Raw genomic sequence first — 288,358 nt, forward strand, 5'->3', positions numbered from 1 at the left:
GTCAAACTCTTGTAAGTGTAGGTATGGACTTTCAAATTCCAGTCTAAGGAACTTTAGAAGGAGTTGGTCACTCCAGGCTTGATATCCATGTTTCCTGTGTTTTGTGGAAAAACCATATAAGAAGGGGTGGTCACCCCTGCCAGTTGTAAGCAATCTCATAAAGTACGAGGTGGGGGTGCATGGTACACCTCATTCTCATCCTGGACTTCTGTAACCCGTGGTTGCAGCTGATTCACCGGTTGATTTACAGGTTAATTTGCAGCCATAACCTCAATTAACTCTGTTGATCTCGAGTGGTGTCTAATCATGTGATGGATAGATAACCCCTTAACCAATCCTCATTCACTCAAGAGACATCGTGTTGTCACAGACCCACTTGGGCATTAAACACTCTCTGCGCTCAATTTTAGAATCTAACCTAAACCTATAAAGAAAAAAGGGAAACAGAAATCTAGAAATAGAAAGAGAGAGAGAGAAAGAGAGAGAGAGAGAGAGAGAGAGAGAATTAGAAAGAAGTTACCAAATTAGAAGTTTCTATATTAGGATCTTGCAAAAGAAAAAAGGAAAACAATTAGTTTCTAAAAAGGAAATAAGGAAAGCAACCTAGTTTCTAAAAACATTGGAAAAGGAAAGTTTCTAAAAACAAAAAATAGAAAGTTTCTATAAAAAAATTAGTTTCTAAAAACAAATTAGGAAAGTTTCTATCCTGGAATTAGAAAGTAGTTTCTAAAAATAGAAAAGGAAAGTTTTTAAACCTAGAATTAAAAAGCAAAGTTAATTTCTAAAATAACTCAGAAAAAATCCTAACCTAAAAATAGAAAGTAGAAAAATCCTAATCTTAACCTAATTCCAAAACTATTTAATCTTAGAAAAATGCAAGAGTTAATCCCCGACAACGGCGCTAAAAACTTGTTCACAACCCCAAGTGTAGGGTCGCGATGCAGTAATAATCTCAGTGAGACCGAGGTCAAATCCACAGGGACTGACTTGTACGTATCTTCTAAATTTAACTTGAACTAGAACTAGATGAAGAACTAAAACTAAATCTGAATAATTGAAGAGAGTAGTTGTGATTTAACTAATTAAAACTTGTAAACTTAAAGGTGGGAACTAGGGTGTCAAGGATCCACTTGTAGTAATTGAGATGCTACCTTGCTTAATTCAAGAAATCCAACTAGAATCAGAGTCATATCCTATAAGACTCCGTCCATTCCATACCATTTTCTATGCCTATGTGCATGATGATCGACGCCCTTGGCGAGACCTGAATTAGCCATGTAGAGTGCACACACAACCTACTGGAACCCCAAGGCCTCGAAACCTATTTCATATCGACCGCCCCATCGCTACAATCGCGGAGGTACCACCCATGCATTTATACGACGCTCCATTGGCGAGATACGCCATGAAGAATTGTTAGTGCATCATGTACGCATGACACCATATATTCCAATCTACACATGTGCACAACACATGCCATGCACACATACACCATGCCACACACGGGTGAGAGAATCTCTACCCATGTGTTTGATGTCACACACCCATACCCCCCCTCTCTCATGTGTGTCCAAAGTCAGCTCTTCTCTATACCATATCCTATGCATGACCTCATCACACCATAACACCCCATGTCCCTTTAATACACCATTAAGTCCTAATCATGCATAAATTTCCATAATCCTAGCCTAAGCTTACCATAATCACATTAACCTAACCTAACCACATTTTTATCCATTTCTCTACAAATACTCCTCCATCCCTTAACATTTTCACCATTTTTCCTATAATGAGAAAGAGAGAGAGAGAGAGAGAGAGAGGAGTGATCTTGGTGGGCCATCAATCTCATCCCTTCCATCCATCTCAACCATTCATCTAGTCCATCAAGGTGAGTACACTCGCCTCAACTTTTATAGTTTGTTTTCTTTCTTGATTATTTGGATGATTAATTGTGGTGATGATGTAATGATAATGATAATGATGATGGAATAGGGAATCATTAACCATGGCCCTACCGTGGGCCCATTATAATGTTTGTATGTCATCCAACCGTCCAAATATGGCCCATTGGTGTCACACCCTGAACTAAAAAACCGGGCTCACAAAATTCCTGATCGCCGAATCCAATGCCCACAGCCTCCACAGTACCCCATTCTCGGCTCCCTGCGTCCATATGTCAGATTTCGATCCTGGGATCCTACAAGGGAGATTTTCCAATGTACTTTTATCTCGTAAGAAGCATAACCATAAGTGTACCCAAATCACAAAGACAACATCATCATCACATATCCACTAATATAAACATTTGAATACAATGCTGAAAGGGAAATACATATATATCGAAATCAAAGCCCCAGAAGACCATTACACGTCCCAAGCTCAACGCTGTTGCAACCTAACATCACCTGCACATATCTATCAGGCATAAGCTTATAGAGAGCTTAGAGGGTGGTTTAAGTTTGTGGACAAGGTAAGTGCCAAGTACACAATACAATCCATAATCATACAATATCGAAAATACCGGTAAGGTCATGAATCATATGATATCAGAGTAAGCGGAAATACTAACAAGTCCATGAGTCATACAACATCAGAGTACGTAATGCAAATCATATTGAACCAAATATCATATACTAAGGAAGCAATGTAGACATCTATGCAATGCGGATCGTCTATGCAAATGTGATGCGAATGAAATGCCCAAGCTGGAGTATGAAGTCGGGATGATAGTACGTAATATCGCAGGCTATGGAGTCCACCACAAGGGACTTCTATCCAAACTAGTCCCTTACGTAAATTTGGATAGTCAGACTCAATGTGGTAAACTCCTGATCTCAGGTTAGTCGCGTGCCCCAACCAAAATCCTAGCCATTGCGAAGGTACACGTAACAAATAATTGCGCACCACCAGCCCGAGTGGATAGTGAATGAATGAATGAATGAGTATGCAACTCCTGCTCCACAAATCAATACTGTACATCTCTCAGATCATCACCGGGGTCTAGTACACTCTACGCCACCTGCGGCCCCATCAAGTGCACAACTGGGTAAGTGGAAAAGACCACACTATCCGCCTGCCAATATTGGGCCTGGCTCGTCGATAGCGAACCCATTCCTCAAACTGGTCAGACTTAGCCTAGCATTGCCTACTCCCTCAGGTGGGTAAGGCCACACCCCCTCCCAACCGACCACAACATAGTGGGAGACGCGGCCTACTGGTATACGGCCCTCATGCACTCAAATACATCCACTCGGTCTAGACGTTGGGGCGTCCTCTAGTATTAAGAGGGTTTAGGAATTTTCACCCAGGGCCATCTATGGCGGCCCGATACTAAAATAGATTTCTGGTGTCCCATCTGGCCATACACGATATGCCTGCGGAGGCTACGGCCCTGATCTTGCTAGGGCATACAGTAATCACAACACACAATGAAAGATGCATGAGTCATACAATCCAGTCATGCATCAAACAAGCGCGTACCACGTGCTCATGTGGACAACTCCTCCTATCAGGGAGCCCCGTAATAATCTGCCCAATGGCATGTGCTATGATCAATTATTCCTCATATCAGGCATACATATGATGCGCATGGGCATGAGTCATAAAGCTATACTAAGCAAGTTATATGATGATGGTGTACTTTCCTCATATCAAGGATGGGCCTAGACAGCCTACTTATAACAAGAATGGGCTCCCAATGGACCCAAGGGAAGGTCACAATGTGGACATCTAACCATCATTGCCCATCAATGTAGACATTTAACCAACATCGCTCTCAAGCAGTGGCCCACATAGAGCCAGACATAAAGTGGGCCTATGGCCTCACACAAAGGCATAATATACATCGCAATAGGCCTCATACAAGGGCTGTATACACATCACTATGGGCCGCATCACAAGGACCTCGAATACATCACAATGGGCCTCACTCGTGGGCCTTATATACACAACACGTGGGCCCTGCACATGGGCCTCAGATACATCACATGAGCCACAACCCATGGGCCTAATACACATCATAATAGGCCTCATTAAATGGGCTATAAAAACATCATAATGGCCACGCCATATGGGCCGAAAATACATCTCAATGGGCTACGGCCCATGGGCCCCAATACATCATAATGGGCAGCAACCCATGGGCCTCAAATACAACAAGTGGGCCGCATCAATGGGCCGCACCAATGGGCCTCATATAAATCAAGTGGACCGCATTAATGGGCCTCATATACACTACAGGTTGGCCCTACACATGGGCCTCAAATACATCACACGTGGGCCCTACACATGGGTCTCATATGCATCAAATGGGCCCTGCACATGGGCCTCAAATACATCACACATGGGCCCTACACATGGGTCTTATATGCATCAAATGGGCCACATATCTGGGCCTCGAATACATCAAATGGGCCACACATCATGGGCCTAATACATATCACAATGGGCCTTGCCCATAGGCCACGAATACATCACAATGGGCCTTACCCATGGGCCTCAGATTCAAGTAGGTGGGCCCCATCATATGGGCCCTAAATACAAGGCAAGTGGGCCCCATCATATGGGCCTTAAATACAAGGTAGGTGGGCCCCATCATATGGGCCTCAAATATACATCATGGTGGGCCTCACCAATGGGCCTCAAGTGGGCTTGGACCACACCAAAAATCATTTCAATAGTTATAGGTGTAACATGTCTATCACTATACACTGTCATTTCATGGGGCATATGGCCCACTAATGATGATCAGCACCGTCCAGCACGATCTAGACGGTGTGAATGAAAGGCCAGACAGCAGCAACAGCAGTTGGTATAAGGTAATCTAGGTGGGTCCCACGTGGGGCCCACCAGCATATATTTTATATTATAATATTATAATATTATTTTTTATTATTATTATTATTATATATTTTTCTTTTTCTCTAAACATACAGCGACATCAATACAGCAGCCAAGCTACTCATAGATGTAGAGATGGACGGTCAAGATGTTGCTGGCCCCACGTGTGGGCACCACACACACACCAGTGGGCCCCACCTGCAAAACAGATGAACAGTGTGGTGTGCAACACATGCATCACGGTGACTTGGCACCATCCAGCTAATCCAGCACCGTCCAGAGGTCTGGACAGTGTGGATGAAACAAATACATCATGGTGGGTCCCACCCACACATGCGGGGGTGGACCACTTCCTCCAGATGGATGGATGATTTGGATAAAATAATGCATCATGGTGGTGTCCACCGTCCTGGCCAATGGACGGCTGGATGAAACCATACATCATGGTGACCTACGGAGCTACGTGCGATGCTCCAGCCAATCCACTTCCATTTAAAAAAAGGGGCCCACGTGTGGGATGAATCCCCACCATCCCAGCTGGTCCAGAAGATTAGACGGTTGGATGCACACATAAATCAGGTGAGCTCCACTGTCATCACAAAGAGAGAGAGAGAGAGAGATCGGGGTAGTGGAGGGACCCCGCCACTACGGGTCCCTCTTTGATGCAAATCGTACATTAAGATGGGTCTCACCATATGCGGGACCTCAAATCATCAAGCCACACAAATCAATACTAGATAACACCCACCGATCATCTTCATGGACTTCTTCTCCCACCGATGTGTCCTGAGCTCCATGGAATGCATTTCAACGGTTAAGATGAAGCTTGGATGGTGGAGATGGGAGGTAGGAAGGTGGGTCACACCAAGCTCTCTCATGGAGGTTGGGACGTGGGTTACTTAGAGAATGAGAGAGAGAGATAAGAGAGAGAGGTTGTAAGAGAGAGAGGGATGGGGTGTGATGGGTGAGTGAGTGTGGGTGTACTTTATTGTAAGAGAAAGTTGACTTTAGGGAGGGTGGTTGTACTTGGGGATGGGTATGAGTAATGGGAGTGATGTGTACTTGATTGATGTGATGGATGGGATTAATGTGATGTTTCTCTAAGATTTTACAAAGCGCGATGTTTTCCTCGAACTGAACGCAGCTCACATCTCCTGGCCCGGATATCACCTCGATACGCGAGACATAGCATCAGAACCGCGGCGACGGCGCAGTCGCACTGATACAAGACTCAAGTTGAGCCAACTCTAATATACAGGACACGACTTAGGATTGCGAGCAAATGCCGATAACAGATCGCGGATCACAAGAATTCGACTAGGAGGACCGTGGAAGCCTATGGAACAGTACAAGCTAGGATACGGATCTCACAACTCTCCTCTCCTAATAAAATTTCATCCTCAAAATTTACTATCACGCAGGACAAAGCGAGGGAAGAGGAAGCATTGACATAAACATATACAAGGCATAATCAAACTATAAACAAATGGAGATAGAGTTCTCTAATCTTAGCTTGCGCTCCCAAGATGCCTCGTTAACAGAATGGTGAACCATACTAATCATTGGATCTCAGGTTAGAAACGATCGAAACGGGAATACTATGCAGCCTTATACTCTCAGCAGTAGGGAGCTATGTCAGAAAATCTCTAAGTTATTTAAACTCGGGGATCTAACCATTATAAGTTCTCAACAATCATAGAGTGTCAAGTAGCTATCAGCAGATATGTGATGTTATCTTTAGGTATTCCTAAGTTATGCTTTCATATCATCTTCTGTCATGCCCCAAACTCGGAAACTGGGTTCACAAAATTTTCGATCGCCGAATTCGGTGCTAACAGCCTCCGTAGTACCCCATTCTCGCTCCCTACGTCCATACGCTAGATTCCGATCCTGGGATCATACAAGGAGGATTTTTCAATGTACTTTTATCTCGTAAGAAGCATAACCATAAGTGTACCCAAATCACAAAGACAACATCATCATCACATATCCACTAATATAAACATTTGAATACAATGCTAAAAGGAAAATACATATATATCGAAATCAAAGCTCCAAAAGACTGCTGCACGTCCTAAGATCAACGCTGTCGCAACCTAACATCACCTGCACGCATCTATCGTGCGTAAGCTTATAGAAAGCTTAGAGGCTGGTGTAAGTGCGTGCACAAGGTAAGTGCCAAGTATACAATATAATGCCATAATCATACAATATCGGAAATACTGGCAAGATCATGAATCATATGATATCAGAGTAAGCGGAAATACTGGCAAGTCCATGAGTCATACAACATCAGAGTACGTAATACAGATCACAATGAGCTAAATATCATATACTAAGGAAGCAATGTAGATCAATTATGCAAAGTGGATCGTCTATACAAATGCGATGCGAATGAAATGCCCAAGTTGGAGTGTGAAGCCGGGATGATAGTACGTAGTATCACAGGCTATGAGGTCCACCACAAGGGACTTCTATCCAAACCAGTCCCATACTTAAATTTGGATAGTCAGACTCAATGTGGTAAACTCCTAATCTTAGGTTAGACGCGCGCCCCAACCAAAATCCTGACAATTGAGAAGGTACATGTAACAAATAGTTGCACACCACCAGCCCGAGTGGATAGTGAATGAATGAATGAATGAGTATGCAACTCCTGCTCCACAAATCAGTACTGTACATCTTTCGAATTATCACCGAGGTCTAGTACACTCTACACCACCTGCGGCCCCATCAAGCGCACAACCAGGTAAGTGGAAGAGACCTCACTATCCACCTGCCAATATCAGGCCCAGCTCGTCGATAGTGGACCCATTCCTCAAGCTGGTCAGACTCAACCTAGCATTGCCTACTCCCTCAGGCGGGTAAGGCCACACCCCCTCCCAACCGACCATGACACAGTGAGAGATGCAGCCTATTGGTATACGACCATCATGTGCTTAAATACATCCACTCGGTCTAGACATTGGGACGTCTCTGGTACCAAGCGGGTTTTCACCCAGGGCCATCTATGGTGGCCCAATGCTAAAATAGATTTTTGGTGCCCCATTTGGCCATCTACGATATGCTTGTGGATGATACGGCCTAGGGCGTCCAGTAATCACAACACACAATACAAGATGCATGAGTCATACAACCCAGTCATGCATTAAACCTGCGTTACCACGCTCTCATGTGGACAATTCCTCCTATCAGGGAGCCCCGTAATAATCTGCCCAATGGCATGTGCTATGATCAATCATTCCTCATATTAGGCATACATATGATGTGCATGGGCATGATTCGTGAAGCTATACTAAGCAAGTTATATGATAATGGTGTACTTTCCTCATATCAAGGATGGGCCTAGACAGCCTACTCATAACAAGAATTAGCCTCACAATGGGCCCAAGGGAAGGTCACAATGTAGACATCTAACCAACATTGCCCATCAATGTGGACATTTAACCAACATCACTCCCAAGCAGTGGCCCACATTTAGAGCCAGACAAAAAGTGGGCCTATGGCCTCACACAAAGGCCTAATATACATCGCAATGGGCCTCATACAAGGGCTATATACACATCACTATGGGCCGCATTACATGAACCTCGAATATGTCACAATGGGTCTCACTCGTGGGCCTTATATCACAACAGGTGGGCCCTGCACATGGACCTCAGATACATCGCACGAGCCATATCCCATGGGCCTAATGCACATCATAATAGGCCTCATTAAATGGACTACAAAAACATCATAATGCCCACGCCATATGGGCCGGAAATACATCTCAATGGCCTACAACCCATGGGCCTCAAATACAATGAGTGGGCCGCATCAATGGACCCCACCAATGGGCCTCATATACATCAAATGGACTACATTAGTGGGCCTCATATACACGATAGGTGAGCCCTACACGTGGGCCTCAAATACACAGCATGTGGGCCCTACACATGGGTCTCATATACATCAAATGGGCCCTGCACATGGGCCTCAAATACATCACACGTGAGCCCTACACATGTGTCTCATATGCATCAAATGGGCCCAGCACGTGGACCTCAAATACACCACACGTGGACCCTACACATGGGTCTCATATGCATCAAATGGGCCACGTATCTGGGCCTCAAATACATCAAATGGGCCACACATCATGGGCCTAATATATATCACAATGGGCCTTGCCCATAGGCCACGAATACATCACAATGGGCCTTGCCCATGGGCCTCAGATTCAAGTAGGTGGGCCCCATTATATGGGCCTTAAATACAAGGCAGGTGGGCCCCATCATGATGTGCCTCATGGATGGGTCGCACCAATGGGCCTCAAGTGGGCTTGAACCACACCAAAAATCATTTTAATAGTTGTAGGTGTAGCATGTGTATCACTGTACACTGTTATTCCATGGGGCAAATGGCCCACTAATGATGATCAGCACCGTCCAAACACTTCCCATGTAAATCAACACCATCAAAACACTTCCCATGTAAATCAGCACCATCCAAACATTGTATATGTAAATCTGTACCATCTAAACATGTCCAGCACCATCCAGCACGATCTGGACGGTGTGGATGAAAGGCCAGACAGCAGCAACAACTGCTGGTATGAGGTAATCCAGCCAATCCGCTTCCAATCTAGGTGTGTCCCACATGGGGCCCACCAGCATATATTGTATATTATAATATTATAATATTATTTTTTATTATTATTATTATATTTTTTTCTTTTTATCTAAACACGCAGCGGCATCAATACAGCAGCCAAGCTGCTCGTCGATGCAGAGATGGACGGTCAGGATGTTGCTGGCCCCACGTGTGGTCACCACACACACACCAGCGGGCCCCACCAGCAAAATAGATGAACACCTTGGTGTGCAAACACATGCATCGCGGTGACCTGGCACCGTCCAGCTAGTCCAGCACCGTCCAGAGGTCTGGATGGTGTGGATGAAACAAATACATCATGGTGGATCCCACCCGCACGTGCAGGGGTGGGCCATGTCCTCCAGATGGATGGACGGTTTGGATAAAATAATGCATCATGGTGGAGTCCACCGTCCTAGCCAATAAACGGCTGGATGAAACCATACATCATGGTGGCCTACGGAGCTGCGTGCGGTGCTCCAGCCAATCCACTTCCATTTTTTTTAAAAAAAAGGGGCCCATGTGTGGGACGAATCCCCACTGTCCCAGCTGGTCCAGCAAATGGACGGTTGGATGCACACATAAATCATGTGGGCTCCATTGTCATCACAAAGAGAGAGAGAGAGATATAAAGAAAGAAAGATCGAGGTAACGGAGGGACCTCGCCACTATGGGTCCCTCTTTGATACAAATCGTACATCAAGATGGGTCCCACCATATGTGGGTCCTCAAATCATTAAGCCACACAAATCAACACTAGAAAACACCCACCGATCATCTTCCTGGACTTCTTTTTCCACCGATGCGTCCTAGAGCTCCATGGAATGCATTTCAATGGTCGAGATGAAGCTTGGATGGTGGAGATGGGAGGTAGGAAAGTGGGTCACACCAAGCTCTCTCATGGAGGTTGGGACGTGGGTTGCTTGGAGAATGAGAGAGAGAGATGAGAGAGAGAGGTTGTAAGAAAGAGAGGGATGGAGTGTGATGGGTGAGTGAGTGATGGGTGTACTTTGTTGTAAGAGAAAGTTGACTTTGGGAAGGGTGGTTGTACTTGGGGATGGGTGTGAGTGATGGGAGTGATGTGTACTTGATTGATGTGATGTTTCTCTTGAGTTTTGCAAAGCGCGACGTTTTCCTCGAACTGAACGCGGGCCCACATCTCCTTGCCCGGGTATCGCCTCGGTGCACAAGATGTGGCATCGGAACCGTGGCGACGGCGCGGTCGCACTGGTACAAGTCTCGAGTTGAGCCGACTTTGATATACAGGATACGACTCAGGATTGTGCATAAATATTGACAACAGATCACGGGTTGCCGAAATTTGACCGGGAGGACCATAGAAGCCTACGGAATAATATGATTAGGATATGGGTCTCACAATTAAGTAGGCCAAACTCACACACACATCCATGCACACACGTGTACACAATCAGACAAAAAAAAGAGAGGTGGACGATGTTACTGTTAGCATCCAGAGGATGCTGCAACAAGCAGCGTCCCAGCTGCTTATAAGGCAGGGGCTTTGGGACCACAACACCCCCCCCCCCCCCCCCAAAAGATGTATGTATCTGATCCACACCGTCTAACCAATTTCCCAAATAATTTTAGGCCTTGACCCAAAAAATGAATCCAATCTGAATCTCTGACAAGCCACATTATAGAAAACAGTGGTAGCAAATGTTATTTGCTACTAAAAAATGTTAGGGCCCGCTGTGATTTTTCTGTACACCTAAACATACTGAATATTGGGCTCATTGGACCTATCACGAGCTAGAGAACCCGACAAATGGAGTGGATCATCTTGATGTGGGCCCCCTATGAAAAACCATAGAAAATAAAAAAAATACACACAAAGGGCTAAATGCCACTTGCTGTCAGCGTCCAAAGGATGCTGCAGCAAGCAGCGTCCTGCTGCTTGGAAAATAGGCAAGGATGGTGGGCCCTGCCATAGGCGCCACCATGATGTTTGTTGAGCGTCAGCACCGTGCATTTGATGGCTCCCCTTTAAAAATGGGATGTCCCCAAAAATCAACCATGCACGGAACTCAGGTGGCCCACACCATCTAAAATCATATGAAGACTAGAAGTTCTATGGGTCTGATCATGAGGTATGCCTTATATCTAAACCGTCCATCCATTTGGCGAGCTTGTCTTAAGGCTTGAGAAGAAAAATAAGACAGATCTAACTATCAGGTGGTCCACACTACAAAGAGCAGTTCTTCGACTGGTCGAAGGCCCTTCTCGACTAGTTGAAGGCCCTGCTCGACTGGTCAAGCATGGGCTTCGATTGGTCGAGGGTGCTAAAAATAGTTGTTGGACTTCAATTTGAGCAACCCTTGACTGGTCGAAGGTCCCTCTTCGACTAGTCAAGCAATCTGCACGACTGGTCGAGGAAGCAACGGAAAAGTCTGCTTTTTACATTTTGAACATAGACTAGTCGAAAATTTCTTAAACTGGTCAAGCCACAGCTTAGACTAGTCGACCATAAGCCTAGACTAGTCAAAGTTAAGCCTATATAAAGTATAAAAACCCATATATGATTATGTTTTGAAAGGACCTAAGCCTAAGGTCTTTATAATGTCTATTATACCTGAAAAGACTGAACATTGAAGTATCTTGAACTTCTCATAACTCGTTCTTGAATCTTTAATAGAGCTTGAAGTAGGAGTTTGAACTTCTACTAGTCTTTAGTAGAACTTGAACTTTCTTCACCCATCTTGATTCTCTTGAAGGTAAACTTTCCATCTTCTTGATTCTCTTAAGGGTAAACTTTCCATCTTTAATCTCTTGAAGGTGAACTTTTCATCTTGATTCACATTGTGTGAACCATATCATAAGTTATTTTGTCTCATTGAAATTTCACAAACAAGAGTGTGTTTTATACATTATAGCACTTACAATCTCCCCCTTTGTCAAATTCATGACAAAACACATAGCATAACAACATCCATACTGTCAACTTGATTTCCATGTTTATAGAAGATGCAGCTCTATTGAATCAGCAAAATTTACTCCCCCTCAATGTGAGATTATCCTGTGTTATGACAAATAATACATTTTGAATACAAAACTGCTAACAACCATCCATATATCAATATATCAACATTCAATGTAATGCATAACTCATTGAATTTACTTATCAAATTAGAAATCTCTCCCCCTTTTTGTCATAAAATGATAAAGGGAAGAATACTCATGTGATTAAAATCAATAAATCACAATAGAAATAGTAGACCAATAAGAGGAGAATGCATAAAGAATAGTAATTAAGAGTTAATATAAAGTCATCAACAAGGATATAAGATAGGAGTTGGAGAGAGTTATCATCCAACACACATAGTATAAAGTTATACAACCCAAGAATAAAATAAAATGATATCAACCTAATCAGATCCAGAGGAGGATAGAGGAGGTATAGATGGGTTAATCTGGTGAAGTCCTCTAGTAATGCGATGAAAGTATTTAGGCATATATTTCGTGGAAGATTTATGACTTTCTACCAAACTGTCCTGTGATACCTTCAACTAAACAGCCTTTTCTTCTAAAGACTTAATCCGATCATCAACTTGAGATAGTTGATACTCAGGATCAGCTTCATCATCTGATTCCAGTTCTACAAAAATATCATTCATAGATGTGTCCACAGGTAATGGTGCTTCTGCCTCTTCTTCTTCTTCCTCATCTCTCTGGCCAGGAAGGTATGCTAGGTTCATCTTGTGAATATTCATATTATCAAAAAATAGGATTGCCTTAGGTGCCTCAGTCGATGGAATGACAACATTGTAATGGATAGCAAGAGTTGTCATGAGATATGCAAATGGTATGGAACCATGACCCGAATGAATACGAAATTGGATAATCAAGTAGCAAATCAATGAGGGAAGACAAATAGGTATGCCAGAAGCAACAGCGTGAAGGACATGAGTCATAAAGGGAGTATGTTTAGACTTATTCCCAAAATGAGGATACACATTCAATGTAAAAATATAATGAAGGACCCTGAATCTTAGAATCATCTGGGTGGCACGGAGAGCATTACCAAAACTCCATTCGATATTAAACTGACATAGTTTACAAGTAATATCCCGATGCTCAAATTCATACATTCTATCAGCAAGTGGGGCAATGGGTATGCCTTCATCATTTATATTCACATCAAGCAATCCTGAGATTAGGTGTCTATCAACAGGAACTGTCCCTTCTCTAAAATTAATAGAGAATATAAGGTTTTCAAGAAACAACTCTCCTATTAATACATACATCCCTTGAGCTATGGAGCGGTATGTCATTCCGCCCCAACCTAGAATATTTTTCCAACCGATGGCAGACAGAATAGGCATGAGTTTAAATGGAGCAATGTGATCAATATTCATAGTTCTTTCTATAATAATATCTCTAGTACGGAGATCCCTTACATGCTCTGAATCTTCTTCGAAAGCTCTCAGGGTTCTCACCCTAACTGGAATCGTCCATTAAGAGGAGCCGCTAGGGCCCTTACGTGTAGCCTTCCTCTTAGACCGATGCTCCATGTAGAGTTTGCAAAAGAAAATATTAAAGATGGGTTTGGCTCAAATCAGATTTTTGCCCAAAAACCCTCTATAGAAAGGATGTAAATATCAAATCAATCACAAAATAAAGAATAACTAGCAACAAGGAACCCAAATCTAGAAAGAAATAGAATATAAACCACTTACAAAGACTCTGTATAGATGGCTTCGACGAGTCGAGAAAAGGCTAGTTGAGGAAGAATGGTGAAAAGGGGTTTTTCCTTCTTTTAAGAGGCCCACCCACGCACTTCGACCGGTCGAATATGGTCCTCGACCCGTCGAAGCTCGACTGGTCAAGGACGTGCTCGACTAGTCGTGCAGCAAGAAAATTTCATATATATATATATATATATATATATATATATATATATATATATATATATATATATATATATATATATATATATATATATATATAATTTTGAAATTTATATGTTATGCATTTTTTAAAAAAATGAATTATAAAATATACAAATAATAAAAATGCATAAATAGCATGATTTAATTAAAAGTGCACAGACCAATATCATGTTTTAATTTAGAAAATCTATTCCTGTCAAGCGGTTTAGTCATAATGTCTGCAAGCTGCTTTTCCGTCTGAATGTATTCTAATGAAATGCTCTTGTCCTCAAATAATTCTCGAATGTAATGATATCGAATGTCGATATGTTACGTACGAGAATGTTGAATGGAATTTTTTGAAATATTAATAGCACAATATAGTATCATTATATCTTATGCAACCCCATAATCAGCTAACATCCTTTTCATCCAAATCAACTAGGTGTTAGCATTGCCAGCTGCAATAGATTCAGCTTCAGTAGTTGAGAGGGATACAGAATTTTATTTCTTGCTGAGCTAGGAAACTAGATAATTCTTTACGTACAAACATCCACCAATGGTAGATTTTCTATCGTCGATGTTTCCTGTCCAGTCAGCATCGATATATCCAGCAAGTTGTACATTTGTATCATGTAGATACTATAGACTAAAATTAGTTGTACTTATGACATATCGAATTATCCATTTAATAGTAATTAGATGAGATTCCTTAGGATCAGACTAAAATCTAGCACATATTCCAACACTAAAAGTAATATCAGGTCTACTAGCAGTTAAGTATAGAAGACTACCAATCATGCTTCAATATAAAAGAGAATCTATACTTTTACCTGTTTCATCCTTAGAAAGTTTGAGACTTATACTCATAGGAGTATCAAACTTTTTTCCATTCTCAAACCTAAATTTCTTTACTAAAACTCAAAGCATATTTAGTTTGAGAGATGAATATTCCATCTTCCTATTGTTTTACTAGTAATCCAAGAAAGTAATTTAATTCTCCAACCATACTCATTTCAAACTTGGATTTCATTAGTCTGCAAACTCAACAGACAAGTTAGATCATGTAGATCCGTAAATTATATCATGAACATAAATCTGTACAATCAATATATGTTCATTATATCTTTTGATAAATAAAGTTTTATCAACGCTTCCCATGATAAATTGTGACTTAGCAAAAAAATTGTCAACTTTTTGTACCATGCCCTAAGAACTTGTTTTAATCCATAAGGTGCCTTTTTTAAGACGATATACATGATCTGAGAATTTAAGGTCCCCAAAACCCTTAGGTTGTTCAACATATACATCTTCATGTAAATCACTGTTTAAAAACACACTTTTAACATCCATTTGGTATATTTTAAATTTTGTAATAGCAAACAATTGAAATAAATAATCTAATGGATTCAAGGCGTGCAACTGATGCAAAGGTTTCATCGTAGTCAATTCTTTCTATCTGAGTGTAGCCTTGTACAACTAGTCGAGCCTTATTTCTAATGATATTTCTCATTTCATCAAATTTGTTCTTAAAAATCCATTTCGTTCCTATTATATGATTATCAGAAGGTTTGGGAATCAAATACCAAACATTATTTCTAACGAATTGATTTAACTCTTCTTGCATAGTCAAAATCCAACTTTTATCTACAAGTGCTTCATTTACATTTGCCGGTTCAATTTGGGAAGTGAAGTAGACATAATTACAAATATTTTTTAATTATTTTTGTCTGAACACCACTACGAGAGTTACCTAATATCTGATCAGTCGGATGGTCTTTGACTGATCTTAATTCAGAATTATCTGATTTAGATGAAGAGTCAAGGTTGTTGATAATATTGACTTCATCATCATCTTGACTTGGTGTGAGTATGATCAGGTGATCATCAATTACAACGTTAATAGATTCTTGAATCACTCCTGTTCTTTTATTAAAAACACGATATGCTCAATTATTCAGAGCATAACCTAAGAATATTCCTTCATCACTCTTTGCTTTGAACTTTTTCAAAAAATTTCGGTCACATAAAATGTAACTTTTACTTCCAAAAGTTCAAAAGTATTTAACAGTTGGCTTCTTATTAAACTATAGCTTATAACTTGTTTTATCTTTTATTTTTCTAACTATACACGATTTATAATGTGGTAAGCAGTATTAACAACTTCAACCCATAAGTTTTCTAATAAATTCATGCTATTTAGCATTACATTGGCCATTTCCTATAACACTCTGTTCTTTCTTTCAACAACCTCATTCTGTTGAGGTGTTTTAGGAGCTGAGAACACATGTGATATACCATGGTCTGTACAATACTTCTCAAAACTGCTATTTTCAAACTCAATACCATGATCACTTCTGATCTTGATCACATGTACTTCTTTTTCAGTCTGAATTCATTTTAGAATTCTTTTAACTTCATCAAGAGTTTTAGATTTTTCTCCCAAGAAGGCTAGCCAAGTATATCTGGTAAAATCATATACAATAACTAGAAAATACTTCTTTCCACCTCTAATCTCCATTCTCATTGGTCCTACCAAATCCATATGGAGTAGTTCAAGAGGTTTGGATGTGGCTAAGGAGTTCAATTTCTTGTGACTACTCCTGGTTTTGTTTCCCATTCTGACATGTGCCACAAATCTTTTCTACCTTTTTAATTTGGGTAAGCCACAAATATGACTCTCTTGCTCAAACTATAAAGATCTCTAAAGTTGACATGTTCAAGACGTTTGTGTCATAGTTCTATTTCGTCTGTTTGGACCATGTAACATGAAAAATTAGAAGAGCATGAGTCATTAATAATATAACAATTCTCAGAAGTCCTACGACCATTTAATATCACACTTCCCTTCTCATTTGATATCTCACATCCGTGATTTGTAAATTTCACGCTATGTTTGTTATCACAGATTTGAGATATACTTAGGAGGTTATGTTTTAGACCTTCAACATACAGTATATTCTCAAAGGGAGGGAGATTAGATAGTTGAACAGTACCTTGGCCTATAATTCTGTAATTGCTTCCATCACTGAAAGTAACTAAGCCATCGTTTACTTCTCTAAAGTTGGAGAATATTTCTTTGTCACCTATCATATGTCTTGAACATCCACTGTCTAGGTACCATTTTGAATTGCTAGTGGCTTTGAAGGCTGTGTGGGTAACAAGACATGTAACCTTTGGAACCTATTTCAAAATGATTCTAGGTTTAGGAATTTCATTAGATTTTCACCATTTTTGGGAGTTGGAATTACTCCATGTCTATTAACTCCGATTCCATTTGAGTTAGATTTAAGAAGCTCTTAGAGTAAGTCCACTATTTTTTCAGTTAAAGGAGGTTTATTAAATCTTTAATTTCTATAGATAATAGTATTAGAATTAATCTTAGAAACTTGAAAAGATTTTGGATTTTTAAAATCATTTCAACCAAAATTTCTCAAGTTCTTACCTTTAGAGTTTGAGGATTTTCGTTTTACAAATATAAGAGAAAAATTCTTCTTTTTTTGAGACTTATCCTTGATATAACCCAGACCTAATTTATCACCATATTTTCTAGATGATAATAATAATTTTTTCAGTTTTAAATCTTCGTTGGTATATATCCAGGTATCCTTAGAACTCAAAATGGAAGAAACTTCAAGTTTTAGATTCTCATTTTCAGTTCCGAGTTTTTCTAACTCTGAGGTTTTTAAATTTAAGTCAAGTTTTGTTTTTTCAAAACAATCTAAAAGATGAGATTTTTCTAAAATATTATTTTCAAGTTCTTCTTTTAACTTAAGATATTTTTCTCTTTGAATTTTTAGTTTGACAGCAATTTTACAACTTTCCCTGTATAAGGCATTGTAAGCGTCTTGAAGATCATCGTCATTCTCATTTTAGGGTCACTCCTGAGATTATCATAATTAGATAAGTTACAGCTATCTGAGGAGATGACTCTGGCTATAGTCATTAAGGCTTTCACTTCATTTGAATTTTCTTGTTCTGATTCATCTGACTCAGAAGAACTTTCAGAGCCGAATGATTCGTCTCAAGTAGCTATCATGCCCTTTCTTTTTTACTTATCCCTTTTAGGACATTTATTTACCAAATGCCCGTATTTATAGCAATTAAAACATTGACCGTCTTTTTTAGATTTTCAGAACTTAAATTTTCCTTTTCTTTTGTCAGATGGTTTTTGAAAATTAGATCTTTTCTTGTTTTTGAAAATTTTGTAAAATTTCTTAGCAAGTAAAGCCATATCATCTTCTGTATCTTCAACATCAGAATTAACACAGTTATCTTTTGAAATAGATGTAAATGATTTAATAACAATGGACATACATTTAGGAGCTTTAAAATTTAACTCATACGTTTGGAGAGAACCAACTAACTCCTCAACTTTTATTTGATCAGTATCACTTAATTCCTGAATAATAATTAATTTGGAATTGAATCTCTTAGGAAGAGATTGCAGTATTTTAACACGGACCTTGCTTTTTAGGATTCCATCTCCTATACCCCACATGGAATTTACTATATCATTTAGTTTCGTATAGAAGTCCATGAAAGTTTCATTTTCTTTCATATGTATTTCCTCAAATCTTGTAGTGAGGATTTAAACTTTAGATTTCTTGACTATAGAAGTTCCTTCATGTGTCATCTCAAGAATATCCTAGGCTTGTTTAGTTGTATCATATGAAATAATTCTCTTGAATTCATCAGGTGATAGAGCACAAGTAATGGTATTTAAGGCCTTAGTATTTGCACTGCTTTCACTTTTCTAAGGTGTAATCCATAAATAGAACGCAGTTTCTTTCATAGATTTAGTTCCATCACTGCCTGGAACTTCAGATATAGGAAGTTTCCATTTGGTTACAGTGGCTTGTCACACGCTTTCATCTATGGATTTTAGAAAAATTCTCATTTTGGCTTTCCAGTATGCATAGTTGGAGCCATCAAAAGGTGGTGGCCTGGTAATAGATAAGCTATTGAAATTTAACATAATGAAAGCTCTAGATCTTTAAACTCAAGGAACTTAATCTAAAAATATGAGCAACTTGTCTCTGATATCACTTGAAAAGGGCAAGCTTAATAGTCGAGGGTGAATAGGACTACGCCAAATAAAAACTTAAAGTAATGAAATAATAAATAAATCAAAATAAAATAAAAATTTCAATAGCATTAGTATTGAAAAATTAATTCAAACTTAGTTCGTAGGACAACATTACACCAAAAATAAAGTTTTATGTAGGACAACCTGATTTCATGAACGTTTGTAAGGATCAAGACTTCAAACAAAGCAAGAGAAAATAAAGTTATCTATTACAAACATTCACCACTAGTGCAAAAATAAAGTTATAATAATTCACCACAGATACAAAAATTAAACATACACCACAACATCAAGAGTTATAGTAGTTCAATGTGTACACCAACTATTCTCAAACAGCCACACCTACTTCACTCCCACTAATCACAACCCACATGATATTGGCATTCACTATAAATAAGGTATTCACAGGTTCACCTTAAAACCTTACATAGTTGTGATTTTAAAGGGCTTATCACAAATAAAAAACCCCACACTGAGATTTTCTGACTATCTCAGTCAAAACTAATACATGAGATTTTCTAGCTATCTCAAATAAACCAAAATACAAATAATAGAAATGTACTTATCTTCTCATTGAAGACGTTCTTGATGTAGCCTGTAAAACTGCTTTGCTTGAAGTAGAATGTTCAATGTCCAGTAACACAAACAAAGGTTCTAAGTTCTAGATTGATTTTAAATTAATTCAAACCAAAGACTACTTGTTTGAATTCCTCAATATCTCAAAGAAGAACAATTACTCTCTTTAAAAAATAAGATTCATGAAAAGAGATCAAGGAATTAAAACAAAAGACTATTTAAACAAAATATTAAAATATCATCCAATAGCTTAAAGATAGTGGGGACTTCTTTATCTTTTGGTGAAGGCTTTTCCTAGCTTGAATGAATAATTTTGGAATGAGAAAATGCCTCTATTTATAGTTGGAAATATTGTTACTTCGACTCGTCTAAGAACTAACAAAATTTTAAATTTTGGGTACGGTCGGATAAAACTGTTCTTTGACTAGTCGAAGGCCCTGCTCGACTGATCGAGGGTGCCAAAATATATTTACTGGACTTCGAGTCGAGTAACCCTCGATTGGTTAAGAAGTCCGCTCGACTGGTCGAGGAAGTAACAAAAAAGAAAATCCAGTTTTTTGCATTTTGACCTTAGACTAGTCGAAAATTTCTTAGACTAGTCGAGCCATAGCTTAGACTAGTCAAACCTAAGCCTAGACGAGTCGAAGTTAAGCCTATATAAAGTATAAAAACCCATATATGATATTTTGGGCTATCTTTTACATAGCAACTTTACTCCTCTTCTAGTTTTATTTATCATGTTTCTCTTGATCTCCTAAGGCTAAGGGATAATTAATTACGCATTTCTATTAGGTCAAGATCATCTAAAGGTATATGGGTTATTTTGGGTCAAGGGTTATGGTCACCAAGATACCTCATTTACCTATTCTTGCTTCCTTGATGTTTCAGCTTCTCTTGTGTCTTCGGTCTTCACTTTCTAAAGGCTCAATCAACTACATGACAACGACTCACATGATTGACAAACTAGGTGCAAAAATCAATACACTAACATACCACCCATCGCATGTATGATAAAGTGAGTGGAAAAGACCTCACTATCTGCCTCATTAGTGGTATGTCAATGCCCACCAGGCTCATTAATGGTGGACTCATTTCATGAGCTGGTCAAACTCAACCTAGCTTACAACTCCCTACACTCGGACAGATAAGGACACATCTCTGTCCAACCGACCTCAACATTGTGGGAGACACAACCTACTAGTATTTGGCACTTGGGCACTCATATTATTCACTTGGTCTCGATGTTAAAGCATTCTACTGGTACCACAGGGTTTAGAGACTTTCTGTCTCGCCCCGAACACGGAAACCGAGCTCACAAAATTTCTGATCGTGGAATCTGGAGCCGACAGCCTCCGTAGAACCCCATTCTCGGCTCCCGGTACCCATTTACCAGGTTCCGATCCTGGGATACTATAAGGAGAAATTATAATCATCAATCTGATTCATAATGAGCATAACCAAAAGCATAAACCACGAACAATAACCACAAGAACACCATCACAAAATCCACTATGATAAAAAAAAATTTAATATAATGCATATGAAAGGGAAATACAATATAGCGAAAGTAACAAAACTCTAGAAGCTCGTCTGCACGCTCCTGCTGCTACTATGCTACGACTGCGTCCTGGCGTTACCTACACGCATCAATCGTGCATAAGCTTATAGAAAGCTTAGAGGTTGGTGCAAGTGTATGCGCAATATAAGCGTGCTCAGAATGCAAGGTCAGAGTAATGCAGAATCATGGTGATGAGTACATGAATGCAATCAGCCATACCAAGGCTATGCGGTGCAAGATATGAATGCTATCGGCCATAACATGGCCATGCGATGCGAGATGCAACTCAAGCATGCCAATCCTCATCATATATCAGTACAGTTCTCATTCTAAATAATCACCAGAGTTTAGTACACTCCAAGAGGCACTACCGCTCTCCAAGCCGCACAGTCCAAGTGAGTGTAAGAAACCTCACTGTCCGCCTGGCCAATAGTCTGTCAATACCTACCCGGAACATCGATAGCAAACTCATTCGTGAGCTGGTCAAACTCAGCCTAGTATTGCCCCCTACCCTCGGGCGAGTAAGGCCACACCCCTTTCCAACCGACCACGACACAGTGGGAGACGCGGCCTCCTGGTATTCGGCGCTCGTGCGCTCATATATCCACTCGGTCTCGACGTTGGAGTCATCCTCTGGTACCATCGGGTTTAGAGATTTTCACCCAGGGACATCTATGGCGCCCCGATGCTTAGTAACAATATTTTCGGTATCCAATCCAGCCACCCACGATGTGTCTGTGGAGGCTATGGCCCTGATGTCGCTAAGGCATACAATAATCACAATCACACAAATGCAAGTGCATGAATCATACTATCAGACATGCAACAATCCTGCGCGTACCGAGCGCTCATGTGGGGCGACTCCGCCTATCAGGGAGCCCATAAACGATCTGCCCGAAGGCATATGCTATGATCAGTCACTTCTCATATCAGGCATACATATGATGCGTATGATCATGAATCATGGATCTGTGCTATACATGTTATGTGGTGATGGGCCCTGTTCAAAACGAAGATGGGCCTAGACGGCCTACACGCCGTAAGTATGGGCCTATCAATGGGCCTCAGGGAGAGAGTGATAATGCGGACATTTAACCAACATCATCCTTATAATGTGGACATCAAACCATCATTGCTCCCAAGGTGTAGCCCGCTATAAAATCAACACATATACCATGGTGGAATCATACTACAATGGGCCTTATGTACGTCCTATAAGGCCTTGACCCATGGGCCTCCAGTACATCAAATGGGCCTCATACATGGGTCTCGTATATACATATTAAGGTGGGCCTCAATGACGGGCCACAAATGCATCAAGATGGGCCTAGTCACATGGGCCTTGCATACATTACAATGGGCCTCACAATATGGGCCTTATACAATTTAAGGTGGGCCTCAACAAGAACTACTAATACATCAAAATGGGCTTCAACAATGGGCCTTAAATTATCTCCAAAATAGTTGGACGGTTTAGATGAAACACAAGCATCATGATGGAGCCCACACTAATGGAGAATGTGGATTACAATACATACATAAGTGGATCCCATGTGGGGCCTACCATAATGTTTATTTTCCATCCAACCCATTGACAAGGTCACTCAGACCGAGGGCCCACAGTAATGTTTATTTGCCACATAACCTAGGCCCACTTTAATATTTATTTTTCACCCAACCCTTTGATAAGGTCACACGTGACCTGGACCCACAGTAATGTTTATTTGCCACACAACCTGTTCAAAGGGTCACGTGGACCAGGGTAGGGCGCACTGTAATATTTATTTGCCATTCAACCTGTTTATAAGATCACGTGGACCTGGGGTAGGGCCCACTGGATCGGGGCCCACTGGAATGTTTATTTTCCACCCAAACTGTTTATAAGGTCACACGGTCAGGGGAAGAGCCCACCGTAATATTTATATATATATATATATATATATATATATATATATATATATATATATATATATATATATATATATATATATTTATCAGGTGGACAGGGAGCCCACCGTGAGGTGGTTCACAAATCCAGCCCACTCACATGTGTGTCCCACTTGGCTAAAGGTACAGACCAAGTTTCAGTCACATCCAAATTTCAGGTAGGCCCCACTAAGTGTTTTTATATGTTTAGGCATGTCTTCACATGATTTTAGATGGTGGCCCATCTAAGTTCCGTATAAGGCTGATTTTTGGGGTGGACACCTAGTCTGTGGGGACCCATAAAATTCATGGTGTGGATGTTCGAAACGCATCACAGTGGGGCCCACAACTGGGGCCGTGAGGGCCTGCGTCTGTAGCAGCAGCAGCGTCAGCGCTACCTGCTTCCTTTTTTTTTTTTTTTAAATCTCTGTTTTTCTAAGGAATTTCCTAGGTATGGCCCTCATCAGGAAAATCCACTTTGGCCATTTCATCCCATGGCTCAATATTGACCAAACAAGCCCAATATTGGGTATGTTTCAACGTGTAGAATCATCGAGTGGGTTTTCAATGGTAAAAATTACTATTTCCTATGGTATAGCCCGCTTGATTATCAGATTGGTCCCAAATTTTGGCTCAACGGCTAAAATGATCTGGGCAACGAGATAGACGACTTGGATTATATGCATATATCAAGGTGGGGCCTGCATGAGTGGCCCACCACTTCTTTCTCTTTTGGCTAGCTCGTTAGTACACTCCCATGTCAGTTTACACTTCACTGTTCGCCAACAGCACGTCCAGCGTCCAGGGATGCTGGACGGCATAGGAAAGCACATCATTGTGGTGGGTCTCACGTGGATGTGGCCCACCATCACCTATATACATATAATATATATATATATATATATATATATAATATTATATTATATATCATATATATATTATATAAAATATAACATATAATAAGAAGGGCATTGGGTCCATTTTAACAGTGGATGGTGTGGATCTTCACCTACAATAGGGTGGGCCACACCGTCTGATGTTGATGAACAGAGTAGATATCACGCATTTTGGTGGGATCCACACCATCACAATGGAAGAGAGAGAGAGAGAGAGAGAGAGAGAGAGAGAGAGAGACAAGAGAGACGGTGATGGAGAGGAGGGACCCCGCCACTATGGGCCCTCCATTGATACAACAAGAACATCAAGTGGGTCTCACAACAAGTGGACCCTAAAATTTGAAATTAACGGTGGATCACCCACCTCTAGGCCTCCTCCTTGCTCCCTTAGCCTTCTATGCTCCTTGCCTTGCCTTTTGATGGTGGTTGATGAAAGATGAATGGTTGAGATGGGAGATGAGAGGGTGGGCCACACTTGGAGTTGAGAGAGAGTGTTTGGACGTTGGAATTTTGGGTTGCTTGAGAGATTTGAGAAATGAGAGAGAGGGAGTGAGGTGATGGGAATAATATGGATGGGGTGATGTAAGGAAGGGTATGGGTTGGGTTGAAATTTTGTAAAAGGGGGTATGGTTGTAGTTGAAATTGTGTAAAGGGGAATGGTGAGGTGGAGAGAGAGTGGACTTTTGAAAAAAGTATGGATGGGTTGTTGTACTTGACTTGTACTTGAGGTATGGAGTGTACTTGATTGATTGATTGGTTGATTGATGGGACATATCGTAGAGATTCTCTCGATACTCGCAACGCGCGGCGTTTCTTCGGAATAAACGCAGGCCCACATCTCCTGGCCAGGGCATCGGTTCGGTGCACGAGTCGCGGCGTTGGAACTGCGGCGACGACGCGGTCGCTAAGATATAAGTTTCAGTTCAAACCGTTTTAGGTATGCGAGACCCAGATTAGGATCGCGCTCAAACGTCTGATACGGTGCGAAGGTTGCCGGAATTCGACCGAAAGGACTACGGAAGCTAATGGAATGGTACAAACTAGGACACGGGTCTTACACTTTCACTCAAAGACATCCAAAACGCCCAAGTGCTAGAACATATATTTCCAGTATTTAATCCAATCATCCACGATATGCCTATGGAGGCCACGACCCCGATGTCAATAGGGTGTAAAGTGATCATGATATATAGGATGCGAAATGTATGAGTCATACTATCCAAGTCATTCACCAAACATGCGCATATTGTGCGTTCATGTGGGGCGACCTTATCTCATATAGAGTCCCCTAAGGGAACTGGCCCACTAATAATGCCCACTAATAATATCTCAAAAAAAAAAAAAAAAAAATCAGATCATCAATGGCACCACTATAATTACTTTTATAGGATGATCTACACCGTTTGAACATTGCCGGCATAATTTGTCGGTTTGGTTAGTCACTAGGAGGTGATCATGTGCTTATGGCCTATCTGAGTCTTAGGATTTCATCATTTTAGATAAAGTATATGCTGGAACGGATTTAATACAACCTTAGTGTCAACATTACATACGTACACTAATTAGAGATATTAAAATTGAATTAATGCTTAATTTCAAATCCCTACAAATATATTACGCATATTACCTTAGGATTATAAGGATTTTGAATCGAGGGTGCCAAACATAACAAGGGGATTCCAGAAACCTTGGGATCCCAAGTCCAAGGCAGCTCCAAATCTAAGTGATCCAAGTCCAAGGGATTTCCAAAACCCCTGTAGTTCCTATGTTGTGGATCACCTTAGATCTAGATCGAACTGAAATTTGGGGCCATGGCCTAACATGATATGTAAAAGGAGATGGACTGCTTGGATGGAACACATCCATCAAGGTGGATCCCACGAGTGGGCCCCAGTCCTGGAAAGGGGGCAGCCCCCTGCCCATGATTCCCTCGGTGTGTTCCACCTGAATTTCGTATCAGTCTGAGTTTTGGACCCTCGGCCTAAAATGATTTGGCAAAACCAATGAACGGCACAGATGAAACAAAAACATCATGGAGGGTCCCGCAAGTGGGGCCCCACTCCACGCCCTGCTGGGCGTTCGCCCGCCTGGACGCTGGCAGCATCGCCAGTGCATGTTGCTTGCGTGTTTGTTTTTTTTTTTTTTGGTTATATTTTATTTTCTGTGTCGCCATCAAGGTGGGCCCCATTTGGATGATCCGACCCATCCACCGGATTGGCCAGCTCGAGCGGGGTCAGATGGGCCCTGAATTGGGCTGGTTTGGATGATCAGCGACCCCACAGTGCGCTTTGGAAGATTTCAGCAGACCTTGAATTGAGCTGGTTTGGATGATCAGGGACCCACGGTACCCCTTGGAAGCTTTCAACAGCAGGAATTTAATTCCCTCAGTGCAGCCCCCTCAAATTTCGGACTTGCCTCATTTTTCAGCCCATGGCCTAAAATGATTTCAAGAAACAAGTGGACGGCGTGGATCCACAAAATGCATCAAGTTGGGCCCACGACTGGGACACCCTCCCATTCCGCATGTGCTGACGTGAGGGGTGTTCCCCAACCCCACCGTTCCCTGTGGTGTGGTCCACCTGAGGTTTAGATCAACTTCTTTTTTGGTCTAAATAGTTAGAATGAGCTGGGAAAACAGATGGATGATGTGGATTTAAGAAGTACATCAAGGTGGGTCCCATGAGTGGGAACCCACTTCCCAGCTGCCTGCATGCACTGACGTTGGGGCTTTCCAACCACTTGCAGCTTATGGTGTGGCCCAACTGAAATATGGATCGTCTTCATTTTTGGGTTCAATGGCCAAAATGATCTCGGGGTCTGATCGATGGCGTGGATGAAACATATGCATCATGGTGGGACAATGATCTCGGGGTCTGATCGATGGCGTGGATGAAACATATGCACCATGGTGGGACCCACGAGTGGGCCCAGACAGTGGCACTCGGAAGGTGAAGCAGCCACGCGGCTGGGCAGCAGTGTCTCTGGTTTAAGTGGTGGTGGGGCCCACCCAGAGGAATACACTCCGTGCATTAGATTGGCAAGTTCATGGTGGGCGGAAGAGCTTTGGATCAATCTGGTGTTTTTTTTTTTTTGGTGTTTTTCCTTCATGCAGATCCATGTGATCTAAATAATAGATTAGATAGAAAATAAACATTATGATAGACCACACAAGGTCGTCCACGCTGTGATAGCATGCGGGGCACGCTCCCCAATAGTATGGCCCACTTGTGGGCCCCACAACACTATCAAAAGAAGAAGAAAGGGAAATGAAAGGAAAAGGAAAGCAAGGAAAGATCCGGCCATCGGGGTGGCCTGCCGCCACTATGGGGTCCACCATACATTCCATACATGATCAAGGTGGGTCCCACCCTGTGGCCCACCAAAATGGGATAACACAAAGAAAATGGATGATTTTTATCCTCCCATGCACTCACAACGACGGATGAATGCTCGTATTGGTGCGGATCGGTGATCGGATGGCCCACCAAGATTCTCTCCACTCCTAATCTCCTCTAATCTCTCTTTTCCCTTCTCTCTTCCTCTTAACCTCTAGATATCTCCCTAATTTCTCTCAAGCTCTCTCTTTCTCAAACCATTTCTTTAATTTTCTCTCTAATCTTTCTTTCTTTTCTCTCTCTCTTGATGTCTCCCTAATCACTTTAATCTCTTTCTTTCTCTTAATCTCTCTCTCCCTACTCTCTTGCTAGTAAACGTGGTAGAAATGAGAGAGGGTATGAATTTTTGGTAGAATTTTTAAGTTAGAGTGGGAATTACCAATAGATGGAGGGGTATAATGGGGAGAGGGAGAAGGAAAGATGAATGACTTAGCATGGGCAAGGGCATGGGTTGCATTGGCAAGATATGGGCTTCTTTGACTAATGGGGAGAGAGAGATGATGAGTTGATTGATGGATTGATTAATCGAATGATGGATGGATTAATTGGACAACCTTGGGACTTATGCAAGTGGGGCCCACACGCATTGCACGATCTACCTTGGATTGTGCTAAAACTACAACTTCTAATCTAGGGGTCCCAATGGGGCATGCCGCGTGGCGTTGGAATCGTCGATCTGGTCCACCAAGAACATGTCAGTGCCAAAGTTGAAGCATACGGAACGTCTCACGAGGTTACGGGTCTTACAGACACTATACACATTAATGACAAATTGAGGCACTAAACATCATAGTTTCCTCGTTATCAACGGGAAGCACTTGATCTCCATGTATAAAAGACTAAAAGCTCCAACAATATGCTACCAATTCTTCCTCTACTCATCTCATTACAAATTGAAGATCTAGGAGTTTGTTACTTCTAGTTGATGTTCGATGGAAATCCCATTCAAACTTGGCCCTATTGTCATGACTTTTTCTCTAGCTATGCATTTTAATGCTTATTTTTGCCAATGCAATTAAGACAACAATTCTCGAGATGAAGTCATTTAAAACTTAAAATCTAGTCATACTGATCTCACTAGGACAATCAAAAGAGCAATAGACTAACTAGTCTTCTCATTATGGATATCATCTCCTCTAGATAAATTGTCTCAATTTCGATAATCTTTGAATAAAAGAATAGTTTTATACATTATTTGAACCAAAAATTGTCTCATCGAAAGGCTTCAATTAATTTTAGGTTGTGACATACCATGCCCTTAATTAAATTACCAAGGAAAAAGCATTGATTAAAAGGTAAAAATGAAGAAACCTAGCATATACATGATGTAGAATAATATGCAAATGATTCATAGAATCTTAAGCTAATTTCCTTCTTCTTAGTGGCTTGAGTCTTTGGGATCTTCCTTGAAAACCTAACCTACTGGGTATTAGGATACCAGTGTCAAATGCATGCCTTGAATCTATAGAGTCATAGGCTTCGAATAGTCATGTAACCTTGTGTTTGAGTTGGTGCCATAGAAAACCATCCATGCCTTTATCCACAAGCCATATGGATATGATTGGGCAGATATCAATCATTGATCATGGTGGCTATGGGCTCTAGATTGGACAAATGATATACCTTAGACAAATTTAGTATTGCTTTCATCTTATATTCATTCGGTTTATTGAGTAATCTCTCTGGCAGTCCTTGGGAACTTGAGATTAGACATAAAGATCATTGACCTAGGAGACAGTCACAGGTCCACAGGACACACCTGTGGACATCAGTTCATGAGATGTACGATTATCTTGTGAGGGAATTGACTTAAGTTGGATGGACAATCTTTACTATCGGGAGTCGACTTGCTATTGATTTATACCTTGCCCCTACCCTACATAAGTGTGTGAGTGTGTCATGTACAAATGATACAGGTTTGGACCTTTGGTCACTTACATTGGTGGATCGAGATCAAGTCAATAGTTTGGGTGCCCATTAGCTTAGATTGTGATCCTTAAACCTGAGAACATGTAAGGTTCATGCTATTAACTGGTCAGCTTTGGCTCTTCTTCCTATGAGGTCCATAGAGTAGCTAATAAAGTGGATGTAATTGAGTACTTCCATCAAGAGCCGTTAATTTTTGTATAGGCCAATAAAGGATCCACTGGTTTGACTAGGAACATATTTATGTCTTTAATATAGATAGATTATGGACTCATCAAGTGATTTTTCCGTTAGGCCCAACACTCTTAATCATGAGTATATGCATAGATGAGGCAGATTGACAGGCTTCCTTCATAATAAGTTACATTGAAGTTTATAGGGTGGTAAAGCATTACACTGGATGGACCCCTAAAATTCTAACTCATCTTTATTTATATGACCCTATCCCAGAGAAGAGACTGAGAGCTATCCCTGGACGTCCCTATCCCATGAGACTTGTGTGAGAGGAAAAAAGAAGTTTGTAAGAGAGCGGAGATCGACACCATCCTCTTCTACTGTCCCCACGTGTGGTACACTTACGTGGATGGTATATGCCTTCCTCGACACCTATCAAAGTATTAAACATTGATCTATCTCGATTCTACGGCATTGAGATAGATCAGGGAGAGACTTCTTAGTTTAGGAGATCATCCTCAACAGATTGACATCACAGACATTTATTTTGTGCACATTGCGTGCAAGTATGATCTCCACTATATATATATATATATATATATATATATATATATATATATATATATATATATATATATATATATATATATATATATATATATATATATGGAAAAGGTACTATGCGCTCGACCTCACGATAAGCTCCCGTGAGGTCGAGCTGTGTGGGCCTCACTGTGATGTGTGTCGACCATCAACACCGTGCATTTGATGGGTCCCCTCTAAATTATGGGATATCTCAAAAATCAGCCGTATACGGAACTCAGGTGGGCCATACCATCTAAAATCATGTGAAGACACCGTTAAAACATAGAAAAGCACTTGGTGGGGCCCACCTGAGTTTTGAATGCTGCTAAAACTTGGTCTGAACCCTCATCCAAGTGGGACACACATAATGGATGGGCTGGATTGGAAAACCACATCTTGGTGGGCCCAAAAAATGATTATGAATGTTTTAATGGTGCACAGCCCCTCCCCACTTCTGTATGTGGTGTGGCCCACACAAGTCACGGATTGACTTGATTTTTGAGACCTAGGCCCACAATGGAATGGTGCATTTGACTGATGGGATAGATTTTCGAAACGCATCACAGTGGGGCCCACATAGCTCGACCTCATGGGACGGTCTTGTCAGCTCAAGCGCATAGTACCTTTTCCCATATATATATATATATATATATATATATATATATATATATATATATATATATATATATATATATATATATATATTATTGAAATTTAATACATTTGTAAACATGAGTTCTTGGGATGAGTCTCGTGATCAAATTGTATTATAGTGTATTTAGCTACGTTTGTACGCTATGAACCTGACAACACGCGAGTGCAAAGGTCATGTTTGGTAAAAGGATGACTACCTTATTAGCAGTTTCTTACAACGTTATTGCAGTTGCAATATCTGGGTTCCATCATGAGTTCAGTATGCCAGATATGATAAATATGGCAAACTGTGTCGTTGAACGAGGCTAGCGCCAGTCATTAGGTGATATGAGCCTTGGCGCCTAGGGGTATGCCGGACTCAGGCTATGGTAAGGGGTTGAGACCCTATGGCGTTGAGTTTCTAACGCTGAACTAGAGTCACGACTCTTGGAAGTTGCATAATGTCTTTGCGCATGTGGATATGGGAGGATTGAAATGAGAATCAGTACTTTAGGGAGCAATCACTGTGGTTTTTATGCCAGGCGTAGATACTGGTGAAGGGGCATACGCCTTGCCTAAGAGGTCTACAGCATGAGTACAGAGCCTTTCATTGTTGGAAATGAGAGAGCGTTCAGATTAGTGAGATCACCTTAGCTTAGTAGAAGAAGAGTGTGTAAATAGTCAAAAGCGCCAAAGTCATTGCAAAATGAGGCTTTTATGGTTATCTTATAGCCTTTGAGAATTTGTAATCCCACCAAAAAGTTTGTTAGATGATCATGCCCAGGTGTCCCTCTCTAACTGGATGAGGAAAAACTTCACTGTCAAATCTTGAAAATTAAGCACGGTGATACGGAGGCTTAACAGTGCCTATATCTGGAAGACTGGTGTAAAGGCTTGAAAGTAAATTATTCTGATATGAACATAAATTTTCTGGCTTCATCTCAGGTGCATGCAGACTATCCAAGAGATGCACCTTGGCTTTTATTTTGCTAAAGCTCAAAAAAGAAAAAAAGAAAGTTATCAACAGTTCTCCCACTGATGCATTTAGCAGTTGTCTATCATGAGACGTCCCCAAAAGGCTTACGGTTTCATGAGGAAAACACTCAAAGGGCCATCCATGACATCACTATAACTGTACAGTTTATGAGAAAAAGGTTCCCCTACCCACCAATCATCAAAGCATAGTAAATTAGACGACAATGTCCAACCAACGGTAGCAAATCAATATTTCAAAAAAAATAAAAATGGCATCATTCATGGAGAGAATCCACACCATCAATCATGATGAATTATGAAATGCACAAGTATTAATTAAATATTATCAAGTTACTTGTGTACCAAAAGCACACTATAAATCAAACAGTTAAAACGATAACTAGATCATTTTTATTTTTTTTACCACGTAACTCTCGTGATGAAAACAGAAGACTTAGGTCTGTTCATCCATACAACGAAGCTAGCATCCTTAGCTACTGAATCAGCCTTGCCATCTCCATCTAGGGCTGAAAGTTGGGTGGGTTCAACCTGACCGACCCATGACCAACCCGACATTGGGTTGGGCTCGGACATGATATATTGGGTCAGATCTCAAGCTTGGGCTATACAAACACCAACCCAATAAAACTTGGGTTGGGCTCGGGTTAAGGTCTCGGATTGCCCGACCTGACGAACCCGATCAATATATAAGTTACTTGTAAATTATAATTGAGCATGAATCGTTTGTGTCAAAGGCACACTAGTGATGTTGGGTCTCATTTGTCCAAGTCATTTCCAAGGACTCGAGCTAACAAAATATGCTAGATTTCTCTCCCAAATAGATTGCATGCTATGCTACATGACTTTTAAAGGAGTAGTTGTCCTATATTTTTGCTTGTTTTTTTAAAGAAAAAAATAAAGTTCTTTATGATGTATAATCACATATACAATCAATAAAATCATAGGTACAAAAAATAAGTCATATATTGAAAGATAATAAACTAATGTAATAATGAAAATATTAGCACGTATACACCCGACCAACCCGACGGAGCCTGCTTGGGTTGAGAATTTCCAACCCGAGATTGGGTTGGCTTGGGTTAGGGTTGAGGCATAGGACCCTTGGGTTGGGTTAGGGTTGAGCACCAACCTGACCCAACCTGCCTGACTTTCAGCCCTATCTCCATCCCTGGGCTTCAATCTCAGCTCGGAGGATTTCTAGCTCATAGATATAGGACATCACGGTGAAGCATATGATCCTTCACAAAAGTTCATTCCACCATCTTTTCTTGGTGTTGTAGAACAAGGGTCAGAATGAAATATCTTTTTTAACTCCTAGACTGCTCTCTGTACATATCCATTATGTTCAGCACCATGTCTGCTACATGTGCCGTATTCTTATGGTGATGCTACAAGACATAAGACATACATCTTAGCCAATTTTCATAGGCATGTTATTCTAGCGTGACATTTTCACTTTGCATAGGCTGTCTACAGTTGGTGCAATACCACTTCAAAGTGGGCTGGAGTCCATAAGTCGCCTTGCGGAAGCAACTTCTGGTTCGACAAAAATTACAAACAGCGTACAATAAGCTTGTGATACGTATTTATAACTGTCTACGAACTGTTCCACTTTGACGGGAGCACTTATTCCCAGAGGCTATAAATACCCCCTTGGGTCCTTAGTTGAAGCTCTCCACTGTTTCAGATCTCAAGTTCCAGAATGTTCCTGCCTCCCTTCTCATTGCCTTAGGGGAGAGGGTTGAGACAAGGTGAGAATGGAGGATAATTCCAAGGACTAATTTTCTTAATATTATTTAGTAGAAGCCCACCCTCTCAAGAGAGGGTAGCGCGAGATGGTTAATCCCGAGTGACCAGAGTTTGGGGTTTCCCTCATGCCGGAGTGGTTCCTGTTGAAGCAGGGAGACCTAAAGGAGTGACGAAAATTACTCTTGCTTGGATATCTGACGTGGTGGAGTCGAGAAAACAGCTGTAACATTATTTTTATAATCAAATGATCCGAGAAAAGCATCAAGAGATGGAATGCAAAATGAGAAATCCAAAGCAAAAACCATCATCAGAAAAAGCAAGCATATGAACAGTAGAACATCCATCAATCTGCTGACATCATTGTAAGACAAACAGAGGCCTTCATATAGCCTGACAAGAGGATTGCTTTGCTTCAACAACATATCATTATAATTCCCCAACTATGATACTACCAAGAGAGGAAAAAGAAAAGGAGAGGGAAAAAGCCCAACACATGCAGGTTACAGTCTACAGCACCATGGGTGCCCTCCTAATCAAGGAATGTTGAGGTGCAAACACTTTGCATGCCGCTTTGCCCTCGATTGATAAAATTTACCATAATAGAGAAGATGGTACATTGACCTCTTGCGGCCCCATTTCCACCATATCGGGATGAATGCACGCTTTCCTTTCTTGGCCCGTCTCTCTGGAAGCATCAAATTATTAGTTAGGGAAAAAAAATATTTCAAACTGGAAAGATATTTTGATTTGTTTTAAAGATTGTTGAATGGTAAGATTATTCCACTATCGTGAATCAAAGCATGCAGCGTGCATTTCACATCCATTGGAAAGGGTTACACAGCACAAGCAGGCTGGAGATGGATTTTCACTACTGACTGATTTCCTGTTATACAATGCCTTGGGCACATGAACACCAGTCCAATACCAAGTTCAGACAAAATGAATGCATGAACATTTTAAGCATAAGGAGCCCTTGCTTTACAGACACAGTTCTCCAATATCAAAAAAACAAAACGGGGGGGTGGGGGAGTGATATCAGATGTGCAGGATACATCTCCTAAGTTCAATGGGAGTGAGTACATTGTTAGCATATATGCTATGATGACAGGTATTCTTTATGAGGCAAAATTTGAACCTTGTTAGCACCAGGGTTGTCAAAATCATACAATCCATGCTTTGTATCATCACATGATTCCAATCTAATCATACTAAAAAATATTCAAACCACCTAAAAATAGCTCTCCATGTGAATATAATATCCAAGCTAACATTGCCTTTAACTGCTCTCAGCTTGAGGGGGAGTCATGGGTGGCTCTCTCGATTGGTTACTCTTTGGTTGGGCAGCACATTCTTGCTGCATGTGCTTGGATGGAGATATGTTTCATGTGTAGGATCCCCAAGTGCACAAATCAATCGAAAGTTGGATTCTATCTTTTTGAATGAAATCCACATTGTTCAAAAATAATTATTTTTACTTTTAAAAAAATGCTTATGGGTCAAATTGGATCATATGATCAAAACAAATTGCATATGGGGTCAAATTGGATCATATTACAATCAATTTGGATCTTACAACACACAATTTCAATTTTCTAGCATTAACGGATTTTTTTTTCTTTTCTTTTCTTTTTTCATCTTTTTAACCTTTTTCAATTTTCATGAAGCAAAGAAAAGAAAACCTCCAACATGTGTGCATAACTGCATATCCCCTCCCAAATAAAAGCATTCTTAAGCTTTTTAAACTCATAAAACAAGTGCTATTTAAGATTTGGTAAAAGAAAGCCCTAAATTATGGTTTTTCTACAAAGGAACCCTCTCATCAAATAGCTGCTAAACATTGCATATCCCATCCTTTTGTTATGGGGTTTTTGTTTGTATGGTTTATTGCTTCTGATATTTGTTATTGATTTTATGAAAAAATGTTTTGTTGTCATGTGATAGTATGTGGTTATTTTGTTGATAAATAGGCAGTCGTGGTGCATGGGATGGGTTACGCGGTGGGTGGGTTTATATACTGAGATGAGGTTGTTGAGATGCATGAGTCCCAAGACAAGGATGGGTAGAAGCATAAGAAAGCCTTAACCTAGAAGAACAATTAACCACTTGCTCTAACAGTTCGCGCTCGAACTGTTAGAGCATGGCGAATTAATCCCTTTATCTCATACCCAGGCCCCACATCTCATGGGCTAGGACCTCGGCCGAACCCTCCTTGTGGGCCCCAAATCACATGGGTACCACCTCACACGGGCCGCCCACCCCGAGTGTGTCCCCGCATCTCACATGCTACCCCATTCGAGCCCGGTGTAAAATGCACATTAATCACCCCTGGTGAGGAGTCTCGAACACAAGACCTCCCCCGTGGGCCCCGCCCACCCCGAGTGTGCCCCTGCATCCGATAGGCGATCCCACTCGAGCCCGGTGTGAATATGCTCTTGCATTAATCACCCCCGGAAGGAGTCTTGAACACAAGACCTCCCGCTATGATACCAATTTGATGCAGGACAATTAACCACTTGCTCTAAAAGCTCGAACTGTTAGAGCATGAAGAATTAATCCCTTTATCTCATAGCCCAGGCCCCACATCTCATGGGTTAGGATCTCGGCCGAACCCCCCTCGTGGGGCCCCAAATCACATGGGGGTACCGCCTCACACAGGCCACCCACCCCGAGTGCGTCCCCACATCCCACACGCTACCCTACTCGAGCCTGGTGTGAAATGCGCATTAATCACCCCCGGTGAGGAGTCTCGAACACAAGATCTCCCCCGTGGGCTTCGCCCACCCCAAGTGTGCCCTTGCATCCCACAGGCGACCCCACTCGAGCCCGGTGTGAAAAATGCTCCTACATCATGTATGGTCCATAATAGTGTAATGATGGAACAAGATTCATGCAACTTATTCCAATTAAGTAGGATAAGGCTTAGATGATGATTATGATGATAAAATAGGCAATTTGACAGTCCCCTTATTCCGTAAAAGAGTGTTAATACATCTAATATCTGTTATGAACAACTTGAGACTAATCAAGAATTTAAAGAAGGGAGATGATGAGCGGACTACTGAAAATGAGGATCCGACTCCAACTGAACAATCTTGATTAACAGCTAGAGATAACATGCTTGAAGATGTAGAAGAGTGGCAACAAATGTCTACCAAATGACTGAAGAAATAAACAAGTGTCTACATTTTAAACAGTTCGCGTACGTGCGTGCATTATATATATATATATATATATATATATAGAGAGAGAGAGAGAGAGAGAGAGAGAGAGAGAGAGACTCACCTACGCACTAGTTCTCACGAGAACTTGAAAACTTATCTCCCATGATATGAGCCCAAAATCTGAACCGTCCAAGTGATGTAGCACCACATGAAACCCCTAGGGCCCAATTTTACCCTGATTCAAAACTTTGGTGGGCCATAGCAAAAGAGAGGCAAATCAAGGAAGGAAACTGTTTTGTTTTTCCATGGCCCACCAAAGTTTGGGATCAAGGTAAAAGTGGGACGTGGGGGTTTCATGGGGTGCTGCATCACATGGAAGGTTCAGATTTTTCACTCATATCACGGGAGATGAGTTCTCAAAAAGTTCTCATGAGAACTATTGTGCAGGTGATCATTCCTCTCTCTCTCTCTCTCTCTCTCTCTCTCTCTCTATATATATATATATATATATATATATATATATATGGGAAAAGGTTCTATGTGGTCGAGCTCATGGGAACTTCCCATGAGGTTGACCTGTGTGGGCCCCACCGTGATGTGTATCGACCATTGACACCATGCATTTGATGGGTCCCCTTTAAATTATGGGATATCCCAAAAATCAGCCGTATATGGAACTCATGTGGGTCATACCATCTAAAATCATGTGAAGACATGCCTAAAACATATAAAAGCACTTGGTGGGGCCCACCTGAAATTTGAATGCATCCGAAACTTGGTCTGACCCCTCATCCAAGTGAGACACACAAAATGGATGGGCTAGATCTGTGAACCACATCTCGGTGGGACCAACAAATGATTATGAATGTTTTAATGGAGGGTAACCCCTCTCAACTTTTGTGTGGTGTGGCCCACACAAGTCACGAATTGACTTGATTTTTAAGCCTCAGGCCCACCATGGAATGGTGCATCTGACTGATGGGGTAGATTTTCGACACGCATCATGGTGGGGCCCACACAGCTTGACCTCATGGGAAGTTCTCATGAGCTCGACCGCATAGAACCTTTTCCTATATATATATATATATATATATATATATAGAGAGAGAGAGAGAGAGAGAGAGAGAGAGAGAGAGAGAGAATATATATATATATATATATAGAGAGAGAGAGAGAGAGAGAGAGAGAGAGAGATCTCAAGGCAAAAGCTTCCCACATGGAGAAGAGCAAGGAGTCTATAAAAGAAGAGTGTATTGAACTAGAAGATGCAGAAAATATTGAAGAAGAAGATGATGATATTAATTTCATCAAATACTCCTAAATACTTCAAAATTAGTCTCAATTGACAACTGGTTGAAGGAAAATTTTGTAAAAAATATGGAGAACATGAAGAAGCAATGGATATCGAAATCAAAGCTCCAACTCCATGATTTTTAATGCAAAACATGAAGAACCAATGGATTTGTAACCATTAAACATTGATTTAACAAAATTTTCAACAAAAAAGGGATAGAAAATTAAAACTGCTAACCGGATCAAACATGTGAGATATATCGACACTACTTGTGCGTTTCGTATTGCACAGGTGGGATACAAGATATATCATGGGATATATCTGCCAATATCGTCGAACATTTAAAACATTGGTACTACCTACTGCTAAAACAGAAATACTAAATCCCAAAAGATAATAAAAAAATAAAAATAAAAGCGCACACAACTTGATAATATCCAATGTTCGAAGTATTGGTATCACTACAAGTTTCACTAGCTGGGGATGCGGAAAACAAATATCGATATCACTGACAATATTGTCGATAACCGGAAATGTGGGGAAACAATGGGAAAACATTGGAAAATGGTGGGATTTTTCAATGAAATTTCGGGAAATGCTAAAATACATACATGTACATATTAAGGAATAAAAAATTGCAAAAAGAATATAAACATAATAAGTTTCTATTTAATGGGGGCCTAAAAGTATGTTTTTCGTAAGAAATTAGTCCCACCATCCCATCCATCCATCCAACCATCTAATCTTCCATCCAAACATACATTGATATTTCAAAATGTTGACAACACTATTTTGTCGAGAAATAGTCAAGAACTGTAAGTGAAATGAAAGATTGTGGTCCTGATATTCCGCATGTTACAATAACGATAATATCGCGATATGAACAATATTATCGTCAACAAATTGAACATTACATACAACTATGCTCCCATAAAAAAAAGTTTAAAATGATTTTTTTTAATGAACAAATTTTTGGCAATATCGATACATTGGTGGTATTATCAAAATATCACCGATACAGTGGAGATACAAGCAAGGTGTCCTGTATCCGTGATGATACGGCTGTAAAAGCCGTTACGTACAGGTACCGATTGTGACCCTTACGCGATAAGAGGGTGAAATGGGGCAGTTAATTTTTTTGGATTGTATCGACCATTACAGGAGTCGTAATTTCCGTTACTCCTGTAACTGGAAAAAAAAAAAAAAAAAGGCCACTTCTTTTTCTATTAAATCCATTTTTTCTCATTTTCCCACTTTTCTCATTCTAAAAACTTTCCTACATCATTCTACAACAGATTTCGACCACTTGTATTATAGTTTTTAGCATTAAAATAGTACATTAAAGTGATTTGAGTGAATAGAAGCTTCGAGGGAAATTTTTTTTAAAAAAAATAAATAAATAATAAAAATAAAAATAAAAAACTAAACTAAACTAAAAAAAGGGGTAAATATAAGAGACGCATAACCATGTTCATAAATTTATTAGACAACCCAATACAACACTCACCAAAGAGAGAACTGTTACGCTATCATAAACATGTTCAAAACAAAAAATGAATACAAAATTTGGAATATTTACATTATTTTAGATTTTCTAGAAATTTTCGAGCACTTGTTTTTGAACCATTACAAGGGTTGTTACGGTTGTTACACCGCAATATTGGCCGTTATGATCGATACCCATATCGGTAGCAGTGGTGACCGTTATGGCCACCGTTACCGATACAAATACCCTAGATACAAGCGCAATTGGAATTTACACAGTCGAAAGGATTGGCGATACATTGGCGATATTAATACATTGGCAATACAAGTAACACCTAAAATTTATACAATCGAAAATATTGGCGGTACATTGACAATATTGATAAAATGGCGATACTTAACGTTGCATCGGTGATGCCTGAACTTTCTGATATTACCGGTGTTATTGGTATTTGCTACTAGTGTCACTAGTATCATCGAGCTGGAGATACAGATAATATTGGAGATATTTCGAACCATGATAGTATCAGAAATGGATCCTTTTAGCTATTTCGTAACTTCAAAAATCTGATAGCAAAATTGTTTTTCTTCTCTTTTTATGAATAATAGAAAAGCATTAATAAGAAGAAAAATAACGATCAAAATAGTGCTCATGTGAAACAAGATGCCCGTAATTGGTAGGAATGGTTGTAACCATTTCAAATGTGGGAAAATGACTCATTTTTGGCAGGAACAACTCTTCGAAGCCTACAAATACAGGGCATTTGCAAGTGAAAAACATCAGAAATTGGAGGGAAATTGGAAAAAGCATTAAAGATCCAGAAAATCAACAAAAGAACCAAACCCCAATCAAAACAAAGATTGGATTAATGCATTGGCAACAACTCTCAGCAAACTGGGCCAGGAAACGGGCAGACAAGTATGACCCCTATATGAACATCAAAACATAGGAAACTATGAGAAAATCAAACTCTACCACCTGATAGTGCCCAAGAAACCATTTTACTAGTTGCCTTGTTGGGAGATAAAAAGCAAGTTTGATAAAAGAAAGTACAAAATTGGGCGCGAGCCGTTGGCATAGCCATTTTAATGGCCCTGAGGATGTTGAAGTTGATAGGTCGGCGCACGTGAACCCCTGATGACAGTTGGAACGACTGCACCGACCCTATTGTTAATCCACTCCTCTTGGAAGATTGTTCGGGTCAATTTGCTATTAGTGCGACCGTGCAAACCTTAGTTGATGTGGTGCCAGTCACAAATGTAACCTTTTAGGAGGGCACCATAGGCCGCACCCTAATGATAAGCATTACACAGTGGTCTGAGGGGGCCCACGCTCACTCCAAATCATTCACGAGAATGGCTTGTTTTTCGTACAATAGATGAGAATGCCAGATAACACGCAACTCGGATAGTCTGATGAGAAGCCAGCTGACTGTGCCACCTGATGAAGGGTCAACTAAATGATGGCGATGGTGACAATGCCTGGTCAAACCATGATGAGAGTGTGGATCAAGAGCATTGATGGATGCCAACATAATTGACAACACTGGAGTGTAGGGCCCACATGATAATCAGCACTGATAAAGGCCCACATGTCGGCCAACTATTGATCGTGTGCAAATGTTGCTGATCATGAGGGGTGCAAATGCAGCTGATAATATGGACCATAAGGAAGACGCTGGGGTGTGAAGCCCACCATGATTAAGGCGCCGCGTGTGAGGCCATCATGAAAGGGTTGGGCCAACGCTAACTATAAAATATAATGGATGGTCCCGACATGTAATTCAATAGAGATGGTGCCAATCATGAGACATTCTTGGCCAACTTTGCATGTGATGAACACATGCTGCATGAAGATAAACAGTTGGGGGTCTCAGATAGTTGCTGTATGTGGATAAGCAGCAACTGAATGGTTAGGGCAACTGTTGCATGCAAATGGACAGCCGTTGGATGAATGGATGTTTGATCTTGATGTGATGAATGGCCATGAATACAGAGCTGAATATGGCCCATCTGATCAATGGTTCTGACCTGCCACGTCATATTACTCAACAGTCAAGATGAAGGCGATGTTGCTTGGTGAAGGGAATGAAGACCCATCAAGTAGACAGCGTTTGTCTCAAACGTATGAACAGCACTGGACGTCTCAAATGTCGAACCGCAGTAGACCTGGATGGACAGTTGTCATGTACTTTGGCAACATTTGAGAATGTTTACAAATGCCTATGAGAATTTCAATAAAATCAATACTAATTGCAAATACAAGTAAACACTAGTTCAAGCCTGAATGAAAAAAATTAAAAAAATAAAAAATAAAAAATAATTTTTTTTTTTATATATATAAAACAAAAACAAAGAAAGAAAGAAAGAAAGAATCAAGCAGACTGTCAATCATAATGCAAATATTAACTCTATGATTACTTCCACCCACCAACTATCCTCTAATGTAATGAATGACATAGTGGCCCAAGTGAGCAAGTGAAAACTATTCACTCTGTGCTCGTTATAAGAAGCAGGCAGTCCAACCCTGTATAAAATATACATTTTATCACCAGCAAGTCACACAATTCAAGCATATATCATAAACATACAATTGAATTTAACCAAAGGATTTACCTTTACTATTAGCCTGCACAATATAATACGACTAAACTAAAATACCCACATGAACATTTCATATAATTTACTCCATGATCCATAAAACCAAAGTGGCACAAACAAGGAAAGATGGCTACTCACTTCTCATCTCTAAAGAAACTGATTTCCACTGTGATAGCAATTGAATATAGTTCGACTCAAGGATAGGCCAGAATTTAAGTTGAACTTGCAAGACTTCCAAAACAGTTTGTAGTCCAGCATTAGAAGGGACAGCACTATCCATATCAAATGAATAATGTTCACCAAGTAGTACCTTGAGGGGAAAAAGAAAATAGAAAACAAAATCAAAAATTGCACCAAAGAGTTCAGAAATCAAAGCATGTTAAAAATGTAACATTGGGCAGGAGCGTTCCATTATAAAACAGTCGACAATGTTGGAAATTTCCATGAACCAGCTTTAGTTTGGATTTGGCTCGTATGCCCATAAATCCAAAAGCACATGGTAGCTAATGCATCTAGGACACACATCACATATACATACACACAATGTTTTAAATATCGACGATATTGGCCGATATCTCCCACTATATCTCGTATCCCACCTATGCGATATGACGCTCGCATGTAGTGCGATATATCTCACATGTTCGATCCAGTGAGCATTTCAATTTTCGATCCTTTTTTTTTTTAAATGTAAATCATGTTAAATTAGTGTCAAATTGTTACAAATCCATGGTTTTTCATGAAAAAACATGGATTTGGAGTTTCAATTTTGAGATTTGGAGGAGAAGAGCCGAGTTGCAGAAAATTTAAAAAAAAAAAAAAAAAAAAAAAAAATCAAAATCAAAATCAAAATTTCCCACTTTCTAGCAAATTGGTTGCAATCCTTGTGTCCAAACATAAAATCAAACATGTATGTAACCTAATCTAGTGATTCTTCTTTTGCCTTTGAATGTATTGCTTGTGTCTTCTTACATTTATAAATTATATTAATAGACTTTGAATATACTTGCATTAATTCAATTAGACAACACATAGATTAGGACCCCATACAAAGAAAACCTATTATATGCACTTATTTTTTGTAACGTTTTGATTTATAAGTGTGTATTGATGTCTTTTTTAACAATCACTGAAGTTTCATTGAAAAAATTGACCAATTTCCCCATGTTTCCAACAACAGCGATACATTACGCGATACAACTGATATATCCCATGCGATAACCATTATGTATCTGTATCCCAAAGGTGTGATATGTAACGCGATACCGATATTTTGAACACTGCATACACATAGGGCAAGGGATGGGCACCACCTACAGACTGATCTCATAATTAATATGTTGGGTCCACAAAACCAATTAGATGCCCAGATTAGTGTGTCGATTGGTCTGTGGGGCTGCCAACCAGTTGACTTCTAGGCCCACATGAGCAACCAGCTAGTTAGTTAGTCCAAGTATAGTTTATATGAAGCGTGGATCGAAGTGGCAATAGATTCGGATGTTGAGGTAGCAAAGCATCTGTTTCAAAATGTTAGCAAGTATAAATAGCTAGGAAGTGGAACTAGGAGCATGAATCCCGAAGAATGATGAGAAGCGGGAGCGGCACCTAATTAGAAGGATCGTGCAACTAAGAGTCCAACCATGTGGCCCACCTAGCTCCAAGATCAAATGATTAAGCACCAAGTCCTTTTCTGAAGAAGTTTCCTTTAACAAAAGGAAGAAGAAGAAGAAGAAGAAGCAAGAAATGACTATGTCATGGTTAAAGCGGGAAAGATTGGCCTACATATATAAGGCCAAATCTAGGGAATAGAAATGTAATTTTAAATAGGATTTAATTTTTCGCTCCTAGTGATTGGAATATGTGAGAAGTAACTCTTTTGATTTTGATTTTTTTTATTTTTCATAGTAGTGTATTGCCCCAGAATGTTGAAAGTCTTTTATAAATCCATTTATCTATTTGAATATTTTAACATAATATGTAGAGTTATTAGAGGAATTTTACATCTAAAAACTCAGTATGTGTCATCTTTGCTTGTTTTCTTTGAATATCAGGTCCTAGTTTGGCATTGCACCATGTCAATTTTGGCACAAGACAAGGATTGTTCATTGGTTAATTGTTTGAGAATTGACCAGGCACTAATTTTCTTTAAAATCTGCTTGCACCAAAATGTAAGTTGCGCAAACTTTCCACCAATCTGCCAGCCCCACTTTGAATCATGACATTTTGAAACAAATAATTCCTGCTCCTGCACCCAAATCTGCCAACGGTTCACACTCTATGCAACTATAACCCAAAACCTGATAACCTGTTTGGGTGCCACTTAAAATGAGTTCAACTCATTTTAATCAATTGTAATTTTTTATTAGCTCTCTATAACCAACAATTTATAAAACTTCTTATTAACGGTATAATGCGGCGACATTTTCACACCGGGCTCAAGTAGGGTCGCCTGTGGGATGTAGGGGCACACTCGGGGTGAGCGGGGCCCACGGAGGAGGTCTCATGTTCGAGACTCCTCATCGGGTGTGATTAATGCGCATTTCACACCAATCTCGAGCAGAGTAGCCTGTGGGATGCGGGGACACACTCGGGGTGGGCGGCCAGTATGAGGCGGTACTCATGTGATTTGGAGCCCACGAGGGGGGTTCGGCTGAGGTCCTAACCCATGAGATGTGGGGCCTGGGCTATGAGATAAATGGATTAATTCACCATACTCTAACAGTTCGAGCTTATAAAGCAAGTGGTTAATTGTCCTACATCAAATTGGTATCAGAGCAGGAGGTCTCGTGTTCGAGACTCCTCACTAGGGGTGATTAATGCAAGGGTATTTTCACACTGGGCTTGAGTGGGGTCGCCTGTGGGATACATGGGCACACTCAGGGTGGGCGGGGTTCACGGGGGAGGTCTCATGTTCGAGACTCCTCACCAGGGTGATTAATGCGCATTTCACACCGGGCTCGAGTGGGGTAGCCTGTAGGATGCGGGGACACACTCGGGGTGGGCGACACGTGTGAGGCGGTACCCATGTGATTTGGGGCCCACGAGGGGGGTTCGGCCGAGGTCTTAACCCATAAGATGTGGGGCCTAGGCTATGAGATAAAGGGATTAATTCGCCATGCTCTAACAGTTCGAGCTTTTAGAGCAAGTGGTTAATTGTCTCGCATCACGGTAACTGGAGATTTTATTATAAAAGGTGGATTAAAAAAAAGGATGACGAGAAATCATCAGGCTAATACAAAAAGAAAAATAACAAACCTATTTTGACAAGTTTCCATCAGGCTCCCAACGAAACCAATATCAACCCTAGCCCATTCCATATACAACCATCTAAATTTGTAAAACAGTTGAGTTGGGCTTAAGGATTTTCATTGAAGGTTCTGCTAATGCGCTTCAATTAAATCAATCGATGGGCAAGAGAACCAAACATCAAATCTTCCTTCCTTCCTTTCTAGCCAAGTGTTGCAAAGCCTATTGATGAGGATATCTGACCATTTAGAGTATACCAAAGGAGGATGAGAAAAGCCCAACCTTCACTTTGGCTCGATGACTTTTACATGGGCCCGGGTGGGCCGCACTAACTTGAAGACCCCACATGCATGACCGCGTGTCTTACATTAGGAAAATGCATGTGGGCTGCTTCTTTAAGGAGTTTGATTGTTGGATCGTGAGGACACAAGACCATTAGATCGTGTGGATCATTCGATTGGGTGGTTGGATCATTGTAATCCTCGCACTTTGGTCATTAGTATTAGGATTAGCTAATTTTATGTTTTTTTTTTTTTTTTAAATGAATATTTATAGTTTAGGATGAATTATTTCCAGTTTATAGCATCATGGGACATGTGAGGTATGTTTTTTTTAAGTGATGGGTATTTTTGTCAAAACCTGTGTTGAGACTATAAAGGGGGGGAATGTCCAGCCTTTAGCACATAATGATGGAATGAAAAACACTCTTTTGCTTGAAAAAAGCACTTTCTCGCATGTGATTTGAGATTCTCTTGTGAAAAGAGACTACTTAGTGTGAATCCAAAGGTGAGAAACCTAGTTATCCTTATCATCTCTATCCTATTCTCTTCTAAAATGTAGTTTTTTTTTTTTTTTTTTTTCTCTCATCGCTTCTCAAATCCATCTTCCCTACCACCTTTCTTCTTTAAAACCTAAATTCCCTTACCCTTTCCTTCTAAACCTAAACCCATTATCTAAATCCATCTTTTTCTAGACATCACTCCACCAAACCCAACCCATCACCACCAGCCCTACACGTACGGATAGGGCTGTATGATCAGCCCCTTCCCTCAATTTTCTTCCGTTTCTTCAATCTATCTTCCTATCCTATAAACCCTAGCATAAAACCCTAATCCCCAATTACATATGAAACCCTAATTCCTCAATTCCCCACAAAATCCTATATCCTAAATATCCCATTTTCCCACAAATTCCCAAAACCCCATGAAACCCTAATCCTAGAATTGCACAAATCTGCCCATTGAATTAGAACCAAACCTATGCTAACGTGAGAGTTCCAATCTCTCATTGGGCCCTAGATTTTCATGCTTATGTGGTTTATGCTTGTGTGGGATTGTGATTTAACGTAAATCTGAATTTTGTTATCTATTTTGTATTCTTTTAATCATGGTAGAATAGCATGTTATTATATTTGACTTTGATTGATCCGTTAATAATGTCCTGCTCCCAAATGGTTAAGATCACATGTCCTGCATCGAATTTTGGCATCAAAGCAAGGATTTTAACATAGGTATACATAGGGTCAGCAAATTCATCACATCTAGAGTCTTATTAGCGCATTCATTGCATATAGAGTTTAGGTTTACATTTTACAGCATCTAGGTTATCCACTTTTCCTTGGTCATAACATAGTACTTAGAGTCTTAAGTCTTAGGCTCTTTAGTTTGTCCCTTGTTTATGCAAACGCGTGCTAGGCGAGGTTTTGGTCTTCACCCTACCACCAGGAGCCAAGATCAGATTCTAGAAACTCTTAATGCCATAACTAGACGAGTGGAGGATCGTGAGGCTCAAAGTAGAACCACCAATAACTAACTGACAACGACTAACAATTGTATAGCTCAGTTGGAGACTTCCCTTCATGCAAACCCTGACAATGGGGAAGTTGGCCAAGGTGTTAGCCATAATGGGGTGCCTACCCAGCTGCCCCTTGGCGAGTATCACGATCGTTACAATCCAGATAAGCGCATTTTGAAAAGTGTCAAGATCAAAGAACCTAGCTTTGATGGTCGTCCAGACCTAAAGGCTTTCCTCAACTAGCTTGCGAACATGGACCATTACTTTGAGTGGTACGAAATGTCTAATTGCTGTCTTGTGAGGTTCACCAAGATAAAGTTGGTGAGCCAGGCTAAATTGCTTTGGACCAATCTTGAGTGCAAGTTAGAAAGGTCTGGACAAGACTTGATAGTAAATTGGGTCTGGATGAAGTAAACGTTGAAGGAAAAATATCTTCCTCTCATATAACGAGAAATTATTGGATCAATGGCAATCCCTTCGCCAGGGAACAATGCCCGTGATGGATTACATCACCAAAATTGAATAATACATTATGCAACGTGTAAGTGCTTTTATGTTTAGTTGGCACACATGGATTGTCAAATTTTATGTTTAGTTGGCACACATGGATTGTCAAATTTTATGTTTAGTTGGCACACATGGATTGTCAAATTTCGTAAGAAGACAAAAGTGCTTCAAGTCAGATCGCAAGTTTGGAATCACAACTACTCCACATGCCTGAAGATCAGCTTAAGATAGGCTTATGATCGGCTCAAGATCGGCATATCGTCTCAAGTAGTCGTCGCCCGATTTCAAGACAACATCAAGCTAAAGTTCAAGAACAAGTTGTCCCATTTATTTGCTAAAACACAGGTGGTATAACCCTAGAAAGACCCTAGGTTAGGATCTTTAAAGAAAATCATTAACTTGGGTTTTAATAGTGCTTTTGCTATGGAATTCAACCAACCTAACTTCTGGTTCGGCCAGCCTAACTTCCTTTGCTAACCTAACTTTAGGTTCGAGCAAAATAACAAATTCTGTTGAAAATTCGGCTAGCCTAAGTTTTGGTTCGGCTAGCCTAAGTTTTGGTTCGGCTAGCCTAAACTTGAAATTCGGCTAGCCTGAGTGAGTTCAGGTCAAATTCCAGCAATGTGAATTTTTGGGTTTTTGCGGGAATTCGGCTAGCTGAATTTTGGATAAATCTTATCCGCGTAATCCGATAGTCGTTGGAATGAATCCGGCCAGCCGAAGCTGGTCTTAAGCTAGCCAAATTTCCAATATCTTTAGTTATAAATAGAGGCTCTCTCATTCTAAATTACAATGAAAAATCACTCTAAACCTTCTGCAAGAGAGTGAGAGAGAGAGAGAGAGAGGCTAAGTCCTCGGCAAGCTAATAGTGTGGTATTTATAATTCATTTTTAGCTAATTCAATTCGCTTTTCTCAAGATCATTTTAATCTTATTCTAAAGAGTATTCTATACTCCTTTTAAGATCCAAAGAGAATTGAATCAAGTAACATTTGGATTTTTTTATTTCTAAAATCTATAGAACCCTATACTCTTTCTTCAGAGCGAATACTGCCTCCTCTACATTTAAGAAAGTTCTTCTGCTACAAGCTTCTACTACGTTTTCAAATCTACATTTGAAGATAAGTATTTTACTGCTTTATTTCATTTAGGTTTTTTTTTGAGATAGCCCGTGAAAATCTCAGTGGGTTGATTTGTGATAACCCGTCAAAATCACAAAGGGGTTTTTTTATTTGTGATAGCCCGTCAAAATCACAAAAGGGGTTTTTATTGTGATAGCCCATGAAATCACAAAGAACTGTATTTGGTTGTTAAGGTGAACCGTGAAAACCTTGTTATATTGAAAGCCAAAATTACAAGGGTTGTAATTTTGGGAGTGGAGTAGGTGTGGTTCTTTTAAGCATCGAACCATTATAACTCCTTGCGCATCTGTGGTGAATGTTTATATCCTTTTTGGTGATGGATATTATTTAATTCTTGTGGTGAATGGTGTACTTATTTTATCTTATCTGGCTAGTTTGAAAGACCGATTTTAAAGACATTTATGAAATAAGGTTCTCCTGCATAATATTTTAGGTGAAGGTTGTCCTACGTATCATCTAGAATCAAGGTTTCAATACTCAGGTGATTGAGATTTTGTATTCTTTATATATTCCGATTTTATTTCGATTATTTGGCATTGTCCTATTCACCCCCCTTTAGGACATTGTTATCTCTCCTTTTCACGATGTAACATCAAGGTGGACCTACTAGTGACTCTTTCTCATTTCACGGTATAACATCACCCAAGAGTTTACATGGGAGACTAAGGAGGATTCGATGATGTATGCCCTCGTGGCTAGAGAGGCTATACTTGAGGTTAGTGTAGAGTTGTCACCCGAGGTGAGTCCGGTATTGGAGGAGTTTAGTGATGTTTTTTTCTAAGGATTTACCGGATGAGCTTCCACCCATGAGGGACATTCAGCATGCCATTGTTATTGTCCCTTGGCCAAATAAACCATGCGGAGCATGCGAAGTTGAAGAAGTAGGTAAATGAACTCCTTATAAAGGGTTTCATTCAGAAGTTAAAGTCTGTGTGTCGTGCCAGCGCTTCTCACGCCTAAGAAAGATGACACTTGGCGCATGTGCGTGGACAGTCAGGTTATCAACAAAATCGCGGTCAAGTATCGGTTTTCCATACTGTGACTTGATGATATGTTAGACATGATGGGCACGATATTACAATTTTCATCGGCATACTATCCTTAGACTGACGGTCAGACAGAAGCAGTTAATAGGAAATTAGGGAACCTGTTACGGTGTCTTGTGGGTGACCATACCAGGACTAGGGACAGTCTTACCTATAGCCAAGTTTGCACATAACAGTTCAGTCAATAGGTCAATAGGCATGAATCCCTTTGAAATTGTGTTTGGTTATAAGCCTAGAAAACCTATAGAACTTATTCCCATGTCGGTCTCCCATAGGCCCTCAGAGTCTACAGATGCATTTACATGCCACATTCAGGACTTGGATATGGAGATTAGAAAATGAATTAACACAAGAAATGAAAAATATAAGAAATTTGTTGACTCTCACTGTAGGTTCAAAGAATACCAGATAGGCAATAAAGTGATGATAAGGATAAGGCATGAACAACATTTAAGGGATATTTTACAAGCCCGTGGTGCTGGACCATATGAGATTTTGAAACGATTAGGTCCCAATGCGTACTTTGTAGATCTTCCACCTAGTATGGGTATTAGTGCTACATTTAATGTGGAAGATCGTGTGCCTTTCTAGAACCCCTGTCCTAACCTAGATGATGACGCACTCGCCTTATCCTATTGCCCATGGACCTTGCCTTCTTAGGAGGTATGACCCAATTAACTTCTAACAACTCAAAAAACTTGCCCCACACTTTCCTAGAAAATGTATAAGGCAAGAACAGATGGTTGCCATTATCCTCATCTTCCAAGCTTAAAATGCATCCATTGGGTAAACATCACTTGTCTTTACCTCGAGTTATCTAGACTTAAGATCATATTTTTGCCGGAGAGCCAACCCAAAGCCACCACCCAACGTGGAACTAGATACTTTGAAATCTATCAAATCTGATGCGTGTATATTACAAATGGATATTTTTGAAGCACTGAACAGAAGATCTCACTATATAAACTCCATTTACAATATTTCTAAACTCATTGAAACTCTATTTACTGTATTTCCCAACACATGGCCCTCTTTAGTGAAAGATTCCCATGGTCATGGAGCATTTCAATCTTTCTTACATATATATCTCCTCATCAAGGAGATCCCTTCCTAATGAAAAACTCCACACCATTTGCACCCCCACCCTCAAGGTGCACTGAGCTACGAAAGCACCTCTCCCTCACCACGGGGTACAAATGTGGAGAAGCAAGACCAGAAGGGCTCCCCACTACACCAACTGTCCTCACAAAACTTGAAGTAAGACCCCTTGCCTTGGGCAAAGGAAAACTCCTCAATGTAGTTTGTCACTTCAAAAAGTCTTTCGAGTTCCTGAAGCTCTATTTTGCTGAGGATGAAGCTATGAACCACCTCCTGTTGTCCTCCCCATGCTTATTAGCGAGCACCTTATTATACAAAATTGTCTCTCTTCCCAAAAGCTGAGACATCACCTATGCACTTGGAACTAGGAATCACATTCGTTTTTTTTTTTTTTGTTTTTTTTTTTGGTGGTGGATGTTTTGTGCAGAGACCGAACACTTCAAGAGCTATTCCCTAGAGTGCCTAGTCTTGCTCCGAATCATTTCATTTCCGTGAACAGTTGTTACTCTATCTGCAGTAGGTTTGGTCTCCCCTGTGCCATAGGAATCCTGGGATGAGGAAATTGTGGCATTGGGTAGCTTATTAGACTATCCAAAGAACGTGGATCCCACGTCTCATGAAGAAGATTAGATGCACCTGTGGTAAATGTTGCTATGTGTGGTGTTTTTTTTTTTTTTCTGTTCTATAGTAGAGTAGCGGAGTTTGCTCATGCACAGTGCTCTCTCTGCCCAATCGTCATCTTACTTTTCTTGCTGGCACTTCATCTCTCCAAACTTTGTCCTAAATTAGCTAGGTATCTCTGCTTTTACTAATCTAGTATACATTGGTCTTACTAGTTCATGGCAAATGGATTTCGGAGTATCTGATCATACAATGGGTTATAGTTGCACAAGGTATGAAGCAAAGTAGCAATAGATCCAGATGTAAGAACGGGGAAGTCCTATCTCGAAATGTCAGCAAGTATCAATGGCCAAGACGCAAGAGTGGCACTCAATAGAAGGATCATGCAACTGAGTGACGGGTAAGCAATCTCATTTTTCATCATATTCATTTTTTCTAACTCCATTCATGTAAAATTTGTTGATGGGTCACGTACGCATGTTGTGGGAACAAGTACCATCAATTTCTCTCGTTTTCAATCTCGCCCATCATATTCTGAAATTGACTACTAATCTATCCCCAAACCGCCTCGTACCAATCTTCCTTCCAAATCGCATGGAAATATCTTCAAATCGCATGATGATGAGAGAAGAGAGCAAGAGCTGTCTTCTTTTTTTTCTTTTTTTTTTTTTAATTTTTTAATCATGAAATTCAATGAGGGAGAGGTCACATGCCCTCCACTTTTTATAGATCCAAGAAGTTTCAAAAATTACAAAAATCTCCATCTTGTGAACTTTAACGAAAATAGCCCTAGTCTAAATAAAATCAACTAAAACACTCATAATGTGTCAAAATATAAAATAATAAAAAACTAAATCCTAAAATATGATAAAGTCTAAAACTGATGTGGATGATCAACGATCAATGGCCCGATCATGTGATCCATGCGATGCAATGGCCTGATCGTCGTGTCCCTCCGATCCAACGGTATGAATCACTCCATAAAGCAACCCATTTGCATCTTCCCAGTGTGGGGTCTTCCAGATGCTCGCACATGCACATGAGGTCTTCAACACGATCACGGGCACTCGCCTAGCTACAGGGAAATCGGTGTAGCCTGCTTTCTCCTCTGATACGTACGTAAGGGTGTACATGGCGTGATGTCCTCATAAACTCTCCTCGGTTGAGAAGAGTTCACCTTTGGTGGACTAAAACTCCTGTAGTGCTCCAAAATGCCTGGATCTAAATGTTGTAGCTCATCCTCTATAATCCACAAACCGTCGGAAATCGGCCTGTGCTTCCACTTGACAAGGAATTTCTGAAATCCTCCATGTCGAGTGGAAACTGCTTGTGTATCCAGTATATCATCTATCTGTTCGCTTCGAGCAGGCAAGGAAGGTAAAGGTGGTAGTGGCTAGAATGATTGGTCAAGGGTCATGGATTTGGGACTAGGTCATGGTCTGTGGGAGGGTTTGTGGATGGATCAAAAGGTGAAGTAATAGGACCCTTGTATTGTACTAGATCTTCCACATTAAAAGTAGAACTAATTCCCATGGTAGTTGGAAGGCCCTTTACATACGCATTAGGACCTAGTTTCCGTATTATTTTGTACAGTCCTACGCTATGCGCTTGTAACTTTTTAATGACCCCATGTGGGAACTATTCAGGCCTCATGCGAACGATGACATAATCTCTTACTTGGAATTCATGAAACCTACGATGAAATCAGCAAAAGTTTTGTATTTTTCATTACTTACATTAATTTGCTTCCTGACCTCACTATGCAACTCATATATGTGACGTGCAAAATCATGTGCGGACTTAGATGGCCTATGGGACATAGACATAGTTATGAGATCTACAGGTTTCCTAGGTTTGTAGCACAACCTCAAATGGACTCATGCCTATGGACCTATTGATGGAACTATTGCATGCTAACTCGGTTATAGGCAAAATGGTATCCCAAGTTCGGACGTGATCACCCACAAGACATCTAAGCAGATTTTCAAGACTCCTATTGACAACTTCAGTTTGACCGTCTGTTTGAGGGTGATAGGAAGATGAAAATTGAAGCCTTGTCCTCATCATGTGTCATAGTGTCTTCCAAAAATAGCTCAAAGCGTACAACCCAATTAGACACTATAGTCTTAGGTAGACCATGTAAACGCACTACCTCCCCAAAGAAAAGCTTAGCCACATTGGAGGCATCTGACGTTTTCGAGCACAGAATGAAATGGGCCATTTTGGAAAAACGGTTCACAACCATGAATACGGAATCATGTTTCTTGATAGTTTTCGGTAAGCCCAACACGAAATCCATACTAATATCCTGCCACGAAGCATGGGGTACTGGCAAAGGCATATACAATCCTGTATTTTGCTTCCTCTGCTTTGCCAGTTGACAAGTCTTGCACTACTCGACAATCTTAGCTACATCTCGCTTGAGACATGGCCAATAAAATCTATCCTCCACAAGGGCAATGATCTTGTCCCTCCCCAAATGACCAGCAACCCTTCCTGCATGAAGTTCCCAAACTAGGAAATCACAGAGGTACGAGGAATGCAGAGTCCGTCACCTTTAAATAGGAACTCATCGATGATGACAAACGCGCGACTACCGGTCGACTGACCGTTTCATAGTGATGCATACAACTCACCAAAGTTTGGCCATGTAGGATACTCTTCTCTCAGCCGATCAAACCCGGTCACTTCCACTCTCATACTTTGGAGTAGCGCCACAGGACGACTAAGGGCATCAACAGGTTTGTTCTCTACCCCAACCTTATGTTTAAGAATGAAAGAGTATTCCTAAAGAAATTGGACCCATTTAGCATGCATAGGGTTTAGTTTCTTCTAGGAACTGAGGTAACGTAAGGCCTCGTGGTCAAAGAACAAGACAAATTCATGCGGTAATAAATAATGCCGCTAATAGCGCAAGGATTGGACGACCGCATAGAACTCTTTTCATAGGTGGAATATCGTTGCTTTGCCTCATTCAACTTCTCACTAAAGTAAGCAACGGGGTGCCTTTCCTGACTGAACACGCCACCTATAACTTCCCCAGATGCATCACATGCGACCTCAAAGACTTTAGAAAAGTCTGGAAGGCGCATAATAGGGGCTTCACTCATCTTGCCTTTAATTTCCTTAAAAGCTTTAAAGGCAGCTTTAGTCCATACAAACTCTCAATTCTTAATGCAATCCGTGATGGGAGCTATAATGAAGGTAAATCATCTAATGAACTGCTTATAAAAAGTTGTCAAGCCATGAAAGTTTCGCACCTCATGAATATTGTGCGGTTCAAGCCATTTAACTATGGCACGAACTTTCTCGGGGTCCGCTCTCATGCCCTCGGATGATACGATGAACCCTAAGAAGATAACGCTCTTTGACATAAATGTACACTTCTTAAGGTTAGCATATAGCTTTTCAGTTTTGAGGACCCCGCAAACTTGCCTCAGATGGTGGAGGTGTTGTTCCTTTGATGTGTTATAGATAAGAATGTCATCAAAATACACCACAAGGAACTTACCCATAAAGGGTCTCAACACCTGGGTCATCACTCTCATAAATGTGCTCGAGGCGTTAGTCAAGTCAAAGGGCATGACTAGCCACTCATATAGCCCATCCTTCGTCTTGAAGGCTGTCTTCCACTCATCTCCTGGGCATATACGTATTTGGTGATACCCGCTCTTGAGGTCAATCTTTGAAAAGATCATGGCACCTGCCATCATGTTTAACATATCATCAAGATGCAGTATGAGAAACCGGTACTTGACCGCGATTTTATTGATGGCTCGACTGTCCACACACATGCGCCACGTGCCATCTTTCTTGGCATGAGAAATGCTGGCACGGCACACAGACTTATGCTCTCTTGAATGAAACACTTTCTGAGGAGCTCATCTACTTGCCTCTTCAACTTTGCATGCTCCATAAGATTCATTCGATAATGAGGAAGGTTTGGTAGAGTTGACCCAGGGACAAGATCAATGGCATGTTGGATGTCCCTCATAGGTAAAAGCTCATCTAGTAAGTCCTCTAGAAATACATCGTGAAACTCATCCATAATTGGCTTCACCTCAAGGGGTCCCTCTACACTAACCTCGAGTGTAATTTCTCTCGCCACTAAGGCGTACACCATCGAAGCCACCGTAGTCTCTCTCTCAAATTCATTGGCATTGATTACATGGAGAGACTTAGGTTGGGATTTCCTCATATCCCTAGGGTTACCCAACTTCCCCTTAGTTTTCTTCTCCGCATTACTTTTTGGTGGGAGAGGAACTAGAGATAATTTTTTTCCTTGATGCATGAATGAACATACATTTGAGCAGCTGTATATCGTCACATCGTGGTCGAATAGCCAAGGCCGTCCCAAAATGATGTGTCCAAAGTCCATAGGTAAGACGTCGCACCACAGCAAATCTAAATAGGATCCAAAATTAACGGGCACGAGACATCGCTGGGTAATAGGTATGGAAGATTCATCTACCCATGACACTCGATAGGGCTGAGGATGCGATTCAGGTTTCAACCCAAACGGGACAAAGTGCTAGTGGAGACCACATTGGTACAACCACCACTATCGACAATCACCTTGCAATTCTTCTCTTCACATTTTGCATAGGCGTAAAATATCATAGTCCGACACCAATCATCATTTTCCTTAGCATTGGTCAAGGCGCACCTGACTATTGCAAGTGGTGTGGTCTCTTCTCCTTCTACTTCTTCATCACTAGCACCATTGATGTTGGGCTGATAAAATTCTTCTTCAAAATCGCCCTGTTTATCACCTTCTTCCTCACCATTGTCAATTACCAAGGTTTTTGTTCCTCTCTTTCGATGGACATTGATGCGCAAAGTGACCAATCCCATGGCAATTGAAGCATTATGTTTGCAAACTTCCCCTAGAGCTAGCACTCGCTATCCCCTGTGGTATCTCTAGGGTTGGGTTGGGACCTAATTTGGGACTGACTCCCCACGTTAGGCTTAACCCCTTGAGAGTAAGTCTTGACACTTGGATCCTGAGAGTCATAACGCTTACCAACTAGTGCCTTGAGGTAGTGTTCAATGTCTTACACCACCAACATCATGAGAATAAAGTTCTCGTTGGATCTCAAATCGGAGGCCCATCCTGAATCTAGACAATGTAACCATCGGGTCCTCAATGTCACATCGCATCATATACTCCTCAAACTTAGCGATGTAATCTGGAACGATCATGTATCCTTGGCGCAAAGCCTGCCACTGGTTTAAGAGCCTTTGACGATAAGAAAAAGGGAGATACTTTTCTTTAAGGACCTCTTACATCTCGGCCCAATGCACAACTGTGGGCTCTCCTTTCAATTTTATGCTCCATGTTGTTCCAAAAAAGTTTGGCCTGGCCCACCAACTTCATCTTGGCAAATCTCACTCGACGGGCATCAGACATATCATACCACTCAAAATAGTGGTCCATGTCTGCCAACCAATCAAGGAATGCTTTGGGGTCCAAGTGACCATCAAAACTGGGGGTGTCAACTTTCACACCTTTCAACAACTCGACACCGTCGATTTTTGGAATGAGAGCTATCAAGGTCGCACCGAGACCCTGAGATAAGATGCTTCTAGAAAAAAATTCTGACATAAATCCAAAACATTCGTCCTAATCAGCTCCCAAAACTTTTGGAAGAAAATGATAGGAAAACCATCGGGCCCAGGAGCTTTCTCTCCACAAGAGTCGAGAGTCGATTTTATCTCTTCTTTTGAAATGGGAGATTCAAGGAAATCAACATCTTCTACCGAGATGCCAGGGAAAGACAGGTTATCTATCCTCGATCTTCAGGAGTTGTCGTAAGACAGGAGAGACTCGTATAAATGGGTGATGGAATTACAAAGTTCGCCTTTATCCGTTGTTCTCGTGCCATTGAGAACTAGAGAGGAGACTATGTTCACCCAAGCCCTTGCACTTTCCATGGAATGAAAAAAAAATAAAAAATCATCCCCCTCTTTCAGCCACAAGGTTCTCGATCTTTGCCGTCATTTAATTCCTCCCTCCTCCATGAAAGAAGCATACTTCGCCTTCAGAACCGATCTGTCCCCTTCTGAGAGAGTACTTGCTTCTTCTTTGGAATCAAAATCTTAAATGTTGAGCAATATCGAATTAAATTTAGCAACTTGAGCTTTTTGCTTATTCTGAAGCTTACAAATCCAACAACTTGGAAAAAGGACCACCAATCCGTGACTAGGTGATTAAAACCTTCAATTTCCAACCAAGCTATCTTAAACCAAAACGGCATAGGGCCCCAGCTTAGGTCAATCGCTTCTAAGATAATAAGCATGTGATCGAAAATGGTTCTTGGAAGGCCTCTTTGATTGGCAAGAGGAAATTTTGCCAACCATTCGGGCAAAACAAGAAACCTATCAAGGCAAGAAAGAACTGCATTAACCTGGTTGTTAGACCAAGTAAATTTCGCCCCTCCAAGAGGAAGATTGATAAGATCGTGTAATCAAAAAATTGTCGCATGCTAGTCGTGATTCTGCCTCCTATGAATTTTTCGTATGTGAATCACATGACATTGAAATCCCTACCAATGCACCAAGGGAGATCCCACATCTGTCTCACAGAGGATAACTGAAGCCACATCTATTCACAAGGAGTAACAGAATAGGGACTGTAGACCACAGTGAAGACCCATCGAAAATCAAAAGCTTTGTCCTTAAGAACCATGGAAACTAAGAAAGACCCACAAAAACTATCCTCCAGAACCCAAACGTCAGAATTGGAAGCTACAAGGATTCCCCCCACAAAGCTCATAGCGTCTAGAGAGATCTAATCAAAATTTTTTATCCCCCAAAGTGAAGAAACCATACCTTTGTCTATAGTTTGTAGTTTAGTTTCATGCAAAGCCAGAACGTGTAGTTTAGTTTCCTGCAAAGGAAACTTATTATGAGCACTTATTTTTTGTAATCTTGTGATTTCTAAGTGTGTAATGATGTCTTTTTTAACATCCCTTGAAGTTTCATTGAAAAAATCGATCAATTTCCCAATGTTTCCCAAAAATAGCGAAACATTACATGATACATCCGATATTTCCATGCAATACGATTATGTTTCCATATCCCAAGGGTGCAATACATACATCGATACCGGCACTTAAAACATTGACATTAATTGATAAACAACATCAGAAGGTAGAAGAGATGGGAGGAAGCATATCAACATGGGTTTCAACGTACCTTGATAGATATTCAAGATGGAGGACAAACATGCAACTATGAGAGAATACATTTCATTTTGACCAATCTAGTACCCCATAAATTTCCCCTAAATCAGTTCCTTCCATCGTAATTGAGTTAACATACACATTAACATAAAATGTAAATGATAACATGATAGTTTCTTAAGCTCCAATGATATTAAAAAAAATAAAAAAATAGACAGTGCAAGACCCATGGATGTACCACCTAAAGGATTTCGTTAACACCTAGTTGAGGTTCACATATTAGATAATTCTTGAGTTTATTCAGAGGATTTGAGGGGAAAAAAAATGCAAAGAATTCAACCCAGAATTTACCTTTATCACTGCTACAGCTGAAGATGATATTGAATGCAGATTGTAGCTGCAAATTAATAAAAAGGGACATGACTCGAACCAAACTTATGATTATCTGAAATACAGATTATCAAAATTATCAATAGCAAGTGACATAGGGGGAAAATACTAACCCTCCCTCAAGAATAACAAGCAATTTTCCTTGAGAAAGACCACTCAACATGTATGCCATTTTAGCAAACCCGCCAGGGGTTACCTGAAATAAAACCAAAATAATAATAATAATAATAATAATAATAATAGCTGACAGACAACTCCAAGAAGAAGCATATGGGTGTGGATATCAAAGTAGAGAATGGATCCTGAAGATAGTAAAGCAAAATGAAAGGTTCATTCCAGGAGAAAATTGTCTTACATCACAACCGCCGAGCGGATCACCCCTTGCAGCATCAAATCCAGCTGATATAATGGTTAGATCTGGGTCAAACTCTAAAGCTGCAATGAAACACCACTAAATCATAAGACAGTTGTTTGCAGGTAACAGCAAACAACTTGAACCGGAGCACACAAGCTCACCTATCCACATCATTTAAACCCATCACTAACTTAAATAAATAAATAAATAACATTATCTGTTAAGATACTAAAAACAACAAGTGAAGAACCTACACGCAAACATGTTAATTACATGATTTTATATCAGACCTGCTCATATTGAGATAAGGAACAGGTCTATTAATTACGGGATTTTATATCAGAACAGTTCCTAGCTGAATCAGCCTCACTTCAAAAAAGAGGGGGGATACCTTGTGTCAAAATTTTATTTTTATTTTTATTTAAAATAAAAAATAAAAAATAAAAAATAAAAAAAAAAAAGACATGAGAAATAGATTAGTCTCAATCACATTCATGAACTCTGATGGGGACATCACATCATGTGCACCTCTACGCACGTATCAGAGGAGGCGGCGGGCCCAGTCTCTCTATGGCTTGGTGAGTACCCATTTTAAAGACCCACATTGGGAAGATGCAGGTGGGCTGCTAGAGGAGGACATTTGGACCTTTGGATTTGATGGACACGACGATTGGACCGTCGGATCGCATGGATGACATGATCAGACCGTTGATCATGGGCCATCATAGATTTTACGATTCTGCATTACTTCATTATTTTAGTGGTTTGGATTACATATACTATGGTTATTTGCTTTTACTTTGGGTTTTATTACATTATTTGAGAGATGGGATGTAATTGCAAACGAAAGAACTAATAGCCTGTGAGCACATCATTGCTTTGATGATTGACAACATGCGTCTCATAAATACCTTGATTTTCCACTAGCTAGAAGAATAATTTGCTTTAATTAGTAATGCCAAAGAGGAAAATTTTGACCAACCAGGAAATTTTCTGAAAAACCTACCTTGCAATATCATCCATTGTTGTCACCAGTGTCCAGAGAACCGGTACCGCTACATGTATAGATGACTGAGGATAAGGAAACATGTATCAATATCGTCGAAACTCAGAAAAATATCACCAATGGTAACATTGGGAAAAAGGGTGGAACGATTCAGGGAAACTTCAGGAGATGTTAATGAAGTTTCTATGGATTGGGGATAAGGAAACATGTATCAATATCGCCAACAATAGCGTCGATACTCAGAAAAATATCACCAATGGTAACATTGGGAAAAAAAGGTAGAACTATTCAGTGAAACTTCAGGAGATCTTAATGAAGTTTCTGTGGATTTTTTGTAACCATTGAGTTCCAGCCTGTCTCCAGTTCGAGTCAAGATTTCTACCCCAAATCCAAGACTTTGATTCACCTACTGAAAGCAAATCCTGCAAAAAAAAAAATGATTTTTCTTTTTCAATGTTCCAGATTTCTTCTCAATTTTCTAGCAAATTTCTGGCGTTTTACAGATGTATCCCTGGTATAGGCAATATTATTGCTTGTATCGCTATCATCGAGGAATGGTTTTAGGATAAAATAGTATGCTCTATTTCTGAGAATTGGGATCAAATACTATGTATAGGGAATAGGTGCCCTTAAATATGATTTTTTTTTTTTTTTAGTTGTGCACATGCACATAGCAAGTGGAGGAGGAAGAGGAGTTTCCAGCCAGAAACTGCTCAACAGAAGAATTTCCTGCTAGAAACTGCTCAAAAGAAATCATCTATCCAGAATGCCAGGCCATTTTAAATAGAAGAATTTCAGTATAATAAAATTCAAGGTTTCAGCTCATGCTTTCCACTGAGCAGAAAATTATTAAACATGCTATTAAGCAGCTCCATGCTCCAGAAGAACAGAATTAATATTTTCATAATTTATCAGATCACAAACTCAACCCAATTTATCATTATTTCATATCCAAAACATGTTCCGTCAACCTAATTGGCAAACTGTGTTATTTTTGTTGGAAGTAGAAAAGATAAACAGACCTATGGGAAGAACAACATGCTGGAATGCAAAAATGTAATCATCATCCCCAACTCCCCCACGCTTCCAAGGCACATTCACAGAATATCCTTCTGCACCCATGATCCCGACCTGTAGAGCAAGAAAGTGAATTCATACCACTAACTGAAACCAAGGAATCCATTGACTAACTAAAATATACAATCGAAACTCTATTGTACATTTTAAATAAGCATGAGCCCTAAGAGAAATAACCCACAACAAAAAATGTCTACAAAGAGTTTTTAACTTTCAAATAAGCATCATGCTACAGGCCAACAGCATTAAAGATATCTAGTTAGAGCTGATAAGCGTGAGCCCTAAAATTAGGTTAAGTCGGATAATGCTTTCAATTATATGCAAAGGGCAAAAAAAGATCAAGAAGATATTAGAAATGGTCGATGCTTACTTTAAAAACAAAAAATAAAGAACTAACTATTGCTTCAAAAGTTCAGAGAATCCTGATAGTCACATGTTTATACTTGCTTGAATGAAGGTTAGAAGACTGCCCAGATACCAAGAAAGGGAAAAGAAGAAGAAGAAAGAAAGGGGAAAAAAAAAAAAAAGCAACAAAAATGAAAGAAAATTATTGGTTACAAGGTAAGAACAAGGAAAGCCTGGTGCTGGCTGTTAAGAAAATTTTGATAAAAGAAACGAAAAGAAAAAAGTGACAAAAAAAAACATTTAAATTTAAAAGATTCCATATCACGGGAAACAACAGGAAATATTGCATGTAACAAATGTTGTCAAAATTGTTATCATATTACAAATTGTAACAGGGGTTGAATCATATCGAATCGCAAATCATATCGTAAATCATCATTTTTTTTTTTTTATGATTTTCTTAAAAATATGAAAAATATAAAAAAATCAGCAAAAAAAAATTTTTAACTCAGCGATCATCATGTGGCCATCAATATGCACCAAATCTTAAAAACTGTCTTTTTTTTTTTCTCTATCGAGATATTTTCCTTAAAAACCATACATGGATACTTTAATAATTTATGTTCTTGCTACCTTCTTGAATGTAGAATCACATTAGAAAAGCGGCATTTGATTCTGTAGACCGACCAAAAAAAAAAATATATTTTTTTATTTCTAACTATCATTCCACAATACATATAAGTCAACATGAGTATAACCATCCATAAAACCATTCAAGAAAAGTCATACGTCAATTTGGTGTTTTGATCGGTTAAGAAGTAAGAAATAAAATAATAATAATAATAATAAACAAATAAATAACTAAAAGCTCTACGATTTCATGTTAAAGAGAATTTATATCAATTAATCTCTTATATAAAATAAATAAATAAAAAGCATTCCCCCTTTCTAAATGATTCATTTTCTTTAAGGTTTTTTTCTAAATGATTCTTAAAGCCCCTACCAAATTAAAAACAAAAAACGAAAGCCAAATGAAGTATACAATAGAAGCAAGCAGGTATAATTTCAATTGTAAATCTTAGGATTCAAACAATAAAATCATAGGATTCATATAAAAACGGATTTGAAGGTGGGATTCAAATCATTTTGCTTAAGATTTGACTTAAATCATAAATCATAAGATTTTGACAACAATGCATGCAACAAATAATGTATCGCAGTATAAGAGAAGTATTAGAATACACATATCAAACGTTAGTGACACTTCATACGTTAAAAGGCACCTGATTACACACTTAGAATTCAAAACACTAATACACACACACACACACACACACACACACACACACACACACACATTTGACATCATTCCCCCAAAAGAAATTTTAAGAAAAAATTAAATTTAAATGAATAATGCCACCGATTTGGGAGCCACTCGATCTATGGCACTCATCCCGCTAATGCATATCCCTAGGTATTTGACATCATTTCCGAAATTTAATTTTAGGTAAAAATTGAAATTAAATTCAAATAAATAGCATTGCAGATTTGAGAGACCACTCAATGCCCCAAATTCATGTAATATATGACACTCGTTCAACTAATCCAATTGGCCCAAAATTATGCTTACTTCATCATTCAAATTTCAAATCGATGGACATTTATTGGACGATGAAGAATGGAAAATATCCAGAGGTCCTATTCAACAAACAACTGTTCAGCATGCAAATCATTGGCTAGGATCATTGAAATAATTTGATTTCGGACCGTGACTTAGCAACAACAACTCCTACTTTTTAATTGGTCTACTTTGAGTTGATATGGGCGCAAATTAGGTTGAGTCTAGGGTTACATCTTAGTGGGTGAGACCCTAACTGCAGGGCCCACCTTGAAGAATCTGTTGAACATCCACATCGGTATGCAACAGAGGTGGGTTGTGCAACTAAGGACAGAGTGCTGGGGAGCTGGTAAAGCATATACCTGACCGAGTTACATAAAAAAGGTGATTGCGCGATTGCGCAATAGAGATACGTTGTGTGGCCATGCATCAGTATCATGTTGCGTGGATTTAATGGGTCACATGTATTAAGACCTGTAAATAAAATCTTATGATTCAAACAATAAAATCATAGGATTCATATAAAAACGGATTTGAAGGTGGGATTCAAATCATTTTGCTTAAGATTTGACTTAAATCATAAATCATAAGATTTTGACAACAATGCATGCAACATCTAATGTATCGCAGTATAAGAGAAGTATTAGAATACACATATCAAACGTTAAAAGGCACCTGATTACACACTTAGAATTCAAAACACTAATACACACACACACACACACACACATTTGACATCATTCCCCCAAAAGAAATTTTAAGAAAAATTAAATTTAAATGAATAATGCCACCGATTTGGGAGCCACTCGATCTATGGCACTCATCCCGCTAATGCATATCCCTAGGTATTTGACATCATTTCCGAAATTTAATTTTAGGTAAAAATTGAAATTAAATTCAAATAAATAGCATTGCAGATTTGAGAGACCACTCAATGCCCCAAATTCATGTAATATATGACACTCGTTCAACTAATCCAATTGGCCCAAATTTATGCTTACTTCATCATTCAAATTTCAAATCGATGTACATTTATTGGACGATGAAGAATGGAAAATATCTAGAGGTCCTATTCAATAAACAATTGTTCAGCATGCAAATCATTGGCTAGGATCATTGAAACAATTTGATTTCGGGACCGTGACTCAGCAACAACAGCTCCTACTTTTTAATTGGTCTACTTTGAGTTGATATGGGCGCAAATTAGGTGAGTCTAGGGTTACATCTTACTGGGTGAGTCCCTAACTGCAGGGCCCACCTTGAAGAATCTGTTGAACATCCACATCGGTATGCAACAGAGATGGGTTGCGCAACTAAGGATAGAGTGCTGGGGAGCTAGTAAAGCATATACCTGACCGAGTTGCATAAAAAAGGTGATTGCGCGATTGCGCGATAGAGATACGTTGTGTGGCCATGCAATAGTACCATGTTGCGCGGATTTAATGGGTCACATGTATTAAGGCCTGTAAACAAGGTGTCCCGTATCGGTATCGGTTGGCGTAACGATGACTTCCAAAACCGATACGGATACAGGGGCGTAACGGTGATACGGGGGCGTAACGGCCCGTAACGATACAAAATTTTTTTTTGCCAAAAAAATATGAAAAAATATGAATTAAATCCGGAATATTCTAAGCATTCCAAATATGCATTCATTTATAAATTGGAACATGTTTATGGTGGTGTAACGGTCCACTCTTTGGTGAGAAGTTGTATCAGACTGTCTAATGAATTTATGAACCAGATAACCTGAATTTGACTACAAAATTCATATATTTAATTTTCTAACTATCTACTATCAATGATAGATATATTAGAATGAATGTAATATGAAAATATCTTACATTTAGGTGTTTGCAATTATTTTTGAGGTCCAAAATTCATGCGTAAATAGAAAAAAAAATATTAAAAAAAATATAAAATGGCACCCCAAATATGTAAAATGCACATTAACATGTTCTACTATGATTAACACATCATATGGCATCATTAAAACAGCAAAAGAATCATTAAAAAATGATTTTTCAAATTTTCAAAAAAAGGGCCGAAATAAATGCGAAAATAGAAAAAAATATAAAATGGCACCCCAAATATGTAAAATGCACATTAACATGTTCTACTATGATTAACACATCATATGGCATCATTAAAACAGCAAAAGAATCATTAAAAAAATGATTTTTCGAATTTTCAAAAAAAGGGCCTAAATAAATGCGTAAATAGAAAAAAAATATTTAAAAAAATATAAAATGGCACCCCAAATCTGTAAAATGCACATTAACATGTTCTACTATGATTAATACATCATATGGCATCATTAAAATAGCAAAAGAATCATTAAAAAATGATTTTTCGAATTTTCAAAAAAAAGGGCCGAAATAAATGCGTAAATAGAAAAAAAATATAAAATATATATAAAATGGCAACCCAAATCTGTAAAATGCACATTAACATGTTCTACTAAGATTAACACATCATATGGCATCATTAAAACAGCAAAAGAATCATTAAAAAATGATTTTGGAATTTTCAAAAAAAGGACCAAAATAAATGCGTAAATAGAAAAAAATATTAAAAAAATATAAAATGGCACCCCAAAACTGTAAAATGCACATTAACATGTTCTACTATGATTAACACATCAAATGGCATAATTAAAACAGCAAAACAACCTTTAAAAATTGATTTTTCGAATTTTAAAAAAAGGGGCCAAAATTCATGCGTAAATAGAAAAAAATATAAAAAAATTATTAAATGGCACCCCAAATCTGTAAAATACACATTAACATGTTCTACTATGATTAACACATCATATGACATGATTAAAACAGCAAAACATATTAAAAAAAGTATAAATACCTATTTTTGACGAATTTCTAAAAAATGGCCCACCGAGCTTTGATTCAAAAAAATCTGTAATATAATGTGTTTTTATCTCAAATACATAGGCAAGATTGGTCGAAATTAGTAGTAGGAGGAGTGAGAAACAGTTTAGAAGCAAGAGGTTTCAAAAAAACAGCAAAAACAGAGCTTAAAATGGGAAAAAAAAAAAGAAAAAAAGTTACCGTTACGGGCCCATAACGGCCGTTACACCCCGTAACGGGCCCGTATCGGCCGATACGGGTACAAAATCGGGTAACGGCCGATACGACCCCGAAACGCGTAACGGTTCCCACCGTTACCATTACGTATCGGCCGTTACGGCCGATACGTAACCGTTTTGGCACACCTTGCCTGTAAATAAAATCTTAGGATTCAAACAATAAAATCATAGGATTCATATAAAAACGGATTTGAAGGTGGGAATCAAATCATTTTGCTTAAGATTTGACTTAAATCATAAATCATAAGATTTTGACAACAATGCATGCAACATATAATGTATCACAGTATAAGAGTATTAGAATACACATATCAAACGTTAAAAGGCACCTGATTACACACTTAGAATTCAAAACACTAATACACACACACACACACACACACACACACATTTGACATCATCCCCCCAAAAGAAATTTTAAGAAAAATTAAATTTAAATGAATAATGCCACCGATTTGGGAGCCACTCGATCTATGGCACTCATCCCGCTAATGCATATCCCTAGGTATTTGACATCATTCCCAAAATTTAATTTTAGGTAAAAATTGAAATTAAATTCAAATAAATAGCATTGCAGATTTGAGAGACCACTCAATGCCCCAAATTCATGTAATATATGACACTCGTTCAACTAATCCAATTGGCCCAAATTTATGCTTACTTCATCATTCAAATTTCAAATCGATGGACATTTATTGGACGATGAAGAATGGAAAATATCCAGAGGTCCTATTCAACAAACAACTGTTCAGCATGCAAATCATTGGCTAGGATCATTGAAATAATTTGATTTCGGACCGTGACTTAGCAACAACAACTCCTACTTTTTAATTGGTCTACTTTGAGTTGATATGGGCGCAAATTAGGTTGAGTCTAGGGTTACATCTTAGTGGGTGAGACCCTAACTGCAGGGCCCACCTTGAAGAATCTGTTGAACATCCACATCGGTATGCAACAGAGGTGGGTTGTGCAACTAAGGACAGAGTGCTGGGGAGCTGGTAAAGCATATACCTGACCGAGTTACATAAAAAAGGTGATTGCGCGATTGCGCAATAGAGATACGTTGTGTGGCCATGCATCAGTATCATGTTGCGTGGATTTAATGGGTCACATGTATTAAGACCTGTAAATAAAATCTTATGATTCAAACAATAAAATCATAGGATTCATATAAAAACGGATTTGAAGGTGGGATTCAAATCATTTTGCTTAAGATTTAACTTAAATCATAAATCATTAGATTTTGACAACAATGCATGCAACATATAATGTATCGCAGTATAAGAGAAGTATTAGAATACACATATCAAACGTTAGTGACACTTCATACGTTAAAAGGCACCTGATTACACACTTAGAATTCAAAACACTAATACACACACACACACACACACACACACACACACACACACACACATTTGACATCATTCCCCCAAAAGAAATTTTAAGAAAAATTAAATTTAAATGAATAATGCCACCGATTTGGGAGCCACTTGATCTATGGCACTCATCCCGTTAATGCATATCCCTAGGTATTTGACATCATTCCCGAAATTTAATTTTAGGTAAAAATTGAAATTAAATTCAAATAAATAGCATTGCAGATTTGAGAGACCACTCAATGCCCCAAATTCATGTAATATATGACACTCGTTCAACTAATCCAATTGGCCCAAAATTATGCTTACTTCATCATTCAAATTTCAAATCGATGGACATTTATTGGAAGATGAAGGATGGAAAATATCCAGAGGTCCTATTCAACAAACAACTGTTCAGCATGCAAATCATTGGCTAGGATCATTGAAACAATTTGATTTCGGGACCGTGACTTAGCAACAACAGCTCCTACTTTTTAATTGGTCTACTTTGAGTTGATATGGGCGCAAATTAGGTGAGTCTAGGGTTACATCTTAGTGGGTGAGTCCCTAACTGCAGGGCCCACCTTGAAGAATCTGTTGAACATCCACATCGGTATGCAACAGAGATGGGTTGCGCAACTAAGGACAGAGTGCTGGGGAACTTGTAAAGCATATACCTGACCGAGTTTCATAAAAAAGGTGATTGCGCGATTGCGCAATAGAGATACGTTGTGTGGCCATGCAACAATACCCTGTTGCGTGGATTTAATGGGTCACATGTATTAAGACCTGTAAATAAAATCTTAGGATTCAAACAATAAAATCATAGGATTCATATAAAAACGGATTTGAAGGGGGGATTCAAATCATTTTGCTTAAGATTTGACTTAAATCATAAATCATAAGATTTTGACAACAATGCATGCAACATATAATGTATCGCAGTATAAGAGAAGTATTAGAATACACATATCAAACATTAAAAGGCACCTGATTACACACTTAGAATTCAAAACACTAATACACACACACACACACACACACACACACACACACACACATTTGACATCATTCCCCCAAAAGAAATTTTAAGAAAAATTAAATTTAAATGAATAATGCCACCGATTTGGGAGCCACTCGATCAATGGCACTCATCCCGCTAATGCATATCCCTAGGTATTTGACATCATTCCCGAAATTTAATTTTAGGTAAATTTTGAAATTAAATTCAAATAAATAGCATTGCAGATTTGAGAGACCACTCAATGCCCCAAATTCATGTAATATATGACACTCGTTCAACTAATCCAACTGGCCCAAAATTATGTAAATAAACCCCCCCAAACCACAGCCCCGCATCCCTCCCCCCCCCCCCCCCCAAGTAAATCAGAAAGAGAGAAAGAAGGATCAGAGAGATAAGAGAGAGAAACATTTGGAAGCTTTCGGGATCAAGAGGTTCAGAGTCTAGGTATCCCATGGATCGAAGCATGGGAGAAGGGGAGAAAGAAGATGGAAGGAGCAGGGAGTTAGCCTGTTGCGCGACCGTGAAACAAAGATCTCAAGTGACCTATGTGTTATGCAGCTTTCACAGATTCATCATGGATTATGGATTCAATACGTGTCCTGTGCATGCTGGCGTGAAGCAAGGGTTCCGAACCCGCAAAACTATTTTGCCATTGAGGCGGATTTTCTACAAGTCGAAATCTTCTGATGAATTACTTTCAATAACATTAATCAAATGTATTTTATTTTCGAATCAAAAGCAATGTGAGGGATGTAACAAGAATTCAGATAAATGAAATAAAATGATGATGATTATTCTTTGATAAATTTTCTTTTATTATTATTGAATATAGATATTCCAATCTCCGACACATATTTCTGATCAAAACAAAATGACGACTCTACTGGGGATCGAACCCGGAATCTCTGGTTGGAATATCTATGTTTAATACTATCAACAGAACGATCAAATGAAGCTTGTCATCAAATGGTACTATAATAGCATGTAAGTGCTTATATGTTTAGCACACTTAAGGTTGTCAAATTTCGTAAGACAAAAGTGTTACCAAACAAATCGCAAGAACTATCAGATCGCAACTACTCTACATGTTTGAAGATCAGCTCAAGATCGACTTATCATCTCAAGAGAAGATGTCGCTCGATTTCAAGATTAGTTGAACTCTGTATTTGCTAAACAATTGGTGGTATAACCCTAGAAAGACCTTAGGTTAGGCTCTTTCAAAAATTCATTTATTTTGGGTTATTTATGGTGTATTTGTTTGGGAGTTCGGCCAGCCTAACTTCCTCGGCTAACCTAACTTCAAGTTCGAGCTAAAAATTAAAAATCTACCGAAAATTCGGCCAACCTAACTTGAAATTCAGCCAACCCGAGAGAAGTTCGTGTCAAATTCCAGCAATGTGAACTCTTGAATTTCATGAGAATTCGTCACCTCGGGCCAACCGAATTTTGGATAAATCTTATCCCGCGCAATCCAATAGTCGTTGGATCGAATTCAGTGAAATCCGGTCAGTTGAACCTATTCTTAGGCTAGCTGAATTTAAAATATATTTAGCTATAAATAGGGACCTTCTCATTCATTCGAACAACAAAAAATCACTTTATATCTTCTGCAAGTGAGAGAGAAGCTCAGGTCCTCGACAAGCTAATTGTGTGGTATTTATAATTTCTTTTAAACTTATTCAATTCCCTTTCTCAAGATCATTTCAATCTTATTTTAAAGAGTAATCTATACTCCTCTTGATATCTAAGAGAATTGAATTAGTAACATTTGGATTTTTCATTTTAAAATACTTTAGAACCCTATACTCTTTCTGTCGAGCGAATATTGCCTCCTTTACATTCAAGAAAGAATATCTCTTCTACAAGCTTCTACTGCATCTTCGAATCTACATTTGAAGATAAGTACATCATCTATTTTATTTCATTTTAGGCTTTTCTGATATAGCCAGTGAAAATCTCAGTGGGTTGATTTGTGATAGCACGTGAAAATCACAAAGTGGGTTTTTTGTTTGTGATAGCCCGTGAAAATCACAAAAGCGGTTTTATTGTGATGAGCCCGTGAAAACCACAAAGAACTATATAAGGATGTTGAAAGGGATAGTTGCTGAAAGGGAAGGAAGAGGAGCCATGTCAACCACTTCTGTTTTGACCGATGATGTCACAATCTCGGTTGGATCAGCTATAGCCGAACGCTCGATGTTGACCGTTTGGTGTTGCTCAATGATAATCGCAACCAGTGTTCGAAATGTCGGTATCACACAATGTATCGCACCCTTGGGAAACAGATACGTATCGGTTATCGCACGGGATATATCGTTTGTATCGCATAGTTTATCGCACTTTTTGGGAAACATGGGGAAACATTAGGAAAATGGTTGAATTTTTTAATGAAACTTTGGGGATTGTTAAAAAGGCTCTTAATACACACTTTTAAATCATAATATCTCAAAAAAAAGATGCACATAATAAATTTTCTTTGTATAGGCTCCTAAGTTATGCGATGTTTAATTGAACTAAAACAACTATTTTTAAATTGAACGGTATAGATATTGCTCTAATATGATCTAATATGATCTCTAAAAATAGATGAACAGTGTAGATATAATAAATACATCACTTTGGGCCCATGTAACTTTGATCTCCTTTGAACCGTTCGTGCAACTGGAGCTCGAGGAGCATCAGCGCTCGTCTTTGCACGTCACGAACGCGGATTGCGTCCTACCCCTGCCGTCTTTAGCTCCGAATGGGCAGTTCTGTGGGTTGGGCCCACCTTGAATGTATGTGATCTATCCACACCGTCTATTTGTTTTTCCATCTAATTTAAGGGGTTGAGCCAAAAATTGAATCATATCCAAAGATCAAGTAGACCATACCACAGGAAACAGTAGGGATAATGATATCCACCGTTGAAACCTTGCTAGGCCCAACAATGATGTTTATTTGTCATCCAACCTATTCATAAGATCGTACAGACATGGATGAAGGGAAAAAATAAATATAAACTTGATCCAACATTTATGTGGCCCCCAAGAAATTTTCAACGGTAGACGTTCAATTCAACTGTTTCCTATGGTGTGGTCCATTTGAACATTGTATATTTTTCATTTTTGGGTTGAAGCCATAGAATTATCTATTAAAATAGATGGACGGAGCAGATAAAATACATAAATCATGGTGGACCATACAACGTTTGCTCAGCACACTAAGCGTCGTGAGTTACTCCGTACGGAAATTGGATTGCGTACTGAATTACTCAGTATGCTTTTATCGTACTGAGTAAACTCAGTTGGGCCCACTGTGAATTTATGTGGTTTATCCACACCGTCCATCCATTTTTACAGATAATTTTAGGGGTTGATCCCAAAATTGAAGTAAATACAAAGCTCAAGTGGACCATTACATAGGAAACAGTGTGGAATAATGATTTCCACCGTTGAAACCTTCCCAAGTCTAAAGTAATTTTTATTTGTCATCCAACCTGTTCCTAAGATCACAAAGACATGGATGAAGAGAAAGCACAAACTTCAGCTTGATCCAAAACTTCTTTGGCCTCCAAAAAATTTTTAATGGTAGAGGTTCAATCAAACTGTTTCCTATGGTGTGGTCCACTTGAGATTTTAATTTGCTTCGTTTTTTGGGATCAAGCCCTAAAATTATTTTTAACATGGATTAACGGAGTGGATAAAATAAATAAGTAATAGCGGACCCCACACAGTTTACTCAGTACCCTAAGGGTACTGAGTTACTCAGTACGCAATCCGCTTCCCTCGGTACGCAATCCACTTCCAGCGCAGATTACTGAAGTCACGTCACCAAGTTACGTGGGTCCCACCATGATGTATTTTTTCCATCCACACCGTCCATCCATTTGAACAGATCATTTTATGGCGTGAGCCAAAAAATGAGTTAGATCCAGAGCTCGAGTGGACCCCACCACAGAAAAGAGTGGAGAGAGTGACGTTCACCATTAAAAATTCCTTGAGAGCCACAAGAGATGAATGGTTAAGATGATATTCGTGTTTTCCATTATTCCATATCTTTTTGGACTTATGAACAGATTAGATCACAAATAAACATTATGATGGGCCCTCAAGAATGCTATGAGTTTCAATGGTGGGCGTCACTCTTTCCACTTTTTTCTGTGGCGGGGTCCACTAAAGATTTATATCCACATCATTGTTTGTGTCATGCCCTAAAAAATTATTTCCAAATTAATGAACGGTGTGGATATGACACACACATTACCGTTGGACCCACAGAACACAGATACCACTTTATATGATTGTACAGTGAGTAACTCAGTACGCTTAGCGTACTGTGTAAACTCATGTGAGGTCCACCACGATTTATGTATTTTATCCGCTCCGTCCATACATTTTAACAGATAATTTCAGGGCTTTAGACCAAAAATAAACCATATACAATGTTTAAATGGGCCACACCTTGCAAAACAGTTGAATTGAACATCCACCGTTGAAATACCATTTTTGGCTACAGAAGTATTAAATTTAGATGATTGATAAACATCACTGCAGGCCCATATGATCTCATTAAATTCTTATTTTCCTTTCATCCACATCCATATGATCTTATTAAGGGTTTGGATGACCGATAAACATCACTGCAGGAGCCAGAAAGGTTTCAACGGTGGAAATCAGTGTCACCTCTATTTCCTGTGATATGATCCACTTATCGTTCTAATTTTTGGGATCAACCCCTTAATTTAGATGCGAAAACAGATGGACGGCGTGGATAGACCATATACATTAAATGTGGACCCCAACTGAGTTTACTGAGTACGATAGGAGCGTGCTCAGTAAACCACACCCGCACCGATCCCCATTTCACCCCTCCCGCCCCATCTTCTTCATTTTCCCTCTCTGTCACGAGGGCTCTCCTTCTCCTTCACGCAGCGAGGGTTCCGAATGAGGTAATATCGTTCCATTTCCTCAAATCCGGCCTGATTTCTCACCGAATCTCCGAGAAATCCGCACAAGCACGCTCCAATCAGCGAAGAAAGAGAAAAAATGAAGAAAATAGCGAGAAAAGCTTCATCAAACGACTCATAATGGCCCTTGTATAGGTGGCTTTCATCCTTTCTTCCGTCTCTGGTACTCTCTCTCTCTCTCTCTCTCTCTCTCTCTCTCTCTCTCTCTCTCTCTCTCTTTTCTAATTCAAAATTTTTTGATTTTCCGCAACCCACGGCATCGGGGTGGGTTGTATCGGCGATATCGACGATGTGTCGCATGATGTCGACGATATATCGCACGATATCGACGATAATATCGTACGATATCTGAAGTTTTGGATTTTTGGTATCTTCCGGGTGTTATCGGCGGAGTTTCGTCTCGCACTGGTGCGATACCGATAATATCGGCCGATATATCGGCCGATAGTATCGATATTTCGAACACTGGTCGCAACTTGCTCAACTATCTCTGCAGAAGTGTCCATAAATGTTCTCTTCAAAGACGTTCTTCTCAACCTCGACCGATTTCTCAGGTATTGCAGTTACATCAACCGTTGCAGATTCGGTCAGAGTTAAGGTCTCACCAACTGCTGCAGATGACGAGGGAATTGTTGGAACCAAAGCTTGCTTGAAAGGTCGAGTAGGGGATATCAAAATTCTCCTATGAACAATTGTTGCATGCAGGGAAGAAGTTTGCTGGGCATGTTCCGATTCAGCAGAAGGAGCATTAGCCATGGCCGGACTACTCGATAAATCATCCCTTGTGCTAGTCCTGGTATCCGAATCCACCACCACTGTAGCCACGGGAGTAGGATCTCTGAGAATCACAGGAGTGATGATGGTCGTTGCTATTCTATCCGCGAAAGCAGGAAGCGCGAGAGGAAGGGTAGCCAATGGAATCGCCGGTATCAGCTGCATACTTGAGCCGAAACTGATTTAGGTAACTCCCGAGTCACTGAAAAGATCAAAATAAAGATGATAAACATGGGAGTGAGGATATCAATTCGAGCAATAGCATAAAGTGAATGGTCTGACTAGTAAGCCCTGGATAGATTTAGGATCCTTTACTATGGTTGCTAATGGCCGAACTGTAGTAGGAAATGATGGCGGTTGGGGGTGATAAGTTTTGACATATTTTTCAAATGGAAGGCCAATACTGTACTTTAAAATATTCTTTGAAAGTTGTAATAGCCTCAACAGAAGAAGTATCCGTTGGTTTCTTGGCTTTCTTTAGCGGCCGATGCTTTGTAGTTAAAAGAGGTTTGGGAGGAACGGATTATTGGAAAGGAAAAATAGGAGGATTCGGGAGAGGACTGATACCTCCCAAGTCATAAATCTTCCTTGGGGCTATCATTTGTGGTCGAGTGGCAGCCAAGATGTCAAGACATTCTTGAGTGATTTGCGGGACATCTAGATAAGGAGCATCCGTCCTTGAAGCAAGGATAGTAGTAATCAACTTTGTTTTCGCTCTTGTTGTCCTCTTTGCGGTAATGGCAGGGGAATCAGGAATACTTCTATTCTTACTCTCTACCAAACGAAGTTGAGAGCAAAGCCGGCGTGAAAGTTCTGTGCTGCTTCGACTGCTCAAGAACTTGGCGTATTGATGGATCCACCATGATACAAAGCTTCTCATCATTGTAGGGTACTCTAGATAAATTGGCATCTGGAGGTTGACTGCTTCTTTACGATAAGCTAATTCGAGAGAGGTATAAAACTCCTCATCGGTAACTATTACTCGATCGAAGGGAGGTTGGTTATTCATTACATGGGTGAGAGAACAAGGAATGTGATGTATAAAACCTAACTGTCGGGCGAAGAGCAAAGGGTGATATTGTTCGATCCCTGCTTTTGCATTTTTACCATTTTCAATCGTGCAGCAAAAAGCGAGATCTCACGTGACGACGTAGCAGTTCCAGACATGATGAAGTTGGTCGACTGCATGTTCATCCTTAGGATCGAATTGTCCTGTGAGCCAATCTAGCCCATAAATTTTCTTCTCCAGTCTTGTCATGTGCAATCGCACATTCGCATATGTGATCACATATGCGCACACTCAAGTGGAAATTGCATATGCTACAGTGGCATATGCGATTTTCGCACATCTGCAATCACATATGCCACATAGGAGAGAATATGTGATCTCATATTCTCCAACGGTTAGAAATTTGACCGTTTTCAGACCATTGGGATTTTTAAAAAAATAAAAAAATAAAATATCTATTTTTAGTCTATAAAAGAGCATTCAAAACTAGGGTTGTACACAAACCGGGCTAGCCCGGTTAACTCGCTCGACTCGGCCCAAAAAAGCTCAACTCGGCCCGACCCGGAACTGAGTTCAGGCTGGGACAGGCCATTTTCTTCAGCCCGAAACTGAGTTCGGGCCGAGTTCAAACATGTCCCAGTTCGGCCCGACTCGGTCCAAAACCCGACTCAGCTATATATATATATATATATATCCTAAATCTTTATCCTAATCATTTGAGACAGAGAAGTGAGAACGCCGTCCGTCCCTTTGTAGATGGAGTAGACCCGAAATTGGCCCGAACTCGGCCCCATTGCTGACCGGGCCGAATTCGGGCTGGACATGTTGGCCTAGTGACCGGGTCGGGCCGAGTTCGGGCTAGGTGTGGCTGGTGATCGGGCCGGGCCGGGTTGAGCCCAGTTCGACTCGGATCGACTCATGTATACCCCTATTCAAAACACTTCTACATGCACTCAAAATTCAAACCCTCTCTATCTCTATTTTCTATTCTTTTACACTCTCGTTCTCTCTTACATAATTCCAAGGCCCAAGCTCCATCCATATTTCTTTCAAGTTTAAAGTTTTAATCAAGGGACAAGGATTTAAGAATCAAGAAAGTAAAGCAAGCAAGATTCAAGATTACATCGAAATTAAACTCTCTAGAAATCCGAAGGGAGATCATGGAGTATATGGATAAACAATAAAGAAGGAGATACGATAGTGCCCTATGTCGTGAGGAATATATGAAACAAGATACATATGAAGATATAAACGTAATTAATGTAGATAAAGCTAGTCTTACTCCCCCCACTTCGACAAGCCGGTCTAGACCACAACCACAACCAACGGTCTCGAAAAGAGCCCGAGGGCATGGGCCCATGGATGGATGGTGTAGACCACACCCCAAGGATGTGGTCGACCAAAGGGGTCGGGGCAAAGGGTCGGCTCAAAAAACTTTAGAAAACCGGTACAAACAAAAAGATAGGAAAACCACTATTCAATATATTGCTAAGTGGTTTTACCAAACCGGCATTGCTTTCAACATCATTAAATCGAGAAGCTTCAAAGTTATAGTTAAGGTTATAGGTCAATTTGGACATAAGCTTAAACCTACTTCATATCATGAAATGAAGGAGGCATGCCTGAAAACCGAATTTGATTATACACGATCATTTATAACTGAATATAAGGAATCGTGGAAAACATATGGGTGTTCACTCATGGCCGATGGATGGACCGATAGATCCGTTCGGTCTCTCATTAACTTTCTCGTAAATTGTCCAGCTGGGACAATGTTCTTGAAGTCCGTAAATGCATCGGATCATTCACATACTGGAGAATACTTGTTTAGCTTACCAGATAATGTAATTGAGTAAATAGGTGAGGAATATGTTATACAAGTAATTACGGACAACGCAGCCTCATATGTACTAGTCGATCGTCTTCTTATGGAGAAGAGGTGTCGTTTATTTAGGACCCCTGTGCGGCCCATTGTGTTGATCTTATGTTAAAAGATATAGGTAGGTTATTTATAAATATGATTGCAAGGGTTAGAAGAATCACGGTCTTTATGTACAAACGCGTCATTCTTCTCAGTCGAATGAGAAAACACATTGGGGGTAACTTGATACGTCCAGCAGTTACCCGTCGCTACAGCCTTTTTAACACTACAAAGATTACATGCAAAAAAATCAAAACTTAAAAGCTTTATAGTGTTAGCCGATTTTACAAGTGGGCCTTGGTCAAAGAAAGAAGGCAGAAGGGAAACAAGTTCAACAAACAATCCTTTCGCAAAGTTTTTGGACACAAGTGGTAAAGGCTCTAAAAGCATCCAAGACCTTAGTCACTGTAATGCGATTGGTGGACGGGGATGAGAAGCTTGGAATGGGTTACATATATGATGCGATGGAGTGGGTGAGAAATAAGAATCATGGACCATTTTAACTATAGAGACTGTGATTACAAGCCAATTATAGATATCATAAATAGAAGATGGGGCAACCAAATGTCATCTTCATTGTATTCGCCTGTTTAAATCCTTAACCCAGCTTGTTTATTCACTTCTGCTGATCCAGCAGAAGCACTTACTATGCATATGGTTGGATTTATTGATGTGTTGTAAAGAATGATTCCATATAGAGAAAAACAGGACAAGATCTCAACTTTACTGGACTTCTATACAAAGAGTGAGGGCATATTCTTAAGGCATATTTGTGTCTTTCGTGCATCCTCCTACAAATAGATCCATCACTGACATTATGTCTTTTTTGATCGAAGGTGGGTTTAGACGATGAAGAGGAAGCAGTGACCGAAAGATAGGAGCAGAGTAATGGAAATTTCAGAGGACATAATACAGAGGAAGAAGGATGAGAATCGTAATGGAAGCGAATATGAAGCCGCATATATAGAGGTAATTGGAAAGCTGCATTAAGTGAGAAATCATGCTTATTGTGGCAGAACAGCTCTTTTGAGACACGTGTTAGTATATTATTAATCCAACATCTAGAGGCGGTGCGACCAACGCTGGTAATAGCGGTCGAAGGCAGTTTGTATTTGGGTGACACGTGTGAACATTTATGGCAGCATTAATGAAATTATCAAACGTCGCGGTCACTTTCTTCGAATTATCAAAACCCTCTTAATCGTAGACCTAAACCCTAACCCTGAGTTATCAAGTCAAATTCCCCAAACCCTAATTCCCTTAATTCACTTCAATTCCCTAACACCAAATCATCCAAACCCTAGTTCCTTTTAATTACTACCCAAATCCCCAAAATTTTCTCATCCAATTGGAACAATTAAGCCCTAATTTCATTCTTCCCCAAATTTCACTAACCCTGGACTTACCCTTATCTTGATTTAGCAAACCCTATAATGAATTAGGTTTTCCTCCTCAAATTAGACCTAACCCTATGTTATTTAGATGTCCCTACATCCATTATATCCTAGTTTTCCGTATTTAATGATCATATAGGATGATGCTTGACAACTTAGCCTTAAACTACATATAAATTTTTCTTAGAATCATGAGATTTGTATTGATGATAGCATGATTTGTGATTTTTATTAATTAATTTAATTTTGCTTATTGATCTCACTTATTATTTGGCTTCATACATTGGTCATGCATCATGTTAGTTGATGGTACCTCATTTAACATTGTTGGACTTGGTAATTCAGCATAATGCGTCTTTGTTCTTAACATCTATCTTGCATCCCCCCGAATTCCCCTTTAGTCTTTAATCTGTATGTAAACTAACAAAATCTCTAAATTGTTATGTCACATTCTTTCCTTCTCATTATGCTTTCAAGGACCTCAAGATGGGAAGACGATTGCTGGAGGTCATTACATGAGTAACTCAACCCTCCTGGCTAAATGGATTGGCATTTTGGATCGGAGATAGGCAGCTGGTGGATAGAGATCATTGCCATAAAATATGGCACGGAGGCTGGGGGTTGGTTCTCCCCAACATCTACTTGCTCTGCACAAAGGATGCGGAATTCATCAATCATCTTTTCGTCCACTGCCCCTTCACTTATGGGGTGTGGTCATGCCTCTTGCTACTCATGATTTGTTTCTTGCTTGGCATGGTGGAGGTGCACGTCAAGACCATAAAGCTTTCTAGCACCTAACTATCACAATAGTTCTTTGGGCCATTTGGAGAGAGAGGAACAGTTGTTGCTATCAGAACTCCTCATCTTCTTCCTCTTAGGCGGTGGCTTTGGTATCTAGAGATGTCGCGAATTGGTCATTATGCCTCTTAATCTTTTATTTGTGTTCTTTCTAGCATTTTAGGCTTGTAGTTGCCTATGCTTGCCTTGCTGCCAGACTTTAAGTTGTGTAGTTTGTTTAAGCTTTTGTGTTCTTGTTCTGTTTCTTTTCGCCTTTAGCATCCTTCAATAATATTTTTTTCAATCTTCAAATTTTCAATCTTCAAAAAAGGAAGAAGAAAAAAAAAAGGAAATATGTTTTGATCTGTTGAAAGCAAGGTGTCCCATATCGGTATCGGTTGGCGTAACGGTGACCTCCAAAACCGATACGGATACGAGGGTGTAACGGTGATACGGGGGCGTAACGGCGCAAAAAAAAATTTTAAATTGGAACATGTTTATGGTGGTGTAACGGTCCACTCTTTGGTGAGAAGTTGTATCGGACTGTCTGATGAATTTATGAACCAGATAACCTGAATTTGACTACAAAATTCATATATTTAATTTTCTAACTATCTACTATCAATGATAGATATATTAGAATGAATGTAATATGAAAATATCTTACATTTAAGTGTTTGCAATTATTTTTGAGGGCCAAAATTCATGCGTAAATAGAAAAAATATATATATATATATAAAATATAAAATGGCACCCCAAATATGTAAAATGCATATTAACATGTTCTACTATGATTAACACATCATATGGCATCATTAAAACAGCAAAAGAATCATTAAAAAATGATTTTTCGAATTTTCAAAAAAAGGGCCGAAATAAATGCGTAAATAGAAAAAAATATAAAAAAATTATAAAATGGCACCCCAAATATGTAAAATGCACATTAACATGTTCTACTATGATTAACACATCATATGACATCATTAAAACAGCAAAAGAATCATTAAAAAATGATTTTTCGAATTTTCAAAAAAAGGGCCGAAATAAATGCGTAAATAGAAAAAAATATTAAAAAAATATAAAATGGCACCCCAAATCTGTAAAATGCATATTAACATGTTCTACTATGATTAACACATCATATGGCATCATTAAAACAGCAAAAGAATCATTAAAAAATGATTTTTCGAATTTTCAAAAAAAGGGCCAAAATAAATGCGTAAATAGAAAAAAATATAAAAAATATATAAAATGGCACCCAAATCTGTAAAATGCACATTAACATGTTCTACTATGATTAACACATCACATGACATCATTAAAACAGCAAAAGAATCATTAAAAAATGATTTTTCGAATTTTCAAAAAAAGGGCCAAAATATATGCGTAAATAGAAAAAAAAAAATTAAAAAAATATAAAATGGCACCCCAAATCTGTAAAATGCACATTAACATGTTCTACTATGATTAACACATCAAATAGCATGATTAAAACAGCAAAACAACCATTAAAAATTAATTTTTCGAATTTTAAAAAAAGGGGCCAAAATTCATGCGTAAATAGAAAAAAATATTAAAAAATTATTAAATGGCACCCCAAATCTGTAAAATGCACATTAACATGTTCTACTATGATTAACACATCATATGACATGATTAAAACAGCAAAACATATTAAAAAAAGTATAAATACTTATTTTTGACGAATTTCTGAAAAATGGCCCACCGAGCTTTGATTCAAAAAAATCTGTAATATAATGTGTTTTTATCTCAAATACCTAGCCAAGGTTGGTTGAAATTAATAGTAGAAGGAGTGAGAAACAGTTTGGAAGCAAGACGTTTCAAAAAAACAGCAAAAACAGAGCTAAAAATGAAAAAAAAAAAAAAGTTACCGTTACGGGCCCGTAACGGCCGTTACACCCCGTAACGGGCCCGTATCGGCCGATACTGGTACAAAAAATCGTATCGGCCGATACGGCCCCGAAACAGGTAACGGTTCGCACCGTTACCGTTACGTATCGGCCGATACGTAACCGATTCGGCATACAATGGTTGAAAGAGACAAGTATGTTAGATGCCAAACAAACAGATACACTAATAGGTCCTCATCACAGGCTTGATCCTAACGAAGGAGAGTTATTAATAGATCTAAGAATATATAGAAAATTCGTCGGCAAACTTATCTAACCATCACTAGGCCCGATATTGCCCTCTCTATTAGTGTGGTTAGTCAGTATATGCAAGAGCTATACATTTAGTTGCGGTCATGAGGATTCTTAGATACTTGAAACATGAACCTGAGAAAGGTATCTTGTATAGATCTTATGGCCATCTTGGGGTAACTAGCTATTCAGAAGCGGATTACACAGCGTCTAGACACAATAAATGGTCGACTATAGACTATTACACTTTTCTTGGTGGTACGTGGTTACCTAGAATAAGTAAGAAGCATAATATTGTCACTCAGTCCAATGCTAAAACATAATACAGATCCATGGCACACACAACTTGTAAACTAGTCTAACCGAAATCATTTCTAGAAGAATTAGGGTTTGTGTTTCAAACTCAAATGAGACTACAATGCGACAATCAAGCTACTATGCACGTTGCCAACAATTTAGTGCTCCATGAGATAACAAAGCACATAAATGTCGATTGTGACTTCATTCAAGATAAGATCTCTCATAAGCAAATTGTCATTCCATATATTTCATCGCAAAATCATATTGCAGATTTGTTCACCAAAGCATTTGGAAAGTTTTACTTTGAAAAGCTTACATCTAAGCTGGGCGTGCATAATATCTATGCTCTAGCTAAATGAGTGTTAAACATACATTTTCCAACGTGTGGAACCTACAGGCTTCTGGGCTTACATATTTATGTTTGGGGAAAGTTTTAGGCCCATGGTTATATCTCTCTTTAAGTCACTCAAGTAAGAGGGGCAATAATGTAATTTCAACAAATAGGTGAAAGCATTAATAAAATATAGAGTTGGGACATGTCGAGGTTATTCTCTCTCTAGCTATTCCACTCTTCTCTCCATTCCTCTCTTCCTTTGAATTTTATCTTTTATTTTAGTCTTTTACTACATAGTTATGAATATTGTTGGACCCCTCCGTACCATATTTGTATCCTGGATACATCTCTGTCCAAAGCCATACCCATATCCATACCTGAAGGTGTTTTAATGATCACGGCCATAGCAAATGACTATGAATGAGTTGCAGTCACTAGAATAACTCATCCCTTTTTTTCACTCACACACCCCACATGGGCACTTGAACCCATGATCTGAGTTGAAACATTGTGTGTCTACCATTAAGCCATGCAATGAGATCCCAGAATAACTCATCCCTTAGCCATACAATGTGAAGCAATATCCATGACATAGAATTGAGGTGGAGTTCCCCTCAATGTTGTTAAATAGCATATGCGATCGTGTGCGATTGCAAATGCTTGTGCGCATATGTGATCGCACAATCGTACATGCGATCGCACATTTTTTTTTTTTATTTTAACATTTTTCAAAAAATTAAAAAAAAAAAAAGAAACAAAAAAATAAGGATAAATTAAGAAAAAAATGAATAAATTATTACATGCCATTGGCCCTTGAAATACATTTAATTTAAGGAAAATAAAACCAATTACATAATGAATTAAATATTAAGTCATCATTCATCAACAATTGTACATTCTACAATATAGTTAACGTAACACTTAACAAATATGAAATATCAACATTCAACTCTACATACATCAACAATCAACATCAACACACTTACGTAAACAAAATGAAGTTATTTATTTATTATTCATCTAATCATATACTATATACATTGATCTAGTTGCCATTGTGGCATATCACCACCAGGTCCACCACCATCATCATCCGAGTCATCTCCTTCTTCCACATACACTCCTTCCGTTTCTTCATCATCTGCATGTACTAATACTTCATCAACATTCAATGGTGGATGAACTTCAGTTTGATCATTATCACCATCTCCTTCATCCATCTCCTCAATCTCTTCAACGGGTTGACAGCTATTACTCACCCCCCAGCTCCCCCCCATCCTTTGCCTTCGAATGGTACCTTCGTCAGGTGTCGATCCGTATGCGGCATCTTCAACTTGTGCCCATGTCAGGTCTTCTCCAGCAAAGACCGAGTCCTCCGTCTCTATGAGCTACTCGTTATCTGCATTCAACTCATCTAAGTAGATAGGGTCAAAGAAGCTAGGCTTTTCTTTCCTAGTTTAGAATCGTTCTCGCAATTTTTTATTGTATTGAATGAAAACCAAGTCGTTGAGCTTTTTTAGCTCAAGGCGATTCTTTTTCTTGGTATGAATCTGCAAGAAAGAAAGCACATTTGGCATTAGCTATTTAGGTAATTAATTTAGCTTAAGCCTTACACTAAAAAATTGAAGTTTACAATTACTAAACAGTCTAAACTTACCGCCTAGAACGTGCTTCAATTGCGCTCGCAACCACTGGCAGAACACGTGAGTCCAAGAATCCTTATAGCCAGCTTATTTAGAGCTGGATCCTTCATGTTTGGGTCCAATCCATAGGCAACCCACCAGTCAGCTAAGAAAAACATTTTAAGTAGGTTAAAGACACTTTGTAGAAAAACTATTTGTAAGACACTAAGACTGACATTCATAATAATACTTACTGGGTAATTTCATTGTCCGATGCCTTATTACGATATCCCTTGAGAATATCCCCTCACTTTTTTTTTTTTATAGAAGTCAAGCAAAGTTGAGATCTTGTCCTGTTCTTCTCTATCTAGAATCATTCTTTCCAAGACATCAATAAATCCAACCATATGCATAGTACGTGCTTCTACTGGATCAGCAAAAGTGAATAACAGGCTAGATTAAGGATGTAAGCAGCCGAATACAATGTAGATGACATTTGGATGCCCCATCTTCTATCTATAATATCTAAAATTGCCTTGTAATCACGGTCTCTATAAAATGGTCCATGATCTTAGTTTTCGCCCTCTCCGTCGCATCATATATGTAGCCCATTGCAGGCTTCTTATCCCCGTCCACCAATCGCAACACAGTGACTAAGGGCTCAGACTCAGATGCTTTTAGCGCCTTTATCACTTATGTCCAAAAACTTTGCGAAAGGATTGTTTGTTGAACCTGTTTCCCTTCTGCCTTCTTTGACCAAGGCCCACTTGTAAAATCGGCCGACACTACAAAGCTTCTAAGTCCTGATTTTTTTGCATGTAATCTTTGTAGTGTTAAAAAGGCTGTAGCGAAACGGGTGACTGTTGGACGTAGTAAGTTACTACCAATGTGTTTTCACATTCGATTGAGAAGAAGGGTGTGTTTGTACATAAAGACTATGATTCTTCTAGCCCTTCCAATCACACTTATAAATAACCTACCAATATCTTCTAACACAGGATTAACACAATGGACTGCACATGGGATCCAAAATAAACGACGCCTCTTCTTCATATGAAGACGTCTGGCCATTACACACGAGGCTGCATTGTCTGTAATTACTTGTATAACATATTCCTCACCTATTTCCTCAACTACATTATCTAGTAATCTAAACAAGTATTCTCCTGTGTGTAGATGGCCCGATGCATCCACGGACTTCAAGAACATTGTCCCAGCTGGACGATTTACCAAAAAGTTAATGAGAGACCGACCGGATCTATCGGTCCATCCATTGGCCATTAGTGAACACACATATGTTTTCCACGATTCCTTATATTCAGTTATGAAGGATTGTGTATATTGAACTTCAGTTTTTAGGCATGTCTCCCTCATTGCATGATATGAAGGAGGTTTAAGCCCAGGTTCAGTTACAAATTTAAAAAGAGGTTCCAAATTCTTCAATCTTCACTTCTTGTCTAAGTTGTCTTTACTTTTACCTTAAGTCATTGACCCTTGACTTGAGTCTTGATCTTAATTCCACAATTATGTAGAATGTAGACTTGTAAGGTTGTGTTGTTGTAAGTTGTAAGTTGTAACACTACGTCACTAACACAACACAAACTTGTAACTTGTAACTTGTAACAAAGTAACAAACAAACTATAAATAAATAAATAAATAAATAAATAAAAATGTTTGAAGTGGTTAGAAAACTTAACTTGGATATTATGAAACTTTAAGAGAATGAGATAGAAAGAGAGATAGAAAGAAAGATAGACAATAGATTAGAAACTAGAAAGAGAGAGTGGTGGATGTGGTGTGAATATTTATAACTTGGAAAAATTAAAAACTAGAAAGAGAGTTTAATTCAATGGATGGAGCCCTTGGTTGTCTTGTAATGTCTCTCGAATCTTGATTCTTGAATCCTTGTGGATGTATGTACATGTCCCTTGATTGAAACTTCAATCTTGATTTTTGAAAGAAATATGGATGGAGGAGTGGAGCTTGAGGCTTGGAATTGTGTGTGTAAGAGAGCAAAATAGAGATAGAGAGAGTTTGAGCTTTGAGTGCACGTAGGAGTGCTTAGAATCCCTTTTTATAGAGAAAAAATCAGGATTAAAAAAAAAAAATATATATATATATATATATATATATATTCCAACGGTCAGATTTCTGACCGTTGGCACTATGCAATTGCATATGTTGTATGTGATCGCATATATCGCATATCATGGCACGTGGCATATGCGATCGCATATGTGCAGTGATCGCATATGCGATCAGTGCACATATGTGCGCATATGCGAATGTGCGATCGCACATGACAACACTAGCTCCCCTATCCATCAATAATGTCCATGGACCGAATGCTACAAGCAATAATCCCTTCCTCACCATGTGCCAATTATTTCGTTTGACATGAGAAATGTTGACCCGGCTCTCCCACCCATGGACATGCAATTGTGGCACTAGCACGATGGTTTGGGTTGTGGGTGGTAAGATCAAATTACCTCTTCATGATGAATGGGCTGAGAGACCTCTAACTTCTCCATACAAACAATACTGTCGTTGTAGTCACGACTGTTGTCATCTTCATCTAAAATTGGTGGTAAAGCCCAATCATCGCTCTCTGAATCACTCACGATAATGCACGTGACACCCTATGCAGACGTGATACCTCACTACCAAATTGTGGGCTCATGGGGCTCCTACATTTCAACGAGTCAAACAAGTACTCTTGAGACCTCACTACTTCAGCCATAACTTTTAACAATAATGCTCATCTCTGTTACAATTGTGGTTGTGGTTGGATGAAGGCATATATCCCTCATCCAACTATGTCGACTTAACACACTTGTAAAGTGGGCCCTCGCCGTCATCAACAAATGCATCTTTACTAAGGTTTTAAGTATGTGTACATGGTATCATATCCGAGGTGTTTTGTATCAGTATTGAACTGTTAAAAATAAAAAAAAATAAAAAATAAATAAAAATAAAAAACAATCGCTCTACATATTCAGGAAAATATCCATAAAAATGTAAATATTCCAAATATGCATTCATTTTTTGGTTTGAACAGGTTTATAGTAGTGTAACAGTCCACTCTTTGGTGAGAATGTTGCATTCTATTGTGTGATGAATTTATTAACCTGACATGCGAGTGATTGCAAACCTTCTATATTTATTTTTCTACCAATATGACATCAATGATACATTTTTTCAGAATGAATTTAATACCAAAACATCTCACATTTGCAGGTTTTACTATTATTTATAGTATTGGTATATTACATACTTTGCAACTCATGCACAATTCATTTCAACGTACAAAGTCTAAAGACTTGTCCTATTACATAATTTATATACCTAACAATTTGATATCATTCCCCCAAGAAAAAGTTGAGATTAGATTTGAGAGAATAGTGTTCCCAATATGGGGTTGATTTGACGAACCACTTGATCCCACAAATCAGCCTCAAATTCATGCAATCTATTGGCACTTACCCCACTAATCGATCGTTGGACATTTATTGGATAGTGAAGAATGAAAAATATCAAATGGACCTGCTTCAAAACACAAGTGTCTGCATATTAACAGTTAAAATCGTTCAAACAATTGGATTTTGGGATAAGTGACTTAACAACCACGATCCCATAATTTAATTGGTTAATCTTGAGTTAATATATGCCTCATGCATTTTTTTCAATATCTATGATATTGACCGATATATCCCATGATATATCTTGTATCCCACCTATGCAATATGAAACCCACAAGTAGCGCCAATATATCCCACCTATTCGATCCGATGCGCATTTTTTATCCACTTTTTTTTTTGGTAAATCATGTTAAATCAACGTCAAATGGTTACAAATCCATGACTCTTCGTGTTTTGCATGAAAAATCATGAATTTGGAACTTCAATTTTGAGATTTAGGGTAGATGGGTTGAGCTGTGGAAATTTGGAAAAAATCAAAATTTCCCAATTTCCCGCAAATTGGTTACAATCTATGTTCAAACACAAAATCAAACATGTACGTAACCTAAGGTCGTGTTTCTTAGTAATTTGGCGAATTTTCAAAAAAATATTTTTTTTTAATTAAAAATGTTAACAAATTTGAAATTCCACTTCAATTAGTTGTCAATTGGCCCCCATTTCAGAGTATTCAAGAGTGTTTGATGAAATAATCATCGCATAAACTTTAATTTTGGGATTTGGGGGAAGATAGGCCGATTTTGGAAATTTTCACAAATTTTTTGAAATCGGAGAGGATGAATACTATCATTATGTTTAGAGAGTGTCTTCATCGGTATCATTCTACTATGAGTTGGGCATAGTATTGTTAGTTTGTGGAGCAGCAGTACTATGCCATGTCCCATCAAAATGGAGATGATGATTTTGAGGCACTGCGCAATTCTATGTAGGTTTGAACCACAAACACACATTATTCACAAGTATATTTCTAGCTTTTTGCTTCTTCTTTTTGCTTTTGAATGTATTGCTTGTGTTTCCAAACATGTCTTCCTACATTTATAAGCTATATGAATAAACTTTGAATATACTTGTTTTTCATATGTGCATATGTGCACTTGTTTTTCATGTTTTGATTTGTAAGTGTGTATTGATGTCTTTTTTAACAATCTCTGAACATATCTACATTTATTGGTGTGTATTGATATCTATAAGTACTAGAAGATGAGCTACTGACCCCAATCTATTCCTTTCGTTCATGTGAATGAACGTGATCCAATTTCACTCGCATGGTGATGATTATAAATTTTGGGCAATTAAGGGCCCGTTTGGACGGGGGGATTGAAAGGGAGTAGGTCGTAGTAGATGGGATTCGCTCGTCTAATCCAAGGGTGTACGGGCGAGGAGATAAGGCAGATGGCAGTCCGGAGGATTTATTGCTAGATTCGGCAGGAGTGGTGGTAGGAGGTAATCCAGAGAGAGAGAACCGAGCGTGTAAGAACTTTTTTGAAGGACATTTGCCTCCATTGGCACTGCAGTCCTTGAAGACGTTCTTTGCTAGATTCGGCAGGAGTGGTGGCAGGAGGTAATCCAGAGAGAGAGAATCGAGCGTGTAAGAACTTTTTTGAAGGACATTTGCCTCCATTGGCACTGCAGTCCTTGAAGACGTTCTCTGTGGACTCCAACCAGCTTTCCTTGAAGACTTTCTCAGAACAACTTCTCAGGCAAGATTCCAAATGAGTTCTAGGAGTCCCGGACCCTTCTCGAGGTATCTCTGAGCAACAATCTGCTGGTAGGTCAGATTTCGGCTGCCATTGGTAGGATCTCAGCTCTACAGAGGCTGCTGCTAGACAACAATTTTTTTGAGGGTCCTATCCCGAATTCCATTGGCAACCTGAAAAACCTAACTAATCTATCACTCCATGGGAACAAATTAACAGGCGAGATCCCATCGGAACTCTTTGAATGTACAAATCTAGTGGCACTGGACCTAGGTTCGAATGGCCTCACCGGTCTCATCCCCAAAAGCATATCCTAGCTGAAGCCGCTGGATAATCTGGTTCTGTCAAGAAACCGGCTCTCTGGCCAAATCCCTAGAGAGATATGCACTGGGTTTCAACAGGCTGCATTTCCAGATTCCGAGTTCACCCAGCACTACGGCGTGCTTGATTTTCGAGCAAGGAGCTTGTGGGCCCAATTCCGTCAGCTATCAAGCATTGTGCGGTGTTGATCGAGCTTCGACTGCAAGAGAACAAGCTCAATGGACGTTGGATACGCTCAGCCGTCCAAACAGACTCATCCATTGGACGCTGGATCATTCCATACAGTGGGATTGGAGACAATCCATTGACTTGCATTTAAGAGCATCGGTTTCTGTGCAATCCACCCCATTACGACCTACTCCCTTTCAATCCCCCCGTCCAAACGGGCCCTAAGGAACATGTCCATAGGATGAGTGTAGCCAAAATGATGACATTGAGGTGGATGAGTAGCAAGACGAAGAAGGAAAGAATTAGAAATAAATGCATTTAGGGGAAAACAGTAGCAGCACCAATAGGTAATAAGATGAGGGGGAGTAGACTAAGATGACTTGATCATGTGCAATAGAGACCAGGAACAGCGATGTTTAGAAGGAGAGTTGGTGCAAGTAGAATGCTCTAAAAAGAGCAAGGCAAAGGCTCAAAAGGATGTGGTTGGAGGCAGTAAGAATGACTTGATGACCTATGGTCTTGCTGAAGTTCTCGCCCTTAATAGAGCAGAACAGCAACAGAGGATTCATGTAGCCAACCCAATTAATTGGGATAAGGCTTTAATGATGATGATGATGTAAACCAAAAACATATCTCACTCAAAATAAACATAACTTGTTAGTTGATGGATTGTTTCAGTGAAATGCATGAAAATCCAATGACAAAAGCAGAAAAAATAAATAAATAAATAATGAAAGCATTAACCAAGATTTTCCCTAAATTGACTATTCCAAATACAATCTATCAACAAAAGCTTATATACATTTTTTTTTTTCAATTTTAACTTTTTTCCCCTTGCTCAAAGATAAAAAAGACATCAATACACACTTGACTCCCTAAAGAAAATGAAATTTAAAGAGAGAGAGAGAGAGAGAGAGAGAGAGAGAGAGAGAGAGAGAGAGAGAGCGCGCTCCTGGTGAACATATCTATATGTACTGGTAATCTGGGTGCCTATATCAACCAATTCATTATGAATTTCAGGGTCCCTACCTGCACTTGTAAATATCAAATCGAGGAATCCTGATGACAACAAATATTGTCCAATATGTAGTCCCTACCTACAATTGTAAATATCAAAACGAGGAATCCTGATAACAATACATATCGTCCAATATATAGAAACCATGTACAAAACTTAAGGAAGATGTTAAACCTATTGTAGAGCTACTTTTTTAAGATAAAGTCAACTAAAGCATTTCATGATCATAGGTACTTCTATAATCTTCTTGTTAGACTATTCTGAAAGCTAACAATTGACAATTTCATTGTTCCGCCAAACTACAACAAAAGACAAGAATGCCCTATATGAAGAAAGACTAAACTTACCATGCACCAAGAAAATTACAAAAGACATCACTCTTTAGTTAACACAACGTTTCAACACTGCTTTCAACAAATGCTATAACGTAGGCATAAAAAAAGGGGCAAATCAAACTACTAAAGGATAAAAGAATAATACAAAAAATCGATTGAAGATATTAGATACCTCATTAGCTGCACCAGTGCCAGGATAAAACAATCCATAATCATGTCTATGTAAAGATATATACAAAACCTAAACAATAACACACCTCCTTCAGTGCGAAATCAACCAATAAGACTGAATATTTAATTATAATAACCTACAATAACAATGACCATAAATTGAATATATAAAAAAATGCACTAACATGAAATGTTATTTACACAAATAAGAGGATAAAATTAGGAAAATACAGCATTTATTATGAAGAATTAACAAGGTAGAAATACAACATTTTCATACACAATTATGCATAAAAGATAAGTAGAAGAAAAAACAGCCTGATGGCCAACTAACTAGGAGAATCTTAAGTAGCTACAAAACAGATTTACTTTTTGTTTAGTAACAATTTAATTAGTGATTAACAAAGAGAACTACAAAATGGGCAAAGCATGCCCAATACAAAAGGGCACACAATGCAACCTTTCTTATCAAGATCATCAAAAATATTATTGGCCTCTCTAACGACCAAGGCATTCAATAACGGTAATGGTGGCCGTACCAGCCATCCTTGTGGCCATTAGACCCCGTAACTTCCATTATGGCCTAGACGCCCTGTAATAGTCTTTTTTCTTTTCTTTCTTTCTTTTCTCTTGAAGGAAGAAACTGTGTCGGCAGCATATCGGACTGTTATGGGCCCATATAAGCAGATTATGTCCCTGTATCAGCCCGTTACATGCCCATAACAGACATTATGGGACCATTACCGGCCATTTTTTTAAGAACAACCAATAAGTAATGGGTCCTACCATTACATTACATAACGGGTGTTATATAACCAGTTTTTAATGGCAAGCTAAAAATATGCCATGGAAATACCCATATGTTTTGACAAATCTAACATTCAACAACAAAGATATCCACAGTTGCACACGGAGACCCTAGAGATGACATAATACTGAGACAAATTCAACCAAAATGGAGCATGAAAACTTTGCTGCATGTCTGTAGACCTTCAAACAGCACCATAATCTCTACTTCATTGAATCGCATATAGGACCAAATATCAAATTGTTTAATCGGCAACCACATCTCTAACAACTCCAGCCACTTCTAGCTCTAGATTGCTAAAAGTCAATGATGGGGACATCCCACGCACGCACACCACCACCCCTACGCACGTACGTACGCAGAAGGAGGGCCCCACCATCAACTTGGCTCGATGACGACGTCCAGGGAGGGCCTCCTAGTTAGAAGGCGAAGTTTCGGTTCAAGAGAGTGGACCTAATAGCCAAGAAAAGCCCATCATGGGATCTAATGATCGTGGCCCACTAGTCAGATTGATTTCATAATTTAGGTTTTGCTTATTACTGTTATTTAGAACATCATGGACGCTTTAGATTTCTTTAATTAGTTTTTATTTTAGTTTACTTCATTGCCAAGTAATAGATTGCGCACATGGTGCAAGTTTTGGGGTATAGGATTTTCTTATAAATAGGCACCCCTTGTAGCTTTTTTCATTCATTGAAGCTTAATAAAATTCCTGCTTTATTTTTCTGCTCTCTTAGCGAGTTGTGGAAGAATTCAAAAGTGCGTGCGAAGCCCTCCCTTTTCGAAGGGCTAACTACGTGGTGTGAAGCCTCATCTATCCCCATCCGTCCCTACCCTCTCCCATCTATATATCTCATCTTCTATCATCATTATTGCTGTGAATTTCCCAGCTTTTGCAGCTATTCATCCCCCTACAGCCCGTTTCCAGAATCTAGACCTGTAGGAGGGCTGAATCTTCGGCGGAGCACTACGCATCGACCTTACGTTAGATCATCGTCAAACTTGGAGGGATTGGAGGTCTTCCCTGGCCGACCAAGGCCTAGGTGTCACTTTGGGGAGGGGGGCTTCCATCACACGTGCGACCAGCCCACCTGCGCACGTGCGTCAGCCTCGAGTCACCATCTGCACGCAGGAGCTTTCTCCGGGTCAGGTTTTCCTCTGGTTTTCTTCTTTTCATTCGTATTTCCTAAACCCTAGCCTTAGTTTGCATTAGCCCTAATTTATTTGCCCCTTTTTTTCATCCTAGGGTTCCTTGAATTGAGATTGGGGAACCCCTTGGATTAGGGACTGTTTGCTATGCATGTGTGGTTTCCCTTTAAGCATCGTTTGGTTTATAATTGGTCCAGTCCTAGCCTGCGCAGGCTTGGACTCACATAGATTCCCCTTTACTTGAATGTTTGGACTTTTTATGTGGGATATGGAATCTGTGTAATTGTTTCTGAACTAAGGTGACTTCAAGCCTGAAATCTCACATATGATGTTTAATTTCATGTCCTGCATCAGTCAAGCTCCCATCCAAGTTGAGCTTAATCATCATTCAAAACTCTTAAAGAGCTTTCCAAAAAAAAAACCTATTGGGCACATGCATTCCATATTTCCTTAGCGCACAGTGAAACAATCAATTTGCACTTGCAATGTAGCTGCCCAACCTAGCATTTCTAATCAAGAAGCTGCTAAAGCTAGCTTCCATGTGTAGTAGGCTAAATTATCTTTCCAGAAAAGGACACCAATCACCTAAAAAAGAAACATCCTTGAAATCATTTGGAGGTCCCATGTCGGTTAATGGCAAGATACAGGTGGGTATCGGATTTGTGTAGATATGGTTGAGCCATTCACCAAGATTTTATATTAAAAGAATATATTTTAAAAATCAACAAAATTTTTAGAAAAAAATTATTAATAAAAATATTAAAATATGACATATATAGTTGTTTCCTTGTATCCTGAGATTTTGAGATCAAGCAAGCCTAATACTTTAAACCCATACCAATATCAGTCACTCGTACCCATATCCAGTGTTCACAATATCGATACTATCAGCCGATATATTGACCGATATTATCGTTATCATTGGCCAGCGACACGAAACAGTAAAAAAACCCCACAGAAAAAGAAAAAGAAAACAGAATTATGTGTATCGTGCGGTATATTACATGATATCGCACGTTTTTTTTGCGATATAACTGATATATCGCACAATATCGCACGATAATTTCTACAATAAACGGGCCGAAAACATCGGGGTTACATAATTACCGAAAAAAATTGATTTTTTTTAAGGGGAAAGCTTTCAATCGATGTAAGAGGGAATTTCGGTACCTATAAAAGAAGATTGCGTGATCGGAAGTAGAATTCGGTGGGCCACTCGATCAATTGATAGTTGTGTGCCTCAAGTGCAAAAAAAATAAAAATAAAATAAAATTCAATTCAAATTTCTTTTTTTTTTTTTCTTCAAATAAATGGTAGATTTAAACTTGAAAGGAGATTTTGACAACCAATCTACAAAAAATCATGGAGAGATTTGAGTTTTTGGGTGAGAGATTTTAGGGATTTCACAGTTCCGGTTTGGGTTTTGGGGTGAAAGATTTTAGGGATTTCAAAGTTCCGGTCCTTCTAGAACCGTATCTATTTAGAAAATGGCTTTAGAAGCCTATTTTATAGGAGTGGGCGTTGGGTATTGCCTGGTCCTATCCCGGCTGAGGGGTCCACCTTGATACATACGTTTCATCCAATCCATCCATCCATTCTGGAAGAAAATTTTAGGACATGAGGCCAAAAATGATACATATCAAAGGCTAAAGTGGACCACACCCCAGGAAACATTTGAGATTAAACGCATACCATTGAAAGCTTTTTGTCAGGGATGGATTTTTTCGATCAAGCTGATATTTATTTTTTATCTTCATCCAGGTCCATTTGACCTTATGAACAAGTTGGATGGCAAATAAACATCACGGTTGGCCCTAAGAAGTTTTGAAGCGTAAAAATTCCATCCCCATTGCTTTCTATGGTGTGGACCCACTTGAGTCTTCAATCTACAGCTTTTTTGGGATCATGTGTTAAAAGGACCTATCAAAATGAATGGATGGCGTGGATAAAACATATATACACAGTGGGCCCCATATAGCCCTTAACAGATCCGTCCATCTCTTGCTATGTCCTAGTGGGGTATTACCCAATCAACTCCCTTTTCCCGGGAGCGGATTAAGCGTGTTACAAGTTGGGTATTACCCTTACCGTAGGGCCCACCTTGATGATTTGATTTATATCCACACTCACCACCCGTTTTTCCAACCCATTTTAGGACGGGTCCAAAAAATATGCAAATCCAAATCTTAGGTGGACCACACCACTTGAAACAGTGGTGATTGAGTATCTCACCATTGTTTCTAGTGGTATTGGTCCACCTTAGATTTGGATCTTCTTAAGGTTTGGGATCACGCCCTAAAGTGAGATGGAAAAACGGATGGACGGCATGGATATACAAAAAATACATCAAGATGGGCCCCACATGGTTAGAGTAACACCCACTAAGGTGTTACCCGGGAAACAGCTAATCCGATCCCCTTTTGACATACGTAGTGGACGTGCTTTGTGGGCCCCACTATGATCTCATGTGTTTTATCCAGTGCTCGAAATATCAGTATCGCACAATGTATCGCACCCTTGGGATACAAATATGTATCAGTTATCGCACGGGATATATCGTTTGTATCGCATAATTTATCACACTTTTTGGAAAACGTGGGGAAACATTGGCAAAATGGTTGAATCTTTTTATGAAACTTTAGGGATTATTTTAAAAGACCTTAATACACTCTTTTAAATCATAAAATCTCAAAAAAGAAATGCACATAATAAATTTCCTTTGTGTAGGGTCCTAAGTTGTGCGCTATCTAACTGACCTAATGCAACTATATATTCAAATTGAATGCATAACATTTATAAATATATCAAGACATGTGTGAAAACATAATAAATTCATTTAAAAGCAAAAAAGAAGTAGAAATTGAAAAACATTCGTATTAATGATTTGATTGGTTGTGGCTTAGATCCACATAGAGTTGGGCGGTGGCCCACCTTAATGAATGTGTTGTATATCTACTCCGCCCATCTGTTTTCTCAGCTCATTTTAGGATTTTATCCAAAAACTCTAGCAAATCAAACTCTAAGGTGGACCACACCACTAGAAAAAATGGCAAATGACCATTAAAATATTTTTGTAGGCCGCAAAATGTTGGGATCAAACTGATCTTCGTGCATTACCTTCATTTGAGTCTATTTGATCTTCTCAATAGGTTGGATGAAAAATAAACATTATTGTTATGCATAAAGTAGGCCCATGAAAGTTTTTAATGCCAGACATTCAATCAAACCACTATGTCCTGTGGTGTGGTCCTCCTAAGATTTGGATCTGCTTATTTTTTAGGACCACGTCCTAAAATGGGCTGGAAAAATGGATGCAAAAAATGTATGCACAAAGTGGATATACAACAAGTTCATCAGGGTCGGCCCCACAATAAGGGTAACACCCACTAAGGTGTTACCGAGGTATCACCTAATCCACTCCCCCCAAAGGGTTTATTTAGTATGCAATTTGCTTCATCAAATCAAGGAGGAAAAAAGCTGGGGCCACCTCAATGTAAAATGGTATATCTACATCGACAAACCATTTTGGAAAATCATTTTAGGGCATTAGCTAAAAAAATGAGGTAGATCCAAATATGAGGTGGACCACGCCATACGAAACAGTGATCATAGAATGTCTACCATTAAAAACTTGTTGGGGGCACAAAAGTTTTAATCAAGCTGATATTTGATTTTCTCATCATCCGCATCTTATCTGATGAAACAAGGGGCCCTAAAAAGTGGTTGGATGACAAATAAATGTTACAGTGCGTGAAGGAAGCTTTTAATGGTAAGCGTTAAATCACCATTGTTTTCTTTAGTGTGGTCCACTTGAAATGTGGATCTGACTCATTTTTCAGCTCATGCCTTGAGCTGATCATCCAAAATGATGGATGGTGTGATAATACCAATGTTTTAAATATCGACGATATTAGCCGATATATCCCACGATATATCTTGTATCCCACCTGTGCGATACAAAACGCACAGTTAGTGCCAATATATCCCACTTATTCAATCTGGTGAGCATTTTCGATTTCCGATCCATGTTTTTGTTGTAAATCACGTTAAACTAGTGTCAAATTGTTACAAATCTATGATTCTTCATATTTTCCATGAAAAACATAGATTTGAAACTTCGATTTCGAGATTTAGGGGAGATGGGTCAAGTTTCGGATAATTGAAAAAAAAAATCGAAATTTCTCAATTTCTCATAAATCAGTTGCAATCTTATCTAAACACAAAATGAAACATGTAACCTGATCTAGTGATTCTTCTTTTGCTTTTGAATGTATTACTTGTGTTTCCATACATCTCTTCTTACGTTTATAAATTATATGAATAGACTTCGAATATACTTACATCAGTTCAATTGGAAAGCACATATATTAGGACCCCATACAAAGGAAACCCCTATTATGTGCACTTTTTTTCGTTATGTTTTGATTTCTAAGTGTGTATTGATGTTAAAGTCCTTTGCCCACCAAAAAAACATTCCCATGTTTCCCAACAACAGCGATACATTACCCGATGCAACCAATATATCTCATCCGATAACAGAAATGTATCCGTATCCCAAGGGTGCTATACATTATGCGACAACGATATTTAAAACATTGCTTGTACCCATATTTGACTAGCATAGCTTATCACCATAAGAGCTATTGATGTCAAAGTCCTTTGCCCACCAAAAATACACCATACCAAACTAGTTCCATTTCTATCATCTTACAATTCGACCATGAGTTGCCCTTGTACATGGATGCAAATGATGAGTTTAAAAAGTCACCCATATGATTTGTAAATAACATGACAATGTAGTGGCTGTGTGAATCAATAGAAATAGATATTGCATGACTTGGATTCCACAAAGGAGTTCACATTCTTCCTCTAGTTGAACCGCCAGAAGCCAAATCCCGATATGGCCTATTAACCTGGATTCCACGAAGGAGGTCCTAATTGGTATGATTTAGGAAATGGAGACTTTCAACCACGGAGACCCCTCAATGTTCTCCTCTATTTTATATCCACAAAAAACAAAATTTTCCAATTCTGGTGTTCTCATGTCAATGATGATGAATGCTTTTTCATTCAAAAACTTCACAAAACTTTTCAAACTGAAACATTCCAAATAAAACATTTCTACCATACATGGATACATCGGTGCATGCATAATGAGGTAAAACCAATATGACTACTTTTTTCAAAACCACTCACCTAAATGGATCTGCTACCATGGGTGTGTATCCTTTCATACCGCCCATGCCTTTTTACGCGTTCTTGTTTCTTCTTTTTCTCCCTTTTGTCCAATAGGTCTTTTTGTTATGTTCCTTTTTCCCCACCATTCTCTATTAAAAATCTACTATTAATAGACTTTCCAATTCTAAACTTTCCTAATTTGGAAAATTTTCCCATTTAGGCACACTTTCCATATTTAGACCCAAATCTCCGGGATGAGACTAGCATCGGCTTAGATCAGTCAAAATAGAATGGACCCACTATAATCAAAATCGGGGTATTTGAAAGGTCACAAATTTGTACAAGTACCTGTGGCCACACTATGCGTGTGTTTAATGTCCGAAGATGGTTAGATTCGTGAGCCGTTTAAAGTTCGATTTGTACATGCTTTTAGGGCCATACCATGGTCCATTATTGGGTGGATTTAATGGTCATCAAGTGGCCCATCTTTGGACACTTTTTATGGCCCATTAATGTACAGATTTGTGGGCCATCAAAAGTCCAAATTTAGACTTATTTAACGATTCTCATTTATAGTCCGACTTTAGATGCATTTACGGCTATGGCTCATCCTTGAGTGAACTTTCTCAATGTTTCACGGACCTAAACTGGGTCATTTCTGTCTAGTTTGATTAACGGTTCAGATTGGACCCATTTGTAGGCCGTCACATGTCCCAAACTGGAACATATTCCGGACCATCCAATGGTCCAGATTTGGGATCGGTTAACGTGCAACAAAGGGGGTCAGATTTAAGATGATATTTTAGTCTTGATATGGTTCAGAAGTGGGCCATCTATAGAGCTGATCAGAGGGTCAGATTTGACCCTTTTTGAAGGCCATCAAAACATTCCAAATTGGACAACATTATAGTCCATCCAATGGTCTAGAGTTTAGGCCTGGTAATGTTCCAAAACTGGACAGCTCCAGAAGTGTTTTAGCGGCTCAGATTTTAGACAATGTGGCCGCTCAATGGCCCCAAAAATGATCAGATCTGAACTGTTTGAAGCGTCCAACTGTTGCACAGATTCGCATGCTTAAAAGGCAGTCCATGCTGAACGGAATTCGAGGGCTGATTGAAGCCAAAAACAAGGGGTTTCAAGGCTGATTTTGTGGTTCAGATCTGACCCAAATCCAGGCCATCCAAGGGTCCTATAAGTGGGTTGTCCAATAGCATCAGATCTGCACTATTTACAATGTCCAATTAATGGACAGGTTTGCTCGTACAACTAGCTATCCACGGTGGACAGTTTTCAAGGCTTAACAAGGTCCAAAAAAAAGTGGATATAAGGTGGGTTTTAAGTATCCAGATATGACCCAAGTCTAGACCATTATAGAGTCCAAAAGGGGGCAGATTCCAACGGTCCAGATTACTTCGAGTTTCAAGGCCTTTTAGAGGCCCTTATTCTATCAGATTACAGGCCATTTGATGGTCTAGAAGGTCGGATTTGGACACAAGGAATGTCCTATTGATGGATGTCCCATCAATCAATGATCAAAGTACATAAAATTAAATAAATAAATAAAGTCAACAACTTACCCCACGGGTGTACCTCTCTGTGGAAGGAGTTTTGGTAGACCCGTCAAAAGTCAAAGCATGATGTATTGGGGACGACCCGCTAATGTAACAGAAATTCATAGTTTCTTGGGGTTAGAAGGAAATTATACGAGGTTCATTGAAGGGTTCTCCCGAATTGCCTCCCCGTTGACGCATTTGACAAGGAAAGATGTTGGTTGAGTTTATCTTGGACGAGGAGTGCGAGCGGGCATTTTTTGAGCTAAAGAAAGCTGACCACAGCACCTATCCTAACCATACCATATAGTGGTGAAGGTTTCATGAAACCTCCCAAAGACATTTGGGTTGTGTTCACATACAGCAAAGCAAGGTCATAGCTCATACATCTAGTCAACTCAAGGTGCCCAAGCAAAATTACCTTACGATCTGGAGTTACAGTCGTTGTGTTTGCACTCAAAGTTTGGAGACATTATCTTTACAAAGAGATATTCAAGCTTTTCTCAGATCATAAGAGCTTCAAATATCTCCTCTCAAAAGGAGTTGAATATGTGGCAGAGACGATGGATGGAGTTTTTGAAAGATTATGATTTAACGCTTCACTATCACCTAGGGAAAGCAAATGTAGCAGTCAATGCTTTAAGCCGCAAGGGGTCGTTGCCCAGATGAGGACCTAGCTATGGAGAATGTTGAACACCATGAAGGACTTTGATGTCCAAGTAGAATCACAAACTGTTGTAATACACCTTTCCAATTTAGCAATCCAACCAACCCTCAGCAAGATCCTTGGCTTCAACACCAATTAGTCAAAGAGACAAATGGTGGTAAGTCGGAATGGCAAATTGGAGCGGACAGATGGTTGAGATTCCAAGGAAGATTGTGCATCCTTGATATACAAGAGCTGAAGAAGGAAATTATGGATGAAACTCCCCGAACAAAGTATATTGTTCACTTGGTAGGAACCAAGATGTATCAAGACATGCGGAGGAATATGAAGAAAGAGATTGCCAATTATGTGCCTCGATCTCTCGAATGCCAACAAGTGAAGCCAGATCATTGAAGACCTGCAGAAGCACTGCAGCCATTGCCAATTCCTGTGTGGAAGTGGGAGCATGTCACAATAGACGTCATTATGGGATTGCCAAGGACAGATCACGGTCATGATGCCATATGGGTTATAGTTGACAGACTAAGTCCGCACATTTCTTTCCAATGCATGCTACCTCCTCCTTCAATGAGTTGGTTAGGTTGTACATTGATGAAATCATGAAACTTCATGGAGTTACAATATCCATCATATCCGACCGAAACTCGAGGTTCACCTCTCAATTTTGGAGGAGCTTTCAGCAAGCCATGCGAGTTTCTCTAGATTTCAGCACCGCATTTCACCCATAGACAAATAGGCAGACTAAGAGGGTCAATCAGATCCTCAAGGATGTGCACTGTGCATGCATGCAGGATTTCAAAGGAAGTTAGGATGACCATTTGCCCCTGCTCAAGTTTGCTTACAATAATAGCTACTAGGCGAGAATTGGTGTGACCTCTTATGAAGCATTGTACGAAAGACCCTGTAGGTCCCACAGTTGTCAGGCAGAGGTTGGAGAAAGTAACCTGATAGGACTTGATTCAATGCAAGAGACAACAGAAAAGTTAGCCATCATCAAAGATTAATTGTGCACAGCTCAGAGCGGATAGAAAGCTACACCGATAATCATATAAGGGACTTGGAATTTGGAGTCAGATATCATGTATTTCTAAAGGTCTCTTATGAACGTCATTATGAGATTGGTAAAAGGGGAAGCAAGCACCTAGGTTCATCGGATCATTCGAGATCTAAGAGAAAATTGGAGTCATAACACACACACCCACGTTGCTGCCGCAATTAGCAGACGTGTTTCATGTATCATTGTTAAGAAAGTACGAGCGAGACACCTCCCACATCGACTGACGGCCTTGAAAAATCCAAGAAGATGCATCTTATGTGGAGCAACCCGTTCGCATTCTAGGTAGAAAGGAGAAATCATTCATAATAAAGACCATACCTTTAGTAAAAGTCCAGTGGGGACATCATGGGGAAGAAGCGTCATGGGAGCGCGAAGCCAAAATCAAAGATAAAAATACATACATCTGTTTTCACCTTGGGTATGTGAAATTTCAAGGATGAAATTTTCTTTTACGAGGGCAGAATGAAATATCCTTAATAAATATTAAGGGGTAGAAAAAAAAAAATCTTTCCTTACCTGTAATAATTAGAACCTGCCATAATCGAAACCTGCCACATCGAGATTATATGAGTTTGCACTTCCAAAGTAACCCTAGTAAGGAACTCAAGCACACCGTTGAACTCTGGAATAAATACCATGTTCCCTATTGCACCTCCATGAACATCCTACTATTGATCCAACCGTTGATCATAAATCAAACCATCAAAGATGAGCCTTACTTGACGATGATCAACGGTACTTCAACACCCTAAAGCCTCTATTCAAACCAATTGACTAGCCTCTGTTGAGTATCTTACCTAGCGCTTCAGCCCCCACCGGTGTTCCACATATCAATGATTATCAATAATATCGCCAATGCAATACGAAAACTGCAAGAGATTTAAAATTTTCCTACTAAAATTTCTCATAATATTGTCAACATTTTCGTTAATATCGATGATAGTTAGCGATACTATTGATATCACATATCACCGATATTTTCATTAAGGCTATTATCGACATCAATAAGATTTTGAGAAGAATCCCTTATAGAAGTTCCCTAGTATCGGTGATACCATCGATAATATCCCTAATACCAGTGATAATATTCCTAATACCAAGCAACATCCGTAAATAGGCGAAAATTGACCAAAAAATGAAAAATCTTCCTAATACCAACGACTTCCTTTTTTTTCTTTTTTCTTTTTTGGAATTTTGGTACTTAGGTGATTTCGATCCATCTTAGTTTTTATTGAATCAAATCTATATTTGGGGAGAAATCTTAACTTGAAATGAAGAAATGCCAAAACTCATGGTCTCATCCAAAAACTCTGTGGATCAGGTCTGAGTTCGATCTCAAGCTCTGGTCTCGTCCAAAAGCTCTTTGGATTTCTAGAGAAGGCGAAAGGACGAGCAGGAAAGCAAGGGAGAGTTATCACCATTCACGTTTCTCCTTTATTGCATGCTAACGAGTCAACTCGCTGACTCGATTGATTTCGGTAGTTCCAACAAGTTGCTAGGATATTTCTTGCTAGGTTGCTACGTTTTGAATAAAGGGAAAGGAGAAGAAAGGGAAGAAAGAAGAAGAAAAGAGAAGTCTATCGGGTCGAGTTTCTACAGAGTTGAGTTGACTCATAGGAATTAAGTCATCTTCCAAGATGCCGGAAACATTCTGGGTTGGTCCCGAGTTAGATCAAATCAAGTGGCACGAATTTTCTCGCTCGTCACCGAGTCAACTCACCTATTCACCGAGTCAAGCCATCCTTCACTCAAGTCTTGCCGACGACAGAGAAAGGTAGGCCCTTAAATCCTCTTTTAGTGTATAATCTAAGTAGTTCACTGAGCCTTGATAGAATTCCTTGCAAACCTAGGTGTAATTTATCAACCAAAACTAGTTTTCTAGCCTAACCCAACAAGGGGCATGTTATTATGATCTAACAGTATGAAATACAATAATCTAGGCTAGGGATTGCTTCTTTAGTGCAAACATTCTTCCTAAACGATGTTGAATCGATATACAACTTGAAAGGTGAGATATCCCTTCAAGCTTTCCTACCTAAATCATACTCTGGTCGCGCATTTACTTACATTTCGATTAAATTCCATCTCACCTATGCTTACATTTCATGATTTGTGTAATTTATGTGTTTTTATCATCTCTAGTGTGAAATCCTCATGTGTGTGTAAAATCTAGGATTTGTAGTTAGTACTTTACCTACTGTGATCATCCCTAGTAACTTAATTCAAGCATCATGTAAGCTACTTTCGTTTCCGTTTTAACATGTTAATCCTCTTTCATCTCTTGTTAAAATTGTTTAGATTACTCTTCATGTTGCCACATGTCTAGCATAGTTAGATTCATTTCTGTCGAAATTGAAATTGTCTTTATTAGAATTATTGGATTAGAAATCATTTGCGTGTGGTTTTATTCTTACGGTGGATTTGGGAACGAATTATGATGTGAAATTGAAATTGTCTTTATTAGAATTATTGGATTAGAAATCAACTATGTGTGGTTTTATTCTTATGGTGGATTTGGGAACGAATTATGATTTTGGGCTTAATCCCATGATGTGTGGGATTTGAACGTCACATGTAATTTCTAAATCATGATATCGTTGTATGTCACTTTGTGATTTTCGGATAATGATATCATTGTACTTCGCTTTGTGACATATTTTGATGCCTTAGTACAGGTGACGAACCCTTGTTATATCCATGTTATATCCATATATGGACTTGTACCTATGGTACTCATCTTTCTGAATCATAGAATGATGATTTAAAAGGCCACTAAGTTTCTAAGTTTCCCCTATTTGGTTGTTTTGTAAACCGAACTAATAAAGGATTGGCTAATCATGCATTCATAGCACTTATGACACCGTTGTACGTCACTTGTGATTTTCAGTTCACGTTACCGTTGTACATCACTTTGTGATTTCCGGAAAATGATGTCGTTGTACGTCACTTTGTGATTTCCGAGTCATTTCATAGAGCTCATCGAATGACACCGTTGTATGTTACCTTGTGATTTTCGGGTCATTGTATAGTTGTTCATTTGCATCGTGAGTTCTGCTCACATTGCCAATTGGATGCGCATCCTGATGCGGGACAACTAACCACTTGCTCTAAAAGCTCGAACCGATAGAGTGGGGCGAATCAATCCCTTTATCTCATAGCCCAGGCCCCACATCCCATGGGTTAGGTCCTTTAGCCGAACCCCATTCGTGAGCCCCATTTCATAGAGCTCGCCAAATGACATCGTTGTACATTACCTTGTGATTTTCGGGTCATTGTATGGTTGTTCATTTGCATCGTGAGTTCTACTCACATTGCCAGTTGGATGCGCATCCTGATGCGGGACAACTAACCACTTGCTCTAAAAGCTCAAACCGATAGAGTGGGGCAAATCAATCCCTTTATCTCATAGCCCAGGCCCCACATCCCATGGGTTAGGTCCTCGGCCGAACCCCATTCTTGAGCCCCACATCACGTGGGTTCCGCCTCACACGGGTGGGGCCCGCCACACACAGGCCCCCCACCCCAAGTGTGCCCTACATCCCACAAACCACCCCACTCGAGCTCGGTGTGGAAATGCTCCAAGCCACCGCAAGAGAGCCCAGTGTGAAAATGTGTAACACCCCGTACTTTTCAGTACTCGAGTGTTACCACAAAGACCTAGTATCTAACTTAATTGAATATTCACCTACAATCTAGCCTAAATCATACCGATAGGAGTAATCTTCATCCATAGATCGAGACATCCAATTGTTCATCAATACTTGGACAGTCATTGAACCCTGTTAGAGATAAATCAAGCCATTCATTATCAACATCGTGTCCTGGATCACCAAACCCATCATTCAATCTTAAGGTAGACCATACATCTGCATTAAGACTCCTCAAAGAAACCATGGATCAATCACCACTCATCAGATCCACAACGTTCCATTGATCGATCTAATGATTGATTTCCCTAATTCAACCATTGGATTATAAAATCGACCATAAACTGCTTTAGTAGATGTGCCTAAGACTTGGACATTTGGCTCAATAAGACGTGATTCAAATCATTGATGACTCTAATCAAAGGCAAGTCCTACAAAAAAATAAATAAATAAATATCTATGTATACACATAAAATAATAATGGACAAAAAAATAAGTGTTAATAGTATAATAATATAAATAATATTATTAGAGAGACTTTAATAGCAATAATGGTATTGTCAACACAAATAATAGGTGGGCTTGAACACACAAATGATCCCCCAGGACTCTTTTGGCCGTTGATATTCAAATTGGGATCAATCCAATCATTGGATCAGTGAAGATCAACAAATATGATGAAATTCTTTGGTGTGGCCCACCCAAGCATTGAATATGTCCCATCTTCGGTCAAAGGCCCTGATTGGGTCCTCCAAAGTGAATGGTTGGAGTGGATTTCACTAAGATTCACTATGGACCCCACCCTTGGCTTGTGTGCACAAATGGGGGCGTACCCGCGGAGCACCGAACCAGCCAGCCCGGTCAAATGGCGTTGACCCAACAAAACTCGTAAAAGAGAGTTTTCTCTCCTTCTTGCTTTCCCACCAGCGAATGGACGATGTCCGTCGCTTTAAATTTTGGCCCACCACTCGTGATCGAATGAGAGATCCGAACCGTCCATCTTATTTGGACAGTGGTTCCGACCAAACCCCCGCCCTTTTCGCACATTGACATATGTGCGCATGCACACGATTCCCTGCACAATAGATGCGTGCGTGCGGCGTTTTCCGAAAATAGAAACCTTGTATCTACCATGCTAGCAATCCAAGAGCTCTTCTACACCATCTCGACCGTCCATTCAAAGCAATCTCAGCTCTCCAACCAACCCTCGGTTTAGGTTTTCACAACTAATGAAAAGGCAGAGATAATCTTTCCCATTTGTGCGCAGTCAAGATGCTAACTACCCATCCGCTTCTAGAAGCCACTTCAAATTAATCTAAACCATCCAAGTTAGGATATATAATCCTAGATATCCCGAAAACCCTAGCTAGGTGGAGAAAAACCGCAGCCGCAACTATTTCTTCTCGATTTTTTCGGAATTGAGCTAAGAGCTTCCAAGCTCGAAACCACCGAGGAAACCTCCATAGAGGGTCGTTTTCTTCCTTCTTCAAGCTTCATGGGATACATCAGAGCCGTCCGGAAGCTCCATCTTGAAGAAATAACCACCGGGTCGAGATCCGCCATTAACGTTGAGTCATCGTCCTCGCCGAGAAACGTCAACTGCACCGTCGGGTGAAGTTGTTGATCCAAGATCTGATCCATCCATTGGGAGGCCCATCTAGACATCAATCCATTACTGTATATCAACCAAGATCCATCAATGAGTAGAATCTAGAAGCCAGAGTTGAAGGAAGCTATGCGCGATCTGTTGCCGAACCGCGCTGCGTCACCGAGTCTCTGACTGAGTCACTCTGGATTTGTGTCAGGTCTGGTTGGATCCAGAAGTCTTTTGAATACACACACACAGAGAGAGTTTCAAAGAAAATAGAACAAAAAAAAAAAAGGGAAGAGTGGAAGTGAGAACTCGGTTGATTCACTATAACGCTATCGAGTCGAATGGAGTCGACTCGCTGAATCGAGTGATGTTGAGATCTGGCTTCGGTCCATATCTGATTTGTCCCTCAACTGGAAGGAGAGGACAGGAAGAAAGAAGGAGAAAGTAAGAGAAGAGAAGGTGAGTACAAGTTGGGTCAAAGGTTGCTACCGAGTTCGGGAGCGTGACTCGCTGCCTAGTCAAGGGTCGCTGACTTGGCTCGTCTTCACCGCGTCGAGCTGGGTTGAGTCCGATCGAGTCCGAGATAGCTTGTTGAAAGAGTAAGATTCCGAAAAGAAGAAGAAGAAGAAGAAGAAGAATGAGGGAGAGAGGAGTCGTGACTGAGTCAATGACTCGATTCAGTGAGTTCTGCCGAGTCGGGACAAGTTTGGGGCTAGCCTAGTTCAGGTCTGGGCCCATCATAATGATTATTATTATCATGTTATCTAATATTACTTATATCGTTAATGTTAATGGTGATTTTGTAATTACTAATATTATTAACATCATGATCAATTGGACATCAATTAGAGTTCAAATCCTAAAATCTAAGCCTAGAACTAAACTCGAAGATGAAACCTTAAATATAAATAATCCAAACCCTAAGTTATAATCTTAACTATAGGTAGTGTGTAAAACTTGGATCTAACCGTACGATTTCATAATTCATGGTAGGATTCAATTATAAGGGAGTACGTACTTCCTAGCGACATTAGTAGGCGATTCAACTCGTAAGGTGATGACATTCCCCTTGGGCTTTCCGCTTTCATGTTAGTTTAAGTGATAGTTTCCTTTTTATTTCTTTACTGATAATTGATATCCCTATTTCATGATTACTTAGTGTTGTTTTTATGATAGATCCTCAAATTATATGCTGAACATTTATCTTGTATAAACAATTACATGTTGCACTTGAATATCTTCTCATGCTTGTGCATTGTCTATAAAACTTGAATTGCTACATCAATTAGTGAAAAACTTCACTTATATATGTATATCCATATTTGAAATGTAACTTGATTGATTGTGATTACAATGGACCAGCAAACTAGTAGCCATTTTGTATGTTGGATTAAATGGAATTTTGTCATGCACTTGCCATATTGTTGATCGTTTGTGCCTGTGGCTTTTGGGGATAATCCCATTTTATCGCATCCTTTGATGGAATTTGCCCTATGTGGCTTTGATTTAATATTAGCCCTATGTGGCTTTGATTTAATATTAGCCCCGTGTGGCTTGAATTGAATATTTGCCATATGTGGCTTTGATTTAATATTAGCCTCATGTGGCTTCGATTGAATATTTGCCCTATGTAGCTTTATGGATTACCTTATGTGGCTCTAATTTAATATTTGTCCTATGTGGCTTTGATTTAATATTAGCCCCGTGTGGCTTCGATTGAATATTTGCCCTATGTGGCTTGATAGATTATTTTTGTATAACCCTGCAATGGTAAGTTTCACTTGTTGAATTATAATTGGTCACTAGTTGAGGAGGTTACCATTAAACATCCTAGTGTTGGAGTCTCATGAGCCAGGGATGGTGGTATTAGATACTATGCCCGAGCTGTTAGCCTATGCTGGGTGACGAGCCCCCCATAGTGACCCTTGAGCTTTCTTAAATTGGTTGTTTGCAATTGGAATAATAACGGTTGGGCTAATCAAGCATTTCATGGAACGTGAGCGTTATCGGGTGCCTAGTCGATTGTTTGGAAAGACCAGTGTACAGTTCGAATGTCCGAATTTGTGTGAGCTTGTCACTTGAGCAAGTACTTGTACTTTCGCTGGTGACTAGCCACTTTGAGGTTGCATGTGGGTTTCGCCCCACTCGTGAGTTTTGCCCAAAAGTCGGCTAGATGAGCATCCCCAGGCTGATGTGCATTCACGCATCCATGCATTTAAATAAGATTACATCGTGGATTGTTTTGTATGTTTTCTTGTTTAAGCTATGCTTAACTAATGCGGTCGTATGTAATCTTAAGGGGAATTCACACTAAGTTGGCCACTCATTCTTTGAATATATAATTGTACAGATAATACAAGTGACTTGAAAGATATTATGTTCAGACTGATGAGGAGCAAGATACAGATATCCGGGATGTCTAGCCGTATCTACTCCAAGAGAAGCTATGTAATCTTGCAGCTCAAGCTTAGCTGCATTTTATTCCTTTTCATATGTTAGATTGTTTCATTCCTGTATTTGTCAGCATTGAGACATTGGTTTATATAAGCCCTATGGGCAGCCAATCATATATTCCAAATGTGTATGTAAACTTTCCTTTATACTTGATTGGTTTCTCTTCTATTGAACTGTTGACTCTGAAAAAGAATACACACACACACACATAAAATTTGGGTTATCTTTGAAGGTTAACACTCGGGTTTTTGGAAAACGAGTAGTATACTCGAGTTTCGAGGACCGGGGCATTACAAAATGCCAGTGCATTAATTATCCCCAGTGAGGAGTCTCGAACATGAGACCTCCCGCTCTAATACCACTTTCATGTAGGACAACTAACCACTTGCTCTAAAAGCTCAAATTGATAGAGCATGGTGAATCAATCCCTTTATCTCATAGCCCATGTCCCACATCTCATGGGTTAGGTGCTCGATTGAACCCCCCTTGTGGGCCCCACGTCACATGGGTTCCGCCTCACACAAGTGGGGCCTGCCCCACACCGGCCGCCCACCCCGAGTGTGCCCCTGCATCTCATAAGCCACCCCACTCGAGCCCGGTGTGAGAATGCCCCTGCATTACATCCCCAGGTTGATGTGCATCCATGCATATAATCAAGATTGTATTATGATGTGATTGTTATGATTGTCTTACTATTCTTATCAGTTATACTTAATTGTGATGATGGATGTGAAATCTTAGGGGGAGATCTTCACTGAGATGGCCACTCATTCTTTAATGTGTATACACACCAACAGATGACTCTGGAGTAGAAGACTCTCAGGACGTGAGAGAGGAACTGATAGAGGCGCCATATTTCAGCACAGCCAAGCTATTTGAATTGAATCAATAGCTAGCCCATTTCATTAGTAGTTAAACAATTTTATTACATATGTTGTGGATTGTAATAAGTTCCCATCTGGGTGGGACTTGTGTGAATGTTGTAATGGATTGGTTTGTTTCCCAAACTTTGGTATTTCATGCTTCCGTTGATGCCTGCCATGTGAAATGAATGTGAATGTGGTTGAATTCGAGACAATGTATACATGTGTGTTATTGTTAACACCTGGGATTTCGAGAGTCAAGCATCATACTCCAGCCGTGAAATTCAAGGCATTACAACATTCCATTACCCTATTCGCTATTTGAAACACTATCGTTCTGTAACGGCCATTGCATAACAGTTTCTAAATACCTTGGTCATAAGGTGGGTGTGAGAGGCTAACAGTATGGAGGCACATCGAGGAGAAAGGTGGGGCGGGTGTCACGAGGGGTAGTGTGTGAATGTGGTGGGGAAGGGGGGGTATTGGTTGTAAGGAGGTAAGTGTGAGGAGAGGTGGAGCAAGAATCGCCCATTAGGAGGGAAAAGGAGCAATAGTGAGATCGTAGAGGAGATTTTCCTCGATCCTACTGATGAGGTTGTTGAGAGGACTAGTTAGGCTTGGATCATCGTCGTTGAAACTAAGTGGGGCTCACCGGTGATGTCATGTTGAGATGCATCCGGCTAGCTTCTTGCATTTATATCTCATGGCTTAGAAGTATCTAGATATGAATTGATGCCATGTAATTGTAAGCCGTTGCAGAGATTGCCTCTAGACCAAGTAAAAGGAGAACAAACGACTGCCTAACAGAGTTGGGCCCCACTAGCCAAGGCAAAAAGCCAGTGGCACCCATCTTTAGCATGTACGGGGTCATCGCGACGTGATGAGACAAGCGACAAATTAGATTGAACTGGGAGCCTTTGTAATCACGAAGAAAGGTTAGGAGAGACCCTCCACTTCCAAGTCTAATGGTATGCCCACCAAAGCTCCAACAAAGATAAGAATCTTTACCCATACAAAGAGAAGGAAGCTCCCTTCAAACATAGCTTGATTAACTTCCAAAACTCAATCAAATTTCATTGCGATCTCAATGATGAAAGTGCGACAAGGTGAGTACTCAAACCCTGAATATCCTCAGCCAGACCCCTCAATTAAGGGCGACTTTCATGGAGCATTGCTTCTCAATCCCGGAGATACAAAGGTTCGTGTGGAGGCAATTGTCCCTCGTGCAAAAGCAAACATCTTTGGAGTGAAACATCAATAAGAATCTGGTTGAGGATAAGTTGGCAACTCGAGTCACAAACAAATAATAGGAGGTTGATTTCATAGCGGTGATTATATCTGACCAATTGATATGATCCATAATTTTCATTCAATAGCTAGTGTGAGGGCTTGCTCCAACAAGATAAGTATTGTTTTAATTAATGGTTCTAAAGTAGTAAACAAACATAAGACCTGCAACCATATAGTTTCTTGCTATAGCAACCTACCTTCTTTCGAAGGTTGGATGACGCCTAGGCTCAACAATCTAGACTTCCCTCAAATCTCTGCCGAGGAAGCCAATGCTATTGAATCTCCATTCTCTAATGAAGCAATTAAGGAGTCAGTGTTCTCCCTTAGCAGAGACAAGTCCTTAGTCCACATGGATTTCCTTTAGCTTTCGTCCAAGTTTTCTATGACATGTTTAAAAGGGTTTTGGTTGGATTTCTTCTCTTCTAGTCGTTCCTCCCGAGCCAATGGGGGCTTCCTTCACTGCTCTCATTCACAAAATTGAAGGAGCAGCTGATCTCAAGGATTTCTGGCCTATTTGCCTTCTAGGAGCCCCTTACAAAACTTTGGCCAAAGTGCTCGCGTCTAGGCTTCGGCCAACTCTTTCCAAAGTGATCTTTGAAGCTCAGGGTGCTTTTCTAGCTAATCAACAAATGCTTGATTATGCCCTTGTAGCTCATGAATGGATTGACTCCCATCACTAGGAACGGAAGAATGGTCTATTTTGTTAGCTTAATCTCAAGAAAGCCTTCGATTGTTTAGACTAGGATTATCTGGATTATCTTATGGGCGGTCTCAGCTTTGGCCTGAGATGGCGCAATTGGATCAAGGCTTGCATCTCCACAGCTTCCTTATCTATTTTAGTTAATGTCTCGCTTAAAGATTTCTTTTCCTCTTCCGAGGCCTAAAAGTCCCACTTTCCCCCTTTCTTTTCGTCATTTCTGCTAAAGGTCTTAGTAGAATGTCAGGGAAAGGGGAGTAGGCTAGTCTTATTAGTGACTCATTCTAGCCCTCTGTTTCCCATATTCAATTTGTGGATGACAAGCCTCTTTTTGTGATGCCTCGAAGGTAATCGTCAATAATCTCAAAAAGAATTGACCGTTGCTTCGAGGCTATTTCTAGTCATAAGAGCAACCACTTTAAGAGTGAGATGCAAGGATAGCAAACGCATTTTGGCTATAAGGCCAAAACTTTCCATCTTCACATCTTGGGCTTCCCCTCTATATTGGCAAGCCTGCCAAGCACCGCTAGGACGTGGTCATTGAGAGAGATGCATGAAAGTTGTCTCTAAGGAAATTTCATTATCTGTCTCTTAGGGTTCGTCTAACACTCATCAAAGTGGCTCTCTCTAATCTTCCCTCTTATTTCCTCTCTTTATCGTTGCCCGAAGTCCATATAATTTAGGCTCGAAAGTTTCAGAAAGACTTTCTTTGGAATGGGAATTCTAAAGGCCAGAAATTCCACCTTCTCAGTTGGTACAAGGTGCCCAAGCATTACTCGAAAGGAGGTTGATGCAGGACACATGACTTAATGCTAGCGTGCAATGTGGAGATTATGAAAGAGTCCATAAAATAATTCAATTATCAAAAGATGCTAACACACCAAGTAATTAAGAGTAAATAATAGGAAATAAAATCTGATTTAACCTAAATCATATGCCCGCATGCTAAGAAATCACATAAATCAATTAAAACTAGGCCCAATGGAAGGATAAAACTTCCAATTTAGCATAGGCATGTTCCACACTCAAAGGACAGATTTGTAGGTTTTATGATTAGGGTTAGGAATGGGAAAATCTGAAATTTGAAAAATTAGGGTTCATGGGAATTAGGGTTTTTAGAAATTGAGGAAAATAATAAATTAAAGATCTAGGGTTTAGAAGGTTGTAATGGAAAGGAAAAGAGGAAGACAAGAGAAGAAGAAGAATAATACATTTCAAAAAAGAGAAAGAGGAGGGATGTACCTTAGGAAATCCACCACCAAACAAGCTTCTAACCTACCACAATTAAATTGGAATGAAAGGTTTCTCACAAACTCTAAAACACAGGAAAATTCTTTTACACGAGAGATTCTCTCTTTTTTTCTTTCTTCTCAATAACACCATTAGGGTTGGAACTTCACCCCCCGTGCTTTTATAATTAAAAATTCATAATAAAAAAGTTAGCATAATTACAACTATGCCACTCACTTAAGTAAAGTGGCCCATCATCCAAAATAAGAAAACTAAAACATTTATTATCAATCTCAACCATCAAATAAATCATAAAAATAACAAAAACATAAAGCAAGATCAAAGTCCAAGGGGCCCAGATCTAAAAGATTTGGTGACCTGATGGCCTGATCGACAAAATCCAACGATCAGATCGACACAAAGTAGAAATCATATGACTAAAATGGTCTCCTAAGTAGCCCACATGCATCATCCCAAAGTGGGGTCTTCCTGATGCACGTCCAATGCATGTGGGGTCTTCAAAATGGCCCGACGGGCCCCATCCGGAACTTGTCTCTTATTCGTTAAAAAAAAAAAAAAAAAAAAAGTTACGCTGATGTGGGTGGTTGTTTCCGTCTCTGGTACACCCAAGTAGGTCCTCTGATGTCCCCATCAAGGGTGCTAGTATCCGAGTTCTAGAAAATATAAACCCTGCCCTCTTGGTTAACTAGGTTTGGCACTTTGGTTCAAAGGCTAATAAGTGGTGGAGGGAGATTATTGCTTGCAAATATGGCACAGAAGCAGGAGGGTGGTTCTTTAAACCTTTCTCCCTCTATAGAGCCTCGGTGGTTTTAACGGCCATAGCTGCCCTCAAGCCTCTAATGCTAGATGACTCTTCCTTTGCCCTCGAAGATGGGAGGTGCATTCAGTTCTAGCTGGACTAGTGGATCCCTAAGAGGCCTTTTCATTCTCTTTTCCCAAGTTTAGCAAAAGTCACTTGGAACCTATGCTCTTCAATGGCTAATTGTTTCTCTAATAAGAAATCTATGATGTGGTGCCCTCCTTGCATGAGATTTTTGTCTGAGATGAAGCTGGGTGAATTTCTAGACCTTCCGATGCTCCTTACGAGAATTCAGCCTTCTCCGGGTGTGAAAGACTATCTCGGTCGCTGTCTCACTCAGGTTGCTTCTCGACAAGGTCATTGTTCTTGCATTTTAGGTGCCAAGCAACTGCTTTAAATCCTGCTTTCACCTCCTTTTTCTCGTCGTATGGGAGGCCCACTGAAAGTAAATGCTTTCGTTTGGTTTCTCGCAAGGGGAAAAATCTTCACCGTGGAGAACTTGCAATGTAATGGTATGGTACTTCCCATCGTTTGCTTCTAATGTATGGGAAATGTGGAGTCCATCAATCACATCTTCATTCACTGCCCCTTCACTTAGGGGGTGTGGTCCCCCATCTTAGCCAAATTTCGCACCTCCAGGACCTTGCCTAGTGCGGTTGTTAACTTATTATCCACATGGCACAGGGGTGGTGTCAAAAAATATCTCAAGGCTACCTGGCGTCTGGTGATCTTGGCAGTTATTTTACTTGGAGAGAAAGGAACAATCATTGCTTCTAAGGCCTTTCTTCTCCTTTCTCCAGGGTGGCCAATTCGATACTTTGTGATGTAGTGGAGTGGTCGTTTGTCTTCAAATATTGGATCATTGTATTATTCCTTCCTTGGTATGTAAAGGCCTAGCTCCCTGGAGTCTGTCTCAGGCTTTTAGTCTGTCTTGAGTTGTATAGCTGGCTAGGTCTTAGATTTGTTTTATTTTCCTTCCCTTTTCGCTCCTTTTGTTTAGGTCCTTCGTTGTTTTGTATTTTTATTTTTTGGTTGCCTTTGGCTCCCTTTAATAAAGTTCAATCTTTTAAAAAAAGTGTCGAAGCTCGCTCAATCCGTGGGGTGGAGACTGCTTCCTAAACTTCATTCTGCGGGTGCAGGAGTGTTAAAGCTTGCTCGATTGACTTTTGGAGATCATTTCCTGAACTTTTATCAATGGAACTCCAGGCACAGGAGGCAATTTGTCTTTGGTAGTTGGTGGATTAGTTGCATATCTCTGTAAGAGTTATGTCTGGCGGTCATTTTGAGCTTGTAACTTGAAGGGACGCTGCTTCTAGAGGAGAGGAGGTTTCTAGACATCTAAGCGATGCTCTTTTGAAGCCAAACAACTTATAGGATCCGACCATCAACGTGTTGGCTATTAAGGAGAAAGATATCTTCATGGGCATCATCTTTATAGAGAAATTGAATGAAGGCATAGCCCTTGCTCCAGCCAGCTTGGTGATACCATAGGATGAACATGTCAAGGAGATAACCGTAAGCTCAGAAGATGTCTTTCATGTCATCGGGAGAACATGGAGAAGGGAACATCATGTCCAAACAGGGATAAAAGCCCATTGGATTTTTTTCAACCTTTTCACTGCCATCCAACCGTCACCTTCATTGCTCTTCATTGTGTCGAGGACAAACTGAGATGCAAGTGTTTAAAACTGGAGTCTTCCCAAATCAAAAATACCTGCTAAAGAACGGTCGGATTGCATTCAAACCTAGGAGAATTGTTTAAGAAAATATGAGCAACAGTTATAAACGTATCTTATTACACCTAAACAAACTCTTAAACACAATAAAAGTATACACACAGAAATCTTATTTGGTTGTATCTTAGAGCTCACCGATCTGTTTCCATCAAAGATTTCTTGTGTACCATTGCCGTGGTGTACATCCTGCAAACAAAACAAAAACAACTTAGTTTGCATAATTTCAAGGCATTTCATGCATCATCTTTTCACCATGCAAACTGGGTTTGACTCACAGAAATGTGAAAGACAGAAGACAACCAGTGAAAGACGGAGGAAATAAACAAAATCGAGATAAAGTACCAAGAGTCATCAATTTTACCCAATCAACAATTAACACTTTCTTGGCACCTGCAGACTGCGCTGCAAATGCAGCAACTGCTGCATTATTGTGGAGACAGAACCCCATGGCTTGTTTTATACCCGCATGATGCCCAGGAGGCCTGACCTGACTCATGCAAACAACTAAATTAGAACCACGTGTATTCAAGTGCTGGCGATGGTCATTCCAATACCACCACCACACAGAAAGTTACAGGGTTTTAGAAGAATAGAAGGGATCTGACCTACCAAAGCAAAACCGTTCTTGGCTCGTCCCGACATAATTACTGTAGCAAGATCCGCACAAAGTCCGGCTGCAAGTCTTGCAGCATGTGCTGAATGCTCATTAGCATATGTGTCTGGAGTGAAATAGCTGTCACTCAAATGCAAGGCATCAAACTCTTCCTCAACTATATTCATGTACGAGATATGAGAAGCCTTTTATGCGAAATCCACTCATAATGAATTGTAAAACTGAGATTCAAGGAGACCTATTTTCAAGAACTATTCTGTTTGTTAGATAGTCTGGATTTCCATACTTTGTTTTATTTATTAATGATTACTGTCAATAGTCATAACTCATAAGTTCATCTATTTAGAATCCAGTGATGCAATTTTTCAAATCCTCAGATTACTTCATGCAATGGCTATAAATGAATAATTGCTCGATAAAATCATTAGCCTTACAATGGTTGGGAGTAATTGCAACATCAGTTTCAATGTTAATTAGGAATAGGCATTCAATCATCATGACCATACACCCCACAACAAAATGGAGTTGCTGAACGAGAGAAACAATGCTTTCTGGAGGTTACCAAACCATTACTTATTGATAACTACCTGAGATTTTTGTGGTCAGATGCTTCACTTAGTACTTGTCATCTCATCAATCATGCGCAGTCTTCTTTTAATGAATAATCTCCCTTTAAAATTCTGTCCAAAGACAGACCCATTTCTAATACTGTTGTGTATATCGAGATGTGTCAGTTTTTTCCACAACTTTTGAGCCCCAAAGGGAGGAAATTTGATCATATGCCTTTTTATTTATTTTTTGATGGATTTGATCATAGGTCTGTAAAATGCATTTTTATAGGTTAGGCAAGTACTCAGGGTAGGTACAAGTGTTGTCAGCCTAGCATAAGGACAGCCTGTTGGGTAAGCCTCCAAGGATATCATTTCCCTTGAAGTTCCTTTTTCTTTATTGATGAAGGAAAACAGACTGTTTCTTCCTTTTCTTTCTTTCTTTCTTTCTTTTTTCTTTTTTTTCGGATGGAGGAAAAGGAAAGTCTCATTCTCTATCCAAAGAAACAATTGATGTGGATAACTCTATTCCCAAAACCGGCGTTTGTAGTTCCTAACTTTTGCAATCTGTCAGAGATTAAAATACAAAACAATAAAATACAGGAGAAATGTTGTGAGGAAGTTTCTGAGGATATTATCAATTACAAATGGGAGAACAAAAAGCATTAGTTAATGTCTCACGTCCCCTCCACTCAACAGGCTTCAACCATATTCAGGTTAAGGGCATTGCCGGGGTCCTTACTCTTGCTCCGGTGGTAGACTCTTAGGAGTTTCAACACTGGGTCAAGGATTTGAGTACCCATAGGTGGTGAAATTCCACTACGGCGTGAGTGTGTGGGGGTGTGTGTGCATGTAAAAAAAAAAAAAAAAGGTTAAGAGCATTGCCTGGGTTCATCTGAATTTTATGGATTCACTTTGATTTACTAACTCTTGGAAAAGAAATTTGTTGTACTCGGCTACCCCCAGGAATTTGTCATCAGGGGGGAAGGAAAAGCATGCTGCCATCAAAAAGAACATTTACAGGCTTAAGCAGTCTGCTGGAGGTGGTTTCCTCGTCCAAACAAACCTGTAATAAGCACTGGATTTTCTTGGTGTCATTCTGATCACTTGGTATTTGCTAAGCACCACGCTATGAGTATTATCACTCTTCTAGTGTACGCTGATGACATCATTGTTACTGGCAAAGATGAAAGAAAACCCCATACATGAAATTAAGTAACAATCTGGGGAAGACTTCGGATATCAAAGTGAACTAAACACCTCTTGGGTATACAAGTAGTATACATATCTCTCATTACAAATGTACCCTAAATCTCCTAAAATAGGCTGATCTTTAGGAGCTAAGCCAGCAGAATCACATATGGAATTTAATCACCAATCGAATCTGAATGCTGGCTGTTTGAGGATGTTGTTGTGTATCAAGGGTTGGTCGGCAAGCTGATCTACGTGATGATTACTTGCTATGTATGTTGTGGGAGTTGTTATCAATTTATGCAAGCTCCTCGTGCCCTGCATATGGAAGTTGTGAGGCAAAAGTTTATTTAAATGAGTCAGTGAGTCAATACTACAGTACATGGATCATAAACATATGAAGATGATAAGGCATCATCTGGTGTACAACAAAGATTCCAACCCCCAACTCCTTGTATGAGCTCCCTGGGATTGGCACCAGAATCCTTTTGATACATGATGCCCAACTTAGAGCCCCTACCCTTGCCATCTGACTATGACATCAGGTTGCTTCTTGTTTTTTCTGAAGATACTGCCATTAAATTCCTTCCATACCCAACCAAATGACAACTAACAATCTGTCTACACATGGAGAACTTTTCCACACAAACACCTGCTGTATGGATCACCAATTCCATCCCCATGAGGCCCATGATTTTGTGCCAAATTTTTCTCATCAACTCAAAATGGAAAAATAAATTATCCACTGCTTCCTCGTGCGAATGCATACGATAAGGCATCATGGACAACTTTTCCACACGAACACCTGCTGTATGGATCACCAATTCCATCCCCATGAGGCCCATGATTTTGTGCCAAATTTCTCTCATCAACTCACAATGCAAAAATAAACTATCCACTCCTTCCTCGTTCGAATGCATACAATGAAAACATCAATGATGATCATGTTTCTCCATCTAAAATTATGCATAGAGATGACCATGGTGTGTTGTAACAGCCGTTACAGCGATGTAAAGGCTGTTACGTAGAAGTAACGGTGGCAACCGTTACACGTTACGGGGCCGTAATGGACGTAATGGAAAAAATGGCCCATAACCGCCGTTACAACCCCTATAACGGCCCGTTACGCTCCTCATAAAGGACATAATGGTCTATTACGAGGCAGATATAGGTTTTTCAGTTTTATCCTTTCTATATATATATATATATAAAAGAGGCTGTAGCGGCCATTACGAGTGCGTAACAGCCATTATGACTTGTATCGTAAAAGTAACAGTGGTGGCCATTACGGGCGAGGATTTCTTGACCCACAAGCCAGCTGAAAGCCACAACACTGAGAGGAGCAAGATATAACCATACAAATAACAATGGTGCAGACGTCTCCTTATGGGTGTCCCCCAATGTCCATCCTTCTCAAGAAGCCACCTCCATCTATCTCTTTCTACTAGCTTCAATTCACACATGTTCAATCATTCCACCATATCTATATATTCTGCAATTTTGTCATCTTTCAGATATCTCCTAAACAATGGTGGTCATACTACATGGTCTCATGGGTTGACATAGGCCTGGCTGAACACTACCTCCTCTCTCTATCCATTTGGGTACAGTCTGGGAAAGGTACAACATAGGGTTGTGATGATACTCCATGAGTCCTCCAAGAATCTCGTAAGATCGCTAACTCTAAGAATCCCCTCTATAGTAGTTTGGTATAGGAAAATAGTAAAAGAAAAGGAAAAAGTCCTGAAATGGCACAATGGAGACCAAGAGAAAGACAACAAGTCCCTAAATGCATATGAGAGAGAGAGAGAGCCCCATTGGGATCTTTCAAGGAGAAGTTGAAGGAGAAAAGGAGAGTAAATACGATCAAGAGGCAGCATGATAAGTTCGTTTATCTACAAGAGAGATCAAGAGGCCCTACGAAAACCACTTAGCAAGAGAATAAAAGAGACTATAAGAGAGTTCAATAGCGACAAAATCCTCGAGGCTATTCAAGAAAAGCGAGACTTCAGGAGAATGGGATAGTAGCTTAGATGTGCCGAGTAGAAGAAGTTCAGTCCAAAAGGAGGCATTGCATGAAGATGACAATTGTAAAGGTTAGGAGAAAGTTGATGATACCCAGAAGAAGTCAAGGCATCGTTCCCACATTCAAAGCCGCTTCCCTTCCAGCAAAGTGCCAGCTAGTGTTCCTTGGAGGTGGTCGTAGCTAGTCGCGGGTGCCGAAAGAGAAGGACGGTGGGGCTCCCCCAATCAATAGGGGTGACAGATCCAGAGTTCCTGACAAGCCTCAGAGTGGCCATCCAGGCATTCTAGGTCGAGCTCCCCAGTCAATTACAATTAGAGCTGTACACAAGTCGAGCCGAGCCAAGCTTTGCCCAACTCGTACTCAACTCAGCTCAGCCTTCGAGCTCAGAACAGCAGCTTGTGCTCGTCTCGGCCCAGTTCGAGCCGATTTCGAGCAGAGTTTTAATAGATATAGAAATAGAAAAAAGAAAAAAAACAAATCCCCTTCAATCTCAATCGAAATTCAATCCAACAAGGAACAAAAACGCAATGCAAATTCCCTAATTCCAACTCCAAACAATCACAATCGTCATTTTTTGCATTCTAATATAATCCAAATCCAGAGATAAACGTCCGAAAGCATAACAAGAACTAAAAGATATTCGCTTTTCAACACTCAATTCGGAAGAAAAGAACAGATCCGTCAAAGATCGCAATCCCAGACAATCCGAATCCCATAAAAGAGAATGAGAGAGAGAGAGAAAGAAATAAAAGGAAACAAAGCGAGCAGAGATCAGAATACAAAAGCAAGCATATATACCTGATTTCCGTGTATAAGAGTCGGATCAGGATCTCGTTTTTCTAGGGTTTGGTTTTCCCCGGGCGAGAGAGAGAAGGGTATTTTGGGCAATGAAAAGAAAAAGGTGCGGGGAAAGCTTTCAAATACAAAGAGGGAGAAGGTCGGTGGTGGAAAAGATCATCATTTGATTAGGGCGTGTTTGTTTTTGTAGCTTGTGGTGAAATCACTGCGAAATGGGTCATAATGACCCTGTACCGAGTCGAGCCGAGTTGAGCCGAGTTCGAGCAGTATTCGAGTCGAGTCAAATCGAGCAAGGGCAAGATTGAACTCGGCTCGAACTCATTTCGAGCACCAAAAATCAGCTCGACTCGGTTCGAACTCAGCTTCGATCCGAGTCGAGTTGAGCGAGCTACCGAGCTAACTCTTCTCGTGTACAGCTCTAACTACAATGGTGGAAGTCAGTTGGACCCTAGTTTCTCGGCGATGTTCCAATCCTCATTAAGAACACTCATCAAAGTTGGCTCCATTCCCCACCCTTTTCATCTCGAACTTCTTAGCCGATTGGGATAGCTTCCCGAGGGTGTTCAGCAAAGCTGGGAAAATTAAGTGGCTATTCCAAAAATAGAGCCACTATGATTGGTCATGGCCATGCATTCATTAGGATGGACATAGAGTCGGGGGCCGGCCGAGGCCATATCTTTGCTTCATTAGGCATGTTTCAATAGCATTAGAATCTCCGTTTAGATGGCAAGGTACGATTCGGATTCGGCGAATCAAGGACGGAAGAGGAAGCTTAAGGAGGTGGAAGCTTCACTAGAGCCCGGAGATTCATTTGGACAGGTCCCTGGTGGAGGAATCAGCGGAAGCTTCAATGGAGCCTGGTTGTCTCCTGTCGAAAAGGGGCCTTCCTGGTGGCCATCTTGGCTTGGAGAGCAAGAACTCATTTTCAATCTCCAGCCAAAGTCAACATTGAGTTTGTTCTCATAGCAATGGCTTGATGAGGATGGGCCAGTCTCCTCCCTCCGATGATGGGGAATTCTACCGATTTCGGCTCAATTGACCTTTGGTTTCACTTTTATGGTGTCCTAGTTGAGCTCTTCTACGGTGTCCCAGTTGAGCTCTTCTATGGTGTCCCAGGATCCTACATTAAGTCCTCTTCGATCAGGTGATGAAATCAAGGTGGGAACGTTGGACTTGTGATGCAGGACCGATGCATGAACTAAGTAACATGTGAGATCAAATAGCCGAATTAAGATATTTAACAAAAAAACACAAACACCGCTATAATCATCACAAATATCATGAAAATCAAAAGAAAACCATGCATAATCCTAGCCTAAGCTACCAACATCGTAACTCAAGATCATTAAATAAAAAGAAACTAGGATTTAATGGATGTAGGGACATCCAATTAGCATAGGATATAAAATAGGAAACCTAATATAACCTAGGGTGAAAATTAGGGTTTAGGTAATTTGGGAAAGTAGAAAAATTGAAAATTTTAGGTTCAGGGTTAGGACTTGGATTGTAGATGGGTATGGGAAAGTTGGGTTTGGGAGAAGACGAAGATTTGGAATGGGAGAATTAAGAATCTGAAGAAAATACCTATATAAGGAAGAAAAGAGAAGACAGTGTGGGGATAGATGGAGACCCCACACCTCCGTTGATGAAAATTAGCCTCGCACCAATCTTCCTTCCAAATCGCATGGAAATATCTTCAAATCACATGAAGATGGGAGAAGAAAACAAGAGCTTTTCTCTTCATTTTTTATAACGAAATTCAATGGGTGAGAGGTCACACGGCCTCCTCTTTTTATAGATCCAAGAAGTTTCAAAATTTACAAAAATTCCCATGTCTTGTGAATATTAACGAAAATAGCCCTAGTCTAAATAAAATCAACTAAAACACTCATTATGTGTCCAAATAGAAAATAATCAAAAACTAAATCCTAAAATATCATAAAGTCTAAAACTGATATGGACGATCAACTATTAATGGCCTGATCATGCGATTCATGTGATCCAATGGCCCGATCACCGCGTCCCTCCGATCCAACCGTTTGGATCACTCCATAAAGCAGCCCACATGCATCTTCCCAGTTTGGGGTCTTCCAGATGCTCGCACATGCACATGGTGTCTTCGGCACGATCACGGGTACTCACCTAGCCACAAGGAAATCGGTGCGGCCCGCCTCATCTAATACGTACGTAAGGGTGTACGTGACGTGATGTCCTCATCAACTTGTATCCTTTAAACGACTTCAATCTTTCCCGTATATCATCCCTAACGTTATTGACTCAAACAGGATGGATATCCATGTGCGTGCAGGACCTCCTAATACGAGTGTCCCAAGCAGTCTTAGCAAAGTCCAAGCTCACCAGTCTGCCATGGGGTTAACATCTATAGTAGGGATGTCTATTGGAGAACTATCGATAGTCAACTCTACCATGCATGGTAAGTAGTTGGATCGTTTCTACTTGGAAGCTGGGCTCTGGTGGAGGGAGCTTCTAGCCTATAAATATAGCATTGATTGGGGGGGGGGGGGGGGGGGGCGTGTTGATTTCCTAAAACCTCCACCATTTATAAAGCCTCCATTGTTTGCAAAGCAATCTGCCATTTAAGGCCTCTCATGCAAAATCGATTCTCCTTTAACTTAGGAAATGGTTCAAATATTCATTTTTGGCTTGACCCATGGATATCAAATAGGCCCCTCCACATTTTACCTTAGACCAAATTTCCACCTCCCTCTCCATTTCGGTTGTTGCCTAATTCTCTAACATAGGTTCGGGGTTTTGGTGCCCCCCTTGCAGGAAGTCCCTCTTCGATGCTAAAATACAGTTGTTGAGGTTGTTAGAGCTGCTACGGAGCAATCTTCCCTCCCTCGAAGTCCCTAATTAGATTGTTTGGGCCCTTGACCTCTCTGGAAAATGCAAAACTCGTGCTCTGTTCAAGTTGTTCAGTCCTCTCCAGTCGATAAACACTCCAGTCTTTCCCTACTTCGTATGGACTTACGAAGCTCCCCCAAAAATTGCAGCATTCACTTGGCTCATGGCTAGAGGAAGAATCCTAACTATCAATAATCTGCCAAGGCGAGGTATGATTTTGCCTAACATGTGATTGCACTATAAGGAAGATGTTGATTCTATCGCTCACTTATTCATCAACTATTCTTTCACCTCGGAGATTTGGTCAGGATAACCAATGTGTGGGTGATGCCTTCCTTGATTCAAGACCTCTTTGCTTGGCATGGAGTTCACGGAGTTTTCCTGAGCTCAATGGTGCCTCTTTATCTTAGTCATCTTCTAGGCTATCGAGAGAGAGAGAGAAACCTCAGAACCTTTCAAGATAGAGTTTTTTCTACGGTGTGGGTCATTGCCTTGATCTTGCGAGATGTTGTGGATTGGTGGTCCTCTTACCTCCCAACCTCATATCAGCATGCCCCTGCTCTTTAATGTCTTGTTTTTTCAAGGATATGCTCTGGTTTCAAGTTGTATGGTTTTTAGGTGCTTCTTTTTCTTTTTAGTTCATTTTCTTTTGTTCTCACTTTTTCTTTGATGCTTTTTATGTTTTCCATTTTTCTTTTCTTTTTGAACATTGAATTTATCAAAGGGACACAAAGGCAACCCCAAAAAACAAAACAAAAAAGAGGCAAAAGCCAAACAAAAAAGAGGAAAAGAACAATATAATGCGAAAAGAACACACCACACGCAGCTGAAAAAACGAAAGGAAACAAAGCCTATAACTATACAACCACAAACAGGGACATCCCAAGAGAGAGGAAAGGGGGCAAAAGCTTAGCTAGACCAAACAGCTCTATTTTTCATTGCCTTTTGCCTTATAATAAATTTGCAATCTTCAAAAAAACTAAAAACAAAAAAAAAACAAAAAAACAAAAAAAAAATCTACCCTACGCCCCTCCCTATATATCTAAAGCCCTATATTGAGTTGAGGATTTTATGAAACAGTCCCCAAGACGAACCCCATATTCATTTAATGACTTGCCTCCAAAAGTTGTTCCGTTCCATCCCAAATCTCCATAAACATTTACAGAGCAAAACGATGATCGTCAATCAAAGGGATCTAATACCCGTTCGTCCTTGTCTTTCGGCTTGCGAACGATCTACCATTCCACGAAAGGGACTTTGTGTTCCTCTTCCGCTCCACGCCACAACAAAACGGTTGAATTTATGGGATTTGTTTGTTGAATTGTTCGGTATCCAAAAGTTCTCCCAGATGTATTATTCTCACTATTCTCTGCATGGTCATCATCATAATATTACATTTCAGTCTGATGTGGATTGTCTGGTTCCTGTCATGATCGGTGACCAACATCAAGTTCTTAGCTTCATGAACCTACTACTCAGGTGCCTCTCCCACTTCGACTAGTAGTAAGAACTCATGCTCTCACTCTCATTTCTTAGCCATCTGTACTTACTAAGGCATACGCTTCCCACACCAGAATCCATTGTCACTTCTCTCCTCCCACACCCAAAACCTTTGATGCTTCCTCCGCCCGCACCCAAATCTATTGTTGTTTCCTTTCATGCTTCATGCAACTATAATTCAGTTACTACACCTTTGCAGGTGAAAACTTTGTTATGTGGAAAAGTAAGCAGTGGAGTCTACTGCTGAGTACTGCTCTATTGCTCATGCCACAAGAACACCAACTTCGCTTAATTTGTTGATGATAGAGTTCTTGGGTTTTCTACCACTATGATCTTGTTTTGTCATAATCAGGTTGTTACACAGTAATACAATTTTCCATGAGTGAACTAATTATACTGAAGTAGATAGCTACTTTGAGCAGGAGAAAAATCTCAAATAGTCATATCCATATTCCATATGTAAAGTCTGGAGTTGAAGCTGCTGACCTATTCACTAAAGCCATTTGCAAGATGCACCTTTTTGATTTATTGGACAAGCAGAGCAATTGTTATATATACGCAAAATCTGGAAGAGGTGTATATGCACGGGTGCAGTTTGGTCGTGTATGCAGATGGTATTAGTGATAGTAGTTGTAGCAAATATGGTGGCGTGCTGAACTAATTGTTCTTAATATACTATGCATTTTGAAAGAAGGGACTATGTTAAGATGGGATAATGAAAACAGAGGGAAAAAAAAAAGTCAAATGTTTAAAAGAAGAAAAATCAGAGAAATAAGGTCAAGCAACTAGGTGAAAACTTCCAAGTATTTAATGCCGTTCTTTTTCTGAAAAGTGATGATTTTATTAAACCTAAAGAAGCAAAACAGACTGCCACAACTACAACTACAAAGCTGCCCAAGTAAAAGACAATAAAGGACATTAGGACAATCAACAAGAGCCATTATATATGAGGCCCACTCCATTACATTCGATTTAGCCCTTCCGTAAGCATTCAAGACCTGCTCACACTGAATACAGAACCATCAGTTATTCCACGCTACCCATAGGGCCCAAATGCTGGCCAACAAGGCTAACTGCAATAGCAACGTCCTTCCTCTCTTTCCAATCCCGCACCCATGCCAAGCGAGAAAAAGGCTCTCAATCGAGCCCGGCATGACCCAAGACATGCCAAAGACCGCCAAGAACCTAACCCACAGCTCACTGGTAAAAGGGCAATGAATGAAGAGTTGCTCCACCGACTCCTCATTCTACTTCTACATGCACAAAATAAAGACATTGATAATCGCTATCTTCCTCTTCTGCAGGTTATCGATAGTGAGCATCTTATTCCTCCCCAACAACCACACCAGCGCTAAGACCTTAGGGGGGAGCCCATAGCAACGTACAAATGAACTGTGAAATTTTTCTGGAGATATACCATGGATCAACCTGTAAAAAGATCTCACAGAAAACTAGTCAGAATTATCTTTATTCCACACCATTGAATCCTTTTCAGACAGAGAAGGGTCAATGCCTTGAAGCCACTTCAGAAGGTTAGTGAACCCTCCTTCCGCCTCCAACAAATTCCTCCTGCATGGCAAAGACCACGCCACCTCTTTTCCTAAAACTTAGTACCGGGCAATAGTTATGTTCATTTCTGAAAATAAACTGGTTAGCTTCGGAAATTCTTCTCAGAGTGTCCTGTCAACCAAGGGTCGTCCCAAAACTGAATCCCCATCCCATCTCCTAAAGAGAATCTAACTACTTCCTTGAATCTATTTCCCAACCTCCCAATTGCTTTTTCACACCACTAAAGCTCTATAAAGAGATGAATCTGTAGTCCACCACCCGTCCTTCCTTCACCATAAATGTGCTCTATCACTGCTTTCCATAAGCAACCCTCTTACATTCCAAATCTCCAAAACCATTTACCAAGCGATGGTAGGTTCATGGTCTCCAATTTGTTTATTCCTTGAAGCCCTTCCCCAAATGGCTTCCACACCTCTACGCACTTTAGGTAGGATGGAATTTACACTTCTCCTCTGCTCCCTGCCATAAAATGTCAAGCCTAAGCCTCTCCAATCTGTCCAGCACCTCCTTGGACACTTAAATTAGGACAAAATATAACAGTAAATTCGACAGAGCTGCCTTGATTAACCTCTGCCTACACCTTAACGAAAGATATAGATTTTTCCGCCTCGACAACTTCTTTTCAGCTCTTTCTATCACCTTATCCAGCGAGTGCTTTGTCAGCTTGCCAGTGCAAAACAGAAGGCCAAGGTATGTCAAAGGAAAAGATCCAACCCTGCAACTGATCACCTCCACAAGCATCTCATCAAACACTCTCCCCCCTCTTCCTCCAGCCCGCACACGCTGAGCAAGCCACTTTTCCCACCTCTGTTATCAAGGTCCCAGTTCTCATCATAGCCAATAAACTCCATTGGAAGACCCTCTAGGCGCTCTCAACCACCTCTAGGTGAACTCTTGCCACCGAACCCCTCCTTTGAATCTCCTTTCCAACCCATCTTCCAACCTCCTGAACTTCCTCCACTGCCTCCCTTCAATCCAACACCGCGCACCCCCCCCCCCCCTATTTCTTTCACTTGACCATTAGAACTATTCGCAACAGCATCCCAAAAAGTTTGCATCTCCCACCTCTGATCTCCCCACTGCTTTTCAACAGCTTGATTTTATCTTCAGCCTTACCCGTAACAGAGCTACCCTTCTTTTTTCCTTCCCCCCATTAGAGAAAACACCCAATTCACTGCCTTTGGGCCGTACTTCGCTTTCTACATTGATAATCTTCCTCCCTCCAAATCGAGTCTCTTTCAGAGTAACTGCCACACAGTGCACCTCTTCAATCTCCTCAATTGTCACAAATAAGAATCCCAAATTATTGCAGACCCCCTTCCCCGAGGAATCACTGCCTTCATCACCCTCCCTACCTTTCCAAAGACCTTGAACAACTACGGTTCCAACCACTTCAAAGAGTAGTGACCTAATTTCTCTATTTTTTCAAAAAACAGAGTCGAAAACTCCAATAACATCCGATGCTCACGAACACCTTCTGACACCTCTGTTGATTTCCCCTTCCTCCTAACCTGAACACAATCCGTGTTGTCCTGGAAAAGGTGAAAAATGCTAGGTATAGAAGCTGGGTATTAAGGAAAAAATAGAGAAATTAGGTCACTACTCTTTGAGATTTAAATGTGTGTGCGTGTCTTTCGCTGGCAAAATGGAGGAAACCTCATGCACAAATGCCAACGTGACTGTACCACTCAATCAACATGTACACAAACATGCACAATTGGTCATCTCTTCTTGGCTGTCCATTTTTATCATACACCTGGCCCACTTGACTGGGCAATCAACCTGATTTTATTGGCAAGAAATACTATCATTGGTAGAACAAAAGGAATGGAACAGATCTCACCCACATGTCAGGCAAAACCCCTTCAACATCTCACTTGCACAGGTTTGCGGACTGCAGAATACAACATAAGTCAAGCTAGAACATCCGTCCATATAGCCACTATTAGTGATCTTGTGGACATTTTTTGAGAGAAAAATGTGAGCCACCTATGATTTTGATCGTTGTCTTAAATAGCATGTACCGCATAGCACAGTGCTCACCCCTCTATGGCATGTAGCATATGCTACGTCCGTGTAGCGTCAGCTACATGATACTTCGATTTCTTAATTAAAATGATAGGAAAATTATGATAAATAGTAAAAATAAATATAAAAATGGCAAAAAATAAAAAATAAAAAAATAAAAAGGACCAACTCTGTGGGGCCCACCATGTAGCTAGGTGATGGGCTGTCACAAAAATTAGGTCTATCCAAATAGGGTGGACCACACAGCCGACGCTATGAAAAAACAATGGATAGTCATCCTCCAATATGGCATGGTGGCCCACAAAATGGACTACACAGACTGAATATTAGGCCACAAAATAGAAATCAGTGCACAACCACTCAAAAAAAACCACTACAGTGAGGTGGTCCACATGGTGGGCCAGTCGGGTCGGATGCCATGCCATATTCACAATATAGTATGCCCAAAATACATAAGGGCCCGTTTGGGAGCTTGGAATTGGAATGCATTGGAATCCAAATCACAATTACATTGGAATCAAGGTGATTCTGAATCCTCATTTGTGTTTGGCTGAAATGCACTGGAATCCAAATCTTCTGTTTGGGAGCTTGTATTACTAAATTAGCTTTCATATCCAAAATTAGTGTGTGTGTGTGTGTGTGTGTGTGTGTGTGTGATCTGTGATAGAATGATTGTAGTAAGCCCATTAAAATATATACTTTGGCCGAAAAGGAGGAAATTCTTAGCCTCGGATGGGCCACAAATGCAAGGATCACAAGCAAGCAACTCACCAACTTTTTTAACCGTCCAGATGTCCAAAGTTTGGATGGTTCATATCACTTTATTGATGTGACTTTAGCGTTGCAGCTGATAATTGAATTGTTTTGGAGTATCATCAGCATACCATGGGTATAATGGATTAGTAGCCTAGGGACACCTTTGTTACATGTGTGACTCTACTGCCCTTAAAAAAGAGGCAAAAAATGCAATTACACCGGAATCTCAGCATTTTGTTGAGATTTCAAAACACACCAAAAAGGTAAATTTGAAATACCTCTGATTCATTTACCTCCAAATCCAAGGCTGCCAAACGAAAAAAAAAAGAGCTATTTGGATTTGAAATACACCAATTTACCACCAAATCCAAGGTGCCAAACAGGGTGTAAGAGTTGTAAAACAAGCTTCTTCTAAAACATAGCATGGGAACCTACCAGTAGAAAACTTTTTTTTTAAGGGAGGGAGGGAGCCAAAAAAAAAAAAAAAGCTTAAATCTACATCCAAAATGAAATAAAACTCATTGACGACGATTAATGGGAAGAACTTGCCTCTTTTGAGCTTTATATCAATTTAAAAAAATAAAAATAAAATAAAAATAAAAATAGAATTAAAAAAACAAAAACAAAAAACAAAACAAAACAAAACAAAAACTTGAGCTCCACAGCCACACATACATTGACAAGGGGCTTGTACGTGCAATTGGACGGTTTGAAGCATTAGGGCTTTCCTTTCGAAAGACGTATGTTTTAAAAGGGCTAGCCTCCTGTGTTAGTTTTACACATTTAAAAATGGTTACAACTCTTCAGCTCTACACTTGGCATACCTGTCCATATTGTTACAACTACATGATAGTTAATTATAGGGGTGTGCTCCAACCACAGTAGAACCAATAGTTTGCATGGTCTAGGTAGCTGTAAACTATTGCCAAATGTGAGGATGATGAGTCACCACCATTTTATATTCATGCTAAACTAACACGAAAGTTTGAAACCAAAACTTATAAGACTTAAAAGGCCTCAAAACCAAACTCCATCATAGCATCTTACCTACGCAATACACTATGTGGCGTATAGCGTACGCTACACCCCAAATAGCATACGCAACAATGGAGTCACGCTATCCAGGTGCACTACGTACCATACACTATGCAGTACACTACAGGTGCTGTTTAAAACACTGACTCGGAATCAGCAGAGGTAACATTCATATGCCTAGAACAGCCAAGGTACAAGCAAATTTGACATATTGATATTGATGACTTATTTTGGCTGAGACAAGTAATTCATGGTTCAAAATGTACGAAATTTATGCAAATAGTGACATTGCAAAGCTACCCCACCATTAGTATCCAGGGTAACACCTCAAAAAAACAACAAAAACAAAAACGAAAGAAGCACATTGAAGGGCATTGCAGATGCTTAGCAAGCCTACAAGTAGACTTCTTTTTACCTTTTATTCTTGCCGTGTGGGTGGATGTGTTTGTGTGTTGGGGTTGGGGTTGGCAAGGTGAGCTGTAACGAAGGGAGATGGAGAATGTAATGTTAATACAGATTAAAAGACAAACCACTTGTACCTAAATAGCATGGATCTTGTAAGTTCAACAGCTTCTATGTGCTCCAAAGAGTGGACCTGCAAGTCCATAATGAAAATCAAATCTAGAAACTAAAAAATTTAATACTTAAAAATATATTGTTCACTTTAACAGTTCAAATTAACAACGAATGAAGTTCCTCCATTTGTCCATTTTGTGTTATCACACAAAAGAAGCACCAATGAGGCTTGAACTCAACCATTCATTCCATGATTAGTTAAAAAGAATAAAATCAGATGTACACCAAAGGCTGATACTTTCAAAAAAGACCAAAAGGGTGATCCCGCATGCACAAAAGATATTGATGGAGCCAACCAGCTAGAAGATCATCAAGTGGATTCTTTGTTTTGAAGAATTTTGGCATTGATCCCAACCCTATAGGACATCATCATCACCATCATCTACACCTTATGCCAACTATCAAAGGCCATAACTTCAGTTACACTTAGGTCATCAAGTCTTTTCTAAGTACCTCCACCCATGTCCATCCCAACCCAATAGGACGAAGAGAGTAAAAGATTTTAGATGTTTCCTTATTCTGCCACCAGTGGTACATCTGCCATTTCTAAAATTGTGAGTTTAGGGGGTTTCAATCCAGCGGTCGGTAAAAGTTTTATGCCCAAAATTATTTTTATAGGCATATTATGGTTCGAGTCATATTTAAGTGATTTTATTTTTTTTTATTTTTTGTATTTTCCTATTTCGTAGGTATTTTGGGACATTTTTAGATAAGTATTGTCAAGTTATTCACATGAGTTTCAGTAGGAATTAGCCACTATTTGTCTACTGATTCAGTCAAAGTGCTGGCCAAACTAGTAGGAAACCAGGAGTGCACGTTTGCAAAAACTTCAAGTCAGAAAATATTCTAGACAATGACTTCTCACTATCATCTTTTGAAACAGAATGGCCTATTAGTGTTTGGATGTAACTGCTTTGGAAGAATAGATTCTACATTTTTGGGTTGTGATAGGAGCTCCAATTAACAATCTGGTTCTAGGCCAGGAAATGGGGCAGGGCTGAGCCTGAATTTTGAAGTGCTCTGCCTAGGCCTTTGGACTGGTCCTATTCAAAATTTGGATTTTGCCGGGCCAAGCCCCAGGCCATCGCTAGCCTCAATTGGATCCATCCATTTCATGGAGCACTTCATTTGTTGCTCATGACCTCTAACAATTATTTTGATCAAATCGTCCCATTGATCGATAGTCAAGAAATGGCTGGTCCAATTCATTTTTAACAAATAAAAGGTCCGTTCATTGATCTAGCCCCGCTATCATGAGGGTCCGACCTCTACCCCTGCTTGGCTCTGCAAAATCGCTTTGATTTGGCAATCCTACCTATCCAATCAATGGCAAAAAAATGGACTGTCCAGATCAGTTATGACAAAAAGGTATTATCATGGATGTGGATTGTCCCCAAGGTGGCTCCACTGCCAACTCTGCAGGTCTTTAAAGAATCACTTTGATATGATGATGCTAGCATTGGTCAACGGCCAACAAAATGGACAGCCATAACCATTTATGATCATTTAAGTCCAATCACAAATTCAATTGTTCATGTTATGGGCCTCACCTATAGTTCCCCATACCTCTTCAGGATCACTTCTATCTACTGACACTAGCCATCTGATTTACGAAGGAAAAAAAAAAAAACAAAAGGACAGTCCATATCATTTATTACAAAATATTGTATAAATCATGGATCTGACTTTCAATCTTAAGGGCTCCACCTCGATTTCCCCAATTCCTCTCAAGAATGACCTTGATATAGTGATCCTAGCCTATTTTTATCAACAGTGAGGAATTTTATTAAGAAAGAGAAAGCCTGAAGAGCAATAAAAAATAGATCAAAAAGACAACGAAATGAGAAGGGTGATTCCACTAAAGCGACTAACAACACCGTCCCTTGTGCTCACAAACAACCAAGGTGTTGGATTCTGTTAATAACCTCAGGGACAGGCACAAGTTCTGTTGAATGTGCTCCTGTTATTTGTTACGTTCCTTCAAAATCGCCTAAAAAACCACCATAAAAACAGCTCCCAAAATAGTCTCCATTCTTGTGGGGATCGCGAATTCTTCTAGTTCTGAAGAGACATTGGATTGGAGCTAGGCATAGTCCACACCAAATTGGATTATGATTAAAACCCATCCCGAAACCATGTGTAAACTGATATTGAATGAGAAGATAGTTAACAGATTCCGCATCCCGAAGGCCCACACAGCAGCCATTGATAATAATCATATGACGACGATGTAATCCATCCACAATGAGGATATGATTATTTCCCGCAACCACACAAAGACGGTTGTCCTAGGGAGGCTTTAGATTTCCAAACCCAACCTGTTGGAGCCATTGAAGTACCCCAGGAGGAGAGCTTTTTGGAATGTCCGAGAACAGTTTAGATGGATCCCATCTCCAATGCAAAAAATCCTCCCTTCCTATATCAATGGCCACTGATGTGAGCAGGCTCGTCAGTACAGAGAATTTAGTCTCTTCTTATTCAGACAGGTTCCTTATTGAAAGTTTGTGCGGAAGAGTGGGCCCTCAAGATCTGACAGTCTACATGATATGGACCTCCACAAAGCCGAAGATGAACGGTCCAGATCTAGTGGTCCACCTAACCATTACTGGTGCAGATGGGTCTAACACTTTCCTCAGATTATGATATATGGCTTAAATCGTCCCAAGGACAAGCTAAATGAACAAATATCAATCTCACACTTCCCTCTTTTTACTCTCGTTGTTGCTTAATGTAAATTCACGAGAGAGCCTCTTCCCATTTATAGAGAAGGATGCGAAGTTTGGATGAGACCAGAAATTATCTGGTCTTATCCTTATCTCCTCATATAAATCTCCATTTAAAGTTGAACTTTAAATTCAACTTCAAACAGAAGAAAGAAAAATGATTAATAAAAAAGAGGCCAAACCTCATGGGACCCATGATGCAGGACAATTAACCACTTGCTCTTAAAGCTCGAACGGTTAGAGCATGACGAATTAATCCTTTTATCTCATAGCCCAGGCCCACATCGCATAGGTTAGGACCTCGGCCGAACCTCCCTCGTGGGCCCCAAATCACATAGGTACCGCCTCACACGGGCCGCCCACCCCGAGTGTGTCCCCACATCCCACAAGCTACCCCACTCGAGCCCGGTGTGAAATGCGCATTAATCACCCCCGGTGAGGAGTCTCGAACACGAGACCTCCCCCGTGGACCCCAAATCACATGGGTCACCCACCCCGAGTGTGTCTCCACATCCCACGGGCTACCCCACTCGAGCCCGGTGTAAAAATGCCCCTGCATTAATCACCCCTGGCGAGGAGTCTCAAACACGAGACCTCCCGCTCTGATACCAATTTGAAGCAGGACAATTAACCACTTGCTCTAAAAGCTTGAATTATTAGAGCATGGCGAATTAATCCTTTTATCTCATGGCCTATGCTCCACATCGCATGGGTTAGGACCTCGGCATAACCCCCCTCGTGAGCCCCAAATCACATGGATACCGCCTCACACGGGCCGCCCACCCCGAGTGTGTCCCCGCATCCCACAGGATACCCCACTCGAGCTCAGTGTGAAATGCGCATTAATCACCCCCAGTGAGTAGTCTCAAACACGAGACTTCCCCCGTGGGCCCCAAATCACATGGGTCACCCTCCTCGAGTGTGTCCCCGCATCCCATAGGCTACCCCACTCGAGCCCAGTGTGAAAATGCCCCTGCATGAACCCACCCACTAGTGATTGCCTACCAGTGGGCCCCACTGACCTGTCCAACATCTCCCACTCAATCACATTGTGGGATAGACACCGAAAAAAAAAAATTGTCCAACTCGCCTAATAATAATCAAAACCAAACATCGCGATCAAAAGAATCAGAGGCGTGGGACCAGCTACATCACCGTAATCTTCTCACAGGTGTTTAAATACTAAGTGACCACCTAACTAGTACTCGATAACCTAAGCTTTACAATGCCTGTCCTAGTCCACATGACCACACCGGATGGAGTTAACTCCTGATCTGGAGTACTCGGCCCACATACACACTTATCCAACTTATTGAGTTATTCTGAAAACTCGATTTTCACAAACTTCGACTTAAATCAATTTAAAGTAACACTTATATATATACTTTTAAGAAAGAATATCGTTTGCAAAAATCTATAAAAAACTCAATATTGCCGGCGGATAAGTCTTCAAGTGTGTATTTATAGTTCTAGAAAGTTGGTGTAGCTGTCACGGGATCTTTCCCACGCAGATGTGTAATTTAGAATCGATCAAGCTGCTTACCTAATGTAACCGAGTCTGGCCAATCAAGGGGCGTTTTGTCATAGTACATTAAAGTAGCGACACTCAATCTCATCCTCATATACACAAGATGAGGGTAGCTAAGGACACAAAGAGTCACCTACGGGACTGGCTACTCGCACATTGCAATGATTAGATCGAATCAAAGCAATCTGTAGGTAAAAGGTCTCAGCATGTTTCTACAATCCACGTTGTAAAGTAGACAATACTAGGTATATGTCAGGTCTACAATACATAGGCATTTCACATGAGGTACGACTCATCTCATATCCTCACAACCTGGCTATTAAGTCAGGCCATAACATTGATCACATGTAAAGTAATGGTGCAATTATGTTATTCGACTTGATCAATCTCATCTTCAATCTTTGAAGACTGTAGGCGGATACGACTCATTCATATACTCATCCTTTATTATTCACAATAAAGAGAAGTCCATACCTTAGTGTATGAACATCGCCCCAAATGTACCTCATTTATACATTCAAGGTTGGTCAACCCGTGAAAGTGGGTAACCAGCCTGCTGACAACAAAAATAAAAATCCTATATAATCTCATGGTAAATGTTGATGATCTACACACCAAGTCTATATAAGTGCCCAATACTAAATAAATGGAATGTGTTATTCATTAATGAAAGATCAAAAGGTACTAAATACAAGCATATCACTCGAGCTCTCCTCAATCCCATCTGCCTAACGTGAACCTGAAATAGATCTCTAGCCATAGGTTTCGTTATGGGATCAGTCATCATCTCCTTAGTAGAAATGTAGCTGAGGGCGACCTTCTTATCTCTCACATGATCACATGTGCTTGGACTTCCGGTGGTGTTTAGAGTCCTTTGCCAAGTCAGTGACAGAAGTATTATCTATCTTCAGCGATATAGGCTGACGAACGCCCAGTACAACACCCAGACCTAGTAAAAATCTATGAACCCATACACACTCCTGAACTGCAGCACAACATGCAATGTACTCGGCCTCCATAAATGAAAGAGTTGTGGATGTTTGTTTCTTACTCGACCATGAGATAGCTCCCCCTCCAAATAAGAAAACATATCCTGAAGTAGACTTTCCCTCGTCGGCATCATTACCCCAAGCAGCATCAGAATATCCTTTGAGCTCGAGACTCGTGCCTTCATAACACAGCATTAGGTCTTTTGTTCCTTTGAGATAGCGGAATATACGTTTAACGGCTTGCCAATGAGACTGTCTCGGGTTACTCTAATAACGGCTAACTATGCCAACTACATAACTAATATCCGGTCTGGTGCAAAGCATAGCATACATTAAGCTCCCTACTGCGCTTGTATAAGGTACTGAGGACATAGTCAATTTCTCAACTTCATTCAGGGGACACAATTTTCTGTCTAACTTGGTAGCTTTGTCCATAGAGATTTCAACAGCTTTTAAATTTTCCATCCTGAAACGTTCTAAGATCTTTTGTATGAAGGTGGCTTGATACAAGCCTAAGAATTTCCTAGTGCGATCCCTGATTATTTTTACCCCGATAATAAAGTTGGCTTCACCAAGATCCTTCATCTCAAAATTCAAGAATAGTCAATCTTTAGTCAACATCAACAATTGCATGTCATTACCAGCTAGTAGGATATCGTCTACATATATATATAGTATCAGAAAAGATCTTCCAGACCTTTTCATGTATAAACAATGATCTTCTTCACACATTGTGAATCTGAAAGTAGTGATTACTTCAGCCCATAAATAGATTTCAACAACTTGCAGACTTTCTTTGGATACTTTTTGTCTACATAACCCATGAGTTGTTGCATGTATATCTCTTCGTCCAAGTCACCATTTAAGAATGCGGTCTTTACATCCATCTAATATAACTCTGAGTTTAAACTTGCGATAATAGACAAAATCATGCGGATTGAGGAGAACTTTGCAACAAGTGAAAAAGTCTCCCCATAATCAATGCCTTATTTTTGTGTGAAACCTTTAACAACTTTTGTACCTGTCTATTGTACCATCTGTCTTTCTTTTAATCTTGAGTACCCACTTATTACCTATCGCTTTGCGATTGGAAGGTAGATCTACAAGTTCTCAGACTCTATTATTCTCATGGAAGCAATCTCTTCGTCCATAGCAGTCACCCAATCAGCCGAGTTGGAAGATAATAATGCTTCCTGATAAGAATCAGGTTCATCATCATCAACCGCAACACAAGAGAATGACTGCCCCTCAATATCGAAGTATCTTCAGGGAATCAATCCTCTTTCGCTTCGACATAACTCAGGAGCCTAGTGAGACGTTCTCACACTGTCCTGTTAAAGTATAAGAGCATCATCATTTTAAGAAGCAGAACTCCCACTCTCTTGAAATACATCTGGAATTTCAAAAAGTTTTATTATAACATTTTGCTTCATTCGGGTGGGGTATATATCTTTGACGAAGTTCACGTCTCGAGATTCTATCTCAATCCATCATCCATGGTCCTCATAAACTAGAACGTATCCCTTTGAATGCATGAGGTACCTTATGAACATGCATTCAATGGTTTTACTATCAAGTTTACTTCTATGCAGGGCAGGCAACAAAACATATCTCAAAGATCTCCAAGGGCGTAGGTTGGCTAGAGAAGGAATCCTCCCAGACCACATCTCATATGGGGTCTTAAGAATGGATTTGGATGGGATTTTATTAAGAATGTAGACGGCTGTTAGCAATGCGTAAGAGATTGGCTTGTGCCATCATCGATCTAACCATGTCCAATGGTGTCCTATTTATTCTCTCTGCAGCACCATTTTGTTGTGGAGTGTAAGCCATTGTGTACTGCCAGACAATGCCAACATTTTTACAATATGATTTGAACGTTTTAGATGTATACTCGCCAACTCTATCGAATCGAAGGATTTTAATCTTTTTCTCAAGCTTATTTTCCACCTCAACTTTATATTTAAGAAACAATCAAAAGCCTCAAATTTGTGTGAGATGATATACACATATCCATAGCGCGAGTGATTTCAATGAAAGTGACAAAGTATTGACATCCATTTCTACCATGTACATTCAAGGGTCCACAGATATCTGAATGGATTGTCTCTAGTATACTCTTGGACCTAGCCGCTTTAGGAAATGGTTTCTGCGAAGTCTTCTCGAACACAATGTTCACAAAATGGCAAATCAACTTTGGATAATGAATCCAACATACCAGAACGTACTAGTCTTGTCGTACGATCATTTCCGATGTGACCTAACCTCGCATGTCATTTTAGAGATTCAGATACTACAGCATTTCTACATGTTATTCAAATTTTCAAGGTATAAAAGTAGTCAACCCATCTTAACGAGAATTGAAAGTCCACATACCTGAATGGGCGGTGTAAATCAATCAAGTTCTCTTATTTAAGATGAATATGATGCTTTTATAAAAATATATTTGTATAACATGCAACCTTCCATTATAGGTTACATGCATCATTTGGTGGAGAAGACTTAACTCCCACTCAGGTTATACACAACCTTTATATATATGGAGCATCCTAGCACTAAGTTTTCTATTTTCTAATGAAAAAGGGGCTTAGATCTAATCGCATCAAGCCTATTTATATCATACATATAAATGCTATCATCAAGAGAAAAAAGTGCTTAAATATTAACAGTCCTATCATCACCAATGATCATGTCCATTCATGATGGATTCGATCATTACTGATAATGATCACCGTTGATGATAGATCCTCTCATCAACGTTAATCATCATGATTGATGATGGTTCCGATCACTAATGGTCCCTTGATCAATAGTGAATAGAAGGATATAATAAAGAAACTACATTCCTATACATGTATACGTACATATAATAATCAAGAAACACGTGAAATATACATTTTGATTGTCGAACTCCAAAAACGTGTAGCCCAACTTAAATGATTACAATCATGATATTAATATATCATAATCAAGATCACAAAAAATTAATTTTTTATTATTATTATTATTTATTTTAATAACATACATCAATCATTATCATTTCAAGAGATCTTAACTGTTAATCATTAAAATGGACCGCACTATAGGTTAGATCTTGCTAAAAAAAGCCCCAAGTCACTTCCTACTACTTGGTTTAAATCGACCAACAAATGGCAGATTAAAAAACCCTCAATAAGATGTACTTAATGTTGAAAGAAAGTGAATTGGGCTTCTGTTCCAACCCATTTGAATTTGTATATTAATATGGGGTCCGTATGGGCTTTCCAACCCTCATGGATTGCTTATTATAGTTCCTTAATTTTTAATACAAAAGGCATATTCAGATAGTTTCAAAAAAAAAAAAAAAATTGCTAGGACAAATATCAATCTCACACTTTCCTTTTTTTACTCTTGTTGTTGCTTAATGTAAATTCACAAGAGAGCCTCTTCCCATTTATAGGGAAGGATGCAGAGTTTGGATGACACCAGAAATTATCTGGTCTTATTCTTATCTCCTCATCTAAATCTTTATTTAAAGTTGAATTTGAAATTCAACTTCAAACGAAAGAAAGAAAAATGATTAATAAAAATGACGCCAAACCTCATGGGACCCACCCACTAGTGATTGCCCACCAGTGGGCCCCACTGGCCTATGTCCAACACTTATAAAGGTTGGGCCCCACATTATAAGGTCCCCCACCCTTTCATAGCACTCCACTTTTGCATCCTTAGATGTCGAATACAATCTAGCTCCAGCAACCACATACTTAAAAAGAGATGAACACTTAATAACTTTAAAAAGTTGATCATATACAAACCAAATAGACTTCTTTCTACTTGGGAAGATTGAAAGATCAATATGTAAGAACTGTAAGGTTATACGGGGAGAGAGTTTGATTGCACGACATTAGTTAATTGTTATGGATGTTCCTTGAGAGATGGAGGAAAGGGAGTGAAATTAAATGGTGTCCAAAAACAAGGTGGTGGAATTTGAAAGGAGAGAAAACAAGGTTATTCGATAATGAATTTTCAAAAGAAGGAAAGTGGGATGTCAAGGAAGAAGTTAATGTTATGTAAAATGAAACTGTTGAAAGTAGTAAAAAAGTTATAGGAGCATCTAGAGGGAATGTAAAATGAGATGGTTACGTACATTAGGAAAGTGGCAAGAAAGTTATAGGAGTTTCTACAAGGAAAAGCCACTCATATAAGGAAACAATATCTAGAAGGAAAAGCTATTAGTGCATTGATTTGTGCACCTTGTTGGTCAATCATGTGCGTCTGTGTGTCAGGGAGTCGGTTGAGCCCTTAGAAGCTGCAAACCGAAGACACATGAAGACTGGAGCATCAAGGAAGTGGAGAATAGGTGAATGACGTGCCTTGGTGACCCTAACCTTGACCCAAAATAACCCTTAGCCTCTAGATGATCCTAACCTTTATAAATAAACCCTTGGTGATCATCCCTTAGCCTTAGAAGCCAAAATTGGAACATGTTAAGTAAGGCTGGTGCAGGTTGTTGTAAAACAAATTGCCCAAAAAACAACCATCGAGCCGTCATCGATCGATCGAGCGATCCTCAATCAATCTCGATTAATCGGGCTCGAGCGATCAAACAGGGCCAAAACTGTCCAGCAACATATCTCACCAAAATTCGAAGCCATCGAGCGATTTAAAACCTCCGATAGTAAAATCCGGTATACTCAGGGAGAGTGCGTCCACCGGGAGTGGAGTCCTCCGACCAGGATGAAAGATCCCATTGAAGCGGCTAATCCCATGCATATTATATGCACTAAGGAAACCGAACCACTATACATGCTTGTGTTTGAGATTGTCATTTTAGCACATTTCTAATTGTGCTTATGTGATTGTGTAGTTGAATTATATGCATGCATGATTAGATGAATGCAAGGAGTCGAAAGTTAGCACACCCCACATACACATGTACAGTATCATTTATAGAATAGTTGCTTGATTGGAACATCTATTGTAGTTTATGTGATTGGACCCTCTATTGGTTTGGAAGCCGTAGAGTTAATTCCCTTAGTTTAAATTGACATATTAGTTTAAGTGAGCAATTGCGTGTTAAAAGACAAATTTTAATTGCGGAATAGGATACCATGGCTATATGCGCGAAAGCTTGGCGAAGCTATGAAATGAATGGTTGTGTCCTTTGGGGGGTAGGACCAACCAGCACCATTCATAAACTGTTCACTTCATCCTCAAATCCAACCATTCGTTTAGCCATCGGCCCAGTAGCGTCATCATCATCATCTAATTACCCATCAATACTTTTGATCAGACCATCCATTTCCCCGCACTCCACACATGTTGTGATGTAGCCACGTGGCCTCTAAAGTCTAGCAGCAACGTAACGTAGCCTCTAGAGTCCAGCAGCATGAGCCTAGGAAGAGAATGCCGCCGTGATGCGTTTTAGCCAATAGGAGCTGACATGTTTTAGCCAATAAGAGCAGCAATGATGTGTTTTAGACAATAGAAAGCAAGCCGATGGGGACATCAGAAGACCTACTCAAGTGTACCAGAGATGAAGACAACCACCCACAGCAGTGCAGCATTCTTTGTAAATGGGAGACAAATTCCAAATGGGACCCGTTGAGCCATTATGAAGACCCCACATGCATTAGACGTGCATCAGGAAGACTCCACTTTGGGATGATGCATGTGGGCTGCTTAAGAGACCATTTTAGTCATAGGATTTTTATTTCGTGTCGATCCGACCGTTGAATCTTGTCAATCCGGCCATCGGGCCGCCGGATCTTCTAAATCTAGGCCCATTGGACTCTGATCTTACTTCATTTATGTTTTTTGTTATTTTTAGGATTTATTTGATGGTTGGGATTAATAATAAGTGTTTTAGTTTTCTTATTTTGGATGATGGGTCATTTCACTTAAATAAGTGGCATAGTTGTAATTATTCCAAATTTTTAATTATAAAAGCACAGGGGGTGGAGGTCCAACCCTAGTGGAGATTTGAGGAGGAAAAAAAAAAAAAGCTTTCTTGTGTGAAGGAATTTTCCTCCTTGTTTTCTAGGGTTTTTTAAGAAACCATCCCTTCCAATTGAATTGTGGAAGGGTAGAGGCTCGATTGATGGTGGATTCCCCAAGGTGCATTCTTCCACTTTCTCTTCTCCAACAAAGTATTCTTCTTGTTCTCTTTCATCATCTTTTTCCCCTTCCCATACAACCTTCTCAACTCATCAAAACCCAACCCAATCCAGCGACCCGCACGTGCGTCCGTACTAGCAGCCACATGTGGGCCCCTGTTTGGGGTTTTCCCTCTCTGATTTTCCTCCAAAACTCCTTAAACCCTAGATCCTTTGAATCCCTAGAAACCTCATTCCTAAATCTCCATCCATGAATACAAAACCCTAATGAAAATCTGAATTTTTTTGTGAAACTTTCCCTAAACCAGAATTTTGCTTACCTCATTGTCTATTCACGTGGTTGTTGCACTACCCACGCTAGATTGAAAGTCCCTACTTCCAAGTGGGCTACTCTTAAATTATTTTAAATTTTCCACATATGTGTTAACCTAGAATCTTCGTGTTATAAATCTGAATTTCCGAATCTATTATGTGGATATGTTTGATTTTACATGATGATTGCTGAAATTAATGTGTAATTGATCTCTCATCTTGCATCCTAGGATAGTTTCCATCATCCTACATCACAAGCCATAACGTGTGAGGGTCTCTTTGGACCAATTAGGTGCGTGCCTCACATGTGTGTATACACAGATGTGAAGTCTAGCCATGGGGTCCTCTTGTATAAGTAGACAGCATGCGTTGAGAGGGAGGGGGGGGGGGAAGGAGAAAAGAAAGGAGGTTTCAATGTCTTTAGGTGAGTTGCAGGGTTTCTCCAATATTTGACACCTTGCATTCTTCTTTATTTTCTTTGAAAAAAAATTAATTAATTTTCTAATCTTTCTAAAATTCTTGTCCCATTGTTTAAAAATCAAGATTTGGAAATCCAGATTTTGCTTTCTTGTTCTTCTTTGTTTTCTTTGAAATTGATGTCCTTGATGATTGATATCCTTGATGAGATCCTAAAGGTTTTTACCCAATCCTTATAGAATTCCCATACTATTAACATCATATTCAGGGTTCAGGGTTCTAGTGTAATTTTTCAGAATTACATCATATTCTTTGCACTATTCGCAGAATTCCAGCACCATTGTGTAAAATTCCTGGGACCTCTTTGTAATTCGGCAACGGCTTTCTGCACAAATTTACAATTCCCAATTTTCTGCATACCCCCTGCACTATACTGCACGGCAAAGAATTACAGGGTTTTAGAAGTAATTTTTTAGAATTTCATTATAAATTATTTGCATTGCATATTTATTATTGGAATCTTTGGATGATGAAAAGAGGGTTGGTGATACTTGAAAATATGCAGAGAAAGGTTATAAATCTCTCATGTATTTATGATATTTTGGAATTATTGAATCTTATATCATGTGCATCTTTATTGTAAAATAATGGGGACAATTGGGTCCTCTAGTTTGAAAGTCCCATGTTGGAATACCAAAAAAATAGATGGTGCGATTGAGTCCCCTAGATTTATTTTTTTTTACACACGCACACACACCCCCACACACTCATGCCTTAGTGGGATTTCACCACTTATGGATACTCGAACCCTTGACCAGGTGTTGAAACTCCTAAGAGTCTACCACCGAAACAAGAGTAAGGATCCGAGTCCCTTAGATTGAATATACCTAAAAGCATAAATTGGTAGGCCAATCCAGATCCATAGGTTGAAAGTCCCCAAAGCCCAATTGGTACCTTTTGGAACCTCTACTGCGAGGCCAAGTGGGTGAGCATAATTGAGATTGCAAAAGACCACTGTGGGGCTAGGTAGGGTAGTAGTCTAACTAGCTAAGAAGTGGATCCCTCACTACGAGGCTAGGTGGATGAGCATGTCGGGAATGCAAAAGACCACTATGAGGTTTGGTATTGTAATTAAGATAGTGTTGGCCGACTAATTTAATGCAAGGGCATTTTCACACCGGGCTCGAGTGGTGTGGTTTGTAGGATGCGAGGGCACACTCGGGGTGGGCAGCCCGCAGAACCCATGTGATTTGGGGCCCACGAGGGGGCAGAACCCAAGGATTTTGAGCCCACGAGGGTTTGACCGAGAACCTAACCCATGGATGTGAGGACTAGGCTATGAGATAAAGGGATTAATTCGCCATGCTCTATCAATTCAACCTTTTAGAGCAATTGGTTAATTGTCCAGCATCAAATTGGTTTCGTGTTCGAGACTCCTCACCGGGGGTGTTTAATGCAAGGTCATTTTCACACCGGACTCGAGTGGGGTGGCCTGTGGGATGCAGGGGCACACTCGGGGTGGGCGGCCTGCGAAACCCATGTGATTTGGGGCCCGTGTGAGGTGGGTGGCTTATGTGAGGCGGAACCCATGTGATTTGGGGCCCACAAGGGGGCGAAAACCATGGATTTGGGGCTCAGGAGGAGGGTTCGGCCGAGGACCTAACCCACGGATGTGGGGCCTGGGCTATGAGATAAAGGGATTAATTGGCCATGCTCTATCAGTTTGAGCTTTTAGAGCAAGTGGTTAATTGTCGTATATCATAATGTTAAATGGCCCTGGTGTTCAAAGGATTAAAATACGTGGATTATTGTGGATTACTTCATGCATCAGTATAGCATCACGATGCATGCTACATGTTTATGCATTAAACTTTTTGTTTCTGAAATTCTTGCCTTTTTAGCTTGCATATGAAAATCACAATATTTTAGTAAAATATGATTTAATCGAATTTCATATGTTTTTCTTTTCAAAATCTTGTGCAAGATATACTCACTGGGCTCTTGAGCTCATCCGTTATTGTGAATATTGAATTTCAAGAGCATAACTTAGTCAATGAGTGTGTGGAGAGGAATCTTAGCCATTTACTTCCATTCTAGTTTTAGATTTCTTTATAAGTTTTGGATTTGATGTAAAAGGATTTATAGTAGGTGTTTGATTTGGACTTTTGAGTTATGATGACGATTACATATTTTAATTTATTTAGTTAATGGTTATTTAAATTATTTTAGGAAGTATATGATTAATGGAATGGTTTTATGTGGTGATTGCAGTTTGTGGTTTGATAATGCTTATATTATAAGTCATGCCTTCAGGTATAGGCACGGGGTCATGCATACCAAGGTATTAGACTTTGGGGAGACAAAAAGAGATATTGGGTTATTTTGGTTGACAAAGTTGTTCAAAAAATGGTAAGAATAAAGAAATACAAGACGAATGGATGAGAAGTTCCATGGTACCTATCTATAAGAATAAAGGAGACATACAGAGTTGCACTAATTATCATGGATTAAACTTATGAGCCATACTAAGAAACTATGGGAGAGCGTGATTGGGCAAAGACTGCAGAATGAGACAAATATTTTAGAAAATCAGTTTTGTTTCATTACAAGGACTTGGGGAGGTCTACCACTAAAGCTATTTTCCTACTACGGCAATTGATGGAGAAATAAAGGGAGAGAAAGAAGGATTTCCACGTGGTCTTTACTTGAGAAAGCATACAAAGGATCCCTAAAGAGTTAATTTGGTGGATGTTGGGAAAAAAAGGAGTTTGAAGATGATATATTGACATGATTAAGGATATGTAAGAGGGAGTGATAACAAATGTGAGGACCACTAATGAAAAGATAAGGGGTTCCCAGTAATTGTAGTCCGGCACCATTGGTCGTATTAAACCCATACCTTTTTGCATTGGTTATGAACAAGTTAACAAGGCATTTGCAGGAAGAGAGCCCATGATGTATGGTGTTCGCAGATAACATAGCATTGTGGGGGGCTATACATGCGTCTGTCAAGCATGATGTAGAGGGTTGGTGGATTAAAGAAATGGGTCTTATGGATCGTTTTCTATAAAGATGTACTCTTTGAGTTTTGTGGCTGGAGAAGTAGCAGGATTTTTAAAGGGAAATCTATAGTAGTAAATGTGATCATTAGAAGATTTTCAGGCTAATTACAAACTGAGGCAAGGCGAATGTTTAGATGAAAGGAACTCCTAGACAGCTTATCTCCTATAACTGGAATGAGAATACCCTAATTCTTATGTGGTTAGAAAGTCAAAAGGTTAAAGAGACAAGGAGAAGCCCCTCAACCCCATGGAGGACTTTTGTAAGTTGAATTTTGATGGATGCTCTATGAGGAATCCTGGCGATGCCACTATCAGGGGAATCATGAGAAGCAATGGGTACGTCATGTTGTTTAAAGTTCTCGGAATAGCTGACTCCAACTATGCTAAGGTAGTTGCATTGCTTCAGAGAATAAAGGCAGCACGAAGTTTAATCCATCACACATAATTGTTGGATCCCCAAAGAACGTGATAAAATGGGCCAGATTAGGGATATGCCTGTGGATGTTGGCTAAAGTGATTGAGAAAGGCTCTAAATTTGCATTATCATCTCCTTTTATGCATTATGACACCAATTTACAAGCAGATCAACATGTTGAAGAGGTTCCAGTTCGGGCCTCTTTTCCCATCATTGATAGGTGATAGTGCAGCAGTTATTGTTTGGTTTCTTTTTTGTAGCTTTGTCAGGTTTTAAATTGCCATTGTAATTTTCCAGTTATTGTTTGGTTTCTTTTTTGTAGCTTTGTCAGGTTTTAAATTGCCATGGTAATTTTCCCGTTTCTTTTGCTTGTGCTTTTTCCTTTACCTTTTTAATAAAATTTCTTTCAAAGTTACCCATCAAAAACAAATAAATTAAAACGTTGTGAGCCTTTTATGGGTTCAGATTAGATAAGATGGATAATATAGACCAAGTAAGAGCTTTAGGATTATGAATCTTCCCAAATGTAACCTATGACTATGAGTAAAATGATTGTGAACAAATATATATATATATATATATATATATATATATATATATATATATATGAGGCGGTATTCATTAATATGAGAGATTCTCTAATTTTTCAACAGTAATTTCTCAAAATATATTGATGATCAAATGTGTGTGGTGTGACAGCATGCTTATAGAAGGAACAATATTTGTAGCTAAATGGTGTGATGCTAACCCTACAGGCTACAAGCTACCAACTGAAATTTTGTGATTTGGGACATTAGTTTTTCATTTGTTTTTCTTCTCTTTTTTTTTTTTTGTATTTGTGGGGTAAGATTGTTGCAATGTTTTAAGTATCGATGATATCGGCCGATATATGCCACGATATATTCTATATCCCACCTGTGCAATACGAAACACAGTAGTGGGATATATCTCACATGTTCAATCATTTTCGATTTTCGATCCTTTTTTTTCCTATAAATCATGTTAAATCAGTGTCAAATTATTATAAATCCATGATTTTTCTTCGATTTCAAGACTTGGAGGAGATGGGCCGAGTTGTGGAAATTTGAAAAGAAAAAATCAAATTTTCCCAATTTCTCACAAATCGGTTGCAATCTTAGTGTCCAAACATAAAATCAAACATGTATGTAACCTGATCTAGTGATTGTTCTTTTGGTTTTGAATGTATTGCTTATGTTTCCACACACCTTCTTACATTTCTACATTATATCAATAGACTTTGAATATAGTTGCATCAATTCAATTGGACAAAGCATAGATTAGGACCCCATACAATGAAAACCTATTATATGCACTTGTATTTTTATTTTATTTTTTGTAATGTTTTGATTTATAAGTGTGTATTGATGTCTTTTTTAACAATCACTAAAGTTTCATTGAAAAATTTGACCAATTTTCCAATGTTTCCCCATGTTTCCAACAATAGCAATACATTACGCGATACAACCGATATATCCCATCTGATAACCGATGCGTATCTGTATCCCAAGGGTGCGATATGTAAGGTGATACCGATATGTCAAACATTGTACTGTTGATCATAGCAATCCAACTAACGTAGCATGCATCAAGACAATAGCCAGTGTTTTTCTCGACAAATTACACAGTATCAAAACAAGTCTTCTACATATTTCCAACTAATTAAGCCCTAAGAATCTATCTTATATACTACTGAAACATATGCTCACGACTAAACCACTTGGGCTTCAACCTTCACAACTAAAATGGTGTTAGCTTACCATCTGAAGCTCTTCTTGTGTAATTTCTCTCGAAGGTACCGGAAAGCATTTTCCAGGAAATATTCCTACAAGTATCAAAAAATTAATCAAGGGCTTTATAAACACTTTCATAAAGGTAAAATGCACCAAAAAAAAAAAAAAATCAAGTCACTGCCAATGACTTAATAAATCAAACTCTAGCAGAAATTTATGGAAGAGCTTCCATGGAAACCTAAAGTTCTCGTTTTTTGGTTGCCTTGGTTTCACTTAAGAAATGTAGGTGAACTCATCAAAACTCATAAATTAGAGCTTTCAAAAAAGCTTAGTAATCTCTTCCAAGGAATTCTTCTCCATAGAAATCTCACCCATGTTCAAGTTCTACAATCCAGACAGACCCTAATAGAAAGAAGCAAGGCAATCAAAATCAACTAATGCAGCATCCAACAAAAGGAAAACTTCATACCAGTAGTAGCAAGATCGGCCATAATTGCTCGAAGTCGATCTGGCCTTTCTGGGTGTGGATGTGGCTTCATTTCAACCTGTTCTAGTTGCAAAAAAAAAAAAAAAAATGGAAGTGTTTCAAGCAAACTGGGATGCATGAAGAATTCACAACCAACTGTTAACACTAGATAGAACAGCACTAAACCAACTTACTATTCCTAGGAGTTTGAGAAGGAAATCACTCAAACAACTTACATGGGATCCTTGTGCTCAAATAGACAAATTTGTAAGACAAATAAAACAAAAAGGAAGTCTACGCAAACTGCTTTTCCACTCAAATAAACAAATAAACTTGACAAAGAATCCTTAAAATTTTCCTGACTGTTCATTTTTATATATGCAATAGAGTAGAATGGCAGAAAATGATTCAGGTAGCCAACCCCACCCAACTGCTCCAAGCTGGCATTGTAATTGAAAGAGTGGTTCTAATCTATTTGGAGGCAAGGTCATCCTTTGTATTTGAGATGCCTTCTCATCATCTTTGTTATTTTGTTTTTATTTTCCATTATTTAGCAATAAATAGAATTACCATTCAAAAATAAATAAATAAATAAATAAAACAATGGATTGAATAGTGCAATACTAAAAGGAGTGTCATGTTAACTATTTAGTCTTGGAACATCATCGTCACCATCAACATCACCCATTGTCCTCACTTTAGCCTTTATCCTGCTTATTTGGGGTTGCACCTTAAATGGTACATTAGTGAAAGTTTTACAATTGGCTACCTACTAGGACATCAAGCCATCTCTTTTACCAGGATTCTTGGAACCATGCGCCATAGACATAGAGGCTTACATTGAGGCCACTCACAATCATTGTTCGGAGTATTCCCAATATTATCCGTATCTCCAACTCAGCGATACCAATAACACTGGTAGTATCAGAAATTCCACGTATCGGCGATAGATCGCTAAGTATCGCCAATGGATTGCCAATATTTTTAACTATGTAAATTCCAGTTGTCACTTCTATCAATATCGCCAATATCTTCAACTGTGTAAATTCCAGGTCTCACTTGTATTGCCAATGTATCAACGATATATCGATAATATCGCCAATGTATTGATATCACCAGGTGCTAGGTTGATTGATGAAATGTGTGTTTGTATGCATGTATATGGATGCATGCATTCATGGATGGATGGATGGATGTATGCACGGATGAATGGATGGTTGTTGGATGGATGGCGCACAAGCACACGCACACGCCGCACACACACACACACATATATATCTGTCTTTGGGTATTTATGTGTGTGCATGCACATGCATGGATGGATGGATCATGCATGTGTTTGTATGTATGTATATGCATGCATAGATGGATGGTTTGATGGATAGATGGATCCACCATTTTCCCCATGTATCCACAATGTTTCCCTAAGTCAACTATACATGTTTTTAGGCCCCATTAAAGGGAAATTTATTATTTGATTCCAAAATATGCATCTATTTTGCTATTATTTTATTCTTAAATATGCAAATATGTGTATTTTAGCATCTCCTGAAATATCATTGAAAAATTCCACCATTTTCCCCATGTTTCTCTAATGTTTCCCTGAGTCAAGGTTACATGCTTTTAGACAGCTTTTAGACCCCCATTAAAGAGAACTTATTATGCATGCATTTTTTTTTTCCAATTATTTGATACCTAAATATGCAAATATGTGTATTTTAGCGTCTCCTAAAGTTTCAATGAGAAATTCCACCATTTCCTCATGTTTCCCCGATGTTTCCCTCAATCAGCGATACATTTTTGGGTATCAATGATAATATCAGTGACATTGATACATGTTTCCATATCGCCAACCAGCAATACATGTAATGATACCAATACTACGAACACTGCTCACAAGCATAGTTGTCAAAATCTTATGACTTATAATTTGATTCGACTCTTGGGAAAAACGATTTGAATCCCAGCTTGGATCCCTCTTTAGATGAATCCATCGATTCTACTATTTAAATCCTAAGATTCACAATTCAAATCTGATTCACAATAACAAATTATACTTTATCTTTGCTTATTCTTCTTTTTTACTTGACATGGCTTTCATTTTATGCTTTAAAATTGGTGGGGGCTTTAAGAATCATTTTTAAAAGTTCAATTATTTTTATATTTTATTCTTTATAAAGAGAGGAGATTTGGGGATTTTAATATTCAAAAACCCAAACCAAAGAAATCAAAATATCTTTTTCTTTGGTCAACAAAATCGAGTGTCGGTTAAACAACCTTGTATGTTTCTTGAAAGACAAATCATAAAAAGGAAAAAAATAGTTCGTTAACACTAACATGATAAATAGACCGTATACAAGTTCCCAATTGCCAATATCATGATATTTCTAGGTATCAATGATAATATCAGTGAATAGTGATATCGATACATGTTTCCATATCCCCAACCAGTGATGCATGTAATGATACCAAATTCCCAATACTACGAACACCATTCACAAGCATAGTTGTCAAAATCCCATGACTTATGATTTACGATTGGATTCAACTCTTGGGAAAAACAATTTGAATCCCAGCTTGGATCCCTTTTTGGATGAATCCATCGATTCTACTATTTGAATCCTAAGATTTACAATTCAAATCCGATTCACAATAACAAATTATACTTGATCTTTGCTTCTTCTTTTTTTTACTTTATCCGGCTTTCATTTTATGCTTTTAAATTGGTAGGGGATTTTAGAATCGTTTTTAAAAGTTCAATTATTTTTATATTTTATTCTTTATAAAGATAGGAGATTTGCGGATTTTAGTATTCAAAAACCCATACCAAAGAAATTGAAATATATTTTTCTTTGGTCAACAAAATTGAGTGTCGGTTAAACAGCCTTGTATGTTTCTTGAATGACAAATCATAAAAAGGGGGAAAAAAAATGGAGTTCTTTACACTAACATGATAAATAGACCGTATACAAGTTCCCAATTGCCAATATCATGATATTTCTAGGTATCAACGATAATATCGGTGATATCAATACAAGTTTCCATATCCCTATTCATACCCGTTCCTAGCCCTGTTCCGACCAATCAAGGTCATTTACGTGTGATTTGTACAGATACCCCTGGTGCGGTCAGAGGATTTCCTGCGGATATGTACGGTTATGTCTTAGAAAGAGGAGCCACAACATATCAATTATGGCCGAACGTCATTAAAGCAGTCGAGAAGACTAGCGATCGAGCTTTGACGATTATATGACAAGTGGTAAGTGATCGAGTTCGCCCGGTCACTTGACAGGTGGCTAAAGGAGGAACAAAAGGAACAGAACGTGGGAAGCATCCAGAACTCAAGTCATGAAGAACGGTTGCCATAACCGTCGGAATGTGGGAAGGATCCAGAATGGTTGATTTAGAGCTATAAATAGAAAAAGATTACAGCAAAAATAAGGCGTCTCGTACCAAACCAATCAACCCAAATCAATTATCTTTTCAACTATCTTTCAATTACCAATTTCTTTACATTCCGTAGTGTAACCCTTTACTTGTCCTGTTAAGTAAATTACATTCCTAAGTGTAACCATTTACCTTCTGAACTTGCTATTTACATTCCGTAGTGTAACCAGTAGTGTTAATCAAGTAGCTAGTAACTTTTAGCCATAATCTTGTGTCTACGCTCATACGTTGGATTCAGTTCTGCATCGGAGAGGCGTTTTTCAACAATTTGTAGTGGACGACTGTAAGGATTTCTTTCCCATCTCATTTAATCTGTATTGAAAAGTCCTTTCGTACGAAAGGCAGAGTAACCCATCTTCAGAGGACGAACCCCACCCTCTGATTATCACTTGATCCATTTACGCATTGAGCGAGTAGCTGAATAGGCGATCAATCTCTCCAGATCTCGATCATACTATTGTTTGTCTATCTTGGCGCTCGGGGTCATTGTTGTTCGGTTCGAATTGGAGCCGCAAAAAAAATTCTGGCACGCCCGCACATTGTGAGAAAACAATGGTCGAACAATTTTCTAGCACGCCCGGTGGGACCCTGTCTATTAACTGTCGGTTTGACTTTTGCCAAAAATGAGAAGAAGTGCCCGTGCTTCCAGAGCCGAGCCTTCTACACCGACCACACCACCTCCAAGCAATGATGCGCAGGTCCAAGCGCCCCCACGGGTGTCTAACCCGACCGGAAATCAGGTTAGACCATCCACGTCTCGAGCCATACTCCCTAATGAGGTATCTGTTGTACTTCGGGACGTTCAAATGGGCATCCAAATGGTGCAGGAATATAGAAGGGCCCATGCGGAGCAATTCCGTATCCAGGCCGAGAGCACCAATCGTTACATGGCCAGCTAGACTAAAGCTACGCAATGATTGATGGCCATAATAACAGAACAGACGCCGCTAGTGATGCAACATAATGGAAGCTCGATCGGTAATACAATCACATTGCCACCTATGCCACCGTTACAATGTAACCCACCACTAATTCCTCCTCCGAAAGTCAGGAATGCGCCATCTCCCATGGAAGTCAGGCGACCTGAATGAGAGGCCAGGGATTTTATGCCTGAAAACAAAAATCATGGACCTCCAGCTGGATTCAATCCACTGCAGGGCCCTAGATTTCAAGACAATCTTAATCGATTTGGCCCAGATTTCAAGATAATCTTAATCTATTTGGACCAGATAATGCAACTCGTTCAAAAGGTTGTTGGCCAAGTGTTAAGCCGAAACACTATCCCCACCTATCACAAACCATATCCGAATTGGGTAGATTGGCAGCATCCATTACCAAGGAATTATCGATCGGATTTCGCTTTGTTTTCTGGTGAACCTGGTCAGTCAACTATTGAACATGTTGGCCGATTCACCATGCAATGTGGCGAGTTAGCTAACAATGATTATCATAAGTTACAGTTATTTGGTCACTCGTTAATTCTCGCGCCCTTCACATGGTATTCAAACTTACTTCCAGATTCAATACATAATTGGCAAGAATTGGAAGAAAAGTTCCATGCCCAATTCTTCTCCAGAAATATGGAGATAACCACGGCCAATCTCGCGCGATTCCGGTAGTTGCCTGGGGAACCATGCGAGAGTTATATTATGTGATTCAAGCGGGCAAAGAGCCGTTAAAAAGTAGTCATGACTGAGGCCGAATTCATGCAACTCACACAAGACGGTCTGGAATACAAGCTCCGCAAAAAATTCATAGGGACAGAGTTTACTGATTTATACGACTTAACTAAAAAAGTTTCTTGTTACGAGGAACTACTTTGGGAAGGAGCTAGACGAATAAATTCATCATTAGGGATGTACTACAATAACCCTAAAATGAAATTGTGATTGCTGAAGTGGTGACTAAGAAGCCATGGGTATGTTCGGCACTGGTCAAAGCGGAATCGATCATCCCGACCACGCAAAAGGCTCAGAAGGTGTATACCTTTGATATCACTCGAGCTGAAGAAATATTTGATATCATGTTGGCCGGAAAGTTCATTAAGGTTCATATTAATCATAAAATACCTCTGGCCGATGAATTACAAAAGATCAAATATTACAAATGGCACGGATCTCGATCCCACTCCACTAACAAGTGTGTTGTTTTCAAGAACGTTACTCAAGACCACATCGACCGCGGGTTGCAGAAGTTCCCAGAAAAGGAAAAGGAGGCAATGTTGATCGACATCGATCCATTCCCAACAAATATGGAGGTAAACATGGTCTCAGCCAATCTCAGGGATCACCCGAGACCGAAAATCGACCTCATCTCAATTAACTCGCGAAGAACACCAATCCGGCCCGCGCAGGAACATCGTTGGATTTCCCAGTCCCACAATAATCGGTCGATTGCTATTGGGGGAAGGCACCAAGGGTCTCGAATCTGCGACCGATGCACACGGGAAATTTTCTCGGTCGGAAAACACTCTCGAAAAGGGAAGAGAACACCGTAGTAAAGGTCGAGATCGCAACTGGTTGATACACTCGGCCTCCAATCGCCGTTCACGCTGGAGACCACGCCTGACAATGATGATCAAGCTTCCTACCACACAAGAGGGGGTATGGAAACGAGTTATTCACCCAAAGTTTCCAGCAATACCGGAGGTTTTGACAATGACTCAGAAGTGTCGGGGGCAAAGGCAGAGGGTTGTTGCAAGAAGAGACATTGAAGGGGAAGAAATGTTTCCCCGACCGGAAGCTAGACTTCCCCACCCGTTTTGAAAGGTTCCCGTGCTTGATGAGCAAGTGGCAGTGAACGCGGTCGAAGCTATGATACCAGTTGCGACACAGAAAAGCTAAGATGCACTCAACAACACGACTCAGTCAGGAAATTCCAAAGAGGAGGACAGTTGTGGTAACACGTCAGACTACCTTAGTGAAGATTGCTTTCCAACAAAAGAATGGCTAGCTAACGAACTCTCATCAACTGCAGATACTCGAAAGAGTTCCCCAATTATCGACTTCTCAGCCAAACCTGTGGCTGAAGAACACCCTAGGCAGACCGAAGAAATTGAATCTGAAACACTAGGGGGGCAAGGTTTGAGTGGAGAGATTTTGGTTTGTTGTCGCCGGTGGCGTTCCATTGTAACATGGTGTTCACATTGTCGTCTGGCTTTCAGGCACGACCCACTCAACCAAACACAATGTCAGGGGATGTGGAAGAATACTCCCCCAGTAATCATACAACATGCCTCCTTCCCATTTGAAGAATGCAAGGAAAATGAAGTCGAGATTGACAAGGAGTCACATGTCAACACAATCACCGTTGCGATCGATGGTGCGTCCGAAAGAGTAATTATCGACAAACTCGCCAATGATATGAAACGGCATCTTAAGTCGTTGTATATATCGGCCCACTTGGATTGGTGTCCCGTTACCAAGATTTTGGTGGATAGTGGGGCCGCTATGAATTTGTTACCAAAGAGGATGATGGCCATGTTAGGAAAGACTACGGCCGATTTGATCCCATCAAAAGTGACCGTTAGCCATGTCACTAACACACGATGTTTTACTGGTCAACCTAACTGTAGGCACTAAGACTGTCTTGGCACCGTTTTTCGTAGTAGACACCTCGTCAAGCTATAATGCGTTATTGGGAAGAGATTGGATCCATTCCTTTGCATGTATCCCATCTTCTCTCCATCAGTTCGTGATTTTTTGAGACCAGGACAAGGTCAAGCTAGTCTTGGCCGATAATAAACCCTTCTTGGCCACGTCAAATGCCAATAAGCTTATTATTACGGCGAAGAAGTGGGGCCCATCAGATTTACTGGGAGGAACAAGTTCGGTCGCCCTACTGGGATCACAGTGAAAAAGAATCCAGATAGTACTGTGCAAACTATTCCAGAAGTAACTCGGACCAATGATGCCTAGCCGAAGGACATCATCCCTTATCGACCAGTCGCTCGTTGTATCATCAAGGAGATCCCATGATCAGGACATCAAGGGATGAAGTACACGGGGCCGACTTTACGGCCAGAATAAAGAGGCTTGAAGAAAGCCTCAAGGAAACCGACGAAGGTAGTTTTGTGAACTTGGCCGAAATAAATAAATCGGTTGATGAAGATAGTTTTAAGCTTGAAGACCTCTCAAAAGAAAAGGAAGATAGCCGACTGCAGGTCCAGGATCCGCTAGTTGAAATCAACTTGGGGATGGATCAGGATCCGAAACCAACTTTTACAAGTGACTTGTTACGACTGCCCGAGAAAAAAATGTTAACAAGTCTACTCTTAGAGTTCACCGACTGTTTTGCATGAGATTACCATGATATGCCAGGGCTTGATAGATCCCTAGTCGAACATAGATTGCCCATGAAGGAAGGTTATCGGCCATATAAGCAACCGCCAAGGTGGATGATGGCTGAAGTCACCCTCAAGATCAAGGAAGAGATCAAGCGACTCCTAAAGGTAGATTTTATCCAACCAATCAAATAAGCGAAGTGGATGTCAAATATAGTCCCGGTGACGAAGAAGAGTGGTAAGTAAAGAGTGTGCATTGATTTCAGGAATTTAAATCCGGCTACATCGAACGACAAATATCCCATGCCCTTGATCGATCAGCTTATCCATCGAACCGCTGGACACGGGATTGTGTCCTTCTTGGACGGACATTCTGGACACAATTAAATCTATATAGCATTGGATAACATCCCGAAAATGGCATTCAGATGCAAAGGACCTCTTGGGACATATTGCTGGGTAGTGATGCCCTTCGGGTTGAAAAATGCAAAGGCCACATACCAAAGGGCAAATAATGTTATTTTTCATGACATGATCGATCGATTTATGGAAGTCTACTTGGACGATGTGGTAGTCAAGTCGACCAATGCAAATGAGCATATGGCCCACTTGCGCAAATCCTTTGAGCAGATGAGGCTCCACAAATTGAAGATGAACCCATTAAAATGTGCTTTTGAAGTCTTGGCCTGTAATTTCTTAGGATTTTTGGTACATTAAAGAGGAATTGAAGTTGACCAAAACAAGGCCCAAGCCGTGATTAACGCACGGCAACCAGGAAACAAGGTTGAATTGTAAAAGTTCTTAGGCCATGTCAATTATTTGAGGCGGTTTATATCCAACAGTGCAAGTAAAACTAATATCTTCTCTCCATTATTGAAATTGAAACAGGGGACCGAATTCGTGTGGGAAGCAGAGCATCAACTGGCTTTTGATAAAATCAAGGAGTATCTAATGAAGCCACCTATGTTGATGCCCCTATCGAAAATCAACCGCTCAAGCTATATGTCGCAGCCTCAACAGAGTCGATCGGAGCTCTTCTATCACAAGATTACGACATGCGGAAAGAAAAGGCGGTCTGTTACTTGAGTCAGACGTTGCTTGATGTGGAGAGGCGATATTCAGCCATGGAGAAATTGTGTTTGTCATTGTACTACGCAACCACTAAGCTGAGCCATTATTTATTGGCCGAGAGGGTACATGTAATAGTTATGACCGATTTAGTGAAAGATATGCTAAACCGGCCGATTTTAAGCGGTTGGATTGGTAAATGGGTGTTGGCTCTATCCAAGTTTGATTTACAGTATGTGCCATAGAAAGCGGTAAAAGGTCGGACCATATTGGCTGATCACCCTTCAGATCTCAAGAAGCAAATTCCTCCGGGCATCCTAAATCTATATTATGTGCAACTCACATCGTGGAAATTAAATTTTGACGGGTCGAGGACACATGAGATGTCTAGAGCCGGAACCGTATTGATCGCCCCTAATGGGAACTGGCAAGAATTCGCATTCCAGTTAGAATTTGAATGCACTAACAATCAGGCCGAATATGAAGCTATGATAATCGGTCTAGAGTTATTGTTAGAATTACGAGTGAAAAAACGTGATGGTTATCGGAGATTCACAGTTGGTGATAAATTAGATGGCAGGGTTGTTTAAGTGCACCCGCCTGCCGTTATTACCATACTATGTTGTAGTGATACAGTTGCTCGAACAGTTTGAATAGGTCGAACCGATGCACATCACTTGGGAATATAACGTGGATGCCAACGAGATGGCACAGTTAGCTACAGGATTGGAAGCCTGGAAGGGATCGACCGGTCGATCGATTACGGTCCAGAGAAGGTCTTTACCTTCTGTTTTCCAGAGGAAGGACGTAATGAAAATATGCCAAATAGAAGTGGAAGAAGATGATTGGAGAGCTCCTCTCATAGGCTATTTACAAAGTCATGGTACCAAGACTGATAGGAGCATACGGAGGTCGGCCACAAATTATGTGATGGTTGATAATGAACTTTATCGAAAAGGGGCCGATGGGGTTTTACTTCAGTGCTTATCTAAGAAAGAAGCCATGTCAGTCATGGAAGGGGTTCACGAAGGAATTTGTGGGGCCCATCAGGCAGGAAGAAAGATGATGTTTACACTTAGATTCTACTGCTATTTCTGGTCAGAAATGATAGCCGATTGCATCCAATATGCGAAAGGTTGTGAAGCCTATCAAAAGAATGGACCAGTCCAACATGTTCCCGCGGTCGAATTACACCCCATAATAAAGCAATGGTCATTTTGAGGATGGGCGATCATGATTTGATCGGACAGATTCACCCGCCTTCGACTCGAATGGACACATTCATCATAGTAGCGACCAATTATTTCACCAAATGGGTCGAGGTAAAACCCATGAGGAAAGTCGGTCATGAGGAAATCATTGGTTTCATTGAAACTAATATTATCCATCGTTTTGGAGTACCAGAATCCATTACCAAGGACCGAGGTGTTACTTTCTCGGCCAAGGAAGTGCATGCTATGGCCAACCGATATGGCATAAAGATCCTGAATTCGACCCTGTATTATGCCCAGGCCAATGGTTAGGCCGAGGCCAGTAACAAGGTGATCAAGAATATTTTGAGAAAAATGATACGAGGGAATCCACGAAAATGGCATATCAAGCTATCTGAGGCCTTGTGGGTTTACAGAGTGTCGGCCCGTACTAGCACTGGGGTCAGTCCGTTTGCATTAACTTAAGGGCACGATGCAGTCCTACCCTTGGAAATTGCGATCCCATCATTGTGAACCATGTATCAAGCCCAGTTAACTCCCTCAGAGTTCACAGGGGCAATGCTGGCCGAGCTTGAGGAGTTGGGCAAGGCCCGTATTAGGGCTCTGGATTAGATCATGGCTAACAAAGCGGCCATGGCACAAGCATATAACAAAAGGGTGGGAGGAAAGTCCTTCGGAGAAGGGGACACGGTCTGGAAGATGGTTTTGCCCATCGGCCAGAATGACCGAGCATTAGGCAAGTGGTCACCTACGTAGGAAGGGCCTTATGTCATTGAGCAAGTCCTTAAAAGAGGAGCCTATGTACTAAAAGATATAAATAGTAACATTGCAAGGGCTCCTATCAATTGCCGTTTCTTAAAACAACGCTTCCTTTCTCCAACTCGACCTTGGTAGTTTCCACCGTGGCATTCTTGGTCATGAGTTTCTGGACAATGGTGTGTGCAAAAGTCCTCTTGGACTCGGCCACAGCTTGTTCGGCCTCAAGGCGACCGACAACAACACCAGCATGATGACATGTCTTCAGCAGCCCTTGAAGCTCCTGGAGAGCAAATACCTTGGCAACTAGAGTGGGATCTAACCAGGAGAGGATGCAGTATGATTTGACTAATCAGTCGAGCCTGTCGGTCGACTCAGTGTCAAAAGATCCTGTCAGCCACTTTTGCAAAAGGTTGTGAAGTTCGGTCTTTACATCCTGCAGATTGTTGGTAAGAGATGGCTGCAGTTGCTTCCCTAGTAAAGGCTCTCTCAAACAAAGAAAGGATATCGCCTACGAGATGGAAACCTCTACTGTTGAGGGCAGGGGTAACACCTGCAGGTGTAATTACCGGAATAGTTGGCCGATGAGAGCTTAGTTCGGCCATCTCAGCCATAGATGTCTTGGCAGCAGTAACGGCCGAAACTGTCCCAACAATTTCGACTACGATAGAATCTGCAACATCAGCTGGAACCGTTTCAACGGCCTCGACCGAAGTGGCAGCAGGGTTCTTCGATCTCATCAAAGCTGGTTCAGATATCTCAACTAAAAAGCCTGCAGCTTTTATTTCCTCAGTCACAGCTCTTTCGATCTCGGTTGTTTCCTCAACCATCTATGTTGCAACCACAGCTTCGAACTCGGTCGAAGTCGGAGTCTTCTCGATCATTACAGGTGGCGGAAGGAGTAGCAACGGAGGAGCAAAATTTACAGCGAAGGATTGAGGGAGAGGCTCTGCGGCCAAACTTTGAATCACCGGTGCAGGGCTGGAGGGAGTCTGCATCTCACACTCCGAGTCACCAGGAATATTGTTGACCTCGGGTGGACTGTTAGAGTGGACACCTTCTACACTGACTGTCGTTTCTGAGTCAAGGGTCACAACCTCTATAATTACAGGGTCAGGGACCCTCAGAACCACCGGAGTTACTACTGCTGTAGCTGCCATGGTTGCTGGAGGAATTGCAGATAAGGGGATTGCTGGTATAGGCAATCGATGTTGTTGCTAGGTCGTGGCCATTCGTTCGACGACTGGCGGCAATTCCCGAGTCACTACAAGAAGAACAGAAAGGAGTTAACGAATGCATAAGCAGTTAAATCAGTATAAACAGATGTACGAGCGTGCGATCTCCACCTAGATGGAACCGAACAACGTAGAAGATTGGTCGACCGCTAATAGCTTGAGAATTTTTTTATTATGGTTGCCAACGGCCAATTGGAGGTTGGGAATGGTGGCGGATTAGGACGATAAGGCAGGTGATACTTCTCATTAAAAGGAAGATCAGGATTATGCGGTCTTTCTCTATCCCGCCACCATTTATTCCAGCATTTATTGAAATGGGTTTCCTCATGGCGTTTTAGGCCTTCGTCAATTTCTTGTGAATAATCTGCGATGATAAGGCCAAGCCAATACTTTGTTTTGAAATATTTTTCAAAAGCAGATATAGCCTCGGCCAAAGAGGTTCCCGATGGCTGACTAGGTATAGCCGATGTCAACAACAGCCGATCCTCTACTATTGGATGAGATTTGGGAGGATTGGTGTGCTGGAAAGTAAGGATGGTGGGAATTTTCGGAGGTTGACTGAAGAGATCTCCCAAGTCTGAGATCTTCTTCGGAGCTATCCGTTGTGGTCGAACAAACATGAGGATTTCTGAATGTTCCTTTGTGATCTGTTGGCTCGCTGGGACAGGAGCATCAACTGTTGGGGTCAGAGCAGAAGTAGCGACCGATCTTGTTGTTGCCCTACCCGTCGTCCTCTTGGCAGTAGGAGCGGGCGACATGGCAGCACTTCTTTTCTTGTTCTTCACCACATCCAATTGAGAGACGAATTGACGAATAACCTCTGCCTTGCTTCTGCTACCTATCAATTTAGTGGTGGCGATCCCACCATGTGACAAAGCTATCCGTCGCCTAGGAAAAGTTGGGATAACTTGGGATCATCAAATTGAGTGACTCTTTGCAATATGTTGTGCTAAGAGTTACATAGAGCTCCACATCGGTCACTAGTGCACAATCGTAAGGAGGCTGATTACAGGCTTTATGAGTAAGAGGGCATGGGATACATTGGACGAGGCCAAATTGTCGAGCAACTAGCGATGGATAGTACTGCTCGATCCCGGCCTTGCCATTTTTGCCCGACTCAATCGTGCCTCCGTAAAAAGATCGCGGCCGATAATATAGCTGGTCCGGGCGTGATGCCACCGACCTGCTGCATATTCATCATCTGGCTCAAATTGCTACGTGAGCCGCCCTGGTCCATATGTTGTTTCCTCTGAAAAAGGCATGAAGGATTGGTCTTCCTTAGATCTGTCAGGGGAGAGGAATCGTATGAGATAGTTTTCGACCGTGGGGCTCTCCAAGAAGATGTGGAGAATTCGGTCGCCGAAAGAGGAGTATGGCTTTCTTCTATGCATTGTATGGTTGAAGAGAGTAGGTCGGAAGTAAACGAAAAACCACATCTACATGAGCCACAGCGGCCCTCCTACAGAATGTAACCCTTTACGAGTGGCCTCGTAAAGACTCCGATATAAATGGCCAAGAACGTAAGGTGCCAAAGCAATCCTATGACCTCGAGCTAGCTGTTCAGCCAAAGCAACGTATTCGGAAGTGACTTGAAGGGCACTAACACGGAAGATTTCGACAAATCCAGAGAAGAAGAAAGGTTGTATGTTCTTCTTCTTCAACCGGACCTTCTCGCTTGCAGTAGGCCCTCATGAAATTGGTTTAACCTTTATTCTCCTTGCTTGGATTCTCCTTGCGTTGTTTAAAAACAACACCTGCATAGTAGGGCATGCCGAAAGGCAGTAGCTCAGTCAGATGGCAAATGTCCTTGATGGAAGGACTCATTAGGTCGCAGCCGAAGAGAAAGGTGTTGGTCGAAGTACTCCAAAATGTTGAAAGAGCGAGAAGAAGGGCTGGACTAACTTGATACTCGCGAATGGAGAGTTTTATGCATTCATAGATGCCCATGTTTTTCCACATTGCTTCATGTTGGGATGACACCCGAAGGAACCATTCTTCCCAATCTGGAAGAGGCTTCAGCCATGTCTGAGGGGTTTTTAACACATTTGCTGCATCAAGAATGGATCCGGATCTAATTGGTATTTCTCCTCCGGGGCAGATCAGGAAGAAGGGATCAAGAGGTTGAACTTCATCGGCTGAGACTTCTAAAGAAAATGTCGAACCGAGGCAAAGAACCTCATTGCCCAAAGGAGACTTGAAGATGATATCCTCGATGCATTTCTTCCCGAGGAGCTCCATTACTGCCATGATATCTTTCTAGCCGAAAGAAGGGGTGGATGATAAAGAAGCAGCCATTGCAGAAGTGTTTAGAAGCGAAGGTTTTGGGAAGGAGATTGCAGAGAGGAAATTTGAAAGCATAAGCAGGAATCGTCCAAAGTATCGTTTACATAGCCGAAGGAAGAGATAGCATTCATTGAAGCATCATTATTATTTCGGCAGAACGGCTAATGAAGACACGTGTAAACACGGTTCATTTAATGCCTCGATTCGATGCGACCGATACTGACGATAACGATCGAAGGCAGTTCGCATTTGGACAACATGTGCGAGTATTTATGACAACATTAATAATGACTCAAACGTCGTTGCCTCTTTCATCGAAAGGACAACAACGAGGGGAGCGATATTTGTACCCATTCCGACCAAGCGCCGTTCTAACCGATCAGGGTCATTTACATGTGATCTGTACAGATACGCATGGTGCGGTTAGAGGATTTCCTGTAGATATGTACGGTTATGTCTTACAAAGAGGAGCCACAATGTATCAATTACGGCCGAACGTCATTAAAGCAGTTGAGGAGACTAGCGATAGAGCTTTGACGATTATATGACGAGTGGTAAGCGATCAAGTTCGCACAGTCGCTTGACGGGTGGCTAAAGGATGAACAAAAGGAATAGAACGTGGGAAGCATCCAGAACTCAAGTCGTGAAGAACAGTTGCCATAACCGTCGGAACATGGGAATGATCCAGAATGGCTGATTTAGAGCTATAAATAGAAGAAAATTACATAAAAAACAAGGCGTCTCATACCAAACCAATCAAACCAAATCAATTATTTTTTCAACTACCTATCAATTACCAGTTTCTTTACATTCCGTAGTGTAACCCTTTACTTTTCTTGTCAAGTAAATTACATTCCTTAGTGTAACCATTTACTTTCCGAACATACTATTTACATTCTGTAGTGTAACCAATAGTGTTAATCAAGTAGTTGGTAACTTTTAGCCATAATCTTGAGTCTACGCTCATACGTTGGATTCAGTTCTGCATCAGAGAGACGTTCTTCAACAGTTCGCAGTGGCCAGCTGTAAGGATTTCTTTCCCATCTAATTTAATCTGTATTAAAAAGTTCTTTCATACGGAAGGCAAAGGAGTAACCCATCTTAAAAGGACGAACCCCACCCTCTAATTATCACCTAATCCATTTACACATCGAGCGAGTGGCTGAATAGGCGACCGATCTCGAACATACTCTGTGTCTGCCTATCTTGGCGCTCGAGGTCAATGTTGTTCAGTTCGAATTGGAGCCGCAAATCCAATTATGGCACGCCCGCATATTGTGTGAGAAAACAATGGTCGAACAATCCCCAACCAGCGATGCATGTAATGTGACACCAATACCACGAACATTGTTCACAAGCATGGTTGTCAACATCCTATGACTTATGATTTACGATTTGATTCGACTCGTGGGAAAAACGATTTGAATCCCAGCTTGGATCCCCCTTTAGATGAATTCATCAATTCTACTATTTGAATCCTAAGATTTACAATTCAAATTTGATTCAAATAACAAATTATACTTGATCTTTGCTTTTTTTTTACTTTACCTTGCTTTCATTTTATGCTTTTAAATTGGTGGGGGCTTTAAGAATCGTTCCTAAAAGTCCAATTATTTTTATATTTTATTCTTTACAAAGAGAGGAGATTTGGGGATTTTAATATTCAAAAACCCAAACAAAAGAAATTAAAATCTCTCTTTGGTCAACAAAATCAAGTGTCGATTAAACAACCTTGTATATTTCTTCAAAGACAAATCATAAAAAGAAAAAGAAAAAATAATAATAATAATAAAAGAGTTCTTTGACACTAACATGATAAATAGATAAATAGACCATATATAAGCTCCTAATTGCTGATATCATGATATGTAGGCCTGTTAATCCGATCCGATCCATTTATAGCGAGTCTTGACCACAATATAGGTCCGACAGGGCAAGTCTGGATCTTAATATGCCGATCCGTTTATAATCGGATCAGTTCCAGATGCACCCTGATCTGATCCGACTAAGACCCAATCCGATTATTCCAATGAATGTTTCAATCTCAGTCGTTCATCTAAAAACCCAAAAGCAAAAAAATCCTAAGTTATTCCCTTCCCTCCCTCATTTCTCTCTCCACAGTCGGCAGCTAACGCCCAAAAAAAAAACCCTATTTCAATGAAGATTTCAGTCTCAGTAGTCCGTCTAAAAAAACCCAAGTTATTCCCTTCCCTCCCTCGTTTCTCTCCATAGCCAGTAGCCCACACAATATATATATATATATATATATATATATATATATATATATATATATATATATATATATTGATATATTTATATATTTATATATTTTCCTCTCTTCTCTCTCTCATTCTCTCCGCAGACCACGGCCCAAGCCGCCACGTCCGCATCTTCTAATATCTGATATTAGAAAGGTTTTCTTTCTTTCTCGCTTCTTCTTCCTCTCCTCTCCTTTTCGTTCTTTTCTTTTTGTGTTATTCCTCTTCTTCTTATTTTTGGTGAGTTTTCTTTAACAAATCAACGATTGCTTTCTCTTTAATTCCATATATTTATCTAGGATTTTCGTTTCCTAGAGAATCCGTAAGTCCACAACTTGAAAAGCACTATATTATCTTCTACAAGTGCATGTTCTTCTTGATTCTAACTTTTTTTTTTTTATTTGGTATGTTGCTTTGTATTAGCTTGATTCTAACTTTTTTTTTTTTATTTGGTATGTTGCTTTGTATTAGCTTGCTCTCTTTTAGTGTTTTTTATTTTGGTTTTTTTGTTTCATAATTTTTTGAGAGAATATTGTTTTTTGTGCCTGAAATTGTTATTGAATTTTTATTTTTTTTCATTTGTTGTGCTTAACCTGAAAAATATAATGCATATTGCTCATTTACTCATTTTTGTGTTATTTCATTGATGTTGCATTAGGACTGTAAGTAATTTGTTGGATCGTTATGTCTGAACCCAGTTAACCTATTGATGAGAATATTGTTGAGGTGTCAAGCCAATGTAGTTATACTAGACGACGAAAATTGACATCTGAAGTATGGAATGACTTTGATAAACATCGATCCCCAAGTGGTGAGGAAGCGGCTATTTACAAGCATTGTAAGGGGAAGTTTATAGGAGTAGTAATAGTGGAACTAGCCATTTGAATAAGCACTTGATAAGATGTCCATGGAAGAAGCATATGGATATTTCTGAACAATTAACATCATTGAACAAGAATGTATGCAAAAAGACATTGTTTAAAGAACTTTAAATTTGATCGAGAATGAAGTCGTTTGGATCTTTGTCGCATGATAATGAAGCATGAATACCCATCTAACATGGTTGAACACAAGTATTTTGAAATGTTCATGAACAATCTTCAACCCATGTTTAAATTGGTTTCTCGCAACACAGTTAGGGCCGATGTGATGCATGCTTACAAGCAACAAAAAGAAACTCTATAAGTACTTTGATAAGCTCTCTTTCCGAATTGGCCTTACTACTGACTTGTGGACATCAGACCAATAAAATATTGGGTATTGTTGTATAACTTCGCATTTCATTGATGATGCATGGGAATTACAAAAGAGGATTCTTGCTTTTACAGCAGTAAAACTCCTCGTGATGCAAAGACTCTATGTAGAATTGTCATGGATTGAGTCCTAGAGTGGAATATTGATAATAAAAATAAAATTAAAAAAAATAAAAATAAAAATTATTCATCATTACTATAGACAATGCTTCCACTAACAATGCCATGGTTAAAAGTGTGAATACTTGTCTTTCTTATCGAGGATTGCTCACATTATCTGGGGAATTGTTTCATGTCCGTTGTTCTGCTCATATTCTTAATTTAATTATGCAAGGTGGCTTACGGGAGACAGCATGTGTGCTCCAAAAAATATGAGAAAGTGTGAAGAACATTAATTCATCACCATCAAGGGAGAAAAAGTTCCAATTTGCAGTGACTCAAGTAAAATTGCCAAGGAAAAAGAGTATACCTATGGATGACGATGTTCCAACAAGGTGGAACTCCACATATCTCATACTCGAGACTGCTTTAGACTTTAGAGAAACATTTTCTCAATTGGAGCAATGTGATCGTGACTTCAAGGTAAATCCATCCAATGAAGAATGGGAGATGGGAAAAGTTATTAGTAAGTATTTGAAGGTTTTCTATGAAGCTACCAATAACTTTTTAGGTACCTATCCAACTGCTAATATGTACTTTCCCGATGTTTGTGAAATTCATCTCAAATTAGCTAAATGGGAGAAAAGTGATTGCGATTATGTTAAATCAATGGCAAATAGAATGAAATCATAGTTTGATAAGTATTGGCATGAATGCAATTTGGTTTTGGCATTAGTTCTTGATCATCGGTTTAAAATGGAGTTGGTAGAGTACTACTACTATCAAATCTATGGGGGTAGTGTTCATTTCTACATCAGCAAAATTCGACATACAATGGCTAATCTTTTCTCAGAGTATAAAGTTGTTGACTTGGATAAATCAATGACAATTTTTTCAACCATTGGTAAAAGTAGTTGTAATAACAATTTTTCATCATCTAATAGTGTTTCTGATAATACTAAAGATAAATTTAGAGGATTTGATAAGTGGTATTCTCGTGCACGTCCTGGCAATCAAGCTTTCTTCAAAAAATCATAACTATATCAGTATTTGGAAGAGCCACTATTTTCTCACGACCAAGAGTTTAACATATCAAGTTGGTGGCGAATCAACAATCCATAGTTCCCAACACTTTCAAGAATGGCCCGTGACATTTCGATGATTCCAATCTCTATTGTTGCATCAGAATCAACATTTAGTACTGGTGGTAAAGTGCATGATAAGACTCATAGTTGCTTACTTCCAGAAGTTGTGGAGGCTTTAATGTCTGGACAGGATTGGACATCCAAAAAAGAGCAAGTAAATTTTAAATTTACTTAATTTTAATTATTATTAATTTTTCATGCAAATTTTTCTAATTACCATTTTTATGTATATGTTAGGTGTTTCTTCTCCTACCATATGTATGAGTACGAGCATAAGTTAGAATTGCCATGGTTAGTCTCTTCAACTTGGTGAGGAAAAATGTGTATGATATTTTCTTAGAGTTGATACTTGATAGAGTTTCATGACTTTGTTTCCTTTGTATTAGTTCACTTTTAGACTATTAGTTTGACTTAAAGGAGTTGATACTTGATAGATTTTCATGGAATTTTATATTAGTCCCGAGCGCAGCATGGGCAGATGTCGATTCGTTGACAGGACTTGGATAGCTGGCTAGTAGATCTGATCCAGCTCCGACCCGTTGACAGATCTGGCGGGGCAGGTCAGGATCCACTATATAGGTCCGACAAGGCGGGTCTGGATCTTAAGATGCCGATCTGTTCATAATCGGATCCGTTCGGATCCACCCTGATCTGATCCAGCTCCGACCCGTTGACAAGCCTAATGATATATAGTACTTTTCTTAGTGCAAATTGATTTGAAATGGATGGTTGATGACTTTTTTTCCTAATTTATTTATAATTTTCAGATTTTTTCGATATTTTAAGAAAATTAGAAAAAATCTTACGATTAGTGATTAAATACGATTCAACCGCTATTGAAATTTGCGACACGAGAACGATTTTCACAACATTACTCACAACTCACATGCCAACACGATCCGACCAAGTATTTAACCCCATCACAACTATTACACACTCCAAAAGGGAAGTCGGCGTCACACTTATGCCATTAACTTTTATCATTAACCCAAACAATATGGCACTCCAATCCCTTGATAGAGTGAAATGGTGGAACAATATTCACGCAGCTGGCCCCAATTAATTGGGATAAGACTTTGATGACAATGACGATGGTGGTGGTGATGATGATACATTGTTTTCAATATTATGGAAATATTTTGTAAGAACAGTGGACTTGTTTGGGAATTTGCTATTTGGCGCAGCTTTGTAAGACACCTCCACTTCACAATGCATGTCAACAATGTTCATCAAGGTACTGAATTTCCAATGCCTTGTTAAATATGAACAACATTTGTTTTCTCAGTTCCTCATGAAATTATCACAAATGACAATCATTTGTCTACAAACATATATGCGGATCTAGTGTTGTAGCTGCAGTACATACAAATATATTTATAACGAAATATTATTACATACAATGAGAGAGAGAGCTCATTTACGACAAATGTAAAAATAAAGACAAGTACCTCTGAGTGAAGCAGCATCCTCTCATCAAAACCAATTACTGTGCGATTGCCCAAGGCTGCTTCCTTTGTGCATAAATCTGCAGGATTATTAATGGTATATTCCAAAAATTATATTTACAGTGTGAAATGTTAGCCAACCCCAATTAGTTGGGATAAGGCTTAGATGATGACAATGGCAATGACGATATTTCAATGTAAAATGTGAAATCCAATACATGATATAAAGAGATAAAAAGTTCCTGGTTAAATGCATCTTCATTCTCCAATAATCTCAATAACTTAAACATGAATGTTTAAGGATCTTTTAGAGGTTAAATAGAAGTACAGTACATGCAGAAACCCCATATACAAATGAGTCATGGGTACATGTATGACAACCGCCTTGAATGTTCATAAGCAAGCTTTAAAACTTTCATAGAACCATTCATAGTATAAGGAAAATAATACATAAATACCTCCATAACTACCAATTACTTTCGAATCGACATCATCAGTGACAACTTCTCCATCAATATGTGATGAAGAAAAACTGTGCCTGGGGATTTCATATTCCTTACACTCTCTGCAGCCCTGTGTCAGGTGGAAGTACATCAAAGTGATTAAAACAAATTTTAAGATGAGGGAAAGCTAAAAAAAAGTTGGTACAAACATTGTTCCAAGTATCGGTGATATTATCAATATTATCGGGATCGCCATCTTGGCGATACCGATAACAATAGTAGTATTAGAAATTCCAAGTATCTGTGATCAATGTTGTCAAAATCATTATCGTATCGCGTAACAGGGGTTGAATCGTATCAAATCGCAAATCGTAATAGGGGTTGAATCGAATCGCAAATCGTACCGTAAATTGTAAGATTTTTTATGATTTCTTAAAAATATGAAAAATATAAATGAATCAGAAAAATTAAAAACATTAACACTATCATGACATAGTATTACTTAAAATAAAATGATTCTTATCTTTTCTTCTTCTTCTTCTTCTTTTTCTTCTTCTTCTTCTACTTCTTCTTTTTGGTCTTTCAATAAATTTTCCTTAAAAAACATACAAGGATCCTTTAATAATTTATGTTCTTCTTACCTTTCTTGAATGTAAAATCGCATTGGAAAAACACCATTTGATTCCGTAGACGGACAAAAAAAAGATATTTTGATTCCTAACCATCATTCCGCAATACATTTAAGTCAACATGATCATAACCATCCATAAAAACATTCCAGATAAGTCATACATCAATTTGGCGTTTCAACTAGTTAAAAAGTAAGAAATCATTAAAAAAAGCTCTACAATTTAACAATGAAGAGAATATATATCATTTAATCTCTTATAAAGAACAAAATAAAATAATTTACCTTTTCTAAACTATTCTTGTTTTTTAAATGTTTTTCTAAATGATTTTTAAAGCCCCCATCAATTTAAAAACATAAAATGAAAGCTAGGGTTGTACATCGAGCAGAGTCAAGTCGAGGTGGGCCAAGCTTGGCTCGACTTGTTTGTGCTCTCCTCGAGCTCAAGCTCAAGCTCGACCTCGAGCTTACCATTGGAGCTTGGCTTGTTTGCCAAACCTTTCAAGTCGAGCTCAAGGTAGGGCTATACATTGAGCTGAGCTGAGCCGAGTCGAGGTGGGCCAAGCTTGACTTGACTCGCCTGTGCTCTCCTCGAGCTCGACCTCTACCTCAAGCTTACCATTGGAGCTTGGCTTGTTTGCCAAACCTTTCGAGTCCAGCTAGCGGATCGAGTCAAGGCGAGCTTACCTCAAGTCGAGTCAAGCCTGCTCCCAACTCAACCCAACCCGCACCCAACTCAACCCAGTAACGCGACCCAACCCGCACCCGACCCAACTGACCCAACCCAGACCCAACCCAACTCCCAAATCAAATATTCAATTAATAATAATAATAATAATAATATATAATATTAGATAGAGCCATAGAGGTACCTTATTGTTGGTGCTGAGAGAGAGAGAGAGAGAGAGAGCTCGGGCGAGTGGTCGGGTGCAGGTCGTATGGCTGGGATGAGTCAAGTAGATGCTAAGTCAATCTTGGGCAAGGAGAATGAGGGGGAGAGAGAGAGAGAGAGGAGATCGAGCACGACAGGTTGGGTAAGGAAGGAAAAGGGTAAGAAAGGGACGACAGGTAGGGTAAGGTTTATGTTTTAACTTTTTTATTTTTAAATATATATCATATAATATATATTCGAGTCGAGCAGAGTTCGAGTTGAGTTGAGTTGAGTCAAGATCCATTATGATCAAACTCAGCTCGTTTTCAAAACTAGTTGGGTCATGTGAAGCTTGGCTTGCCTCAAGTCATCGTTCAAGCCGAGTCAAGCCGAGCGAACTTTTCGAGCTAGCTTGGCTCGTGTATAGCCTTAGCTCAAGACGAGCTAGTGGATCGAGTCGAGGCGAGTATACCTCGAGTCGAGTCGAGCCTGCTCCCAACTCGACCCAACCCAACACCCAACCCGCACCCGACTCAACACAACTTGCACCCAACTTAACCCAACCACCCGACCCAACTCCCAAATCAAATATTCAATTAATAATATATATATAATATTAGATAGATCCATAAAGGTACCTTGTTGTTGGTGCTAAGAGAGAGAGAGAGAGAGAGAGAGAGAGAGAGAGCTCGGGTGAGTGGTTGGGTGCAGGTCGTACAGCTGAGATGAGTCGGGTAGACGCTGAGTCAAGTTCGAGTGAGTGGCCGAGTGGGGAGAGGAGAAGGGGAGAGAGAGAGAGAGAGGAGTTCGAGCGCGGTGGGTTGGGTAAGGAAAGAAAAGGGTAAGAAAGGGACGGACGGGTAGACTAGGGTTCGAGGCGAGCCAAGCTCGAGCTTCGGGCTGAGCCGAGTTCAAGTTCGAGTCGAGATCCACTATGATCAAACTCGGCTCATTTTGAAAACAAGTTGGGTCAAGTGAAGCTTGGCTCGCCTCAAATCATTCTTCAAGCCGAATCAAGCCGAGCCAAATCGAGCCAGATCGAGCCAAGTCGAGCCAGATCGAGCCTCGTGTATAGCCCTAATGAAAGCCAAGTGAAGCTTCCTTTTAAAAAAAAATTAAAATTAAAATTTTAAAAAAAAAAAGTATAATTTAAATCATAAATTGGGATTTTAATCGTAAATCTTAGGATTCAAATCATAAAATTGTTGTATTCATATAAAAAGGGATTCAAAGGTGGGATTCAAATTGTTTTGCTTAAGATTCGACTCAAATAGTAAATCGTATGATTTTGACAACACTATCTATGATATATGACTGATATATGGCAAAGTGGTTGTATAATGAAATGCATGCATGTATGTGTGTACATGTATGCATGCATGGATGGATGGATGGATCATGTATGCATGGATGAATGGATGGTTGGATGGATGGACGGACGTTGTATGTGTGTGTGTACGCATGCATGCATGGATGGCTCATGCATGTGTGTATATATGTATATATGTATGCATGCATGGACGGTTAGATGGATGGATGGATGGATCATACATGTGTGTTTGTATGTAGGCATGTCCATGCATGGATGGATGGATGGATGGATCCACCATTTTTCCCATGTTTCCTAAGTTCGCAATACATGCTTTTAGGCCCACTTAAAGGGAAACTGATTATGTATGCATTTTGTTTGCTGTTTTTTTATTCCTGAATATGCACACATGTGTATTTTAGCATTTGTTGAAGTATCATTGAGAAATTTCACCATTTTCCCCATGTTTACCTGAGTCAATGTTACATGCTTTTAGGCCCCCATTAAAGGAAATTTTATTATGTTGTGCCTTTTTTACAATGATTTGATTCCTAAATATGCAAATATGTGTATTTTAGCATCTCCTGAAGTTTCATTGAGAAATTCCACCATTTTCCCCATGTTTTCCTAAGTTCGCAATACATGCTTTTAGGCCCACTTAAAGGGAAACTGATTATGTATGCATTTTGTTTGCTGTTTTTTGATTCCTGAATATGGAAACATGTATATTTTAGCATTTGTTGAAGTATCATTGAGAAATTTCACCATTTTCTCCATGTTTACCTGAGTCAGTGTTACATGCTTTTAGGCCCCCATTAAAGGAAATTTTATTATGTTGTGCCTTTTTTACAATGATTTGATTCCTAAATATGCAAATATGTGTATTTTAGCATCTCCTGAAGTTTCATTGAGAAATTCCAACATTTTCCCGATGTTTCCCTTAGTGATACATTTCCAGGTATGGCAATAATATCAGCAATATCGATACATATTTCTGTATTCCACATGTAATGATACTGATACTACGAGCAGTCAAGCACTGTGTACAAAATATGCGATATGTATCCATAAATATCACAAAGACTAAAAGAGCTTTTCTCAACAATAATATCCACAGAAAAAAGAAAAATAGAAAGCAAAAAAAAAAGGACCAAGCAACCAACCAACCATACCTTACAGTGGAGAACATCCTCAAAGTTTCCCACTGTACAGTTAGCACAAAACCACTTGTTGCTAACTGCATGATCCTGTGAGGGCTCCCAGTCATCGTCATCGTCGTCAGAATGCTCTTCCAAGGTTGGGCCCGTCTGCTGCCTCAGATAATCCAGTGATCTCTGGTCCTCACTGTGAAAACCGGCATCTCTTTCAGCCACAGTATCACTATCATTTGACGTACTAGAAATGTGCCCATCCGTTCTGCTTTCGGGTAAAAAATCAATGCGATTTCCTGGCACGTTGCAATTGGAGATTCCTTGAGGCCCAGAGCTACCATCTCTCTCACATGTGTTTTGACATTGAGCTCGATCAATTCGTTCATGAGCCTTGCTCTCAGCACCAAACACCCGACCGTTCGCACAACTCATGCCTTCACAAAAGATGAAAAGAACAGACTGGCTGTGAACAAACATGATGTTAAAAGCCTCACAGACCATGAAAAAAAAAAAACCAATAAAAAAAGAGGAGATGAAGTTAGCAGGTACCTGCGAAAAGTGCATTCTATTTCTTGAAAGGGAAATCGGAAGGCTGGGGGGTTCAGGCTTAGGACTGAACTGGGATAAGGATTGGGGCACTTCAAGCTTTAGGATGAGAGGAATCCAGCGTTGAGGTATTGGAACGGATTTACGGGTTTTAGGAGCTGTTAGGGTTTCTATTCGATTTTAAGGGAGAATCAGTTGGGTGCTGCACGAAGATGCACAAATCGAGGGAGGGATGCGATTGTGTTGGAAGCGGATTGCTTGTGACCCCGGGCACAAAGATATTCCTGTTCCCGGGGCTGTGTGGGGCCCACAGAGATGTCCGTGACAAATCCACTCCGTTCATGTTTTTAACGGGACGGGAATTTAAAATCAGGCAGATCCAAAACTCACGTGCGCCACGCCAAACAAAACAGTGGGAACGGAAATGTCGACCATTGAAAACCTCCTATGTTTATATGCCCTCCAAACCGTTCATAGGCTATTATCACTCAGATAAACTGTCGGCACAAGTATCATCCTGATACAAAACTTCTGTCACCCCACGCGTTCAGTCCCCACTGTCTCGTGTGGTATGGCCCACATGTGTTTTGGATCGTCCTAATCTTTAGAATCCCGTCACATTGTCGTCTTGCAAAACAGATGGACGGAGTGGATACGTCTTGTGAGTCCCACGCAGCCCTGACCAAATCTTTGGAAACGAATTGGCTACTCCCAGCCCGGTGGCTGATGGTCGGTGCTATATGGGCCCACCATGATGTATGTGTTTCATCCACTCCGTTCATTCATATTTACCAGGTCATTTTAGGATTTATCCCAAAAATGAGAGGGATATAAACATCAGGTGGACCACACCACAGGAAAACAATAGTGATTGGATATCCACTATTAAAATCCTCCTAAGGCCCACTGTACTGTTTATTTGACATCCAATCTGTTGATTAGGTCATACAGACCCAGATGAAGGGGAAAAACAAATATCAGCTTGATCCAAAACTTTTATGGCCTCCAAAAAAAAACTTCAATGGTCAACGTTCAGTCAACATTGTTTCATGTAATGTGGTCCACTGAGATTGAGATATACCTCATTTTTTGTCGCAAACAATAAATTGATCTAGAAAAATAGATGGACAGCATGGATGAAACACATACATTATGGTGAGGCCTACAGAGCACTGACCATTAGCCATTGGCTGGTGGCAGGGGGAGTAGCCAATCCGTTTCCAGTATCTTTGTGCCCGGGTCACTGGCAATCCACTTCCATTGGGTTGAAACTTGGCTTTTCCCAGCGAAGCCTTCGGAAAAACCTATTTTATGATTTGTTCGACATTAGACTTCTCTCCTGGAAGTAGCGGTCAAGGTCCCATCATTGGTCCCGCCTCTAATTGACCTAAACCCTTAATAATCTGTCATTGATAAGTCATTACATTCAGATGTAAGTATTGTCCTTTGTTCACATGTAAGCATTGTCCAAATGCCACCCTCTAGCTAAGAAACACTGATAACATTAGTAATGTCAAAAATTCTAAGTATGGAAGATGTATTGCTAAGTATTACCAATGTATTAATATCGACAATGTATTGCTAATATTTTCAACTATATAAATTTCAGGTGCCGCTTTTATCGCTAATTTATCAACGATATTTCGATAATATCGTTAATGAATCGATATCACTAAAAATATGTTTATTAAAAGACTCATTAAAAAATAAAAATAAAAATGAATGCATAGTATTGATGCAGAAAACTGGTTAGCCTTCCTTGGACCTTTGAATCTCTGCACAAGAAACAGACAAAAGAGACCCTGGCTTGAGCAGGAGACCCTCCAATGCCAAAGTCAGGCCAAAGAATTTAGGTCTAGTCGAAGATTGGGTTTTAAAGTTAAAATTGTGCGGACCTCCGCGAAAGGGATATGTATATATAGGCCCCTTGGAGGCGGTGTTGGGTATGGCAATGAATCCGCCATCCGATATTGTATCGTACTAGGAAGTTGATTTTGAGGAAGCACGGTTATTCCTCCAAGATTCCTAGAGAAAATCTAGAAGAGGATTTTTTGGTAGATTCTAGGTGGTAGGCAACCAACCAGGCCGAGGTGTAAGGTTAAGCTTGACCTTAAGCTTAGGCCAAGCTCGTCCCCTAAATTAGGTGGACCGAAGTTGATCTCAAGCTCGAGGTCAGACTGTTGAGGTATAAAAATGAAGATTCAAGAATAAATCAGAAGAAAGACTAAAAAAAAGAAAGCAAAGAACAAGTTGAAGAATTGCGCACACTCACGCAACACATATTGGTTGCGCGGGTCCGCACAATGGCTATTTAATCAGAATAGTCCGAATGGATGAGATATTTTGAAAAGTAGGGTCCACAGCACAAAGATCGAGGGTTCGCACGTGTGGAGGCCTATAAATACCTCACTCCCCCTCCTATTTGGACACAACGAAGACGATGATGAAGATCAGAGCTCCAGATAAGATGAAGACCTTGAAGGTATTCTGAAGAGAAGAAAAGGAAGAGAAGAGAAGAGAAGAGAAGAAAAGGAAGGATGATGGTGTCCTTCCATCATGCCGACCTACGCAACTATATGTTGTTGCACGAGCACGCACAGCAACATATGGTTACGCATGGATTGATATCAAAGAGCTGAAATGCTGTCGAAATCATTGCAGTGGACCAGCTTTTCTCCAATTCAAGGTCATGATTATGTGCTGAAGAAGAAGATAACAAGATGATCATATCTACACAATATTCATCTCAATGAGATGATCAAATCACAAGCCAAAATATTGCTGATTTCGATATTTAAGTTCGTTCTATACTTGTACTTTTTATATTCTATCTTAGAATCAAGAGAAACAGAAGGATGTAAATAAATTCAAAATAAATAAACTTGATGATTATTCTATACACTCTCTCTTTGTTATTATTGAATAAGATAATCCCGAATTAAATGCTTTTCATTTCTAGTTGAAACAAAATGGCAACTCTGCTGGGGAACTTTATCTTATTTGATATTAACTTAGAAAAAGTTTAGAAAATTTTGTCATAGTTTGGCGTTATACCGATGCCAAAATAGCGACTTTCAACGGGAACATTCTCCCCTTCATCCCTACGATAGAATATTTTACTATTCAAATATTGATTAATATTTCATATTGTCAATTACAGAATACAAGACAGAATTCCAAACTACAATCAATGACAACCATTACAACGAAATGAATTTTTACTTCACGACGACTGGGTTCGTAATAGAATATGCTACGAATCAATCCTCGAATTATAAAGGTCAATCTACGGCAAGCAAAAATGATAAGTCTCGAATCATGGCCGGAGTTATAACTATCTCACTGCTGGCTCAGGATAATAATAATGACTGGATTGTCGTGTCATCCCAAAGAACAAGAGCCTGAAACACTGAAACTGTCAGGATGAGCCCATCTTTATAGAAAGTCAAAGGTCCAATAACGCGGAACGCAGCAAAAAAGAACCCTGAACTCGCTCCTCCAGCGTTATACCCAGGTAAATCAGTTCCTTCATTCACATCATAGGACTTCCCAGCTTTGCCTGTGGTTAACACTCGATGGACAAGAAAGGAAAAAAGGCATGTCACCTATGAGAAGCACAGCAGTCCCCGAATTACCTCAAAATTCACCTCCACAGGTTGCATCACAATCATCTGAATTTCATGGAAGCACAAAAGAATCAAATGAAACTCCTTTCTCATTAAACCATATCATGTCAAGACGTTCCTACTTTACTCCAATAATTGCTTTGTCAAGAAGTGAAGAAGCCGCCGTATATATGACAGGAACAGGTCAAGTCCCACCATCAACCGCAGAAGATCGCGTAGCCGAGATGACATAAGCTCAGAGAACACTGATGGAAGAATACAGGAATCTCCAAGAAGCTTTAACAACTTTGGCACGTAACGTGGCTCAGATTGTAGCCCCCCAATGATGGCTGCCACAAATGAACGTGAACGACAACCTAAGGGCTCACAACCACCAAGAGCCGGATTACATGGATCCATTCCATCAATAATAGCGATAACTCAAGAAGAAGTATGGCAAGTGGTTGCAGATGCTGTTAGAACTGAAAGAGAACGTGAAAATATCGGGAGATTTCGCCATAGAACACCATATCCAAGGGAAGTAGAAGATATACCATTTCCGGCCAATTTCAAGCATCCTGACTTCCAAATTTTCAATGGGGATAGATCGGCGGACGAACACCTTGTTCACAACCCCAAGTGTAGGGTCGCGATGTAGTAATAACTCGCGAGAACTAGGTCGAATATGAAAAGGGCGAGCACTAAGTCCTAGAGGGGGGGGGGGGGGGGGTGAATAGGACTATGCAAAATAAAAATAAAATGCGGAAATATAACACAGATAGCAGAAATATAGAGCAACCTCAAATGCACAAGTATTGAGAGGTTGATACAAACGTGGTTCTAAGGACAACCTTACACCAAAAATCAATGGCTTATGGTAGGACAACCTGATTTCTAGAACGTTTATGAGTATCAAAAACTTAAACTAAAATAGAGGCAAAAGAAATAAACCTAGCTGTTACAACATTCACCACAAAAGTATAAAATAAACTACAACATTCACACACATAAACAAATACAATATCCACCACAACTCCAAGAATTATAGTGGCACCAACTATTCTCAAACAGCAATCACACCCACAGGGATATTGGTTTTCACTAAGAAAGAAGGTTTTCCAAGGTTCACCTTAAAACCTTTACAGATGTGTTTTTCAATGGGTTTACACAATAAAAAACCCCACAGTGAGATTTTCTTAGCTAATCTCAATCAAAACCACAAATAGAGATTTTCCTGGCTGAATCTCACAAACCAAAAATATAGAAAATAAAATCAATACTTATCTGAAGAAAGATCTTTGATGTAGTCGGTAGAACTGCTTCTTTGTAGATGAAGATGTTCAAAGTTCAATCTCATAAAAGAAGGGGTTCTAGGTCTAGATGAATTTTAAATTAAATCCAACCTTAGGCTACTTGAATTCAATTTCTTGGATCTCATAAAGGGTTAAATCAAAATCCCATTTTAAAATCAAATAGAATGGAATCAAGAGATCAAGAAATTAAATAAACAAAAAACTATTAAAATAAATTTTAAATACCTCACAATAGCTTCTCAATAGTGGGGACTTATCTCTTAGAGTAGTGGCTTGAATTGGATTGGAATGAATGAAAAATTCTAAGAAATGTCCACTATTTATAGGCTGCAAATCGTTTCACTCGACTAGTCCTAGGTTCAGCTTGACTGGTCCTAGCCGAATGAATTTTCAAATTTTCTTGCGTGATCGGATAAAATAAACCCTCGACTAGTCGAGTTGCCAACTCGACTGGTCGAGTGAATAAAAATCTCGTTACTGGTGTCACGCCCCAAATCCGGGGACGGACAGCTTCCGTAATGCCCTGAATCCGGCACTCGACTTTCATACACCAAGTCTCGAGTTCGGCACACCACAAGGAAGATTTCTGATTGAATTTTATTTTTATTTATATATATATATATACACACATATAATAATACTTGAGCATGAAGATCCATGATCAAAATACCAAGCAACACTCTTCATTATAAAATCCTGATGGTTACAAGTACAATGTTTTTCAAAAGGTACATGATGTCAACATTGCCAAATCGAAAAATAGATACAATGCATCGAGAAAGCTAAGTCTTCCAAGCTACTCTTGCCCTGAAAAAATGGGAAATGAGAAGCTTAGGCAAAAAGCCTAGTGAGTACACACGTGTATGCAGTGTGTCCTACATGCAAGCAAGACAAATATACCACAAGGAAATCATGTATGGTGAAAGGCGTGTAGCACGTAAGGTAAGATGTCAATGCCAATGCAATGCATATGCATTATAGTAATACTCCGAGTCAATACTGCCAACATCACCAAGTCATATTTTCATTTTTCCCACATCACAGCCATAACTGTATTACACGCATCCGTAAACACATCGTCATCATATTGTCATACCATATCATAACTGTATATCTCGAGAAGCACTGTGGTCGATACTATGCACCAGACACTAGTAATTGACCTCGCATACCCACCCTGTGATGGACTTCTACCAACTTTATATCATGGGAAACACCATGGTCGATACTCATGCACCAGACACCAGTAATCGACCTCGCATACCCGCCCTGCGGTGGACTTCCACCCGGCATACCAATAGCGGACTTCATTCGTGCTTCTCCTCGCCAGCGAGTCAGACTGGTCCCTGTTTGCACCTCAGCTCTTAAGCAGGTTGAACCCACCTCTTCTCAACCTGACCTCGTCAGTGGGAGTCAAATCCATGACCCATGTATCCACTCGGCCCGACGGTGAGGCAACCCTAGCTAGCACAGGGGTTTAGGGACTTTCAACCTAAGGGGCACATCATCCCCTACTATTTCCACACTTCTGGTGTCCCGTTCATTTTTAGGGATAACCCAAGTCATCATCATAGATGTACATTTCATCGTCAAGGTCCAACTCATGTTATATGGCACGACTATAGTATTTCGATCATCATGTATGTCATGATTATACATGAATTCAAGCAACCATGATAAGGCATACGTTCAAGTACATGTGGTATGCATATAATGTCATGAGTTTAGGTTTTGCTTAACCTTTAAGGCAAAAATGATATATAATCATCATATGCCACTATCAACTATATCAATCCATGATCATGTGACTAAACTGAAGAGGACATATCTTACACACGAACAAATGTACTGAAGTATACTTACACATACCATCATTCCATGGTACATGAGCATGATCAATATCAATATGATTAAGTAGATGAATTTAGTATACTAGGAAGTGGAACAATATTAATCAAGATATTAAATCACATACTTCTATTAACCATAATCACTAACATCACTAATATCATCCATAACTACCATAATCACGAGCATTAATTGTATTCAGAGTTACACCATATCCTTCGCAAGATAGATATTTCATTAGTGGCTTTGGCCCGACATGATTTTCTTTTATTGGAACCACATGGTTATACTCTAACTGGGCCTTATGGTTAATGAGTGCAAAGTGTTATGAGATGAAAAGCATAAATATAACATATAGTAACTGAGCCACATGAGGGATGGTGCTAGCGAAACTCATATAATGTAGAGGGCATCACCTTCAAGTGGGGTGTTGTAGATTGGATTTGCAAATAATTATAATAGTAGTTCTACAATAGTTTGGAAGGCACAGGTAAACTTCATAAGATATAGTGAGCCCTAAGTTGAACGACTTGGTATATAATATACACATAAGAGTTAGTTACAGTTGGATAACGCGGGTTTATCTCATACAGCGTAGTGGGTCCGCCTTCCAAGTAGTCTTGCAAGCAGATGGGTCTACATACAAACATTACGATGGGTCCCATCAAGTAGATAATATAGGTAACTCACATAAATTAAGGTAGTACAAGGAAGAACAGTTCAGATGCACAAGGCATACGTCAGCGGGCTCCATCATCAAACTGTTTGGTTGGCAAAACAATTGAGCAGTGTGGATAAAATACGTACATAGAGTGGGTTCATAAGTGTTCAGAAGTTATACATTCAATTTACACTATTTCATATCGTCTGACTTATTTAAGAATTGGATGCAGGTCATTTTGTTTTAAAATTAGCTAGCCTAATAGATAAATTGTGAAATATACAATACTTATATCAAGGTACAGTCCATAATCAATTTGACACACGTCTTAAGTTCATACACAGAAGATGTTACACCATCAGCATAGTCCATGAGTCTGAGTAATCACACAATTCTCATATGCGCACATGGTCTTATGACCACTCCATTATCAGAAGTCCGTATGGTTGAGTGGCCACACAAATGTCACTCTACTTGTCATAATAAGGGACTTAAGGTGAGATAGTTACTTATTATTATTATTATTATACCATATTTCGCATAATGGGGCAACCACTTTATTAAATTTTTACGTAGTCAGGCGGCTAGTACCACAATTTCACATAATTTATCAGTCACCAAAACACCACTTGATCATATGGTTGGGCTACACATTCCCCACATACCCACATGATTCACGGCTATCCACGTTATGCATGATCACAAGATTTATGAGCTACATATTCAGCACCATTTTGTCAAATCTAGTTATCATTCATCCCGTCAGTGATCATATGGTTAAGGGCCACAACAATCATAAATCTACTTAGACAAGTAGTCATACAATTGCCCCAGTTTTCATACAGTTAGGTGGCTATAAAAATCAAGCACTCACATGTGGTGGTCCGCACAAGTTCCACCAATCCACACTACTAGTTGGGCCACCCAAGATCCCAAATTCCTATAGTGTAGTGATCTACATGATTCCTACCAACTGACGGACTAAATGAGGAATAACTATTACAATGGGCACTATGAAAACAACTTATATTGCAGCAAATATATAGGCAGCCCCACACTCTAAAATGATCTAATCAAAATAGATGAATTGTTGGTAAAACATGTATATTAGGTGGTCCATGATCGGTTAAAAAGAATAGATGGATAGATTTCTCACAAATATTATTGTAGCTCTAGGAAATATTTAACGGTAGACAAGTGATCAATATTGCTCCCATGGCATGAGATTTGGATCTGACTAGTCTATGGGACCATACCCTAAAATGATAAGGATAAACCAATGAATGGCATGAATGCACATCATACTACAAGGTAGAGTCCATGGTCAAGGAAGCATCCCAGCATATAAGGGGCACACCAGAGCCTAAGAATTTCCAATGGTTGTTACCACTGTTTCTACTTACGGCGTGGCCTACCTAAAATTGAGTTCTACTTCATTTTGTGTCCACGAGCAGGAGGTGAGCCCACTTCCCAAGTGACTGGAAAGTATAGGCAGTGTGGGTATACAACACATGCACCTAGGTGGGCTTCACATGTATCACATTATGTCTAGGGAAGTTTTCATTGGTAAGCATGCAATTCCCTTTCCTTATTATTGTTATTATTATTATATTTTGTATAATTGTGGGTCCCATTGACATGGGGCGGGGAGAAGGGGGTCCACCCCATGAACAGTTTGCACAACAAACAACATCATAGTTGATACCACCCACTAGATGAATGACATGGATATAAGGTACATACGTCGGGTGAGGCTCATAACATATGGATGGTCTAAATGATGGATGACTTGGATATAAAATACATGTAATGAGTTGGGTCCATGGTCTAATGACCGACCCAACTTTGGTGGCAATTACACATCATGGTAGAGCTCAAAGGATTTAATAGTAAGTATTTTTAATTCCCACTATTTCTTATAGTGTGGTACACCTAAGGTGTGGATCTGCTTCATTCTTTTACTCATGACTTAAAATGGTCTGAAGGAGTGGATGAATGGCCCAGATATACCTTTCATCACCAAGGTGGGCCTTAGAAAAATCTAAGTATTTTGAGTACAATTCCCATTGTCCGAGCGGCATGGCCTACATGAACTTCTAATGGGCCTGCTTTTTGGGACCATGTAATAAATGGGGCAAGTAAGATGGATCAATGGTGTGGATTTAGTACATACATCATGGTGTGACCATGATCAGCCCCACAAAACCTCCTTCACGCCCTTTTCTTTTATGTTATTTGATTTGATTTGATTTTATTATTAATTTTTTGTATATTTCTCATCAAGGTGGGTCACTTGAGAGATCCAGTCCATCTATTGTGTGTGTCCCACTTGGGGGAGGCACCATACAGATTTCAGGTGGGCCCCAATGAGTGCTCTTATATGTTTTAACATGTCTTCACATGATTTTAGATGGTGTGGGCCACCTGAGTTCCGTGTACGGCTGATTTTTGGGGGTGTCCCATTTTTAAAGGGGACCTATTAAATGCACGGTGTAGATGCTCAACAAGCATCAAGGTGGGGCCTGTGGTGGGGCCCATTTCCCTGCCTGATACAAGATCCAGCGTCCTCTGGACATTGGACGTTAACGATGGGCTGACACCCTTTGCTATACATTTTTTTGTTTTTTTTTTTGTTTTTCTGTTTTTCCGTGGTTTTTCATAGGTGGCGCCAACATCGCAACGATCCACTTTGCCTATTAGGTTCCCTGATTTGTGATGGGCCTAATGAGTCTAATATTCAATATTTTTTTTTTACGTACAGGAATGTTACAGCGGGCCTTAACAGTTTATTACTATTAAAATAATCCTTTTGATGGTGTGGCCTACCAGAGATTTGGATTGGCTTCATTTTTTGGCTCAATGCCTAAAATGATCTAGGGAATCAGATGGACGGCATGGATTAAAGATATACATCATGGGTGGGGCCCGTTGTGGACCCACAGCCCAGCCCCTTTTATTCAAAAGTGGTTGGACGCTGCTTGCTGCAGCGTCCAGCATCCATTCTCTTTTCTTCCCTTTTTTTGTTGTTTTTATTTATTTATTTATTAATTTATTTAATGTAAATGTGGTGTGTGTCACATGTTTGTATGTGTGAGTATTTGGCCAGCCCAATGGGCCACACTTTGGACAGTTTGGATGGCCTACAAAATTCTAGTGGGACCCATTATCAATGGGTCCCACATAAAGCCTATAACAATTGAAGTGTTGTATATTTTCTCTCATGCATCCACACCATTATTCACATCATTATCATAATAACATCACCACTATTAACCATCTTTTTACATGTATTCTCTTATACATCCACACTATTAATCAAATCATTATGATCAACATCATCTCCACCATACAAAAACACAGCAAAAACAAAATAAGAATGAGTAGGGTGGGTGTACTCACTTTGATGAATTACATTGATTGTTGAGATAGATGGAAGGGATGGAATTGATGATTGAGATGGATGGAAGGGATGTGATGTCACGCCTCGAAATCCGGCACCTGGGTATATCCGACCCCGATTCCGTACCCGCAGGCATGACTTATGTTTTGTATGTTTACATTTCATATTCCACGCATATATTGACAAATTAACCTCATTCATAAAATATAACAATCCAAAAATTTAATAATTAAACATTTATTTAAAGAAAAATGTCTATGTTCCGACTATTCAAGATTATCATCAAACACATATCATCGTAATGTTGTCATACTAAATGTTCATTACACTTATTTAGAAAATGGTAAAGAAACAAAAATAAATAAAAGAAAATCTCTTTAAGCTCCTCCATGTGATCTCGATCCTGAAATTATAAAATCCCAACAGGGTAAGCTGCGAAGCCTAGTGAGTAATCTCAACACAAGTTTCAAAATAATCTCATGTAATATGAATAAAACTATATAAAAATACAATACATATTTGGGCAAAACAACAAATGAGGAGATTTAATAAACAAAATGTTTCAATGTAAATTCAAAGAAAAATGGATGAATGAAATCAACATATGTTATACTCCATAATAATATGTGCGGTTTATTCTTTTTAACACCAGGGCCAGTTTACACCGGTTGGCCAACGCCCGCGCCAATACAACACCTAGCCTGGCAATGGGAACCTCTTGCATGACATGCTCACCCATCCGAAGGGCACTTGGTGAGGGACCCATTTGTACGTTAGCTGGTCAGACTACTACCCTACCGAACCTGACAGTGGGAACCTTTTGCAATCCTGACATGCTCACCCACTCAAAGGGTATGGTAGAGGTTCCAAAAGGGTACTAATTGGGTTTCTGGGACTTTCAACCCAAGGGTCTTGATCGCCCCACCTATTTACGCTTTAGGGATTTTCAACCCAAAGGACTTGATCGCCCCACCTATTTTCTGGTGTTTCATAACTATTTTAATGATGCATGATTTTAATATTGCATTAATCAAGTATTTCAAAAAATCTTCAATGGTTGCTATTCTTCGATCAATCCATAATACTTTGTGTATATAATTTATCGAACTAAAAATAAAATTTTCAATCAATGTAAATTGTCCTTACATGATTAAAGTTCTACAAAAAAATAAACATGTAATGTAATATGTTGATGCAAAAATCTGGTTCGTCCTCTTAGACCTTCGTATACCTGCACGGAAAGAGGACAAAGGAGACCCTAGCTTGAGCAGGGGACCCTCCGATGCCAAAGTCAGGCCTGGATTCAGGGTCTAAATGTATTGAGGGGTTTTGAGAAAGAATTTTTGCCTACCTCCCAAGACGATGGAGGTTCCTCTTTTATAGCTGCTGGAGCATTTAATCGTACGAGGATTCTCCTCCTGATATCGTGTGCGGGATCCTCTCCTGGTATCATGGAGATAGGATCGTGCCCATCTTCAGTCTTCATCCGATCCCGTGAGCTTCGGAGTCGGGGATCTTATCCCAAGATATTCGGGATGAGGCTTTATCTTGCGCTGGCCGATCTGATAAGAAGATCGGCCCGATGCATGCCCGGATCGCTGATGTGTCGTCCGAACCGACTTAACTTCTGTCTCGATTTAGTGAACCATGCCTCGGATCTGACACATCCTTTGGCGACCCGAGGCATTAGGTCCGAGTCTCCGAACTCTGTATCTGTTGTCCCCAACAGTAAGCCCCCTTACTCCGTGTGTTTCATATGACACTTAGGAGTAGCGAGTTTTGAGTCGGTTCATAACTTAGTCCGAGACAATAAGTAGTCATTTAATGCATTCTGTGTCGCCTTCGAAGGGAGACGGTTCAGTTTCTGACATCGCATGCACCGACAGCTGTCAAATCGCTCACCCCGCCAATGAGGGTTGGACACGTAGCAAGGGCATTATTGTCGTCAGTCGACGAGCGCCACGTGTCAAGTGGGGGAGTCGATGCAGGCGTCGAATCATTTCTCCATTAATTACTTCCGCCACATGGCAATCTTATAAAATGGTGGGGGTCCCGCATTTCGAACTTCTACTGCCATTCCCGCTTTGCATTTCCTTTGGAGCTTTTTCAGTCTTTCATCTTCTTCCTTTCCTCTTTCTTAACTGTCTGCGGCTCCTTTCGCCATTTCCGTTTTCCTTCCTCCCTCCGGTGAGTCTCCCCTTCCTCTTTATTTAGTGATAATGGCGGTTAGAGGTTCTCGAAGTCCCCAGGAGGGAGTTTCCGGAGACGAAGGCGAAGCGCAACATTTTTGGAATGTTGCGGAATCGCCTTCCTTACTGACAGAGATAGCAGTTGATGCGAACGCTGCTTTTCTTTTTGAGAGGGTCACTGAAGCTCCGGCGGAGCGCCCTGCTTCCGTTGATCCTTCTTGTGGTGGGTCGTCTTTAATAACCCGCCAGGGAAGGCCTAATCTTCCAAGGAGCATGGAGGAAGAAGAGGAGGAGGAAGATGAAATATTGATAGCCGAGGGAACCTCTGGGCCGGTTTCTGTTGATAAGTCAACACACGCCGAGTCTGAAGGAGAAGGATCGAGGGATGATCTAAGCGGCCCGGTTCCTTCAGTTTTAACTGAGGCGGATTTAGACAGAATCCGAATCGGGTATCACATCCCCGAATCGGTTATCACTTATCTCCCCCGTCCGAATGACTTGCCGGATCATCCTCCTGCTAGGGCGGTCGCGATCTACCAAGTCTCGATGCAATGCGGCTTGCGTCTGCCCCTTCAGGCCATTGTCCGGGGAGTTTTATCTCGTATTCAGATTGCCCCGGGGCAAATAGTTCCGAATGGGTGGAGGAACTTATTCGGGTGTGCGGTGTTGTGGGCTGAGATGGAACAGCCACCGCTAACAGTCGACGAATTTCTCCACTTATACCAAGTGCGCGTGAACCCGAATTACCCCGGCTTTTATGTCTTCGCTGCTTGGCGGGGCGGAGGCGGCTCCCTAATAACTGACCCTCCCACTTCCAACAAACATTGGAGAGAACGTTGGTTTTGGGCCTGTGGTTGCTGGGAGACGGCTGAGTCCGGGTCCTGCGAGGCTCGTGTTCCTCGGGCGTTCCAGAGAGCAGGTGACTTGGGTCTTCTCTCTTGCCCTTCTTTATTTTTGTAATATTCTGAGTCTGACGGGCTTATGTCTGGCAAATATTCCGAAGAAGCGGCAAAAGCTCGGCTCCAGTGCTTCAGCTCGGATCAAAGAGTTGAGGACGTTGGATCCGGCAGATAGGTCCTGGAAGGTGCTCTTACAGCCGGAGCATCTTCATCTCGCAGGTCTAGACTCGGCCGTCACAGGTAATTAAAAAAGTATCTTCATGTACCTTCTGAATTTTTCCTGACTTACTTCATTTATTATTATTATTATTTTTAGATTTGCCCGAAGCTCGACCCTATCTCAGGATTGTTCCCGAATCGGCCCCCTCGGAAATGACTGGAGCTAGTCCTCCTCTTAGGGCGGTTTCGAAGTTAAAGGCTCCTCCGCGATCAGTTCTTCTGTCGGAGCCTCGGCCGCCGAAGAGACAAAGAGTGGTGCGGAAGGGGAAGGAGCCTGCGAGTTCTTCTGCCCCTACTGTCGTCGTAATTTCTGACTCGGAAGAAAGGGTGGAAGTGACGGTGGCCGCAGCCTCGGAACCTCAGGCGGCACCCGACTCGGGACACGTTGCGATGGATGTTCCGAGACAGGGGGAAGAGACTAGGGCTGCGTCTTCCAGATGGGAAGAAGAGACGAGGACTGCATCCTCCAGAGGGGAGGAAACGAACCAGGAAGGGCCGTCCGTCCTGCACAAGGTGGTGTCGGGGATGGTTCCCTGGGCCTTAGCCCATGGGAGCGAAAAAGAGTTCATTAGTCTCTACAACGCTCCTTCATCGCAAATCATCGGCCATGCAGCAAGGGTGCTTTTTGAACTCGCTCCCTGCTTGGTGAAGGCCAGTAAAGAGTTATCTTCGACTCATCGGCTGCAGACTCTTCTGTCGGAAGCCGAAGGGCGACGCGAGGACGCCGAAACTCGGGTCGGCGTTCTGATAGGCAAGGCGGCCCTTGCCCGGAAAGCTGCCGAAGACGCAAAAGCAGAGACAGCTTTCTCCAGGAGAGCCCTTGATGAAGCGCAAGCCGAGGTTACTCGGGTATTGGCTCTCCTTTCCAGAGCTGAAGAAGAGAACCGACGAGTTCTCGCAGTCCATGCTTCTTGTGCAGATGACTTGGCTCGGGCTAAGCTTGAGGCGGCGGAGCATATTCAGCAGGCCAACGAGAAGACTCGGGAGGCTGAGAAGGCTAGGGACCAAGCCGTCCAAGCTTTCCTTGAGTCAGCGGAGTTCGAGGATGAGAGGGATCGCTTGTTCCAAAGCGGATTTCTGGAATGTGTCAAAGACATAAAGAAATCTTTCCCTGACCTTGATCTCTCAGAAATCGAGGGTGGAGGAGCCTCGGAATCCGAGAATCCGCACGCCGCTGCTGAAGTCACTGCTGGGGATGAGGCCGGTACATGCGAGAATGCTTCGGGTACCGTTCCTACCGGAGGACAGTAACCAGGGCCCCTTGTGTTTTTTTTTTAAAATCGATGTATTCACATGTTATACTCGCATGTGGTTGATGAATGAAAGAAAACGCTTAGTTTTATTCATTTGACTTGGCTTTAATCTTTCTCAGTTCAGAGTCTTTAAACATTGAGTACCGAGCTAAGGATAGTAAATCTTGAGGTGCTCAGCGTTCCAAGGATGAGGCAATGATTGTCCGTTTAGATCTTCTAGCCGATACGTTCCTGGTTGGATGGTGCCCGAGACGATATAGGGTCCTTCCCAATTGGGTCCCAACGTACCCGATCCAAATTCCTTGGTATTAGAAAATACTTTTCGGAGAACCATATCTCCCATTCGAAACCTCCTGATCTTAACTCGGGTATTGTAGAACCGAGCCACTTGTCGTTGTCGTGCCTCCGTGCGCAGCCGCGCCACTTCCCTTTGTTCGTCCAGAAGGTCGAGCCCGAGTGTAAAGAGTTCTTCATTTTCTTCCGCATTGAACGAAGTGATTCGAGCCGAAGGTAATCCGATTTCAATGGGAGTGACGGCTTCCGAGCCATACGCGAGTGAAAAGGGAGTTTCTCCTGTGGCGGTTCGAGCTGTAGTTCGGTAAGCCCAAAGAATTTTCGGGAGCTCTTCGGCCCATGCTCCTTTGGCCCGGTCAAGCTTGGTCCGAAGATGTTGCTTGATAATCTTGTTAACCGCCTCAACTTGTCCGTTAATTTGAGGATGATGAGGTGAAGAATAGACGTTTCTGATTCCGAGGTTGTCGCACATCTCGCGAAAGCTCCTATTATCAAATTGCCTTCCATTGTCTGTAATAATGGTACGGGGTACTCCGAATCGATAGATGATGTTTTTCTATACAAACTCGGTGATCTTCTGCTCGGTTATTTTAGCTAATGGCTCTGCCTCGGCCCACTTCGTGAAATAATCCACTGCCACCACAGCAAACTTGGTCTGACCTTTTCCCATAGGGAGTGGACCTATGATGTCGACACCCCACTGTGCGAAGGGCCAGAGACCAGTCATCGGCGTCAGTGCCTCGGGGGCTTGCCTCGGAATTGCCGCGAACTGTTGACATTTGTCGCATTTTTGGACGAGCTTGCGAGCGTCGTGTTGGATAGTGGGCCAGTAATATCCCTGTCGTAGGACCTTGTGGGCGAGAGATCGCCCTCTAGAGTGATTTCCACAGATTCCTTCATGGATTTCACGTAATACATAGTTCGCCTCACTAGGTTTGAGGCATCGCAGCAACGGAGCGTAGTAACCTTTCTTATAGAGGGTTCCGTTGAGTATGGTGTAACGGGAGGCTCGGATCTTAACTCGTCGAGCCTTGGCACGATCTTTAGGCAGCTTTCCCTTGTCAAGGTATTGGCAGATTGGATCGATCCAGGATGGTTCTGAGTCGATTGTATTGACGGCCTCGCTAATTGGTTCATTTATACTCGGCTTATCGACGTATTCGACAGGGACGGACCTGGGTATATCATCTTCATCGGCGGAGGTGAGCTTTGCTAATAAATCGGCTTTGCCGTTTTCTGTACGAGGGATCCGAGTGACACGACAGAGTTGAAATCCATTGATAAGTTCTTTCGCTTTCTCCATGTATGCTCTTAATTGGTCTTTCCGTGTCTGGTATACACCGGTAACTTGATTAACAACGAACTGAGAATCGCTGAAAACACTTAGGTGCGTGACTCCCATGCTAGCGGCGAGTCGGAGGCCGAGTAACAATGCTTCATATTCTGCTGTATTGTTCGACGCTTGGAATCCAAGTCGTAAGGCATACTGTATATAGGTATGATCGGGGGTTTCCAGCACAACCCCAGCCCCACTTGCCTTCGAGTTGGAAGAACCGTCGACAAACAGTTTCCAGGGAATAGGGCAGGGTAGGGTCGGGGGAGCGGTTGTTGTTGGAACTGCAACATCCTTTGGCATATCGTTGACCGGGAGTTCGGTTGGTGGTGTTCCCTCAGCAATAAAATCAGCTACGGCTTGCCCTTTGATTGCTACCTTCGGTCTGTATTGAATGTCAAACTCACTCAGTTCAATAGCCCACTTCGTGAGTCGGCCGGAAGCTTCTGGTTTCTGCAATACCTGGCGAAGCGGAAGATTGGTCATCACGATGATGGTATGGGCATGGAAATACGGCCTGAGTCGGCGAGAGGAAGTTATTAAAGCCAAGGCCACTTTTTCCAAGCTTGGGTATCTCGTTTCTGCTGGCAATAACGCTTTGCTGACGTAATAAACCGGCAGTTGCTTTCCTTCGGATTCTCCTATCAAAGCCGAGCTAACCGCTGCCTCGGATACTGCTAGGTAAAGGAGCAGGGACTCCCCTGATTCGGGTTTTGATAAGAGAGGTGGAGAACCGAGATATGATTTTAATTGTTGGAATGCCGCTTCACATTCTTCCGTCCAACCCATTGTTTGTCTTCCTTTCAACTGTTGAAGAAAGGGAGACATTTATCTGTGGCTCTGGCCAGGAACCGATTAAGTGCTGCGACTCGTCCAGTCAACCTTTGGATGTCCTTAATGGTTTTAGGGGATTTCATATCAATCAAAGCCTTTATCTTCTCAAGGTTTGCCTCTATTCCTCGCTGACTAACCAAGAAACCGAGGAACTTTCCAGAGCCCACCCCAAAAGCACATTTACTCGGATTCAGCTTCATCCGAAACTTCTGTAGGATGAGAAACATTTCTTCCAAATCAATCACATGATCTGCCGCGTGTATACTTTTGACGAGCATGTCGTCAATGTATACTTCCATGGTTCGGCCTATAAGCCGAGCAAAGATTTTGTTAACTAATCTTTGATAAGTTGCGCCGGCATTCTTCAGACCAAATGGCATCACTCGGTAACAGTAAAGGCCTTTGTCGGTGACAAAGGTAGTTTTTGATTTATCTGTTTGATGCATTACAATTTGATTATACCCCGAATATGCATCCATGAAGCTGAGAAGCTCATGTCCGGCGGTACTATCTACTAGCTGGTCTATCCTCGGAAGCGGAAAGCTATCCTTCGGGCAGGCTTTATTTAAGTCAGTATAGTCAATACAGACTCGCCACTTCCCGTTGGATTTCTTTACAAGCACGACATTCGCGACCCATTCTGGATAGTGTATTTCCTCTATGAAATTAGCCTGGAGGAGTTTGTTGACTTCTTCTTCAATGATGGCGTATCGTTCAGGGCCGAGCGGTCGTCGCTTCTGTCGGATCGGTCAATATGACGGATTGATGTTGAGTCGGTGAGTCATCACAGAGGGGTCGATCTCGGTCATATCTTCATGACACCAGGCAAATACGTCGGCGTACCTACGGAGCAGGGCTATCAGCTTTTCTTTCAAGGGGGACTGTAAAGACGAGCCAATTTGTACCGTCTTGGATCCATCTGTTTCGACCAAGGGGACTGAGATAAGATCTTCGACCGGCTGCCCTCGTTCATGACTCTCGCCCCGAGGGTCCAATGATTCGATCGTTGATATGTTGATCGGACTTTTATCGGCGGTTCCCTTTACAGCTATCATGTAACAACGCCTCGCATCTTGCTGGTCTCCTTTGACAATTCCTACTCCTGACTCAGTCGGGAATTTCAGTGAAAGATGGTATGTGGATACCACGGCCTGGAGGAGACTCAATGAAGGTCGGCCGAGTATTGCGTTGTATACTGAGGGTTGATCGACGACCAAGAATTCGACCATCATCGTCGTTTGATGTGGGGCACTACCAGCAGTGAGTGGTAACGAGACAATCCCTTCGGGCAGTACTTGTCCTCCGAAAAAACCGATTAACGGGGTCCGAACTGGGCGTAGCATGGATCGTTCGATCCCCATTTTGTCGAACGCCTGAGTAAACAACACGTCTGCAGATGACCCCGTATCGACGAGTATCCGGAACACTTTTCGGTTAGCGATAGTCAGGGTGACAATCAATGCGTCATCGTGGGGGTGATAGATACCTCGGGCATCTTCCTCTGTGAACGAAATGCAATATCTTTCCCTTTTCTTCTCCTTTGGTGGCCGATCTATAATCATAAGCTCGGACTTAGGCTGACTAAGTTTTCTCGCATGATTCCTTCGAGCATTGTTTGAGTCGCCCCCACCTCGCGGACCGCTGATAATTGTCTGGATTTCTTCCATAGGCTGACTCTCGGTCGGACGTCCCTCAGCTACCCCAGCTTTAACCACATGTTCTTTGAGTCGGCCGTCCTTTATGAGTCGTTCGATCTCTTCCTTTAGGTGACGGCAATCACTTGTGTTATGCCCGTGATCACGGTGATAATGGCAGTATTTATCCTTGTCCCGCCGATTAGGATTACTCCTGAGCTTACTGGGCCAGTTGACAAAGCCTTCGCCTTTGATTTCCATCAATACCTGTTCCTGAGTCTTGTTCAGGGGGGTATATGTGGAAAATCTTCGATCTGGTTGTTTGCCTGACCTTCGCTCATCATGCGCTTGATCATCCTTGCGTTTCCTTCCTCCGGCCGAGTCGGCTTCCTTTTTGGCCGACTCTTTGACCAAAGTTTTAGTTTCACGCAGAATTCGTGTTTCTTCGGCGTTTGCATACTTATCCGACCATGCCATAAATTCTGCCAGAGTATCGGGCGGAGTTTTGTCTAGAGATGTCAGGAATTGCTTATCTCTAACTCCTTGCATGAGCGCAATGAGAGCCGTTTCTTCTGAATGTTTTCGAACCTGAAGGGATTCGAAATTGAAACGTTTGATATAATCTTTCAATAGCTCTCCCTACTTTTGAACTATGTTGTTCAGATGTGCAGGGGGCTTCAATTTCTTTTTTCCACCGATGAAGTTGGTGAGGAAGGCGTCGCTCAGCTCAACGAATGAGCTGATGGACTTTGGTTTCAACTGTTTGAACCACAGTCGAGCTACATCGGTCAATGTAAGAGAAAAGGCCCGACACATTACTGCATCCGAGGCATCGTGGAGCTCCATATAAGTTCTGAAGCATTCGATATGCTCCGTCGGGTCGGTCTTGCCGGTGAAAGGAGTGATTTGACGTAATCGAAACCTCTCGGGCAACCGAGCCTTCATTACCGAGTCCACAAAGGGGGATGCCTTTGCTTCGGATCTGGTCGAATACATATTCCGGCCATGCTTCATGTCCGCCATCTCTTTCGCCATTTCTTCCCGCACTTCTCTTTTAAAATTTTGAATATCGGCTTTTCAAGGTTCACTGCTCTCTGCCGTGCCTTCCATGGAAGGGCGGTTGCACCTTCTTCGCTCTATCTCGTGTCGAAGATCGGTCGGGGGCAGGGAAGCGTTGGCCGACTGCGCTGGAGATGGTTCTGATTCACCTTGGGGTTGGCTCGGCCGGAAAGACTGCGGCGCGGAAGGTTGAGGATCAACCGCGCAGTCGGTACGTGCGCTGTCTCCCCTTGAGGATGCGGGAGTGGCTGCATTTGCTGCTGATACATTCGTTCCAGCATCTGCTTCATCATATTCATATCAGACCGGATTTCTTGAACCTCCTGGTCCAACCGCCCATCGTTGCGACCCCGCTGATTGTTGCTTGTTCTGGTCGCTCCTCGTTGGCGGTTGTTAGGTGGGTTCTGGGCTGCGGGGACCGCGACTGGACTCGCTGGCCCTGTAATCGCAATCTCATTCAAATCTTCTTCTGGGACCGTCCTTCTAGTCATCACCATGAAATTCAATATAGAAATATGAGATGGCTTTTTTGTACGGTTCCCACAGACGGCGCCAAACTGTTGATGCAAAAATCTAGTTCGTCCTCTTAGACCTTCGTATACCTGCACGGAAAGAGGACAAAGGAGACCCTGGCTTGAGCAGGGGACCCTCCGATGCCAAAGTCAGGCCTGGATTCAGGGTCTAAATGTATTGAGGGGTTTTGAGAAAGAATTTTTGCCTACCTCCCAAGACGATGGAGGTTCCTCTTTTATAGCTGCTGGAGCATTTAATCGTACGAGGATTCTCCTCCTGATATCGTGTGCGGGATCCTCTCCTGGTATCACGGAGATAGGATCGTGCCCATCTTCAGTCTTCATCCGATCCCGTGAGCTTCGGAGTCGGGGATCTTATCTCAAGATATTCGGGATGAGGCTTTATCTTGCGCTGGCCGATCTGATAAGAAGATCGGCCCGATGCATGCCCGGATCGCTGATGTGTCGTCCGAACCGACTTAACTTTTGTCTCGGTTTAGTGAACCATGCCTCGGATCTGACACATCCTTTGGCGACCCGAGGCATTAGGTCCGAGTCTCCGAACTCTGTATCTTTTGTCCCCAACATAATATATTAGATCTTGATTAAAGTTATACGTAAAGAAAAGAAATAATAATAATAAACATGCAACGTGCTTTATTACATCTAAGAATTTAGAAAATAATATATATAAACTCAAGATTTTTGCAATGATTCTAACAACAAAGTTAAAATGTAAAAATAAATTTTTAATGTAAGATTAACAATAAGACAATATAAAACTCGAATTAAAGCATATTAAAATAATGACAACCGATGTAATAAAAAAGTTAAAAATTAAAGATCATTTTTAGGAAGCATGGTAAGCAATTACATTTAAAAAAAAAAAATCTAAGATGGCAAAGATTAATTATAAGCACAAAAGAACAAACAAATATATGTTTGTGTGTGTATATATATATACACACACACACACACATATAATATATAATTTTTTTTTTATATAATTATCAAGTGAGAGATACTCACTTTTTTATAAAAAGAAAAAGTATATATATTTGCTTTTTCTCTTTCCTCCTTTTCTTTCTTCAATTTTCTCTTTCCTCTCTCTCTCTTTCTCTCTCTCCTGCTTGGTAGTGAGATGTCACTTAGGTCTCCCCTCTTCTCTTTTATATTATAAGGTGGGTCCCACTTTATGTTAATGCATGGGAGGTTTCACACATGATTTTTCATCTTTACGTGTTTTTTTTTCTCTTTGCTGGACAAAACGCAAGTGAGTTATGGATTTCATATATATTGAAAATTATCCAAAGTTTGGTATGAACCACATATTTGATATGAAATATGACCCCTCACGCTAAAACTAAACCGGTAAGGTTTTATGATTTTTGAAGTTGTATAATGTGTACCGTTGGTTCGATGATCAATTGAATAGATAAGACGATCTATGATAATAACAAAAAATGAATGATGAGTGGTTAGATGATTTTGTAAATGAGAAGTGTATGGTCCACTAGGTTCCTTGACAGGAGATGAAGTTTGTGTACAGATGGTTTCATGGATGGTTTAAAGTATAAGAGTTTGTTGTGTGATGTACAGGGTGAAAATATATATAAGTGTACACACATTCTTTTAAAATATAAAGTCGGAACTAACTTTCTAAGCTTAGATCACCATTGATTTGTGGGTCTAATTGTCTCATAAGAGATATTTTCTTAGAACCGTCCGATAAGAGCATTGGGCATAACAAGATCTTCATGATGAACCATTAATGTTAGTTTTTAGATGGACCACTTGAGAGTTATGATCCATATTTGCAATGGATGGTGAGATAATGGATGTAAGTGTAGAAATTAAGGGATTTTAGTTTAAATTAGGTGAATAGGTCTTGGTATAAGTTTGGATATAAATGGGCATGTGCAAATATGGTATTAAGAATAGTCTATGTGCATGGGCATCTACACTCTTAGATGTTTTGGATTAATGATGAACCTTGCATTTTGAAGATGAACGGATTCCCAGTTAGGGGTTTTTAAGCGCTACGTAATGATGAATTCAATTTTGTAATTGGGTCACTGAACATGGGTGATCTCTACCGTCAGATTTTGATAAGTACCCACTGGATGGACATTTTTTGATAACAAAATAGATGATTGGAATTCTCATATAGCCATTTACAAAATGTCCAAACGGTTTTGTTGACAGGGCCTCTAGAAAGTAGTTTTTGAGAAAGGTCTGTACATGTGGGTATTTATTCTGGGATTACTTGGCACCCAAATTGATCGAGTTGTAGTTGTTAGAATCTTTAATTCATTGGTATGGTTTCTATAGAAAAATATAAGAATCATAATAGTCATGTCGAACTATTTGTTTGGGTCCCAAAAATGGGTGGATCTGATCATATGAATTTTGTTTGGTATGATGGAGATGTCCAAAAATCCTATAGATGGAATGTAATATCTATCTAGTGATTTCAAGGTAAATGTACGGAGGGTTTTATGATCAGACAAAATATTTAAAAGATATATGTCGTTTTTAACATATACCATTTGAATCATAATTATGGTACTGGTCCTATGATATGTATGATCACGTTTAATGAAATCTAACCTGATAAGAATCTTAGTTATGAAAATTATATCATAATCTGAAAGTTAGGAATTCGGTTAAGTGGATTTATGCAATTGTGGCCCTTGATTTATATAAAAAAAATTTAGAATTTAAGATTGAAAAAAATAAACAGGTGGTTAAGTTCCTTAAAATATGAATAAGTAAGTGTACGGATAGTTTATCAATTGAATGAGTGGTTAAAAAGTTATAAGGGATATATGACAATGTGATGTAGGGTTCACCCATGGAAAGTGTTATCCTATCATAGTTACTAGTATCAAGTGTTAATATTTATAGGAGAATTCTTTTAAAAAATGAACAACTAAATAAATAAATAAATAAATTATACCACCAAAATTTACTTGGGATATTACATGGGATTGATGGAGTTGATGGCCCACCAAGATCACTCCTCTCTCTCTCTATGGAAAATGGTGAAATGCTAAGGGATAGAGGGGTATTTATAAAGAAATGGATAAATTTTTGGTTAAGTTAGGCTAATGTGATTAATATTAACTTAGGCTAGGATTATGGTAATTAATTCATGCTTTGTAATTAATGTTGGATTAAAGGAGCATGGGATGACATTGTGTGATGATGTTATGTATAGTGTATGGTATGGAGAAAGGTTGACTTTTCATGCACATGAGAGAGGAGAGGTATGGGTGTGTGACATCACACACATGGGTAGAGATTCTCTCACCTATGTGTGGCATGTGCATGTGTACATGGCATGTGTTGTGCACATGTGTGGAATGAAATACATAGCGCCATGCGCACATGATACACTTATTATTCTTCATGGCGTATCTCGCTAACAGAGTATCATACTGACGCACGGGTGGTACCTCCACGATCGCAGCGACGGGGTGATCGATATGAGATAGGTTTCGAGGTCTTGGGGTTCCGGTCAGTCAAGTATGTACTATGAACGGCTAATCCAGATCTAGCTAAGGGCATCGATCATCATGCACATATGCATGGAAAATGGTACGAAATGGATGGGGTCTTTACAACTGGAGTTCGAGTCAAGTCACACTCGACTGGTTGAATTAGTCTCCACGACCGGTCGAGAAGGGTACTCAACTGGTCGAAGACTTACCAGAAAATTTTAAAAATTTGAATTTAAATCTGGACTAGTTGAGAAAAACCCTGGACTGGTCGAGCCAGTGCCTGGACTAGTTGAACCAAGACTAGGACCAGTCGAAGTAAAGCCTAAATTAAATACAATGACCCAAATTAAATATGCAATGATAATGACCTAATCCTAAGGTCTTTCTAAGGTCATATATACCTTAAATATGAGTATTGAAATTGAACCATCGGTTGCTTCGGTAGATAGGACACTTTGAACCACATGAAGCTTGACCTTGAATTCTTAAACTTGTCTCGAACTTGTGTCTTGAGACTTTAGTAGAAGTACTTGAGCTTGTTCTTGAGACTTTATCTTGAGCTTTACCATAAGCTTAAGGATTGAAGTAATGATGCACTTGAGATTGAGTACCTCGACTTGATGAATTTCAACTTGTTATTGTAGTTGAACATGCATACATGTTGCACATATAACGTCGATGTGGATAACACCATGCTCTTCTTCTAATAAAGACGAACTTCCCATCAATTTGAACTTGAAGGTGAACTTTCCATCTATTAAAACAAGTCAACCATACTAAAGTGCTTTGACATAACAAAATTTGACAACTCAGGATGCTAGATTTGTAACATAGCACTTATAATCTCCCTCTTTGTCAAATTTGTGACAAAACTAACTTATAGAAGATTAACCTATTTTAATATATAGATTCACTCAGTTCAAACAAAATCTAACAACCATAAACTCTCCCTTAATCAACTCCCCCTCAACTTAAGCTCAGTAGAGACTTGTATTAAGAGATACATATATAATTTCTTTCTACACAGTATATGCATATCCACATCTCTACATATCATTTAAATAACCACATTATCATAAGACAGATTATCATATAAGCAATCAAATACCAATTTCTCTCCCTTTTTGTCATAAAATGACAAAGGAAGAAAGGATAAAAATATGTGAAATGTGGTAGCTAATAAGAGAAGAGAGTAAGAAAGAGTGTGAAAGTTAGCAAATTAAACCATAATAATAAGAGTATCAACATCAAACTAACTTAAACATGTCCAAGATTTAGAGTCACTAAGCAAAGTAAAGTTAAGTATTACAAGTCCAACAAAAGCAACAAACTAATCAGAACCAGATGAAGAGGGAGGTAGGATGGATGGATCAATTGGTGCAATCCCTTATTTATGCGTCTAAAATACTTATGCATATACTTCATTTGGTTATCTTGGAAAATTTTCAGTTCATCCACCTTCTCTTCCAGTGAGCGAAGGCGCTCATCAAAACCAGAAGGCTAAAAATCAGGATTAGCCTCAATATCATCAGATTCTAATTTATTAAAAATATCTTCCATATTGGCTTCAGTCGGCAGCACATCTTCCTCTCTAACTTCTCCAGCATCCCTATCAGATTGACCAGGCGCTAACCTCAAATTCATTTTGTTGATATTTGAGTTGTTGAAAGGTAGATGAGAAGTAGGAGCTCTCCAGGTGGCATGACCACAGAATAGTGTAAAGCAAGAGTGGTCATCAAATAAGCGAATGGAATATCACTATGCCCTGGATGAAGTTGAAATTGGATAATGAAATAGCAGATTAATGAAGGAAGACATACCGAAATGCCAGATACAACAGAATGAAGAATACGCACCATAAAGGAAGTTAGCTCGGTCTTGTTACCAGATCTAGGGTATACATTGAAAATAAAAATGTGTGATGTAATACTCTATATTTGGGTAACATCTGATTGGCCCGAAGTGCAATTCTGGAACTCCATTCCGAGTCCATGTTGTATAGATTTCTGGTTAATAAATGTTTTTCAGACACATTCAATTTTTCAGCTAAAGTTGGAATAGGAATTCCTTCATCATTCACTGGAATATCTATTAACCCAGAAATTAAGTGACGATCTACTTTATATGTACCTTCTCTAAACATGACAGTGAAGTTCAAATCTTCAATAGAAACATCACCTATACACGCAAACATAGCTTGCGCAATGGAGCGGTATGCCGGTCTGCCCCAATTCAAAATGTTATCCCATTCTACAGCAAGAAGGAGGGGAATAATGTTGAATTGAACAAGATGGTTAGCATTGACTGTCCGCTCAACAATAATGTTACGGAGACCGATGTCCCACACATATTCTAGGTCCTCTTCGGGTGGTCGAATAGTACACACCGAAATGAAACAAGAAGAAGATGCTCGAGTAGATTTCTTCTTTGGTCTACCTTTCATTATAAGAGTAAACAAGAAAATGTAAGAAAGGATTTAAGGGTTCCAAACCCAACAGATTTTAAGGTAGAAAACCCAACAAACCACAATAAAACTTGAAATAAAAGCAAGATTCAAGCAAGATGAGACCTAAAGAGCCTAAATCCAAAAGAAAATTGAAAATGGATGGCTTACTTATAAGAATCGAAGGTGGGTTCGATGGGTCGAAGAAGGGGCTTGAAAAGAAGATGAGGATTTTGGAGAAAAAGTGATTTTTCACCCTAAAAAGGGGTTTGGTCCGCTCACCACGATTGGTCGAGTATGTGCTCGACCTGTCGTGAGAGCACAAAAATGCATATTTTATGTATTTTTTCTCAAATTTTAAAATGAAATAAAATTATCCAAAAATACATAATAGAATAAGCATGTCATCATGAACATTTCAAGAAGAATTACACATACCAATACCCAATTTTCATTTGGAAAACCTGATTTTGTCAAGTGGTTTAGTGAATATGTCAACAAGTTGGTTTTCAGTCTACATATAGTTTAAAGAAATAATTTTCTCTTCCACTAATTCCCAAATATAGTGATACTTAATGTCAATATGTTTGGTACGAGAATGCTAGATATGATTCTTAGAGATATTGATTGTGTTAGAGTTATCGCAATAAAAAATCATTGTGTCTTGCACAATCCCGTAATCACTTAACATTCTTTTCATCTACACAAGCTGAGTGCAGGCATTTTCAGCTGCTATATATTCAGCCTTAGCCGTGGATAGGGATACAGAACTTTGTTTCTTGCTATGCCAGGAAACCAAACAGTTCTCAACATAAAAGCAACCACCTCTAGTTGATTTTCGATCGTCTACATTCCCTGCCCAATTAACATCCACGTATCTAGCTAATTGAACATTAGTATCAAGTGGATCCATAGACCTAAATTAATTGTACTTACGACATACCTAATAATCCCCTTGACAGCAATCAGGTGGGATTCCTTAGGTTCAGATTGATATCTAGCAAAGATTCCTACGCTGAATGCAATATCAGGTCGACTCGCAGTTAAATATAACAGGCTGCCAATCATACTGCGATACAACTTACAATCTATGCTCTTACCTATTGCATCTTTAAATAACTTAAGAGTTATACTCATAAGAGTATCCAAAATGCTTACCACTTTCAAAACCAAAGTTCTTAACCAAGTTTAGAGCATACTTGGTTTGAGAAATGAAAATCCCCTCTCTAAGTTGTTTTACTTGCAGACCTAAGAAGTAATTCAGTTCTCTAACTATGCTCATTTCGAACTTGGACTTCATCAACTCTGTAAACTCAGTAGATAGGTTAGAACATGTAGAGCCATAGATAATGTCATTAACATATATCTGCACTATAAGTATGTGTTCATTATATTTCTTAACAAATAAGGTTTTATCAACACTCCCCATAACGAAGTTATGACTTAGTAAAAACTTAGTCAGCTTCTCATATCATGCCCTGGGAACTTGTTTTAAACCATAGAGTACCTTTTTCAGGCGATAAACATGATCAGTGTGTTTAGGGTCTTCAAAACCCTTTAGTTATTTTACATAAACTTCCTCATGTAAATCACCATTTAAGAAAGCACTCTTGACATCCATTTGATAAATTTAAAATTTTTTCAAACAAGCAATGGATATGGATGGATTCAAGATGAGTTACTGGGGCAAAGGTTTTATCATAATACATCCCTTTCTATCTGTGTGTACCCTTGTACAACCAGTCTAGCCTTGTTCCTTATAACATTCCTTGACTCATCAGATTTATTTTTAAACATCCACTTAGTTCCAATGATATGTTTATCAGCCGGTCTAGGAACCAAATGCCACACATCATTGTGAATGAATTGATTCAGTTCATCTTGCATGGCTACAATCCAATTTTCATCAACAAGAGCCTCTTTTACATTAGTCGGCTCAATTTGAAAAGTAAAACATACATAATTGCATATGTTTTCTAATAGTTTTTGTGTACGCACACTAGTGAGAGGGTTACCTAGTATTTGATCAGTAGGATGGTCTTCAACTAATCGAAGTTCAGTATTGACTTGCTAGATGAAGAGTCAGGTTTATCGATAAAATTGATTTCATCATCTCCTGAACTTGGAGGTGGTGTATTCAGGTGATCATCAATAATAACATTTATGGATTCCTGAATGACACTGGTCCTCTTGTTGAGAACACGATATGCTCGACTGTTTAGAGCATACCCTAGGAAGATCCCTTCATCACTTTTAGTGTCGAACTTTCCTAAATTTTCATGGTCACGCAAAATATAACACTTATTACTAAAAACTCAAAAGTATTTAACTATGGGCTTTTTATTAAACCACAGTTCATGTGCTATTTTATCTTTTGATTTTCTGATGTAAACACAATTAATTGTATAACATGTAGTTTTCACAGCTTTAGCCTAAAGATTTTTAAGTAACTTCATGCTATTTAACATAACATTGGCTATTTCTTGAAGCACACGGGTTTTCCTTTCAAAAACTCCATTTTGTTGAGGTATCTTAGGTGTAGAAAATTCATGCGATATCCCGTGGTCGCTACAGAACTTCTCAAAATTGCTATTCTCAAATTCTGATCCATGGTAACTTCGAATTTTAGAGATATTCATTTCCTTTTCAATTTGGATATGCTTAAGTATCCTTCTCACTTCATTGAGAGTTTTAGACTTCTCTCTCATGAAAGCTACCCATATATATCTGGTAAAATCATCCACAATTACCAAAAAATATTTCTTTCCACCTCAACTCTCCATTCTAGTAGGTCCAATGAGATCCATGTAAAGGAGTTCAAGGGGTTTAGATGTGGCAAAGGAGTTCACTTTCTTGTGATTACTCCTTGTTTGTTTCCCAATTTGATAGTCGCCACAAATATTATCCATTTTCTTCAATTTGGGTAGACCCCTTATTAGATTGGCCTTGCTCAGTCTATATAGATTTCGATAGTTTACATGTCCAAGGCGTTTGTGCCATAACTTGGTCTCATTGGTTTGGACTATGTAACAAGATAATTTAGACGAGGTAGAATCACTTACAATATAGCAATTTTTAGATGTTCTTCGACCATTCAATATCACACAACCTTTCTCATTAGAAATCTCACAACCTTGATTAGTGAATTTGACACTATGTTTATTATCATAGATTTGTGAAATACTTAAAAAGTCATGCTTAAGACTTTCTTCTAATAAAACATTTTCAAAAGGAGGAAGATTGAAAAGTTGAACCGTACCTTGGCCAATTATTCTGTAGTTGCTCCCATCACCAAATGTGACTGACCCGTCAATCATTTCTTTGTAGTTGGTGAACAAATCTCTGTCACTTGTCATGTGTCTAGAGCAACCACTGTCTAGGTACCACTTTGATTGACTCGAAACCTTGAAAGCAGTGTGGGCAACCAGACAAGTAACCTTTTGGACCCATTTCATCACCATTTTGGGTTTTGGAGCATCGTTGATTTTTCTATGCTTATAGTTATTATTAATTCTACCATTTGAGTTAGTTTTCAGAAGCTCCTTAAGTAAATCAACAATCTTCTCAGCTAATGGATTATAATTCTGATTTCTAAGATTGATATGGTTGAAATTAGGTTTGGTAGCTTGAAAAGTTTTAGGATTTTTAAAACCATTTTCATTCAAGCTTTTCCCTTTTGAGTTGGAGGACTCTCATTTAACAAACTTAGGAGTAGTAATCTTACTTTTTAGAGGCATATTTTTATCATAGCCCAGACCCGATCTATATCGACATTTTCTTGATCTGGTTAGTAATTTTTCAAATTTAGGGTCCCCCTGGGCATACCTCCAAGTATCCTTTGAACTGAAGAGAGAAGAGACTTCCATTTTTAGTTTCTCATTTTCTGATTTTAGGTTTTCAAGTTGAGATATTTTGTAATCTAAATCACATTTAGTTTTTCTAAAATAATCAAAAATATGCAATTTTTCTAAAACTAAGTTTTCAAAATCCTCTTTTAATTTTAGAAACTTTTCTTTTTGAAGTTTAAGCTTGACAGCAATCTTACAACTCTCCCTGTTAGGGCATTGTAGGCATCCTGAAGATCGTCTTCATTTTCAGGGTTACTCAGATTTTCATTTTCAAATGTATCACAACTATTTGTGGAAGTGACTCTGGCTAGAGTCATTAGGGCCTTGACTTCACTTGTAGATTCGGGTTCTGAATCATCCGACTTAGAAGAAGCTTCAGAGGAGGACGATTCATCCCATGTGGCCCACATGCCTTTTCTTTTTGGCTTATCCCTTTTGGGGCACTTGTTTGCCAAATGCCCGTATTCATGACAATTGAAGCATTGACTGTCTTTTAGTGATTTCCAATTTTTAGTTCTACTATTTTTCTTTTTAGAGGGTTTTTGAAAATTAACTCTCTTTTACTTTTGAAAATCTTATAAAACTTCTCGGCTAACAAGGTTATATCATCCTCTGAGTTTTCATAATCAAAATTATTACTATTATAGAAATACATTTAGATGATTTAAGGGCTATTGACTTACCTTTAGGAGCTTTGAAATTTAGCTTGTAGGTTTTTAGAGAACCGACGTGCTCTTCCACGCTCATATATCCGTGTCTCGAAGTTCCTGAATGGTTGTCAACTTAGAATTGAACCTCTCAGGAAGTGAGCGCAGTATCTTTGCACTAACTTTACCATCTGGGATGCTATCTTCAAGACCCCACATAGAGTTGACTATGTCATTCAGTTTTCTATAGAAGTTCATGAATGATTCATTTTCTTCCATACATATTTCCTCAAATCGAGTGGTGAGGATCTGAACCTTAGACTTTTTTATAATAGTCATTCCCTCGTGTGTCATTTCTAAGATATCCTAAGCTTGTTTTGCAGTATCACAATGTATAATTCTTTTGAACTCATCTGGTGATAGTGCATAAGTGATTGCATTTTAAGCTTTAGCATTGGCACTGCTCTCATTTTTCTGAAGAGTGGTCCACATATATTAAGGTGTTTCTTTAACAGTCTTAGTTCCATTGGTGCCTAGAACTTCAGACGTAGGTGGGTTCCATCTAGTCACTGTGGCTTACCACACGCTCTCATCGATGGACCTAAAAAAGATCCTCGTCCTGGCTTTCTAATAGGCATAACTAGAGCCATCAAATGGTGGTGGCCTAGTGACGGAGAGGCTGAAAAGGCCGAGCTAAACGTCTTAGAGGGGGGGGGGGGGGGGGTGAATAGGACTATGCTAAATTAAAAATTAAATGCAGAATTGAAAGAAAGATAGCACAATCAAATAAAGAAGAAGCACAAGTAAATAGCAACCTCAAATGTACTAGTCTTGAGAGGTTGATATAAACTTAGTTCTAAGGACAACCTAACACCAAAAACTAAAGGCTTATGGCAGGACAGCCTTATTAGAACGTTTGTAAGTATCAAAAACTCAAACCAATAAAGAGGCAAAGGAAATAGCAAAAGAAATAAACTAAGTTATTACAACATTTCCATGAGTGCATAAAATAAGTTACACCATTCACCACAAATGCTTAAATAAATTACAGCATTCACACATATAAGCATATTCAATCATCTACCACAACTCTAGGAATTATAGTGGTTCGTTTGTGTGTACACCAACTGTTAGAAAATAGCCACACAACTACTCTACTCCTAATATCCACTCCCTCGGGATATTAACGTTCACTATGAAAAAAGGTTTTCCAAGGTTCACCTTAAAACCTTCACAATTGTGTCTTTAATTAGGCTTACACAATTACAAAAACCCCATACTCTGAGATTTTCTGGATTACCTCAGACAAAACCAAAAAGAGATTTTTCTAGCATAACCTCAAAAACTAAAAAGGATATACAAAATTATAAATGTTACTTATCTGGAAATTCTCATTTTGAAGAAGCTCGGTAGAACCGATCCGATGTAGATGAAGATGTTCAATGTCAAGTCTCACAGATGAAAATGTTCTAGTTCTAAATGATTTTTAAATTAAATCAACCTGGGCTAGCTTGATTTGATTTTGATCTCAAGAAAGGGCAAAACACAAATCCCTTCTTAATATATGATTGGAATAAAGATCACAAAATTATAAAAGCTAATGAAAAAGAATCTAAAATGAGTACAAAATAGCTTAATGAATTCACAAACTTATCTCCCAGAGTAGTGTCTTGATTTCGCTTTAATGAATGAATAAACTCTGAAATTCGTGCTTTATTTATAGGTGAAAATACTGTTCAATCGATTAGTCTAAGGGTCGATTTGACTGGTCGAAGGACTAACAAAATTTCAAATTTTCTGGCATGATAAGATAAGGTCATTACTCGACTAGTCGAGTGGGACCAGAAATGCTTGCTGGACTTTGAGTTGAGCACTGCACGACCGGTCGAGCAGTCTCCAAGATTGGTCGAGAGTCCAATAGAAAATTTTAAAAAATAGCAACAAACCTTGGACTGGTCGAGAAAACTCTTAGACTGGTCGAGCCGGTACTTGGACTAGTCAAACAAGGACTAAGACTAGTCAAGAAAATGACCTATAAACTTATGAAATGACCCATGAAAAATATGCAATGAATATAACTCAACCTATGGTCAATCTAGGGTCATCCATACCTGTTTGTGAGTTAGAACAATTGAAACATCATTTGCTTCAGAACCTTGAATACTTGTGATACGTGAAGCTTGAGTTTGATCTCTTGAACTTGAGCTTGAGTTACGCTTGAGTTCTTGAGTCTTTAGCGTATAGTATTTGAACTTCAAACTTCAACTCGAGTTCTTGAGTCTTAGTTCTTGAATTTGAGCTTGAAACCATGATCTTCAACAATCTTCACTTCAACTTGAAAATGTAGGCAAGTTCGACGAAGATCCTGAGAACTTTAAAATGCATGAACCTGATCACTTCAAATCAAAGCATGATACAAATACTAAATGATTTGGCAAATACTAAATGGTTTGGCATAATAAAATTTGACAACTCTTCGGGTGCTAGATTTACACAACAGTATTTACAATCTCCCCCTTTGTCAAATTTGTGACAAAACCAAATAAAGAATCATGCACAATAAAGAATCATCCACGCACCATAAAGAATCATGCATAATACGAGTAACAGATGATCAAAAGTCACGTCTCCCCCTCAATCCATTACTCCCCCTCAATCCAGGAGAGGTGATTTGCAGAACTTGTAAATATACATACATCTACATTCCATATTCCATATTCCACAATCACACATCATCTCTCCACATTTTCTCCCCCCTTTTGTCACAATATGGCAAAAGAAAGACATATAAAGATAAGAGAAGTAAAGGAAGGAAGATAGGAAATAACATCACCATGATAAGCAAAATATCAACTTAACGCACAATATCATGTCCACATACTAAGAAGTAAATGTATGTCCAAGAAATATCCCAACACACAAAGAGTAGAAAGTATTAATACATGTTCAGAATAAAATAAAAAACTAATCAGATCCAGATGATGGAGCAGGAATAGATGGATCTATCTGATGTAGTCCCTTGTTAATGCGCCTAAGGTATTTGCGCATGTATTTGAATTGATTTTCTTAGGACACATGTAGACCTTTCACCTTTTCCTCAAGGGATCGCAATTGCTCATCAAAGTTAGAAGGCTGAAAGTCAGGATCAGCCGCAGAATCCGACTCAATCTCATCAAATAAGTCATCCGTATTAACATCATCATGAGGCAAAGCATCCTCCTCTCCAGTTTCTTCAGCAACTCCTCCAACACCCACATCAACTTGGCCAGGAGCCAACCTCAGAATCATCTTATTAATATTTGAATTATTGAAGGGAAGATAGTTTATGGGAGCTTCTCCAACAGGCATAGCCATAAGACTATGGATGGCTAAGGCAGTCATAAGATAGGCAAATGGAATATCTCTATGACCTGGATGGAGATGAAACTGAATGATAATATAACAAATAAGAGATGGAAGACATACATGAACACTAGTAACAATAGAGTGAAGGATGCGAGCAATGAAAGAAGTAAGCTCAGTCTTGTTACCGGACCTAGGATACACATTATAGATGAAAATACGATGGAGAATCCTGTATTTGGGTAATATATATTTGGAACTGATCGCAATACCAGAGTTCCAATTAGCATTCATTTTTCAGTTTCAGAAGGTCTTGCCACTAAAGTAGAAATAGGAATTCCGTCATCATTCACTAGAATATCCATCAATCCAGATATCAAATGACGGTCTACATCAATAGGACCTTCTCTAGTGGAAATAGTAAAAGTTAAATTCTCAGCAGAAAAATCACTTATGCAAGCAAACATGGCCTGCGCAATAGAACAGTATGTAGGACCGCCCCAATTTAAAATGTTAGCCCATCTTACAGTATGAAGGAGGGGAACATAGCCGAACGGTTCCAAATGATTTGAGTTGATTGTTCGCTCAACAATCATGTTGCGAAGATGAATATCCTGCACATATTCGGGATCTTCTTCGGGTGAATGAAGATGACGCACCGTGATTGAAGCGGAATGAGAAGAAGAGGGACCACGAGAGGCTTTCTTCTTATTTCTACCTTCCATAGCACAAGAAATTCAAGAAATACAAGTAATGCAAGAAAGGAAAGATGAGTTTCAAGGAAATCAAATTTTTAGCAAGAAAACCTAAAAAACCACCAAAAACCTTAAAATAAACTACAAAATCAAGGAAATGAAAGTGCAAAGAACCTAAATCCACAAGAAAAATGAAAAAGATGTACTAACCATGAAGGAATCAGATGTGGGTTCGACCGGTCGTGGTAGGGCTGATCGGGGAAGATGAAAAAATGGAGAAAAAGTGCTTTTTGCATAATAAAAAGCCCCAAACCTGAGCGGTTCGAATGGTCGAGTACATACTCGACCGGTCGTGCCACGACGTAAAATTTACATTTTTCATATTTTTGATATTTAGAAAATTTGTAAAAATAAAATAAAAACAAACATGTAATATAGTACAAATAAACATAAGCAACTTAGATCATATTATACATACCCATATCCAATTTTAACTTAGCAAACCTGTTTCTGTCAAGCGGTTTTGTAAAAATGTCAGCAAGTTAATTTTCAGTCTGAATATAATCCATAAAAATAATCTTATCTTTTACTAATTTACGAATATAATGATATCTAATATAATATGCTTAGTTCGTGAATGCTGAATTGGATTTTAGAAATATTAATTATGCTAGAATTGTCACAATACAACACCATAGATTCTTGCACAAATCCATAATCACTTACATCCTCTTCATCCACACAAGTTGGGTGCGTGCATTACCGGCTGCAATATACTCAGCCTCAGCTATGGAAAGTGATACGGAACTCTATTTCTTACTATGTTAAGAAATTAGACAGTTCCTGACATAAAAACATCCACTGCTGGTAGACTTGCATTCATCAATATTACCAGCCCAATCAACATCCGAATAACCGGCTAATTGAACATTAGTATCATGAGGATACCAAAGGCCGAGTTCGGCCGAACTTGTGACTATTTCAATATGCACTTTACAGCAATTAGGTGGGATTCTTTAGGGTCCAATTGATATCTAGCACAGATTCCAACGTTGAATGCAATATCAGGTTGGCTCGCAGTTAAATATAATAAACTACCTATCATATTGCAATGCAACTTAGGATCTATACTCTTACCTGTCAAATCCTTAGAGAGTTTAAGTATCGTACTCATATGAGTATCGAAATTTCTACCGATTTCAAAACCAAACTTTTTAACCAAATTTAGAGCGTATTTGGTTTGAGAGATAAAGAACCCATCAGGAAGGTGTTTTACTTACAAACCTAAGAAATAGTTCAGTTCTCCAACCATGCTCATTTCAAATTTGGACTTCATTAAATCTCAAACTTAACAGTCATGTTAGAACAGGTAAATCCATAGATAGTGTCATCAACATATATCTGTACTATCAGTATGTGATCATTGTGTTTCTTTATAAAAAGTGTTTTATCAACACTCCCCATTATAAAGTTATGACTTCATAAAAACTTAGTCAATTTCTTGTAACATGCTCTGGAGTTTGTTTTAATCTATAGAGTGCCTTTTTCAGGCGATAAACATGATCAATATGTTTAGGGTCTTCAAAACCCTTTGGCTGTTCAATATATACTTCCTCATGCAGATCACCGTTCAAGAAAGCACTCTTAACATCCATTTGATAAATTTTAAATTTTTTGTAACAAGCAATGGATATAAACAGTCTGATAGATTCAAGATGAGCTACTGGAGTAAAGGTTTCATCATAATCGATGCCTTCTATCTGAGTGTACCCTTGTACAACCAGTCTAGCCTTGTTTCTTATAATATTACCAAGTTCATTAGACTTATTTTTAAAGATTCATTTAGTTCTAATAATGTGTTTATCATTAGGTTTAGGAACTAAGTACCATACATCATTCCTTACGAATTGATTAAGTTCATCTTGCATAGGCACTATCCAGTTTTCATCAATAAGAGCTTCTTTTACATTGGCCGGCTCAATCTGGGATGTAAAGCACACATAATTACAAATGTTTTCTAATTATCTACAAGTGCGCACACCAGTGAGAAGATTCTCAAGAATTTAATCAGTTGGATGGTCTTTAACTGACCACAGTTCAGTGTCATTTTGACTAGACGAAGAGTTTGGTTTATCAAATAAAGAGACTTCATCATCTTCTGAACTTGAGACAGGTGTATTTAAGTGATAATCTATAACCACATTAATGGATTCTTGAATAACACCTGTCCTCTTATTGAAAACATGATACGCTCGACTATTTAGCGCATAACCTAGGAAAATACCCTCCATGATATATGTGGTTTATATCCACACTGTCTAACCACGTGGGACCCACCCTGCATGTGTGCACATGTGGGGTGTGGGGCCTACCTTGAGGAATGTGTTGCATCCTCACCGTCCAATCCCTAGACGGTGGGACGGTGGTATACCTCACACCTACTATTTTATAATAAATAATATTATATATATATATACCCATATATCTGGTGGGCCCCATGTGGGACCCACCTACTGGGTTAGTGGATTGGCTGATGTCCTTTACACCAGCTATATAGCAGTGGTACTGGACATCAGCAGGTCCTGTGGACCCCACGTTGATGTATGTACACCGTCCATCCAGGCCTTAGCCCTGGACGGTGGTAGATTCAAATCTCTGGTGGGCCACGTGTGTGGGACCCACTATGTTGTATGTTTTGTACTCCACACCATCCATCTGTGATGACCCACCATGTTGTATTTGTTTCATCCACACCGTCCAGATATGCTGGACGGTGCTGATTTTCCTGGACAATGTTTGGGTAGTGCTGATCATCATTAGGGTGCCATGTGCCCCATAGAATGATGTGTACAGTGATACACATGTTGCACCTGTAACTATGAAATGATTTTAGATGTAATCCAAGCTCCCATCTGTGAGGCTCACCTTGATGCAATTTGTGACCTATCCATCAGGCCCAATTTGATGTATTTTGTGGCCCATTCGAGAGGCCCACTTTGATATACTTGTGGCCCATCTGTGAGGCCCACCTTGATATATTTGTAGCCCATCTATGAGGCCCATTAGTGTGACCCATTGATGCAGCCCACTTGAAGTGTATGAGGCCCATTAGTGCGGCCTATTGATGCAGCCCACTTGATGTGTATGAGGCCTATTCGTGCGGCCCATTGATGCAGCCCATTGTGATGTGTATTAGGCTCATATCATGCGGCCCATTGTGATGTGTATTAGGCCCATGGGTCGTGGCCCATTGAGATGTATTTTCGGCCCATATGTTGTGGCTCATTGTGATATATTTTTGGCCCATTTGGTAAGGCCCAATGAGATGTATTTTTGACCCATATGACGTGGCCATTGTGATGTTTTGTAGCCCATTTAATGAGGTCCATTATGATGTGCATTAGGCCCATGGGTTGTGGCACATGTGATGTATTTGAGGTCCATATGCAGTGCCCACATGTTGTGTATTTGTGGCTCATTTGGCGAGGCCCATTGTTGTGCATTTATGGCCCATACGGCAAGGCCTAATGTGATGTATATTAGGCTCATGAATGCGGCCCACCCATTGTGTATTTGGCCCATGCGAGGAGGTCCATTTTGGTGTGTATTAGGCCCATGTGAGTGGCCCATTGCGATGCATATTAGGCCCATGTGATAAGGCCCGACTTGATGTATGTTAGGCCCATGTGAGCGATCTATTGCGATGTATATTAGACCCATGCGATGTGGCCCATTGTGATGTATTCGAGGCCCTTGGGTAAGGCCCATTGTGATGTATTCGTGGCCTATGGGCAAGGCCCAATATGATATATTCGGGGCCCATGGGTTGAGGCCCATTGTGATGTATATGTGGCCCATTTGATGCGGCCCACTTGATATATTAGGGGCCCATGAGATGTGGCTCTTTGTGATGTATATTAGGCCCTTGTCAGAGGTCCATTATGATGTATATGTGGCCCATATGATGCGGCCCACCTGATGTATGAGAGACCCATGGTGATGTATATTAGGCCCTTGTATGAGGCCATGAGCCCACTATATGTTTGGCCCTATGTGGGCCACTACTTGGGAGCAATGTTGGTTAAACGTCTACATTGTTGGGCAATGATGGTTGAATGTCCACATTGTGACCTTTCCTTAAGCCTGATTAGGCCCATTCTTATCATTCTCTAGTGAGTTAACCCAAACGAATGGGCCCCATTGATATTGCTTGGACCATCATCGGTCGTCCATCTATAGACCCCGCCTTGCGTCGAGATCGATTACCGATTCTGATTCCGATTGTCGAGGCTGATTATTGAGGTCGATTCTAATTTTGATTGTTGAGGTCGATTCTGATTGTCGAGGTCGATTATCGAGGCCGATTTCGATTGTTAAGGTTGATTGCTCAGGCCAATTTCAATTCTGATTATTGAGGCCGATTTCGATTGTCAAGGCTGATTGCTCAGGCCAATTTCGATTCTGATTATCGAGGCCAATTATTGAGGCCGATTTCAATTCTGATTATCGAGGCTAATTCCAATTGTTGAGGCCAATTATTGAGGCCGATTCTGATTCCGATTGTCAAGGCCGATTGTTGAGGTCGATTCTGATTCCGATTGTCAAGGCCGATTCCGATCGTCGAGGATGATTCCGATTGTCGAGGCCGATTCTGATTATCGATGCCAATTCTCATTGTTGAGGCTGATTATCGAGGCCAATTTCGATTGTCAAGGCAGATTGTTGAGGACGATTTCGATTATTGAGGCCGATTTCGATTGTCAAGGCCGATTGTTTAGGCCGATTCTGATTCCGATTGTCGAGGCCGGATATTGAGGCCAATTGTTGAGGCCCAATGTGATTTATATGTGGCCCGTATTTAAGGCCCATTGTAATGTGCATTCGGTTCGTGTTTGAGGCCCAATGTGATGTATATGTAGCATATATTTGAGGCTCGTTGTGATGTGTATTCAGCCCAGGTTTAAGGCCCAATGTGATGTATATGAGGCCTATATGATAAGGCCCATTGTAATGCATTTGAGGGCCAGGCGATGAAGCCTATCGTGATATATATTAGGCCTATATGAGAGGCCCATCGTGATGTGTATTAAGCTCTCGAGTGAGGCCCATGGTGTTGTATATTAGGCCCTTGTGTGAGGCCATGGGTCTACTATATGTTAGGCTCTATATGGGCCTTTCCTTGGGGGCAATGCTAGTTGAATGTCCACATTGTCGAGGTCGATTGTTGATGCCAGTTGTTGATATCGATTATGAGTATGTGACAGCATAGCATCATGATACATGCCCATATGCATCATCTACATGTTTATTATGAGATGTGATTAGCCATTGCATATGCTATAGTACAGATGGTTTATGGGACTCCCTGATAGGTGGAGTTATCCCACATGAGCGCACGGTATGCGCAGGATTGATGCATGATTGGACTACATGACTCATGCATCTTGCATTGTATGATTGTGATTACTATACGCCCTAACGACATCAGGGCTGTGACCTCCACAGGCATGTCGTGGATGACCAGATGGGACTCTGAAAATGTTTAAGTTCGAGCATCTGGGCACTTTGGATATCTGTGGGTGAAAGTCCCTAAACCTCAGAAGCTAAGAGATGCCCCGACGGCGAGATCGAGTGGATACATGAGCGCCCGAGTTCTGAATACCAGGAGGCCAAGTCTCCCACTGTGTCGTGGTCAGTCAGGAGGGGGTGTGGCCTTATCCGCGTGAGTGAGGGGGCTGTAAGCTAGGATGAGTTTGACCAGCTCCCAAATGGGTTCGCTATCGACGAGCTGGGTAGGCATTGGTATACTACTGACAGGTGGGTAGTGAGGTCTTTTCCACTCGCCGGGCTACGGGGTCGGCTAGGGCGGTAGCCAGCTTAGAGTGTACTAGACCCCGGTGATGATCCCAGAGATGTACAGTACTGATATGTGGACTTATTGAGCATGAGTTGTATACTCATTCATTCATTCACTATCCACTCAGGCTGGTGGTGCATAACTATTTGTTACGAGTACCTTCGCAATGACCAAGATTTCGGTTGGGGCGCGCGACTAACCTGAGATCATGAATTTACCACATTGAGTCTGACTATCCAAATTTAAGTATTGGACTGATTTGGATAGAAGTCCCTTATGGTGGACCCCGTAGCCTGCGATACTATGTACTATTATCCCGACTTCACACTCTAGCTTGGTCATTTCATTCGCATCGTATATTGCATTACATTCGTAGGTATATGGCATTTTGGGTTGCTATGTTTCTGCACTTATATGGCCTAGACAGACTTAACAGGATTTACATATTGCATTGTACCCTCGGCATCAGATATTTGGCTCTCTATGACTCCTCATTTACATAGCTAATCTGTAGTGCGTACTTTGATATTGTATGATTTATAGACTTGCAGTATTTTCGCTTACTCTGATATCGTATGATTCATGATCTTGCCAGTAATTCTGATATTGTATGATTAAGGCATTATATTGAATACTTGGTACTTATCTTGTGCACACACTTTCACCACCCTCTAATATTTCTATAAGCTTATGCACAATAGATGCGTGCAGGTGACATTAGGTTGCAGCAGCGTCGAGCTTGGAGCATGCAGCTGATTTCTGGAGCTTTAATTTTGACATATGTATTTCCCTTTCAGCACTATATTCAACTGTTTATATTAGTGGATATGTGATGATGATGTTGCATTTGTGATTTGGGTAAACTTATGGTTATGCTTATTACGAGTTAAATGTACATTGAAAAATCCTCCTTGTAGGATCCCAGGATCGGAATCTAGCGTATGGACGCTGGGAGCCGAGAATGGGATACTATGGAGGCTGTTGGCACTGGATTCGGCGGTCGAGAATTTTACGAGCCCGGTTTCTGCGTTTGGGGCGTGACACATAATCTAGGAAAATACCCTCGTCACTTTTAGTGTTGAATTTTCCTAGATTTTCCCGGTCACGCAAAATGTAGCACTTGCTGCCAAAAACTCGAAAGTATTTAACAGTAGGCTTCTTATTGAACCATAGTTCATATGTAGTCTTATTATTAGATTTTCTAGTATAAACATGGTTAGTGATATAACACGCCGTGTTCACTGCTTTAACCCAAAGATTTTTAGGAAGTTTCATACTATTTAACATCACATTGGCCATTTCTTGAATTACCCAATTTTTTCTTTCAACTACCCCATTCTGTTGAGGTGTTTTTCTTTCAACTACAGTAGGCTTCTTATTCCATGATCACTATAGAACTTCTCAAAACTATTATTATCAAATTCGGAACCGTGATCACTGTAGATTTTAAAGACATGTGATTCCTTCTCAGTTTGGATATGCTTGAGTATCCTTTTCACTTCATCGAGAGTCTTAGATTTCTCTCTCATGAAAACTACCCATGTATACCTGGTAAAATCATCTACAATTACCCAAATATATTTCTTACTACCTCGACTCTCCATTCTAGTTGGTCCAACGAGATCCATGTGGAGGAGTTCAAGGGGTTTGGATATGGCACTGGAGTTCACTTTCTTATGAGTAGTCCTAGTTTGTTTTCCAATCTAACATTCACCACAAATTTTGTCCATTTCCTTTAACTTGGGTAGACCTCTAATTACTTCACATTTTCTCAGTCTATAAAAATTACGGTAGTGTACATGTCCTAGGCCTTTTTGCCATAGCTCGGTCTCATCGGTTTGGACCATGTAACATGATAACTTAGACGAGTTGGAATCACTGACTATATAGTAGTTCTCAGATTTTCTGCGACCAGTTAATATCATAGAACCATTCTCATTAGAAATCTCACACCCTTGGTTGGTGAATTTGATGCTATATTTATTATCACAAATTTGAGAAATGCTTAAGAGATTATTCTTAAGGCTCTCTACAAACAACACATTCTCAAATGGAGGAAGATTAAAGAGTTGAACTGTACCTTAGCCAATAATCCTGTAGTTGCTACCATCACAAAATGTGACTAAGCCATCACTCATATCCTTAAGATTGGTGAATAAATTTTTATCACCTGTTATGTGTCTAGAATAACCACTGTCTAGGTACCACTTTGATTGACTAGAAGCCTTGAAAGTGGTGTGGGCAACTAGACATGCAACCTTAGGGACCCATTTCATTACTGTTTTGGGTTTTGGAGCATAGTTGATTTTTCTATGCTTGTAGTTGTTATATATGCTACCATTCGAGTTAGATTTTAGAAGCTCCTTGAGTAAATATACAATTTTCTCAGCTAAGGGTTTATGATTTTGATTTCTATAATTGATATGGTTGCTTTTAGGTTTCATAGCTTGAAAAGTTTTGGGATTATTAAAGCTATTTTGATTCAAATTTTTTCCTTTTGAGTAAGAGGACTCCCCTTTAACAAACTTAGGAGGAGTGGACTTACTTTTAGGAGGTGTATTCTTATCGTAGCTCAGACCAGATCTATCGCCACATTTCCTTGATCCGGTTAGTAGTCTTTCTAGTTTAGGATCACCCTGGGCATATCTCCAAGTATCCTTCAAACTCAAGAGAGAAGAGACTTTTAGTTTTAGTTTTTCATTTTCTGATTTAAGGTTTTCAACTTGAGATGTTTTGAAATCTAAATCACACTTAGCTTTTCAAAACAACCAGAAAAATGAGATTTTTCTAAAACTAAGTTATTAAAATCTTCTTTTAACTTTAAAAACTTTTCTTTTTGAAGTTTTAGTTTTAAAGCTAGCTTGCAACTTTCCCTGTATAGGGCATTATAGGCATCTTGTAAATCATCATCATTTTCAGGGTTGCTTCTCAGATTTTCATCATAAGTTGAATTACAACTGTCCGAAGAACTGACTCTGGCTAGAGTTATTAAGGCCTTGACCTCATTAGTAACTTGGGTTCAGAGTCATTTGACTCAAAAGAAGCTTCAGAGCTAGATGACTCATCCCATGTGGCCAACATACCTTTCTTCTTAGGTTTGTCACTTTTAGGACATTTGTTTGCCAGATGCCCATATTCATGGCAGTTAAAATATTGGCTGTCTTTAATAGATTTTCAATTTTTAGATCTAGTCCTTTGGTTTTCAGAAGGTTTTTAAAAATCTACCCTCTTTTTTCTTTTGAAAATTTTATAAAACTTCTTGACTAATAGTGTCATATCATCTTCAAAATTTTCACAATCAAAATTTTCAACATTATTTTGAGAAACATTTTTAGAAGACTTTAAGGGTGATGGACTTACCTTTAGGAGCCTTAAAGTTTAACTCATAGGTTTGTAAAGAACCAACCAGCTCTTCAACCCTCATATTATCCATATCACGAAGTTCCTGAATGGCAGTGACCTTTGAATTAAACCTTTCAGGTAATGAGCATAGTATCTTTGCACAAACTTTGCTTTCTGGGATGCTATCACCAAGACCCCACATAGACTTGACTATGTCATTTAACTTAGTATAGAAGTCCATAAAATTTTTACTTTCTTCCATACGTATCTCCTCAAACTGAGTGGTGAGGATTTGAAGTTTAGATTTCTTGACAATAGTCGTACCCTCATGTGTCATTTCTAAAATGTCCCAGGCTTGCTTTGTAGTATCACAAGATATAATTCTTTTGAATTCATCCGGTGATAGTGTGCAAGTGATTGCATTTAAAGCTTTTATAGTGGGACTACTCTCATTTTTCTGAAGTATGGTCCAAGAAAAATAAGGTATAACTTTCATAGTTTTGATTCCATCAGTGCTTAGAACTTCAGTGGTAGGAGAGGTCCATCTAGTCACTATGACTTGTCACACACTCTCATATATGGACCTTAAAAAGATCCTCATTCTGGCTTTTCAATAGGCATAATTGGAGCCATCAAAAGGTGGAGGCCTAGTGATTGAGAGGTTATCAAAATTTGACATCTTATAAGCTCAGATCGGTTAGCTTAGGAAATGAATCCAAATAAAAAGAGCTATTAGGCTCTGATTCCACTTGAAAAGGCCGAGCTAAACGTCCTAGAGGGGGGGGGGGGGGGGGATTAATTGGACTATGCCAAATTAAAAATTAAATGTGGAATTGAAAGAAAGATAGCACAATAAAAAAAAGAAGAAGCATAAGTAAATAGCAACCTCAAATGTACTAGTCTTAAGAGGTTGATACAAACTTAGTTCTAAGGACAACCTAACACCAAAAACCAAAGGATTTTGACAGGACAACCTTGCTAGAACGTTTGTAAGTATAAAAGAACGAAACTAATAAAGAGGCAAATAAAATAGCAAAGGAAATAAACTAAGTTATTACAACATTCCCACAAGTGCATAAAATAAGTTACACCATTCACCACAAATGCCTTAAATAAATTACAACATTCACACACATAAGCACATTCAATCATCCACCACAACTCTAGGAATTATAGTGGTTCATTTGTGTGTACACCAATTGTTAGAAAATGCCACACAACTACTCTACTCCTCATATCCACTCCCTCGGGATATTAGCATTCACTATGAAAAAAGGTTTTCCAAGGTTCACCTTAAAACCTTCACAATTGTGTCTTTGATTGGGCTTACACAATTATAAAAACCCCACACTCTGAGATTTTCTGGATTACCTTATACAAAACTAAGAAATGATTTTTCTGTCATAACCTTAAAAACCAAAAAGGATATACAAAATTGTAAATGATATTTATCTGGAAATTCTCCTTTTGAAGAAGCCTGGTAGAACCGATCCGATGTAGACAGAGATGTTCAATGTCCGGTCTCACAGATGAAAAGGTTCTAGTTCTAAATGATTTTTAAATTAAATCAACCTAGGCTACCTTGATTTGATTTTGATCTCAAGAAAGGGTAAAACACAAATCCCTTCTTAATATATGATTGGAATAAAGATCACAAAATTATAAAAGCTAATTAAAGAGAATCTAAAATGAGCACAATATAGCTTAATGAATTCACAAACTTATCTCTCAGAGTGGTGTCTTAATTTCATTTTAATAAATGAATAAACTCTAAAATTCGTGCTTTATTTACAGGTGAAAATACTGTTCACTCGACTGGTTTAAGGGTCAGTTTGACTGGTCGAAGGACCAACAAAATTTCAAATTTTCTGGCGCGATAAGATAAGGTCGTTACTCGACTGGTCGAGTGGGACCAGAAAAGCTCATTGGACTTATAGTTGAGCACTGCATGACCGGTCGAGTACTATTTGCTCGACTGGTCAAGCAGTCTTCAGGACTGGTCAAGAGTCCAACAGAAAATTTTAAAAAATAGTAACAAACCTTGGACTGGTCGAGAAAACTCTTAGACTGGTCGAGCCGGTACTTGGACTAGTCGAATAAGGACTAAGACTAGTCGAGAAAATGACCTATAAACTTATGACATGACCCATGAAAAATATGCAATGAATATGACTCAACTTATGATCAATCTAGGGTCATTCATACCTGTTTGTAAGTTGGAACAATTGAAACATCATTTGCTTCAGAACCTTGAATACTTGTGATACGTGAAGCTTGAGTTTGATCTCTTGAACTTGAGCTTGAGTTACACTTGAGTTCTTGAGTCTTTAGCGTACAATATTTAAACTTTAAACTTGAACTTGAGTTCTTAAGTCTTAGTTCTTGAATTTGAGCTTGAAACCATGATCTTCAACAATCTTCACTTCGACTTGAAAATGTAGGCAAGTTCGACGAAGATCCAGAGAACTTTAAAATGCATGAACCTGATCACTTCAACTCAAACCATGATATAGATACTAAATGATTTGGTAGATATTAAGTGGTTTGGCACAACAAAATTTAACAACTCTTCAGGTGTTAGATTTACACAATAACATTTACAGAGGCTATTAAAATTTAACATATTAGGAGCTCGAGATCTCTTAGCTCAGGAAATTAATCTAAAGGAATGAGCTATTAGGCTCTGATACCACTTGAAAAGGGCGAGCACCAAGTACTAGAGGGAGGGGGGGGGGGGGGGTGAATAAGACTATGCAAAATAAAAATTAAATGCAGAAATATAACACAAATTGTAGAAATATAAAGCAAGCTCAAATGCACAAGTATTGAGAGGTTGATATAAACGTGGTTCTAAGGACAACCTTACACCGAAGACCAATGGCTTATGGTAGGACAATCTGATTTCTAGAACGTTTGTGAGTATCAAAAACTCAAACTAAAACAGAAGCAAAAGAAATAAACCTAGTTGTTACAACATTCACCGTAAAAGCATAAAATAGATTACAACATTCACACACATAAACAAATACAATCATTCACCACAACTCCAAGAATTATAGTGGTTCGTGTGTGTACACCAGCTGTTCTCAAACAGCCACAAGACTACTCTACTCCCAATATCCACACCCACAGGATATTGGGTTTCACTAAGAAAGAAGTTTTTCCAAGGTTTACCTTAAAACCTTTACAAATGTGTTTTTTAATGGGTTTACACAATCAAAAACCCCATACTGAGATTTTCCTGGCTGATCTCAGTTAAATCCACAAATAGAGATTTTCCTGACTGAATCTCACAAACCAAAAATATAGAGAATAAAATCAATACTTATCTGAAGAACGATCTTCGATATAGCCGGTAGAACTACTTCTTTGTAGATGAAGATGTTCAAAGTTCAATCTCACAGAAGAAAGGGTCTTTCTAGAGTCATGTATACCTTAAATGTGAGTATTGAAATTGAACCATCAATCGCTTCGGTATATAGGACACTTTGAACCACATGAAACTTGACCTTGAATTCTTGAACTTGTCTCGAACTTGTGTCTTGAGACTTGAGCAATAGTACTTGAGCTTGTTCTTGAGATTTGATCTTGAGCTTTACCATAAGCTTGAACTTTAAGCATTAGGATTGAAGTAATGATGCACTGGAGCTTGAGTACCTCGACTTGATGAACTTCAACTTGTTGTTGTAGTTGAACATGCATACATGTAGATGACACCATGCTCATCTTCGAAAAAAGATGAACTTTCCATCATTTTGAACTTGAAGGTGAACTTTCCATTTATCAAAACAAGTTAACCATACTGAAGTGTTTTGGCACAACAAAATTTAACAACTCGAGGACACCATGCTCATCTTCGAAAAAAGACGAACTTCCCATCAATTTGAACTTGAAGGTGAACTTTTCATTTATCAAAACAAGTCAACCATACTGAAGTGTTTTGGCACAGTAAAATTTGACAACTCAGGGTGCTAGATTTGCAACATAACACTTACAAAATCCACAAGGACTAAACTTGTATGTATTCTGAAAAGAACTAGAACTCAAATTAGAAGAATATCTAAATCTGAATTTTAGAATAAAAGAGATAATTGTGAATAATGTTTAAATTATTAATTAAAGGTGGGAACTAGGGTGCCAAGGATCCACTTGTAGCTATTAACATGCTACCTTGCTTGATTCAATAAATACAATTGGAATTGTAGTCTTATCCTATCCAATTCGAAGATAAAGTAATTTAAATCAAATCTGAACTTTTCGTTGACCTAATTCTCAATAGAGGAGAATTATGAAGATTGGAAGGGATTCCATCACCCTACCATGGCCAAGAGACGATAGTGAATAATGGGATTTACCAATCTCACTATCTCAAATTAGGAAAAGAAGATATTCAAAGCTATCACAACATCTATTGTAATTTGAGTCACAATAAATGATAGAAAACTGAAAATATTCCTTTAATATCAAACTAAAAATCAATGAAGTTCAATAAGAAGAAGAATCAAAGTAAAATAAACATCCCAACATGCTGTAAGCTTCACCTGTTAGTCCTAGTTAAGAGGTTTAGTTAACCATAGACATGATTGAAACCAAATCTCTTAAACAAAGCATGAAAAATAAAACAGGGAAAAAGAAAAACTCTTTGACAGATGCTCTACCCCTTTGTTATACTCCTTGAGACCTTTCTAAATACTAGAAAATGCTTTGCAGCATCCCAGGGAGTCCTATTTAAAGTTGTGGAATTCCAACTTTCGCAACTAGTTGGAAAAATCTGAAACCGTTTCAAATTTATGTACTCTCCGCAGTTTGCTAAATTAAACTTCACTCTAAGTAGTTTTCCAAAATATACTTCACTCTACACAGCTAAAATAGACTTCGAGTTTCAGAATATGCTTTTTCAGAACAATTTTAGGAATATGTTTATTTTCAGGACGATTTCAGGATTCCTTTTCTTCACTTAAATCTTTGATTCTCTTTATTCCTCACTTGGTTTTCTTGGATTTTTGGCATGTGAATTCTTTATTAATGACTTCTAAATCTTTAAATCTTCATTTAGTAATCTTTTGAGTATAAATCTTCCTTTTGGCATCAATTTCACCTTAAACTCTCGAAATCACCTCGCACATGCAGACATGCATAATTAAATCGATTAAGCACTATCATGTTTATAAAATCAAGGTATAAATAGGGAGAACTATGTAATATTTCACACTTAACACACCCCCTAACCAGCATTTTGCTAGTCCCAAGCAAAACATATATGAAGTGATCTTCAATTCTCAATGTTTAAAGTTCTTAAAGAAAATAATCATTTGTGTAAATAAGTATGAATGAGTATAATTCAAAGAAGTGGAAGTGAAAATTTGTAAACCTAGAACCGAATCAAATGAGCAATCAGTTAAATAGATTCTTCATCAATCAATCTAGAGCATAAGTTCATATATTAAGTTTCCCCAATGTGCTTAGTGAATTTCAATTTACTATGCATAAAAGTATATTATCATTACATAATATTAGCCATGATCATCACCTCAAGATTAATTGAATAATCAAGTACTGATTCTGAACTTATCCCAATTTCCTTCTTTTTCCAGTTTTTGATTTTATATCGACGGTCTCTTTTTATTTATTAATTCTTTTTCATTCTTTTCCAATCTTTTCATTCTTTTCTAGTCTTTTCATCATATATGACATTTTTGTCGATCTCACTGTTTTTTTACTGGTTCTTTTTATCTTTTAAGGTAGATAAAATTCCCTAGACTTAATTCATAATCATTTATCAATGCTTCACATACTAACAATCATAAATTCTAGCATAATTCACAGAAAACAACTTTAATTTGTCTTGTGACTTAGATTAACATGATATTCAAACTTCCTCTTAATCAATTAAGTGAAAGAACTGTAGGTGATATATTACTTAGTTGATCAAACTCCAACAATTCAAAATTCAATCTCAATCTTATTATCATACTCAAAACATTCTTTACATACACAATTGATCATTTTCCAAATAGATTTCAACTTGAAACATTAAAAATTTCAAAAAAGAATTTTGCTCAGAACTAAGAAAACACTGATTGGAGAGTTCCCATGACCTCAACCGTATAGAAACTTTTCCAATAAATAAATAAATATATATATATATATATATATATATATATATATATATATATATATATATATATATAAGCATGAAATGCATATGAGATAATGAAAAGAAATGAGAAGTGATGGAAAGGTAGTACCTGAAGAAAGGGGATTGAAGCTTTTCCAAGGTTCTCGATGTGAAGATGGGTTAACACAAAGACTCAAATAAATATAAAGCAAACTATCATAATCATAAATCCTACTAAAATAATAAAAACTAACTACACATCCATCAGACTATGAGATCAATCCTAGTACACAGGATTAGTCAGAGGCGTGGACATATCCTCCAAATTTCTCAACAAATGGCTTTAAACGATGTCCGTTCACTTTAAAAATATGGCCATTCGTTGGATTCTTTATCTCAACGGCCCTATGTGGATAGACATTAGTAACAGTAAAAGGGCCGGTCCATCGAGATCGGAGTTTACCCGAAAAAAGGTGTAGCCAAGAATTATACAGAAGGACTTTTCGACCGGTTATAAATGATTTTCGAAGGTTGTTCTTGTCATGGAACACTTTCATCCCATCCTTGTAAATTGTCGAGTTCTCATATGTGTCATTCTGGATTTCCTTAAGTTCATTCGACCGTAGTTTGCGCAGGGAACCAGCGTTGTCCAAATTGAAGTTCAGATTTTTGATAACCCAGTAGGCTCTATGTTCCAACTATACAGGCAAGTGGCAAGCTTTCCCATATACGAGTCTAAAGGGAGACATTCCAATGGGGGTCTTAAAAGCTGTACGGTATCCCATAAGGCACCGGTCAAACAGTTGACTAATCCTTATTGTCAGGGTTAATCGTTTTCTCCAGAATGTATTTAATTTCCTTGTTGAAAATCTCAGCTTGCCCACTTGTCTGCGAGTGGTATAGAGTGTTCACCTTATGAGAGATGTCATATTTCTTCATTAAGTTTTCAAATGGCCTATTACAGAAGTGTGAACCTCCATCACTAATGATAGCCCGAGGCGTTCCGAACGAAGAAAGGATATTTCTTTTAAAAATTGAATGATTGTACAATGGTCATTTTTCGGGACGGGATCGCTTTGACCCACTTAGTGACATAGTTTGCTGCTAACAAAATATATAAATTCCCAAAGGATTGGGGAAATGGCCTCATGAAATCGATGCCCCAACAATCGAATGCTTCAATGATAAGAATGAGGTTCAGAGGCATCATATTTCGACAGGACAATGCACCCAATTTCTGACAAGGCTCACAATCTTTATAAAACTCATGAGTGTCCTTAAATATAGTGGGCCAGTAAAAGCCGCATTGCAGAATTTTGGCCGTGGTCTTTTTAGCAAAAAGTGACCACCACAGGCCTGCGAATGACAAATGGAGATGATACTTTGGTTTCATTATCTAGCAAACATCTCCTTAGAATTTAGTCTTGGAAATATTTGAATAAATACGGGTCATCTTAGAAGAACTTACGAACCTCGGCGAAGAATTGTTTCTTATCTTGTGCATTCCAATGAGTCAGTGTGAAACTTGTGGCACGATAATTAGCAATGTCAGCAAACTAAGGTAATTGAGAGAGTTTAAACAATTGTTCGTCAAGGAACATATCATTTATAGGTGTCATTTCATGGGAATCGGGGAGATTAAGTCTCAAAAGATGGTCAGCCACTACGTTCTTTACTCTCTTTTTGTCCCATATTTCCAAATTAAATTCCTGGAGTAAGAGGATCCATCTTATCAAGCAGGGCTTAACATCATTCTTAGAGTAAAGGTACTTTAACGCCACATGATCAGTATAGATGATGATCTTAGATCCAATCAAGTATGACTTGAATTTATCCAAAGTGAACACTACAATTAAGAGTTCCTTCTCCATAGTAGAGTAGTTCACTTGGGCAGGATTTAGAGTTTACTTGCATAGTGAATTACGTAGGGCTTCTTTTATTTTCTCTAACCTAACACTGCCCCAATAGCATAGTCAGACGTATCACACATAATCTCAAAAGGAATGCTCTAATCAAGTGGCTGCATGATAGGTGCGGTAGTTAACATGCCCTTGAGCTTAGTGAAAGCTTCCTGGCATTGCTCAGTCCACTCGTATGGTACATCCTTTTGAAGTAGATTGTATCAAGGATGAGAGAGGTAATTAAATTCCTTTATCAATGGTCTGTAAAATTTGGCATGTCCTAAGAAGGATCGCATGTCTCGTATGCTCTTGGGTGAAGGTAGGTTAGAGATAAGATCAATTTTATCCTTATTTACCTCAATTCCCTTGGACGAGATGATATGTCCAAGAACAATTCCCTTACGAACAATGAAATGACACTTCTCCCAATTTAGTACCAAAATTCTTTTTCTCACATCACTTCAGCACATTTTTCAGATTTTCCAAACACTCGCTAAAGGATGGACCAAAGATAGAGAAGTCGTCCATGAAGACCTATAAATATTGCCCCACCAGTTCAGAAAATACACTTAACATGATCGCTGAAAAGTGACGGGGGCATTACACAGTCTGAATGGCATCCTTCGGTAAGCAAAGGTGCCAAAGGGGCATGTGAAAGTAGTTTTTTCTTGATCTTCATGGGCTATCTTTATCTGATTATAGCCCGAATATTCGTTAAGGAAGCAATAGTAAGAGTGACCAGCTAGCCTTTACAAGATTTGATCAATGACGGGCACAGGAAAGTGGTCCTTCCTCGTGATGGTATTCAACTTTTTATAGTCAATGTACATTCTTTAACCAGTAATAACTCTACTTGGCATAAGTTCATTGTCGGCATTGGCTACGATGGTGATTCCGGACTTCTTAGGAACCACTTGAGTTGGACTCACCCATTGGCTATCGGATATGGGGTATATGATACCCACATCCAACAACTTAATTATCTTGGCCTTAACCACTTCATGTTTGGATTTAATCAGTGTTGTGGTTATCAGGAGGTCTTCACATTATCCTCAAGATGAATGCAGTAAGTACAAATCAAAGGGTTAATTCCCTTAAGGTTCGCAATCAACTATTCAAGGGCTCCTTTATACTCAATAAGAGTAGAGATAAGCATACTCTCCTGTCCTTTCTCAAGGTGGGAAGAAATCACCACTGGGTATATCTCATCTTGACCTAAATAGACATATTTAAGATCAGAGGGCAAATATTTTAGGTCAAGCTTAGGCACTTTGAGGCTAGATGGTAAAGGCACTACATTAGTTTGGAGTAATTCTTCAAATTGTGGCCTTCACCGGTTAACTTCAAGTACTGGTGTAGCATCAAGCATGACATCCATCTCCCTAATCGTGTCATCATCCAAATCAGGGGAGTGGGCTAAGCACATCTCTAGAGTGTCAGAGTATAGAGTCAAAAGTGTTTTATCTTCCATGAAAGAATCGATCATGTTAATGTTGTGGGTATCATTATCATCCTCTGACTGTTTGCTCATATTGCAAAAGATATTGAGCTCCAATGTCATATTTCTGAAAGATATATTCATAATCCCATTCCTACAATTAATGATAGCATTTGATATAGCAAGGAATGGGTGATCAAGAATGACAGGTATCTAAGTGCTCACATTCATGATGGGTTAAGTATCCAGAACAATAAAATCTACTGGGTAGTAGAATTTATCAACCTAGACCAACACATCCTCGATCATCCCTCTCGGTACATGAACTGATCGATCAACAAGTTGTAACGTGGTTCAGGTGGGTTTTAATTCACTAAGACCCAGTTGTTCATATACCGAGTAAGGAATTAGATTTACACTTGCCCCTAAGTCAAGAAGTGCATCCTCAATCCGGTACTTCCCAATTACATAAGTGGTGGTTAGGTTATCGGGATCTTTGTATTTTTGTGGCACATCTTGCTTGAGGATGACACTCACTTTTTCTGTCAAAAAGATTTTCTTTTGTATGTTTTACCATCTTTTGGTAGTGCATAGATCTTTCAAAAATTTGGCATATGAAGGGATTTGTTTAACGACATCCAGTAGAGGGATGTCGACCTTCACTTGTTTAAGCACCTCTAGAATATCCTGAGAATTAAATAGAGGTTTTAGTGCAATCAACTATTGATGGAATGACGCAATCGGCTTACTTTGAGGTTCTAGTTCTAACCCATGTGGAGTAATGCTAGGTCGATCATTCTTATCTTCTTTGGGGTCCTTAGGCTTTTTAGCCCTTACTAGAATAGATTTGTCAATTGTCTTTTCACTCCTAAGAGTGGTGATAGACTTGGCTTGCTCCATCTAATTTGAAGAGCTTGGGTCACTAATGTCACATTGTGGCTTTAGATTGGGGAGAGGTTTGGCTAGAAGCATCCCATTCTCCCCACTCGCTAAGTGTAACTCAATCCTTTGAATGGACGATGCAAACATTCCCATTGTTGTTTTGATATCCTGGAATGCTTGTACTGTATTCTAGTTTAATAGTTCTTGGTTTTGCATGAATTTTTAAACCGTATCCTCTTGTGGCCTCTTCCGATTTAAAAATTGAGTAAGGACCTCTTGTAGGTTAGCCATTTGTCCATTCCTCCAACTGAAATTTAGATGGTGTCTCCAGCTGAAATTGTATGTATTTGAGGTGGGTCCTTTGAAAGGTCTTTGATAGTTGTTCACGGCATCCAATTACTCATTCAATATCTCTTGAAAAGCAGGAATTGTTGGGCAATTTTCAGTTGTATGTATGTTACAAGCATAAATACCACAAACAACTTCTACAGCCTTATTAGATTTGATAGGTTCTGCCTTCTTAAGTTCCATGGCCTCAACTTTTCTTGTGAGATTGGCCACTCTTGCACTCATATCTTCTTCTTCTTTTAGAACATAAATTCCTCCACTTTCCTTTGATTGAGTAGGCTTAGAAGTGAGTCTTGGAGAGGTGTGCCATGATTGTGTATTTTCTGTTAATTGATCAAGGTAATCCCACACATCATCGACCCATTTGTTCATGAATTCACCATTACACATCATCTCTACGAACTGGCGTATTAGTGAAGTCAATCCGTTATAGAAAAAGCTTATTGTTCACGACACTTTGTAGCCATGATGTGGACATGAATTCGTGAGATCTTTGAACCTTTCTCAACATTGGAAAAATGTTTCTTCCTCTTTTTGGGCAAAGTTCATGATTGCCTTCCTTAAAGTGTTAGTTTTATGAAATGGGAAAAATATTTTAAGAAATTCTCAGGTCATCTTGGCCCATGTGCCGATGGATCTTAGCTTTAAGGAGTGTATCCACATCTTAGCCTTCTCTTTTAATGAAAAAGGAAACAATTTAAGTCCCACCATGTCCTCAGACACATTTGGAAAGTGTAATGTAACGACTATCTCATCAAACTCTTTGATGTGTAAATATGGACTTTCAAAATCTAGTCCATGAAACTTATGAAAGAGTTGTATCACTTCAGGTTTGATATCCACGTTTCCTTCATTAAGTGGAAATACCATGAAGGAGGGTGTACTCACCCTCATTGGTTGTAAATAATCGCATAGAGTACAAGGCGGGGTTGCATTATGCACTTCGTTTTCATCTTGAACTTCCTTAACTGGCGGTTAAGGTTGAAATTGAGTTGCATCCATCACTTCAATTAACTGAGAAGATCTCAAGTGGTGTCTAATTCTTTGATGGATAGGCAACCCTTCGACTAATCCTCCTTCACTCAAGAGACATTGAGTGCTCTCACGAACCCATTTGGGCATGAAACACGCACAAGCCTCAAGTAACTAAACAATTAAACCTAAAAAGAAAACTAGAAAAACTAAAACAAATAAGAGATCTAAAAAAATAAGAGAGAAGGTTGGAGCAAAATTACTGAATAAGAGTTGCTATGTTAGGAATCTTATAAAAAAGAAAACAATGTTAGTTTCTAAAAATAATTTCAGAAAAAATCCTATCCTAAAAGCATAGTAGAAAAATAAATCCTAATCTTAACCTAATTTTAATCCCAATTAATTTCAGAAAAACATAGCCATAGTCCTCAGCAACGGCGCCAAAAACTTGTTCACAATGCCAAGTGTAGGCTCATGATGTAGTAATAACTCGTGAGAACGAGGTCGAATACACAGGGACTAAACTTGTATGTATTCTGAAAAGAACTAGAACTTGAACTAGAAGAAGATCTAAATATGAATTCTAGAATAAAAGAGAGTAATTGTGAATAACATTTAAACTATCAATTAAAGGTGGGAACGAGGGTGCTAAGGATCCACTTATAGCTATTAAGATGCTACCTTGCTTGATTCAATAAACAGAACTGGAATTGGAGTCCTATCCTATCCAATTGGAAGATAAAGTAATTTAAATCAAATCTCAACTTTTCATTGACCTAATTCTCAATGGAGGAGAATTGTGAAGATTGGAAGGGATTCCATTACCCTACCATGCCTAGGAGACGATGGTGGACAATGAGTTTTACCAATCTCACTATCTCAAAGTAGGAAAAGAAGATATCCAAAGCTATCACATCATCTATTATAATTTGAGTCACAATAAATCATAGAAAACTAAAAATATTCCTTTAATATCAAACTAGAAATCAATGATGTTTAATAAGAAAAAGAATCAAAGCAAAATAAACATCCCAACATGCTACGAGCTTCACCTCTTAGTCGTAAGTAAGAGGTTTAGCCAACCATAGACATGATTGAAACCAAATCTCTTAAACAAAGCATGAAAAATAAATTAGGGAAGAAGAAAAACTCTTTGATGACTGCTCCACCCCTTTGTTATGCTCATTGAGACCTTTTCAAACCCTAAAAGATGCTTTAGAGCATCTTAGAGAGTCCTATTTATAGTTGTGGAACTCCAACTTTTGCACATAGTTGGAAAAATCTAGAAACCACCTCAAATTTAAGCACTCTCCGCAATTTGCTAAATTAAACTTTAATCTGAGCAGTTTCCCAAAATATACTTCAATCTGCACAGCTAAAATATACTTTGACTTTCAGAATATACTTTTTTAGGATAATTTTAGGAATATGTTTATTTCTAGGACAATTTCAGGATTCCTTTTCTTCACTTTAAATCTTTGATTGTTTTCATTCCTCACTTGGTTTTCTTGGATATTTGGCATATGAATTCTTCATTAAGGACTTCCAAATCTTGAAGTCTTCATTTAGTAATCTTTTAAGTATAAATCTTCCTTTTTGTATCAATTTCACCTTAAGCTTTTGAAATCACCTCGCACATGAAAACATGCGTAATTAAATCGATTGAGCACTGTCATGTTTATAAAACCAAGGTATAAATAGGGAGAACTATGCAATATTTCACACTCAACATGCCTGAAGGGCACTGATCAAGACTTGTGTTCTCTGGCAGCAGCTCGGTTATCCTGAGCTGTTTGTGGATGAGTTCTTGTACTTGTATAGGGTGAAAATTATTTCTGCGAATCTGGGATGGTCCTATTTCTCTTCCTAGGCTAATCAAGGTCAGACTCTCATCACTAGCAATGCTTCTTCTAATAAAGGGTGGGAGGATAAGTGGTTCTTCGTGTCTGGGGTGTGGGTAGACCTGATGATCGGTGTCCCCGTCGAATTTATGACTCCAGGTTGGGAATTATTGAATTGAACTAGGTCAGGCGTAGTTTGTGCTTACGCTAATCTTTTTCCCTTTTTTTCTTTACAACGAGCTTTGCTCGTGTACAACCCGAGCTCTCCCCATCACAACTCCAGTGAGTTGCTCGCGTGAGGTTATTGAAGCCTGATCAGAGGAGTTGGAAGAAGCTGATCACCCCTTAATCGGTCTTCTAAGCAGGCATCTCCCAAGTCGCTCCAGACCATTAGGTTTGATACACCTGGCCAGGTTTCTTTGTCATTCTTCGAGTTCTCCCTGTTATTTTTTACTGTTGTTCGGTTCTCGTAGACCTGTCTGGTAACCCTCGCCCTCCGAAGAAGATAATGTTGCCTTCCTCGACTGAGGTGGAGTGACTTAGGAGAGTGGTGAAGGAGGGGGCTCCTTGTCGGAGTAAGGTGTAAGGCTCGTATCATAGTTCGTACCATTCTGTAAGCTTCCGTTCTCCTCCCTATCGAATTTCGGCAACCCGCGACCTGTAATCGGTATTTACGCGTGACCTTAAGTCGCATCCTGTATATCTATGTTAACTTGACTCGAAAGTTATACCCTAGCGATGCCCCGTCACTGCGGTTCCAATGCCACGTTTCACGTGCCGATGAGATACCCAGGCCAGGAGTTGTGGGTCCAAGTTCATTTCGAGAAAACATCGTGCGTTGTAAATACCGAGGGAATCTCTACAATACATCATGTCAATCCATCAATCAATGTCAAGTACACAACCTTATCTAGCCCATCCCTCTCCCATTCCTAAAGTGAACCCTCTCTTCTCCACCCATCCCTCTCTCACCCAAAATTCAACCAAGCCCATACCCTTTCTTACAACATCCATCCCATCCATCCCATCTCTCTTACAACACCCTCTCCTCTCTCATTCTCTCTACCATTTCCCAAGTTCCCATGAGAGAAAATCCTAAGGAGAGAAAATAGCCAAGAGAGGACCCATCTTCCTACCCCCCTCATCTCACCATCCAACCCTTCAATTCTCATCTTACACCATTAAAGAAGAAGCCAAGGAGCTAAGGAAGCCAAGGGACCAAGAAGATTAGCAATCGGTGGGTGTTTAGAGGATTAGATTTATATTTTTGATGATGGGCCAAGTGGGGCCTACCGATTAATGGTTTGGATCTCACTTGGGACCCTAGGTGTGGCTGGTGGCCCACCATGACTCATATGTTCATTCTATGATGGGGTCATTCTCCATGGACCCCATCATGATGTTTATTTTCCTAGTATGTAAGGGGTCATCTAAACCTTGCATTTTGGTGGAGAAGAGATCTCCACCGTTGATTTTGATTAGTGGGCCCACATGTAATGGGACTCACTTGATGTATATTGTAATACATGGAAGGAAGGGCCCATAGTGTCGGGGTCCCTCCATCACACACGTCTCTCTCTCTCTATCTCTCTCTTTCATTGTTGATAGCCCACCTGATGATTTACATAATTTATCCAGGCTATCCATTTAGTAGACCACACCACAGTCCATTTGTGGGGCCTGCCCTGCTGCTTGTCTGTTTGGACATGCCTTGATGAAGGAAAGGCACAAATATCGGCTTTATTCAGGCGTTGGTGGGCCACACTTCTGGACCCACCCTTAATGTATGTATTATATCAGCACCGTCCATTTGGACGGTGCCATGCAGGCCCTACCATGTTGTATGGTCTAGACGCTGGACTGTTTATAAAATATATATATATATATATATATATATATATATATATGAAATATGTATAATATAATATATACTATATACATGTAGCATGTATATATATGGTGGGCCCATGTGGGACCCACCCACTGGATGGAGTGGCTGGTGTACCTCACACCAGCAGGCAGCTGGTGTGATTGACGTTAACAAGTTTTGAGGACCCCACCATGATATATTTATTTCATATTAGCTGTTCACCTGTATGTGTGGGGCAACCGTGATGTATGTGTGCTCCATGTCATCTACTCATTTAAAATTCAGACCGTCCATCGGGATGTTAGGCAGATCCAAATCTCTAATGGCCACATGCGTGGGACTCCATCATGATGTGATTGTATATCTAGCACTGTCCACTGTCTAGGGACGTGGACTGCACCATTGATGTATTTGTTACATCCAAACCGTCCATCCCATTTGGTGACTTCATCGTAAGGCTTGAGATAAAAAGAAAATGAGGCAGATCTAGGAGGTGGACCACACTGCAGTAAACAGTGGGGGATTGAACGGCTACCCTTGAAACCCTTTTGGGTGCACAGAAGCTTTGGGTCAATATGATATTTGTTTTTCCACTTAATTCAGGTCTTTGTGACCATATGAACAGATTCGATGGAAAATAAATGTTATGGTGGCCTTGTGGGGTTTTAACGGTGGAAATCATTATCACCACCGTTATTTGTGGTATGGTCTAGATGATCTTTCGATATGATTCAGTTTTGGGGAATGCTCTAAAATGATCCCTAAAAATAGATTAATGGTGTAGGTATAATATAATGGAAATGTAGTGTATGGGCCTCACCTTGATGTGATGTACGTTGGGCCCGCATGAGAGGCCCTTTATGATGTGTTTGAGGCCCAAGGGTTGTGGGCCATTGGTGCGGCCCATTGATACGGCCCACTTGATGTATATGAGCGCCATTGGTGCGGCCCATTGATGGGGCCCCACTTGATGTATATGAGGGCCATTGGTGCAGCCCATTGATGCGGCCCACTTGATGTATATGAGGCCCATTGGTGCGGTCCGTTGATGCGGCCCACTTGATGTATGTGAGACCCATTGTCGTGGCCCAACGCGTTGTATATGAAGCCCATATGATGAGGCCCATTGTGATATATTTAAGGCTCATAGTGAGGTCCAAAGAGATATACGTGAGGCCTTTGTTGAGGCCTAATGTGATGTATGTAATGATGTTTATAATGGTCCATGTCTTGGGAGCAATGATGGTTTGACATCCACATTGTAAGGGCAATGATGGCTAAATGTCCACATTATAACTCTCCCTAGGGCCCATTGTTAGGCCCATACTTGTTGTATATAGGCCGTCTAGGTCCATCTTCGTTATGAAGATAGTTCATCACTAAATAACATGCTTAGTATAACTCCATGATTCATGCTCATATGCATCATATGTATGCTTGATATGAGGAGTGATTGATCATAGCATATGCCTTAAGACAGATTGTTTATGGGGCTCCCTGATAGGCAGAGTTGCCCCACATGAGCGCGCGGTACGCGCAGGATTGCTGCATGACTGATAGTGTAATTCATGCACTTCGCATTTGTATGATATGATTACTATATGCCCTAGCGACATCAGGGTTGTGGCCTCCACAGGCATATCGTGGATGACAGAATTGGACACCGAAAATACTGTTACTAGCATCGCGGCGCCATAAATGTCCCTGGGTGAAAATCCCTAAACCCGATGGTACCAGAGGATGACTCCAACGTCAAGATCGAGTGGATATATAGCGCATGAGGGCCGAATACCATGAGGTTGCGTCTCCCACTGTGTCATGGTCGGTTGGAAGAGGGTGTGGCCTTACCCGCCCGAGGGTAGGGGACATTACTAAGCTGAGTATAACTAACTTGTAAATGGGTCCGCTATCGACGTGCCGGATAGGTATTAGCAGGCTATTAGCCAGGAGGATAGTGAGGTTTCTTATGCTCACTTGGACTATACGCCTGAGAAAGGGACAATGTCATTTGGAGTGTACTAAACCCCGGTGATTGTTGAGTGTGAGAACTATATTGATATTTGATGCTCTAGTGATGAGCTGCATTGATATATTGATTGGTATGCTTGAGCTGCATCTTACATATGACATTAGCTATGTAGGCCTTATATCGTATGGCCTTGGTGTGGTCGATTGCATTCATGCCTTACATTGCATAGCCTTGGCATGGCTGATTGCATTTATGGTCTCATCCGCATGATTCCGCATTACTCTGATATTGCATTCTGAGCACGCTCATATTGCGCACACACTTACACCAATCTTTAAGCTTTTTATAAGCTTATGCACGATTGATGCGTGCAAGTGATACCAGGACGCAGGCATAGCTTAGCCGTAGCAGGAGCGTGTAGTCGAGCTTCAGGAGTTTTTGTTATTATTATCATTGTATTTCCCTTCATGCACAATGTACCTTAAAGTTTTTTATCATAATGGATTTTGTGATGGTGTCTTGGTTATTATTCGTGGGTTATGCTTATGGTTATGCTTATTATAAATCAAATTCATGTTAAAAATCCTCCTTGTAGGATCCCAGGATCGGAACCTGGTGTATAGGTGCCGGGAGCCGAGAATGGGGTACTACGGAGGCTGTCAGCACCGGATTCGGTGATTGGAAATTTTGTGAGCCCGGTTTCTGAGTTTAGGGCGCGACATAAGGTGCCGGGTAAGGCTACGGTGTAGCATTCTCTGCTGCCACTGTTGTTATTGCCCCCGTATTGAAACGTGTTCGCAAAGGGGGGTCTTCCGCTCAAGGGATTGGGAGAGCACCTTCCGTTGTCCATGAGGTCGAGGGAGGAGCTCGTTCTGCCCATGATATCAAAGCTTCTACCCATGAAGCTAAGGGTAGTGGATTGATCTCTGAACTGGGCCCTTTGGCAAAGCTTGATAAATGGGCATCTCACCATGTGTATGAGAGGGATGTCACTGCATTGTCGACCCTCCACTCAATGGACGTGCTGCGGGAGGTGACCATCTACTTCTGAAGGTAAGTTCTTGAATTGTCCTTTAACTCTTCTTTCCTTATATAGTTTCTTAACTTCATTTTTATTTTTAGGCAGCCCCTACTCTTTTGGTTAACCGACTGACCTTTCAGGGCATCAATTGGGATTATGAGAGGCTGGAGGCTGACCTTCAGGTGAAGACCTGTGAGCTTGAGGTTGTTGTGAGTGCCAAGGACATCGCCATGGCCCAGTCAGAGGCTCTACAAGGATCTTTGTGGGTACTGGGGGAAGATCAGAGGGTCCCGTGGGCTCAGCTAGACGAGGTCCTCCATGAGGGCACTTTGAAGGAATCTGTGTTGAAGGATGTGGGGCTGCGCTTCTCCACCCTGGAGGCTGAGAAGCTGAAATTGGAGACCTCTTTTACGGAGGCAGTTTCTAGGTTGGTGGAGACTTCAGCTCGGCTAGCCGAGGTCAAAGCCTCTATTCTTGGAGTGCAGTTGGCAGCGGTAGAAGCCTTTTGGGCTTCCGAGGAGTGGACAGAGAATCTCAAGGAGTACTTCAACATGTGCTATGCTTAGTGCGAGGAGCTAATCAAGTCGAAGTATCCAAGTATTGACTTGGATGGCTTAGTCGAAGAGGACGCTAAGACTCCTGCTCCTACTGCCGAAGTTCCAGCTTCCACCGAGCCCAAGGTCGGAGATCTTCCTTGAAGATTTTTGTTTTTCCCTCTATATGTACTGATTTTTTTGCATGTACTTATGTACTTCTCATTTTATTAATGAGAAGGACGTTTGTTGCAATGATCATTATGCTTGAATTTTTTTAGTGAATTGGTCAGTCTTATTATTAACTAACAGGTCGGCCCTTTTTGAGGTCGTCCCCAATCTTTTAGATTTGAACTTTTTGCTGTAGTTCGCAGTCTTAATGGTTTTGATTAGTTGGTGTCCCGACCTCTTCTCTAAGGGTTGGGCAACCGGTGGGGATTGTTCCTCCTTTATACCAAGGGAAGTCCTCGATAGGCCATGTGGGTTGAGTTAATGTAGATGAGGAATAGAAAGTAGAACATCCAGACTTTGGGACTTTTATTGTGAATTTTGAGGAAAACATGTTATTGTAGAACTTAACAAAATTGTAGATCTAGGTTCTAGATTTGCTTGGTTTTCATGGGTAGTAGATTTTCAAATGCTTTGTCTTCCATGGGTGTAATAGGGGTTTTCTCTCCATGTCCTCGAGTCAGTCGGTTCCTGATCGGCTCATGCTTTTCACCTTATGGAGCTGTAACGACCTTGGAATTTTTGTGCTAATCTTTCCTTAAGTAGTTGTTTTTGGGGTAATTAGCGCTATACTCGATTGCTTGTGAAATTCGCATCAATCACTTTAAATTGTATCTGCTTGGCTCTAAACTTGTAGATTAGTTAGCGCTACGTTACTCTGAAACCTGAGATCCATCGCTAAATCCAGTTGTTCTGGGGAATTTTTGAAAGATTTGGATCGGACCTGGACCGTGCGTCGAAAGTCCGATGGCGATGATCTTAGGCTGTTGCGGTCACCGAGTTGGGCTTGACCATCTCCTCGAAAATCAAGTCCATGTGATGTTCTGGGTCGATTTGTTTGAGCTCGGAGTGAAGAGTGTGAGAACGGTTGGAATTTAATAAGTTTTTATGAAATCTGAGTCGCGTCGCTTGCGCGATGATTTTAAGCTATCTGACCGTTGGATTCTGACCCAATTTCACCCTCTGATCAGGGAAGGTGGCCCAGGCATATCCTAGTGCTTGTGGACCTGATTGAGATACCGTGACCGTTGAATTGAGTGTGGTCCGCCACGGCTGATTTGAAGAGCCGGTCGGTATGAAAACTCAGCTTAACCTAGATCCATGGTCAAGGAGCTTAAGTCCGACCTTTCGTGGTTATAGGCCCACCAGAAGTGCTTCGTTGGATCGAGAACGCATGCTTTGGTTATAACCTTAGTATACCTTGTCCCTAGGGTTATTTCCATCATTCTGAGGCCTATTTATAGTCCTTAAACCCTAGCTCTCTTTTCCATACGAATTTTCTCTAACCCTAGCTTGGAAAGAGAGTGGAAAAGAGAGAGAAAGTGAGAGAGATAAGTTGGTGAATCATCTTGGATTCTTCCTTGTTCTTCTTCATCTTTGAACCTTTACTTTGAATCGTTCTTCTGACGATTCTGAGTTCATTTTGGGGTAAGTTAATCTAACCCTAACCTGTGTTAGAGCTTAGACTAGTCTTGGTGTTATTGTATCTCATTTCTATCCTTGTTTTAGGGTATCCTATCGCTGTTGACGAAGACAACTCGTCTAAATCAGTTCGGTGTTTCTTTTCTGGCTTAAGGTGCGGACTTTAAGTGTATAGGTTATGGTTTTCAAGGCTTTCAATCCCAGTGAATGATTTATTCTTGTTATGGATGAGATTTCGCATGCCAAATGTTGTGTTTACGTTGCTTTCCTGATATGCATGCGTTATATTGAGATTTGTGTATTCTATGTGTATTTATAAAGTACCGTATACGTATAAAATATGCACTTATGTTTGCCATGATTATTTGTCATGTATGTATGCTAGATGCATGTATGATAACTCCTTGGTAAAAGGAATTGTCAAAATGCATGTATTTCAACATACGTCATGTATGTTGTTCCATGTATGCTAAGTGTTTGTAGAAATGCATGAATGATCTAAAGTGTAATTTATTACACTAATTGCGGGCGTTGAGAAGTGATTCTCAACACTCCTATTGATGTGCATGATTTTCTTTATGCAAGTTACTTTCCATGTTATTTAAATTCAAGCACTACTTGTGCTTACATTTATGTTAAGTTGATATTCCTCAAGTGCTTATGTACCATGATTTAAGTTGTTGTTCCATTACTGTTTTACATTCCATATGAATATCTGTTGTAGTGTAAGGTGTGTGGGACTATGCATTAGTCCAGGAAATCGGTAATCGACTCTATATTCGTGGTTGAGATTGCTTTCACCACTAGGACGTATTAGACGAACCCGAGTCGTATTAGAGTTGTCAGCAGTGGTTTGGCCACGCGGAGTGTTTGCGCACTCTATGTCGTTCAATTCAATGTGCGCTCGTGCTAGTCGAGTTCGTCAAGTAACCCGATTGTCCGATGTGTGTTCACCATGTATGGACGCTACTGCTTGAATCTAGGGTACCGAACTTACCAGTGAAATCCTAATAACCATGGTACCTTGATCCACTAAGACTCATAAGCCGGACATGGTGGTATGGGACACCGTGGTTGAGCTGTCGGCCTATGCTGGGGTGACGAGCCTCCCCGTAGTGACCAGTGAGCAACTAAACTCGTGAGCCGATTATGGTGGTATGGGACACTATATTGTGCTGTCGGCTTACATTGATTGGTGACGAGCCCTTTGTAGTGACCTCGAGCATACTTGGATACCGCAAGGAGGTGACGAGCCGAATTGTGGTAGTAAAGGCATGAAACGAGTGCATTGATTGGTGACGAGCCCTCTGCTACGACCTCAAACATATGATCGTATGAGATGCCTAGGATTGACGACCCTAGTATGGATCACTGTTTGGATGATGATATGAGGAAGGTATCTTAGCTTCCCAATCCTGCTGTGTGAAATGGACTAATAACAACTTGGTAATCATATTCATGCACCGTATTTGCATGTGCTTTGTAGATGTGGCACACTTTGAGGCGATGTCATGCGTAACGTAAGATGAAGACGCTGAGGGTGTACGCGTGAGGGCACGCATCATATTGCATACATCCTTGCATTAACAATAGTACTTAGGATTTATTTAATTGTTCTGCTTTATCATTACTGTTTGATTGAACTGATAACATGTTAACCAGTGCCTTATTGTTCCACTGAGTTGATCACTCACTCCCACGTTCTGGGGCGGTGTTAAACACCCACCAGACTCTGTCTTAAGCTCTGATGTTGCAGATGTGGATGCGACTTCTGAGGCAGAGCGGGAGCTGGATGATGATGAGGCTGCCTTCTCTTATATGCAGTTTTCAGACGGGTTTTAGCGAGCCTTGGTCTGATGCGCGGGATCTCTGGGATTATTTTTGAAAACTTAAATGATGTAACTTGATACTTATAATTTTGTTAAATAACACTTTCATACGATCTGGCTTGTATATGTATTTCAGGGATTTACACTTGTACACATACTTTTCTATAAGTCTTCCGCTTGCTTTATTCACTTATCCCTGAATCATATCTGTGTTTTGGCTTAATCTATTCCATGTTTTATGCACTAATACAGTCAACATACATCCATCATTAAATATGTTGCATAAGTGATGTTTTGGAACTCAGGAGCTGAGTTATGCTCGACCCCCGAATTTCAGGGCGTTACAGGAGCCCTTCCCAGATTGGCCCTAGGGTTCCTGAACTAGGCTCTTTGGTGTTCTGGGATATTCTGCGTAGGACTAGGTCACTGACTCAGAACTTCCTCATTTTCACTCTAGGTCTCTAGTTCGGAACTTTGAGGTCTGTAATATGGTTTGTTGACCTGATACTTTTGATGAGCATGTCATCGACATAGACTTCCATGGAGTGTCCAATCTGTTGGGTAAACATTTTGTTGATGAGCTGCTGGTATGTGGCTCCGGCGTTCTTCAGCCTGAAGGGCATGACCTTATAGCAATAAAGTCCTTTGTCGGTGACAAAGGTCATTTTCTGCTTGTCGTGAGGGTGCATTGCAATCTGGTTATAGCCTGAGTAGGCATCCATGAAACTCAAAAGCTTGGTGTTTAGCCGTGCTGTTGTTGAGTGTTAAATATTGCATATTCTCCCCTATTTATATCTTGGTTTTATGAACATGATAATGCTTAATGGTATATTTTGTACATATTTGTGTTGCAAGGTGAATCTGAGATCTTGGATTGAAAAGAATGTTAAAAGCTTGGATTTAATGCTCAAGAATCACCAAGGCAAGGGATGGATCTTACGAGACCAAGATTGAAGAACTCACATGCCAAAGATCTTAGAAAACCAAGTGAGGAATGAAGAGAATCAAAGACTTGAAGTGAAGAAAAGGAATCCTAAAAATTCAAGTGAAATTTAACTAGCCTGAGAAAATTCAGGTCAGAACTCTAGCAACATTATCTTTTAAATTCACACAAAATTCGACTAGTCGAAGATTACGCGGATTTTGTGTGGACTGCGTAAATTTGATGCGATTTTCGAAAATTTCCAACTTGATGTGAAAGTTGGAGTTTCGCAACTATAAATCGGAGTTCCTAGGATGCCCCAAAGCATCTTTTAAGGTTTAAGGAGTGGAGCGAAAGGGTGGAGAGCTGCTGCCAAGATCTTCTTCTAGCTTTACTTTTAATTTCTTTTAGAAACGTACAAGATTAATCCTTGTGGATTGGACCTCGGTCTCACCGAGATTATTACTACATCGTGACCCTACACTTGGGGTTATGAACAAGTTTTTGACACCGTTACTAAGGACTATGACTTCATTTTTCTGAATTTAATTAGTATTAGCATTAGGTTAAGATTAGGATTAACTTTTTTTTTTTTTGTTTCTAGTTTAGGATTTTTTTTAACTTATTTTTAGAATCTAACCTGGTTTTCTGTTTTGTAGGATTCTAACATAGTAATTTTCAAGCCGGTAACCTCTCTCTATTTCTCTCTCTCTCTCTCTCTCTCTTTTAAGATATATTATTTATTTTAGTTTCCCTATTTTTATTTCTTAGGTTTAGGTTTAATTATTTGAAGGCTACGAGTGTTTCATGCTTAAATGGGTTCATGAAACACTCGACGTCTCTTAAGTGAAGGAGGATTAGCCGAAGGCTGCCTATCCATCACCAGATTGGACACCACTTGAGATCCTCAGAGTCGATAGAAGTGATGACTGCGAATTAACCTACAAATCAACCTGTAGACACCCCACCCAGGCTAACATCTTGAGAAGGTTAAGACTAACCAGGAACCATGGTCATACCTTGGACCAAACCCTAATCCCAGCCTAAACCAAACCATGACCCAAAACGTCGCTAAACTCCCAATCCATAACCTGAAACCGCAATCCAAACCGTTTAGCACACATACAACCTTGCCTATACCCTATACCCTAGCCAGAATCCTCTAACCATACCTAAATCCACCACTTTGAGTCCCAAGAACCCAAAACAGAGACCACCGGACAAACCAGAGCACCACACGAAACCCACACGCGCAAATCCGGCCCGAACCCGGCCCGAACTAGGCTCGGGTGGTAGTCTGACTACCGCGGGCGGCAGTCTGACTGCCGCCTGCTGTACTTCGACTGCCACTGTTCGCGACCCTCGTGTGGACAGCTGTCCCAGCGTCCACAAGTCAACTTTCTCCTAGAATTACCCCTCAATCCGAGCTTATTTACCCTTTTACCAACCCCATTAGCCAATGAGAGCATGCCATGTGGCATCTCTCTCCTCTCCACCAACCATCACTTGCCACCTCAGCTTTTAACCCTCTCAAACCCACTATTTACCATTCAACCATTAGAGAAGGCTATAAATAGCCCTCTCCTCTTCTCATTTCCACACACCACAACACAACAACTAAGAGAGAGAGAGAGAGAAAGAGAGAGAAAGTGAGAGAGAAAGAGAGTGGGTGAAGAAGAGAGTGAGGGAAAGGGAGGGAGCTCCCAAACCCTCAAAGTTCTGATTTTTCCAGCCACCCCCTAGCCCTCCTCTCAACCCATCTAATCTATAGCCTAACCCAAATTGATCATGGTTCAGTCTATGTCTTAGCCAATTCAAGAATCAAGCTAAGATCCATTATCTTACAAGCATTCATCATGACATCTACTCCCTTCTCAACCTCCCTGCTTCTTTAGATCTCTAGTGAACGTATGCTCTGTGACTTACCTACATCGGATCCTATCACATCAGAAATTCCTAGTGATCTAGTCCATTTTTCTTACCTCTTTGCATAAGCATCATCATATCCGCCTTTTAGACACATTGTCACACATATGCTCTGTGGCATGCCAAAATCTCAGATCTTGCTACATCAGAAATCCACGTGTGACTAGTACCATCATGACCATAGCATCATCATCATCCCTTGAGATTTTTTTATCACACTAAGTAGAGATCGTACATTTGTACGGGCAGAGAGGGTGCCTAACCCCTTCCCTCTTTGTAACCGAGGTCCCTTACCCGGAATCTCGGGATCGCAGATTAGGAGTCACTCTAAGGTAGGAAAGTGTTCAGATTTCTCCAACCTTACATATTCCGCGGGTTCTAGCCGACTGCAAGATTCTGAGTTTTATTGGCTAGTGGCGACTCTAACATTCACAAATCAGCCTAATCCCCCATTGCCAAATCCATAACATTTCAAATCAGCGTGGGCGCCGATTTTCAGTGTTTATAGAATAACGACTCCGCTGGGGATTTACTAGCTCGCACTAGCTGAGACCCAACTCGAAAGTGTGTGGTACTTCAATTTCAAGGGAAATCATCATTATACTCATACAAAAACAAAGAAAAATCTTTGGCCTAGATTCGAACCATGACCACTCGATCCCGTGCAGCCATGGCCTCTCAAGCTACCCATGAAGAAGAGCCGGCACCTCAACCAGTTCCCGAAACATCCGCACCCACATCATCACCCGCATTACTACCACCAGTAGCCCCAATAGACCCTCAAGCCAACACCACCATGCAAGAAATGGTCCAAAGTCTTCGAGTAATGCAAGAGATACTACTTCGCCTAGTACCAAGTGCCACACCGAATACATAGGCAACCCAACCTAGTGTACAAAACAGTCCACTCCCTCAAACCCCTTTTGCCTTCTCCCTCATTCCTCTAGCAAATCCCATGCTTCCTCTCCTAGAAGAGTCAGCATAAGATCAACAACAGCCAACAATTGGGAGCAACCCTCCTGCACATCTCTACTCAGCACATCACAACAACCCAGTTACAACACAAGTTCCCCCTCATGGGAACCATAGACAAGAACTGGCGGTTCCCCATGAAGGGGGCCAGTTTCTAGTCCAACTCACTCCCCCTAACGGGAGTAACATTCCGTATTTGGTAAATACCCCAGGTGGGAGCTATTTTCGGACATCATACCCTCCTCCGAAAGGGAGCGGCGTTCAATTCCAGCTTCCTCCCGCCACAGGGAGTCCACCGTCTTTCCAACAACCTCCCATTCTTGATCCATACGAAGAAGAAGCAGCACAAGCCCTACAGCAAGGGGTAAGATACCATCCTCAAAGCAAGTTTGAGATTGAGAAATTACCAGAGTAACTACAGATGGTGCAAAATCAGCTCCAGAGACAGCAAGGAGTGGACCACCCATCCACCAAATTCAGGGACTTTGTCCCTTCCCAGATGCCCGGGTACCTCCGAACTTTGAGGTACCAAAATTCAAAAGGTATGACGGTAGCAGGTGCCCCACAGCACATCTAAAAGCATTTTGTGGGAAACTCAATGCGATAGCAAGGAATGATGGAGCCTTGATACGGCTCTTCCAGAAATCCCTTAAGGGCGACACCTTGGATTGGTACACCTCACTGGACAGCCATCAAATCAGAACCTGGGAAAAACTCTCCCAGGCATTCATTGACAGGTTCTCATATAACCTGAGCATGGCTCCAAGAAGATCTGTCCTGGCTGCCTTAAGATAAAAAAGTGATGAATCTTTATCGGCATACGTAGGACGGTGGCGAGCCATGACAGCTTGAATGAGAAACCCCATCGATGACGAGGAGCAGATATCCATGATTGTACATTCAGCAAATCCCAGCATTTCAGGATATCTAATCTCGTATCCATACGTAAATTTCTCCCAACTCATCCGAGCCGGAGAACAAGTCGAAGCCGGAATCAGGGCTGGGACCATTTCCCCATGGCCACACCAGGCCCCCTCAATCAAGAGAAACAAAGTCGAGGGGAAACCCATTGGATATGGGAATGGAAACAGCACTGCTCCCACGCAGCGTACTACAAAAGTTAACAACATTGTCGCTAATGCTCAAGGCAACCAGTATGCTCCACAACCAGAGCCACGTCAAGACAGGCAATACTAGCCACAGCCAAATAGGCAGTACCAACCCCAGCCGACCCAACAGGGATATCAGGCACAACCGTCTCAACAACAATAACAACAGCCTAGGGGGAATGTGCGAGGACCATACAAATAGGCAATGTTAGGAAGGAAGTTTACCCCTTTAGCACAAACATACAGTCAGGTTCTGACTATGTTAATGCAAAAGCACTTCTGACACCGCTCTAACCGCGACTTCCCCCTAACCCTTTGCCACCCGGTTACAACGAAAATCAATACTGCACATACCATCAGGCTTCTGGCCATCTAACGGACCGCTGCTTCGCTTTGAAACACGCAGTCCAAGATTTGATCGAAAGTCAGAAAATCGCCATCACCTCGCAGGCTAGCAATACGGCCCAAGTCAACATTCTCCAAAACCCCCTGCCATCACATCAAGCAGGAGCCAGCACATCTAGCACCTCTACTGTCAACCACATTGAAGGAGGGAAATCCGCATATTTCTCTCCACATCATTCCATACAAGCAATCATGCCCGACACAACAAACCAGGTATGGAGATACCAACAGGCACCATCGCCTGGGCCTCTGGTATTCCTTGAAGCAGCACCAGCCACTCAGCCTCTTGCAGCACCATCAACACCGCCTCTTGTATTCCTTAAAGCAGCACCCAACCGGTCACACCTTCAGCATCTTGCCTCCAAAGGGGCACATTCAACTCCATCCTCGGTACATCCAAAAAGGTCAAATCCTGAACCCATTGTCCTCCCGATAGGCTTCCCTGATCTAACCCCGCTAACCTTACAAGGGGCACCCTCGGTTCAAGCCCCAACATTCCTGATGCCTCACTAGCTGGCACATGCCCAGAGGATCCTTCTCACACATCAAAAAGGGGAAGAAAACTCTGCTTCCAAAACCAGTCAAGACTTGGTAGCACCTCAAAAAAAGTCATCAGATCCATCACAAAACATTTCAGCCACAACTCCCCATCCGCAAGAACCGCTGATATTCCTAGCAGTCCATGGCATTACCCAGAATGCGATGAAGTGGGTAACAACGGGAGGTATTTCAAGAGAGACAATCAGAATCCGAAAGAAACCTGGGAAACTTTGTCAGGAACCACTTGCAAGACCAATGATGCTTATGAAAAAGTAGCTCAACTCAAAACCATTCCTGCACAAATATCCATCTGAGAACTCCTATGCACATCAAGATCGCATCGAGAAATCTTTGCATGAATGATGCCCATATCTCTCCTGATGTACCTCCCGAAATGGTGGCAAGTATAATCGGACAACTCCTCGCACCACGTGTCATCATTTCTCGGATGAGGAACTACCACCTGAAGGGCGTGAGCATGGACGCTCACTAAATATAGTTGCCCATCATAAGAATTTCAAAGTCCCACTCATGCTCATAGACAACGGATCTAACCTGAATGTTTATCCTTTGAGGACTGCCGAAAGGTTGGGGATAGAACCGTCCTCTTTCAGGACCAGCACCATGAGCGTTAGAGCCTTCGACAACTCCCGAAGGTAGGTTGAGGCAGAAATCGACCTTGAATTACAAATCGGACCAGATATGACCCTTGTCACGTTTCAGGTCATCGACATTCCTGCCTCATTTAACCTTCTGTTGGGGCGACCATGGCTCCATGCCGTTGGAGCCATCCCATCCACCCTCCATCAAAGGGTTAAATTCCCTTCGGGAAATCGAATCATTTCAGTGTTGACCGAGCCAGAAACCATCTTACCGGTGACAGTCAATATCCCAGAAACCAACATCCTAGTGATTGACATTCAGCATGCAGAAGGTGACATATCGTATCACAGCTTCGAATTCAAAAATGTGAATGCAATCACTAACCCACGCCCTTTTGCTGCTGAATATGTCATTCCTCCTGCTGAACGGCTAATCCTGAACTACCGTACCGAGTTCCATGGCAAAGGTATAGTGGTAAAACCAGCACCTATCAACTTGCAGAGACAGGGATTGGGATATCAGCCGACACCAGAGGATCAGGCTGAAAGGCCAAAAAAGGGTCAACCGTTTAAGTGCACACCCATCAAGTTCATAAAGGCTGGGACGGTTTGTGAAGACACGATGAGGTCCCTTGAGGACCAACTCCAGCAACTCAAACTCACAAAACATGCTAACCTGGAGTCCATCTGGCCACCAATAAGGTGGGATAGGATCCTCAGGGCATCAAAAGCACATCTAAAGCCAGGGGCAGAACCCCCAGACCTATCACATGAAGCTAGGGGCGTGGAAATAGGTCCACCTACAAAAGACCCAGAACCAGGAGTGCCCCTTGAAGGAAACACAGGTAAGAACAGGGAGATACCCATACCTACCCACAATCAGGGGAACACATCCCCGCCACCAGCTCAACGACACAAGGGACAAAAGCAGCCCATCCATTGGGTTGACAAGGGAAAATGGCCCGCCCTTGATTGGACGAACGTTAAGGTCCCATCACAAGATGAACCTGAGGAGCTACAAGGACTCCAACTCCTGGGCGAAGAGATCGAATAAGATTCTAACTCTGAGCCTAGCCCAATGGATATCATGGTCATCAGGATAGATGACCCACAGGAACAGATAAAACAAAATAATAGGATTGGATGGGGGAAAGAACCAACATGGACAGCTGTCCCCCTAACGATCGAATCAGCCAGTGAACCATTCATGGATGACGGCCTAAAAAAAATGCCAATGTAAATAGCAGTTGGTATCCCGAACCAGGGCAAGACCAATCATGGTTCGCAACACTGTCCTGTTCGGGACACCTTGGCGACACAAAAAAATTAAAAAATTTTCAAAATACAAAAACATCACATATTCCCAAAAATACAAAAAAAATCAGATATTCCTCAAAACCACAAAACATCAGAAACTTTTCAAAATACAAAAACAATAGAAAAACTTTTAAAAATCACTGTGCCAAACACCTCGCACACAGTGCAGGAGTTTGAGGTCGACTCGTATGATTTCGATCTAAAGTTGGACTTCGAACTCATGGGTTTGGATGAAGCCCTAGATGAGGGAAATGATGATACAGCTCTCGAATTTGAGAATTCTCTCAAAAAGTTTGAAACAAAGGCTAATATTATAGCAGACGACTTCGAGGTTGTGAACTTAAGATCCGCAGAACTCCCTAGAGAGGTGCGTATCGGAAGATCATAATCCCCGAAATACAAGCAGAGGATGATCGAGTTTTTGAAACTAAGGTTGTCCAACTTTGCCTTCTCTTACGAAGATATGCCAGGCCTCGATGAAGATCTGGTGGTGCATCATTTGCCAACAAAGCCAGACATGAAGCCAGTATGGGCCTTAAAGATTCGTGATGAAGTCATCAAGCAATACAACGCGGGATTCTTGGTAATCTCCAACTACCCGGAATGGCTCGCAAACATCGTACCAATTCCAAAGAAGGATGGGAAAGTTAGGAAGTGCATCAACTTCAGAGATCTCAACAAAGAAAGCCCTAAAGTCGATTTCCCTCTACCTCACATCGACACACTGGTAGATAATACTGCTAGACACAAGATCTTCTCTTTTATGGACGATTTCTCCGGTTACAACCAGATCAAGATGGCCATCGAAGATCGAAAGAAGACTTCCTTCATCACACCGTGGGGAACTTTCTGCTATCGAGTTATGCCCTTCGGACTGAAGAATGCCGGAGCTACATATCAATGAGCCATGACTTTCTTGTTCCATGATATGATAAACAAGGAGATGGAAGTTTACGTGGATGATATGATCGTCAAGTCTCGCATGATTGACGGACACTTCGAAGACCTTGAGAAGCTCTTCAACAAGCTAGAAAAATTTAACCCGCAAAAGTGTGTCTTCCATGCAACCGGGGGCAAGCTACTAGGTTTTATTGTTAGTGAAGATGGTATCCGGGTGGATGAGACTACGACCAAGGCAATCATCAAAATGCCGCCGCCTAAGACTGAAAAGGAAATTCAGGGCTTCCTCGGACGGATCCAGTATATCAGCCGATTCATCGTACAACTCACTCCGATCTGTGAGCCCATATTCAAGCTGTTACTAACGAACTCGCCAAAAGAATGGAATGATATTGCCAAGCGGCCTTCGACAAGATCAAAAAATACCTGCTAAATCCTCCAGTGCTCATGCCACCTACTTCGGGTAGGCCATTACTGCTATATATCTCCGTCGCAGCAGAAGCAATTAGATACGTTCTTGGCCAACACGATGACACAAGAAGAAAAGAGCAAGTAATCTACTATCTAAGCCGACGATTCACAAGCTATGAAGCCAAATATTCTAGCTTAGAGAAAACGTGCCTCGCCCTAGTCTGGGCAACACAACGACTACGACAGTATATGATCGCTCACCCGATCCTTCTGCTTGCTCACATGGACCCATTGAAATACTTGTTTGAAAAGCTGGCACTAACGGGTAGGATCGTAAAATGGCAATTATTGCTCTCTAAGTTTGACCTATGTCACTCAGAAGGCAATCAAAGGGCAAGCACTGACCGATCATCTTGCAGTACATTCTCTGCCTGATTATCAACCACTGAAGACCTTCTTCCCTGATGAGGACATCCTCCTGATCGAGGAAGAAGAAGAAAGAAAGGTAGGAGAGTGGACGCTCTTCTTTGACAAAGCTGCAAACTCGAAAGGGAGTGGGGTAGGCGCCATACTCTACTCTCCCGAGGACGTCCCGGTTCCCATATCCAGGAGTTTAGCATTTCAATGCACCAACAACGTAGCTGAGTATGAAGCATGTATCACCGGTCTAAGAGAGGTTATAATACTCAATGTAAAGAAGTTACGGGTCTTCAGAGACTCGCAACTCATCATCAATTAGACGAATGACGACTGGAAGATCAAGGATGAAAAATTGATCCCATACCACGTTTATCTGGAGAATTTAATTGAAGAGTTTGAAGAGATCTTATTCTCTTACATGCCCTGAGTCAAGAATCAGTTTGCAGACGCTTTGGCTACCCTCGCCTCGATGCTGGAGATCCCAAAAGGAGTTGCTGAATGGGAACTCACTATTGAACTTCAGGAGGAGCCTGCATTCTGCCTACAGATCGACGAAGCTGAGCCACCCTCAAATGATCAGCCATGGCACATAAACATTAAAGAATATCTCGAGCACCAGAAATACTCGGAAGGAGCAACATTGACAGATCGTCGCACCATACAATGGCTGGCGGCACGGTTCGTGATTACCGGCGGCGTCTTTTACAAGCGATCCTTCAATCAAGTCCTTCTTCGCTGCGTGGATGAAACAGAAGCAACGCACGTCATGTCAAAAATCCACGAAGGACTATGCGGCCCACAAATGAATGGGCACATGATGGCAAAAAAGATCTTACGACTTAGCTATTATTGGCTCACAATGGAGACCGATTGCTGTAAACACGTTAAGAAATGTTTCAAGTGTCAGGAACATGCAAATTAGATCCACGCGCCTGCTTCCGAACTCTACAACCTGACATCACCATGGCCCTTCTCTGTATGGGGGCTAGACATCATCGGTAAGATCAGCCCTAAAGCTTCAAATGGGCATGAATACATCCTGGTGGCGGTAGACTACTTCACCAAATGGATAGAGGTAGCATCCTACACCACCATAGCAGCATCTCATGTAGTCAAGTTTATGAAGAACAACATCATTAGCCGCTATGGGGTCCCTCAGGCCATTATTACTGACAACGGAACTCTGTTCATCAGTAAAAGGATGGGTGATTTCCTCGACAAGTTCAAGATTCAACGGCATCGGTCAAGCCCTTACCGTCCTTGAATGAGCGGTGGGGTTGAAGCCTCAAACAAAGCTGTCATTCACATACTAGAGAAGATGGTGAAGACATATCGTGATTGGTTAGAAATGCTTCCTTATGCACTCTGGGCCTATCGGACGTCTGTACGGTCTACTATAGGTGTAACTCCTTACGAACTCGTATACGGAATGGAAGCAGTACTACCAGTCGAAATCGAAATCCCATCACTGCGGATATTGCTAGAAAGCAAAGTCGAGTGACAACAAGCAAGATATGATCAACTGCATCTGGCAGATGAAAAGCGCATGCGAGCGCAAAGCCACTCCCAATTTATCAAAGAAGGATCGTTCGGGCCTACAACAAGAGGGTCCGGAAGAGGAGTTTCAAGGTCGGTGACATGGTCATGAAGCGTATCTTGCCACCGCATCTACCAGATCCCAGAGGAAAGTTCAAATCCTCGTGGGAAGGACCGCTGATCATTCGGGAAGTACTCCCAGGAGGTGCTCTCTGGCTCACTAATCTGAAAGGAGAGGATCTTTCTGAGCCCATCAACGTCGATAACGTGAAAATCTATCACGGGTAACCATACCTAACCTTGTCAATGATTAACAATTGTAAAGCTGCATCACTCACTCCCCCATTAAAAATAAAAAAAATATATCCGCACCTCTCCCATCAGAAACATCAATCATCTCTCCCACAAAAGAAAGAAAAAAGAAAGAGAAGAAAAAAGCGGGAAAGCAGAAAGAAAAAAAAAGAAAGAGAAAAAGAAAAGAAGATCTCAAAAAGAAGACCCAGAAAGGAGAGAATAACCCTATACCACATCCCCAAATAACCCAACTAGAAACCAGCTTACGATTGTAATCAAAGACAAGGATAGGAAGGTAACCAGTCGACCGGCTATGAAAGAGGTCTCTCCATCTCCCACAACACTAAAAAAAAAAAGAGAGAAGGACATGTCTAAGAAAAAAGGGCGAGGTGAAAACCCAAAAGGGCGCCTCGAGTAAAAATAGCGGGCATGTAACAGACTTGGTGAAAACTTGAAAAGGCGCCAAGGGTAAAAATAGCACAGCTGCTAAGGGGCAGGAAAGATTAAAAACCTGGGACGTAGTGAAAATCTGAAAGGACGCTACGGGCAAAAACGACGGGAAGAGCTGGACGTAGTGAAAACTCGAAAGGGCGTTACGGGCAAAAATGGCAAGAAAAAGAAAAAAATAAAAATAAAAGTGCAGGCACAGAAGAAGTCAAGGTAGCAAGCACCACAACGAGATACAAAGGAAAGATCAATTGCGGATCAGTTCTCTATCAAACTCTGCTCAAATCCGGGGATGCGATTCCAGACACCCTCTCATGCAACCAAGACCTTAGGAACACAATCTAGGATATTGCATACAATATGGGCTGAGCCTAAGATTCTCATCCCAATCATCCAAAGCATAAATCCAAACACAAACGCACATTGACAAATTTGGCATAAAATAAAAATATTTCATCCTTCTTACAAATACACTGCTTTTCTTTCCTTTTGTATCAAAAATAAAATCCTTCATGCATACAAAAATAAGTAGTCGATCAAAAAAAGGGATCAAAGGTAAGCTCCTACTTCTCATACAACGATAATTTCTGTCTGAGCCTCTCTACTTCCATGCGTAGGTAGAAGACCTCATCCCTCTCTGGACGATGTGCAGCAAACATACTCTCATCATATCGTCATCCCACGGCGAGTCGACGAGCCATATCCTCACAAGTGTGGCGGAGGACAGCGACTTCAGAAATTAGGTGACCATGTGTGGCTAGTAAGAAAGATGGATGAATGAAAGGACGTTCCTCGAAAGCCTCAAACGAATCATCAACGCATGAGGAGAAGGAAGCAGCATCGCCCACCATGTCCTGATCATAATCTCATCCTCCAAATGCCAACTAGGGACCTGACGATATAATGACTGCTCTGCCACCCATCGCTGGTATAGTACGATTGCCAGAGGAGGAGCCCAAGACTCGAGCTCCAGCATCGTCTCATCCAAGGAGCTCTGTCAGGAAATTTAGACTCGCCTATACAAAGCAGGTAAATCAGAAGGAAGAGGGGCATGACCGAATCCCGAGAAAGCAAACTCTGGAACATCCAGCCAAAAGCCGAACTGTCGAAGGAAGCATACAGGATGATAGGAGCAGTACCCCCGAAGCCCCAATAGCAGTAAAGGAGTACGAGCAACACTACAAATCAACAGGGAGCGATGGAGTCAGGGAGCCTCCCAACTGATCTCCCACCCTCGCAGCTGAGTGAGCATACAATGGTATAGTGACTCGGTGGCCTCAGCACCAAGGGGAAGGTTATCAAGCAACAAGCGCAGCACATCACCGCGACGGGAGTGTGGCCATAAAAGCTGAGGGGTCATGAACAGATGCTCCCACAACCAAACCTGCAAGGAAATATGTTTCAAACTTAGGATGTAAGCAGGAAAACAGTGCTAAGCAAAGAAAAGGAAAAGAGCAGAGAATACCTGAAGGAATGCACAACAACCTCGGAGGATGCAGGTTCGCCCTAACGAACACTCGGTCAGCCTTAGAAAAAGCTCCGCCAGCACCACAGAAATGATGCTCCTGCGATACAATACACGACGGAATGTGTCCAATAAAGCTGTCAAAGAGGACTGTCGCCAGCCAGAGAAGAGCAGCTCAACCAAAACATAGAATACCAGTGCATTCAGGCACTGGAGCTGGCGATCTGACCCAGGACCACCACGGGCAGTGGAGCAGCGACCATACAAGACCTCAAGCGAAAGCTTGCCAACCCTGCCCTCTGCAGTAGGAAGAGCAACAAGAAATCTGAACCAGGAGATCAGATCAGTAGAACGAACTGGCTCGGACGCAGGAATGTAAGGCTCTTGGGTGAGAGGAAGACCAGACAGGCGCGAGAGCTCCTCCAATGATGGTCCCAACTCCAGGACGTTGAAGGAAAATAGGTTCAGAGACAGAATCCAATCATACAATGCCGCGCTCAACTGCCGCCAGTCTAAGTGAACCCGATGGAAATGAAGAACCTCTCTGAAGCCTAAGGAGCCCAACTCAAAGATCTCAAACTCGGTCAAGCTCTCTATCTAAAAGTACAGTCGCTCAGAGCAAGAGACACGTGGCTACAATCCACAGGTTCGGACAGGGACGTCCTCAACAATCTGGACTCCCAGGTCAGCAGGAGAATCGTCAACAATGGGCATCCCCTCGTCCAGCAAGTCTGTCTCATGATGGTGAAAGAAGCAAGCATCGCCCATCGCATCATGCAAGGTGTCCTGGAAAGCTGCGACAGGCGGACCCGAGCTGCCAACAACTGTCACATCAGGAGCTGTCGCGAACACGCACGCCCTAGGAGCCGTAATACCCAAAGTGTCCAAATCGCTGACAGGGCCTACACCCTGGGCCCCACCAATAGCTGACTGTCCCGATATCGACACCAAAAATCTGAGCCAAGTCATTTGCAAGAAATCCATCACCCGCCAAATCCATATCGCTTGGGCCACCAAAATAGGGCCCACCACCCATCTAGGCCTGATCCACCCCATCCATACCGTCTACCGTCATGATGCCATCATCCACACCACCCATGATCATCCCTCCATCAATCAAGCCATCAAATGCCATCATCACACCATCCTCATTATTTAAACCATTCATCCTCACCACATCAGCATCCACGAATCCTAGCGGCCCATCTGGCATAAATCCATCAAACCCCATAAATCCCTCCCCATGAACACCATCAAAACCATCAAGTCCATCCACATCCAAACCAACTTCATATCCTCCATCAATGATGATGGGAGCCATGCCATAAATGCCATTAATTTCCTCACCACCAACCTCCATCAATGCTTCTCTAAATGGATCTTCTTCATTATTTGTGCGAACACCAACCTTCCCACCATTCAAGGATCCACCAACCCTCTCATTATGGTCAGACATAATGAAGACAAAAGGAAGAGTAAAAAAGGAAGAAACAAAGAGGAAAAAGGACAAAGAGAAGGGAGGATGGGACAAGGACAATGATCTGATGGTCTGATCAAGAAAGAATAAATGAAAGAGGGGCAAAAGGAATGAACAGAGAAGAGGGGTACTCGTTGGAAGAAAAGATGAACGGAGGCGGCGATCCGATTACCGCTTGCAGTACTCCAACTATCGCCGACAGATCTGACATTTCTGCATCGCTGCCGCACTGACATGACAGAGTGGAAAGGAAAAAAGTCTCTGGGCGGTAATCCAACTACCTCCCACCGCAGTGTGATTGCCGCCCGGGTCCACTTACAGACGAAAATCAGTCGAGGCCCACATCCAAAAAGCCTAGGCCCGTTTTTTAAGGCCCATTTCCAAGAAGACCCATTCCAAAAGCCCATCTAAAAAAACCATGCGCAGGCCCACTTTTCAAGGCCCATCTCAAAAGTCCAGGCCCATTCCCAAAAGACCTCTTCTCAGAGACCACTCCCAAAAATCATCATCCACCACAAATCCATACATCTGGATCAGTCAAGATCATGATGTGGGGACTACTTGGAAAATCCCACCCATCCATCATTCACCAAAAATGGCCAGCCATCACAATTTACATCATCCATACGCACAAGTAGGCCCCAGATCATCCATCCAACGGTTCAGATCATCACCGAAAAAAAAATCCCAAAAAGTCCCAGAAGTTACCAAAAATTACCAAACTAATACAAAATAAATCCCCAGTGAGTATAGCCTCAAAAAGGTTCGTCTCTTCTAAATCATTAACCCCATTAACTTATTAAAGGAAGCCATCTGACCTTTTTACAAATAAAAAAACTGAATGACGACGCCCACCCGTGAGATCGAACGGATAGTTTTCAAAAATAAAAATAAAAAATGCACGCGATGCGCAGTACACTGAGGAATCTTCCATATTCTCCAGTTGTGGTCAGTGCAAATAGCTAAATAAGATTCGATCCCTTCCGGTTTCCCTAAAGGATGATTGAATCCGTACATGAGACATGTACGATTAGCCTGATCTCTATATCTGGATAGTCATACAAATGCTAATAAAATGAGTGGATCCATCTCTGGGAAGAATAATCAAACTCAAAGTGACAACAATCCATTGTAACCAAGGTATCAGAATCAGCAGACTGCACGACAAAAGGTTGCCTACACTTACCTAGACCAGGATGTTCAGAAATTTTGATCGAGTCCAAGTCGGCGTATTGAATTCCCTGTAAGGCCGCACCAACGCGCAGGGCAGCTAACCACTTTGACGATCAAATGGAACGAATACTCCTAGGGTGATTATGTAGCAAAGGAAACGACAGACCAAACAGTACGAGAATCCTCGTAAAGCCGCGACAAATGCACAGAGGCCCTTACTTTTCAGACTTACTCTCGAATGCTATCAACAATCTGACGTGAAAGGGTTGTGATTGGTGACCTGTAAAGCCGCGACGAATGCGCAGGGGACAATCACAACATTTTCCTCAACCCTCGTGATGTGTGCAAGTCATCTTTTTTTAAACAGTCAATTGATAATAATGCAATAGCAGACAACAGATTCGAATTACTATCCTTTCTGACCAGAAGGGTGGGGTGTCCACTTGCTTTGGCCTTCGGTTGCTTGCAACGTCAGCCAAAGAGGGGCATCTGTAGATACCACACCCAGGTTAACATCTTGAGAAGGCTAAGACTATCCAGGAACCATGGTCATACCTTGGACCAAACCCTAATCCCAACCTAAACCAAACCATGACCCAAAAGTCCCTAAACTCCCAATCCATAACTTGAAACCGCAATCCAAACTGTTCAGCACATATATAGCCTTGCCTATACCCTATACCCTAGCCAGAATCCTCTGACCATACCTAAACCCACCACTTTGAGTCCTAGGAACCCAAAACAGAGACCACCGGACAAACCAGAGCACCACACGAAACCCACACGCGCGAATCCAGCCCGAACCAGGCTCGGGCGGTAGTCTAACTACCGCGGACGACAGTCTAACTGCCGCCTGCGGTACTTCGACTGCCACCACTAGTGGCCCTCGTGTGGACAGCTGTCCCAACGTCCAAAAGTCAACTTTCTCCTGGAATTACCCCTCAATCCGAGCTTATTTACCCTTTTACCAACCCCATTAGCCAATGAGAGCATGCCATGTGGCATCTCTCTCCTCTCCACTAACCACCACTTGCCACCTCAGCTTCTAACCCTCTCAAACCCACTATTTACCATTCAACCATTGGAGAAGGCTATAAATAGCCCTCTCCTCTTCTCATTTCCACACACCACAACACAACAACTAAGAGAGTGAGAGAGAGAGAAATAGAGAGAGAAAGTGAGAGAGAAAGAGAGTGAGTGATGAAGAGAGTGAGGGAAAGGGAGGGAGCTCCCAAACCCTCAAAGTTCTGATTTTTCCAGCCATCGCCTAGCCCTCCTCTCAACCCATCCAATCCATAGGCCTAACCCAAATTGATCATGGTTCAGTCTATGTCTTAGCCTATTCAAGAATTAAGCCAAAAATCTATCATCTTACAAGCATTCATCGTGACATCTACTCCCTTCTCAACCTCCCTGCTTCTCTAGATCTCTAGTGAACGTATGCTCTATGACTTGCCGTACATCGGATCCTGTCACATCAAAAATTTCTAGTGATCTAGTCCATTTTTCTTACCTCTCTGCATAAGCATCATCATATTCGCCTTTTAGACACATCGTCGGACGTATGCTCTGTGGCCTGCCGAAATCTCAGATCTTGCTACATCAGAAATCCACGTGTGACTAGTCCCATCATGACCATAGCATCATCATCATCCCTTGAGATTGTTTTACCACACTAAGTAGAGATCGTACATTTGTACGGGCAGAGAGGGTGCCTAACCCCTTCCCTCTTTGTAACCGAGGTTCCTTACCTGGAATCCCGGGATCGCAGATCAGGAGTCACTCTAAGGTAGGAAAGTCTTTGGATTTCTCTAACCTTACATATTTCACGGGTTCTAGCCGACTGTGAGATTCTGAATTTTATTGGCTAGTGGCGACTCCAACATTCACAAATCAGCCTAATCCCCCATCACCAAATCCATAACATTTCAAATCAGCGTGAGCGCCGATTTTCAGTGTTTACACAACCTCAACCTCCAGTTGAGGAAATCCACGATGAGAATGAGGTGCACAATGCACCCCTGCCCTGTACTTTACGAGATTTCTTACAACCGGTGGGGGTGAGTACACTTTTTTGTATGATTTTTCTAGAATATACAGGGAATATGGATATTAAGCCAGGGGTGATCCAACTCCTTCTAAAGTTCCATGGACTTAAATTTGAAAGTCCATATCTACACATGAAAGAGTTTGATGAGACAATATCCACTTTATACTTTCTTAATGTGTCTGAGGACATGATCAGACTGAAACTCTTTCCCTTCTCCTTAAAAGAAAATGCTAAGACGTGGTTGCATTCACTACGTCCATGATCCATTGGCAGATGGAACGACATGACAAGGGAGTTCATAAAGAAATTCTTCCCATACCATAAGATGAACACAATTAGAAAGTCAATCATGAACTTCACCCAAAAGGAAGATGAAACATTCTTCTAATGTTATGAGCAGTTCAAGGATCTTGTCAGTTCATGCCCACAACATGGCTTTGAAACATGGTATATAACAAACTTTTTCTATAATGGACTAACATCTTCCATGTGCCAATTGGTCGAGACAATGTGTAATGGGAAATTCATGAACAAAGATGATGATGTGTGGGATTACTTTGACAAACTTGTTGAAAACGCACAATCATGGGACATCTCATCAAGACCTAGCACCTCTTCAAGCGTACTTAATCAAAGGAGTGGGGTGGAATATATATATTGAAAGAGGAAGATGATATTAATGCTAAAGTGGCTAGTCTCACAAGAAAAATTAAGGCTATGGAACTCAAGAAGGATAAAGCTAAGGAAGTTGTTTGCGGTATTTGCGTTTGCAACGTTTATTCAACTAAAAATTGTCCAAAAATACCTACTTTTTAAGAAATATTGAACGAGCAATTGAATGCCTTGAACAACTACCAAAGGCCTTTTCAAAGGACTCACTTCAAACACATATAATTCAAGTTTGAAAAATTATCCAAACTTTAGTTGGAGGAATGGACAAATTGCTACTCCTCAAGGAATCCCTAACCAATTCTTGAATCAAGGGAAACCTCAAGATGAATCGGTTTAAAATCCCACACAAGCTCAAGAGCTCATCTAACAAAGTACTCTCCAAGCCTTATAAGAACTTTCAAAGGCTATACAAAAGATAGACTCACGCGTTGCGGTTATGGAGAAAGGGATACTTCCAGCTCAAACTCTCCCCAATCCTAAAACGCAATACGAAATTACTGACCCTGTTGGAGCACAAAATTTGGTTAAGGAAAATTGAAGACTAAAGTGAAGTGTAAAGGAGAAAGGAGGTCATGTTGCATGGGATATGAGTTGCGCTGGAACTTGAGTTGCGCGGGACCATGCAACTCATCATAGTTGCGCTAGCCCACGTAACTCTCCGAAGGGACAATCGGATTGAGGATGTCCAAAGTGATGCTAAGTGGGGTCCACAACATGAGATTTGAGGATCCACATGTGCGGAGGCCAATAAATACCCCCTACCCCCTCATTTGAGGGATCAGATTTCTGGAAGACCAGTGCCTTTGACAGGTATTGGAGAGAGAAGAAAGAGAAGGCCAAGCCGTGCCACTCCTTGCGAGTTGTACGAGCCCGTGCAACTCGTCGGCCCTCGCAACTCGTCAATGAGTTACGCAGATGACTTGTGAAGCCACATTATTATTTTCCTTAGAATATTTTTATTACGAAATTCTTCAAGGATTCTTGGCATCATTTCATTATATCGATGAAGGAAGATGCGTGCATGGAGAAGATCCGCACAACTCATCTCTTATGGCACTACAAGAAAGAGGGCTTTTAGCGAGAAAGAAATTTTCGTTGCTAAAAGTTTAGTTTTAGCGATGAAATTATAAATTCGTAGCTAAAAGTCACCTTTATCGACGAAAATTTTCATTGCTAAAGGTTGTTTTCAGTTTTTCAAGCAAATTCAAAAAGTTACTTTTAGCTACAAAAATTTTCATAGCTAAAAAATGTGGACGGGACTTTTAGCGACGAAAATTGTCGTCGTTAAAGGCTGTAAACAATTTTTTTTAAAAATTGAAAGGTTTACTTTTAGCTACGAAACTTTTCGTAGCTAAAAAACATGGATGAGACTTTTAGTTACGAAAATGTTCGTCGCTAAACGCTGTAAACAATTTTTCAAAAAAATCAATAGGTTTACTTTTAGCTACGACAATTTTCGTCGCTAAAAAACGTGGATGAGACTTTTAGCGACGAACATTTTCGTCGCTAAAGGCTGTAAACAATTTTTCAAAAAAATTGAAAGGTTTGCTTTTAGCTACGAAAATTTACGTAGTTAAAAAATGTGGATGAGACTTTTAGCGACGCATATTTTCGTCGTTAAAGGCTATAAACAATTTTTCAAAAAAAATCGATAGGTTTACTTTTAGCTACGAAACTTTTTGTAGCTAAAAATGTGGATGAGACTTTTAGCAACCTAAATTGTCGTCACTAAACGCTGTAAACAAATTTTCAAAAAAAATCGATAGGTTTACTTTTAGCTACGAAAATTTTCATCGCTAAAAAATGTGGTTGAGACTTTTAGCGACAAACATTTTCGTCGCTAAAGGCTGTAAACAATTTTTCAAAAAAAATCGAAAGGTTTACTTTTAGCTACGAAACTTTTCGTAGCTAAATAACTTGGATGAGACTTTTAGTGACGAATATTTTCGTCGCTAAAGGCTGTAAACAATTTTTCAAAAAAATCGAAAGGTTTACTTTTAACTACTAAACTTTTCATAGCTAAAAAACATGGATGAAACTTTTAGCGACGAATATTTTCGTTGCTAAAGGCTGTAAACAATTTTCCAAAATAATCGAAAGGTTTACTTTTAGCTATGAAATTTTCGTCGCTAAAGGCTATAAACAATTTTTCAAAAAAATCGAAAGGTTTACTTTTAGCTATTTAAATTTTCTTAGCTAAAAAAGGTGGATGAGACTTTTAGCGACGAAAATTTTTGTCGCTAAAGGTTGTAAACAAAAGGTTTACTTTTAGCTAGAAAAATTTTCGTAGCTAAAAAACGTGGATGAGACTTTTAACGATGAAAATTTTCGTCGCTAAACGCTGTAAACAATTTTTTTTTAAAAAATCGATAGGTTTACTTTTAGCTACGAAAATTTTCGTCGCTAAAAAATGTGGATGAGACTTTTAATGACGAACATTTTCGTCTCTAAAGGCTGTAAACAATTTTTCGAAAAAATCAAAAGGTTTACTTTTAGCTACGAAAAGTTTTGTAGTTATAAAACGTGGATGAGACTTTTAGCGACGAATATTTTCGTCGCTAAAGGCTGTAAACAATTTTTAAAAAAAATCAAAAGGTTTAATTTTAGCTACGAAAATTTTCGTAGCTAAAAAACGTGGATAAGACTTTTAGCGACGAATATTTTCGTCGCTAAAGGTTGTAAACAAATTTTCAAAAAAAATCGATAGGTTTACTTTTAGCTATGAAAATTTTCGTCGCTAAAAAATGTGGATGAGACTTTTAGCGATGAAAATTTTCTCATTCTTCATGGTTATGAAGTATCTGCCCTTGTTGTAGCAGTAGTTGAACTTGTTGAACATTGTCTCTCGAAGAAGAATTATAGTCTCTATGTAAAAAAAAAAACAAAAAAAAACATTACAGTTGGCCCTATGACGATTTTAATGATGGATAACCAATCACTATTGTTTTCATGTGGTGTGGTCCACCTGATATTTGAATATGATTCATTTTTAGGCTCATATCCTACAATGAGTTAGCAAAACAAATGGATCATATGGATATACAATATATAAATTAAAGTGGGCCCACATCTACCCCATCAGTTAGATGCACCATTCCATGGTGGGCCTTAGGGCTTAAAAATCAAGTCAATTCATGGCTTTTTTGGGCTACACCACATACAAAAGTTGAGAGGGGTTACCCTCCATTAAAATATTCATAATCATTTGTTAAGCCCACCGAGATGTGGTTCACAAATCTAGCCCATCCATTATGTGTGTCCCACTTGGATGAGGAGTCGGACCAAGTTTCAAATGCATAAAAATTTCAGGTGGGCCCCACCAAGTGCTTTTATATGTTTTAGGCATTTCTTCACATGATTTTAGATGGTATGGCCCACCTAAGTTCCGTATACGGCTGATTTTTGGGATATCACATAATTTAAAGGGGGCCCATCAAATGCACGGTGTTGATGTTTGACACATGTCATGGTGGGGCCCACACAGCTTGACCTCTGTGTTTAATCCATGTCGTCCCCATGAGGTCAAGCTGTGTGGGCCCCACCATGACGTGTGTCAAACATCAACACCATGCATTTGATGGGTCCCCTTTAAATTATGGGATATCCTAAAAATCAGTTGTATATGGAACTCCTATGGGCAATACCATCTAAAATCATGTGAAGACATGCCTAAAACATATAAAAGCACTTAGTGGGCCCCACCTGAAATTTGGATGCTTCTGAAACTTGGTATGACCCCTCATCCAAGTGGCACACACATAATGGATGGGCTGGATTTGTGGACCACATCTCAGTGGGCCCAAAAAATAATTATGAATGTTTTAATGGAGGGTAACCCCTCTCAACTTCTGTATGTGGTGTGGCTCACACAAGTCATAGATTGATTTGATTTTTAATCCCTGGGCCCACCATGGGATGGTGCATCTGACTGATGGGGTAGATTTTTGACACGCATCATGGTGGGGCCCACAGAGCCATACCAGACCCCGGCCTAAATTTGGGCGCACGCTCAAAAACCGAGCCGTGCAAAAAAAAAACCCCCAAGTCCCAAATATCTCTCTCTCTCGCTCTCTCTCTCCGTTCCCTAACCCAGATCTGGTCTGTCTTCTCCTCCTCTCAGCAGCTGTTAGAATCCATGGCAGGTTCAGTAGTTGGATCTTCGTGCAACGATGAAGGCACTCATTCTCGTCGGAGGGTTCGATACGTGTCTGCGGCCATTGCCGCTTAGTGTTCCAAAGCCGCATGTGGATTTTGTTAACAAACCCATGATTTTGCATCAGATAATATCAATTCATTGAAAAGATTGTGGGTCGCGTATCGTACGATTCCTCTATGTGAAGAAAGTTGAAAGCGAAGAAGTATTTTTACCCTCTCTCTTGCGGGGCTTTCAAGAGAGAAGCTCAGATCCGAAAAACCATAAGAAATTCTTCCTCCTTTCAATTTCTCGACGCAAAAGAGGTTCGAGATTGAATCATTTTGTGGTATTTTCACACAAATTCGTTGAAAATCATGTTAATCCATGTTCTTTCTTTGACTGAGTTGATTTTAGATTGAGAGGTTGATGTTAGGGTTTAGTTTTATAGTGAGATTGATTGCTTGTTTGTATTGGAGACTATAAATCTTTGATTCAATCTCTTGCGTTTTGGTTTTATTAAGAGAAAACGAAAATGTTTTTGTTTTTGTTTTTTATTTTTTAATTTTAAAGAAATTGAGGATATTTTTTTGCATATTAGTGAAATTTTTGATGTTCAAAACTGTAGATCCTTCAATAATCCATCTTTTGTTTTTTGAAAAAGAGGCTTTGTGAAGGTAATTTTGAAAAACTGGAGGATATTAGTGAATTTCAGTGGGTTTCGATGTTTGGAATTGTAAATTTATGGGATTTCAGTGGATTTCGATGCTTGAAACTGTAACCCTTTTTTAAAGTGGATGGTGAAAGAGGATGTTGGAAGATTGTTTTTTTTTTTTTTTTTTTTTTTTTTTTTAAATTTAAAAATTTTTTTACTGGCATTTTATCACATATATATATTTTTCAAATTAGAGGAATTAAGTGAATTATTATTTTTGGGATGTTTAATTTACAACAAATTCCTCTTTTTTTTTTTTTTTTGGTTGTCACTGATCAAATAGAAAGATATAGAATTTATTTTTCCTATTTTTTTTCCATGTCTTCTTGTCTGTCTTTGTCTATGTTTTTTTGTTTTTTTTTTCTTTTTCTTTGTGTGTGTATGTGTGTGTGGGTAACTGAGCAAGTAAGAGGCGCTAATGCAATATCTGCATGGGAAAATTGAAGAAGCAAGCAATTCCTGGCACATGCCAACCTGACACTGTTGGAGATCACTGCCATTCATCAGATGGGTCCTAACATTGTTATGTTCTGGCTTGAAAATCAGGCCAGTATTGCCCACCTACCTGTCCACATATGGTTGAGAAAAAAGGGTGCTTAGAAAAAAAAGAACGACATTTAATGTAATATGTGCATGTGTTGCCTTCCTGATTAGTGGATCAACCTGATTTTTATGCTAGGGCATGTTCACAGTGGGACCCACCTCGTAAAAGATCAGGGAATGTTCACGTATTTGCCAGTAGACACGTCGACTGCAAATTGTTTCGACGGTCTTGCCTTGTGTGCATTGCCTTAGCATTCCTCTCAGCATATTATAGGGCTTCAACAAATTTAGCAGATTATCTGAAGTCGCAGTGCCGATACATTGTTGATGCAAATTTTTTTCTTCTTCATGTTTTGTTTTGAAGAAGCTTACTCTTTTTTTTTGGTCTCCGATATGTTTCTACACTTGTTTGTTGGATGGATGGTCAACTGAAGTGGAATATCCAAATTTGGGTTAGTCACATGTGTTATTAGTTAAGTCACTAATGAATAAAATCTTTGGATCTAGGAGATTTGGAGAAAACAATGGGTTTGGAGTGGGGTTAGACTTGAATTTTAGTTGAACCTTCAAAGCTTAGGAAAGATAAAAACACCGACAAGCCCAAAAATTGGATTTTAGGTTCTGCTCAAATTTCAAAGGAAGTTGCTCAAACCCAGGCAAGTGAAAACTTGATTAGATATGGAAAAACGTGCTGAGCTTCTCTAGCAATCAATCAATTTGTTTTTTGAAGCTTTTAAACGGGTGAATTACACCCGTACTCAACCCAAATCTCGAACAGACCTATTCAATGCAATATCTAAATTATTTCAGATCTCTATTACCTGGTTAATTAAGAACGAGGGTACTGGTATCTTATCATTGCAAAAAGACTAAAAGCAGAGCATCAGAATTGAAATGCTTTCTTTTTTACTAAATTGTTAAAAACTAAAGTACATCGTCTTTTTTTTTTTTAATAGATAACACAATAAACAGAAAACTACATTTGAGGGATAGACACCCCAATGTAGATATCCAAGTGTGTTACACTCCTATCAACCAGGGTATTAGCCAACCATTTGCCGTTAATATGATCAGGGAGAATGAAATTTTTAGCCTCATCATGATATCCCTAATCTCATCATAAAGGAAAGAAATACATCGAACATATCTTTCAACAACCACTTCATTACATCCCTCAAAACACCCTCCATTGCTAGGCGTCAAGGGACCACTGCATGATCCAGAAAATATTCAAAAATTCGAAGAGCTCAGATTTGCCACAATATGGTCAGCCTTCCCTGACAGGCGAGAAAAGCAGAATGCCCCTAGTTGAGTTCAATGTTTTCTCAGTTCTCATACCCTGTGCCAAGCACGTACATGATGACAGATATTGCATGGTATAGCTTGTATGTAAGACGGAAAATGTCCAAAAACAAATTGCGTTGAAGTATCATGCACACACACGAACAGATCTAACAGCTGGCATGTGATGTGGCCCACAGTAGCATAAGAGATACTCAAAAAAGAAAAGTACACATGGGGAATAAAAATAAGCCGCTAAGAAATAAAGAGGTTCTACCAATCAGAATTATAAACAAACATATTAATATGTTATATACTCAAAGTGCATTGCAAAAACTTTAGCTTTAGCTTCTGATCCATGGCCAATATTTTTGAGATAATATCCAAATGTTTCTTTCGAAGGGTAAGGGAGTTTGCTAAAGGTGTCCTTCTCTTCTTAAAAAATGAAGCGTTGCTTTCTAAAATCAAAATATATTTCTTCTGCATCCATTGCTGAAGATGCTGATGACTCTGCCGACTGCACAATTGCAGATTCCTCCATCCAGTAAAACACTAAGCCCCATTTTGTTAAACACTAAAGAAGGCATATCACGCTCTAATCAAACTTGGAAAAGATGAAAGGATTGTACGTGGCAATATATAATTTGCTACACCAAGCAAAAGCTTGAATTGGAAAATAATGCAATACTTTTCAGCGTTCCAAAGCTGCTTGGATCTGTTTATGCGTTTCTCTACTGTTGATTTCCAATGAATTGATAATCGTTTGCATAAGTTTATGTTCTATTCTTGTGTTGCTTGTCTGGATATATATCATATCTGAAATCCAGTTTCCTATGGAAGATGAGAAGAACCCTTTAGGGTGCAGTTCTCTATGTTTGGCAGGATACTGTGTTCCCACCTTTGCGCTCCAAATCATTTTCAGCATATGTTGCTGATGTTGATTTCGGGTAGACAAGTTGGAATTAACAGCATCCGACAATCCGAACCGTCTCAAATGCAGGGGAGGACAGATTATGCCATTCGGTCTACAAAAATAAAAAATAAAAATCAAACCAATTGCATTTTGGGTTGCATCCAAACAAACTCTATATTATCAGTGAGTACCCGCTCAGGCAAATGATCGAATTCCACAGAGCTCATGGTGGAGAGGCTTCAATAATGGTAACCAAGGTATAATTGCATATCTATCATTTCTCTATGTGAAACCTTCAATTTTATTAATTCAGCTATCCAGGCTGCTGATTTAATAATGGGCATGCCCTGAAAAAAAGATCTCCTCAATGGATCTCCCTTCTACATAGGTCACCAGATGTCCTCAATTATTGATTGTATTATTTTCTTTCCAAAAATCAGGTCTCCACCAAAACTTTCTAAGCCTCTCTCTTCCACATAGGTCAGTTCTCTTCAATTCTAAAATGACAATTCTAATTTGGAATTAGATATGAGATGCTTTCTTGGTTTGAGTGCAGGGTTAACAACTTAGTGGGTGAGGCCATGACCATGGGACCCACCTTGATGCATATGTTGTATATCCACGCTGTTCATCTGTTTTTCAAAAGTGTATTTTCATCTTTATGGAACAACAAACACATGAACTTCAATGTGTCAGTTTCGTGAATTTACTTGAGTGCATTCTCATACTACAACTGAAATCTTTAGGACCAATTTCTGTAATTTTTATTTGAAGGTTTTAAGCTTTTTTATGCAACCCAAGTTGTAAACTAATGGTTGTTTTCATGTGTTGGTATCAAGAAAAAAAATGTTAATTCGGAACCAATGGATGTCTATAAAACAGGGCATAACTGTTTTTTTTTTTTAAATTTTTAAATCAACCCTTTTGAGTCAACTACATTGTCATGGAGTGTGTCATATATTCAGTTGTACATGACAGACACATTATTATAATATTTATCAATTGTATCTGTTTGTGTAGACTCTTTCTTAACAAAATTTCTGAGCCAGTTATGACTAAAGACAAGGCAATATGGATGAGAAGTTAATCAGTTGCCCTCAAAGTTGTTAACAAGTACTTTATATGGTATGTATTTTAGAACCAACATTTTTGCAATTGAAGTAATAGGGATGGGAATTGCACATGCTTCAAGGTGTCTGGATAGGGTGTGGTTGGGAATTCATGATATTTTATAGGGCTATGTATGATTTAGTGGTGTGACTGAGGATGAGATACCACATGATTCAGTTAATATTAGTATTTTTAATTACATGCCATGATACAGATGAGTTTAAAAAAGTCGGGGTCTGTTTGGTTTCCAGTAATGAATGAGTTGATTTCGCTTCAAATCTTTCATATATTTCCATTTTTTTTTCTCATTTTGGCTATTATTCGCTTCAAATTGTCATAAGTGAGTTAAGTCTTCTTGTTGGTTCATCCACACTTAAATGTTTTCCCTAGTATTTCTTATTATTTTCTAATAATAAGTTTCGTTCATGTTGTATAATGTTAGGTAAGGGAGGGAATGCCAATAGATTGCCTAGAAGCATGGCAGATTGGATATTCATGATATTTTAAACACTCCTTTGTGGAGCCAGAAACATACAAGATCCCATGCCACAATAACTCATGCACAAATATCTCATGTTCTTGACATGGCTGCTTTTTGTGTTGGCAGGCTCAGTAGAACTGCACCAATGATACATGACAGAATCTTGATTAAGGTAATATGTGAGAATCTTGAGAATGTCTTATGATTGGTGGACCACATTATGAATCATTTCTCCAGTAGCTGTATGATTGAGGATATATACTGACTTCTAAGAAGGAACGAAATTCCCTTTTATGGTTTATTAACTAGTAGAGATAATAATTCCTTATTGAGGCTATTAGTTTCATAGCGGCATTTATTCTTAAAAGATCCTTGGGAAGTTCTCTGGAATTCCTTATCCCCTGCTCTTTTGCTTTTCAATTGTTGAGATATGTTATTACTATCAGAACTACAAAGGAAGAAACATGAGCTTGTTGACATTTTATGGTTTGAGGTTAGCTATAGTTATTTTGGCATCTGTGTATGTAGAGTGCATATGTTCATCTGCTGGAAAGGTACTTAAGAGATGCTAGATTTGGTTCAAAAATCCTGTTTTACCAAATATTCCTGTACTACGCTCCATCTTCAAAGATACCAAATTAACAAGGTAAAATTGTCATCCCTTGAGTACTCTTGTTCCATGAATTGGATTTACATATTTCTAGAAGGATGGAAGACTAAGGGCCTGTTTGTTAAATCTGAAATCCGAAGTCTGAATCTGAAGTCTAAATCTGAAATCTAAATTCGAAGTCGAAAAACTAATCACATATGGATTTCAAGAGTCAGCTTCTGCCCTGATTTTGAACTATTCAGGCTAGACCTATTCAAAGTTTTGATTTTACTTTACCTCATGCAGCCCTTCGACAGTCCTACTTCTACATAATATGATCTAGACTTCCAAAATCATAACCAACCATTTTAGCTCTCCTACGTGATATGGTTTCCAATTTTGAAGGTGATACTTTTGTCATTCTGTATCATATGTATGCAACTGATGCTTGATGTGAAAATCTGGCCCTTATGAACCTTCCCTAATTGCATAAGTGGCTGAACCAGCTCTGTATGTTACACATAATTTGTCATCCACTAGTTTCTGTAATGAAGATAAGAGGATTGATCTTAACAGTATGGTCGTCATGCACATAGACAGAAAATGCTTGCAATGAATTTTTATGAGTACTAGGTAGCATATTAATGAAACTAATGTCTCCGTCCATAACACGTCTGTTTATGATTTGACCAACTTTCAAATATGTATGTCCTTTTGAACCTTCCTTAATTGCATAAGTGGCTGAACCATCTCTGTATGTTACACATAATTTGTCATCCACTAGTTTCTGTAAATGAAAATAAGAGGATTGATCTTAACAGTATGGTCGTCATGCATATAGACAAAAAATTCTTGCAATGAATGTTTATGAGTACTTGGTAATTTTGGAGTCCTTAGTTAGGGTTTGGACTGAAAGTACGAGTGCTGGAGCCGACGCTTTTGGAGTCTGAACTCATTCTTTTGAAAAATAGAAAAATGGGAATATTTGTAAATATGGATTTTCTTATTAAGAAGAAAATGGAAGGTAAAGAAGAGACATAACTGAAACTTTGCACTGTGAAAAGTAATATTAACCATCTTACTTTCCCCGTTGAATTTGACGTCCAGGAAATGGACCTTTTCCAAAAAACCATGGATTTAAAACCATTAAATCCTTCTCAGAAATTTGAGTTTATTGAACTGAATTGAATTATTACAATTCAATTTTGTTGAATATCCAAACGCAAGGTTTCCATGAATTAGACAAATGAATTCATTCTAACCTATTTTGTTGAATATCCAAATGCAAGGATTTATTATTATTATTATTATTTTTTTTTTTGTGATATGCAATAGCTTTTCAGAATTCATATGTAGGTGTATACTTGTGCTCATTCACATGGACTTTAACTATCTTTCTTAAATTTCTTTGGTTTTTTTAATTTTTGTATCTAATTTTGAATTTCTAGGCCCTAAAACAAGATTCGAGGTGCCGTCAATAATGCTAACAGAATCCTCTAGGTCAGATTGTTGATTGGACCTGATTTTATTTAAATGATCTTGATAATCCATTTTATTTAAATAAGCAGACCTAGATGTGCGTCGGAGCTATTCGGATGTTGAGCGGGGGTCCCTGGAATGTGGGAACCACTGTTATGACCATGATGAAGCTGTCCATTTCCTATGGACAACATTGGAGTGGCCTGGCCATTTGGACAGGCCGTGTTTATATCTCTCTTTGCTCGAAATTGATGGAGCAGCCCCGGATGTGTGTCGGAGCTATCCGGATATTGAGCAGGGGTCCTTGGAAGGTGAGAACCGCTGTTATGACTATGATGAAGCTATCCATTTCCTATGGACAACATTGGAGTGGCCTGACCATTTTGACAGGCCGTGTTTATATCTATATTTGCTCAAAATTGATGGAGCAGACCCGGATGTACGTCGGAGCTATCCGGATGTTGAGAGGGGGTCCATGGAAGGTGGGAACCACTGTTATGACTATGATGAAGCTGTCCATTTCCTATGGACAGTATTGGAGTGGCCTGGCCATTTGGACAGGCTGTGTTTATATCTGTATTTACTCAAAATTGATGGAGCAGACCTGGATGTGTGTCGGAGCTATCCGGATGTTGAGCGGCGGTCCTTGGAAGGTGGGAACCGCTGTTATGACCATGATGAAGCTGTCCGTTTCCTATGGACAACATTGGAGTGGCCTGGCCATTTGTATAGGCCATGTTTATATCTGTATTTGCTCGAAATTGATGGAGCAGACCTGGATGTGCGTCAGAGTTATTCGGATGTTGAGGGGGGGTCCCTGGAAGGTGAGAACCGCTGTTATGACCATGATGAAGCTATACATTTTCTATGGACAGCATTGGAGAGGCCTGGCTATTTGGACAGGCCATGTTTATATCTGTACTTGCAGTGACCACACCCTTAACCTATAACCTAAACCTATTCTCAAATCCCAAAACCTATAACTACAACCTAAACCTTAACTAAACCTATAACCTATAACCTAAACCTATAACCTAAACTCAATTCCCTAAACTCTAACCTACAACCTAACCTAAACCTATACTTATAACCTATACCTATTCTCAAATCCCAAAACCTATAACTATAACCTAAACCTTAACCAAAAACCTAAACCTATAACTTAAACTCAATTCCCTAAGCCTTAACCTACGCCCTAACCTAAACCTATACTTATAACCTAAACCTATTCTCAAATCCCAAAACCTATAACTTAAACCTAAATCTTAACTTAAACCTATAACCTATAACTTGAACCTATAACCTAAACTCAATTCCCTAAACCTTAACCTATAACCTAACTTAAACCTATACTTATAACCTAAACCTATTCTCAAATCCCAAAACCTATAACTATAACCTAAACCTTAACCAAAAACCTATAACCTATAACCTAAACTCAATTCCCTAAACCTTAACCTACACCCTAATTTAAACCTATACTTATAACCTAAACCTATTCTCAAATCCCAAAACCTATAAACCTAAACCTTAACCTAAACCTAAACTTATAATCTAATGTTATAACCTATAACCTAAACCTAAAACCTAAACCTAAACCTACACTTATAACCTATAACCTAAACCTAAACCTAAAACCCAAACGTAAACCCGATCTCGAACCCGAACCCGATTTCTTAAACCTAAACCTTAACATATTCTCAAATCCCTGAACCTAAACTCAATTCCTTAAACCTTAACCTATAACCTAACCTAAACCTAAACCTATAACCTACACTTATAACCTAAACCTAAACCTATAACCTTAACCTAAACCTAAACCTATACTTATAACTTAAACCTATTCTCAAATCCCAAAACCTATAACCTATAACCTAAACCTAAACCTTAACCTAAACGTCTAACCTATAACCTAAACCTAAAACCTAAACCTAAACCTACACTTATAACCTATAGCCTAAACCTAAACCTAAAACCCAAATGTAAACCTGATCTTAAACCCAAACCCGATTTCCTAAACCTAAACCGTAATGTATTCTCAAATCCCTAAACCTAAACCTACACCTAATCCTAATCTCAACTCCCTAACCTAAACCTAAACCTAAACCTAAACTTAAACTTGGAAACCCAAACCTAAACCCGATCCCGAACCCGAACCCGATTTCCTAAACCTAAACTTATAACCTTAACCTAAACCTATTCTCAAATCTCAAAACCTATAACCTAAACCTAAACCTATATAACCTTAACCTACACCTAAAACTCAACCTATAACCTAAACCTTAACCTATAACCTAAACCTATAACCTAAACTCAATTTCCTAAACCTCAACCTATAACCTAACCTAAACCTAAACCTATAACCCGAACCCAATTTCCTAAACCTAAACCTTAACGTATTCTCAAATCCCTAAACCTAAACCTATACCTAATCCTAATCTCAACTCCCTAACCTAAACCTAAACCTAAACTTGAAAACCCAAACCTAAACCCGATCCCGAACCTGAACCCGATTTCCTAAACCTAAACTTATAACCTTAACCTAAACCTATTCTCAAATCCCAAAACCTATAACCTAAACCTAAACCTAAACCTTAACCTATAACCTAAACCTATAACCTAAACTCAATTTCCTAAAACTTAACCTATAACCTAACCTAAACCTAAACATATAATCTGAACCCGATTTCCTAAACCTAAACCTTAACGTATTCTGAAATCCCTAAACCTAAACCTACACCTAATCCTAATTTCAACTCCCTAACCTAAACCTAAACTTATAACCTTAACCTAAACCTATTCTCAAATCCCAAAACCTATAACTTAAACCTAAACCTAAACCTTAACCTATAACCTAAACCTATAACCCAAACTCAATTTCCTAAACCTTAACCTATAACCTAACCTAAACCTAAACTTATAACCCGAACCCGATTTCCTAAACCTAAACCTTAATGTATTCTGAAATCCCTAAACCTAAACCTACACCTAATCCTAATCTCAACTCCCTAACCTAAACCTAAACCTAAACTTGAAAACCCAAACCTAAACCCGATCCCAAACCTGAACCTGTTTTCCTAAACCTAAACTTATAACCTTAACCTAAACCTATTCTCAAATCTCAAAACCTATAACCTAAACCTAAACCTATATAACCTTAAACTAAACCTAAAACTTAACCTATAACCTAAACCTTAACCTATAACCTTAACTTATAACCTAAACCTATAACCTAAACTCAATTTCCTAAACCTTAACCTATAACCTAACCTAAACCTAAACCTATAACCTGAACCCGATTTCCTAAACCTAAACCTTAACATATTCTCAAATCCCTAAACCTAAACCTACACCTAATCCTAATCTCAACTCCCTAACCTAAACCTAAATCTAAACTTGAAAACCCAAACCTAAACCCGATCTCATGAATGTAGTTTATGTTTGGATGGATTTACTAGTTTGGGTTTAGATGGATGTGAATGTGAATATGATGAAATATATTATATAACAGTTGTATATCAGGATAAATATGATGAAATATATTGTAACAGGTGTATATCAGGAATTTTGTGCTGGATTATTTTTTTATTTAAAAAAGAGACTTTTAGCGACGAAAATTTTCGTAGCTAAAAGTTTTGCAAATATTTTTTAGTTTTGGAATTATTTTTAGCAACAAAAATTTTCATAGCTAAAAGTTTTACAAATATTTTTTAGTTTTGGAATTATTTATAACTACGAAAATTTTCGTAGCTAAAAGTTTTGCAAATATTTTTTAGCGACGAAAATTTTCGTAGCTTAAAGTTTTGCAAATATTTTTTAGCGATGAATAAGTTTTGTAATTATTTTTAGTGACGAAAATTTCTGTTGCTAAAAGTTTTGTAATTATTTTTAGCGGCAAAAATTTTCGTTGCTAAAAGTTTTGCAAATATTTTTTAGCGACAAAAATTTTCATCGTTAAAAAGCTTGCCTTTGTCGACGATTCAAATTTTTCGTCGATAAAAACCTCTTGTGTTGGCCTTTTAGCAACGAATTTAGCGACGAAAATTTTCGTCGCTAAAAGTATTTAGCTACGAAAATTTGGCTTTTGGTGACGAAAATTTTCATCGCTAAAGGTGGGATTTCTTGTAGTGTGGAGACATGAATGATATGAGCTGAAATGTTGTCGAAATTTATATTTGAATACATTTAGCACTTGTACTTTTTTATTATTATTATGAAGACTCTATTCAGGAGTCAAAGGATCAAATGATGTGATGAATTCAGAATGAATAAATTTGATGATTATTCTCTCCATTCTTTCTCTTTGTCATTATTAAGTAAGATAATTCCCCGAATAAAATGCTTTTCGTTTCTGGTCGAAACAAAATGGTGACTTTGCTAGGGAATTTCAGAGAATTTCTATCTTTCTTGATATTGACTTAGGAATAATCTAAAGAATTTCATCATTGTTTGGCATCTCATTGGACGCCAAAATGGTGACTCTTGACGGGAACATCCTTCCTTTCATCTCCGGGATAGAGTGTATTTGCAAATAGATACTAATCAATATCGTTCATGTCCTCTGATAGAGTTACAATATGGTATACACATCCAAGCTATAATTAATGGCAACTATTGCAAGCGAAATGATCTTCTACTTCACACCCACAAGATTCGTGGTGGAATATGCCTGTAACCAGTTCTTGGTCCATCAGAAACAGCTTGCCTTGAACGAAAAAGACAAGTTTCAAGTCACCGTTGGAGTCGTAACGATCTCTCCAATAGCACAAGAAAATGAAAACGACTGGATCATGGTGTCACGCAAAAGGTTGAAGGCCCAAAATATCGTAACTACTAGGACGAGTCTATCGCCACTGAAAACTAGAGGACCGGTGACACGAAATGCGGCAAGGAAAAATCCTGAACTCGCTCCCCCAACAATATATCCTGAAAATCTTCATCCCCACTGATATCACGAGATTTCCCGGCTCCACCCACTGCAAGAGCCCGACGGACGAAGAAACAGAAGGGTACATCACCCATGGAAAGTCCACTAATCTACATATTGCCTCAGAGTGTGTCGCCTTAAGTTGTATCACAATCGACCGAACCCTGTGGAAGTACTGAAGAATCGAATAAAACCCCCTTTTCAATAAGCCCCGTCACACCGGCATATTCCCGCTCCACTCCAATGACCGCTTCGTCAGGGAATGGAGAAGCCACAGTATGCACGGCCAGGACGAGTAATGATTCGCTGCTTACTACTGAGGATTGTATGGTTAAAATGGCCCAAGCACAGAAAACATTAATGGAAGAATGTAGGAACCTTCGGGAGGCCTTGGCTACTCTCGCGCATAACGTAGCCCAGATAATAACACCTCCAATGATGGCTACTATGAATGAACAAGAACAATAGCCTGAAGGTTCTCAACCACCAAGAGCGGGATCACACGGATTTACTCCCGTGGCGAAGGTAATAACCCAAGAAGAAGTGCCACAGTGGTTGCAGAAGTTGTAAGGATGAAAAGGGAACGCGATAACACAGGAAGGTTTTGATACCGGATGCTGTATCTGAGAGAGGTGGAAGACATACCTTTTCCAGTTAACTTTGAGCATCCTGAGTTTCAAAAATTCAGCGGAGACGGATCCCCAGACGAACATTTGATGCATTTCGTCACGTCTATGGGTAATTTCTCCACTATCCCCTAATACTTCTTGCGGCTGTTCAGGTCTTCTTTAACATGCAAGGCATTTCGATGGTATTCTGGCTTAGCGCCAGAATCAATACAAACTTGGGAACAGATGTAGGATGCATTTATGTTAAATTTCTTTTCATCAGATCATGATGTCAGTATTGTAGAGTTAGCATCCATAAGGCAGAGAGAAAATGAACCTGTGGAGAAATTATTAGCAGGTGGAAAACTTTAAGAGCATTGCACCGATAATTACCCAAAGAAAGAGAATAGGTAAAAATGTGTCTAAGCTCAATGGAGACAGGGATCTTATTTGGACTCACCAATGCTAACATAAGGACTTTTCAAGACCTAACAACTAAAGCACATGCATTAGAGTTGATGATTAAAAAGATGCCATCATTTCAAATCAGAATAGAAAAGAGAGGGCCGAGCAGGGCAGTAGTGAATGCTGTCGATTAAGAGAAGAAGAAAACACTTTTCGCAATAAAAGGGAAACAAGAAGAAGGGAAGACTTAGATTGATGAAGGGATTATAAAAATGATAAATGACCACGACCATATGATTTTCATAAAGAATGCGCTTTTGACAAAGAAGATGGGTTGCCGATGATGGAACAACAACTAGCTGATGGAACCATCAAGTTTTACCTTCTCCGAGATATTTAGAAGAGGTTGAAATGACTAAAGAGAAGAATTACTGTCATTACCATCGTTGTCCAAGGAATCATATAGAAGATTGCTTCACACTAAAAAATATATTGCAAGGGATGATAAAACAAGGAGAAATAGTTTTGAAGAAAGATGATGAGCAACATAGAAGGGCAACCATAAATATGACATCTGCGAGTGAATCGTCGAAGTCTTCTATTAGAGAAATCAGTCTGAATGACCTAACTTTTGCTTATCACCAAGAAGATGAACTAGTAAAAGAATCCATTGGTCAAAGGAGAATTTTGGGGGCATGCACATTTGAAGAAGATGATGTGCCTCGTATGATGAACCGACTGCTAATGGTAGATAAAATCCAGATGTCTTGACCTAAACGCCCGAATGAAATGAAGCAGATGAGATAAAGTGAATACTCCTATTGCCATCATTTTCTCGATTTTATGATGGCTTACGATCCCAATTGAGATAATCCTCACAATCAAGATATGAAGCCGCAATATAAAACATATTCATTGTGGGGACAAATCTGCATCAATACGCCTATCAATACTCAGTTTATCAATAGCATATCAATTCAAAAGATGGCCGCAAATTCAGTTTCGAAGAATGTCAGCTTAATACTTCCAAACCGAAAGGGGGCAAGACAGATGAATAATAGCGGAGCTTCATAATCAATACTTTGTATTTCTCCCTGTACATGAATAAAAATGCAGGCTTTCAAGCATATCAAGTTCAAGTGAATTATTAAAAAGCGCCAATGATTATTGCCAAATGAAAAGAGCCAATAATTATCGCCAAATGAAAAGTGCCAGTGATTATTATCAAATTGTCAAAAGCCATCATCGCCATTGCCATATTGCTGACACGAAGGTCATTTTATTATCTAAATTTATCAAAATTAATAAACCGCCAAGCTGATACACTATTCTAACTATAAAATTTTATTTTATATCATCAGATAGGGCGATATATTAATTTTGATTTATTATCTTTAGTAGGGCCTATAAAGCCAGCCGCATATAAATATCATTGGCAATGGTGATTTATCATCTATGACAGTGGAATAAGCTTATAAAGCCAACCACGTATAAGTACTGCGACAACGATGGCGATCCATCATGTACGGTAACAGAGCTGAGCCTATAAAGCCGACAATGCATAAGACTTATCATCATTGGTGATGACGATACAGTGAGATCATACGGGTAACAGTGAGAAGCCTGTGGCCCTAAAAAGCCTGTAAAGAGCATCATGTGCACCCATGCGGACAGTTGATGAAGCAATCACATAAGACCCATGCCGTCTGTACTATTTCCGACAGCGTCATGAAGGATGGCGAGAAAATGCCCTCTCATAAATGGGTCTGACCTTGCAGACAAAGAAAAAGTGAGTCTCTGAAGCAAAATGAGTCCCCAGATCCCTGGCTTGATTTCAGTAGTAACTCATGAGGACAGGTCTCTGAAGCAAGATGACTCCTCATTGATGGACTGACAGCCTTGGATTTAGTACCCGAAGGTAGCCTTACTGCCCTGTGAACTCTAAAAAGTTATTGTGGCCAACCTTGCGTGTAAAACCTACTAAGTTCACTGTCTCGGTAGCTTCACTGGGCCCCTTTGATGGATCACGGTTTGTGAACTCCCCGGCAACGATAAGTCCAGCGAACTCATAAGAGTTACAGAGACCATTCGCGTAAGACCCGACTCCAACTACTTATGAGTCTAAAAACTGTGATCGCTCCAACTACTCATGAGCTTAAACTGTGTGTGAAACTAACTGAAACTGAAATTTAGCACCGCCATGTAAAATAACACCATGTAGGCAACATCATGCTAATAACAAAGAAAATAATACTATGCGAAAGTATGATTGTAAGAACTAATCATTTCTCATATATTCACAACAAATTTAAATTATCAAAATTCATTCATGACATCAAAGAACAAGGGCGAAAGTCATAGTAGATATAAAAGAAAACTCATAGATCTTCTGACATTCCGAATGCAAGCATGTATCGTTGAAAATCTTCCTTCAATTGAACTTTTGCAGCTACATTGTCCACCTCAGCATCGACGAGAAGTTTAACTAGATCAGGAACATTAGTTAGTTCTTGTTCCAAAGAAATTATTGCTGCTTCTCCTTTCGAAATCTCTGATTACTCAAGATTAGCTATTCGCCTGTTAGCTTCAATATCAGCTTTGAGCTTATTGGTCCTTAAGTCAGCTTCACACTGTTGAGCTTCTAAATCAGAGATTTGTTGTTTAAGACTCGAAATCTTTGCACTTATGACTGTTCAAGAATGCGTGGAAGCCTTCACTTGCTCCTCAAGATAGTTGAATTCTTTATCTTAGCCAGAAATTGTTGTTACTGCTCTAGAAACTTTATCTTTAAGCTGCGATAACTCTTGTTGGTGAGCAAGAATTTTAGGGGTGACATTCATGTATTGAGTAGCTCCTAATTTGCAAAAGGTCTCACAGAAATGAGAAAGAGATTCATGCAAGGGAGAGATGTTAATCTTTGCTATCCTCGATGCATTTTCTAAGGAAGCTAGTACTATTTCCAAATCTGACCATTGCGTGAGATCTTTGAAAATATATATAGCTATTGACAAAGAACTCTTTAACAAGATCAGTGCAGGAGGAGGAATCTTCTCTAAGGATATTATATTCGAGAGAGTAGCAATAGAGTTGGAGCTTGTAGAACCGCTAGAAATAGGACGAACTACAAAGTATATGAGAAAGAAAGCATAAGTCAGAAGATGAATTGCGAAATATTATTTTGGAATAGGGGAATGGAATAAAGTATACTTGTAGCCATCAAAATCATTGGAGCAGGGATTACTGTTTCTATAGGCTGCATTTCATCAGGAAGAGAAGACGGGCCAGGCATGTCTGAATCCATGTCAACAAAAGATGGTTCCCTGGCCTCGGTGCTAGATGTAACTGTAGTTGGAGTAGTGACATCAATTGGCTCTGTCGGGAAACTATTCCATGAACCACTATATTCGTTTTAATTGGGAGCTTGAGAGGTGGCCTAGCTTTTCTGGTAGAGAACTTACCAAAAGGAGCAGCTGGGATGGTTTGAATTATGCCTGTGGAAATTGGGAGAGTCTCTGAACTGTTGTGATATCAGCCAGAGGATCCAAAAGCATTGTGCGTGGAAGGGGAGAATAATTGCTACTGAATGATATAGTCAGGTCAGCTCCGGGTGTATCTTCATACTCTCCATAAACGAGGGGCTCTTCTTCTTTGTCAACTCCTGTAGATGTGGCATGGGGAATAGCGTCCTCTTGAGGGACTTCTTCGCTAACTTTGATGGTTGTAACGATCTGCTCATCATCACCCACGTCTACTTCTCCTTTTCTCCTTCTTCTTCTTCTTCTTCATTTGCATCCAATTCACCCTCTTCCCCTGAGTCACTAGAAGATGATTCACTTTCGGTAGAAGAAGAATCACTGAAAGAGGATCCTTCACTTTCTTTCTCTGAAGATGATGAAATGACAATGAATCCATGACTGGCTCTTCAACGACCACCTGCTTCCCCTTCTGCGGAGATTGTCTCTTTTCAGTGAGGACAGGATCTTCTGTGGTAGCAATCACCGGAGATGCAGAAGACCTAGCCCAAGTTTGTGATCGAGTAATAGCGGATGATGAATCTCTACGAGTGGACAGTGGTCGAGGAACAGACGGAGATACTGTTTGAAGTTCGGAAGGCCCATCAGCCACTGGAGTTGGAATGGGATTGGTTGGTGCAGGAATATGAGAAACTTCGGCAGCATCAGTAGTAGTATCTTCCCTACCAGTATGCCTTCTTTGAGCCTTTAGATGTTCCCAGGGAAATCCATGAGCAATCCAACCCTCAAGGGTGTTGGCAAGCTTAATCTCTCGAATCGGTTCTTCCAAAGAAATTTTTATACAGGCTTCACCAGGAGTGGGGGCACGGTCCCGTTCGATAGTATGTCTTACTCCTTCTATGAGATTACGCTTTCTGATTCTAGGAGCAGGTATGCACATGGGAGAATCCACTGGCATACAACGACAATCAGGAAAGATTGTGCACCCACCATCTCATCCATGGATACGTTGTGCGAACAAAACATCCGAAACCAGGAATGATGAATTTTGAATTGATTCATGCTGTAAGCAATTGTCTCGAAATTAATCCTCAATTGTAGGGTCCTACATCGTTTCTCCTCATAGTGCGGGTCACCACTTCAGAATGCTCAGGGACAGTTTGATTATACCCAAATTGTCACGTGAACCTGCTTGGGTAGTAAGGTTCCCTCTAGAGTTCGTTGCCTTCTCGCAATGGCAGACTACTGGACCGTATTGAAATAAAGAAAACTCATTCGGCTGGAGGAAGTTTTTCGTCATCAAAAGTCTCATGATCCATAATATACTGAGAGAATGAGAACTAATAAAAGTCAATAGCAGATAAAAGTCAATAGCATTAGTCGACTCGATCATGTCGATCACCCATTCATACGTTCTTTTCGGTATCACTCTCTTTTAATAATGACATAGTGGAATTTGTGAAGGATGGATGAACATAGGCTTTCTCTGGGTCATTATACATCCAACGAAAATAAATGCCTAGCCACCTGGAAAAGTAGTGCCATGGTGTAAAAGCCAAGCAGACTCCGACGGATGGGTTTTGACAATGAGTAGCAGCATCACCAAAAGCCCTATATAGTGAACATAGAACAGGGGGTGCTAGTGAATATTTTTGACCCTCCGCTAGTCCTCCTACGACAGTAAATCCGGAAGGTCTAATGACATCAACCCATTTGGAGCTTAGAAGTACAACGATGCTGAGGCAATATGCAAGGAAGGCTGCCAATTCGCCCTTGGGAGTATATTTTGGGGGATTCCTTATTATGCGACCGGCGTTCTCCAAGTCATCAGAATGGATGTTTTTAAATATGCGAAGAAAATAATAAAAGGGTGAGTAAGATGAGTATTGGTAAAATGCATAAAGTTATGATGCGAGACAAAGAAATGTACCGTAGCTCCTGAGAAAAGTGAGCTAACCAAAGAAATTGGGGGATCTTCTTGATGTTGGGGAATTTGGACATTTCTCTAAAACAGTTCGACTGAGGCATCAGATACTAATGCCTGTCTTTTGGAAGGTGAAAAATGTAAGAATTCCTCATTTATGGGGATATATTCGTCATAAAAGCGGCCTGTTATAGGAAGTCCTGCCATTCTGTGTAGGTCCCAGAGGGTAATGCTAACCTTACTTAGAGGTAGGTGGAAGGAATTGGTGGTAGGACACCAATAGCTAAGGAATCCCTTATAGACCATATGGTCCTTATGGAAATATTTAAAAGTGGCTTTAATGGCCCCGTAAAGGCCAACATCCGTCAGTGCTGAAAAGGGCGAGCTCTCAGTCCTAGAGGGGGTGAGGGTGAATAGGACTATGCCAAATAAAAATAAAATGTGGAAAATAAATGCAAATAGATGAAATAAATAGCAACCTCAAATACACTAGTCTTGAGAGGTTGATACAAACGTTGTTATAAGGACAACCTTACACCAAAAACCAAGGTTTATGGTATGACAACCTGATTTCTAGATTTTCGATAAGTATTAAAAACTCAAACCAATACAAAGGCAAAAGAAATAAATCTAGCTATTACAACATTCACCACAAGTACATAAAAGAGATACAAGCATTCACACACAAATATCATATGCAACATCTACCACAACTCCAAGAATTATAGTGGTTCGGTGTGTACACCAATAGTTCACAAACAACCACACCACTCCACTCCTAATATCCACAACCTATGTGGTATTAGCTTTCACTATAAAGAAGGTTTTCCAAGGTTCACCTTAAAACTTTTACAGATGTGCTTTTTAAATGGGCTTACATAATAAAAAACCCCACACTGAGATTTTCCTAGCTGATCTCAGTCAAAACCAAAAAGGAGATTTTTCTGCCTGAATCTCACAAACTAAAAAGGAGATTTTTCTGGCTGAATCTTTCAAACCAAATACAGAAAACTATAAAAATACTTATCTGATGATTCTTCTTCGATGTAGCCGGTAGAACCGCTTCTTTGTAGATGTAGATGTTTAAAGTTCTATGTAATGACCCAAAAAATTTCGTGCAAAGACCCGAGTACTACCTTAAATTCTTTAGAAGTTAATTGTGGGTTAATTAGCGCTAAACTCGATTGCTTGTGAAATTAGCATCAATCACTTTAAACTTGATCTGCAGGACTCAAAACCTGTAGAATCGTTAGTGCTATGTTACTATGAAATTTGGGATTCAACGCTAAATCCAGTTGCTCTCGGGAGTATTTGGAAACTTTGGATCGGACCTGGACCGCGCGTCGAAAGTCTGATAGCGATGATCTTAGAAAATTATGGTCACCTTGTTGGGCTTGACCATCACCTCAGAAATCAAGTCCAGATGATGTCTTGGGTCGATTTATTTGAGTCCGGAGTAAAGAGTGTGAGAAAGTGGAGAAATTAAATATAATTTTATGAAATCTGAGTCGTGTCGCTTGCACGACGATTTTAAGCTTTCTGACCATTGGATTTTGACCTAATTTCACCCTCGGATCAGGGAAGATGGCCCAGGCATGTCATAGTGCTTGTGGACCTGATCGAGTTTCGGTGACTGTTAAATTGAGTTTGGTCCGCCACGGCTGATCTGTAAATCCGATCGGTACAAAAACTCAGTCTGACCTAAATCCATGGCCAGTGAGCTTAAGTCCAACCGCACGTGGAAAAAGGACCACCAGAAGCGCTCCGTTGGATCGAGAGAGACCTGATTTGGTTATAACCTAAGTATACCTTGGCCCTGGGGCTATTTTCATCAATGTTAGGCCTATATAAAGACCTGAAAACCCTCACTCTCTATTCCATACGAATTTCCTAAACCCTAGCTAAGAGAGAGAGAGAGAAGAAAAGAGAGAGAAATTAAGAGAAGTTGGTGAATCATCTTGAGATTCTTCCTTATTACTCTGCATCCCTAAACCGTCACTTCTGAATCGTTATTCCGACGATTTTAAGTTCATTCTTGGGTAAGTCAATCAAACCCTAGTCTGTTTTAGAGCTTAGAATAGTCTATGCATTGATGTAGCTCATTTCTATTCATGCCTTAGGTTATCTAGTCGCCGTTGACGAAGACTTACCGTCTGAATCAGATCGGTGCATTTTTTCTGGTTTAAGGTGCAGACTATATTCGTATAGGTTATGGTTTTCAAGGCTTTCAATGTCAGATAATGGTTTAGTATTGTTGTGGGTGTAATTTCAGATGTCAAATGCGATGTTTATATTGCGTTCTTGATATATTTGAGTAATATTGAGATTTGTGTATTCCTTGTGTATGTAGAAAGTATCGTATACGTATGAAATACGAACATGTGTTTGCCATGATTAATTGTCGTGTACTTGTGCTAGTTGGATGTGTGTCAACTCCTTGGTAAAAGGAATTGTCCAAATGTGTGTTAGCACCAAAATACGTCATGTATGTTGGAATATGTAGTCTAAGTGTTTGTAGAAATGTCTGAAAGATCTAATGTGTAATATATTATCCAATTTACGGGTGTTGAGAAGAGATTCTCAACTCTCCTATTGGTGTGTATGATTTCCTACATTAAATTTACATTCTTTGTTACTTAAGTTCAAGCACTACTTATGTTGAAATCCATGTTAAGTTGATATTCTTCAAATGCTCACATACTGTATGATTTGAATTGTTGTTCCATTACTGTTCTAAATTGTTAATATGAATAGTTGTTATAAGTGAATGTGTTTGGAACTATGGAATAGTCCAGGAAATTGGTAACAGACCTTGAGTTCATGGCCGAGGTTATTTTCACCACGTAGGACGTGTTTGATGAACCTGAGTCGTATAGGGTTGTCGGCAGTGGTTTGGCCACACGGAATGTTTGCGCACTCTATGTCATTCAACTCAACGTGCACTCGTGCTAGTCGAGTTCGTTAAGTAACCCAATTGTCCCAATGTATGTTCACCATATATGGACGCTATTGTTTGAATCTAGGGTACCAAACTTATCGATGTCATCCCGTTAACCATTATACCTTGATCTGCTAAGACTCATGAGCCGGACATGGTGGTATGGGACACCGTGGTCGAGCTGTCGGCCTACGCTGGGGTGACGAGTCTCCCCGTAGTGACCAGTGAGCACACCAGACTCGTGAGCCGATTATGGTGGTATGGGACACTATATTCCTGCTGTCGGCCTACATTGATTGGTGAAGAGCCCTTTGTAGTGACCTCGAGCATACCTTAATGCTGTACTAAGGCGACGAGCCTTAGAGTAGTAACTAAGGTATGATAGGCGTGTATTGATTGGTGACAAGCCCTTTGCAGTGACCTAGAACCATATGATCCTATAAGATTGTCTAGGACTGACGACCCTAGAATGGATCACTGTGTGGAAATTGATATGAGGAAGGTACCTTAGCTTCCCAATCCTGCTGTATGAAAAGGACTAGTAACAACTGGGTAATCATGTTCATGCACCGCATTGCATGTGCGTAGGTGTCGTTGGCACTGCGGGAGGTTGTCATGCGTACCGTAAGATGAAGACGCTGAGGGAGTGTAGGCGAGGGCATGCATCATTTCTTCATACATCCTTGCATTAACAAGAGTACTTAGGACATGTTTGATTGTATTGCCTTATCATTACTGCTTGATTGATTTGATATCATGTTAACTTTTACTGTATAGTTCCACTGAGTTGATCACTCACTCCCACATTCTGGGACGGTGTTTCAACACCAACCAGACCCTGTCTTAGATGCAGATGATGATGTGACCCCTGAGGCAGAGCAGGAATACGAGGATGATGAGGACGCATTTTCTTTTATGCAGTTCTCAGGCGGGTTCATGTGAGCCGTGTCCTGATCGACGAGGATTCTGGGTTTTCTTTTGGAATAGATAATTTTATTTTGATACTATATTTTGAAGATAAACACTTGTAATTATGACCTGGCAGAGCATACAAATCACAGGGACTTGTACATGTACACATATATTTCTTTAAGTCTTCCGCTTGCGACTTCCACTTATCCCTGGATTATGTTTGTAGTTTGGCTTAATCTATTCCATGTTTTATGCACTCATACAGACAACATACATCCATCATCACATATGTTGCATAAGTGATGTTTTAGAACTCGGGAGCTGAGTTATGCTCGACCCCTGAATTTCAGGGTGTTACAAGTTGGTATCAGAGCATGATTTGGATTAAACCAGACCTGGGTTATGGTCACACACCGCACGTTGTCGCCACCTTAGTGTAGGAGGGTGTGAGTTTATTTTAGAATTTGTGTAGTTTTCCTGTTGCTTCTATCGACGAAAGTTTACTGAAAATGATCGCCGAGATCAAGTCTGTGCTCACTCCTGATCACACATAGCGACCCTAAATCTCTTCTAAACCATCCATTGACGAGTTTAGATGGTATAGAATCCCATCCCAGCCATTAAAGTGTCTGTAATCCTGAATCTGTATCAGTTTCTTCTCCTAGTGACTCGATATGCGTCGAATCGGACTAAGGGCTCAATCGGGGCACTTCCAGGGGGACCCACATCATTTTCCAGCCTAGGGGCTAGGAGGACCTCGCCGAAATGGCGAGTCATCGCCGAAATCTCCAGAGACCGACGATGACCTCGCAGTCCAGCGGGCCAGGCCGGGCGTGCCGGCTTGGGCCGACGCATGTGGGGTCTAGTGTGGCCCACTTTTCCATGGTTGCTCAAATTTAACCCCTTCTAAACCCTCATTCCTTCACAAACTCACCCTCCAAGCTTTCCTTTTCTTGAAATCCCTCTCAAAACTCCACAAAAACCTCTCTCCAAACCTTTCCTT

At 40.0% G+C, this 288,358-nt stretch overlaps 1 protein-coding gene and 1 non-coding gene across 8 annotated transcripts; both read right to left on the reverse strand.

Moving 5' to 3' along the window:
- Positions 1–34,144: 34,144 nt before the first annotated feature.
- Positions 34,145–175,501, reverse strand: LOC131251300 (histone deacetylase 15). 7 transcript variants are annotated; one of them, XM_058251936.1, is made up of 17 exons: positions 175,189–175,483; positions 174,661–175,098; positions 170,696–170,810; positions 170,241–170,317; positions 149,759–149,834; positions 149,317–149,381; positions 131,958–132,013; positions 117,099–117,222; positions 116,851–116,976; positions 116,625–116,675; positions 91,751–91,819; positions 61,815–61,923; positions 59,787–59,866; positions 59,545–59,627; positions 59,393–59,438; positions 42,543–42,714; positions 34,145–34,548 (listed from the first exon to the last, which is right to left on the reverse strand). In XM_058251936.1, exons 1-17 carry the CDS (start codon positions 175,201–175,203, stop codon positions 34,397–34,399), a joined length of 1,854 nt encoding a protein of 617 aa, XP_058107919.1. In that variant the 5' UTR covers positions 175,204–175,483; the 3' UTR covers positions 34,145–34,396. The 7 variants fall into 7 exon arrangements, with proteins under 7 accessions (XP_058107919.1, XP_058107921.1, XP_058107920.1 ...); XM_058251938.1 differs by having other exon boundaries at positions 174,661–175,073; positions 175,189–175,482; XM_058251937.1 differs by having other exon boundaries at positions 174,661–175,102; positions 175,189–175,481.
- An 85,083-nt stretch (positions 175,502–260,584) lies between these two features.
- LOC131252397 (small nucleolar RNA R71) lies at positions 260,585–260,691 on the reverse strand. The gene has a single exon (XR_009174419.1). It is a non-coding gene; the product is annotated as a small nucleolar RNA R71 (small nucleolar RNA).
- Between the last annotated feature and the right edge of the window lie 27,667 nt (positions 260,692–288,358).

This window comes from Magnolia sinica, chromosome 7 (genome assembly GCF_029962835.1).
Source record: "Magnolia sinica isolate HGM2019 chromosome 7, MsV1, whole genome shotgun sequence".
NCBI classification, from domain to species: domain Eukaryota; kingdom Viridiplantae; phylum Streptophyta; class Magnoliopsida; order Magnoliales; family Magnoliaceae; genus Magnolia; species Magnolia sinica.

Excerpts from the sequence above, each read along its gene's own strand:
- LOC131251300 (XM_058251936.1), bottom strand. Across the intron at positions 149,382-149,758 it reads GGCCGATCTTGCTACTACTG|GAATATTTCCTGGAAAATGC; the intron begins GTATGAAGTTTT and ends TGATACTTGTAG. Across the intron at positions 34,549-42,542 it reads AGTTTCTTTAGAGATGAGAA|AGAGACGGGCCAAGAAAGGA; the intron begins GTGAGTAGCCAT and ends TGATGCTTCCAG.